This window comes from Agelaius phoeniceus, chromosome 1 (genome assembly GCF_051311805.1).
Source record: "Agelaius phoeniceus isolate bAgePho1 chromosome 1, bAgePho1.hap1, whole genome shotgun sequence".
Lineage (NCBI taxonomy): Eukaryota > Metazoa > Chordata > Aves > Passeriformes > Icteridae > Agelaius > Agelaius phoeniceus.
In genome coordinates this window covers 16,910,164-17,169,222 of record NC_135265.1, presented here as the reverse complement: position 1 = coordinate 17,169,222, position 259,059 = coordinate 16,910,164, and the positions used below count along the sequence as shown (strand labels likewise).

Below are 259,059 nucleotides of genomic sequence, written 5' to 3'. Positions count from 1 at the left end.
TCAAATCTCAGTACCATGAGACAGGTCAGAACCAGAAATCTAGATTTTGACTGAAATTTGAATGTAACAAAATAAGTCAAAGAGGGAGAGAAGGGGGTGAGTTTGAATTCACTCCCAGCAGTTCTGGTGGAGGAGTAGCCTGGGTGCTCATTTTGATTCATTAAAACCAGGAGCAGGGAAACAAACTCACTCTTCTGAATTTGTTTCAAATTTGCCAGTTTGTCTTGCCTATGTATTCTGACTACACTAATCATTTGTTTACATAGCTACTGTAAGATGTTAAGCAGATAAAACAGATCATTGGGTTGACAGTCTCCCTGCATTGGCTTCAGGACACTGGGAGGGAGAAGGAAGGGATGGGTGTAGGACCAAGGTAGCAGGACAGGGTGTACAATTCCCTTGGGTCTGGAGAAGGGGGACAGGCATTGATACTGCACATCAAAGCACAGCCCTGGTCTAGTCTTGGATGAAATACAGAAGCCAGATCCTGCTGGTGATGACTCCAATTCCTATTTCCAGGTGGATGATCTTGGATGCTCTCTCACCCTGACTCACCTTGAAAATTAACCCAGGGCAGTTGTGAGCAGGTGATAAGATGCCCCTGTAGTGCCAGCTACTGACAGATATGTGTTGAAGGAAGGTGGCTGTGAATCTCACCCTTCTCCACCCACACAAGCTGAGTTTCATCCAGCCCTGCCCAAATCTATGGCAAAATTCCTACTGACTGCAAATGGACTTGGACAGAGTCTATGAGCTACATGATTTACAGGATGTCTTGGCTGCCTGAAATAATGTACATTTGTTTCAATGCCATTTGTGACACCTAACAAATCAGCTGAGCCCAGAGACGAGGCAAGGCCTGACAGGCAAATGCCAAGGAGAAACCTGGATTTTCCCAGCTGGTGCAAAGCACCTTCTCAGCCACAGCCATTTCTCAGGGAACTCTCCCAGGGCAGGACTCACATGTTCACTTTTCACCTCCCAGCCAAGGGGTTGCCCAAACAGGGAGTTATTTTGGGGTCAGCTGGAGTGGGAGAAACCAGCTACTGCCCATCCTTGCTGTATCCTGCCAGGTCCTCATGCCCTGTGGCAGGTGGTGCCCAGTGTTGGGTATTTTTCTGCTTTCCAGATAGATAAAGTGCTGCCAAACCATTATAAATCACTACAGGACTAATGAAAGAGTTCCTGACCTGAACACATTTTTGGAGGCAAGTTTCAGTTTGTAGATATGACTATCATACATTTAAAGAGGCACCAAGAACTGGGTAACTGCTATGCTCTGACAGTCCAAATAAGAAAACATATCTACATCATTAAAATGTTAAGAGGAAAAGAAATAAGAAAAAAAAAATGAAGAGACTTAGATGAGGAATAATGGATTTTCAGTTCAATGATATGAGAAAGATTTTTTAAAAAATCTATTCAAGTTGACTTGAATGAATTTGTGTTGAGGAAACAAAAGCTGCATCTGTGTCCCTCCACAACTTAACTTCTGATCAACCAAATCATGTTAAAACTAATGTGCTTTTCCTGGGGACTAAATAGTCTATTGAACTTGCCATTTGTACACAGGTAAGGTTCTCAACAAAAACTTGAGAATTAATGGCCCATATTCATCTGAGAAATGACATATCCCAAACATGTTGAGATTGTAACCACACTTCTGTCTAGCATAGCTAGAAGATCAATCAAAGCTGGTTTGATCCAAGCTGTATTTGAGCCCACTTGGCCCTTTTCTCCCTCCATACCTCACTTCATTTCTAGCAGAGTTCCTCCTTTGCCCCAGACATTTGCCAAGCCCTGGTAAAGAGTCCATCACAGCCAGCCAGGAAGCAGCTGGAGATTGAGGTGCTCACACACTGCCTCCTGATGGGACCTTGTTTGTGCACTGAACACAGCAAAGTGAGTCAGCTCTGTCTTTTTGTACCCTTTTGCCTGGGACAAGTCGGTGAGGGTAAGGCAGCTTAAACCTGACCACTCATCAGCCATGCACAGTGACTAAAGCTGAGTCTGGAGTCCTCTGCAAAGGATGTGGCTTTTCCTCAGTGTAAATTCCCTCATTTCAGTCTCATCAAGCCATAAATTTGTTTCCCACCCTGTGTGACAGTTTCCTTGGAGGTGTGTGTGCAGAGGTGGAGGCAGCCTGGCAGCTGCCCTGCATCACAGAGAGGATTTGGTGAAGCAGTGCAGCACACTGTGACCACCCAGCCTTCCTTCCACTCAGACCCTGGACACCAGGCACAGCTCTCTGTGGCTGAAAAGAAGTGAGAGAAAGATGACCAAATGCTGTTGGTTCATTTCAAAACACCAGTGAGTAGAAGAGATCAGAGGTGGGAGCTGAAATGCACAGTGCAGACACAGCCATGGCAGGAGGCAGGAGAGAGGGCAGCACGCGCTCCCACACTGCCACTTGTTCATGTGGTTTTGACTTGCTGTCATTTGCTTCTGCTAAATTGAGAGCAGGGTGGGGGGGGAAGATGTCTGATTTTCTGCAGGTGTCTTCCACTGACTCTTTTTAAGAATTTGTCTGAAGGAGTTGGAGGAAAAGCTCATATTGCACAAAAAATGCTGCAATATCACATTATGCTGAGATCAATCATTTACCATGGAAGAAAAAAGTCCTCTCCTCCCAACTGCAGACTGTAAAGCATTTTTGAACTGTGCAATGAGACAAATGGTAGCAATTGCCATGTGTTTGCAGCACTTGGGTGCAGAGGGAAATAAAAGGTATCATGTGCTGGCCCTTCTGAACTTGATGGGTTTTTCTCCATGGAAAGGACAGTGTTTTCAGACTAGGTAGTTGTTTTCTACATCACACAATTGTGATCTGGTTCTTCTCACAAGACCTTCAGTGAGTGGCAGGTTTGACTGCTTAATAGAAGCCTGGATTTGACAGGAGAATGGATAGAAAGCTGATATAAGAACCAGACATCAATAATGCAGAGCTCTACTGGCCTGGAGGAGCTGAAGGGTTTACCTGACACACTGGTACCCATGCAGGAGGGCCACTAAATGTGACATGATTAAGAAGATGGATTTCTTTGTGAGTCTTTCCTGTAATTTCTCTGTATTTCTGTTGCATTCAGAGGACCTTAGAGTTTTGCCATGGTGAATCATTTAGTAACATGAAATTATTTGTTTCATTCTCACCTTCAATGTCATTATTTTTAAAAGAGACAAGCTGATGCAGGACTGTCTAATTAAATTGTTACATTTGTAAGCAGACTAACAATATCTTGGTAGCAGCTGAGATATATTTCACCCTTCATTGCTAGCTATCTGGAGAAAGCTGCTGGTACAGTAAACCACTATTTTATATATCATTATAGTGATTCCTAATTTTTTTCCTAGTCACATTTTCATGTAAGCATTTTAATAACCAATATATATAAACTCATTAAATAAAGCTGTTCCTCTCATTTTGTTTTCTTACATTTCTAAGGCATGAATATATGTCTATTCTCAGTACCTGATTTTCTTGTATTTCTTTTTCCTCACATGTTTATACTTACATCATACTTCATTCACATTTTACTACTATATGTCAATAAAGATAATGTTTTTATCAATGAGGCACACAACAGAGATAAATAGCAATGTGGAATTAAACATGCTAAGCTGTTAATAAAACCTTAGTTGAACTTTGAAGTTAACTTTCTGCCCAGAAACATTTTATTTTGTGTAGAAGATATTTTACATAATGAAGCTTTAAAAAGAAAAGCTCGAAGCATGGGTACATGGACTGGTTTGGGGATGAGTGAGTCAGAGAGATTAAGGCAGGGCATGAAGTCAAGCTTTCACATTTCAGGCATTAATTGCCTGCTAAGGAGGAGTGGCTGAAGCATAGGAAGGATGTTAATTTTGGTGGAGACCAACAAAGAGAAGAGAAATTTCTCTTAATTTTTATTGGAGCAGGATTGAGAAATAAAATAAAGCCTGTGAGAAGGTTTTTTTAAAAGTCAAGGCAAGCTGATGTGAGGATGCTGTGCTGGAATGAGGAGAGTGCACTCCCACCAGCTCCAGCCAAGCCTTCTGCTGCAAATACCACAGGCAGCACAGGTGAGCAGCTCAGCACACCACAGAGCTGGGCAGTGCTTTCCTCCAGATCAAAACAGTGCATGTCAGAAGATGATGTTAAAATTAAAAGTTGCAAGTACAGGAGGTGCTTTCAAGGTAACTCCAGACAAGTTCCTACAGCTTGTCTAAGTTGATTGGTGGTTGAAATTCTGACTGTGTTGAAGTCAGAGACAGAAGTGCTGCTGACTCCAGAAGTCCCAGGAGCCAATGGCCAATCTCTGCTGCTTGGTGGCCCCAGAGCTGGTTGGGAGTTTTCACACCATGGTCCCAAGCCCAGTGACAGAGCGGCTGCGTTCGGCAGTGGGTGATGTGGAACCCACCTCTGACCCTGTATTTATCAAGTAATTGCCACAGGCTGGCAATTTGGCTTTTTACAAATCAGCTTTAAAGCCATCCTGGGTATGCACAAAGGATAGAAAGGAGCTGAGGTTGTAAAATCAACTGCTTCCAACCTGCTGCTCCCAGCAGAGTGATGGGTGGAAACCTGCAGGCAAGCACAGAGGGGGACAGATTGGAGATCCATATACTCCAGGGCACAGGCTGAGAGGAATGCCAGCCACTCTCCAGAAAGCTGGATGCTGATTTATTCTCCAAGGAAGGCAAAGAGAAACAAGAATTTGAACTGTGTATGTTTGCCCAGCCCCTGGACAGCACAATGAACCATTGCCCCTTATTCTGGGTGAACTGTACTGTGACAAAATAATTCTTCACCAAAAATTAAACAAAGGAAGCTTGTGTTTCTGAATATAAGAGTGCATGAAATGCCTTCAAATTACTTATAAAATGATGACTTTCTAATGTTTTAAAAAGCATTTGGAAAATTTAGTAAATACAGAAGAACTACACTGCTATATTAAAAAAAAATAGAAACTGGAACATTCATTGGAGACTGTGAGGTCCTGCCTGTGTTTTTTGAGGCCCCATAAAGGCCTCTGTGGCCAGGATTACATTTTCTGTTAATTCTGCAGGGTGGTTTATTTCCTACAAAATTCCATAAGGGTAACAGAAGTCCTTTGAAAATGTTTCATGAATAGGTAACAGCACTGGTCAGAGCCTAATGATATATATACAAAACATATATATGGAAATCAAGTGTTTGTTGAAAGTAAATGGAAGTAAAGTAACTCTGCCAGGGTCAATGAAGCACTGTCTTTCATTCATTACCCTAAGCTGATGTTTTCTATTAGAAGAGCTTTAGATGGAATGTGCCTGAGATGTTTTAAGCAGAAGGACAGGGATCAAGAGAAGATTAGGGTGATGAAAACCTTGGAGTACACATTAGCCCATGTGTCTTCATGTATAGAAAAAGTGGATTATTCATGTATGCCTTATTATTTAACAGGCATTAATGATTGTTAGCATTTAAAGAAGCTCCAGTAAATCACCTGCATTTCATGGCTACTGGCTGATCTGCTACTTTTCTCTATATCAAAATAATTTGGAAAGTGCTTAGAAGTATGCTGCAGATTTCTTTCTCTTTATGAGCTACTAAGATTACAAGGACATCTTCACATTTCCTAAGTGTGAATTAAAAGAGAGCAAGCGTTGGTTTTTTTTTTCCTAGCTGCTACTTTCTTAAAAAAAGAAATAAACACAGCTGTCTTTAGTCATAATATTTAGTAAGCAACAGGCCATGCTTCACAGAGATGAAATGGGGAAAAAAAAACCCAAATAAAAACAAGAACTGTAGTTTTAACTACCTTCCAGTTCCAGTATTCTGAAAAAAACCCCATGTGTTTCAGTTTTTAAATGATGGTTTTAAACTCATTATAGTTTTCTGTAAACTCAGTGAAGACAAAGGTTTTTCTGAAGTGGTTATGACTCAGTTTTCAGATTACTATGAAATTTACAGGGATTTGGCTGCATATGAAGTTACAAATGGAAAGTATTTTGTTAGTCTGATTCTAGTATGGGCAATTACTTTCTTAGACATATGCTTGTTATTTTTTAATAGATTTCAGTTTGTTTAATCTTCTTTGTAAATTAAACTATCATGAAATGTTGCAAGAGAAGTATTTATTTTCATATCCACCCATATTTTACAGCTTACCCTACTGTATTTTTCCCCTACTTCTTATTTGGATAAAGTGGCAGAAACAAAATCTTGCAAAACTCAACACTTAGTAATCATGTGGCCATTAGAGTATTTGCTATATAATGCCTAGTGTGTTCTGAGCACTCACTAACCCTCATTTTCTATCTGGTGCTTCACAGTCTTTTAATGTTCTTCTTCAAATAGGAAGCAGGTAACTTCTGCTTTCCTTTCAGTACAAGTGGCCAAATGTTTAAATGACAACATGTAGCACCATACCCCAACTTAGCAAAACACTATTGATGCTTCTCCCAGCTTTCCTCTGCCAAGCCCTAAAACCACAACACACTGATCATTAAATTAAATGGGACATTTTAATATGCAGCAAGAAGTTCTCCAGGATTAACTTAGCTCAGTCTTTGCTTCTGGAGTTACTGTGGGTACTGCTGCAGTATCTGTGGATCCTCTAAAAGGTGCCATGGCCCAAGCTCAGGTTTGTGTTCCCTCTCTCAGCCTTGCAGAGTCGCCAGCACTGTTGCTCATTTCAGGATACCAACCAGAAAAGCTATTTCCTCTCAAAAGAACAGGCTTTCCTGTTGGAACAAATGTCCATTGAGATCTGGGCACAGGCATGGATCAGTGAGCAAGAAAAGCAATATCTGGGAGCAGCCAAGGGCTGGAGTGAGGCCAAGCTGGACCATTCCAGGTGGTCCCTGCAATGCCACCCTGCTGGGGCTGAAGTGCCAGTGGGTTTGAGCAGCCCTGCTGTCCCTGCTGTGCTGCAGCTGTGTAAGGTCTGCTTCCATCATGTGCAGAATGAAACCATGAGCACCAGGAGCAGTCTGCCCCTGGCTCCTGAGCTATAACTGTATTGCATTACAAATGTTTACCTAAGGGGCCTATCTTCTGTTTCTGCTTCTGAAGATACACCCCTTTCATTAAACATCCCTCTCAAGCCTCTTGCAGTTTTACCCCTACTGTGATTTTCACTCATGTATTTTCCTGCAAATGAATGTGACAAATGGCTGTGATCTGGACATCAGCTTTTTTCCACTGAAAAAAAAATCCTAACCATTTCTAAATTTCAATTTCTTACTATTCTGTTTTAAGCAATGGTCAAGCCTCTCCCCTCTACCCACACCATTCAATCATGTGACATTTATTTCTTGTGGTTTTGTTTTCCTAGGATAGATCCTTAAACATGCAGAGAAAAGTACTGGAGCTTGGATCCTGCAGCACCACATCCTCAGATTTTCAGGGTCTTTCCATAAAGATGTGGTTAACTGCCAAAGGAATTGCTTTGCAGACCTCAGCACTTTCTGGCTGTTTTCTCCCACTGGTTGCTGAAGTTGACCACTAAAGCCAGGTTTACTTCCTGGTGGGCTATTTCAGCATTAGAGCAAAAGACACCTAGAAAAATGCAGTTGCCAGCTTTACCAAATCATTCTGTCAGACTTATATAAAGTCACCCTACCAATAAATTTAATGAGAATGAACTAAATAGCTTTCTACTGATGTAAAAGGCTTATATATCCAGACAGAACAAGGGACTTTGTCATACCACACTGCTGGCAAGCATCTGCTTTTGTCTGTCATTTTCCTTCTCCAGACTCTGATTTTCTTATTATACTGCTGTAATGAAAAGCACAAATCATCTGGACAGCAATGGCAAGGAGCAGTATCTCACTGCTGTGATGTCACCAAATGACTGTATTTCAGGGCTCCATCATTATACAACTTATGTGAAAAATGCTGACTAGCATTGAAGAGTAGCATGCAAATGAACAGGAGCTGGCTACATGGGTCCCCTGTGAGTCAGCCACAGGGATATTTCAGCCCTGGCTACATGGGTGACCCCTCTGAGTCAGTCACAGGGATGGATATTTCAGCCCTGGCTACATGGGTTCCCTCTGAGTCAGCCACAGGGATATTTCAGCCCTGGCTACATGGGTGACCCCTCTGAGTCAGTCACAGGGATGGATATTTCAGCCCTGGCTACTTGGGTCCCCTCTGAGTCTGTCACAGGGATATTTCAGCCCTGGCTACATGGGTTCCCTCTGAGTCAGTCACAGAGATGGATATTTCAGCCCTGGCTACTTGGGTTCCCTCTGAGTCAGCCACAGGGATGGATATTTCAGCCCTGTCTTTGCCTGTGCCCTTCACCCCTGGCTGCCTGCACAGCTCCCTGTGCAGCAGCTCCTGATGGAGCCTTCTGCCATTCTCTGTGAGGGTCAGGGCCAGGGCTTGGGAATTCCCCAAGGGAAAAGTCAAACATTACAGCACAGCAGGGAAAGTTCTGTTTTCCCTGCAGCTTCACAACACTTGGACAAGTGTTTCTTTGCTGTTGCTTTATTTGTCATCCAATTACTTCATGCATCAATCTCTCCCACCTGACAGCAGGAAAATATGCTTTCTGAATTGCACACATTTATTGGGACTTGTATGCAAAATTCCCACAGGAGAAATCACGCTGTGATATTGTAGCTTTTTTTCAGGTTTAATTCCCTTTCCTTTAAATTAAGAAGACAGTGGACTGGAGCACTATCTCAGCATTGTTTCCACTTTCTGTAGATACTCAAATCAGCTCCCATCAAACTACACCCACTCACATGCTAAACAGCTGTGAGCAAGTCTCACTTGGGTCTTTGTGTAAAAAGTCACAGAATGGAGACTGAATCAGGAGAAACTGAGTGACCTTGCTTTAAAAGGCAGATCAACTTTATTGTCTTTAGATGAAACATTCTAGAGAGGGGTAGTGATTGAGCTATGTAATGTGATATCTGGAAAACTGACCCCAATTTCTGGTTACTGACCCTCATCTTTCCTGCTACTGCTGTAGAAAGCTCAAGTAGCTGTGCAAAGGCAAGTGTGAACATAGTCAGACTCTGCCAAAGGTAATGATACGTTTCTACCAATGAAAAAAATTACCTGGGGAAAAACTGATGGGCTTTGGTTTGGAAAATTTTGCAAGTAATTGTTTCTTTTTAAAAAAATTCAATCCAAAATTATACAAAAAAAAGCCAATGCGATTATTCACTGCAAACTCTTCTTAAATATACTAATATGAAAATGATATTTTGGGCTGAGCTTTCTCCTCTTCCATGTTGTTATTGGTGCATGTAGAAGGACATTGCTGCTTGTGCTCCTGTTCTGCTTCAGCAGCAAGATGGAGTCAGAGGGGCACCAAGAAATTCTCACCAGTGAAAAAATGTAGGGCAAGAAAAGCTGTGAGAAAGGGCAACATAAAACATTCTACTGTCTCACCAGAAGCTGTAATAAACTTATTCCAGGGGCTCTCTGCATCCACAAGGTATGTGCAAGCCTGCCAGCAACAGCTGCTTAAACTGTGCTTTTCTTCAAGGGGGTATCTTGGATAATCACTGCAAAACCATATTATTCTTATCTCTTATAAAGCAAAAAATTATCATGTCCAGACATTCATGACAAGAACTCTCAGAGGTGGGTTTTTTGTGAAAAAGTGTCAGGGATATTTGTATATTTAGTTGTCATAGCAACAATTAGCATTTGAAATCTGTGTATACCTCTGTGGCCAGTTCAGCATTGCAAACTAGAGGCTTAATTTGGACTGAGGCATGGGACAAAGCCAACTAGATCAAATCATTAATAAAGCCTCAAAATCTGCAACCCCACCTTGGGACATGAGAGACTTTGAGGCACAAGGTCCTCAGTGTGGCCAGGGGCTGTCCTGAGCCTGGCTCATGGAACTGCATGTTGGTGTGGCTGTGCAGGGCAGGTTTCACTCAGTGCAGCCCTTTCTGGACAACAAACTGGATTCCTTACTCTCTCTTCCACAGACCCCTCCCACAGATTTCCTTCACATGCAAAAGCCAGACATAGTCTTGGAGATGCTGTTCTGTCTTTTATCCAGGCCTCCCCCATCAGAGATGGGGCAACAGCATTTCATTCTCTCCTCTGCTGCAATTAATGCAATTCATACCTCAAGGAAAAGTACATTGCACTATAATTTTTAGATGCTTATTGTTCAACCCCTTTTTCTTTTTCTTTTTCTTTTTCTTTTTCTTTTTCTTTTTCTTTTTCTTTTTCTTTTTCTTTTTCTTTTTCTTTTTCTTTTTCTTTTTCTTTTTCTTTTTCTTTTTCTTTTTCTTATCACTGAAAAATATATAAGGGTTTTGAGTACAACAATGTTAATGAGCCTCACTCCACAAAGGTATATTTATCCTGGGGGGAAATGTGCTTTCTTCTAGTTCAGAGTGATTTCAGTCTGTGTGCCCATTTCCAAAAGATAATTAGCAACTGCTTGTATCTTTTCATTCACATGTTATTTTGATGTATACATACACATGTTGCATCTCTACACACACCTGCACAGAGAGCTTGCACTGTATTGAATAGATACAGGTATTGACAGCCTTCTTTCATTTGCTTACCCACATTACCCTTTGGAGTGCAACAAAGAGAAACAGTAGCAGTATTGGTAATTCAATTTCATTGAACAATGATATTTGAGTCATTATTCTAAAAAAAGGTTTGAGAAAATACAATTTAATCAGATTCTCCTTTGAGCAGAGCAAATGACATTTAATTTTTTTCTTGTTTGTTCTTAATTAAGTACGAGGAGTATTGAGTTTCTTAGTTCCTGGATGTTGTACAGCAATTCTAGTGGTTATTTTTGGGCTCATTATATTCACTGAAAAACTCTTTGCCTTTAGAAGATAGAAGGTCAAGTACCCAATGTCACACGTGTAGTCAGTGCCATTGGTTTTGCTGGAAGCAGAATTAAACTTTTATGTGTTGCACTATCTTGCTTGTGAATGACTAATTACCAATTTGTTTTAGCACCTCTTTCAAAACTTACTGAAGAAAACTAAAATTTTTTTATAAAAAACAAATCTCTCATCACATTATTTTAAAAGTCTATGGAACTACCACCATCCACTACTTTACAAAGATACCCTGAGGAAGATTTGGGAAGCAGAAAATACAGGTGTGAGGTGAATGACAGGCAAACACCCAGCTGTGCCTCTGAGGCATGTGTGTCTCCTGAAGGTCTGACTGAAAAGGACCAGTCAGAAGAAAAGGCAGATGGAAACACAGGACTATCCACAAAGCAAGTCTTCAGACTCAGAGATTTCAACAGCTCTTTCAGGTATCTTCTGTGCCCTGATGCAGCTGCCTTTTAGGTGAATGAAGATGGTTGCCTCTATCTGAATGCAAGAATTGCACTACAAAGGATAAGTACAAATACACAAATACAAGAAAAACATAGCTTGTGTGCTTAAAAAACAAACAAACCAAAAGGTTAAAATAATTTGCTGTGTATTCCTGTAATACCATGGAATCTGGACATTTTCTAGCAGTGCATCAAGTCATGCAGGTAATATTTTGGGTGTGTATTTTGATTTCTTCCCTGCTACCACTCTTGTTAGGGCTCTGTGTGTTTGTATCTGTGAATATGTGTGTCCTGTATGTTTTGGGATGCTACACGACTGGGCATTTAACCTCCTTACTGCTCTATGCCAAATTTAGACAAATTGATTAAAGAAACACCCAAACTGAAACTCTTCATGACTGTCTATTTTCAGACTTGTCCCCAAGAAAGTTCAATCTTTGTCTTTAAAGAAAAAAAATGAGTATTTGCTCCCCTCCCAATTGAATTTTTAGGGTACTTCTCCAGAGACAGTTTCAAACAGTGCAAATATGATTAATATTTTGGAGGTTTGGCTTTGGTGAAGCATAAAGCATCATTTATGTGTTAAACATGCACAGACTCTGCAATTCAACTGAAGAAAGTTTCTGTTCCACTTCATTTGTTTCAAACAAAATTTCAGTGTTGTCTCCTTCTGATGCCTGATGGTCACAGCCCAGATAGTAAGTGTCTGGTTTGAATCTCCTAAAGGCAGAGATACTCTGTCCTTTAGTGAAAGCAGATGGGACAGGCTGGGATTCCAGGCAATTACCCACACACAGGGATCCAGGAATAGAGCAGATGATGGTGTTAAACTCTTTCAGCCCGCTGGAATGGATTCTCTTTAAGAATATTCTCTTTAAGAATAGACTCAAAGGAATAATATTTTTCAAAGTCACAGATTATAACACTTGACAGTAACTGAAAAAGAAGATGAACTTATGGAAAACATAAGCTGAAGGCAATACCTCTTGGCACATGGTTAAATTTCCATTCTCAGTGTGCCTGTGATGACCCAGCATTGTAACCAGGCACACCTACAGTGACCTGAACAGCCCATATCCCACCTTCATCACACCCACTAAAGTCTCTTGGACACATGAAGTGATTTTTAGCCCCACCAGCAGCAAATGACTTGTGTTACTGCTGCATTATTGCACCTTTTAAAGGTGAGTTCTGGTCCAAGGTAATGCCCACCCACAGAGACTGAACATTGTGTGTTTTGGCATGTCCCCAGTGAGATTGTACTGAGGGATTCTTGTTCTGAAGGCAGATAGAGATTTTTAACTTCCATGCTCCAGATCTGCTTGAAGGGGCAGGAACTCAAGTGAGAATGTTCCAAAGCTGCTTCCAGTGGACATTTCCAGCAGCTTGGCAAAATCTGCAAAATCAGAGGTCTGGACACTATGACTACACTCCTAAGCATTTGAGGGCTGCCAATAGGAAGGTTGCTATTACAGATTATTATGCTGAAATCATAGGTCAAAGTATAAGACAATGTATTAAAGATCACTGCTGGATTTGCAAGAAGAAGTTTTCTGAAAGAAAAATCATTGGGGTCCATATAAGGTTCTACATCTGGTTTTAAGCCACTCCTTCCCAAAAACAATTGCCAAAATCTATCTGCAGAAGGGTGAGGATGAACTGGGATGAAATTAAACACCTTTTTAGATGTAAAGTAATTTTAAATTTGCTTATTCTTTTTAATTTTAAATAAATTGAAAGAAGTATTTTAATTTATGAAAATACAACTTAATTAATTAAAATACCTTTTAATAAAAATTAAACATTCCATTCGGGAATAGTCAGAAAAGAATAATCACATAGGGGCTTTTCCCACCAACAGTTCTAAAAGTCAAGATGAAATTCTGAAACAACTGCAGGCTGCTAACAAATCAATAATGTGGTGTGATCAGATGTGCTGCATATAACTAAACCAGGGGCTGGATGCTGCTTCTTTTCCTGTTTGCAGCTGTGCCCAGCAGCTGTTCACCATGCAGCTGGAAGGCAAGGGTAGACAGCACTCTTCATTCTTTATGTGCTTCCATGGATTCCCATGTTTCTGTTGTGGACCTGGACTCAGCTATGACATTTATTGAGCAGTTATGCAGTGCTAGTGCTGATGACAAAGCTGCCTTCAAATCCACCTGCCCTGGAGCTTCTGGTGGCTATTTTAAACATTTCAGTGACCTGGTTTACAGCATGGCCTCAAAACCAGCCATAACTTCACACCTTGGAGGTGGTAAACTTTGGCAGAGCATTACAATTCTTGTTCAAGGCTGTTATGAAGGAAGAAATGAGTTTCTTAAACAAGCTTTGCCACTGAAGGCAGCACACAGGCTTGACTTGAGTCCCTGCAGACTGCATTCCATTAGGCACCATACAATCAAGAAGCCTGGGGTTTTTTTCTGATTGGAGGCAATACAGAAGTTCAATCAATGTGAAATATGGTGCACAGCTATAATATGAACTATAATATGAAAGGCTGTGCTTCCTTGATTCTCACAGTTTTACCATGACCTAAATATAATGGTCTAATTGCTTTTTATTGAATGTGGGACTCTGTTTCTTGTTAGAGGCAAGTCTACATTTGCTTTGTTAATCCCTTGCAGCAGTGCCTACTGAATCCTGAAGTTTATTTTCACTGAGATTTCTGTCACACTTGAGCCTTTTTCCCAGTACAGGGAATTACTCTGTTCCCCCATATGGCTCCCATATTTCTGGGGTATATTTTTGTCTGTATGTATATATATACACACATATGTTTATGTATATATGTTCTCCTACCCTGCCACTCAGTAAAGTAGACATGTGTACCATAAAACCTCTTTGTCACACAGGCAAACCTTTCTTGCTACCTACTCAAATGCAAAGAACATTCTACTGTTTTCTGTATCCTTCCTATAGTACAGCTCTTCTGCTGTGTCCCTCATCAGCTATTTAAAATACCTGCTGGGAAAATGCTCTAATCCTTTAATAATTTTCAGAGAAATAGAACATCCTAACAAAAATCAGTACATCTGATTGCATGAAATACTAAGAAGTGGGTAGAAATTCTATTTTCTTCAGGAATTTGAATTCTTACAGGAGAGCTGCAGAGAGTAACTACTCTGCCAGAATTAAACATCTATGTCAGTGCCTTCTCACAAAAACACATAAAGAGATTTCTGATTTTATCCAACAGCCTACTTAGAGTGTTTTAGAAGACTTGGTTTCAGAGGAGTCTTACAGCTAAGGGGAATTTCAATCAAATCTGGCCAAAAGACCTAAATCCCCATTATTTTTTACTTCCTCTTTATATGTAGATACTATATGTGTGTGTATCTATGTTTATGTAAAAACAAAGACAATTAATTGACTCACACAAAATACACTGAGGTAAGAGCTCATTAGAATCAAGGTAAATGATATTCTGTAAGGTATTGGCAGCATGGAAATTCAGAACTGATTTATGTCAACATTAAAGTATGTACACTTAATTAGCATTGATTTTAAAATGGAAAATGGTCTCCCAGGATACTGTAGAGCAATTCCTTATGCCTTAATTTGCAGCAGATATTGCTCTAGAAAACAGAGTTTAGTAGAGACCGACTCATTTTAGGCAAGGGAGATGTATAAATATTAACCTGCAAGCAGGAACTGCTAGGATAATCTTCCTAGATCTCACAGAGAAAAGTCTCCTTTATCTGTCTTCAGAGCTTGCCAGAAAAAAGGAAGATTCTCATTTCTTTTGTATATATTCACATTCCAGCTTTTAGAAAATGGATGGATGGAGGTCTCACTCACACTAAAGATATAATTGTGGTAATATCATGCTCAGATAAGCACTGAATGACTGGGCAGATTTACAGAACAGGCTTTGTGGCCCACATTCTGTGCTTCCTTTTCAATTTCTTAAGCAGAAATTGATTCCTCTGTTCAGTCTTGCAACACCTTAACCCTTTTGTTAGGCATTTTTTCATGGTACATTACCCAGCACAAATGTACAGAGCTGCAAACTGTTCATGAGCAGAGGTGAAGGCAAGTGAAGTAGTGCCCAGAGCAATGGATCTCAGAGAAATTGAATGGAAGAGATGCAGGTGCTGAGAATAAGCAAAGCATGAGAATTTGAACTTAGGTGTGTTTTCAACTCTTCTTTTTTCCTGTATTTCCCTTTTATCTTTACATGGTAATTGGGCTAGACTGACAGCGAGAAGAGCCCTAAAACCTGAAGTTTTTATTTTGAATTGGTGACAACAGTTTGAACATGACACATTTGCCTTTCTCCATACATAGGATTGGATCTTTGGCAGCCACCACTCAACACAGAGCAGCTCAAAGGAGGACACAGCCAGTGGCTGCACTGGGAGGATGAGGCTGCACAGTCTCCAGGCTGTGTGAGCACCTCCTCACAGGAGCAGTCCTTGGGCTTCCATGGGATGTAAACTCTCACTGGCCTGGAAGCAGTGACTGTGTCAGGTTTGGCTGTCTGTCTCTGCCCGGACACGGGTAGGGTGGTTCTTGGGTGGCACGCGATGCAAAGGACGAGTCTGGACTCTTCAGCTTTTCGATCTTCAGATTGTTTATTGTTTCTTATCTACAGAATTTTCTGTCTGCCCAACAGAGGTCTGATCTGCAAGCAGTCACAGGCACTCTGACCACCCACGGGGCGGTCGTGTCTTTTTATACTAAAATCTACGTACATGATATTTACCTTTATTTTCCAATGCTTTTCACCCATGTTAGCAAGTGCACCTTCACCATAAACAAATCCCCAAGTGCCAACATCACCACAGGAGATGGAGGACAAGAAGAAGAAAGAAGAAGGACGAGACATGCCCTGATCCCTCCATCTTGTCTCCATAACCCCCCTGTACCAAAAACCTTAAAGTTTATATTTCACCCTATAAATGTGTCTTTCTTGCACCCTTCACTCTAAAGTGATTCTCATGCCCTCAAACTCTTGTTACTTCTGTGGATGGATCAAAATCAAGCTACCAAGCACTCTTGGCAACATTCCAGGATTTTCAAGACCCCCAAGGGTTCTCCTGGCATCTCTGGACATTGGGAACGATGTGCTGAGATCCCACATGACTGCACACAGCTCAGAGCTGCAGATCTCTGTGATATTTGTTTTATGTAAAGGCATTCATACAACCATGACACACCAGGATAAAACTGCTAGATAATATCACATACCTCTACATTGCAAAAAGAAAAGATGTTATGGATAACATAAGTGAAATATACACAGCACTTTCCAAGAATGTGAGCACAAGGTTATCATGTACATCTGCTGACAGTAACAGATGGCAGCACTAATTGTTGTTCAGGAAGTTCATGTTGTTTTAATTTCCTCAAGGGCAGTGCATGGACATGTACATGATGTGTTTTCATATTACCCTATTTATGCACTGCTTAGAGAAGTGCTGCTGCTTCCCACCAAAGGTGGGGTGACCTCAAGGCTTCTGCTGTAAGCAGAAGAGAGGGCTAAGCTGAGAAAAAGGGGGGCTGGAGGGAGGGAGGTGCAGGGACACAGGGAAGGGAGACACAGGAATAGGCCTGCACCATTCAGAGCCCACAGTGTCAATGTAAAAACCAGAATTTTTTAATAGCAGAATATAGATGGAGCAAAATGTGAGCATGATTCAGTAATGATGCTTGATATTTCCACAGCCAGTGGAGAGCAGCTACAATGGTACAGATGCAGAGGTTGCCAAGGAAACAGACGTGTTTTGCTTCAGATGTGCAGTGAAGCACATACTCCAGACATCCATATAGCCTCATTACCACTGCCTCTGAATACCTCACAGGCATTAAGAATGAATTTTACCCTCATAACACCCCTGTAGCGGTGCACTGGTCCTTTATCCCGTTTTTAAAGTAGCAAAATCAAATAGCTTGAGCCACCAGCCCAGCCACCCCAGCAGTCTCTGGTGAGATTCCTGAAATCTAAACGAGAACAGAGTATTTGTAGCCATGATCCAGCCAGTGCCATGATTTTATATAGTTCAACAATAAACTACCAGGGAAGAATAAAGGTAACAAAGTAAAGGTAACAAAATCCCAGCTTATGATACAGGCCAGGGAATGATTCCATGTTCATTTCAAAGGATATGCAACACTTCCTTCTCAGGATGTGGCAGGGAAACATGGATGTAGTTCAAGGCTCTGTACCTCAGAATCAAGTAATGGTATGTGAAAAATCTCTTCTCATCTGCATATCAGCAGTTTTATTACAAAATTGGAAAGGTAAGAGGAAATGATAAGGAAATGAGCAGACATTACCCATAAAAGTCTGACATTTTATCAAGCTCTGTTCACTTCTGCCTTCAAACCAGCACAGCTCCCTGTAAGCTTGGAAGAGAAGAAAGGGGAAAGTCTTCTCAATTTAGGGAAGATGAAGGAATGGCCCAATTATATGGAAATAGGCCATCTGATATCTGCCCAGCACTCAGGCTGTATTTTCCTTGCTCTGTATTTCAATTTTCTTTTCTAGTCTATCACACATCTAGCAAATTTTGTTCTCTTTAGAACAAAGAAACAATTAGAACCCATTACTCTTATAGTAGAAATCGCTGTGCTGAGACACACATTTTTTAGATTTCTAAAGCAGAAGAAAGAGCACAGGACTCTCAGGGCGTGCTGTGGATGACAGGAAATGCACTGAAAACACAGGCTGTGGTGATGGGCGTTCAGTCCTTTTTAGAAATCTGGAGATGACTAGAAAGAGCACCAATAAGAGCCAAATAATCCTCCACAGTGCAGAGAGTAGTCCCTAGTGATTTCAGGCTGTGTGATGGGTTCAGTGTCTCTGTTCTGAGCTCTGAGTGTCAGAACCTGCTCTGAAACCTCCAAAAGCTTGGCAATAGCCTTTCTCCAAACCAGGGGGTTCTCTAAGCTGGGGATCAAAGCACAAGGTGAGAAGTGGCAAGGGGGAATGGTGCCTCCTGTCCTGCCAGTCTTTGGCTGGGTTGTCAAAGGTGCTGCTTCCTTTTTGACTGTCTGGTTGGACAAAATAGGCAACTGGCCATTAATTCACTGTGATGTTTGAAGATCACACATTTGTCTTTATTGATACAGACCTTGCTTCAATAGTTCTCAAAAAGGAAAAAATAAGAGTGTACTAAAAAAATATTTGAAAATCTCTACTGCCTGCTGTTTTTTAAGAAACTTCATCTGCTCATGAGATATATTTTACTCAATTTTTAATCAAATTTAAAATATGAACAAGCTGCAAAAAGAATCAAAACAAATGAGTGTCAAGAGGAGAGAATCCCATCCAATCTACCTTTAGAAACACTCTTAAATATTTCTACCCTTAAAACTTAAGTTCAAAAACATTTCCAAGGTCTTGGATGGAGGAATTCCCAGTTTTCTTCCCTCACACACTCTTTATTTCTAATAAAGTACCAACACATCCTGTTGCATCAAATAAAGTTTAAGTTTAGCTGGAATCCACAGAAAATGAGGAAAGGGAGTGACTGTGACCTTCTCTGTTTTCATTCTTACAGCCTCTGCTCTGAGTATTTTCTTTTGTCAGATTAATTTCATCTTTGAAGATGCCACTGTTGACCTCAGAGCACCTAAGTCACATCGGCTTAGATCTCACATCAAGAAATAGACTAAAGCCCCCAAAATACCTACCTGAAACATTACATTTTTTTGCAATTATTTGTTCATTCAGAAATATGAGAGGAGAAACATAACAAATCTGTATTGCTCAAAACTTCGTACAAGGCAAGCTACAGACAGTTTGTCTCCTTTTGAAAGGGACTTTATAGGGGTTTAACACTCAATTGCCATTCATCTAAATCTGTACAGAAATTTTTAACAAATTATTACAGTTAATACCAGCTGATACCTGTTGTGATACACTTAAGGGAATAGAAAAGACAAAAATTTTTAAAAGAAAGGACTAAATCTGTCATTAACAGATTGCAAGTCCAGAGCCCATGTCACTTGCAACAAAACAATTTGGGGCAAAGATTTGTCACAAACACACCTGTTTAATGCCTGGCACCAAAATCAAGAGACAGCCTTTGTGCCTAGAGAGTTCTCTCATCCCTCACTCCCTGATCTCCTTCTAAGAAAAATGAGTTAGCTATGAAGGCAAAAGATGCCAATGGCAGATAAAGAGGTTGCTGTAATGACCCCAGCCACACCTACAGTAATTTCTCTCATTTACCTGTAGCATTACCTGCTTACAGCTGATGAGCCCATCTGTCTCCAAGCCAGCAACACCTCCAATCCAGTGAGCAGTCATTTGTCAAAACCTTCCCCAGGGCTGGAAACCTGCCTTTTTCGTGCTCTTATCAACTACCTATTATTGCCACTTTTATGACTGCTCAGCCATGGCAGTGATAAATAAGACCTTGCCCTGCTCAGAGTATTTCACTGGAACAAAATAAAAGTCCTCTCTAGCAGACAAACCTCTACTGGCAGCCTTGAAGGGCACAGAAACACCTCAAGGGTAACATGAGCACAATCAGCATTTAGTGGCCCAGAAACCAGACTAATTCTTTCTTGTCTGTGTTCCTCAGTGGGCTCCAGCAGCCCCCATCCACAGCCTTTCCTGCTTGTAGGGAACCCCACTGCCTGGGCACATGCTGCAGCCAGGGCCTGGCTTGTTTCTAATGATGTCGTTTGGAGAGATATTCCTGCACACAGGCTGGGGCTGCTGTAGCAGAGGAAATGTCAGTGTTGGGTGGGTGAGTTTCTGCTTTTGAATGGGTACACCAGGTGTTCTGGGGTGGGGATGGGCCTGGAGCATCCTCCTGGTGTAGCAACAGCCACTGCCGCTGCTCATCTCCAAAGACACTGCTGTCAACAGGGCTACAATGCTCCTTTGGTGATGGGTAAGGGTATCCTGATCTTAAAGTCTGGGCTGGGAGCTTGAATACAGACTGAGTATCTGCCCCCTGATCCAGACCTCAGTGATCTTGTCAGTAACCATAGCACTGCTGGAATAAGGATTTTCAATTTACCAAAAATAGTAATTCAAATCCCTGCTTCACAGTGGTTATTTATTAGAAGAGAGCAGATCCATGTGGATCTTTCAGATAGCTGGAAGGAATGACTGCAGAGGAGATTTCACGTTTCACTCCATAAATCCAGACACATGTGACCAGGAGCCCTCAACACTTCACCATCAGTGTCAAGTCCAGTGAATTTGTATCTGCTGGTTTCCTGGGAGGCTCTGTGATATGGATACAGATGAGGTGAACTACAGCACAGACAGAAGTCTTTAAGTCAGAAATAGTTTTTATTTATCAGCCAGGAACTACCCATAAGAATACCCCAATCCCTAATACAGACCTTAGCCTGGATACTTGCATTGGGTTTAGCATGTTTTGAAAGCACAAAAACCAAGGGCAACTGTTACAATTCCAGCTCAAGTCTCTATTATCAAGTGATGTGTCCTGTGCTCCTACTGATTTGTGAAAACTCAGCCCATTTCATGAAGACCTCCATGCCTCATCATCTGCAATTTCCAGGCATTTTGTTCAGATATTCAAACCAGGATGGGCTTCTGGGATAAATTTCCCTTAAGTTGCTGTTAGATACTGAATACAGGCAACCTTAAAGGAAAGTATTATTTACCCATAGGAGTACAGCAATGAGCAACAAAATGCTACAACAGAAAAATAACCTCAACACACCCCAGCCATTCCTAAACCTTGGCTTGTCCTGGGGAATGCTCAGGTCCCACAAACTCGTTTCTGGAGGGCTGGGCTGCAGCAGGACCCTCAGTGATGTCAACTCCTGACTTTCAGGAGGGGTCCCTCTCCCACAGCCAGCCCGACCTCTTTAATCAGTATTTCCATGTGCTCTCCAACCTGTTTCTTATCAAAGAATATTGTGTCCAACCTGGACAAAAACAAATCTTCAAAGACTTTGATACCTGCATTGTAATTTAACTATGCTTGCAGAGCTGGCCAAATTCTGAGACTGTCAATTCTTAAATATATTTTATCAGTAGCACACCAATAAAATTGTAAGTATTTACTATCTTATGTGCAAGGTAGGACTTGTGTTCTGGCCTCTGGAAACCAAAGAAAAAGACTGGATGAAAGCAGATCTTTTCCATACAGTTGGTTTTGGGAGTAATTGCAAAGGTCAGCCAAAAAGAGGTATTCCCTCTCCTCCCAGGATATAAGTGAATTCTCAAGTGCATATGGAAACACAGAACCTGAAAGAAGTTTTCAAGCACATCAATACTTCAAGAGTAAGGGGTGATGCCAAAAGTGTGAAATGCTGCAAGAGCACTGTCATGGAAAAAGGTCATCTCTAGGTATGAAAATGCCACCTCCCTGTCTCCTAGGGCTGTACAGGTCCAAACAGGACAAATCACCTCTGGTTATGCAGTCTCTGAGCTTTCAGAGGTGTTTATGTGGTGTTTTTGTGGTGCCTCACAGGTGAGCATGAGAGGGAAGCCTGCCGACACAAACCAAGAACTGAAACCCCTGTCACACACCAAAACCTGAGAGAGCAGAAGTACAGGTGCACATCAGGGGTGGAGAGGTGGGAACAGTGGATTTTCAGCCTTATGGCTAACCATGAAAGGAGGATGAAAGGCAGAATGGATAAATAAGAGGGAAAAAAACATTTATAGCAAGTCAAACCCAAGTATTTGCAGCTTCCCACCCAATACAGCTGTCACTGCACACCTCTAGCAAGCACAAAAGGTGGGGAAAGGCTTGACCACCCTGGGACAAGGGCTTCAGGAGGCTGAAGCAGGTGAGGATAAAAACTGCTGCCTCAGACAGCATCACAGAGCTTGTACCTGTTGGGAGACTTGCAGTATTGGACACTATTTTTCAAGGACTGGTCAGTGCTGTTTGAAACATATTACACTTGTCTGGCACTTGGGGGAAAAAATATCCTCAAAGATCTTAGCACAAATCAAGCCTGTATTAAAGTTACTGATGTGGCACTAGTTTGAAGCAAAGTTTTAAAGAAATCTAGGTACTTGTTCAAGAAGAAATGAAATATAGAGCATTTTCAGGCATAAAGGCATCTTAAGCAATTTGTCTTCTCTACTTGGTATAAAGCACATATTTTCATTCTCCTCTCCTAATAAAACCAACAAATGTATTCCTCCTTCAACAAACAGTGTATTTTACAGTATATACTAAGACTTTTTATTTTTTTACCTCCTGAGTAGAGTATGAGTTTTTTGTTTGAGTTTGATGTAAAGCTCCTCTGGCTCTTTACTCAAGACACCTGCATTTAATCTGTGAGTATTCTCAGATGTTTTTTTATACTCTGCAAGAGAAGGCTGCAATCATGCAACTCAGATGTGATCACCAGTCTAAATCACTCACCAGGCCAAACTTGCTTTGAAAGCCCATATGTATCATATGGACTTCTGAACTGAATACAACTTGTGATTTAAAACAATGAAGCAAGTCAGGAAAAACCAACTGTGACCAGGACACTCTGTCAACATTCCACATGCACAGAGCTCCTGAAGACACTTAAGTACATGTCTAGATTATTGACTATAATAGAAAAATACCCAAAGGAGAATTAAAGGCACCAGTCAAGTGATGATAACGTGGAGCTCAGAGAAGGCTCATTTATCTAATGAGAAGCAGTTCCCAAAATAAACACAGTTAAAAGGTAATGATGAAAACCGAGGTTTGCATGCCAAAACCCACAAATATATCCAGAGAATTCCCAATATAAACTGGTATTTAATTAATCAAATTACCCAACCTAATATTCCAGCTGAGTAAAGTACTTTAACATATTCAGGATACTCTATTACCACTTTAGTTTACAAAAGTTGACGGGTGGGAAATGCTTCAAAGAGACAGAAAAGAAGCCAAATGTGATGGAATTTTCAGTTGAACAAATGTTTAAATACAACTGATTGAAAGCCCAAGAAGTTCTGACAAAAATTAGTTTAAGTTCCTATACATGGAATTACCTAAACACTGGAGATTGCTTTTTCCTTCTTCCACTTTTCTCCCCTTCTATCTCCATCCCCCCAGTATTTTCCTTTTAATTTCCCTTTCATTCCTCTATGTTTCCAGTTAAAAAAATGACAAAGGCAAAAGTTGAAGACATTGATTTTATAAGAAGATGCAGGAACTTTCAAAAATGCTTTTCCACAGTTCTTCTTTTAGAGAAAATACTATTTAACTGAGACCAAGATGATTATATAAATATATACATACACATGTACTGGTATATATTTATGTATGCATGTATATAACCATGACAGACTTTTACTTCAAGGTCCTGCTAAATCCAGGCATTAACACCCTCCTAGCAAGGGAATCACATGCAGCCTTTTAAGGCTACTTTCAAGAGATGCCATTTAACTGGATTGCACTAGAATGTTTGGAGAGCAGCTCGTTTCCCCTTGAAGAGCCTGTAAAAAAAGATGCAATCCTGAAGGTCAAGAGGTGCCTGCAGAGCTCCAAGGCAGGGTGAGGAAAGCTGTGCAAACTGCAGCTGGATAAGAAACTCTGGTTTAGCAATAACAATTTTATTATTTAATGCAAATGAGTTTCTTGGATCCCTCTTTTACAGTAATTTGGCTTCCATACAACCAGAACTAGACAGTGAAAGACAGGTCCAGACAGGGAGATGCTGAGGTCCAGCAGATGGGCAACTCAGCTGTTTTGGGGCTCACTCACTATTATTTCTGCCAGGCAGCACAGCAAAAGCAGCACAGGCACTGCCACTAACACAGTTGGTATCTTCAGAGGAGGCAAACCCTCCAAGCAGAGGAAGGGGCTCCAGGCTCAGTGGCACAGTGTGCTTCTAGACCTGCACATGTGGATGTGGTACAAGGGAACATCAGGCCCCTGAAGAGAAATGTAAGGTGACCCTGAGACAGTCATGGTGGGGAGCAGACAAACATCAAGATGGTTTGGGCTGTTAGGAAAAGGGCCTAAACAGTGTCAGCTGCTGAAGGCCAGAAGAGAAGAGGCAGTTTTGATCCAGCCTGGAGGAGGATGGTCCTACTTTCAACAGAAGTATTTCACAAATACTTCTTTTCTCCTTCCTCTGAATGTTATCTTTGGGTAATTTAGAGTATGTTAATGATGTCTGCAATCCCTTTTTGACAGCACCTCTCTTTCTGTTCACATCCAATAAACAACAGCATCCCCAGAAAGAAGAAACAGATGTACAATCTAAAACACTTGTAAAGTTTCTACTGAGAACACACGAGTTTTAACTTGGCCAGGCCCTGACAGAAGCACAGCTGTGCTACTGCAACAGTCTGATATGGACCCACCCCCCAACACCATAACAGCTTTCACATGTAACAGAGAGCCTATGAAGCACCAAGGCAGGACAAATTTGGTTTTTTCCTCTGTTACTGGGCCACTAGCCATGACCAGGACAAACTGCACTGCTCTTAAGACAACTTTCATCTTTCTTGCTGTTTCAACCATGGGAACAGAAGGCAAACAGATTTCTAGAAATGTCCACTGTTACTGTTCCTGTTTAGTGCCACTTCAGCAGGCACAGGTGACTAACTCAGACAACATCTGTGAAATGCTGACCCCAGGAGAGTCAGTGGTACAAAACACAAGAGCCACCATTAGTCTTCCTCAGAATAGAACAAGAATACCAATGAAGTTTTATCATTTTATTTATCTCAGTGAAGTTCTCTTAAAACATATTACAATATAATATTAACAAAGGAAAGTGTCTAAACAGTATTTTTAAAACAAGGTAATATTTCAAAGTAGAAATTTTTTTTAAAAAGCACCACTAGAAAATAGTACAGTTCTCACAGTGTACTGCAATCTGCAGAGACCACAGAACAGAGGAATATCCACAATATTAAAATAGACTTCACATATTCTGCCCAGTTTTGACTTGACAGAAAGCATAAAAAATTTGCATAGGTAATAAATATATTCAGGTAAAACCTTTGAACTTGCAAAATGTTTCCCAATACAAATCAATGCAGGTTTTGTAAGCCAAATCTTTTTTTTTTCTTTTGTATAAGCAGCACTATACAACCTAAATTATTTTCCTCCTGTAATGGTCAAGTTTTCTATAAAAACAAGTTGTCCATTATCTTCATAACACAGTGAAATAACCACCTGCTTTCCTGTATGTATTAACTTTAACTCTGTACAGGTAGAATCTACCAGCCTCATACTTACTCTGTTATTTTGTGAATTCTTCCTTTGGAAACATTCTCTGGCAGATAAGATTGAGGAGCCTGTCTCCAGCTATTTTAACCATATTCATGAATGCGGTATCAAAAGATGCAAAATTAAAGTTTTTAAATGAATTCTGTACTTCACAGTATTATATTGTACTATTAATAGAAAAAAAAGGAAAAAAGTTCTAAATTTGTAAATATAATTAATAAGATACCTGTCAACAAAACATGCATTTTACTACAGCAAATGGGATAAGTGCCATAAGATTAGCATTCATTGTGCATCAATTCCTCTTGAACTCTATCTTATTCAGGACATAGTGCACCACTTAATGTTGCATGGTATGAGGCAATATATATCATTTTCATGGATGCAAAGGCTATATACTATGCCATTAATTAGGCTATCATAAATCTATACTGATTCCAGCACACTCAAATTCCTGTTGTTATAACCGAAGTCTGAGTGCCCTCGATGACAGATCCAGGTTTTTCTTTTTTTGGAAGGGAGAGATTCAAAAGAGGCTCAATGATCAGCCTTCTCTTGCTTGAAATAAAGCTAATCTTGCTGTAAACTGCAATTAGTAATACATATTAGATAAGACCTTTTCTCCACTCTGAGTGCCTTATCTCAGATGACATGAGTAAAACATTATTAGATGCATTATCACGACCAAATGGATGCAAACTACTCTGTTTCTGCCACTGTGCATCTAAAAACTTACTCTGAATTTAAGAGAAATTATGGGCACACCCCACAGAACCCTCCAAAAAGTTTTATTATATTGAAGAATTTATTCTCTGGAACTTCAATCAGTTGTAATAATGTTCACTTGTACCTTCCTTGTACCTTCTGTATCCTTTAATAACAGTGCATTTAAATGCAAGTACAACCAGCATGCAGAATACAGGATTGTAGCATCATTCTCTTCCCTGTTTAACTCCACTAATCTCACAATCCCACTCAAATAAAGCATACTCATACAAGTCATGCCATTAGATTTGCTATATGCCACATATAGACAAATATTTATTATATTCAAGTAACATCTGCACTTTGCTAAAGATGTGCCAGATTATTTCTAACACCAGATTCTGATCTGTGCTACACAGGTTTAAATCTAGAATGAGTCTTAAGCTGTCATTCTGGTGAGAGACAACCTTCAACAGAACTGCAGACCACAAACCAGCAAAGGATAATAAGGGGCTCTGTTTGTGAGGAAGTGGCTTCCTTAACTTTTTCTAAAACAAAAACATAAGCCTATAATTTCTACCTTTCTCTAACATTGTCTCTCCCTCAACTCTTACCATAAAAATACCCAGGTGTGCTCTCTGCAGATCTTCTCCTACATCACATGCACCCCTGTACAGAAAGCAGAATGTCAGAAGAACTTTTACTCCTGTGTCATTTCATCTTTGTTCACTCTCAGTAGACTCCAAGAGTGAAGTTCCCAGAAAAACTGCCCTGTTCCCAGGTAACACAGCTCTTCTGCACACAACAGATGCAGATGCTTTTCATTCCAGAAATCCTTCTCTACCACTACAAAGTGTCCTCTGTAATGATAACAGTATTGTGCAAATGTTGAACACCTTCAGTACAGTTTTAATTCATCCTTCCTTGTGACCTTGCAACCACGAATGTGACGCTGGCTACACACAGGCACTGAGATCTGTCTCTGACAGGCTTTGGGGACACCAGGATTACTGGTTTGTGCACTTACGCTGGCTGCAACACAATGCCCAGGGAGGTGTCCTCTGACAGGCTGCTTGGATTTTGCAGCTGAAAGCAAGAAAAACTACTCTTCTCTATTTGGAGCAGGAGAGCAGTTTGTCAAAAACGAGAATCCTTTAGCATATTCTTGAAGAAAAAAAACAAAGATGGAAAGATAACTTCAGATGTTAAGGACACAGTTAAAATGTCACAAGTTAAACCAATGACCAGGTAGAAGTCTTGCACTTGGGTTCATTCTATTACAGAAAATTATAGGAGGCCATTATACAGCAAAAACAGTGTAACAAACCCCAAAACAGATTAAAACACAGCAATGTACATATATTTTAGCTATGCATACTCAGGCAGACACATTAAAGCCATATAGTGCATAATACTTCTTTTCAGTAGGGTTAATTTAAAGCAGCCTGCAAGTGCATTGCTTATTTCTCTCTTCTGTAGTTACATCTGTGACACAAACATGTATCCTTTTGTAGGAATGCTGAAAGAAAGCTGGAAAGAGACAAGGCTTGTGACAAGGCTTGTCCTTTACTCCTAAAAAAAGAAATAGAGAGAGTGAAAAAGCATTTGTAGAGGAGACAGAAGAAAATGGGATAAAACAGTCTATATAGTTTAGAAAAAGAAAGAATTAGTTTGATGGATGAGTTGGAAGAAGATAAAAATTAGTGTCAATGAATACACCATTTCATTGAATTAACTGACTGATTTGACAAAAAAAAAGCCTTTTAAATGCAAGTACCTGTTTGGCAAAATAAATAGACTTGTGAATAATGGGGTTTTTTTGATCAGAAAAATATTTTGCTGTTTAAAAGTAATGGAATAAAAATTTGCTTAATTTTCAGAAGTCTAATTTTCAAGACATTCTTTTAATACTTGTTTCTTTTTGCCTATGTACTCTTCCTTGTTAGAAGAGACTTCCTTCCTTCTCATTCGGCAACTTTTCACTAGCAAAACTAAAAACAGAGAAAAGCCTTCCTAAATTACTTAAATGCAGATTACTTCCAAATGAAATTAGAGCAGTCATTAGTTCCACTGTTTTTGTTGTAAAAATAATATCCTGGGTTTGACCCAGTCTCTTTCCACAATATTAAGAATGTATACTCCAGTGTTGCCACATTATCACCTATTTGAGGCATGTTCTCTCAATTTATGGAAAGCACAACATTTTGTAAGATGTAGACAAATTAGCCCCAAAGTACATTTAGTCTCTTTATTAGCCTGTTGCGTGAAAAAAATTAAAGCAGGTTTCAATTATTTGGCTGTGCTCCTTTCAGTTACAGTACTAAATGCTATTTACCCTCAGCTGCAATTTTTTGTGGTCCAGAAATAATAATTATTTTATTAAAATAAGGGAATTTGATCTGAATTCCACATTCCCCTGTCTGAAGATGGTAACAGAATTAAAATCTTGACCTGAAAGCTCTTGTTTCCTTTAAATAGTGATAACTCAGTTAGGATTATATTTAAATATTCCTAAAATTGAGAGCATTTTGTGGGATGACCTGCTCAAGTCAACACAGTACAGTGTCAAATATGTATAGAATCAGAGCAGAATCCAAGTACAGTTGAAACCCCAATTCCATGCTAACTTCACTGGGCAGAAATTAAGATGAAATCCATAAAATAGATATGCTGGTTCCATGTTCATGAGTGATCTGGTTGATCCTTCCACGCACACAGTCAAGAGAAACTGATATCAATGTTCCATTATGTACTTCAAAAGATGCACGGAGGGACACACTGGTCCATATGCTTCCCTCTGGCATCTGACCTCCAATCTGCTGAGCAACTGCTGTGGGTTGCATGTGATCCATGGCCAGCTGATTGAGAGTCACTTTGAGCACATTGCACGAATGGATCAGCTTTAAGTTAAATGCAATGCTGGCAACTCCCTTTTCAGTAAAAATAAAATACTTCTGAGCAAGCTGTCCAGAAGAAACCAGCTGTATCTGTTTCTCATTGGATGAGACCTGGGTGAAATCCAGTAGTTTGTTTCTCACTGCTCCAGTAGGGAGACCTGTAACAGAAACTGTGGCTGATATGGCACTAGAAACCGCTGAAGGGATCCAGATGAGGCTGAACATACTGATTCCAGAACTATCTCCAAAATAGCGAACATTACACTGCGCAGGAGAAAGTATCTCAAAGCTAACCAGATCTCCAGCATCAACCTTTGTGGCCCCAGAAGCAGATATCGATGTGTCCCTGTAATTTACCCCAGATTTAAATACATTCATTAATTCTCTGTTGGTACCATTCCTATTGATATAAGAAATTAAGGAGAAGCCCTCCCGGACACATGTATGACCCATGGAATACAATGCTTGATGAAACACAAATTTAACAACACCAGTTTCAGTGAACTTTATAGCTCTACCATCATGAGATAAACTTAGCATATAAGGGTCAGAAACAGAAATTATTTTAAAGGTAGGTCGATAGTTGGTTTGGTAATGCATGGCTGTTGACATCTGTGCACTGAGTGCCACAGCACCTGTGTCGTGCGACAACCAAAACAAACTGAGCGGGGTATTAAGGTCATAAATATTTAAGTCTTTGCTTTGATTGCAGAATTGATTAGGGCTCCTCAAATACACAGAAAGAGTTTGGCTGGGCTCCACTTCAGCAGCACTGCTTAAACTAGTGCTCTGGAAATACTTTCCTTCTGGCTGCTCGATCCGAACACCACTCAGTTCATGGTCTTCCTCGCTGCCATTAAGCTTTAAGGAAAGCTGCAAAAAGTTCCTGCAGTTGTGCTTTACTGCAAAATTTAGGTCAGTCCACAACAGACCATGTTGCCTGAATACCAGGCTGCTCTCTTCAGTGGAGAGGATATCACAGGGGAGCTTTCCTTTTATCTTCAAGTTCAAGCCAGAGTAGACCTGAGAGATGCCAGACTTTGCAGAGGGTAGAACGATGTTTGCAGCCCAAGACTCTGAGAGCTTGTTTTCACTGGCTGCTGAGCAAACCGTGTCACTGACAGTGGAACAAGGCACAGCCACCATTCCATCTTCACACTTCAAACATGCTTGGCACTCCTGCATTTCCTTATTAAAGAAATACTCCTCTCCACACATTCCCAAAGCTGCATCCTTCTCAGCAATTCCAAGGCATCGGAAACCACCTGTTCACGGGAAATGGAATATTTTTATTGTCATGCCTTTAAAATACTAAAAATAAGAACTCTATAGCTTCACATATCAAGTATCTTTGACATATATGTAATCATAAGTGAGAAAACAGAAGACAGTTATGATGTTAGATCACTTTATGCTATTAAAGGAACCTTGATAGATCACAGAGGAAATATTAGGCATAACTCACCTTGTCCAAGGCAAGCACAATGGTTTGGAGTGAAAAAGAAGCTACACAGGGGTAATTCTAACCAAAATCTGTAATGTATCAGATACAATGATATTGCTCCAAAGACAGTCTCTTCCTTCTCTGATGTAAAGGCACAGTGACTGGTACACTGAGCAGCTCCTTTCAACTAATGGAGAGTTCCCCTCCACAGGCAGAAATGTGCACTCCCTGCCTAGCCATGCCACAGGGTAGCCCTGCTGCTGCTGTGATTGCTAAAGCAGTGCTTTGAAACCCAAGGGACAAGGACCTCTGGTATTCACTCCATATACAGTTTTTAAAAAACATGCAAGGGACAAATAGGAAAACCAAAACTGTTAACAGCAGGCTTAAAATCATTATGCAGTAGCCCATGCACTTAAAAAGTGGAAAAGCACTGCCCTAAGACACAGGACACCAGTGGTTGTGATCAAGCTAAAGTAAGGCACTGCTGCAAACAGTGAGGAGAATATACATGTGCTGTTTGAAATGACTTTGTTTGACATAAAGCAATTTCATGCTGTTAAATGGTACAGCATGACCTCAGTGGATCAAAGAATGCACACCAAAAAACCAGGTTTTAAAAACAGCCTGTAATTTTCTGTGGCAATTTTCCAAGAGCACCACCAGCTGCCAGTGCTTCCACCTGGAGCAACCAGAACCCAGAACCTTTGTACATGGAGATCTCAGGATCTGAATCAACACACAAGATCTGAGGCATCCTAAAGAATAACCACCTGCAGCTTGTGCCTCAAAACTTAATCACTAATGAATTCATTTATGCTTTTTTACCACCATGATCAAAACTCAATAATCATCTTTCTAATAGATCTTAAATATCCTTTGGTATCTAGATCCTATGTCATACACTTGCATTATTCTTTAGGTGGAAACTTCCTGTACCTTGGCTGGGATTTGCTCTAAGACTGGGACTACCAGTATTTGCATGGATCCCAACAATGGATTCCCCCTTGCTAGCCCAGGGTGGGGCTGGCTATGCTAACTGCTGATGTAGACAGAAAAGCTCACCACACTTGCTGCAAACTGCAAGTACACATGAACCTGGCCCACAGGGGAGGTCAGGATGTTGGCTTGAATTCACTTCTGATACTGCATTATTCAGCAGAGAACACCAACACTGTGTTAATTTATACAGACTTCATATATTCACCCTCATATCACTTTGTCTATTTACACTTCATTCACTTAAGTGATGATTCTCCACTAACACCAATATGTAGGACTGTACAATTTATGATGTGAGAATATTCCTTCTAAGATCAGGTACCATTTTATAAAGAGTTCACTGCAGAACAGTAAGATTTTTTCCATTTGAAAAAAAGTCAAGAGAAACTTAACACTTTGCTCCTCTCTGAAAGTGTCTTGTTTTCTTATGAGAAACAAAAGCCAAATAAATAAGATTACATTTCTTTCAACATTATAGAGGGAGTATAGAAAAAAGTCCCAGACAATCTTTCCCTTTGAAATCAGTTTTAACCATGATGTATTTATTCACACAGTGTTTCTTAACCACTTCTGCTTCTCATATCAGTAGCTCCACCATCACTGAGAAATACTGGATGAACTAAATACACACATACAGCTGGTTCACATGGCACAGAAAATCTTCAGTAGTGCCTAGGAACGCTTTTTATGCTATTCGTTTCTTACAAATATTTTAGTGTGTATTTGAGTGTTTACCAATATCATGTTTCACAAACACTTTTGATGGCTATATGCACTAATTTACTGCCTAGTCTTTTATTGGTTAGAACTGCAGCAGGTGTTCCCCCAGGTTTACTTCAAATAGGTGACTTCAAAGCAGCACCCAGACTGCTCCTTGCTGTGGCCACAGTTGCAAGAGCAGCACCCTACCCTTTGCCCAGAAGAGGTCCAGCAGCAAATGATAGCCAAACATCAGAAACCAGCACAGCAGCATGCTGGGACTGCTTCCTACTGCTCTTTATCACTTTACAACCTCTGCCACCTCTTCCTGGCTCCTTGCACTGTGCTCTGCTGCACCTGGTTTCACAGTGAGCAGTCCAGCTGCACTCAACCTGGCTTTGTGAAATTGAGTCTTTCTGCAGCACATTCCCCAGCCCTTGGCACTCACAGAGGCCAGGTAATTTCAAGGCAATCACAGTAAGCTATGCACATATTTATCTGCTGCTACTACTCACAACTGCCTGATGCAAAGGTTACATTGGCAGATTAGGTATGAGAATCCTTCTCTTTTTAAACACTCTATGTCAGATTTGGATCATCACATGTGGTTCATTACAAATCAGGACTATCTGTCAAGGTTTTCATTGCTCTTCCCCCTGCATCCCACAGTAAGTTCTACAGTAAGTCCTCTTAATTTTGCATGGCATTCCAGGAAGAGTGCCTTTGGCTGATTCTATTTGTTGGATAAACAGTCTGACTACTCTACTATGGTTGTCTAAGAAGGAAATGATGCACCAAACCCAATTTTCACTGATTACATATCCCTAATTGTTAATAACTAGCCTTTAATCAAATAAATAAACAATTCTCATCCCACACAGAAGTGAAAAAAAGCAGCAGGGGAAGAAGGTATGATGTAGAGGAAAGTGAAAGAGTGAAGAAAGAGAAGCTCCTAGTTACATGATTCTTTTCTGTTATCTGCTCTGACTCCCCTCATACTGCACATTGAACAAGAGCTGCTACAGATGCAACAACCTTTGCGTGCAGCTTGAGAAACCACATTCAACATCTGGAACTCATATGTCACATCACATCCCTGTGTCACATCCCATCCCCTTCTTTACCCAAAACAGACATTCCATCTCAGCCTTTCTTTTGCCACGTTAATCACACTTGTGTAAGATCATGAGCTACCATGAACAGACAGGCTGAAAGTCACCTCTAACAAAAAATAACAGGAACACTCTCTCTTCCATGACAGATGGGAACAAAATTGACAGGACACCAATTCCTGTGCAGGTGATGGGTAATAACTTGCTTTCACATATCTACACACCACCATTAAAACTGGGAGAAGAGGAAGAGAGGGAAGATTCCTTTCCTTCCAAATACATTGCTACTGCCTTTCTGTGGTCTGACACACCATCACTACCCATCTGTTTCTTGGCAGTGTTCTGCCCTCACTTAGTTCCTCCTGCAGTTGTACAGACCCTTTTTTGGTCTGTTCCCCTCCACGGAACCCACTGAATAAATTCATTACAGCCTTCCCCCTCCCAAGCCACAGACTAGAGCAACACCAAATTGCTACCACATTAGTGGCTCTCTTTCCTAGGGCTGAGGCCTTGTGGGCTTCCATCCAACAAAACACAAACAGGAGCAAACACAATGTCTCAGTAAAGACAAGGCAAAGCCTTACACCTTTCTGATGCTCTGACTCAAATTTTGTGCTCTAAACTGTCTTGCCTCCAACTGTACACCTCTAACAATCTCCAAAAATGTCTTCCCTCTTCTTTTCTACCTCATGTGCAGCATTTACCACACCAGGCAACACTAAGTGCTCTCTTCCTGAAATCATTTCCAGGTTACTGCAGTGTTTGTAGTAACACCATCCAAACCAACACAGCTCCTGTCTAGAAGAAATAAGGACAAAGGAAGAAAACCCACACCCTCTTTTAATCCTTTCCTAGGCTCCCACATTTTTCTCCACCAGTGACTGGGTAAAAAAGGCAAAAATCACTCACAATCAGCTGAAAATAGCCCTTGCCCCTCAAAGAGGCCATCCCTTCTTACAAGTCTAGAAGCCTAGAGGAGGAAAAACATAGCATCCAATGAAGCCCTTCCTGGGTTATTTGACTGTGAGACCTCAGGTACAGGTCACAACTGGTGAAAATGCTCTATTTGACCACAGAGTTCCTTTCAAGGTTTTCTGGATGACCAAAAATTCAACCAATATAAAGAAACTTAGTACCTGGATAAAATTTGCCCAGTATGTCTATTATTTTTGCTCTTTTGTGTCTGACTGCCATGAGAATGTAATGAAATAATGAAGTCTGCAGTGCAAAATACCAGACAGTTCTTAAATGTCTGAAAAACTCCCCCAAAGTGTCCCCAAATAATAGAAACTGTTGATCTTTCCTCAGTATTTGACAATATTGTTACTAAGGAGAATAAGATTAATGGAGGGAGGTCTTATAAGAGTCTTCATTAGATCAAATCAAGTATCTACCCCAGTGCACCAGAAGGAAAATGACAACTATTTTTCTCCAAATAGGAATAATATCTTTGATTTGGGCCCTATTTGCACCAGCATAAACAAGAAGGAAGTCAGGTCATAAGAGAAAATCAAAAACAAAGCATATAAACCCCAAGGAAAATAACATAAAAGGGACCATCCAATGCTTCCAAAGGATATTAACGTCCTAAATACCCCACTGTCCACAAGAACTGCTATCAAATTACAGATTAGTATTTTTTAATCCCTTTGATTCCAGCAAGCTGTGCATGTCATTACTCATTGACATACGACCCTGTGTCCTTATCTATTTCTTTGGCCTGTTCCTGAAGATCTAATTATCCTCATTCTTTAATTATCAGAGAATACGACTTACCTGGAGTATTGAGGCATTTTATCCTCTCACCACAAATGCTTGGAGATTCAGTGCACTCATCTCTGTCCTGTAAATCACAAGAATCATACTGAAACAGTTTAACAAGACAACTTAAATTTGAAACAGGCATTTCAGGCTCTGTGGCATCCATCTGTCCATAAAAGGTGTATGCAGGGATGGAGAACAGGTTGATCCCATAAGCATGCTAGAGCAGGACTATTTTGATTTAGATTTGTTACCTGTTTTAACCAGGTATCCAGAACCACTGTGTGATGCCACAGAAAGCAAACAGTGTGCAGATGAGCTGAACAGAGGGGTTGGACATGTAACTCTTGTCATGATGCACATCCCCAAGAGTGGGAAATCAATCAATTGATCTTAAGGACATTGCAACAATTGAGACAGTGTTAGGAAAGGCTTTTAAGGACATTTCATCTGGGAGGAAGCTGCTAACCAAAACACACATGAAAAGTAAATTAGAAAGTAATATTCCCTGCCAGCAAGCCCTCCTTTCAGCCTACAGCAGGCAGAGGGGAAAGAAAAACAGCATACATTTGCCTTTAATGCTAGCATTAAAGAAAATTGAGACTATCAGAGAGGGAACTGGACAGACACATTCAGGTTCTCAGTATCTGGTCCAGCTGGTCAGGCTCACACTAAGCTAAGAACTGGGGGCAACACTTGGCAAACAAGATACTGCTTTAAATATCAAGTTGCCCATTTATCTTAGGACTTCTGACAGAAATGACAGAAAGCAAGCAAAGAACCATCTTATTTTGCTTGCACGCTAGTTCTGTGTTGTATAATAAAATGTATTTTATAATAAAATGTATTTAACAATACAAGTATCCATGTTCTATATTTGTATGTTATGTTTAAGAAGGAACCAGTTCTTATATTTATTTTAACTGACAACTTCTATTTCCAAACTTTAAAAGAAATGTCTGACTTATGCTTAATAAAGCTTTCCTGTGCTTTTCAGAGATGTCTACAAGCTCCTGTAGACTCTAATGGAATTAAATAAACAAATTTAGCATGGACAAGTCTAAATGTTTTAGGATGTCTTTTCCTACCACAATGAAAAGAATCAAAGTCCTGCCAGCTGTCAGGTTTGGGAAAGTGTCACACCCAACAGGCACAAACCAGTGCCTCATTTAGAACACTAAATGCTAAAGAGAAACACACAAAAAAACCTTCTGGCATAGACCCATTCAGTAAAACACATGATTCAAACTGAATTTCTCTAGCTCTCCACGTAGTTATTTCCAGAATGTTATGGCAATATGTCCAACACAATTCTTCATAAGCAGTAACTGAAAGACACAGAAAGATCTTTCACCTGGCAAATCCGATCAGAGTTTGCAGAACACTCAGCCATTTGGAAAAAACCAGCAGGACACAATGTGCACTTTTCACACTGTGAAGGTGTCTTTTGGAAATTGCAAAATTCGCCACTTTCACAAAGGCCACAGTCCAGCAAAGCCTCCCCAACGTTAATCACTTTTGCATCCACTTCTACTTTGTGCACAGAGTATGACTTCTGGAGATGATTTCTGACCTGGTTCTGAAGTCCATGAAGATGACTTTCAAAATAATTTTGAATATCTTCTTGCAAACTCTGAAATGACATTTGTTTCACTGTATCAAAAAGCATGCCATACTGGACTTTGATCAGATCCATTTGCTCATACATTTTTCTTTGCTGTTCAAGAATCTCCCGTTGCTGGCTAACCAACACATGCTGCTGTTCAGCAAGCTTTTGCTGCAAATCAGCAATGATCTGCTGTTGGCTTTTTAGCATTTCTGTGAATTTCTCATGCCCTTTTGCAAGGTGCAGTTGTAGTATTAGGGCATCTTCAGATGGAACTTCATTTTCTCCTGAAATACAAATGATCTATTATTGTTCAAGCTTGTTGTATTATCTCTTCAAAGGCATTCAAATTTTAGCAAATTAATGGAAAGTCTCACTAAATTCAAGTCATCATTATAAGGTCAGTTTCCTTTACTATCTTTGTAGCCCCTTCATGGAACTACAAGGTTTTCCATTTCATAAGTAGCTCATTAAATCATCATTTGCCCCTGCTTCAGGGTATAAATTAATCACCACATCAATAACAGATTAATCATTCTTATGTACATGTTCAAACACAGTAAAGAGTAAATGGCCAATTTTCACTGTAGAATTGATAAAATGAAGTGATAAAACTTGCTGTGAATTTTAAGCTATTAAGGGTAGTAAAAGTAAGGGTTAATTGCAAAGAGCTGCAAAAGGAGTCTGTGATACTGAGCAGCAGCAATAAAATGAAAAAAAAAAGAAGTTCAGAGGAGATAAAGGTGAATTGGGGTTCTCACTGAAAAAAAAAAATCCAAGTTTTTTTTAGATCAAATGTCATACTTGTAGATTATTATTACTCTTTGAAAATGGTCTTGAAGTAATATATCTAGATATAGATGTTGGGCTACAGAGCCATGCAATCATCAGTTGAGTGCCCAACAGAGTTCAGAAAGGCAAATAAAATGCTGGGACTAATTAGAAGAAGAACATAAAACAGAACATAAGATATCATTATGACATTACATTAATCAATAGAGCATCTGAATACAGAATGCAGTCCTGGTTCCCCACTTCAAGTGGGGAGTATAAAAGAACTCACAAGTTCACAAAAAGGCCAGCAAGGAAAATCTAACATATGATACTGCTGCAATATGAGAAAGTAGGTAAGACTTTTTAGGATCAGGAAAAAAAAAAAAAAAAAAGAAACCAAACAACTGTGCTATATTACAGGTATCCTAGAGCAAGTAAATGTGGAAAGACTCTTCTGTCTTCCTTCCAATACAAGAATTAAAAGGACATTAAATGAAGGCAGCAGTTCCATAAACACTAAAACTTCAAAAATAAAATCAATTTGGGGTTTAAAGATAGACATGGATCAGATTCAGGAAATCTAAGCAACAAACTGTTGGAGCTGGGAAAATTATCTATGAAAATATTGTGTTGTACTTTCTACAGTATCTGCTGCTGGGCACTGCCAGAGAGAATTCTCAATCCATATAATCACTCATCTGTTCTTAAGCAGCACTGACTTTTATTCTTACAAGGAAAGAACATGAAGGATGACACAATGAACAAAGACCATATCCAGTTCTTGTTTACAGTTCCCAAAATATTTTGCTGTTTGGTTAGTTTTACTCACAGCATAAGGCACACATTAATTTCTATTTTTCAGCATTAACTTAAATATTAGAGTAGTTTGCAGTATACTGGATTTGAGAAAACAAAGACCAGGATAAGAAAACAAAATACAGTTTCTGTGCATTCCTTCTTTTGGGAGGCCAGTCTTTCATCTGAAGTAAGGTGCACTGACAGTGCTGCTGAGAAATAGCAGGGACAATGGGCTCATCTGATGTGAAATGGGACTACATGCACTCCAGCATCTTCACCTGGCCAAAGTAAGAGGTGGTTCAGCTGCAGCTGGCAGGAGTCTTCCAGACAGCAGGTCTGTGTAACCCCACAGATGGGCAGTGCTGGCTGTGACAAGCAGCTGCCTCATGCAAACATGGACACCAGGCTGGGAATCAGCTCGAGTCCCTGGTACTGGCCTGTACACTGGCATCAGGGCTGGCATCAGGCATGGCCTCAGCAAGCATCTGAGTAGACTGCACCTCATATGAATGGGGCTTTTTAACAGGCTGAACAGACTACTTGGTTCACCAAAACACAGTTTTTTTCCAGCAGGTTAACTAGAGCAGGGATATTTTAATTACTAAAGAATCACTGCAAATCTACTCAGGCACTGTCACAAAGCTGGCAGACATAGACTGGGGTGGGCCACCCGGTCTCCACCTGTGCATAGCAAATTAATGCAGGGAGAAAAATGGCCTTTGGGTCACCTAGGCAGTATATTCCAACTCCCCTGCTGTCTGAGGAGAGGTCAATGGCAAAGGAACATCTCATTCAGCTGGTATTAGTGATGTGCTGAAATGGTACCTTGACAGAAATGTTCCTCTAAAAACACAGAAAGACAGGAACAGTCACTGACCTGTCTCTTGAATCATTGAATAATGGACTCGCGTTGGAAGAGTTCATCTTCCAATGAAGATGGACTTAGAGCTCATCCAGTTCCAATGCCCTGCCGCAAGCAGGGACACCCTGCACTCGACCAGTTTGCTCAGAGAACCATCCAACCTGGCCCTGAACACTTCCAGGAGTGGGGCATCCATGAACTCTCTGGATAACCTGTTCAGTGCCTCACCACCCTCACAGTAAAGAATTGTTTCCTAATATCTTATCTACACAGACTCTCTTGTAAGTTGGAAGCCATCCCCCCCCTTGTCATGGACATTCCACCTGTTTGAGTTGCAGCTCTCCCCAGACAATTGTCAATGCAATTCTCCCAATTAGAGATCTGATTATCACATTATTTGTTCTGTTTGTTTCAGTAGACAAGCCATGCTGGAATTGCTATACAAACCATACTCATTTGCAAGATTTGACTCCAGCTGCCAATGGGGATTCCTCTGCAATGCTGTAGGAAACCCACTGACCTATGTTCAAAAGAAGGTCTTAGGGAAACACAGGGAATGCTAGAGGTCAAAGCCAGAGCAGAATGCTGCATGCTTGCCTATATACACTGACTTGAAGGAAACCAAAGACAGGCAGAATGCCTTATTTTTTGTTCCTGATGCCAAATATATGGAATTTCTCCTAGATGTTGATAAATTCAGTACGCTGTTCTTCCACTCCTAGGAGAGAAAGCTGCCTTATGAAGGTCTGGGTTGGGTCCTGTCTTTGGAATGGGCAAAACATGTATGTATGTCCTCTGTCCAGTCAGGACAAAAGCACATCTACAGCAAGACTCCTTCACACCAACTGCAGCAGTGGGCACAAGGCAATAGCAGTACAAGAGGAGAATTTCTGAGGGTGCAGTGGTCCTCATCTAAAATCTCACATAAAACCTTGTGTGCTATCAGAGGTTTGCTTGCTGTGTGTTCTGTGTCGACAGTGGCCTCCATGAGATTAGATGGCTAAGTGGGCAGTGTTGTACACTGCTTTCTCTCCAATGTACAGGACACTTCTCTCTGCCACAGGAAGATGAATGCACAAATCCATGATCACCACTGCCCATAAGCCATTCTTGATGCATTCAAGGGCAACTTCTAACCACACTTATCTTCCTCCAAAACTTCACCCAGCATCAAGCCTGCAAAGAGCATAAAACTGAAAAAGCGAACTCTTTCATCCTCCAAACTCCAAACATCCTCACCCTTTGACCCTTTAGCTTTAATTCCTCTGACCCACATCAGAGGGGACAAAGGACCCAAGCCTAAGGCCCTGGAGATGAGAGGTGCATGTAACTCACCATGTTAGCTGTAACTGCCAATCGTACTGGGGACTGGGCAGCACAGACTGACCAGAGACAGCCAAAGAATAAGATAATGTTTGGAGAAAGAGGTTATCCTGAGCTAGATGCTCTTTGAAAGACTTGAATGGAGATACAACATATCTGTTTTCAGCACCATCCAAAAGTATTACTCTCTTCTGTACAAGCAGAATGCTCCTGCTATTTGCTGAGGCTTGTATAACACAGAGAAGGACTTCGATATGGACAATGAAAATGCAGATATTCTGGGTTCTTCGGAAAAACAGAGGCGTGGTATTTATGATGATAGTATGAAGAAGAGTATGCACAGAAGCAGAGAAAAGGGAGGTTAACCATACTGACTTGTTTTCTGTCCACCTGAGGTCACTGAGCATACAGAGGTTCTCCAAGACATCTGGGAACAGTTTCAGGCAAGATGAGGGTAGACAGTGTCACTGCATTATACACAGGGGAGCTTAAATGTCAGTCCTGGGACTGGAATCACCAAGTGCAGAAGACTTCTTTGGAGGAGATGTGACTTCACTAGGTAGACCTTGGTAACCTAGTGAAGTGACATCTCCTCCAAAGGAGGCTTAGCATGTGCTCTGGTGTCTGAAGCAACCATGGCACTCATTTGCCACACAAATCTGACAAAGCTTAAATTACCTTCTTCATGCTTTTCATTAGCTTTTAACATCAATGGGAAATAAACCACCCTTCCTAATATATTTGCTGTCTTTCAGACGAGACATGAAACCAGAATCTAAACTGTTTTGTGGTTATTAAAGACCTGTTGGTGCTCTTCATGTCAGTAAATGCACAAATCCCTGACCATTAGAGACATCTTCTGCTGACCCATGAGTATAACCACAGACGTACCTGGCTTCCTACAGGGATATCGAATTCACCAGAGCTGTGCTTGTCAATGGACAGGTTCAGAACACTTGTCAAGTGTTCTGAACAATGCACTGCAACAGACACTTTACCATTTTTTCCCCCTGGCTATTACAGCGAGACAGTTTGGCACCAATAGCAGGCTTCTTACCAATGGCACCAGCCTGGGTATGGAATGCACCCCATGGAAGCTTTTCATGATAGTGCTATAAATTAAGAATACCAGAAGTACCGGACTGCTAAGAGGGACTTAAACTTAAAAACTGCACTAAAAAAGATTCTGCCACGTTTTAATCAGCTCTACGTCTCCTAAGTGCAAGTGTTTAAGGAGGGGAGATGAAGGGGAGCAGAGAGAGGAGCCACGGCAGTAATTCCCTCACATGATGCGAAGACCAGCGCCGGATTTTCTTCCCAACTCTCCCAAAACAAGGAGCTGCGGTGCAGTCGCTCAGGTGCCCCTCCATCCGCTCTCAGAGGCGCTGAAGCCCCTTGGCTCAGCAGACACCTGCCCGGCCCGAGGAGACCCAGCACCCAGCACCCAGCACCCAGCGGCTCTCCGTGACCGCACTGAGCCTCCGCGGGCTGCAGGAACCCTACGTGCCCCGGCACGGCGGAGGTGGCACGGGGTGCGGGGTGTGCCCTCCCGCCCGCGGGTCCCTCATGTCGCCCCGCACCTGGCTTGACGTCGCAGGTGAGCTGCACCCCCGGGGCGCCGCCGCCTCGCTCGGGAGCGGCGTGGGCAAAGTCGTCCCCCGCGAACTGGGCGGCTCTGTCGGCGGCGCGCAGCAGGGCGGGCTCGGGGCAGCCCTCGGCGGGGGCGGCGCAGGCCGGGCCGCGGGGCCGCGGGCGCAAGCGGGGCGGCAGCAGGCGGCACTCCAGGCCCTGGCAGTCGCGCTGGGTGGCGTTGGCGGCGCAGTCCCCGCCGGGGCAGGCTGGGAGCGGGGCGGCGGCAGCTGCCTTGCCCTGCGACGGCCGCAGCGGCGCGGCGCCGTGCAGGAAGGAGCGCGCCGGGCGCCCGGCCCGGCCGCCGCAGCGGGGTCCGCGGCAGGGCGGCGGGGGCGCGGAGCCGCCCTCGCACGGGGGTCCTTGGCAGGGCTCGGCCGAGCCGCCCCCCGCGCCCAGCAGCGAGAGGCAGACGCCGAGCCAGCAGCGCGCCCACCACAGCCGTCTCCCCGGCATCTTTGGCCGCGCCTGCAAGAGAAGAGAGGCCGCGGCGGGTCAGGGCAGATGCCCCTCACTCTCCGCCCCAGCCCGGGGTGCGCAGAGCCGCGGAACCCCGCCCCCCACACCGCTCTCTCCCTCCGTTGGGCAGGCACCGTCACAGCATCCCAAATCCAGGAAAAACTTTTCACCCCCGTCCCGTCCCTCCCCGGAGTCTCCCGGCGTAACCTGCGGGAAGGTGCGGGGCGGCGCCCGAAGCAAGTGCGGCCTCGGGGCCGTGCTCCTCGGAGCGGCTGCCCGCAGCGGGGACCAACCTCCTCCGAAAGCTGGAGGGGAATGGAAATGTGCAACATTCCTGGGGCTTCGTTAGCATCAGATTTCCCAAGCGCCTCCCTTTAACTCCTTCGCTGCTCCAACCCCTGCCGCTACCCGGGGCGGCGGTGGGACGGAGGCGGGTGCTGCCCCCCGGCTCCCGCGGGCGTTCTCGGCTGTGTTATCCCGTGGCGCCCAGACTGGGATATGTACATGTCTTAAAAGGCTGGCTTTTGTTTTTGAGCGGTTTTACTGAGCCTCAGGAGAAAAAAAAAAAAAAAAAAAAAAAAAAAAAAAGGAGGGGGCGGGGGGGAGGAACCCCAAAAGCCAAACAACCAAAACCTCAAACCCAACAGGAGTGAAGTACACGCGCGACGCAGTTTTCAATAAAGAAAATTTGACGCGGCTGAAAAAGTTATGAGTAGTTTGGATTTCTTGGTTCCCACTTCGATCGTCAGGAACCTCCATCGAAGATAACCACGACCGCAGCTGCCGTTTTCTCGGAGGATACCGAGGGCCGCAGCAGAACCGGAGCGAAGGATCGATTTTGAGCAGAGCAGCCTTGGGCTATGCCCATGTGTGTTTGCTTTCCGATAAAGCAGCTTCCCCGGGCTGTTTCTGGCTGCGCTCACACCGAGGTGTGAGGATCAGCATACCTTTCAAGTGCTCCGAGGCGTGAATAACTCCCCGCAGCAGGAGCCACCTCGCTTATCCAATCTCTTCCACATGCTGCCGCGGAAAAGCGACACCAAGTATGTGTCCAGCTCAGCACTAACTGCGACGCCGCTTTGGGAAGTCGGCCGGCACAGATACAATAGCTATGAACAGAAGAATTACAGAAAATTCTATTTATTGATTCATTAGCTGCAACTTCCTTCCATCCACGGGCTCACACACAAATAAAACCTCTTCAGAGTATCTTTGCAATGCTCTCACACAGTCCCTTTGCTATCACTTATACTGGAAAGAGGAGAAACAGTATTGTTTTGTTGGTTGGTTGATTTGTTTCAGGGTTTTTTTCCCTACAAAAACTGTTTGAAACTTCTTGGGAATCTCCTTTGTTGATGAGTTTGTTTGTTTGTTTGTTTGTTTGTTTGTTTGTTTTTAATTCAGGGTGATTCATTTACTGGAAAAGCATACCAAATACATCACTTGCAAACTGGCTCGCCATTTTTTGACCAAGCATTACTTATGTTGAAAACACTGGCTTGTCAAAACTGAAATGCCCTGTGCAGCAGCAGCAGTAAAGGCTCCAACAGACAGGGGTTGTAGCCCCTGCTGAATTCTGCAGGGCCGGTGACCTGCCAGGTTCTAGAGCACCTGCCTGGAACAGGGATGCCTGTCAGCTCAGATTCATGAAATGCCCAACAGCTCCTTGACTCTTTGCCTTGACCTTCAACAGAAATAGATTTCCAGGGTCAACTGCTCCTGAGAGAGCCTGTGTCTTCATATGGCTTGCAGTAGGTCTATAAAAATGGAGATAAACCTCCACAGTTTGTCCCTCTGGGGAATCCACAGCCCAGCTGGAGCCCAGCTCCAGTATGGAGCTTAGAGCTTTGCATGAGCTAATTTTTTTTCTTCTAAATGAATACTTGTGTGTTTTCTCCAGTTCCTTGATAGGTTTTGCAGCCAGTACATTGCTACCACAGCTGTATTTTTGGGGAGATCTGTGCCAGTACATATAAAGCTACATAAGATACAAACTCATCTTTGGATCATCAGAAATGCCATAAAAAAGGCTATAGAGTTGGGGATGATTCCCAGAGTGGCTACAACTTCAGGCTAATAATTCATGAAATTATATGAGACACGATGTTCTCAGACAATACACAGATCAAGAGCAACTCTTCTGAATTTGAGCCTTTTATATACCAATGCAAAAAATAAGAATAGAATTTACCTTCAGACCCGAGCATTAATAACAAATTTTTTTCTGGAAAAAAAAAGCTTTTTGATAGTGCCAACAAGAGTATTGATTCACACATTTGACTTTGGAACTGTCTATAACACAGCAGTGAGAAATGCCGCCATTGGTTTGACAAGTAGCATAAACACGTGGATGCCATCCCTTCTGATTGAAAAGCTGTGCATCAATTAAATGGAGGGGGTGACACATGTAAAAATGTATGTTCTGCTGATGTCTAGTATAGGGCTATATATAGCTGTATGACTATTTGTAGGCACAGTCTGCAGGTGCATAGGTTTGTAAATACACATAAAGCTGTACCTGTTGTAGTCTTGCTTTCCTTCCCTGCATGGGCACTGTGTAAGGAGGGAGAGTCCCTACTTCATGAGTTTGAAAGATGGTTTGGAGCAATGCTTTTGTTTTTCATGGCATTTTTCAGATTGGCTGCGTTTGCTGGCACAAAAGAAGTGGCTCATATCAAAGAAATAAATGAAGGGCTCCTGCATCTACACTAGCAGCAGTTTGGGGAGTGTTCTTCAGACCTGGCAATAATTAAAATTCATACAGAACTGGTTTGTACAGCTACAGCCCTTGTCAGGCACTGGCACCTGTTTGGTGTCTGTCCAGGAAAGAGCATATCCTGTTAGCTTCCCCCAAAAAGCAAGCTCTGCAAGTGCCAAAATTGAATGTGACAGGCAAGAAAGACTGGGCTAATTGCCCCAAAACAGCCCTGCTGCTCTGAACCAGCACACAAACCCAGAAAGAACCCAAACCAGATTTTCTTAGCTCCACCTTCAAGCAGAGGCAGCAGCTCTCTCGGTCCCCGTGCAGCAGCCGGTGGGCTTTGCCCCTTTCGAGATCCATCCTACCGAGGCCAGGAGAGCCTTGCGGGAGCATCCGCATCTCCCCAGCCGGCGCAGCCCCGGGGCGGAGTGGCCCGAGGCGCTGCCGGGCCGGGGCGGCAGAGGGCAGCAGGGCCCCGCGCCCGACTGGCCCTGTCCCCTCCTGTCCCCTCCTGTCCCCGGCCCTGTCCCCGGCCCTGTCCCCGAGCCTGTCGCCGTCCCCATCCCGTCCCCGTGCCGGGCGAGGAGCTCGCCTCGCTCGCCCCGCTCGCTGTCCCGCGCCGCTCCCGCTCGGGCTCGCTGCCTTCGGGCATCGGGAGCGGAGGGGACAGAGACCCGGGGGGACGCACCGCGCCCTTAAAGGCCAGTGGCTTTGACGAAAGCTCAGCGGGACGTTTCCTCTGCTTGTTTCTTTGTTGAGGCAGCTGAATGAAGTAAAATGTTCTTTCTCGTGCGCTCTGTGCATGAGCCTTTTTTTTTGAAAAGTCCAGACAACCTGCATTGAGCATTTTTGAATAATGTTTGGAGTTGGATGATATTTTGCAATATGGATGACAAAAACATCCAAAGCAGTCATACATAACACATTTTATCAATGTGATTTACTTCTCTTTAATTTCTAGTTTAACCATGCAACACTTTTGGAAAAAATCCCTGCCAGGTACCTAAATCTAGACCCCACATTGTTTTCCCACCTTTCACAATCTTTTACAATAGCAATATTGAACAATTATTTGATCCTGCAGGCCTTACAGACATACTTAACTTAGCAATTTGAATTACTACTTCATCCAGCAGCACTGCTTACACTACATAGCTTTCCAGATACGCATTTTTCTCTAATCAAAACCCAACCAGAACAAAATAAATATTTTTTGTCTAGTTGTTTTCAATTATTTATTTTTTACAAGACTATTTTTAGGCTAAAATTCCAAGTATTGCTGTCATTTTTAGTAAATGTTGTTTACCAAAGAAGACTGATAGTTAAATCAATACTTATTCCAGATGAAAAACATGGGAGTAGTTTTGAGTTTTGACATTAAAGCTAATGGGATTTTTGCATGAACATTAGCTAAGAAAGAAAAAGAAACTAAGGAGAAAGAAATCCTGCCAGAATGTATCTAACTTGCTATCAGGCAGCATTTGAAACACTCTAATTTTGCTCAATGCCTTGTATCCTTCACTGTTTTTCAAAAAATTAGCAAATTTAAATCCCAAGGTGTTTTCAGTATTTTCAGAACTGCTAAGTTTTTTGTTTAGAAATTCTTTTAAATGTCCACTAGTCTTCAGCACCTTATTTCTAGGTTGGATTTCAAAAAATTAATTCCATACATTGTAAACAGATTCCTAATCAAAGTATAGATGAACTAATAATAGTTGAACTGGTAATAGTGCATGTCAAGGGATTGACAAGTTTTCCCTAAAACAGCCATTACAAACAGTTTGCAATACAAAAGGGATAGACCTCATACTTTTATTTCTTCCTTCCTTGAATGATTTTAGGTCTTGGAAAATGGCATGCAATGATATGTGATGACTAATTTGCCTGTAACTATTCCTTAGATGACTGAAGCACTAGATGAACAGAGCAGAGAGCTATGCCACTGAGGCAGTACTTCTCTCTGCTATGTCCTCCATCAAGAACTAGCATCCAATCCCACTAACAGTCAGCCTCCCTTAGGTGTCCAGACTGTCAGCCTTTTACAAGTAACAGTTTACCATCTATTTGACATGGGGAAAGAAATGGAAACTCACAGCTGTCCAAAGGGAGAAGACACAGAAACTCCACTGAATAATGACTCTACTAAAACACCCCCCCCCCCCCCCCCAAGATTTCAGGGTTTCATGAAAACAATAGAAAAGGAAAACAGTATAGTTCAAGGGACATACTTTGCTGTTGTTAAGCTACACCCAAGAAGAAGTTGTTACCTTGGCATATGGATACTGAGAACTGGAAAAAAGAAGAGCTATTCTCTGTGAGAGGATCAATGCCAAAGATCTCAGATAACACATATTGTCAATAGCCACCTGCACAGAAGCAGCAGCAACAGCTCTGCAGTGTAGCTACAAACAAATGAAGAATCCCTTTTTCTAAGTTTGGGAATTACCTGTTATCCAACCAATCCAATTTTAGGGAATCACCTGAAATAATTTTTGTGAACGTTCATAAAAAAAAGCAGATCAAATTAGTCTGGTAGTACAAGTTTATTATTCTGTGGTTTCTACATCTATGGTCCAAATAGACCATAGACAGGGAATACAAATCTTTTTGCTGAGAGAAAACTAGATCCTTTTCACAATTTAGTTCTTAATTGTACTAAAACTGAGCAGGAGAATGCATACACTACAGCTTGAAAGTAACAGCATTTCATTGTTTCCACAGCCCAGTGTAATTTCTCTGCAAAACTGTCTGCTGCCTCATGTCAGTGTGTCACTGTGCTTCACACTGGCTCATAGGGCTGCACACAGCTCTGCAGATCTGCTCTGTTGTTGCAACTGCTTCCTCCAAGTGAGCTCTATCTGCCCTGTGGATAAGCCTTCAGGCTCTCAGACTTCACATAATCTAGGATTTTACAGCTGGAGTGTACTATGAATACTTTGAATTGGTCAGAGCTCAGACTTTGCGTTTTCTGAGAAATCTTGCCAGTTTGAAATTTTAATTTGTCCCAATTTAGAAAGAAAACTGTTAAAACATTTCCTAGGAAATGGACATTCTGCTAACAATGTTATTTGGGAAACAAGGATCCACAGCATTTCCAAAAAGCAACAATTTTTTCCAAGATCAGTGGAGCCCTGAATACCAGGAGGTCCTTGTATTCCTGGATTCCTGAGACAAGGAAGAGGCCATCACACAGGAATTGAATGGAAAACTGGCAGCTGTCCTGCCTTGCAGAGGACTATCAAAAGTTATCTGTATTCCATTAGAAGGCTCACTGAGATAAGCTTTCATGAAATGTTTCACTCTCAGTGAACCAGCGACTTCTGACAGAAAACATGCCAACAGAACAGTGTTTCCAAGAGATGCACTCATAGCTGGATGACACAATGATAAAAATATCTCAGACTTGGCTAGACTGGCTGGTCAGCATTAGTTCAGTGCTACAAGTCTCAGCCTCCTGAAGTAATAATAATCTTTGAGTCACCTTCCGTTCCCCTAACTGCTGACTGCACTCCTTCAGTAATGCCACGTGAGCATTAGAAGCACAGCACAGAACCCTTGTTAATGGTTTCATACTTGGTTAGAGAGAATCTCCTTGACAGATATTTTTGCATTCTACTTTGAAGGCTTGTAGTCAAACACGGATCACCAGGCTGCCCAGAAATTCTCCTGATCAAAGCACCTTAACAAGGAGTCCTGTCTTTTTCCTCAGGGTCCCTATACCATGGCAATAGGAAAAGCATGCAAATGATGAGAGAATATTTCTCTTGTGTGGCTGTAGAGCAAGTTTTGGAAGACTTTATTGTGTTCCCATGTGTTCCCTTCATACAGAAGATCTGCTAAGAGAAAGTGTGCTTGAGGTCCATCACATCAGTGTACATTCAGGCTACCAAGAATTGTGAGGCAGGATCCCTAGCTGGACAAAAATAATGTGTTTTAAATCAATGTCAGCAAGTGCAAGAGATATCTAACTTATCCACTTTAGCTGCTGTATTTCCTTCCATATACTGTTTCTAATGGCCAGAGGACAACCTCAAATCTAACCTGTTGTTTCTCTTTTTCATTACAGGAGTAGCAGAAACTGTATTAGCTAGTAATACTCTCTCAGATTTTTCCATTATAAAATCTGGTCTGAGTTTTTTTATACTTTTGCCAGTTTTTAACTGTTTGCATCAATACATTCTCAGGTGTTTGCAAAAAATGTGACAGAAATTAATTTAAATTGGCAGCCGTAATTCTTGCATTTCCTAAGTCATGAAGGTTGTATTTTACAGCCTTGATAAAAGGCTGTACATACTTGTATGTTAAATATTTGGTATAAAATAAATTGTGGACAGGTTACCACCTATCAAAACTCCATGGCCCCTGCAAAAGTAAACATATATGATTGTGGTGTAGGTCAGATTAAAATGTACCAATTACTCTTGGAACATCAAAGAGCCTGAAGGGAAAATGGTGCTTAAAGGAAATAACCATCAAAAAAAAAAGCTAATATGAGTGAAAAAAGAGGAAAAGGTCCTGGATTCACTAGAGTGAATGGTAAAGCAACCATTGCTATAAATGGTGTCATGCAGAAAATCAAAGCAGAAAAAAAAACCTAAACCCTGCAAAATCAGGAACTAGTTGAGTGCAACACTGGATTCATTATCTTTGAAAGTCTTCAAATCACAAAACAATGGTTTTTGAAACAAAAAAATATTTTGCTTACTACAGACTGTATGTGGAGAGGATTTTGTCTTATGTTATAAAGAACAACAGACTAAGAAATCTAAAATTCTCTTCCAAAACTTCTGTACAGGACTTGCCAGTATGGAAGTAGGACAAGATGGTCCTGTTTATATTTTACTTTGGTTGACAGATTCTGTTAAGATTAATTTTCTTGGAACTTAAAAAAAAAAAAGCCCAAACCAAAACCAACTGTGTTTGGAATTATATACTTAATATTTTGAAAAGTTTTTGGCAATGTTCCTTCTAATCGATTTATGTCTAACAGTTAGAAACAATTACTATGTCAAGCACCAGCCAAAAATGAAGAAATTAAATGTAACCTATGTGATATCTTCCAGTGGACATTTCAGACCAGAGACACACCAGGTCTGAATCTGATAATCTTTCTGTTTGTTTTTCAGACATACAGTCACTAAATGTATAAAATGTTTAAAATGGGGACTTGAACCTGGAATTGAAAATCACAAAATCTTGAGTGTTTGTCTATATTTCACTAATGCTGAAAAATATCACCAGTCAGTCTGGAGGCTGCCAAAGAGAACAAATAAGAAGACAGCTAGATAATCTTTATGCACACAACTTATAACAGTGTAATTTTAAAAAAGCCAGACTGCAGAGGTATGAGAAAGATAGGAATGCATCTTCATGCCTTTTGCCTTCAGGGTGAAAAATGGAAGAAAACTTCAGTTGTAATAATTATTAGACAAGATTTTTTCCTTTCTTTCTTTCATTTTATGACGATTTCTGATTTTCCAGACCAACAATGGGAGAAACAGCACAGGAGTGATGCTATGGAATGCTTATAGGTTTCCAGTTCTTTATCTTCATTCATCCAAGAACAGCTGAGGTTTTTCGTGTAGAGGAAAAGTTTTTCAGACATACCCAAAGGAAAGGGCATAGCTGTGAATAGTTTCTGCAAAGACAGACAGCATTATCAATTTACATCTGTGCATTTCCATATGCAGCCTTGAAGTTTTAAGAACAGGGGAGTTATTCTTGCAAAAATGAGTAAATTCTGACTGTTTAGGCTACTAAATACTGTAGACTTGATCTTCATTTACCTTATGTGAAGGAGCAAATGTAAATCAGGTGCTCTGTGTTTTCCTAGCAATTATAAAAGCTCTTGAAACAAACATCCAAGATAAGCTTCTCTTTTTGCCTTTCTATAAATAAAGATTCACTTTCTCCTTGAGAAAGGAAGTACACTCTTGCTGTTTAAGACAAGCAAATTAATTTCTGTGGTTCCTAGGGCAGAAATCTGCACAGTAACACACCAGGCTCTACTCAATAGTGCTCCAGTGTCTGATGGTCTCTCAAATACCCTTTGTAAAGAGTTTATGTTGATCTTTGCTCCAAGCTGTGAGACATTTTGGGATCTTTATTCAGTATGGCTATTTGCCCACCATCAAGTCCTTATTTTGGTAATCCCAAAAATAGGCTAGGATCAATTACAAAGATTTTTCCTCAACAATGTAGTTCTAAAATAAATTTAAAGCCCAAGATTTTGGCAAAAAATCACATTAACAGTCAAACTGGAGATGTTTCAAACACTGATTGATCGAGACCCAGCTGAGTTTATTCTACTCAAGATAGATTTTCATTAGATAGTCCAACAAGAGTGTTTGTCTTGGCCTCTGTTTCTAGAAATAATATTAACCTAGCAAAAAAAGTTGTTTTCATAAAGAAAAAGGCTGTTGAGCAGGCTAAATATCTGTGTCTTGCTTCTCATGTACTACATTAGTTTCACTTGCATCCTGTGTTTGTATTTTCAGGAGCTGCTTTAGAGTTTCAGGGCTGTGGCTAAATCACCTGTCTAGATCTCTGAGGTACTTACCTGGCCAGAGTTTGTGAGAGGGTCACAGTCCAGTGCAGGTATGTTCAGAACACATCTGAGACTTAAATAAGTGTTCTCTCTCCATTATGCACCCATAATGATTTGATTCCTAGACAGTTAAGGTGCAAACTTCCAGGCATTCAGGCACAGTCACAGAGCTAATGGGGCCCAAATATTTTTCATAATCTGAGGCAACATTTAGCTCTTTTGACATTTTTAGGTCATTTTTAATGCCACTAGTATCATGGTTACAAATATCCAGTGGCAGACTTAAAAAACCTCAAGCTCAGGTCTTCCACACCCTTGTTTAGGTCCTTCACTTTCATCTCCCTTGCTTTATTAGCAGCTTATATCCCTTAAGGTAAAGAACAAGCTTCCTTTACAAGGAAGGAGTGTGAGACCCACAGTTACTAGAGGAAAAGAAGCTCATTAGAGAGATTAAACCTAGGGAAATTTTCCTTTTTAGTTGAAGAGGATTATATTTTTCATTTCATATGATCCTTGCAGAGAAAAAGTGGTATATAGTGTTGTCAAGCAAGACTATCTTCACTTCATGAGACAAGAACATATTTGCAAAGTTATAAATGTTGAAGACTTTTTTCTGGAGCATGTTCACAAAAATGGGATGTTCCTTTTGTATGCATGCATCATAAGGCATGGAAAAGGAAAACGTGAATACAGAAGAAAATTATGATTAAAGACACTGCATTGATCTCTGAAAGTCTTATAACTTTTACAGCAATTTACCACCAAGGCAAAGTTTGCTTTACAGTCTTCAAAAGAAACAAATCAAGTACATACTATGTATGTGACAATACTGACTGCTTAAAAAAGCCAGTGCATGCCAGTGGCTGAATTTACTTGGAATGCACATTTATATGTTCCAGGTTCACTTGCAATATGTGTTTTTCAACTTTTCTCTTTATCCAGCTGTAAACTCAAGCTCAAGTTGAGCCTAAGAAGATTTAAGAAAATACTTGCTTCCACAAACTTTCCTTCTTTGCTGTAAACTGGGCATCATCTTGGACTCAGATTTTCCCAGGCCAGCTGTGTCTAGAGATTGCTGATTATTTTCTTGTAGCACCTCTAAAATAGGTGCTCTCTTTCCATATGTCAAAGCTTGAAGCAAGGCTTTCATTTCACATCCTTATCCATGGTTTCCTGATGTGGTCTTTCCCTTCTCATTTATTCTTTCTTGCTCTGAAAATTATTTTCTAGGCCTAATACTTTCATTGTTTCATTTTGTCTCTGCATTCCTTAGCTGGCACTGGCTTCTCACTTCTATCAAATAAAAAGTACTGATCTTTTTCAAGTTCCTCCATGTACTCTCCACATTCCACACCATCTCTCTTTCATTATAGACTCATAAGCCCTCATCTCTTCTTTGCCCATTTATTAAAATTTAGCACAGCCTTCACACGTTATTTTTTACATCTAAAACTTCTAAAAAGTCTCTGCAAAAGGTTTTTTTTAAATCCGGGATAATGTAGTACACATACTTGCCATTCTACTACAGCTACCTGTACTTAGAAAAGTTTCTGGCAGCTGGGGATAATCTAAATGCTATTGCAAAGGATTTTCATTTGAAAATGAGCAAAAATACTATTGAAGAGTGAAATGTGAAGAGTACACAATCCGAATTATGTTCAGATGTAATAGGAGAGATGAAGACTAATGTCACTGTGGCAAAAAGAGAGCAGAATCAGAAACTACAACATACATAAGAGCACAGCACATAAACACCAGTCATGGTGGAGTGATCATGAGTTGGGACAAAGCACTTCCTCAGCTGCTTTGCTGAAGTACAACCATAAACTACCCCTTGTTCAAGAAGTCCTCGACAAAACTGTTAAAGATATTGAAGTAGTTAAGTCTGTTTGAGAAAGTAATCTCCTTACTTTCAGAGAAACATTATCAGCCAAAGATCTTTCATGCTTATTTTATTTTTAGAGCAGAAGGAACAGTTTTTTCAAGCTCAAGATATATTATTTGACATACTTTCTTCAAAAATTTTACCCCAAAGCCACATCTTGCCTTAATGTGTCCTGCAACAAACTCTTTAAATTGCACCACAGACATAGCTAGTCCATAGGAACCCTCATCCTCAGGAACAGTAAAGCATGTGATTCTGGCTGAAATACCTAAGCTGTTGAATGATTTTAACTTCTGTTTTTCCTTATTCTCACAGAAAGCTCTGTTCTGGTCAGCAGATGGCTGTATCATTGTGCAACAGTAGTATTTTTTGTTGACAAATGGGCACTCAAACTATCATATGAGGGAAATATGACAGCATTTAATATATTAGTTATAACCATAGTCTAAAAATAATACAAGTCTATATTGCAATAGTGCAGTGTAGAAACATAAGTTGTTCAGTTAAAGAGGAACTGAGAATTCACTGTCTTCTCCTAACATTAACAAAAATAAAATCTACCAGAGGAAGCACAATGCTATTGTCAAGGTCCTCTTTTAAACATTATTGATCATATTAAATTTCAAAGGGAGCTCATATTCAACTTGTATTGTATGGAAAAACTGTATTGCCAACTTCATCTGGAAAACACAGATTATTAGTTCTATCCCAGTAAACCTTTCATTGTCTTATGCTCTTGTGAATCAAGTGAGATGCTTCTTGAGTAAAAGTGACACAATTGGCCTCAGCTGGGTTATTGTAATTTCTTTGCACTGTTGAAGGAGAGTCTCACCTTGACTCTTGCTTGACTCACAGACATTTGGTTACAGACCAGCACCAACTACAGGCCATAGAAAGCTGAAGAAAAAAAGATAGAAAGCTCAAGGTCTCCAAATTCTGAATAGAAATATTCAGAGTTCAGCTGTACATTACCTGAACAAAGTAAATACTACCCTTCAGAAAATCTATAATTCTTTTGAGCAAATATTTTATGAACAATAGGGAAATAAACCAGTTCCCTTGCTATCTTATTTATCAGCAGCCATGTAAAGCTGAGATCACTGCTGCAGTGTGTTAAGCTCTAGCACATAGCTTTTCTCTCAGGATTCATCATACAACATTGTGGTAGGGTGGAAACTAAAGAATATTACTTTTAGTTTAAATATTGTCTGGTATCTCACACAAATCTAACATAATCTGAGCTGGCCAAGACAGGTCAAAGCTGCCATGGTATGACAAAACTCTTAGCCGATAATTTTTGCATTACATGTACTTTTTCTGTAGACTCAACTTGCACTTCTAAGACACCTCTTGGTCTGACTCACTGGGACTTACCAGGAAGGATTGAATGTGTAGCCAAATTCCAGCTGTGAATTTCATATGCATGAACTATATCATATGCACCTCCTTGTTGCAGACATCTTTTTATGAAAATCCTTTTCTTAGGATTTTTCTTCCTAAGAAGCTGAGAGGCTCCAGGAACAAAATGTAAACAATGGTTATCTGCTGCTGTGGAATGCAACAGGTGCATCTGTGATTGGCCCATCTTGGATGTTTGTAATTAATGGCCAATCCCAGCCCAGTTAGCTTGGACTCTCTGTCAGAGCCACAGACCTTTGTTTTTTCATTCCTTTCTATTCTTAGCTTAGCTAGCCTTCTGAGATGAAACTTTTCCTTCTATTCTTTTTACTATAGTTATAATGTAATATATATATATTATAAAATAATAAATCAAGCCTTCTGAAATATGGAGTCAAATCCTTGTCTCTTCCCTCATCCAAAGACCCCTGTGACCACTGTCACACCTCCCTTTGGGGTGGGGCTAGAAGATGAAACTCTTAAAAATAGGTTCCCGCAGTTGCTGCCATGTTTAGTACGTGGTCTGAAAGCAAGTTCTGCTTTCTAGTTTCCCCCTTATGAGCAGTAAGTGCCACACACTTGAAATGTTTTTTGGAGGAGCTATCAGGAACTTTGTGGGTAAAACATAGTTCTGATGTCTATTTCTTAAGGTTTCCATCTGTTTTTTGCAGACAGTGTTTACACAGATGGGAAAGAAATGATTATGCAAAAACTCCACTTTGCACTTCTGCACACCAGAAAGAACCATACAGGTAGTTTATAGTGCAGCTTTCCTCATGCTATCCCTCATGCTTATGCATATTACATCTGGACAAATGTCACACACTACACATTTGCTCTAAGTGACAGACACATGGCTGAAAACTTTGCAGCCTAATACTGACATGCAGCTACAGCAATTCAAAAGTGCAAAAAGATATAACCTGGCATTTGTACTTAAAAATACCTGCTGAGAGGGAAAGGAGGATAAATACATACTCCGATTTTGGAGATGCTTTCTGACAGAAAGAAAAATGCTGACAATTATCTCCTCAAAGAGTTCTGTGATCACTGTGAAAATAATGGATGGCTGGGAAGTGGGCAGGGGGTGAACAAATTTATTTTGAACCCTGAACAATAGAAAAAAAAATCTCAAAATAAAGTTATAAAATTGTTTGCAACTACTATTGTGTTGTCAAAAGAAGATTATTAAGTGTTCCTAAAGCTTTCCCTGGGCCTCCAGGAAACGGGGAAATATTCAATATTCATGTGAATGTAATGAAACAGTCAATGTGTAGCAGGTAATGGACAACACTTAAACTTTATTTTAAAAAGGTGAAAGTTTAAACTGGTGTGACCAGAGGACCAAATTCCATGCTTGCTCTCACACAAGCTAACACATCCACCTTTGAATTGACAAAACTTCAAGAGAATATTCTACCTGTATAAACCATGCTTACAACATTTTAACAATCAGGAAAGAAAAGTGCATAGGGAAATAAATCCCAGAGGAAAGAAGTGAGTAAGGAATGGGTTGAATAACTTTAAATTAGTAAAATACATAAATAATTTCTTTCTATTAATAAAGTAAGATAATTCTCTCTCCCTTTGTCTTCAAGTACCTTATATTTACTTCAGTAAGAAGCTTCAAAACCTTACTCATTTCACACTTAGTTTAGCATTTGTAAAATCAAATGCTCAGTTTAAAATGATACTTCTCATTAAGCTAACTTTTGCACACATTGCTCTGAGCAATATCAAAAAGCCTATTTTGTACAGCTAAAGAAATTATATTAATAATAAATGCTGACATTTTCAAATGAAGACCCTCAGGTTACAATTTTCTAGTTAATAACAAGTATTGGAACAAGTTAGATAAGATTTCAATATTCCATGCTATGACATATACACGTTTCCTTTTAAGGGTGCAGCTGATTTCATTTATCATAAGATTAATAAAGGTAATAAATGAGATGTATTAGTCAGGCTTTTCCTGCCTCAGCTGCAATTTATGTTAGATGCTCAGCTCTCACAAGTGAAGAAGGGGGCTGACTTGAACAGATGTCTACAAGGAACAGAAAGGGATATATATATATATAGATATATAGGTATATATATATAGATATCTGCTATGTATGAACAGTTAGAAGAAATATGGATGTACACAATGATTTTTATATGTGAGAGCAGGAAAACTTTAATCTAAAACTCATTGAGTCCAGTGAAAAAGTCTCTCTCAGGCATCTCTGACTTATTAATCAAACCTTAAAGAAATTTTAACAGTGTAAATCCTGGATATGTAAATAGTTTCCTAAACATATTCTACATGCAAAAATGGAAGCCATTGACTAAGTCAAGGCCCTATCATACACAGAAGAAAAAGAAAAATGGAAATACATCTTAAAATTGTGATGGTGGATAGAATTCTATTAACTAAGATTTGATCACAGACTTTTCAGAAGTACTTCTAATTTCCTGCAGTTAAAAGTGTGAGTTTGCCAGCTTCACTGCTAACATTTTCAGATTAAAATATCTTCTTCAACTTTTCATCCAGGTTAAGATATTGGTTTGTTTTGCTTTTGGTTTTCCACTGTAAGAACCAATGCTTTTCTCTTAAGAGTAATGGAGAAATAATTCTATTTTTAGTTCTGATTTGCTGAAAGATGCCTTCAAAAGGATGGAAGAGAAGATGGGCACACTTTAGCACACTGAGTTTCAGCTTCTTAATTTGCTATAATTTTAAAGAACTTAATATGATATTCTTGTTAACTAGCTTCTGTATACAATGCAGTTGTACTTAAATTTGATTTACTGTGACTTTTTAAATGTTGCTTTTGGTAATTTCTTTGATATAAGCTCTTAAATGAGAGCTCTCCATCTTTCTTGTAAGGAAGTTTTAGGGTTTACAGGTCTTCTGCTGTATTGCACAATCACAAATTTTTTTTTTAAAACCCACCCTTAAATTAATACATATTGGAAGAACATAAAACTTGTCATTACTACTTCCTTATACATATACTTTTTACTTTTGGCTTTATAAGAAGATACCAAACATTTTTCCAGAATGCTCTGACATTACAATCTGATGTGGTGATGTGAGTCACTTTTCACTAATTGCAATCTCCTAAAGCTTTCTGGAAAAACAGTGTACTGATGAAAGAACTTATCTGATGTACCCTAGAGGAACATCCTGTCATTGTACCAAAGATTTTCAGTATTTGCATGGTACTACTTAAAAAGAGGATACTCCAGCTTTTAGATACCACTTCCCTTAAACACATATTTTTAATCCTATTTTGTAGCTTGTATCTATGCCTTTGTCCTCTATGATCAAAACTTCCATTCTTCCACCTGAAAGTTACTATGTTTGAATAACCACAAAACAAACAACCCTTTCAATTCTCTGTGTTTTGCTATGACAAAAGTTCTAATTAATTGCACTGATTTATTTTTCTCTTTTTTAATCTTGGCCAGGGGCACAATGGCTTGGCAGTATTTTACATATCTGCACCCTCTCCATTCATAACACTGAGGGCTATGGGCTGATCCTGCATTACTCTGGGCAGGTAAGATCTTAGCATAGTGCCTCATTTACCCTGTAGAGAAAATTAAGGTCAGTCTCTACAAAGTCAGGTGATTATTGCCAGGGTATAAAGTGATCTCAATGAAATTTAAGGGAACACATTTATGGTAAAATGTTTTGGTTTTTTTCCCAAGGGATTGTTGGTTTCCTGACACTAGAAATATATCTATTTGTTTCCTTTCAAAAACAGATGTTCTGCTTTAATTCTAAATTATCTGCTGCTTTATAGAAACATTACTAAGACATGCAATCCAAAAGGACTGGAGAGGTCAAGAAAACTCTTTTCTTTCTTCCCCAGAACGGGAGTATAATGACAGCATATCCACCCAGTGATCTACTCACCCAAGATAAGAAAAGAACCATGTCTAACTGCACTTGAGTCATGCAACTGTTGAGAAATGCCCAACTGTAACCTGGGTGGAGTGCACTTCTCCTCTTCCCATTAGAGAATTCAAAGCTTCTGGAAGAGAGCAGGCAGAATGTAGGGCTGGAATTCAGGGGGACGATTCTGCTGCACATTCATTTCATCTGACAGAAAACAAATTAGGAAGTTTTACTTATTGCTACCTCCTCTTCCCACAAATTTTTTTTCTCTCTAACATTAGAACACACACTGTTAATCAAGACTGTATCTGCTGTAGCATTTCCCCCACCCTATGAATATGGGATGACCTCCACCCATCCCACTGGAGCACAATCATCATGCCCAGATGATGAACACAGACCAAAAACTTGACATTTTCTGGGGTTTCTGTTCTTTTCCTTTGCTTTCTAGAGGTATGCTGTTCTTATCTCCACTGTTCCTCTTATAGGCAATGCCAGGTGAGCTTTGGAGAGCTGCAAAATATATGCAAATATATTGCAAATGTATGCAAATACTGCCATTCAGCTCTCTCAGCCTTTTTCAGGATACTTGGAGAGGACAGGAACAACTCTAGAGACAAAGCAAACAAAGGCCACTTTGTACAAGCAGAATACATGTTTTCTATATTATCTTAACAAATATTTTTGTTATGTATTTAACAACAGCTAAATAAGTGTGAAACCACCAGTGTATTCAGGGTGTGACCATGTTATTGGTAGGTCACATACAGAAATAAAAATATACTTTCTGACAACAAAATGCACATCCAATATTACTCCTTAATACATGCAGAGTGTTCAGTGCTAAGTCCTGATTTAAAATTTGACTTTGGGATAAATTTAAAAAATAATTGCCAATGAATCTTTTGAAATTACATCATTCTTTGGCACCATAATGATACCAAAAAATCAAAAGGAGCAACTGCAAATAAAGTCAGCAAAGACAATATGCAGTATCCATGGAATCTCAGACTCCCTAGTTCCTCAACAAATAACTAATAGTTTAATAACTATTTCCATGATTTTACAAATGTTGTTTGCCAAATTTAGATGTATTTTCCTGAGCCTGGCCAAAAATGAAGCTCTGACCTCACTAAAGACTCTGGTAAATTTTAGCCAGCTTGTCAGTGAAATAATTTGGGCAGAACAATGCACTATTTCCTAAATGCTTTCTTAAATATGGCTGAGCTATCTCAGCTGGATTTTTTCAAAGCAATTACCCCTTAAAGCATTGAAACTTATTTGCTGTGCAAAACACAGTGGTAGTTTAAAATGCTACCATCCTTCTGCTGTAATTATTCCATCTCCAGCACTGTTGGAGGAATGAAACACAGGATTTCTTGGCTACTTTGGAGTAAATTCTGGAATTTTAATATAAATTTCCAATAAACACAAGAGTAAGCTGAACTACCTGGTGACTTCTCTAAACTGAAGTAACAGAAGGAGGCGATGGTGACATCTTCACCTTTTTTCACTACACTTCTCTGTCATTGCTTTAGGTATAGAAGAAAAAAAAAATGCGAAAAGCATTGTTTTGGCAAAGTTATAGGTACCGAAACCAGGATTTTGAATCAAGAGAGAGTTCTATTTTCACGTGGCTTACATATGCAAAATCTCTCTTAAACTTGGTGACATCAGAATTTTCTGACACTGGCTTTTTTAACTTCAGATGGAAACGTCTCAATTATTTTTTTCCTCCCCAGCTTTTTATGGAATATAACGCGTTATAAAATCCTGCTCCGTCAATAAAATCTAAGTACCCTTCAAGCCAGCCTTTTCCAAAGGTACGAGGTGACAAAAAAATGCCATGAAAGCAGTTCGCTGCCTTAGATGTAGAGTCACTAAAGGGAGCGGGGAAAGAAACACAATTCTGTTCGACAACCTGAGCGCGCCTGACAGCGCTGTCCAGCCGAGAGCGGCCGCGGGAGGGGAGCGCAGGGGCCGGGCCGGGCCGGGCCGGGCCGTGCTGGGCTGGGCTATGCCGGGCCGGGCTGGGCTGCTCGGTCCGGCCGGGGGGCGGAGCGCGGTGCTGCGAGCACGGCGGGGCGGCCCCACTTCCCTCAGCAGCACCGGGCTCCGCCGAGCCGAGCCGGGCCGGGTCCCGCAGAGCCGCCCCGCGCCTCCTCGCAGCCTCCGGAGCCGCTGCCCGCCGGCCGGCAAGGTAAAGCGGGCAGGGAGGGAGTGCCGGCCCCGGGGGCTCCCGGCGAGGTGGGAGGTGCGGCAAAGCCCGCTCTGGGCAGCGCGGGGGGAGCCGCAGGGGGGACAGCGCCGCGCACCGCGCTCCCTCCCCTCGGGACCGTGCGGGACCGTGCGGGTTCGCGCTGCCGTGCTGAGTCCCGGTCCCGGTCCCGGTCCCGGTCCCCGTTCCCGTTGTTCCCCTCGGCGAGGTTACGCCGGGTCAGACCTTCCCTGTGCCCCCTCCGTGGGGGAAGTGAGCAGGGGCTTGATCATTGGGATCTGGCAGGGGTGCCAGAGCTTCCCTGAGGCCGGTGGGAATCCCGAGGGACGCGCAGTGCCCGGTTTCAGGGTCAGCGTGAGGAAAGGGAAGGCAGGCGGGAGAGAGCTGCGGACCAAGAGAATACACCGTGTGAACATTCTAATCAGTCTGAAACTAAGCGTGTAGAAGGTGGTGGGGTTGTGGCCAAACAGCCAGTACAGACTTCCAAGGAGCACAGTTTACATCTCGCTGCTGCTGCTGCTGGTCTTTGGCCACGTGGGGTAGGGAAAAACTCTTTAAGTGTCGCCTGATTCAGAGAGCGTCCATCCCGCATAATACCCTCAGCTGAATACCCCGGAGAAGTAACTGAAATGCAATCTCCACAAGCTTGGGGTGGTTCTTCAAACCCTCGTGCACCAAAAAGAGAAGTTATTAAATCCATTCATTATCACACTGGGAAAGGTATCCGGTGGTGTCTTTTAGGCGGCATGCGATCCAGCTGCCTAACTGATCTTAACTATCATTAAAATTTTTTTTGCAGGAATACAGCCTACAAACAAAATAAGCAGGGTTCCACCAAACTAGCGGCTTAACTTTTTGACTTTTAAACTTTTCACTTTCTGCCCGAGATGACTCTGATTCTGTGAATAATTTGGCTCCAGTTTGTCTCTCCCTCTCAGAACTCCTGTTTGCAGAACTTGGGCAGTCATTTTCCCTCTTTGGTTCTAGTTCCTCTTTATGAATTACATGACACGTGTTTTCTCATCTCTTTCAAACCTGCATCCATCTTATTTCACACATGAAATTTGTTGATTTTACCGTTGATCAATTACCCTGCTGCTGCACAACAGTGCAGTAAATGTAGTTGGGCAGGATGTAGTCCATCTGTGTCATTAGAGACAAATAGGTGAGCCCCAGTGCTCCCGGGGGCTGTACTATTGACCTGCTCCACCTGTGCTGTCTCCTAATAATTTGTCTCCACTAAATCTACAATATTTTTTTTTTTCTGGTAACTTTGTAAAGAGTATGAATTTCGGTTAAAACTTGATGTCTAAAACAGAATGTTTAAGTTTTTGCTGAACCTCTATGGTTCTGTTTTCCCCAGTGAGCTTTCTAAGGACACTATTATATTTAATTGTACTTAATGCTTTGTGCAAGCATTGCTTAAAAATTGAAATAATTTGGTTTGAAATATGACATACAAATGTCTTTGGGAGGTTGAATCAATGGAGTATTACAAATAACTGAGTTGTCCTTGTTTTATTCTCAGAAAATTCTGATCCATCTGAGAACACAACTGAAAAAATGTACTATCTCTGAAAGGAACATTTAATCATTCCCTATGTCTTCTCTTTCTTTCAAAAATATTTCCTGTGGGTATTACAGAGTGTTCTGATGTTTGGAGGCATAATGACTGATGGTTCAATGTAATTATTGAGTAAATTGTGTTTTAATTGTTCATGCTGGAATTTGTGATTATCAGTGAATAGTATCCTCAAGCAGGGTATGATGCTTTTGAAGTGGTTTTTTTTATTTTGTTATCAAGTGTGTTTATTACAGCAAAGTTTGATTTTTTGCAGATCAAAAGTCACTGTATTTGGGCAGTGTCTAGTAGATCACATGCCATAATTCATGTACCTGTAAGTCAGGTGTAACCTTGATCTCTTTGTTATTTATAAAGAGACTAACACATTTGGTAGGGTAACAATTTGCACAAAAGAGGCAACAGTATGAGCAGATGGGCCTGTTGGGTGTTGCAACAATTTAACTCAGTACTGAGCCCCAAGATTTCTTACAGGTAAAAAGATTTACCCAATCCATTAAGATTTTGCTTTTGCTGTGTTTCACCTTTCCTGTTAGAAGAAATGTCTTAAAGCAGTAAGAGGAAGAAGAGGCAGAAAGCTTTCCTTCTCTTGCTCTGCCCTAAGTGATGAATAGAGAGCTAGGACTTGGGCAACCTGTGGATGGAGGGATGAGCTATTGCACCTCTTTGGCCCTGAAAAATGTGTGAGAAAACTACCAGTCTGTAGCACTGCTGCAGATGAGAGAAGGGGTTGCCTTGTTCAAGAGAGGACCTGTCTTTCTTACAGATTCATTAACATCTGACCTTTGATAAGATGATCTGGGAACATGAATTTTCTTAAAAGCATGCTTCTGTTTCAGAGGTTGCTTTACAGGAATGTAGCTGAATTTTGTTTTCCTGTATATCATTAGGATATCAGGGCCCTTATTCTTTCCTGCTCTCTTTGCAAACTACATGGGTTTTCCTCTCTCACAGACTATTTTTTTAGACATCTTTGGTTGCAGTATATCTTGATTGTTTTGTTGTAGGTCAGTCTGACCTGTTCTGATGATGACTTCCCATGGTCAGGTGCTGATCTGGGGTTAAAGTGAAAACAAGACCTCTTATTTGCCTGCAGCAATATGGAAGTTTTAGCCTTCCTTTGGAAGGTCTCTAGTGACAATGCTAACGTGCATCCATGCAGACCTTCCAAAGCACTTCTTGGGCTTTAGAGGCAGGACTCTCCTCATCCAGCTGTAGACATGAGCATCTGAGTCACATGAGGCTTTGAGTCACCTTTACAGTCTCTTACACAGAGAGATAGATACTGCTAAACCTTGCTTTGGCGGCACGGTTTTAGGCAGCAGCCATGAATCATGCTCTATAAAATTGTCTTCCCTTCATTGTCTAAAAAGAGCTTAGGACAAGCACATCAGATGCAGATATCATAGAACTGCTATCATATGTCTTTCCATGATTAGGAGTGCTCCATGGCTCTTGGAAAAACAGGCATTTGGGGCAATTCCTTATTGTCCAGCCTATTGATCCATAGCTACCCTAGATATTACCAGTAGAGCTACCAGTGTAGAAGACGTATGTTGTACTGTGAAAGAAACTGGGTGCTATGTTCTTCTCAAGTGTCTGTAGGACACTTTTGAGCAACTACAGCAGCATACATGTTCTTCACACCCCTCAGTTTCAATTTATTGTATTGCTTCTGGGTTTTGAATGATAAGGAAGCACAGATGACTTTAATCTGACTTAAAATTTTACTGTGCGAATTCACAAACTAGTTTGGTAGTGATAGTTCAAAAATTTTAGGTTTGTCTTACTGGAAGACTTTCTTCCAGTAAAGTGACCTTTCAGATTTGTGGCCTAATTGCTCTCAAATTTTTTTGCTGCCAGGAATTACTCCAGCCTGCACACAGCTCTGTTTCTTCATGTTGAACATTGATTCAGCATGCTATGAATTTAGGCTCAAATAGATAAGGACTAAAGTCATTAGAAGTATTAGGAGTATTTTGGGGACTAGATGCATTATGAATCCTAGAAGAAGGATGACCTTCAGTGTATATACAAAACATATTTTTCTCTGCTGCTCCATTTAGAAATACAAACAAAATCACATCTGATAGAAGTTTTGCACTGGGTACATCTCAGTGCATTTCCATTTTTGCTTTCACTCTGTGATCTAAAGCAGCGGATGTACCAGTGTGCCATGTGACATCAGTATTGAGGGATAAAACTCTCTGGCTCTGCTATCAGTGATGAGCACACCCTGCATGCTTGGTGTCACTACCAACAGAAAGTCCTCAGTTGTCCTCAGACAATCCATCTGATAAAGTAAATATTATGGTGAAAATCTTGTCATTGTACTTGTCAGGGAGAGTGAGGATGGAAGGGGAGAAAATCTGCCTTTAGAAGCATTGCTGGTCCATCAAGCATAGAGAGAATCACTAGAAGCTAAAATCAATCATACAGGCACTCACTGGATGCTTTTGCTGATAAAAATGGCAAATTGCTATTGAAGTCCCAGTTTTAGGCAAAATGATGTGTCTGCCTCAAAGGCAACTCACCAGGAAAGTTAAGAAGCTGAGCAGAATGGTTATTTAAACTGTTGGCATCAAGGCCATATTGGCAGCAATGAAAACATGCTCCTTGGTGGCCTTAGTTGATCCATTTTGGTACTCTCACTGCATCTTCAGGTAACCCAGGCTGCAGACACGTGATTACTTTACTTCTGCATCAGAGCAAGATTTTGATGTACTTTGAAGATTTTTCTAGTATTTTCTAACAGTACTGGAAGGCCCCGTTCCCTCACTTGCTATGGGGATTTCATTGAAGCACATAAATAAGAAGGATTATCAGCCCAAAAATTATTTTTGAAAGGTGATGTGTTTTTTCTGTCTGATTGCAAATTAAAAAAAAAAAAGACAAAAACACACACAAAAATACCCCCCCAGTCAAATAGGCATTACTGTTCTCTTTGCTTTTTTGATGAAATATTGTATTTGAAATATCTGCTGTAATGTGCCTTGCAGGACATAAGTACCTGAGATAGCCTTGACCAAGCAAGAATATGTGCCAAAACCATGAACACAAATAACATTCACAAACATTTGTTGTGGTTACAGCTTAGTTTTGTCCCTTAGTGACCATGTCCTCATAACTGAGGGGAAGGTGACACACCTAATGTTTGAGAGAGCAAATACTAATGAGCCAGTGGTTTTGGATGCCAGTTCCAGGAAGGAATCCATCATAAACATAATTGCAGTTCTGTCCCATGGGGACTGTGTTCTTACATGGAATCCAGCAAAGCCTTTCACATCTGTCATTAGATTGGCCTCTTTTGTCTCCCCTGTGTCATGATGGAGTTGCCGTGACCAGATCAGCATTGTTCCATCCCTCCTCCACTTCTGAGGGAAAAAAGAGGGAGGCAGTGACATTTACTTCTCATGGAAAACCTTACAGAAATGTAGGAATGGAAATGTCACAAGGTTCTTCTCCTTCTGGTGCATTTTCTTCTCGTGACTGTTTCTTTGTGCAGTTCAGGGCTCTCTGGGTTGTGACAAAGCAACCACTGCCACACCAATACAATGTCCTCTCTGTGGGGACTCCAGGCTGCCACATTTCCTTACACATCTTCATCTGAAACCTGCTGCTTAAAGCTGCATGTAATCACTGCATTGTATAGACTGAAAAAAGCAAATTTGCTAGGTAAAAAGTTTGCAGTGGGCCTTGGAATTGTACCTGACACTTCAGTCAGTTATGAAACTGAGATTTGTAAAAAAATCTTCATTTCATTTTTCTACTACTCAATATGTTACTGAGCAAGGTACATTGGTGAAATATCTTTAAAATCCATATTAAAGCATTACTTGCTTTATTTGATTTTTTATATGAACTTTGTACTAAATAAACAGATGGATTCAATAATTTTTTTACAAATTCATCCATTTGCTTCACTCTTACCATGAGAGCATTTTATTTAGTGTCTTTTCCTTTTTCAATGTTCCTTTCCCATGCTATGTGTGCCATCCCTTAAGCTTTTCTGGCAGTAGTAAGAACACGTGATTATAGGAAAGAAAATGGTGATTTAGAACTTTTGCCAGTGATAGGTCATAGGAATAAGTTATTTGTATGGGGAGACAGTTGTGTCATGGACCTTTATAGCATATCTTGTACTTACCTAGTGGCTTACTGTGGGAGGAAGTGAGAGCTGGAAAAGCTGAGCCATTGGCTATCCAACATAGCAGTTCCTGCACTCAGATTTGGTGCTGTAACTTTTCTCTCCTTTTTTCCTTTTCCTAAGTTTATGCTATTATTTTCACTATCCCACACTTTTAATATGTCTTGATTCTTTTGGGAATTGAGGAGGGGAAAGATTTTTCCCTCATTTTACCCCCCTGTATGCCTTCCTCTCTCATCTGTGGGCTTCCTTGTCTACTGTTTTCTGCTTGTTGGACAATCTATTAATGTGGGATCAGCCTACTTCATGGATTGTGAAGCTAAACATCAAAATTACATTATTTTGCTGGCAATTGTTTAAAGTACAAGACAGTCTCTTGTTGTCATCTAAGTTCTGTACAGCAGTGTTGGGTAACAGGAAAAAAAAACAGGAAGGAAAACATTGCACCAGCATCAACAAACTACAGATTATGGGAAGGAATGTGGAAACTATAAATTTCTGTTACTCAGGGTTACATTACTCTTTTGCTATTCTGCCCTGCCATCATGGCAGGGAAGGGGGGAACCTAAAACTGAGGTTCTGATACTGAGTTCTGATAACTTGTATGTCTGAAGTTGTCTATACATGAGTAGAGCTGAAGTCGACATGTTATCAACTCAAAATGGATGAGCCTGAGCAAGCTGGTGGTTCATGAGCTCAGGGGACACACTTCCACCCAGCCTTCTGCCTTTTCCAGGAGAAGATATGTTAGTAGAATGGAAATATTGTTCCTGTGTGCCATTAATCTGGCACAGAATAGGGAATTGGTTTTTTTACCAGTCTGGGTGAGGGCATAGGGCTGAAAATATGTCTTCTCCTACATTTTATTCTGTGCAGTTTGCCCTGCTTGTATGGCTCATGAGGAGAAAGTCCCCAGTCTGGACCATTCTGCAGTAAATAATTCTGTGACAAAAGAAAAAAAAGATGACCAAAACTGTAGCTGTATTTCTATAATGTTCTTAGACAAGCCAGACTGAGGCACATTGACTGATGTGAGAATACTGTATAAAAATGAACAGAAGTGGCACTGTTTTGATTTCCATAGAAACAATTCCCTTTGGGAGCTGACAGGAAGGTACAAAGTGCAGTTCTGGTACACAGAAATTGCTCCCAAGCTTTCTCCTCCTTGCATATGTGCTGGGTTGGTTTCCCCCCCACCACCTTTCATAAAGTGCTTTTAACTCACAGTTCCCCAGCTGCTCGAGTATCTTTGGACCACATTTTCTGGAGCCCAGGATCCAGACTGTGTGTGTGCCTGAGAGTTACTGGGGAGAGGATCTTAGTGAGGAGTCTCACACCCAGCCTGAATGCCATATCCCTCTACACCCCTTTATCTCAGCCATAGGTTAAATGTTCTTCCTGTCCTCTTGCAGAACAGGAGCTCTTTGCTAACCCCCTCCTCTGGCCTTGAGTAACTTCTTCCTTACATACTGTGAGTAAGCTTTTAGGTAGCCCCTTGTTCCTTTCAGCTTCACTTGAGTGAGCCTCAGTGACCATTCAGTAATCTTGTCATCCTGCCTCACCCTCTGAACAGGACCCACAGCTGCTTCTTGCAGACACCACTCTTGACAAGGGTGTTGGAAAAAATATGAGTTTGGGGCAGTGCATGGGGGGGAGAGGGGAAGGTGGGGATGGTGGGGATCCATCACAGAGCTAATGGATGCTGAGGCAGCAGCATCTGGAGGATGGCCTACACTCAGCATCCTGTGGTGCTTTACAAACATATTAAATGTCTGTCCCTCCCCACCCTCCTCACCCCCTCTCTCTGAAAATGGAGTACTCAAATACCACTGGAAAAGATGGCATAGGAATTCCTATAGTGTTTATTATTATCATCTTGGCAAACAAGTGTCAAATACAACTGCTGCCATCATTTAAGTGAAACAGTGTAGTTTTCAGGTCTGTGAAATCTGGGACTTTTAGACTAATAAAGACTTTTTCCAAAATCAGTCCTCACTGCAGGTTAGTTCCTGTTTGTGAATTTCCAAAATGGCAAAAAAAATGAACAAGTTTTCAACAGGTTTAATTGTACAAATGACATAGTTAAAATTTATGTGAAACATGAGTAGGATCTGTGAGTTTGGGGTGCTTTTATCTGACAATGTTTGTGTTTACCTCTGGGTGGGTGATTCTGGAATTAGTAGAATATGAGCTCTAGTACCTACCCCAGGTTAACATTAGAGTAGGACTCTCTTGATTGTATTTATCTGCCACTTTAATATTAATCCAAAGCCAAATTTCATTTATTTATTATCTAATAAGGATACTTTGCAGTTGTACAGTCTTCCTGAAGCTACTTGTGTTTTTGTGTGTCACTTTTATTCCCTCATGAATGGAGTTATAGCATGTCACACCATCCCTGAGATAAATATGCAGTGCAACTTCAGCTGCACATAAGCCTACGGTTATTGGCACACCACATTTCCCAGAAGAATAGCTAATATTAGCAAAAAACTGCTTTCAGAATTATCAGTGTGTGCAAGCTTTTTATTGGAAAATACAGTGCTTATCAATGCTAGGCAAGTACAGTGCTGGAAGCAGTCTAATTGCTTTTGATCCATGCTTTTCAAAATATGAGCTAGTGTTAAAGCAAAAGAGAGTTAAAGCAAAAGAGCCATGTCATGTAGGTAACAAAGAGGAAAGTCAACATGCTAATTACCAAATCTGATTGTGATTTTGAAACCTTGAGACCAGCTACCATTTCTGTTTTATCAGTCCAAAACTTCAATTTCCATTTGTAGTATCTACTAGAATTAGTAACTAATTGGATTATGTTCCTCTAGACTGAAGTCTGCAGAGACAGATGTTCTCTTGTGCTTTACTTCATAACAGTGAGCCTAAATGTCTGTTAAGGATTTTTTACTAGATGTGATGAAATAGCTGGTTAAGGAACTTCCATCCTGGCTCACTTAGGAATATGAGAGATGTGGGTAGTATGAGATTTTCCTTGACATCTGCTGTAAAATCACTGTGAGGAACCTAGTTAGATCTGTTTCAGACCTGCAGTCCATCTGGCCAGAAGGTTATCCCCAGCAGTGGCTAGCATCATGTACTTCAGAAAGAGGCAAGAAATCTCGTGCTGGAAGGTATGGTCTGTCTGTTGTGAAAGCTTTACTCTGGCTCCAAATCGGTGGAGTCTTTATTTTAGGTCTTAAAAGATGAGGTTCATCATCCTTGCCTGAAGCTCTCTGCTATGCTAGCACTTCTAGCTGCAACTGCACGTAGAGAAAACCAACTCCTCATCTTGCTTACTCACCAGTTTTGATGATGAGTTTCACAGTTACACCCTGCATGTTTCCCTGGGAAGGTTATTTGGACTTTCATTTACTACCCCACTGAATTTGTGTAGTAAGTCAGGATGAAATGGTGCCTCAGTATCTTTCCCCTAGGTTTTGGTGCATTTTTTTTAATCACACTAGTTTCACACCTGCTTTCTGTGACAACCAGTTACTCTCTTTCCAGCTTTTCACTTTATGGTGAGACTCTGTCATTTTCATCCTGCTTCCCTGGTTTTCTTCTATCTTTGCTGTGGGATGATCTCCTTTGTGTAGTCTGTAGTACACAAGGGTGAATCTCTGATTTGAGCAATTTACTCCTCAGGGAGCCTCTCTAAAATAGTAAAGATTTTTTCATTCCACTCCAGAAAGCATTTAAGCATTAGGAGTAGCATGGAGTTGCTGTGCTATTAGCAGTTGCCTGGTTGGTCAAACAGTGTTCATTTTGGTGGTCCTGGTACTCTGACATTTACACTCTGTAGTGCAGAGACTAGGACCTGAAGGTGTGCTTTTGATGTTTCTGTGTGACTTGTCAAAATATACTTCATGTATTTTTGTCTCTGCTACTTACGTATGTAGCAGTTTAAGAATAGCAACAATACTTTGAATGTAATGATAGTGCCTGTAACTGAGTGCCAGATCACTAAGTGGGCTGGTTCCTGATACTGTTCATAGCATGAATCCACTCTAAGTCTTCATCCTCTGACATCATGGTGTTCCTCATTCTTTTTTTGTTGTTTAAACTGCTGAGACTGAGTGGGAGAGGTGACCATGTTGTGGGTGTTTGCTGCTCAGTTTCATGGAGCTTTGTGCTTTCTCAGTGCAGAAGCCTTTTTACCCTGTAACTTCCTGTGTAACTTCTCTCTCCTGTGAACAGGGACTAGCTTTGAACTATCAGATTTCTCAGAACTATCAGATCCTAAAATAGTTCAAACTCTGCTTGGTACAGCACCATATCTGGGGGGGTTTTATGTACACTGTATGGTCACTTTTTCAGATTTCATTTCATTTTTAAATAGTTTTTTTGTTTGGTTTTGTTTTTGGATTTTTTTTAAGCAGGGTGAATTTTGTACCACTGTTCTTACTCTTCCTGTGGAGTGTTAAAGATTCTATCAAACAATTCAATTTCCTATCTAAATTGGGAAGGTAAAAAAAATTATTAGATCCAGTAGTTCTGCAGGACTTCTGTTAGATAGTAGGGTGAATTAATGAGTCAATATTTATGTATTACATAAACTAAAAGTGAGACTCATTGGTAGTTAGAATAGGAAGTTGAAGAGAAAATGTCCCAATCTCTTAGATATGAAAAAGGTAGGAGTATTAAATAAAGTAAAATTTTAAAAAAAGTTTTTTATAAGAGCTTAGTGAAGATTTGAAAATGTGAAAAGGGGGGAAATAAAAAACAAGTAGTACTTTTAACTGTGCTACTGTCCAGGAGGCATCAGTTTGAAAAACAGTAACTTTAAAAATACATTACATTTTACATACATGGCTTCCCACAAGGCCCTTCTCAACTTGTGGGATTTTTTTGTTTTGGTTTGGTTTTTTGGGGTTTTTTTTGGTGACAACCACAATTTCTTCATTTTATTTAAATTCTGGGGTTTTTTTCTCTTCCTTCTCTTTTCTCTTTCTTACCTACGTGGCTCTGTAACTTTTTTTCTCCACTTAAATCTTATGCATAGTCTGGGAAACTTAAAGTACTGTTCTGTTTGGTTAGGGGTTTTTTCTGTTTGATTTATTGTAGTTAGTAGTGATTTTAAGAGTTCTTAATATGAGTACAGAATAAAGAAAAACCTGATGGAAAAGTTACAGTAGAGTAGGACTGGGTATGAAGCTCAGTATTCTTCTGGGCACTTTGCTAAATTTTTTCCTTTGTTTTGTTAATACACCTACACATTTCACCTTGAATTTCTGGTTTGGATAAGTTCAAGGCTATTTGTAAAATTCAGAAAAAATTGCTGATCCAAAATGCAGCAACATCCAACAGGATAATTTCCAAATCTGCAAGTTTTCCTATCTGTTTCTTTCTATTGTGGCAATCAAATAAAAGAAATGGATATAAGTGGAGAGAAGAAGAGTGTATGGATGGTCTTCTGCAATTCCATGTTGTGGTGGACTCATATTACTTTCTTAAATTGTTCAAGCTCTTGGCAAGATCTTTGGTGAATATTTAGAGTTCTTATACTAATTTAATAGATCATTCAGTGTATTTTAACATAAAAAAAATCAGCATATTTGTTGATTATGACGACAATTTTGTCTTTCTAAACCAAATCAATAAAAATTCAAGAGAAAATAAAATACCAGTACAGGCAGTGGCTTGATGACAACATGGCTTTATCTTTTTTGTTCATGTTGTTAATTACTGAGGAGGGTCCTTAGGTTTGATTTTTACCTTTTTAGATAGTTCTTACTACTCCTCACAATAAGAACTTGCAACTGGTTACAACTCAAGTAATTTTTTTGCCATTTTTATATTTCTATTCTGTAAAAATATAGTAAAGGAGGATTTCATTTGTCAAAAAGAACTTGTATGAGGATCTTTTCCTGAAATCTGATGTAGCTAGTGCTTAAAAAATATCTACCAAAAACATACAAATAACTGGAACTGATAGGATTTCCTTAGAAGATATTTTGATCTCCTAAATCAGAAAACAGGAAAACATAAAATTATTCAGCACTATTTAAACACTGATGAGATACTTGTCAGTATGAACTGCTGCACCATTTTTGTTGCATAACAAATGTATCTTCACTCTGCCTGATCACATAAGTGCCATTTGATCTAGCCTTTCTATGTAAATTGATTCTCCAAGTGCCAAGTGTGTAGGAAGCTACACAGTTGTTGATCCAAATAAATGAATTAGGATTCAGTAATCATATGCCACCAGCAGAGAGCTGAGTCTACAAAACCAGGATGTTTTGTACAAGGCTCTGTGTGAGAAGTGTGACACAGACAGAGAGAGTGAGTGAGCCATGCAGTGTGGATGTGTCAGCTGGAAAGGAAGCAGATAAGATGACTTCAACTCTCCACTCACTCAGTCCTGTGTGATGTCTGTTCCTTGGGCAGAGCTGTACAATTTCCACAGCTGGGCTAGGATTGCCCTCAGCTCTGTCAACCACATCCTATTAAAATGTCTTTAAGAGTATCCACTTCCCAAATCTTTAAGTCTTTGATTTCTGGGATATGAGAGAAATTGAAAGTTGAAAATTCTGTCCTTGGTTGCCTGTGCTTTGTTTAGTTACATCACAATTCTCAAAAAACGGATACTGATTTTAGGGTTTAGTCACCTTTATAATTTATCCATTGATCATGACTCAAGATGCTCTAATTAAATGAAAAGCATAAGACTGAAGAACAGGAAACTTGCTGGTTTTCTTTTCTCACCAATCTTTATAGTTGTTAGAATTGTTCCTGTCCTCAGTTGATTGCCTTCTTGCATCAGCCTGGTTCTCATCTTGTAAGGTGCTGTGGTTGGTTGCCTTTGGCTGGCTACCAGGTGCTTACCAAGGTGCTCTATCACTTCCCCTCCTCAGCAGAACAGGGAGAGAAATTACAATGAAAAGCTCATGGATTGAGGTAAGAACAGGGAGATCACTTGCCAACTACCTTTGAGCAAAACAGGCTCAACATAGGGAAATTAAATTAATATATTGCCAGTTAATAAGATGGTAGGATCATACAAAATAAGAAGAAAACTAATAAGATCTTCACCCCACCCTTCCCTTCTTCACAGGTTCAGCTTCACTCCCAACTCTTCTACCTCTTCCCACTCAAGTGGCACAAGGGGATGGGGAGTGGCACAGGGGAATGGAGTTTGCAGTCAGTTCATAATGTTTTATCTCTCCTGCTCCTTCCTCTTACACTGCTCCAGCATGGGGACCCTCCCAAGGGAGACAGTCCTTCATGAACTTCTTCAACCTGGGACCTTCCCCCAGGCTGCAGTTCTTCAGCAGCAGTTCCAGCCTGGATCCTTCGCACAAGATGGAGTCTTAGAGCAGCATCCTGCTCTGGTGTGGGTCCTTCATGGGGTCACAGGTGCTACCAGAAAACCTGTGCTGTGTGGGCTCCTCTCCACAAGCTGCAGTTCCCCCCAGGAGCCTGCTTCAGTGTGGCACACCGTGGTCCTCATCTTCATTCAGGGCATGTCCACCTGCTGTGGCAGGAGGACCTCCACAGGCTGCAGTGTGGATATCTGCACTGGCATGGTCCCTCATGGACTGCAGGGGAACAACCTGCTTCACCATGGGCTTCACCATGGCCTGCAGGGGAATCTCTGCTCCAGCATATGGAACATCTCTCCCTCCTTCAATACTGACCTTGGAGTCTGCAGGGTTAGATCACTTGTATTGTCCCACTGCTCTTTTACAGCTGCTCTGAAGCATTCTTTACCCTTTCCTAAGTGCCTTGTCACAGAGGTGCCACCAGCATTGCCAATGATCTCAGCTTTGGCCAGCACCAAGTCCATCTTAGAGCCAGCTTGAACTCCTGTCCCTGTCTGACACGGGGACAACTTCCTTCTCACAGAAGTCACCGCTGCAGCCATGCTCCCCATCCCCCAAACCTTGTCACAAAGTCCAATACAGCTGCACACAACCGCAGACAACTGATAGGACTACTTACTTGTTTAAAGTTTGGCCCTAGTTTGAACCCTGGTTTTATGTGTTTAGTACCACAGTTCTCAGTCCTTTGCAGGCTTGAGCCTCTTCATAAAATGATGTTTCTAGTCCTTGTCTCTGGTAGCATTCCATGGCAGATACCCTTTTACACTGCTTCTTTCCCTGCAAAGGAACACATTTATGAGGAGGAGGATTATTACAGAAGCTGTGCCTTCCCCATAGCTGAGCACCACTGGTGTGGAATCCTGTCCTCACACTGCCCTCTTGCAGCAAGTGCTGCCATTGATGGTCATGCGGCATGCACCCCTTTTCCTTGTCTCAGTTCCTCACATCTCTTGAGATTAGGTAAGACTGCAGTTCTCTCTGTGCAGTAATAGTTGAAAGAAAAATGGAGAAATATTGAGCCAAAAAGCTGGTCACATACCTAACCATAACCTGATTTTGTACTAGGTAACGCCCAATAAATTCCTGTAGTATTAGTTATCTAAGCCAAAGAAAAAAGGCTTTCAAGATGAAACGTTCAGGAATTTCTCAACATCAAACTTTGTTTCCCTCTCTCCCTCTCACAGGCTGCATTTTTTCTATGTTCAAGATACAACCATGGTTTATTAGCAGGTGACTTTGTATGAAATGTAAATGATAAAAGGAGGTAGTTGGAACTTCTTATAAGCATAGATCTGAAGTGTGTGTTTTAGCATATACAGCATAAGGGTCCTGAACTGTTAGTAGATACTTCTAAGGTATAGATTCAGGGTTTTGCAAGTCATGAGCAATTGTTTTAAAGTTATTTATGAGCACAATATAAAAGAGCATTGTGTATCTTCTGTTTTTGGCCATTACTGGCTTTGAAATGAACTGAAATGAACATCTTGTTTGTGGTTTGTTTTTCTTTATCAGATGGAGCAAACCTGTGATGATATAGATGAAATGTTCAGCAATTTACTTGGGGAGATGGACATGCTCACTCAGGTAAATAATTATTTTTTTCCATCCAGATTAGAAAAGTAGCTATTATGCGTTAGAGAAAAGAGGGAACTGTTCTACATTTTTCATGTACTTCCACTCCAAATAAATGCAGTTACATTATTGTGATAAACCTTCAACTAAATTTCTCTGCTTGAAAGTTAAAACAAGTGGCCCAAAGAATAAGGTAATATATCAGTACAGGGTAGGTTGTTAAAGAGATCTAACTACTTGTAAAAGACATTTTCTGAAAAAAAAAACCCAGCCCAGCAGTTTAAATTCCTCTGGATTTGATCCAAAGAAATTAAAGGATTCTGTGAAAGCAGGAAGAGTTTGAGTCTGAATTTTCAGGTATGAATGTTTAGCATACATGGGTAAATGGGATGTAGCCTGAGTGTCAAATGTGAACTTTGGAAATGAAATCAACATTTTGAATATATGTTTAAAGGATTCTTTAGATATGGCAAAATACTAAGCTGCAGTGAGGATGGCATTCAAGAATTCATGGAGATTTTGTTCCCAATGCAGAATACACTCTTGAGAGTATAAAACAGCATGGGCCATTTTCTAAAGCTCTAATCATGAAATACTTCCTGCAAAAGCTGATGAAAGGAGAGTTTTTATTTCTAGAAAAAAAATCTACAAAGGGAATACATTTGTTGTATTTTAATAAATGAATGATTGAAAACACTTAAGTTGTCATCTTGGATGTGTGAGTTTGGTTACAGCCCCTGTTTGGAGGGGGTCTTTCTTCTTGGTGAATGACAGTGCTTGACAAAATAAATACCAATAATTCTGAGGCACAGAATGGAAATTGTGTTTAAACTGGGTGAAAGCCAAGATTTCACATGGTGTTGTTAACTGTCAAATCACAATACCTTGTCCCTTGGTAGCCTTTCTGCTCTTTAGGGCTTTTTGTAGATGTGCATATTTATTTACTGTATTTATATATCTATGGAGGGATTTATGGTAATCTCATTTCATTATTATGCCTTCAAAAGAACAAAAGACTGCTTGTGATAAATTTTACCTCCTCAGACTGGACACAGCAGTGTTACAAGACCAGCGGTGCAGAGTGTAAGAGAGCGAGTCTCTTGTCTCTGAGCTCCCCGGTGCAGCACTGAGTGGGATGGGGTGTTCCTGAAATTGGGACAGGCTTCTCCTCCTCCCTGAAGTTCTGGCATCACATCTCACATCAGCATGGTGTGGGAGAAGCAGGCAGGGGTGTCTGAAAGCCTGAAGACTTTCAGTTAACTGAACTGGATCTGTTAATTCCCTCAGACTCTTAACTTTCAAAACAAGACTGTAGATAGTTTTTCACACTTTTTCACCAGTCTATCAGTTCCTAAAATAAGTGTAAATTATAGAAGCATGCAGAGATATAACAGGGCTGAAAAAGAAATGAAAATTCAGAATTGGCTTTTTCTGCTGCAAACTAGGAGTTCTGTATTTACACAGGTTTGCGGTTTACATTGCAATAGCATGGGGTTTTGTTTATTGTATTTGGGGTTTGGTTCTTTTCAACCACTAGGACAAAGCAACAGCTAAGTTTCATTTATATTAGTAAATAAAGCACTCTGGAAAGAAAATGACACTGTGGCTCAAATGTGTACACAGCTAAACTCTTTCCACACCCCCCTTCAAAAAACCCAAGGAAGCTGAAAATCAGTCTGGCTTTGCCCACTGTCTCAATTAGAAACAGTCCAGTTCTCTGCTGTTCCCCCCACCACGCCCAGGTGTTGCCTGACAGGAGTTGCTGCCATCAACATTGCACTGAGAAGCAGCAAATCCCTTGCCATGACTGTGAGACAGTGCTTGAACCCTTGTCCTGCCCCTAGTTACTCTTCCTGTCCAACATAAAAAACCAGTGCATGCCATTCTGTTCTTGAAGAAGAATTTATTTCATTAGCTAAATTCAGGTAATTGGTTTTCAAATGTTAATGTATGTAATAGTAATTACCATTACAGTATCATCAGATATCTGTTTTTCTTCTACCTTAACAGAGTTTAGGAGTGGAGACTGTACCACCTCCATGCCCCAAAGTGTCCAACAATGAATATAGCTTTACAGTTGGTTTTAAAGATTTAAATGGTAAGTAGCTGAATGGACTCTTTCATGTCTTTTATACTTACTTAAAATACCTCACAGCAACAAACGAGAAGTAAACCTTTACATACCCTTGATCAAAAACCCCAAACCAAAGAACCCTGTTTTGCTGGAGAGGGAGGTATATTTTTGTGTCTCAATTTAAGAAACTTCAAAGGGAACAATTTTTTGGGCATTTAAATAGAAGTTTAAATAGAAGTCAGTTTAAATAGAAATCAGACTTTTAAAAATGTCTGAGTGTAGAGGAAAACAAACTTGAGAAGTTTCTACATTTTCTGAAATGTAATGTTTTTAATGTAAGGATTTAACTTGGTGGAAGACAAAGTTCCTCAGTGTGATGTCAAAGCTGCGTAAGCATTTCTGTGCAGTGGAAGTATCAGCTTCAGCTGCTTCCACTTTTCAGTGCTTATTCTCATTTTGGTTTGCACTGCCACTTTTGCATGTACAGCTGCTTGCTGAGGCTGTATGGCAAACCAAATGAGGGGATTTGTCTGAGTTTGAAGTAAAAACTCTTCCTTTGATTTTGTTTGTGATTGTGTTTTGGGTTTTTGGGGGGGTTTTTTCACTGGGGGCTGGTTGTTTGCATTAACCTGAGTTGGTTTTCTCCCAGGATCAGTTCCTTGTTGGGCTTCCTAAAGACTCTATCATTAAAGTGGGTAGAACTATGTTAATACAGAGGATCATAATCCAACTTTCCCACCGTAAAGAAAAACTTTTTAAATACTATATTAACATAACAGGGAGAGCAGAGTAAACTGAGATGGCCTAGTGACATGTTCACACTTAGTCTCATGAATTACTATTCTTTATTGGACTATATTAGCATTTTTGAGTATCTAATTCAGTGCTCTCCATCTCTCTCAAAATCTCATTTAGAGGTTTTTCCAGTTATTTGTTTATTTATTTCTTAACTGGAATCTTTAAAGAGATTTAAACCACTGACTCTGTTCAATCTTAAAGAATCCTTCTCTTCTAGAAAGCTTAAGCATCCTACATACAGGGTTTTACTCCACAGTATCTCTTTACACCATGGCTAGTTCAAACAGCCACAAATTACATGTGGAGTTCTGGTATAGGATTTTATTTTCTACTCTGTCAGTAGAAATCAGAAAGAAAAAGTTACAATGTTTCTATCTGGTTTATTAGTCACTTTTAAAAGAGACTTTTTTGTTTGTTCCTTGCTTAAAGGAGCCTCAAAAGCATGTGTCACAGATCGCACAATTACTGCTGTGCTGCAGATGATACCATGCAGTTTCTTCTGCAGCGTATTCTTAATATTCTTTGATTCTGCTTCATTTTAATTTTTGGGTTGTAGAATAGCAATAATATGTGGAGATATTCTTGATCTAGGCCTCAATTACATGGTTTGTTGTGTGCTGTTCCAGAACTTGCTAAGCATTTATGTATGTGCTTACAGCCTGATGGGAGCTCATGGAATTTCTTGCATTCATATCACTAAGCATGTACCCAGTGACCTTGCTGGATCAGGGCCATGTTTGTAACATCATAAGGGCCTGAGACTGTGCCACTGGAACTGAAGCTTCCTGTCCTGTTTAGTTTTTATTCCTAGAGTTCTTGGTACTCTGAACTTGTGTGACCAGATTAATGGCTGCCTCGAAAGCACGTTTGTTTCTTGAACCCATGTAAAATGTTGTTTCCTTTCCTATGACCCTGTAACCATGCCTTCTGCAATTTAATCTCTGCTGAACTGGAAACAGTGCTTTGCATTGCTCTCACTCTCTGACACATTTAGTGATTTTCTTTACAGAATCCCTAAATTCTCTAGAGGACCAAGACCTGGATGCTTTAATGGCTGACCTTGTAGCAGACCTTAATGATGTTGAACAGAAAACTTCACAAGCCCAGAAAGCTTCTTCTTGCAACCAGCAAAGCAGAGTCACTCAGCCTTCAACAGGCTTGAATAATGACATTTATTCTAAAGTAAGTCCCTATGTTACCATTACTGGACAGTCTGGGGATGATTTGCCCCCTCCACCTCCACCTCCAGACCCTGAACCGGAGCTTCTACCACCGCCGCCACCACCTCCTCCTGAGCCCCTTACTCAGGTAAGTCTGGGTCAAACCTTATTTTGAACATTCCCTAGTTCTTGTCATTTTGCAAGTGGTATTTGGCACTGGAATACCGCTGGATCTCCCAGGTAGATGCATCTTGGGAAGGTTCTGCAATGATGAAATGTGCATGAAATCTGGAGTGAAATTTATACTGTTGTGGCCTCAGCAGTTTCTGCCTGTTCCTTGACCTATTGCCCATTCCTTCATCTTTCTAGTCATTATTTTGATAGTCCAATGCAGGCATAATCATTGCAAATGGTTTATTGTAACAGAAATCTATCACTGAATTCTTTTAAGAAGCACTGATCAATTAATATTTTCTTATAGAGAGCTTGGTTTTGGCATCAGTGTAAAGCACGGCCAATGATCTCCACTTTGTGAAGATGTCATTATGTGTGTTCATTGCAGTCCGTGCTATTTGTACTGATGAGAAAATTCTGTGGATGTTTCTCAGCTCCATCCCTGGCCTAAGTGATTTGTTGCAATAGGAAAAGCAGTGCATTTGTGGAAAACTCAACATTTGCTGTAGATAGTTTTGCTAGGTGACCAGGCCCAGGGACAAGCACAAGAGGTACCTCTCCTGGTCCTAACATGGAATTACTGCTCTTCTTGGTTTGCCTTTGAAAGGAAGTAATGAAGACTATCTGCAATAGGGGACGTATGCTCTTAGAAGGTGTCAAAGTTATCAGTAGGTAACTATTTATGGCTATATGTAGTTACAAATAGATAGTTAGATAAATAGTATATAAATAGATATAGTTATAAATAGAGCAACTGGTTTACCTGTATCTAAAATTTCAGATTTACCACAAGCTCCTTCATGTTAGTGTTTCTTGCGGAGCTGTTTTTACAACTGAAATAAAATGTGATATTTGTAGTATTTTTTTGACGTGGGGTTTCAGGGAGGCAGATAATGTGAGAATTCTGCCCTCTCACAGTCCTGTGAGAAGAGAAAGCATTAAAAGAGTGATGCAGCCCCCCAAAAAATGAATCTGAAATCTTGAAATACACAAATATATCTCTTTCTCAGTATATGTTCACAGTAATTATGACTGAGAGAAGGTGTTTACATTTAGGGAATGGAAATATTTTAGCAAACATGAAAAGTGTCAGCTGGTTTTCCTTAAAACTGTGGTCAATTCATTGCTGTTTAAAAGCCCATGTGAACTGAATATGAATCACCTCAACATCACTGCTGCCCCTGTGTTTAGAATCATACAGCAGACATATTCAGCAAAAGGAACAGAAAATTGGGTAGGAAAATTGGATATGTCTGATGACATAAAAAATTATTCACTAGATAAAGCTTCATTTGATGCATAGGACCTTTCAACACTGTTTGAAGAATGAAACTCATAAACATGGGAGAAGCTTTGCCATTTCTGCATCTCAAAGATAATAGTTCACTTCCTGTCTTAAAGGAATATCAACGTTTGCAGAATACCAGCTAAACAGCTTCAAAAGCTGAAGTATTTTATGTAACTAGTATGACTGATATAGAAGAGATGCTGTCAAGATGAGTTTTATCCATTTCCTTCAAAAATTTCCCATCTTGATTTAGACTTGTGATCTTTAAGGAAGTACCAAAGTTCTAAGTAGTCTGGTTTGTCAGCTGACAAGTATGGTCTGGAAGGGTGGCTAGTTAGGTGGGCTGAGACTGGCCATTCAAGGGCTAGTAAGTTGACATTTGCTGGCTGGTAGCAAGTGGGATCAGCACTGGGGTTTATATTGTTTAATGTTTTTGTCTGTGATCTGAGTGATGACATAAAAGCCCACCTGCAGCTGTGCTAAGGATGCTTTTAATTAAGGACACTGAATATCAGGATCAGTGGCAGACCTTCAATGCAAGGGGACTTAAAACATGAAGACTGAGCCAGCAAAATACTCAGAAACCCAGCAAGGTACAGGGTCCCACACCTGGGGTGTAATAACCATTTGTACAGTTTGGGAAAGGACAGGCTGAGCAGCAGCCCTGCTGAAAAGGAGATCCTGCTGGATACCACAGTGAATAAGAACCTTGAGTAAAAGGTCATCTCAGTGGAGGAGACTGGCCTCTGTTGGGAGGAGTATGACCAGCAAACTAAGGAGTTATTGTTCCTTTCTCTTGGCACTGGTAGTCCCACTGCTGGAATACTGCACTCTGTTCTAGACCTGTAGATTCTAGAGAGTGTCCATCAGAGAGCTGGTGAAATGGCCAGAGGCCATCATGCAGTGATCAGGGGCCAGCAAGGACAGGCTGAGGGTGCTGTGCTTGTCTAGTCTGACAGAGGAGGATGGGGAGTGATCTGACAGCCTAAACATACCTGAAGGATAGATGCAAAGCTGGTGGAGCCAAATTCTTCCATGGTAGTGTTAGGTCATCAATGTGGAAGGGGCAACAACTACTTATTGTAGCTTTGTAGTTTCAGAGGGGATGTTAGGAAAATTTTTTCCACTTCAGATGGTGATGTAGCACTGGAACAGGTGATCAAGAGAGATCCCAGATTCCCTTTCTTTGGAGGTTTTCCAAGCTTTGCTAGGCAAAATCATGACTGACCTGATCTAATGTGGGTGGCCATCCTGCTTTGGGCAGGAGCTTGACTATGGACCCTCAGGCCTCTCTTCCAGGCAGCATTTTTATTGATGCTGGAATCTAAAGCTCACTGAAATCAGCCATGATGAATTTCTTTCCATTGAGTGTTGTACTGAGATAATTCTTTATTAACTGACATTGTGCATTACCTGAGAGTCAAACAAGATTTTAGAGTGGGAAGAGTATACACTTGCTAAACACAACTGGAATTCTATATGAAAAATATGTAGCCAAAAGTCACTTCTCCCTCAGCTGAACTGTTCCTCTGAGACTGATCTCTAATGATATTCTGGTCTCTTTCCAGATTTGGGGAGTGTCAGAGAAGGATAGGAACAAGTTGTAGAAGTATTTCTAAGGAATATAACAGCAGTACTTTATTTCCTCATTAAGGCATTGGTTTGGCTTTTTCCTGCAGCCTGTGCCCCATTTTATGATACAGGTTGTATTCAAATACTAATGGCATACTCACTGTGGCTTACTGCCCACAAAATTGCCCACAGGGCTATTACACAGACTGCAGTGTGAATGATGGAGGTAAGAACCATTTAAAATTAATATGGAAAGAATCAATTTCAAATTAATATTCATTGTCTTAATTATTATTTGTTTTGACATGACATTTCGGCTCAGTAAAATGAAATTCAGCTGTAAGTGGAATGTATTTTGTATCATCAAAAACCACGTTCCTGTTAGCGAGATTCTTGATAAGTGATTCTTGAGCCAATCAAGGCTGAAGTTGTGTTTAACACTTCTGGTTATCCACAGTCAAATAAGAACAGTGTCAGTAGTTCCCAGTGCAGCAATGATATTAAGCTCCTATTTTCTAACCTTTAGGTGTGCCAAAATAAAGAAGTACAGCTTTTCTTTCAGGGAAGCATCGAGCTGTCTCATAAGGTTCCATCAACTCTGACATTTCTTTTTAAAACTGCCCTTAAGCTAAATAAGGGCAGTTCTTATTTTCATTTGCTATTGACATGATGACTTTATGTGCTTCTGTTTAAAGAGCCAGAAAACGTGGTGGTGATCCTGTAGCAGGAAAACAAATCCTGTAGCTTGTCAAAGCATTTCCGTAACACTGCTAAAATTTTGCATCTGATAGTTTATTTCCTTTTTCTGCATTAAGTCAAAGCTTATGAAGCCAGAAAGGCTGTCAGGTGAGAGCTCTGTTACACAAATTATACAATGTGAGAACTCTTTTCAACACATGCAGATGAAGCCTGAATTATATCTGCCTAAAATTTTCATCAGCAAGCCTGCCCACACCACACTCAACCACTTTGGTTAAGATGCTTTTCATGTTTGCTTCATACAAGTGGTTAAGGGGAGGGTCAGAGTGTGAGAGGCTGTGTGCTTTTCCCTCTGTACAACCATCAGCCTCACTGCAGCAGCCACCTTTGTGCAACTGCTTGTGTTCAGCTACAGAGGCTTTTTTTGGATTCTCTAAGTTAAGCACTGCTGAGCTATAGCAATGCAAATTTCCACACCTGCAGAGAAAAGAAAATGAGATATTTTTAACTGATTGCATGGTATTTATAGTGGAGAATTTGATAACAGGAAACATGCTTGAAGCAGTGAGAAAACAAAAGATGTTTAGTTCAGCAGGAGGGATGACAGTCAGGAGTACTTTAGCTACTGTTGAACATGCCCCACAACTTGGGATGAATAAGATAACCTTCTTTCTCTTTCTTTGCTATGATTTTATGATATCTCAGTAACAGGGAAGGGATAGCAAGGCTTAGTTAGGCTTAGTTTCCTGCAAGTGCATCTTCCATGAGTTGCAGTCAGTTCTCTTGGTGCAAAGGCCACTAAAAATTAGGACTTTAGTGTAGCAAATGGAGGCTGAAGGTAACAGAAATCTTGTGTGGAAGCAGAACAGGAACTTTCTCCCACAGTCCTTGACTGGAAGTTGGTAGCCTGTGAGTAGTATAGCACAAAATCCTACCCCTTTTAAACAAAGGAAACTGTGGAAGTAAGAGAGCAACAGAGACAGCAAAAATCAGCAGAGAGGCAAAAAAACAAATACAAGACAGTCTTCAGTAGAGGCAATAGGGTTGTTAAGTTGGAAAGAAACTGAACCCTCCAGTAGTACTGGAGGAGTCCAAGGCAGCCCCAGGAACCACATTCACTTGCTGTCCAAAATGTGCTTTTCCAACTCCAAATGTGACTGGAGGAGAGTTCTGGAAGAGAGATGGCATAAAGGAACAGTCCCAATCTGTGCAGCAGTCACAGAGGCAACACCAGGCAGCTAGTACTACATTTGGTACATGTAGCTGAAATTCCTAGCACCTGGGGATCCAGAGTCTTCTTGGATCACAAATGTCATTGGTATTAAGAAAGAGGGATGATACTCATAGAGCTGCTTTGTAAAAGGAGAGCTGGGTGATACTGAAATTTTTGGGATTCTTATTGTGGAATGAACTTGTGTGCTCTGTGTCTGTGTTAATATGAATAGGTCCATTCTTAGAACAAAACCCGACTAATGGAGGTGTTCTCTCAGTAGGTATGTGTGCAGTAAGAGATCATATGTGGTAAGTCAAAGAATTCAAGTAAATTAATGTACTGAACAAAGAGTATAAAATTATAAGTGGTGCAATTGCAAGCCAAAATTTCAGTAAAATCCTACAAACTCTAGTTCTCTTAACTTGATTCTCATTAGGGTTTCTTCCAAGCAGCTGCATCCACAATGCTATTTCACTGGGGCTAGATCTTCCTTAACCTCCTCTTTTGTATCAGCTGTATGTACAGAAACATAGAAGAGTCCAGTTTTCAGGCATTCTTGTAGCATTTGAGGAACAGATCATGTAAGAACTATATGGCTGAGCAGCAGCAGGGAGCATTGGACTTGTAAATCAAAGCTTTGTCTGAAGGATATTAGGTCAAGGAAGGATGGAAATTATCTGTGTGTATGAAGGTTGCTGTCACAAGCTTTAGCTTCAGGATGTAAATAACAAGAAACAACCCTTTTCAAGTAATTGTAAATTATTGAGATTACTTAACAAGAAGTATACTAAATATCTTGTGTCTTTTCAGGAAGAACTAGAAGCAAAGGCTAAAGCTGACAAAATTAAACTTGCATTGGAGAAATTGAAGGAAGCCAAAGTTAAAAAGGTGAGCCATAAAATAGTAAATGCTACTATAAGAGCTACCACCTAAATATCTGTTAACATTCTTCTTAATAATAAATTTCTTACTAAAATGACTAGGCTTTTCCATATTTTATCTGTAAAGAGACTCTGTGGAGCTCTAGTCATCCACCTCAAGAGAAGTCTGTGTGAATGCTACTGCCAAGGGACTTAATTTTTAGAGGACTTGGAAAGTGTTGCATCTTCTTCTTTTTTTTCAGTGTTGGGGCAAAACCCACTGTTCTGATAAGTTGCTTTAGAGAAAGCAGAGTGTGCATGAAAATGTGGTGCTGATTCCAGGAGTATTAAACTTTTCTTTATAGTGGATACAGTGGATTTAGTAATCCCTATTAAATTGATGAGGGTCTTCTTGCTAAATCTTTTCACAGAAGTGTAGTAATGTACAAGCATAATAGAAATTATTTTAGACCAACAAATTAGAAGCTGCAGGTGTTCAGTAACTCTGAGTAATGGATGTGAACTAAAAGCAGTCATAACCTTTCAGTCTGCTCAAAGAAGATGGGGAGTGTTGGAGCCTGCAGAGCTTCCAGGAAGAATGGAAGTTTCCAATAAATTTGGGAATGTCCAGTCTTGAGGTGGTTCCCACAGAACACTTTACCTTCATGTACAAATGCTCCTTCTGAGAGAATGTCTTGGGAGGATTTCACCGATGTTGACTTTGTAAAGCTCTCTAACTAAAGGTGTGACTGCTCACTGGTCACCCTCTTTTCCTTGTAATGTTACCAATTCTCCTTTGGGAGACTTTGACTTCCCAACTTCTTTTCCCCCTGTGAATATTTGTAACCATACAGTAGAAGTAAGGTTCAATCTTGTGACTATGTCACTATAATGGAATTACTGTGTCATTTTTGAATTCTAAATTGCCTAAATATTGTCAAGAAAGCTGGTTTTCTTTCTTTTACTAAAAGCAGAGGGCAGAGGGCAGGGATGATGGTGAAATGCAAGCTCAGAAATGCAAGCCTTGGACTTCAGGAGAGAAGACTCTGGCTTCTTCAAAGATCTTGGAAGAGTCCCATGTGGAACTTCCTGATGGAAGAAGGGATCAAGAAAGCTGGTTAATATTTAAGGATCACCTCCTTCAAACTCAAGAGAGTTCCATCCCAGTGGAAGATGATCAGAAAGTATTGTGAAGATGATCAGGAGTATCTCCTGTGAGGAGAGGCTGAGATTGCCTAGGGCAGAGAGGGGTCTGTGTGGTGCTTGTCTATCTCTAGAAAAACCTCAAGAGAGGGTGCAAAGAGAATGGAGCTGGGCTCTCTTCAGTGCTGCCCAGTGATGGGGCCAGAGGCAACAGGCACAAACTGAAACACAGGAGGCTCTGAACACCAAGAAACTCTTCTTCCCTGGGGGGTGGGTGAGCCTGGCACAGGTTTCCCAGGCAGGTTGTTATCTCCTCCCTGGAGATGATAGCAAACCATCAGACAGGGTCCTGGCCGTCGGTCTCCAGGTGGCCCAGGCAATGACTGACCACCAGAGGTGCCTTCCAGTCTCAGCTGTTGGGTGATTCTGTGAAGATGGAAGCTGCATGCATGTTTCTGAGCAGTCAGTTACAACCAGACATAAATCCCCTTTTCCTTAAACATGTTAGATTATGCATGTAAAACACCTCTTTTTTCTGTTTAATCTGCACTACGGCTCAGATGCTTATTTTACAGAAGATTCTTACAAGGATTGGAATCAAAACAAGTTCATGGCTTTTGTTACATTTGTTTCTGCTTTTCAGAGATAGTGTAGATTTTCTCTTGGGGATCATAACTCTGCTTCTACATGACCTTTTACACAGAACGTCTCTACAGAACCAAAGCTTCTTTTGCACACATTTTAAAATAAAGAGCTATTTAAACAAAAATATGGTAAGTCCTCCCAAATCACCAGCAATGTACAGACCTTATAGAGAATTATTGTACTGTTTTCAGTACTAATGGAGCATTTTAAGTACCTTCTTATAATGTACTTCCAGTTCTTTATCATGTTTTAGGTACTTCAGCATTTTTTTGCATTGTTCCTCTCTGAAGAAAGTTCACTGTGTTTCTTGTTTAACAAATACTTGACCATATAAAGAAGTAATGAGTGTCTTAGGTTAATTTGGTCAGTTAGTAATTCATGAGGGGAAGAGGAGGGGATCTTTTCTCTGTGGTGGCCAGTGAAAGAACCCAAGGGAATGGCCTGGGACAGGCCCTCCAGGAAAGTGTTCACAGCACCAGGCCTGACAGAGTTCAAGAAGCATTTGGTTCAAGAGGCTCTTGGGCACATGGAGCAAGAGGCTCTTGGGCTTGTCCTGTGCAGGGCCAGAGTTGGACTCAATGATCCTGATGGGTCCCTTCCAACTCAGCATATTCTGTTTTCTTATTGATGACATGATTGATTGGACTATGTCCCATCTTAGTACAATCCAGTTCCAGGTAATTTTGTTGGCATGGCAAGATTCTTCCATTCTTTTTCTGTTTAAAACTAAATTTTCCACATTTTTTGCTTGCATTAAGGACACTCTGTCCTTTTGCACTTGGTTTCCCTATTAAGCATTTTCCTTAATTGCACATCTAGTAGATTTAGAGAAGAGATTAACTTCTGCTTTTTCTTCATAGCAATTTCACCTTTCCTGAAATCATGCATAGGACAAGGCTTAATTTTATTTTTAGAGAAAAGATCTTTATTTTTGGGGAAATTATAATGTGAAAATTTTGGAGCTGTTTTATTCTCTCAGCTTGCTGTGGGACAGGATGCCTTTGAATCAGTAATAACCTTCAGCCTTTATCTTTCTTATCTGTGTTAGCAGATTCAGAGTAGTCCTTTTGCTGCTTCTGAAATTAACTGCCTGTTCTGTGACTTGGTTCTCAGCTTGTTATCAAGGTGCACATGAATGATAACAGCACCAAGTCCCTAATGGTGGATGAGCGCCAGGTGGCACGGGATGTTCTGGACAATCTCTTTGAGAAAACCCACTGTGACTGCAACGTTGACTGGTGTCTGTATGAGATGTACCCTGAGCTGCAGATTGGTGAGTGGTGTAGTCACATAGCAAATAGATAGGGGGCTGGTAATCTTAAAAGATCAGGTAAGTGTTGGTAATCATGAAGAGATAGTAACATTTCTCCTGCCCATGTGTCCCCCGATGTTGGAACATCACAGACTCTAAGCTGAGGGATGCTGGAGGAATATGTTTGGTGTATTTGTGCTGTAGAAATGAGTCCATTCAGCTGTGCTGGGACCTGCAGAAGGTTCCTTGGTTTTCACCATTTCCATTATTTTATTTTACACAAAATGAAGGAGCCATGTGAATTTCAAGGTGATGACAAACCCAAACACACCAGTACTCAAATACACTTTTTGAAGAGAGGATGCAGTGCTGGAGTGCTGTCAGCAGGCATGTATTACATACTGGCTAAACAAATGTCATTAAACAAGACTCTGTGAGAAGTGTTTCAGTCATTTCTAATGCTCTTCATTTGTGGCAATTGTTTTTTCAAGTGTAGCTGTGTACAGGGCACTGCTCTGTGATGGGGCTGCAGCTCTGCTGATGGTAAGTTATGACTGCTGGAGTAATTAACCTGGCCTCCAGGTACTAGGAAACAGCTGTGCAAAACTTAGGAATTGTTCTGTGCAACATAATAAGTCTTGTTTGAAAAAGGCTTCAAGGTTTCTTTCATTAAGAACACAGTATTCCCTAATTGTGAAATATTTACAATCTTTTTATTTGCCAGCCTGAAAAGGTATTGACATCAAAAGGAGAAGAAAAATTGCCACTATCTTTCAGAGTCACATTTGACCTAGAGAAATGGGAAGTTGTCAAACAGCCTTTAATATTCTCAGTTCAGTCTCCCAGCAGAGATGGGAAAATTCTCAAATAAAGTCAAAAATCAATATTGCACTTTAAAAGAGCCCCAGGTGTAGTCATTCTGCTAAATTAAACAATAGAAATTCAAAAATAACTGGAAAAAAGCCTGACTGGTCATGAGCAAGGAGATGCTCATCTGCTTGCAAGAGTGGTGCAGAAATTTACTGCCAAACTATTCTTGCTACTTGATTAAGATAATGGTGCTGCATTCTTTTGTAGCTGCTTATCTTTACTAAGAAAAACTGGAAATGTCATTTGACCCTAAAAATCTGAGAAAACTCACTGAATAATTTTGGAGTGTTTTCCTGTCTTAGAAAGTTGCTCCCTTTTTGTCCAGTATGACTTGGACAAACATGTCTGAGTATTAGGATGACATCACAAAAAGATTGTTTTCTGAATCTCCATAGTCATTAAAACAAATGTACTTGTGTTTCTGCATAATCTGGATAGATATTTGAATTTCCCATCATGCAATTAAAACTGAAGGTATCAAGGAGATTGTTTGCTACAAACATAGGGGTAAATGGTTGGAATTTTTATGTGAAAATTAGTTGTGCTACTTTAGTCCCAGCTAATGCTAGGTGATTTTGGTTAGTGTTAGGCTATTGGTATAGTAAGGAATTACTCTCATAATGAATAAAAATTATTTTAAAAGCCAGGACAGAAGAAAAATACTAAAGGAAGTAAACTTGTATCTTGTTCAAGAAAAAAGGAAAAATCTATTAACTCCTGATGCAGTGATCTATTACCAGGTCCAGATCTGATGAGGATGGAGCCTTTTTGTTTGCAGAAAGCAGTTTCAATATGAATGGGATGGTACATGTTCTTTCTTCTGCTTCCAATGCACAGCAACATGCAGTTAATTTTGTTCAAAATCAGAACAATGTGACCCATTCTTTATTTTCATCAGTATACTTCTTGGCTCCTCTAGATAGCTTTATTACTATCAGCACAAAGACAGAACTTTTCTGCTCTTCATCTTTCTGCCTGCTTTCCACATTAGTATTAAAGAGAATAAAATTATGTTTACTTTAAGGAGCAAATCTGAGCAGCAAATAATTCTTGCTGAACTGAAGGTCAGCTACTTTTATATCACAAGATCCTTTACAGGTTGTCTTATATATGTGGTTATTTTGAAAGACTATAATTGTAAATAAAATAAACTACAGTTTAAAATTAAATACATGTTAAACATCACAAATAATCTCAGTAGTGAGATGGTGATGTAACACTGGGCTGTAGGTGCACCAGAATCTATTGCAATAAAGACTATTGCATCCAGATTTGACTTTTTTTAGGTAAATTAATTATTAAAAAGACCCTCCTGAGGATGATAAAGTCACATTTTTCATACAAGAAAATCCTGGTGCAGCAAATGAACAAACAAAAATGTATGTGGCAAAAATTAGTGTAACTGTCTGAGAACTGTTTCATGCCTGTCTTGCAGTATAAGGTACTGGTCACCCTTCAAACCATTACTGGGGTTTTATATATTTCCAGTGCATTGCAGAAGTACCAGTTGCTAAATGAGGAGTGTTATGTTGTTGGTGTTAAAAGTTACTGGGTACATGTGAAGGGGTCTGGAAGCTAATCTCATTTGTGAATTTAATTAATTCACAAGATAGAGGTTGGATGGGATGTATTAAACCCTTGTCAAAAGTAACAAGTGTTAAAGAAAGCCTACAAAACGTTTGTTTTGTTACTTCCTCTGATGCTAGGCCAGTCTAGGCCATTGGAAGATGTGATCACCAGGAATGGGAGTATGGCTGTTCCCAGGAAACTGCCAAAATTCTACTGAAAATTGGAGCTGGGTGAATTCCCTATCTCAGTACTGAATTTGTAGAAAAGTACAGGTTGGGACACTCCAAAATTACCTGTCAAGTTATGCTGAATTCCTTTTACTTTAAAAGGAGTTTTATGTTGAGCAATTTATATATTTTATCTAAATGAAACTGAAGTGGTTTTAGAGTTACCTCAGGTAATCTCAGCACACCCTGTGGCTTTCCTGGGTGGAGGAGTGGAGTTCAAAGCAGATCAGGAGGGGACAGAGCTGAAATTAGGTCTCCAACATCCCTGGTAAGGTTAACTACAGAGATACTGGGTGAACCAATATATCTTGACATTAGTTCTATCTTTGTATTTTTTCTACTTCGCTATTTCTGGTTTTAAATACAGTTGCTTAAAACCAAACATTTTCTTTTCAATGCATAGAATGCTTCCTGCTGACAAAAAGCAAATCTTCATTGTAAAGAAGTAAAGTAAAAAGACAAATAAATTAAGTCTTTACTTTACTTTTTTTAATTCATTAGCCAAAGTTTATCTATATCACTTCTTCCATCCCCCAGTCTGCAGTACTGCAAGCCTTAATAAACCCCAAAATCAATCAAAAGCAGAAAGCCATGAAATACATGGATGTAACTCTCTGTTCCTGGTGGGCCACTGCTTCCATCCCTTGCAGTCTTCAAGGAGCAGTACAGAGATTCAGGAGGAATCCAGGAGCATGGCACAGCTACATAAAGTGTCTTCTGCAGCTGCTCTGCCCTTCCATGGGACACAGTTTCCTGTGGTGTGTGACAGGTTCTGCTCCCATCCGTGCAGTGGAAAAGAGTGCTGGACTGTCCAGCCCTGAGTGAGGGAACATCAGATAATGATTACATTCTTACACAGGAATTTCTGCAGCCTCAGGAGAGGGCAGAAACAGTTTGAATGTCTTACATTATCTTCTCTCTCTCCAGAAAGGTTTTTTGAAGACCATGAAAATGTTGTTGAAGTGTTATCAGACTGGACTCGAGACACTGAGAATAAGATTCTGTTTTTGGAAAAGAGTCAAAAATATGCTTTATTTAAAAATCCCCAGGTAAGCTAACATGGTATTTGGATAAGAGTCTAAACTAAGGTCATTTAGTCTGCATGTTGCCTATTACATTAATGATTTCTTTCAGCTCTGTCAGTTCAGAGAAAGCAAAACTTATATTTTCAACCAAAAAACCCACCAGAATTTTAAATGCAAGGATTTGAAAATTAGAGTTTTCTGATTTTTTTTTCTGATACTTTTTTAGAGTCCTGTCTGTAGAGATAAAAACTGAAGCATGAAGTTCACCTCTGTAGTACAAGCCACTGCTTAGGTACAGCTCTTAGAACTGTGTGAAATGTCACAGCTGTAAAAACCTTTGTTTTTACTACAGCTTCTACAATATTTCTGCTGATGAATATAAATTGAAGGCCTTGAAGGCCCAGTTTTTGCCAGTTGTACATAAAACTTCATAAAAAAACATTCATACTGAATGCTACAGAAGATTTACTGGATTTTGTTTATACTGAGAAGAATTGGGTTATCAGTAACTTGTGCACTTTAACTTTGTAAAGGAGGGTCTGCACACTGCATTGCATCAAATCATTCAGATAGGTATATACACAAATTGTTGTGTTATGTGGTCAAAGCTGTATGTGCAAACATCCTGGAACATGCAGTTGCTGGGTTCTGGGACAGAATCCCTATGTCAGCTGACTGTTAGCTCACTGAGCATCTGGTTTGTTCCTAAGGGCAGCAAGAGATAAATGAGCAATTCAGCATTGCCGGAAAAAAAAAGAGTCAAATATGTAATTTGGCAGCAAATCTCACCAAGCTGCTCATTGGAAATTGGTTTTTTTAATAGAATGAGCCTGTATTTCAAATAAAACCTATGGAAAAGAAGTTTCCTTCATTGATATTAGTATCCACAATCGGGAAAAGGAAACTTATCCTGCAGTGTACATGGATTAATGTTGATTTTTAATATGAAACAGCAAAACCAGGTTTGGAAATACAATATGGTGGCTCAAAGTGTCCTCCTTTCTAGAGCACATAAACTTACCCAGCAGCAGAGGTTCAACTTCACCTTTGATTCATACACAGTAGTGTTTTTTGGGTAAGTGTTTTTTTTACTTCCTCAAACAGGAAGTAAAACTTTGATGAATATTCTGCTGTGAGCAATACTGCATTTTTGGTTGCAATGAAATTTAGCAATAAACGTGACCTAAACCAGAACCAAACAAAAGTGTAGGTCTGTCCTTGTGTGTCAGCTGGATCTGGACAAGTCTGCAGTCATTGAGCTTTAACCCCTCTGTGTAAGCTCTAAAATGAACAGTCTGAGCAAACTGGATCAGTTGTGGCTATCATACTGTTGAAATATTTTGCCAGTAATAAATTCTGACCATCTGTCAGGCATGGTAAACTCAAATATTGTGAATGGGGAAAATAGTACAGACATATCAGCACTTTGTGGCAGAAAGTAGTCAGCACTGTACAGAGCTCACACTAAATACTGAAAGATGGTAAAATACACATCTGCAGTGAGTCCCTGAACAGGCAAACCAAGCGGAAATGCTGAGCTGTGGGGGGTAGGGTGTGTGATTGCCTGGCTAACTACCTACAGAAATTGTGGTGTAACCAAAGGGAAACTGAAATCTTGTGCTCTGGGACTGTGTGCTCAGTATATTCAGCCTCCTCCTGGCTCAGTCAAGGCTGTCACATAAAACTCATTTTGGGAGTACACAAATTGCAGAATGCTTCCTTTGACACACCCATGGTGCTAATGCCGAAGCAGTTGAATTCCTTGTTTATTTCATGCTCATTCTGTTGGAAGGGTTTTGTGGGGATCTCACAGGTTTTTAACTTGCATATCTTTTTCTGGGGAAAAAAAAAGAGGCGAATCCCAATGGTGACCAGGTGCCTACAGTTTATTCTTAGACAAATTAGTGATACAAAATTTTCATCATAAAGATTGGACACAATTAGTGCTTTAAAAAAATCTTACAAAGATGGGCAAATGCCTTCCTAAAACAAGTGGACCTCTGAAGAAGGTCTGTGTGTGGCCAATGTTTATTGTTTCTTTCTGTGAACTAGTTATAGACCTGTTTAACAGCATTTAATTAAAAGTGTTTCATTTTCTGAGGGGGAATTGAGGTTCTGAAATGCAGGATTTATTCTCTACATCCTGGCAGTATGTTGCTCAGTTAATGTCTGTGGCTTTTTTTTTGAAGATTGTAATTTTTGTCATGCAGCACTTGGTAGTTTTTCTGCAGCTTTGTTTCTGAAATATTTTTTTAAGTGTTTGGAATCTCTTTTAGAAAAAGCTTCTATAAAATTCTCAGGTGTCCCCCTTGCCACGAAGGCAGGCACACTTTTGCCCTCTGCTCACTGTGGTATAATAGACCCTGTAGGGAACTTGCAGTAAAAGACTGTTCCATGAGTGCCATCAGTGACTCATCTGCAGAGAGGGAGCATCACAAGTCTGTGACTAAAGAGTGAAACAAAAATACATTCTGGTACATGGGAAAATAAAGAGAACCTTTACAACATTGGAAAGGTGATGCTTTGTCATATGGTTGAGTGATGCTGGTTTTCTCTTGAAAGGAAAGGTTGTCAGGTCCCAACGCCTCTTTTCAAAAAACTCAAAGAATAATTCTCAGCTAAAAGATACTATAAAAGAAAGAAAAATGAAGGAAAATAGTTGTTTTTAAGGTGTAGCTGAATCTAAACTCCTTGCTGTAAATGCTGGTCATGCTCTTTGAACACTATCTTTTAGTTCTGTTTGCATGAACTTCCATTTCCTGTCGTTTTTCTTTTGATAAAATCAAACAGTGCAGGCAATGCCACCTACGTGTGCTTTTTTTTTGTTTGTTTTCTTATTATTGGACATTATTGATGACAATTATTGAAAGTCTGTACTGTGAGAACTCCATGCTTCTGCTCCCTCATATGTAAGCCAAAAGCTAGATCTACACCTTCCAATGGAGAACCCATACACTGAATTGATATTTTATTTCTTCTGAAGAGCAAGAGTTCCCAACAGCATTCAGGAGGAGGTGGAGTAAAGGTTTGTAACAGCTTTCATTACAAGACAGCTATAGCAAGTTTCATGCTTGAATATTTATCTACTATCCACCAGGTGACACTTTTGTTTTTCACCAGCTTGGCCACATTTATGAATCAAGGTTTTCCTTTTGTCTCCACTGTTACTCAGTGATGGAAACATAAAAAGGTGACAGGGAACCTGGTTATTGAGTATGCTGGCAAAAGTGCAAATAAATAAAGTGAGAAAAGGGAGGTGTTTTTCACTGTACTCCCATTGTTCTGTTATCTTAATTTCTCCCTCTTTTTGGGGTTTCAAAAGAGCTTTGCCTTTAGCTTCTTGTATTTCATTATTGTTATGATCTTCAGAGCAATTATAGGCATCTTCTAATATTTTTAATGTGCAGGTTCCTAGGGGATACACCATGATATGAGTTGCAGATATGACCTTGTTCTGTTTTATTTTTTCTGCACAAACCATGCTGCATTGAGTAGCAGTTGCAATGATCTGAAATGGGATGGGACCTGGCCGGTTCTTGCCTCATATTGGGTGCAGGTTGGATGAGCATAAGCAGGCAGCCCATTGCTCCAAGAAACTAGTCATGAGTATGAAGCAGCTGCCTTGTTTTATGCACACTGTTTGATCTGTGCTGTTGTGGATTTTTCAGATCTTCTGGAAAACCAGTCTCAAGAGCTTGAAAGCAAAAATACAACTTAAGTGTAAGAGGAGGCAGAGGGAGCATGCTGTCTTGGAGCACCTGGTTTTTTGCCATGCAACAAGTAGTTGTTGCTGCATTCCCACTTGGATGAGTCTGTGAATGAAAAAAAATGAAAGGTGTGAAAGAGGTGCTATTTAATTTAGGAAATTCATTTTTTGAGTATAGAGATATGAACACCAATCAGAAAGTTTGATAGTGCAGTATTTAAGTACTGTTTTATCATGATCCAGGTTTGCTTTGCTTACATGCCAACACAGATGTTCTTGGACACTACTGAAAACGCTTTCTATCTTCCACTGTTTGAGCATTATACAGTGCAGAGAGATACACCCTGATTATTTTTTTACCTGCCTTTCCACACAAAAGGAGAAGGGTATGTCCCTAAGTGGAAAGGTTGTATGCATAGCCTTATCTTTAGAATGTAAGAAATAGTTAATTCTCACATCTGTAGATATATGTAGGAAGTTGCCCTGCAGCTACATCTTGTCCCGTTAATGACCTGACATCCCAAACCAAACATGCATTTCCCAGTGGTGTCCTCACACAGGAAAGAGCCTGCCTTTTATCATGGCCTTTGGCTACTGGACTTGAAATGACCTCTTCTGGACACATGTGGTTTGCCTCCTCTACGATGAATGCTTCTGATCAAAAATAGCAGACCACACGGTAATGAAACAAGTACAGTGTTCAGTCTGCTCCCCAGTTTTTCAGCCACTGACAAATATGTATATATGTACTTCCAGATTTCAGGAAAGAGACATAAAGGAGGTAATCAGTAATAAATAAAGTGTGTGTTGACCGGTGAAAGACAGCAGTGCACATCTGTGTAACATTGGGTTAGGTGACAGAGCCCCTAATGAAAAAGCTGTGGCATTAGAGATCCAGCATGGATATCCTTACAAACTTTCTCTCTTTAGGATTGATTATTTCAGTACAGGGTGGTCTGGGCTTCTGCCAAATAAATGCCAGATGCCTCAATATGAATCAGTTGTAGTCAGAGGAGCTTTGGTTTTGTATTATCAATCCACAGAAGGCTGACTTAGTCAGATGGATGCTCTCCCCACTAGTAGTAAAGTTGATGAGCCAAGCCTTGTTGAGACAAAGTGTACTTACCTTGATAAATCTTCATTGTGTATTTTAGTGGTTGTACTATGTCTTTATAATGATCTAGAGAAGAAGCCTTACAGCTTGCATGTCCCTGTACTTTCCAAATCCATCCCAGGGTCTGGAGGCCCAACCCAGCTTAGCAGTGCCCTCTGAGGCTTCAGGGCTGCAGTGGTGCTGCCTCTCAAGGAGAACTGTTGCACAAGCGCAGATCACTGGGCTGCAGCTGCTCAGAACTTTTAAGTGGGTTTTGTTTTGAGCTGATTTTGGGTTTTTTCCACTCTGAATATTGTCTTTAGATGTGACTGAAAAGCTGTGGTCCTTAGTGCTTGCTTACCTACAGCTTTGGACTAAAGTTATGTCCAGGCAGTCTGAAGCCAGCTGCATTTCCTAGGATAACTGTCTATTGTATTGAATGTTAAAGTTTCTCACACTGTAGACATGGCATCAGCATAGGCCACATTGCAGGTGTCTGTGTTTCTGAGCTCCCATGACTTAATGTGAACTTCTAGGAAGGCAGTTTTTAAAGAACTGGTTTTGAGATCCAGACTCTTCTGCTTCCTCTCCTGGTGCCCCTCCAAAAGCAGTCTGCTCTGAGGCTTGCGTTCTGGCAGACATCTGTTCACAGCACTGCTAGGAAAAGAAGATGTGGTTGTGTGGAAGAGCAGTGTTTCACTTCAGATAAATTGCACAGCTGTAAATGTGGTCTACTGGCAGGGCAGATTTGCTGCTTGTTTGTTTCTTTGTTATACTTGGCAACAGCCTGTTCCTTTATTTACTCACTTCTCTCTTGTATTTTGGTATTGTTTGGTATTTTTGGTATTTTTTATTTTGGTAATGTTTGCATTGATGTTGCAGTTTAGGTGTTGAAGAGTTCTAGGCATGTAAACATGTTGTCACTTTTTCATAGTCTTAAGTCATGAAAAAATACAGATGAAAAGTCAGATAAATTGAAAAACTAAACCACAAGAACTCTGAGTGTAACTATTCTGGCCTCTAGGCCGTGGATCCAAATGCTACTTCCATCCTTGATCTCCCTGCTTCCTTCACTGCCTTACAGTCTGCAGGCAGCCAGCTCTGCTTGTCTGGCCCTGGTTGCTGTGGAGCAAAGCCACTGCACATGCTCCAGCACACAAGTCCTAGCATCCTTCCCACTTGTCAGAATCTGCACATAAGTCCAAGTGCTGTCCTTTTGTCCATCTGTACAATGCAGATGGATGCAGACTGGTTATTGCTGTTTCACAGTGGGTGAATTTGTTTTTGTGGGTGAACATGTCCTGGAGGCTCTGTGGTTCCTTTTTTGTGGGCAGGCAGGCAGTGAGTCCTCTGAGGGCAGCTGCAGTGTCACACAAACAAAGAGGAGTGCAGGCTTTATTTTCAGTAGACTGGAGCACATGTGCCAAGATATCATGGTGATCACTTCTTCAGATTTCTTCTAGATTTTTGAACAGTTTCTTCACTGCATAAAAGTATTTTGAAGAGGATGAGCAGGGATACAAAAGTAGCAAGTACTAACTTTGGATAAAGGCTTTGGCATATAAGCACTTTAACTAAAAACTGACAGCTGAGTTATATCCAGAATGTAAGATACAAAGCATGTAAATTACCAGATTGGGTTGTAGGGAAAATGCTTTCTAGCCTTTTGATACTGCATTATATTCATTGTATAGCAGCATGCAATCAAATGTTAGGTTCTCTACAACCTGTAATCATATAGGAAGCAATGAAAATGGGAATGCTAAAACCCAAACCCATCGATCCAGAAAAACAGCCAAAAACATAAGCCACTGGTTTAAATTTTTGGTGGCCATATTTACATGGGCAAAACCAATCTTGTATTACCTTTGGATTATATTCAGAATAAAATTCATAAGCAGCAGATGTGATTAAACTTATCTGTTAGAAAGTCCATAAGCAGCTGTCTCTTGCACCTGCTGATTGGTACTCAGTATTGAAAGACTCAGTAACTACTGAGTGAGTTTGTAGCAATCTAGTTACTTGTACTGCCAGCTTTATAATGAACATGAACTTCTTTTGTGTCTTTGTCAGAATTTCTACCTGGAGAACAAAGGGAAGAAAGAAAGCAAAGAAATGAATGATAAAAACAAAGAGGCTTTGCTGGAGGTAAGCCAAATTATTGCGCTGCTGATGCAAATGTCACCAAAACTCTGCCACCCTTTGCATCTGCTCTGCAATAACAACATGTAGTTCTTTGTGGGAAATAGTGTAACAACAGGAAGTTCTGTGATCAGTGGTGTCTTTGTATCTCGGGTTTAATATGTCAACTTTCCTCTGCATCAGCTGCTCCTCGTTAAAAATGCAGATTATTCACTCTTAGGCCAGCCCTTGGGACTTTTTATTGTTAGTAAGGTTGATCAGTACCAAACAATTACCTTTAGGTTAGAAGTGGATTTACTTCTCAACTTATTAGCTGTACTACAACAGAAAAAGACACGCTCACTTTTCCAGGAAGTCTGTTTAATCTCTTGCCTTTCCTGCTCAAGTTTTGCTTCAGATGTACACTTGAAAGAGAGAAAACCAGAGTTGTTTGAAAGAAAAGATTACTGCAGTTCTCCAGGCAAGCAGTTTGGTAAAAGCTCACAAAGAAAATGCTTTTCTCAGGTGACTAAGGACTCACATTGCAAAATGAGTGCATCACATGAAGGCACCAGCAGAAGTCCTGGTGAATTCTAAGTGAAAACATTAAGTGATAAGTGTGTTGGCATTAAAAATTTCCCAACAGTAAGTCCTTCAAGCAAACAATTAGTATATCTAATTAAATAGTGTTTTAAACACTAGCATGTATTTGAAAGTGAAGGCAGAGATTGAGCTGTTTTTAGAGCTCTAAGCAGTCTCTAAAGAATCTCTCTACCAAAGTATTTCTCTACAGAACGTATAAACACTGTAGTAGAGGAAAAAACCCAACAACAATATCAACCACTCTGTTCTATAGCCTTCACTGAGCACATCTATGTCTAGTTAAAAGCCTTTCTAGGTTTTTGCTTGACCCTAAGGGATGGAGGTTTTGCAAGCCTTCTTTATCAATGTGTGAGCACCCAGCATTAGCTTGGAAAAGTTTCCTTTGCCCGTCTAAGGTGTTCATCTCCCTAGTAACTGTACTCCCCATGTTCATATGTTCACTTTCACAAGACATGTCATTATTTTTCAAGGGAGCATTTTTCTGCTATATATTGATAGGATTGTGCTTAATGGATTTATTTTGTGCATTATTATTCTTGTTGCACAGGAAAGCTTCTGTGGGACATCTGTCATTGTGCCAGAGCTTGAAGGGGCCCTTTACTTAAAAGAAGATGGAAAAAAGTCCTGGAAGAGGCGTTATTTTCTTCTGCGAGCTTCTGGAATTTATTATGTACCCAGAGGAAAAACCAAGGTCAGGAAGCCAAATAATCCTTTTAGCAATAAAACAATTCATGGAGGTGAAAGTGTAGAACTCCCAAGGTGACATTTGAAGAGCACTGTCTGGTGCATCTGAGAGGGCTGAGATTTCCATGGTTCAACTTTGACTACACCACTTGTGCAAATACTAGAATGCAGTCACTGAATCCTCTCACATTTTTCTCCTTTTGATTTCAAGGGATAGATAAAAGCATTGATAAAATAGTGCTCCTCTGGAAGGCAGGAGGGGAAGAAAAACAGCATAGCATCTGTCAGCTGGTGGTGAGCTGCCAAAATGCTTCACTATTATATGGGTTCTCTGTGAAAGAAAACCTTAAAAAGTTGTCAAGTAAACTATTTCTTGTCACAAAAAAAGGTAGAATTTTACTTTGTTTGATACAGACTTTCTGCACCAGTAACCAGCACGTGAAATGCTGTACTTTTTAACAGAGTGTACCTAGAGAATGTGTTGTGTTTTTTATGGCTTTTTAAGACTGTCCTTTGTGTAGAAAGAAGTGAGTCAGAAGCATCTACCCGGCTGAATCAAATTTACTTACATTTAGTATTACAGAATATCTAAAGAGTCTGAATTGCCAGCACTGGATGTATTGCACATAAGGGCAGCTTTTCACAGTATTGCACATAAGGGCTTTTCATTGCCACAGTGATGAGATAGAACAGTGGATTCCGAGACTGGTGGGTTTTTTTTTGTTTATTTTGTGTTCAGAAAACCACTTCTGTTACCACTTACAGCTCTGCTAATGCTTCATATTTAGAAATGCTGCTGCTGGTGAAGCTTTACTGTTAGGATTTGTGCTTTGAAACTTAACACTTCTGTTATTTCCTGACTAAAGTACGAAGGGGAAAAAATTTTATCTTGTAAAGAGATGTTGTGCTGCTGCTCCAGTGACCTGTTTATAACTGAGCCACAGTGAAACACAAATCACCTTGCTGCTTTCACAGCAATTTATTTTGACTTTACCTGACCCTGAGATAATGACTTTCATGCCTCACATTAGGTTGTACACACAATATCTTATCAATTAGGATCTAGAATGCTATTTAGAAGGCACTTAAGGTGGAAAAATTGTAAGAGTAGTCAAATGCAAAGTCCATCTTGGACATTTCCTTGTAGCATGCCTCCAACAATGACCAGTAGTACAATGCCAAAGCAAGGCAAGCATGTCCTGAGAGTTACTCAGCCTTTTTTCATCATCCAGTGATACCTGTTCCAGTGACTTTTCATCATAGTGCAAATGAAGGAAGTGTTTTCTTTTTTCAGGTGATAGGCTGTAAACATAGGCTCAGATGGAGCAACACAGTCCCCTTGTAACAGCTGTTTAACACTTTACTGCCTGTTTGTCATTACAGGCTGTGTGCCACCCTGCCTATAACTGAGCAGTTTTAGGATTGTGTGCTTTAAAGTCACTATATTACCACCATGAATCTAGTTCTTTAGGAGATTGTCACAGCTCTTTAAAATGGTCACACAGTCATCTGTTTGCCCCTGCACCTGTAACAGCCTTCAGCAAAAGGATGCCCATGTCTTAGCCATTCGAGAGAAAGTCAAATCTCTTAGCTAAAGTCTGTGCTTAGTGGTGATCTAAGTGATTACTGCACTCTGTATTGGAACAGCTGAGGATCAGGTACACGTGTCTGTTGTGGAGATCCAATCTCTGGGACATGAGCAGGATGCTGTGAGGGTGTTAAACATCTCAAAGCACTGCAGTAGAATTCAGTAGAGCTCTTCAGTTAAAGCCATTAAATTATGAGTTCATCCCTTGTCAGGGTAGCATGAAAAGTGCACGTGCATCTTGCACATCGTTCAGTTATGGGCAGAGCAGCCTTTCTTTGAGGTACAGAAATGAACAGTTGGCAGACAACAGTATCTTCAGCTGCAGCTGTTTTAAAATTCATCCAATATATTCCTGTTTTCGGTATTTACAAAAAAGAAAAGACATCTGGATTACCTTTGGCACTTTGTGCTGGCTGTAAAATACATGGTGAAAGTGAAAATACGGGGGCACGTTCAGATAGTTTTATACACATACTAGTGGTGGGTTTTATTTCAGGGTTATTTGTTAACAAACCAGCACCAGTCAGCACTGCTGTCTTAATTTGTTTTTTCAGCGTTGCTCTACTTACATCCCATTCAAAAACGTGCTGTTAATTGGCAGGGTCACAAAACAAAAGCATCAGAATTACAGATAATTAAAAAATCTATTTCTGGTAATTGTGTTGCTTTGTCATGTTAACATTGCTGTGTCATGTTAACATTGCACAAATACTCACATTAAGCGCCTTTGTCCTTTGCATAAAAATCTGTTCCTTAGAAGATAATAACAACTGCATTCATATTGGTCTTAATCACTATTGCCTGGTTTCTAAAGGAGAGGAACAACACATTATACTGGATGGATTTGAGCACATTTAGGAACTTAAGGATGTTTGAAAAACCGAGGTCCACACACTCACTGACAAAATCTCTGGCATCATCCGCTGTAGCAGAGACAGGAGAAAGAGAGAAGTCCTGTCTACATCTAGTGGGAAGTGTTTCACCACATATCTTACTTGCAAACTCAATTTGTAAATAAAGCCAACTCAAGGGCATATTGTAATGAAAGTATCATTAAGAATGAGAACAGGAGACAAGAACCATCATATGCATATTATAACATACCACCATATCATATCATATCATACCCCATTTTTAGGAGTAGAGGGAGCTTGTGGTTTGTTGTTTTATTTTTCCTTTTTTCCTCCACAATTTCCTGATTTCTCAGTTTAGCCAACAGTGAGCATGTGAAATGGCTATTTTTGAATTTCCACACAAAGGATTGCAAAAGTTACTGGAGGGAGAATTCGTCACTGAGGAACACCCAGCAACAGAAACCTTGTTACTTTAGCAATATATTGTGAACAAGCAAGTGTTATGATAAACAGAAATAGAATGATGCCAAGAAATTTGAAAAAATTCAAAGCAAAACAGATTAAACTGTGTGCTTATGTTCTGATGAGGTTTGTTTGTTATATGTACAAAAGAAAAACAAGCTCCCAAAGCAATTTAGAACCCCAAACCTTCTTTCTCCACTCAGAATTTTAAGGGTATGGTTTATTACTGTGGTGTTCTCTTTTGTCATATTAGACATAAGCTAAAATCTACACACAAAGCAGTGAAGCACAGCATAACCAGAACAAGAGCAAAATGCTGAACTGTGTTACAGATCATTCATAATGCTGACCCTCTTCCAATTTTTATTTTAAGAAAGCAGACACCTAAAATCAATCCTTGTTTTTTCAGTCAGCTTCACTGTCATTCATGCATTTGATAAAAGTTCTAATAAAGAGTTTCACATCAAAATTCAATTTGCTCTAACAATGATGGGCTTGGTTTTCATTTGTAGACATCACGGGATCTGGCGTGCTTCCTTCAGTTTGAGAACGTGAATGTGTATTATGGTTATCAACACAAAGTGAAATATAAGGCACCTACAGACTACTGCTTTGTCTTAAAGGTAATGTACAAAAAAAAAAAGTTCTCCAAATGTCACACAGTTTCTTTTATATGCAAACATGTTTAAATTTGAATCTCCAAGGATCCTGATAAGATAGAGTAACTCCTGCAAAATCATGTGAGATTTCTTCTTTGCTTCATTGTTATCAGCAACATACATTTAGGACCTTAATTTTATTACTGACAGTTCTGTGATATATGTCTACACTGCATCCTAAAGTTGTCTTCAAAACAGGGTTGAATATGTGTTGTAGACATCTTTTTGTGAAAATCCTTTCTTAGGATTTTTTTTCCCTTCTGAGAAGCTGAGGCCTCAGAAACAAAATGTAAACAATGTGGAATGCAACAGGTGGATCTGTGATTGGCCCATCTTGGATGTTTATAATTAATGGCCAATCAAGGCCGAGCTATCTTGGACAGAGTCTGAAAGAGCTGCCTTTAGTTATCATTCTTTTCTATTCTATTCTTAGCTTAGCTCGCCTTCTAAGATGAAACCTTTTCCTTCTATTTCTTTTTAGTATAGTTATAATGTAATATATATATATCATAAAATAATAAATCAAGCCTTCTGAAACATGGAGTCAACATTCTCATCTCTTCCCTCGTCCAAGAACCCCAGTGACCACTGTCACAAATATGCTGACTGTTCAGGTGATTGGACACATTTGGGCAGATGACACTCAGGGCAGATGTATGATGAGAAGTCTGGCAGTCTCCAATTTTGATGTTTTGCGCACTATGGATTATACACCAAAAAGCATGTCTACTTTTTTTGTGGTCTAGTCATACCTGTTGAGGGGTTTGTTAAACTGAGATGCAAAATTTTGCAGGAATAGGCATCTCATTTTTCATATTTTATTGCACTGCTGTTTCTGGCAGGAAGGCAAAATACGTTGCTCATCCACTCATGAAAATCAATGCTTGTTCTTGAATAAGCATCTCATTGCTGCCTCTCCAGGTAATAGCACTGCAAATAGGCTGGGAATTCTTCATTCCTCTCAGGAAAGGAAAAGAAGCCCATGTTTTTCACCGAATTTAGACAGCAGAAATGAAGCTTTGAGGTTGTAGCAATTTGCTGTCTGTCATATCACTGTACAAGACAGAAGATAATCTTGTTGCTGCTTTTCTTTTTATATGTGTGCAGTGGGAACAAAGTATCAGAAAACACAGTATCTTGCCATCTCAGAAAAAAAAGTACAGGAAACATTCGCATCAGAGTGTGCTACTTGCAGTACCACATTTCTGGCTATAGTTGCACACCTAAAGCACTTTTAAATTCAGTTCCAAAATGTCTGCTAGCCTAATTTGCATTGGCCAAGCAGAAGTGGTTTATTGACAGATTTATTTTCTGAAACAGATGTATCTAGTTAACACAGATGTACAGTTTTAATACTATAGTCCTCCACAAAACACTCTACAAGAAACACAGCTGAGCTTTCAGAAGTTAACAGGTAAGCATTGCTTCTGAGAAGTACAACCTTTAATGAAAAAAAAAAGGAAAAATGGAGCTGATGTAAAAAACAAGGGGAAATTGATTATCTAAACAGATGACTGATCTAAGAACTACCTGAATAATTTAATAACAGTTATTCACATTCTGTTCAGATGAAAATAAAAGCATGATTTTTGAATGCATATAGCAATGTGTTTAAGTGTTCATAATAGTTAGGTAAACTTTCTGGACTTACTGCCATCTTTTCTGAAAAGAGGTGTGCTATTTACAAAGTCACTCCTCAACTAAAATTCTTGCTTTATTTCATGTGTAATGTTAGTGCTGTCCCTTCAATGTGGAATTGGAAGAACAATATCAAAAGCTTACACAGGAAAGCTTCATGTCTAATAGGTTTATAAATGTATGAAACCTACTTAGCAAATTGTGTTTGCTCTGATGTTTCTAAAATGTCTTTGCAGTACACTAGAAAAAACATTGTATCAATAATTATTTCTGAACAATGTAACTTAGTGATGAATAGATTATGTTACAGTGGTTGTTCTTCCTTTTAATTACCACAAATCATTACTGGGTAGATTCTTTACCAGCTCAGTTTCAGACTTGGCTTTTTTTAATGGCTGACTTGCAGTGGCTGGAGTTGGTCAGGAAGTACAGGCAAATACTGATATCTTCATATTTCTGTTGTTTCAGAAGTGAAAGTATTCCACTTAGGGTGGCTTTCTGAGGGTGGTGGAGAGTTTAATATTTATTATAATTTCTGTATATTAATTTGAATTCTATATATAAATAGAGTATTAATTCTACTTTTTAAAACCATGCTGCTGAAATTATTTCTCTCATATCCTTGGCTTACCTTTGGAGGCTGGAGCTGAGGATGTAATACATCTTGAGATCTGTGGGCTGAGGGAAAGAGCAAAGTTAAATGTCAGTCTCTCTGATTGGATCTTTGGTGACACAGAAGTGTGTGGACGGTAACACTGAGCCATTTATCACACTTAGTCACATTTTTGTCCTGTCTGGTTTGATCTGTAAGGCTCCCAGAAGAAAATCTCTCTTGCTGGGAGGCACTTGTCGTGACATGTCAAAGGAAATCAAACCATCATTCTTGAGATATTTCTCATCCTGCCATATTTTGCAAATGAAGTCCTCAAGAAGAAATAACAGGACTCTCACAGACAGATGGAGTGAGGAAAAGGCAATGCATTTAATAGGTAAACATTTGTTTTTATGATACAGGAAGCCTAGTAATTTTGAAGGAATTTGGATGCCCAGCTCAGTCCAAGCCAGTTAGAAATTTCTCCACAGCCAAGGCTCTGCTGTGTTTTCACAGCTCTTCCATTCCCCTATGTGTGCCTGGCCACAGAGAGCAGGATAAGATTATCTGTCTTATTATTAGATTATATAGATATATAGATTATCTGTCTAACAAATGGGGGAAGGTAACTGAAAGAGTAGCAGCCACAGCCCATGCTAGCTGTTCACTCAGGTGGCTGTAAGCAAGGGAAATATTTGGGAAAAAAAGAGTCTGGAAGCCATTATTAGCTCTGGCAAGCTGTAATGCCACTTGCAAAGTTTTGAATAGCATGCCACTACATTTTTTAAAGAATTAAAAAATTTTAAGAAATTAAACATTTCTTTCTGAGGATCCCCTTAAGAACTGCTATGTCAAAACAGTGTGCAGTCATCAGCCAAGTTACTTGCTCTGCTGTGTTTCAAACATAACAAAAGAACCTGCCCAGCTCAGAGGCAAGAGCTTATACTTTATAGTACAGGAGAAATGCAAGGGTGTAGCAGCTTCAGCAGTACCTTACTTCTGTGCTAGGTGGAAAATCCTGCTGAATTCAGAACTATATTTTCCCAGCTTTGAGAACTGAGTTGAAAGAATACCATATTAATTTCTCAGTGGTTAAGCTATTGGCATCTTTACTTCAAAAACAGGGGCATGCCCTTTGTTCATTCAAATGGCAGCAAATGGCCAGTAAGGTAGGCTGGTTTGGAGCTGAATATGGCCTAATACTTGAAGGAAGTGTTCTTTCTTTTCCTCCAGTCCCCAGTTGTATGATGAGCCTTCTAAACAAATAATATATGTATATTTGTAGTATTTGTTCCTGCTTTGAAGGTCTTGTCTCACATTAGCAGGGAGAAAAGAGAAAACATTTCCTTTTTCCTCCCCAGCCTTGGTCATCTTTATGCTGTGTCTTTGTGGAGGGAAGAGCACTCAGGAAAAAATTTAACAATGAGCAGAGCATTCTTGCCATTTTTACATCTATGTTCTAGGCATTGCCAAGAATGTAAAGAGAATGTAAACACTGCAACTAATGTTAACCACAGTCCTGGTGACCTGGTTTTAGCCAGAATGAGATTTTTCAGGTTGACTGGCATAGCCCTGAATAGTATGGGTATTGCCTCAAAGTCTTCATGACATTTCTTCAACTGTTGTTTCACTTTGATCTCTCTAAATGGGATATGGGCTTTTTCTCCAGTTTCTTCACCTTGGCTACAGTCAGGTATGGGGCTTGCAGAGACAGTGAGCCTTTGGTCATAGTGCCTGTCCCAACTGACATGCATCCAGTCACCAGGAGCTGCTCCCTCTGACCTGTTTCTTATATAATCTAGGTGTTTCATTTCAACTTCAGTGATCATACCTGGGTTATGTAGCTGATGCTGGCTTGGGTGCTGGTATTAGTCTAGCAACAAGATCATGCACATCATGGGCAGGTTGCTTTGATACTTAGCCTGAAGCTGTGGTGGTTTTTGCAGCCTGGGAGCTGCACCTAAACTAGCTCAAATATAAGTATTCTTATCTGCAGATCCATGCTGTAGGATATTCCTCTTTCAGCTAGAGAAGCAGGATGTGTTGTGAGTGCTCCTTGTGGATGGTTTGTTCCCATTATGTCAGCACCCCACTCTATATGCTATACCTCAGCACAAAAATTGGATGTGCTTTGCTTATTTGCTAATAATCAAGACACTGAGGAGATAATGGGCAAAAGGGTGGGGTGCCAGAAGCAGTTAAACATCACAGTGTTTACTAGCAAAATAGGGAGCATTTTGCTGAGATTATTCAGAAGTTTCCTTTCAGGATGATTCAGGAGACAACTGCAATAACAGAACAAAGCAACTACTTCCTCATATCAGGCAGCAGAAAGCCCAGCTGTGACCAACTAGAAGGAGCACAGCTGCCTGGTTGGAGGGGAGAGCAGGACCACCTTTAGCTCTGTGTGTGCAGCAGACCAGGACTGATGTGCCTGGGTCCTCAGGGCAAGACTGCAGCCTGCCACAGAGCTTCCAATGGAGGTGGTTTTCAGGAATCCTTAGGCTTTGGGGCAACTAAAAACTTGAACTGTGCTTTATTTCCCAGTGGCTATTTGGTCTGTGCTGAGCTTTAAACTTTTTCAGTGCACTTGTTCTATTCCACTGCTAAACAAACCTTCTTCCCTCAAAGGAAGTCCCACATTTCAAAATCCAGGAACAACACAAAGAACTCTCTGAATATTAAAAACAGAGCCTCTGAGTATAAGAAATACTTTTTGGACATCTGCTTTTGTAAATATTCAGATTCTTCCTATTTTGTACTCAGCCTAAGTCTTATCCTTTCATAAATTTAAAGATCCCACCCTTCTCTTTGACATCAGATAAAGAGAGTCTTTTCCTAACAGAGATCTCCATATGCAGAGAAGAGGAAAGGAAAGGTCAGCCAAGTTTGAAAAAAGTCCCATCACTCAAACCTGCATCTCTCAAGTTCTCCTGCCTCCTCTGCTGGGAACAGAGTGGCAAATCTGTTTTGCCACTCTGTTCCCAGCAGAGGAGGCAGGAGAGGATCACAGCACAGCTCTCTGTGCCACCCCGCACACGGTGCTGGCCATTCCTGGGAGAGCAGTGGTGAAGGAACAAAATTCTCTCTGCTTTCCTGCAAAATTATATTCACACACAGCACACAGCAAGTAGGAATGGTTTAGTTCCTCAGAATCAACTTTACATTTACAAATGTGTGGTTTTATCTCTAGATTACCTGCAAATTTTCTCATTCGCCATCTCATGTTATATGAGAAATGCTGTGGAAGTAAATGAGACCTTTAATGATTTATTTTATATTCTGAAACTGAAAGCCCACAAAAATAAGGTATTTCACCAGAAAGGAAGGGATCTGCCCATCATGCTAGCAACAGCATCTATTGCACTGAGCAGAAATGGTGACTGTAATGTTCATTTTGTAGATTGTCTCTGTGTGTGCATGCGCACGCCTGCTTGTCCAGGAGCTGATTTTGTCACACCATGTTGAAAAATCTTTCAAAGCAGACAAATAGCAAGGTAATCTATATGCAAATTTGCTGGTTTAGTCAGTCTGATGTGCCTTTGACAAAGAGTGGATTTAATTATAGTTTATTGGTGCTGGTTATGCTTGAGTAATCTGGAGGTAATGGTGCATAATGCTGAATTAATCTAGGATGAAAAAAATTGGTTTCCTGGGGATAAACTGAGACAAAGGGAAATCATCCTCTATTTCTACAGCTGGGTACATTTTCCTGTGCAGTCAAAACACTTAAGTTTTCCTGGCATCATTTGACGCCATTATTAAAAAAAAAAAAATCTAATTGTCCAAAGAATTTTGGAAGTAAGTTTTCAAAAAGAATAGCTTGTTTGCAATAGCAGCATCATTTTAGCAGGTGATTTGGTATTTAGCTGCTTCTTTCCTGATTCCCTCCTCCCTCACACCCTGTGTGCTCCATGCAGGCTGAGTCATGTACATAATACATTCAACACAAAGACAGTTAAAAAGGTAGAAGGTCAGAATTAGAGTGTTTGAGATAGAAAACACTAGGAATAACAACTATGTAGAACAAATGGCTAGTGCAGGAAACAAAGATAGAAAGCAGGAGATTTTTTTTTTAATGGGAAAGATGTGGAAATTGTTTTATTATGAGTGCTTCAGATAAGTGTTTCAGAGTAAATTCATTGCTAGATTAACTGATAAAGCAGAAGTAGAAATACTTTTTATTGCAGAACACTTTCAGGTATGTGGGATTACAGTCATGTACATGCACAGTTTTGCTAGATTAATGTATAAACAGCAGGGTGAATAAGGACAGAGAATGGACAGGGAGAAATTGAATATGATAGCTTTGGAAAATATTACTTCCTGCATAAAGCAGACCTCTTTGGTTACAATGGCTATTAAATATATTTTTTTTAATGATCTGAAAATTTTGCCTCAAGTCATTAGAGAAATATAGGTCAAAAGAATAATTTCCTTAATAATAGAGCAATTACTCTTTTATACATAGAGTTCACACATCTTCAAGAGATCAGTTAAGTATGATCATCTTCATAGGGGTGCATAGCATCTGAATTTGACCATGATGAATAGTACATTGCAAATCTGAACCATTTCAATGTGACTTTAGAAAGGTAATGACTATTAATTCTACTTCCAGCCATGGGAGCCAGAGGAGTTGCAGCTTTTCAGAGAAGCTAGTTCAACACAGCACAAGTTCATTGGTGGTAGTTAAGGCATCCAAAAGCATTGAGCATTTTGTAAAAATTCGTCCAAAAGCCAAAGCTTGTGATCCAAAGTTAGTCACTCTTTATTCTTCTGGCTATTGTTTCTGCCTCAGAGACTGAGCAATGATCCATATATTTTGGGGCAAGGAATGCAATGAGATGCCTGAATAACTTCAGTTTACTTTTCATCTTCAGTGTTGGAAGAAGGCAACTCAAAAGAACATTTTATTGGGGTAATCTCCAATTTCATGCACACATGGCCTTCAGTCATTTGTTTTGGCAGACGCCACAGAAACCACATCATTCAGTTCCCATTTCTTCAGGTTTTCAATGTGTTTTATCTTTTTTTCCTTAGGCAAAGAGTTTACTTTATATCTGAAAATGCTATCTGTGGACAAATATTTTTTTAAACCTCTCCAGAAAACAAACTCTTTATATTCGAGTGCTTCTGCTTTTTTTATCTCCAGACAGTTGATACTTACAGAAGAGACAATGGGACAGGGGAGAATATGAGGTTCTGTTCCAAGACTCTTCAGTGCTTTTCTGGGTGAAACATGGCACATCCTTTTGCAGCCTGATGTTTGAGATGCTCTGATCTTAGTACCTACAAAATCAGGCTCAATGATGTGACTAATTCATCATTATTAAGAGTTTTGACATCGAAAGATGAAAGTTCACTATAGTCCATATTATTTCAAAGCACTATTCAATTTTTTTAATTGGAGAAAAATTCTGGAGAGCCTTTCTACTTGCATATTTCCACATTTTTTTTAAACTATGACTTCTAGAGTTGTTACTGTTTAAGCAGTTGTCTTTCAGAATTCATTTTGATGCTGCATATTTCAGAGGCAAAGGTGCTAAACCTTCCAGAGAAGATGTTTTCACTTTGCTGTCAGATGATTTTAATGATCTTTTCAAGACATGGTATGCACCCTATAGCAAAATAAATTATCTATGTATGGGGTGTGGTATACTGTGGTTGGTGGTTTTTTGCCTTAAAGTGCAGTATTTCTCACATGGCTGTTATTGATATTGTTGATCTCTGTTATTGATATTGTTGGTCTCACAGACAAGTTATTACAGAGTCTGAATCTAGTTTAGTAAAACCAGACTTGCATAGTGACTATAGCTGCTGATGTCTGTGTGCTGAACTAAACACTCTCATGAGACATAGGAGCTGTGAAAGGAGGAAATTGGTCCACACAGAATCATAGAATCATTTAGGGATCTTCATCCCAAGTCAGCATTTCCAGGCACTTCCAGTTGCCTAAGTTCTTCTTCAAATTGCTTATTCTGAGCCACCGTGTTAATGCACTATGTAGTAGATATTGTGTGAAGTTTTAAGTGGAAAATTGAGCTTGTAAAGGTCAGCATTGAGAGCCGAGACATCTGCCATTGTACTGCCAAAGCAATTCCACTATGATACAGTTCCTCCAAGTGAGCAAATGGTGGGGTGGGTGGGCTGTGACAATTCTTGGCTGAAACATTTTACCTTCCTACCTAAAGTGGCAAGCTTCATGCATCTAAAAAACACAGGAAGCCAAATGTCTCCATCTGAGCCAGTTGCAAATAATCTTGTATGGGTAGAAACCTCAGGGTTAAGCTTGGTGCTGCTGGTGTTTGTTCCTGTGGTCTGGCCTTGCAGACAGCTGCTGCAGGCAGCCTCTGTACTGGCAGCCTGGAACAGTCCTCTTAGGCCTGATCCAAAGCTCTTGTGAGGTGAGGGGGATATTTCCAGTTGACCTCAGTGGGCTGTGGATCCAGTAATGAGTTAAGCTTTATGTGTCATTCATAAGGTTACATGTAAAAAGAGCCAGTGCTGCTGCTGCTTCTTGGAAAATGAGATACATTACAGTTCTCAGCTGTAACAAAGAGATTATAGAGGGTGCCTGCATGGCTCTGAGGTGTCTGACCTTCCTTCTCAGAGCTGGGGGGGTTCAGCAGCCTGCTAGTTTGGTCCCTAATTGACAGCACATATTTGTGACTGTGCACTTAATCACGGTTGCTGATTGGAGTAATTTAATCAGCAATTTGGAATAGGTCCCACTGGTGAATATCAGTAGTTGAGATGGATTGCCTGGTGGAGACAATAGCCAGCAAATGACAGGGTAAAGGGTAGCCACTAAGTAACTCAGGTGTTATCTAGCAAGGGACACTGTCACCTTGTTCACTGACTATTCCCCCTCAATTTCTTAGGATTGTGAGACCCCCCAGTCTGAAAATATTCATAGGCAGGCTAAGGAGTGAGTTGAGGAAATTTGCTGATGATATTATATTATTCAGATCATTGAGGAAAGGGCAGACTGAGGAATTCTGGAAGGCCATTTTGAGGCTGAGGTTCAGTGCTCAGTAGTTGTCAGATATATAAATCAAGCATTAGGAATTATTAGGAAAGGTATAGATGATAAACCAGCAAATGTTGCTTTACCATGGCACAAGTTCATGGTTTCTGTTCACCTGTGCAGTTCTGATCCTCTCATGTAAAGAGAATATATAAAAAACTTGTAAAATATCAAGCACGAGCAACAAGGATAAGCAGAGGTAAGGAATTACTTTGACTTGAAGAATGACTGAAGAGACCAGAAGCCTGTGGCTTAGAAAGGAGATACAGCTTGACACGAGTATGATGAGGATCTCTAGGCTCGGGAGTGGCATGGAAAGGTCTGGCTAGGGGTCAGGCATTCAGTGTCTCTTCCAAAACAAGAATGTTACACAGAGCTAGTGGCAGTCAGGTTCAGAGAAAGAAGTAGTTCTTCATAGACTGTGTGACAAACTTGAGAAAGTTGTTGCTAAAAGGTGTTGTGGATGCCAGAACTCTCTTTGTGCTCAATAAAAACTGAAGAAGTACCTGGAAGAGAGCCTATTTATGGAGAAACCCGTGATTCTCAGAAAACCACCAAAAATCATTCTAGACAGAGAGCTACAGAGAAAGAAGTACCATATGTGCTTATCTTGTACTTCTCTTGCCCCATTTCTGGCCACTCTCAGAGGCCAGCTGCTGGGTTCAGGGACCTTTGATCTGACACAGTACAGGTGTCTTTTGAAACTGGTATTTCCATAGGGTGCCCCAGGGCAGAGTATGCAGCAGCCTCTCTTGAACACCCCAGAAGCAGATCCCAGTGGCAGGGCTGTGTGTATGTGCAGCACCATCACCTAGCTTCCTCCAGGCCTTGACCTCCTCTGCCTTGTTGTGCAGTGTGGACATTCTTCCAGATGTTTGCATGAACCATTTGTTAAATTATGGAAGTCTTCTGTTTTTGCTTGTAATAAAAATACACTCTGGTAGGTGTTTAAAAATGGGGGGAGAGGGGGGAATATGTAGATGCAATAGATCTCTTGCCATGAAAACGAAGGGAAAGGAAAAGCTCCCTTTTTTCCTTTTTTTAAAGGTTTGGGTGCCATCTGGTGGGCTCAGTAGGATCTTACACACTGAAGCAAAAATGCTGGTTGCTGGTTGAGAAGTGCCTGAAGAACTGACTTTACCGAGGGTTGCAGTGTCTTTATTTTCACCTCTCCTGGTTCTTTTGTCTCCATTGGTGATAACATAAACCAGGTATATGGGATATACTCTGTCACACAAAAAAGGGCCTGCTTACAGTTCCCTTTTAAAGGTACCATTCCATTCAGGCTGAATTCTCTGATTTTCACTGTGTTTGGTCACCTAATGGAGAAATAGTGGAAGGAAAGAAGGATTTTTGGGCATTGTGTCCCAGCCATATCTTGTGCTAGCAGAGGCTACTCTGAGCAGCATTCAGGCTCTCTGAGGCTGTGAGAGACAAGGACAGGCAGATGCTGGGAGCTGGAGCAGGCTGTTTGTCCAGGGGCCTGGTTACTGCCTTGGTTTGATACTTGGCAGAGGTGTATAAAAACAAGATACAGCCCTGTAGACTGAGCTGTGTGAAGGGGTGATGTGTGAGTGTACCAGGTGGGTGAGGGTCCACGAGGTGGCCCCTGCTCTGCAGTTAAGGCACCTAAGTGGTGACAGTGAGCTGGCACCTCTGGGCTTGCCGTGGGAGCTGTCCCTTGCTCTCAAGCTGGGAGTGCCCCAGAGCAAGGTGATGGAATAAGGCAGCCACGGGCACTCCCAGAGGTGGAAATAGACCCAGCATATTCATTGTCCAGGGGACATGGCCAGCTGTACGTTTGCAGACTGGGACCTGTGTGAGCAGGTGACTGCAAACATGCAGGGACTTGTAACATGGTTACAAGTAGTAATAAGAGTAATATTCCTTTGTTTTTCTCTTCCTCACAGTTATCTCCATGGTATGTTCCCTCTCACTCCATAATTTGATGATGCAGGGCTTTGGCAGCAATAGTGGCTTGTGCAGTCTTATCCTCTCATCCATCCCTTGCTACTCCCTCTCTCCCCAAGCCACAATATTCCTTATTCCTTTGCCCTATGTGAGGTCATGCTGTGGACTGCTGGGTTTAAAAACAAATAAACCAAAACTACAGCATGATGAAATGGGTTATATTTAACCCAGACCAGTTCCGTTTTTGTTTTTTTTTTGTTTTTTCTTTTAAATCAGAATGTGGCCTCCTGAACAGCTGGGTCAGCAGAAGCAAGGGAAGCCTGGTGTCTGCAGTGCTGAGCAGGGAGCAAGGGACACGTGGCTGAGGAGCAAGTCTGCTGTGTTTGGCTCTGCTTTGGGGTCACCCAGCTGTGGGCAGGCTTGGCCTCTGCAGCAGGACATCCCAGCCAGCAGCAGATATTTGTGAGGAGGTGGCACCTGCATGAGCCAGAGGCTGGCAGTGCTCTGTGCTGGGAGGGACCTTGCTGAGTGCCCCATGTGCAGCACTGCTCTGCTTTGGGGGCTTAATGACACCTCTAAGCCCAGTGTCCTTGCTAGGTGGAGATGTGCTTTGAATGTTTACCTGCACAGGCTGAAAAGAGAGTGAATCCTTGGAGCATATTTAGCTACTCTTTGTGCATTCACAAAATTCCACTAACTGTGCATTTAAAATTTTTAAGAATATAGATAGAAATGAACACATAAATAAGGGATAATGAAGCGTTTTTCCTTTGGGTCCATTCTTTCCTATGCATATCAAGAGATGGCAGTATGTTATTCCATCCAAGTTACTAAAGACTTATGTCCTCCTCTGCTTTAGCAGGGAAACCAAATTCCTTCAGATTCTTAGAGAGAATGTTCAGTCCTAGGCAAGTAGGGAGTCTGGCATTTTGATGGTCTTTGGGTTGCAAAGATATGTCAAAACATACCCATACTACCTTGATCAGTAAAGGAAAGAGATACTAAATTTTGTCCAAAATGAAAAAAAGTCTTAAAATTGTAGAGGTTTCTGGTACAAACAAATGAAAAAGAATACTTCTGATAGTGCTGGATTTTGAATGATCCTCTATCCAGAACATATAACAGTTTTTATATATAATTTTTGCAAAAACAGCAAGAGTAAAGCAGAATAAAAATATATAAGAAGAAAGCTTGAATTAAGCCCAAAGAAAAGCAGTCAGTCAGGAGGAAAAACCTGTTTCAGCTGAAAGTTTATACTTAAATAAATTTAACATAGTCTTTGAAAACTAATTGCGTTCAATGTTCAGTCTAAGTGCCTCACGTATGACAAACCACAAAATGAGAAACAGACTTCCTTCTAGTGATTGTACATTGAGTGTTAGACCCTGAACCAGAACAATTATGGATTTCATTGAACTCTAGATCATTGTTACATTTCTGAAACCCTTGAATTCACATTACAATGCATTTAAATTATTTTAAGCAAAAGCTGCCAGTGGCAACTCATGTATTGTTCATAATCACCATATTTTTATATTTTCTTACACTCTGTTTTTGCTGCCTTTTTCTCAAGTCACCTTTATGATGGGTTTTCACAGGGTCATTGTGTGGTTCCTTCAGACTTTCATATAGTGATTTAATTTCTGTGTTTGTCTTATTTTATAAATTATTATCTTTCAGCATCCCCAGATTCAAAAGGAGTCACAATATATCAAGTACTTGTGTTGTGATGATAAAGCAACCCTGCATCAGTGGGTAACAGGAATAAGAATTGCCAAGGTGAGATTAAAAGCAAATTTACTTTAATATATTTTCTGTAAAAGCAGGTCTTCCTCAGGTTTCTGACTGTCATCACCTCAGCTGGAAATGCTGTGACAAGAATGGACATTCATGCTAATTTCACCACAGAAACAAAGATCAGAAGTGCATGATGAGGATGGATTTGCTGAATGTCCCTGTGCCTTAGCTATCAGTATGTTTTTCTTATTAACACAGGAGTTCAGTAGCTATAAAACTCATGTACTCATAAAACTTACTGCACAGTCATCTGGCTCAATAATAATGTACTGTAGCTAAAGTGTGCAAGCTCTGGCCACTCCAGTTGTGACATTTTTCAGACAGTCCTACCCAAATTGTCTACCTCACTCTGTTTAAAAATATCCTAATTGACAGCCCATTTTTCTTTGTACAAAACATGAAGGTAGATGGATTTATACAAAGCCCTGGTATTGCCTATATTTTCCCATATAGACCTACTCCTCTTATCTGTTAGCTTGGGCTTTTTCCTGACAGTTCTCCTGGAGGGTGGCATATAACAAAAGTGGGGAGAGAACATAAAATTATGTTGTATCTTACACTGACAGAGCTGTTTGCTTTAGAGCCTGGGATTCAGTGTCTCAAGTCTCCAGTTTGAAAATGTAATACTTGGGAAAAGATACTGAGAACAGTTGATTTTGAAGCCAGGATTCGAGAAGTTTACAGATACTGAAATGAATGTGAAATGTAAGAATGGTAACAGTAGGACTGTGTCTGGTCCTGGGGATTCATGTCTTAATGTGCTTTCCACCTAGCCCTACACAGAAAAGGCACACAACTTCTAGAAAGACACCTTCTAACAAAACTAGGTAGGAAGAAACAAGGTCAGAAAAGTTGTCCAAGAGCAAAATGAATGCTTGGCCTATGTCAAGCCAATGTCAAGCTCATGTTATTGTTTTGATTCTTTTGCAGTATGGCAAGACGCTCTATGACAATTACAAATGTGCAGTGAAGAAAGCTGCCTTGTCCTCTCGGTGGGTAAATCAAAAAGTGGTGGAGCCAGCTGCCCCTGCAGGATCCTCATCAGCAGGTACTGACACTGCCACAGCAGTTGAAGTCACATTTATTGCCCCTTTCTATTATCATCAGTGTTTCATAGAGTCTTTGTCCAGAAAACTTTCCCATGGATTCAGCAAGATGTCTTTTTATAGACAGGCCAGTGTAGCAGCAAAGCTCTCACTTTACAGTTAGAACTTGGAGGATACAAAGACAGTTCACTGAAGATCAGTTAAAATCTGCACAACTTAATAATGCATTTTTCTGTTGGCATCTGAATTCTTTATCCTCCACCTACATTTTGCAGACTGATGATCCATGTCTTGAAACTTTCTGTTTGCCCATCTCTACGCTGGCTGTACTGGAGTTTTTCTTCCAGTTAGTAAAAGGGGTGAGTGGGATATTCTGAGATTGATCATTATGGAAAGATTAGAAAAGATGAGAAATCATTATAGAAAGAGTGAGTCACTCTCTGTCCTAGCCTTTCACTCATTTGCATGGTAACAATGTGGGTGTTAGGACACAAGTAAGAAAGGACTACATTATTTTCTAACTTTACTTTTCCAGTAGCTCCATCATACTGCTGCTACTGATCTAATAATGATACCAGTACAACAGTGCATGATAGTATCTGTAACTTGCATGACTATTTTTAGTTTACATGTTTAAAATATGCTTTATAAGGATGGGCATGCTGGCCAAGTACTAACTGTCAAAGGGCAGGTGAGGTTGATATTACTGTTGGAAGTTAATACTCTGTCTTCTCATGTAGACAACTCAAATACCTTTCCAGGGCTCCAGTTCAGTTCATCTTTTTTGAGTACATGGAGATAGAAGGTGGTCTTCCTACTATTCCTTGGAGACAAATTATGTTAATAAATACATATCTGGCGTGGGGACACCCAGTAACAGGCTGTTTTGAGATCAGGGAGGTTTCTGATGGGGGAAGGTGTTTTTAAGGGCTTGTTTTACTACTCATTATCCTGCTCTGATTTTGTTAGAAATAAATTCACTTTTTATCTCTAAGTTGTGCCCTGTTTTGACCTTGATGGCATTTGGTAAGTGATCTCTCCCACTTCTTATCTGAGTCCACAAATTGTTAAATTTCTCTCCTCTGTCCAACTGCAGAGAAGAGTGAGTGAGTAGCTTTTGTGGGTGCCTGGCATCTGACCAGTGTCAACCCTTGACAGGAGGAAGTTTACTTGAGTGAGAGTGGGTTTGACAGTCATAGAACATTGGTGTTCAGGTGCTGACAGCAGTAGAGAGGAGGCTGGCCAGGGGGGCTCCATGCTGGTGCTGCCATCTGTCCTGGACATGGGCAGGACTGAGGCCTTATAAAGGCTCTATATACATCTCTGAGACTTCAGCTCCTGACTAGAATCCAGGAACACTGCATGTGTTCAATAGAATAGCTGCTAATTTTAACTAATGGATTGCATTAAATGGTTAAGTAGCCTGGAAAGGTTTTAGTCATGTATACTGTCTCTATGGAATTAACTCTGAAGGATCATTAGTGTTGTAATTGAGGCAAATCACCATGATTCTGGGTATCTTACACCTGTCATAGCTGCCCTATATAAAGCCTGGGGCCTGACTATGCTACTAAAACTGCCTAACTCTGAGCAGCTGTTGGTTTGTGTTTTGGAAAAGGTACAAAGGATGTTCACTTCTGTTTTCAAATGGCTCCATAGCCATTTGTATGAGCTGACTTCAGTATAGGCTAAAATCTGCTATAGAAAACTACAGTCCTGTGTGAACTATACTCTGTTAACTTCAGTGGCAGCCAAGGAAGGCAGGTGAAACTTTGGTTCTCACTTACCATGTGGCCATTATTCCCTGGACACAGTGCTGTAACCAGCATTGGTATGTTCACATGTACCCCAGCCTGTGTTGTCTGTGGCTCTGAAGTGTCCCAGGTGCACCTCAGTCAAAATATTTTGTTTCCCTCTCTGCCTTTGTGCCTGTGTGCCTTTGAACACTAAAAAAATCAGTGTATGTAGTGGTCCTGCATGATATTCCATCACAATATCATGATGTTTGAAAGATGGAAGATGTCGCTTTATGCAGATGCTCCTTATCACTACAAGGATAAATATTTTGATTTTGGGTATCTATATTTTGCATTATTTGGACTACCTTTTTTTTCCTTGAAAAATACTAATTTGCTATAAAATTTTGAAGAAATTAACTTGTAAAAATACTATAACATTTAAATTAAAAATAAATCTTGATAATAGAATGCATGGGCTCACATACTGTATTGTCGGGGAGTCCATTAGCTGGCTGGCAAGAGATGATGTATCAAGTGTTGCTTTCAAGTCTTGCATAGTTTATGAAATCCATTAACAGAAGAGGAAACAGATTACTGTGTTCCAGCCTTCTGTTATGTAATTTCTGCCAAGTAGAACACCATACCTCACTAGATAAAGTGGATCTCTCTCTGCTCTCCTTCATTTAGTTAAATCTCAGTACGACTGAAGGCAGCAACATCTTTGAGCAGTATGAAAACCAAACTCCTGCTCTGCTATGAACAGCAGACAAAGGGAGGTGAGACAGTAACTTGCTCTACTTTAGGGAGCATAACCCTCTGGGCCACAGAACCCAGGGATTTACATCTCCTTCCACTGAGGAAGGAGAGCCACAAGATTGGTTTTATCTCTTTGTTGACTCCCATGTTAGTCCTTCAACACAAGACTGTAGTTTGAATGATCCAAATGGTACTTTGGATTAAATATGCTGAACAACATGCAAGCACAATTATAAAACCTAAGGATGTTAAACCACCTTCTGTCATCCCTTGAAGCTTAAATAGCCTTAGTAAATTAGGCATACGGCAGAGTTTTTCTTACTTCTCTGCCAGTCATGGGATTTGCAGGTATGGCAGTAAAAATACTTTATTCTACTTCTTATCATATTCCCGGAGCCTCTTTGCTGATCAGTAAAGTATGTGTTAAGATTATAGCCATTGTTGTGCTTAGTCTACCCTGTAGACAGCTAAGGGTTCACTAACATCTGAGAAATACAGGAGTGGAACTTTACTGGATCTCAGAACTGTAAATTATAATAGAGCTAAGGCAGTCATTAAGGTTTGCCAATGCAGGTCTCTAGGCACCAAACACTGTCTACTGCTTTGACACACACAGCTTTCAAAAATGCTACACTAAACTGGAGTATTTAATCCTCATCAAACTACACAGGGGCAGGGGATTTTTTATAATTAAACTTGTAAATTTGTTCTTTGGTCTCACATTCACTTACTCCATTTGACAGTACTGGGTTATTTATGCATATCCCTTGCACAAGCAGAAATGGTGGGCAGATGTTTTGCAGAGCTTTAACTCAGCCAGCTTCCAGATCTGCACTAATCTGAGAACACAGTGAAGTTCACAGATCTTTGTGATTCCAAATGGGGCAGATATTTCAGAGCTGGGGAGATGTTTTAGCTCATTTACTAAAGAAAGTGGATCAGCCCCTCTGTAGGATTTCAGATCTTCCACTCCAATGACTGATTGATACGAAGCTATGGTGCTTTTTGTCTTTAACCTAAACTAAACCAAAAAAAAAAGGCAATAAAAACTGGGAATATAGTAATACTAGTAATACTACAGCACACTGCAAACTTCAAAATGCTGTTATGAAACACAGGTATTTTAATGTAAGGTGCTTATGGATTTTAATGTAAGGCACTTTATTTTCCTTAAGTAAAAAACTGAATAAGAAAAGTAACAAAATGAGCATGAAGTAGAAAACAGATTTTACTGAGTTATGTATACAAACCCTGTAACAAGTGTTTCCTTGTGGAAGTTGTAAAGAAATTGTTATAGTTGGGTATTCCCTGATCTGGTTAATATCACAAAAACCTAACACTCTCTTCCCTCTGGCTCCTCTCCTTCTCACAGGTACTGTTCAGTCAAATGGACAGATTCCCCAAAGTGATCATTATTCCAGTGCAGAATGTCCAGACACTCAGAAGAAAGTGGATACAGCTGAAGCACAAGTGAGCAGTTATTACAGCTAAATGTCATCTGTGAATGAGTTTTCCAAGTTTGTTTTCCTTCACCTACTGTCTTCCCCCTCAAAGAGCCAATGAGAAGGATTAGGCTCCTGGGAAAGGTGGCTGCCCCACACACTGCAAACAGTGTGTGTGCTGTGCAGAACCAGGAGCCTCCGATGGGAAGTGAAGGCACAGCCACCCACTGCTTTTTTCCTTCAGAACAAGCAGCCTTGAGTTCATGTATCAGGAACAGGAATGTGCCTGCTGGGATAGTCTCAAAGTGTGCTGCCAGAACCTTGGTGCCATGCTTTGGTCTCCAAAAAAAAAGGTCTTGCCTTAGAAACACAAGACATACAGTAGTATTTTCAGTAGGGAACACTGCACAGCTGAACATGAGTGTGTAAGAAAGGAGAAACTATGAAGAACTAAGGGAAAACCTTACATATTTTCCTTCTGCTCTAAATGCATTTCTTGTTAAGCTCCAAATTTCATGTAATTGCACCAAATCTGGCTGTAAAAATATCAAAGGGTACACTAAGAGAACCTCAAGAGCATCATACAGAAAAAAAGTGTGCATTTGTTTGCAGTTCATCATTCAATCTCTTCATCATGTATGAAGTGCACAGGACAAATGAAATTAAATTCCTAGGATTTTCCTGTCACCAGCATCACATGTTCTACACTTCTTGTTTCTGTCTTTGAGTTCCTCCTGTTTCTCTGTTCTGAACCTTACTTCCTCTGGACCAGATCACATTCTGAGAACTCAGCCACTGGTTCCCTCCTCCTGTGTCTCATTTACTTCCATGTTTGGAGGCAAGGAGTGAGGAAGAGGAGGCATACATGTTATAATTAGCTCATGCTAGAATTAATGCTGCTGCAGGGGTGTGGAGCACTTTTCTCTAGAAGCAGCGAACAGGAGGAACTAGAGATCTCCATGCAGCCACTGGGCTTTGATCTCATTGCAATTATGGACATGGTGGGATAGCTCCTGTGACTGCAGTGTTGTCATGAAGGGCCACAGGCTGTTTAGGAGAGACAGACCAGGAAAGTGCAGTGGTGAAGTTGCACTCGATGTGAAGCAACACTTGGAGTGTGCTGAGCTCTGTCCTGGTGAGGATAAAAGGGCGGGCTAGGAAGGGTGACACCATTGTGGGTGTTCGCTACAGGCCGCCCGATCAGAAGGAGGGAGGGGATGTGTGGGAACCCAGGACATCTCTCTGGCTGTCCTGAGCAGCCAAGAGCCCTGCCAGGGGTTTTAGAGACCCTGGCACAGAGCCCAAAATACTTGTGGTTTTGATTATGACCCGTGGAGCAAATTACCAACCTTATATGAAGATCAGCAAGCCACAACAGTTTAGGTAGAATAATAGTGAAGTTATCACAGAGTGGAAAAGTAGATTTTGGGGTTTCTGGTATGGGGGTTCAGGAGGCAAGATGGAGGGAACTGGGCATGCCTAGCCTTTCTCCTTCTTCTTCTTTTTGGCCTCCATCTTCTGCTGTGATGTTGGCACCTTTAGATTGGTTTAGAGTACAAGCTCACTGTCTAACACAGGTGATAGGTACTGGAAAGTAATTGTAAACATTGTACAGGTAGTTTTTAGTATAAAGACATAACACCATCCCGGGGGCAGGCAGAGTGCCTGGAACTGTCCTGCTGGATGGACATTGGCAGGGCAGGAGAAAGAATTTTATAGATAAGGAACAATAAACAACCTTGAGACCGAGAAATTAAGAGCCCTGACTCCTTCTTCCAGTGCCAGGCTTGGAAAAGAGACTTTCAAACTCTTCTCGGGATCACTCTCTGCGAGAGATCCCAACATGGATGAGGCCTTCTGCAGGTAGCTGGAAGCAGCCCCACAGTCACAGGCCCTGGTTCTTGGGGGGCTTTAACTGCCCTGACATCTTCTGGAGAAGCAAAACAGCAAAGCACAAGCAGTGCAGGAGGTTCCTGGAAAGCACTGATGACAACTTCCTGTCCCAGGTAGTGAAGGATCCCACAGGGAATGCTGGGCTGCCCGACCTTCGACTAACAAACAGGGAAGGCCTTGCTGGACATGCAGCGCTTGGGGCAGCCTTGGCTGCAGTGACCACGAGACTGTAGAGTTTGGTATTGAAGGAAGAGGCAGCAGGACAGAGAGACAGATTTCAAACAGGGACTCCAGGAGAGCTAACTTTAGCATCTTTAGGGATCTTGGAAGAATGGGAGAAGGCCATGAAGGGCAGAGGGGTCCAAGAGAGGTGGTCAATATTCAAAGATCATTTCTTCCAGGCTCAAGGACAATGAATCCCAAAGATAGATACTTCCTTGATGTTAGTCTTACTAACTGCAATTGCTTGAAATTTTAAAAGCACTCATCTTCTGTGGGCAGCATTCAAAGAAGCGCTATGAATACTGTCAAGAGGGAGGGTTCCACTGTCAAAACCTCTATGGGCAGCTTCAGAAAGAAAACAAAATACTCTTTTCATGTTTCAGGCAAAATGTACTCCACCTAATTTCCCTGTCTACTACACTCATGTATTTTCACATCTTTTTATGTTCTTAGGCAGTGGCATTAGTCTTACACGTTTACTGACTGTGACTGTCCTTTTATTTTTCTGCTTATTAAAGGCTGAAACAAATAATGCCAGTGCACCTGGCCTGGCACAACCATTGCTGAGGCCACAGAAAATCCAGAGTAAGAGGACCTCACTGCAGCCTCCTCCTCCACCTGAAAGGCGTTCATCTGCTATTTCTACTTCACCAGTTCTACCCTCCAAAGTGATACGAGACAGTGGCATTTTCCTAACAGATCCAGAGAGCTTTCCAGCACCACCACCTACACTGAAGATTGATTTTCCTCCTCCACCACCACCATCTGATTTCTGTGAACCACCTCCTGATTTTGTGCCTCCACCACCACCAGTGTCCAGCAGCAGTAATGGAGATGTGCCATTACCCCCTCCACCTCCACCTGTCTCCAGTAAGGCACCACCACTTCCAGTGAAGAAACCTGTACCACTTCCTCCCAAAAGGCTGGAAAACACAGGACAAGGTGGAGAGCCACAGTCAGCAGGGCCACCTCTGATTACAGGGGGAGGCAAGCAAGCAGATTTCATGTCTGACCTAATGAAAGCTCTTGAGAAGAAAAGGGGTAACAGCTCCTGAACTCTGGGAGTGGGTAGACTTTAGACAGAGCTGGTTCTGTGAGGTACCACAGAAGGTCAGGCTGGATCAGGATTCTCCAGGAGGAATTCTCCTGCAGAGTTCCTTTTGGTCTCAAGAAGATGGGGTACCCTTTGTCACCCACTTGATCCCTGTAACCTTTGTCCTTTCCCCCTGCACCTGACGATCCCCTGCTGTTAACTCCCATTCCAGCACCAGGCCAAGGCAAGAATTAGCTGGAGAGTCTTGCTTCCCTCCACAAGAACAGCCAGGGATGGTGGAGCAGCACTCTGGAGCCAGCCATTTCAGAAACTGAGATTCATCTACTCTGGCTGCCTTTTTAGTAGAATTGGAGTTAAAGGAAAAATACCATGTCCTCATGAAAATTTTGAGAAGTGGGAAGGAAAATCCCTTTTCACAGAAATGCCCTTAAAAGTTTTTTATCAGAAGAGTTCCAGCTGTGGGAGTTTTCTTCCAATACAAAGATGCTTTTACAATTTTTTAAAATAGTCTGTCTAGATTATTGTGAGATGCAATTTAGGGCCAGAGCCATTTCCAGACAGTGTCACCCCAAATGCTGTACACTCCTGTTTCTATATGCAACTAAGTCATACCTGTCAGCATTCACAGCTGCTGCTTTGAAATCTCATTTATTTGGTTAACTTTGACAAAGAAAAAAGTTTTATTTTGAAATCAGGTATGCTTCCATGGTAAGCAGGAATTTTTTTTCTCTTGGTTAAGATTGTCTTCAAACTGTACCTAGAAATGATCTGTCTTGTGAAAGACTTTTTAATTATCTTGTACCTGATAGGAATGTCTCCTCCCACATTTTTTTAAATTTGTTCTCCCCATTTAATTCTCGCTTTTTAATGTAGGAAGCATTCATTGTTAGCTCTTAAATAAAAATAGCTTCTATTTTATATGTGTACAAAGTGTCACAGTTAACGAGCAGCCATTTTACTAGCAATTGGAACTTCAAATGTTTTAAAAAATTTTTGCCTATACCTTCTAAACTTTGTTTTTATTTATTCTGGTCTTTGCCTCTTCTTATGCACACCTGACCTTCTAAGATACCCTCAGCAGTATGTCTCTGTATTTTGAATTATAAAAAAGCATAAAAAGCAAAGCGTGTGATCTAAATAAATAAATGCATGAAAGCAGCTGACAGAGCAGGGGGTGAGCCTGATGTGTTTGTCAGAATGGATTCCTAGATCCAGAAGTGGTGGTGGAGTCAAGGTAATGACAAGCTGGTGGCAGTGCCACTGTCTGTGTTTTGGGTCATCTCTAGTCTTATTTATGGCTTAAGGTTGGTTTGTCAATACTTACATACCTGCATTATAAGCTTAGCAGAAATAAGAAGGCTGTAACCATGTCTTCATAAAGAACCTTTCCCTTTGAAATTACTACTTTAAAAAAATTCTTTTTTCTCTTTTCTTTTCTTTTCTTCTGAAAACAGTGTTTGAAACCACATGCATTTCTTCCTGAAATAATTTTGCTATAAATACCACATTAAGCTGACAGAGAGAGAGAGTCCATCCAGCTCTTACTGGTTTTTGAGCTCCCTTGCTTTCAGCTGAACTGAGCAAAAAGCTCTCATCAAGAGAACTGTGCCTACCATTAACAAAAGTGTCACCTGGAAGTCTTGAATTTACATGCTGGGAAATTCAAAAGGTATCTAAGCACCTTCAAACTGCCAAACTGAGAAATGCCCTCGAGACCAGTGCAAGGCTCATACAAGCCTCAGTTCAAAGTGGAGGGGGAAAAATACCAATGGCCTAAAAGTAAGAGGGTTAAAACCAGGAGTTTAAAAAAAAAAAAAAATGAGGAAAGGATTACTGTTTCCCAATCCCTTTCCTTATATAACTGAAGGAAGCATTATGCAGAATCCTTGAAGAGCTAGGTGTCTTTTTCTGACTAGGTATTAGGAGTGCACATATTTGACATACTTAGGTGACAACAGCTGTCTGCAAGTCAACTGTTTTTAAATCAAATGACTTTTATGAAATATACACCCAGCATCAAAATAAAGCAAAACATGTCCTTGGAAAAATATTGCACAGTAAGGTCACAAAGCACTGAGACTTTTACAATGGCTTTTCTAGCATTCACTCTTCTCACCAGAATGCTTAGCTTCCCACCCTATTTCCTCCCTTCTCTTTTGTTACAACACAAAAAAATCAATTTTAATACATTTTACATCTGCAGTCGATCATAATTCATGCACTTAAATCTTACACAAAAGAAGTTGAACTTTCTTCCAAACAAAAAAAAATCAAAGCCTACAGAAAACACAAAAAAATCAAGTAAAATGCTGTGATGATTAGACCTCTATCAACTATTTTGTGTAGGTACACGGTTACATGGAATTTTTTCAAATGTAAGATTTAAATCTTACATTTAAAGAACTTTGTTCCATTCAAAGAACAAAGCTGCCTCTTATTGATGCACAATTATCTGGCTTGATCTGGTACCAAAATATGCTGCAAAATACAAAAAGTTGTTCCAATGCTGTAATTCAAAGCATTTGTAAAAAGAAATTAATCCTTCTACTTCTACCGAACCTATTGTCTTTTAAATGGTCTGCACATCACTAGACCTTACAGTATTTTAGCCTGAAAATATCTGAAATTGCAGCATGTCCTTTCTAACCTTCCTCCATACCTGAAATGGAAGCAGTCTCAGCTGAGATGCTCCCAACACAGTCCTTTTCCAGGGCCAAACAGTGAATTTTTCCTGAGACTTCATATCTATGCACCAATAATCTTTCTACTCCTATCAAAAGATACTTTCAAAGAGAAGTGGTCCCCTGGATAAGCACCTGACACCAACAAAGACACCAAAACTTACTCTGGAGTAATACAGACATCTTTTGTCTCTTCCAAGACAGACATCTTTGCTAACTATTTAACTCAATTTCCTTTAAATCTTTTGTCAGTGTAATGGGACAAAACATAATCAGAATGAGAAAAAGTGTCAAGGTCTAAGATGATCCTCTCTGCTAGGTCTGCAAGATTTAAGAACATTTATATCTGCAGAACACAGCTAAATTTGATGGGTGTGTAACAACAAGAGGAAAATTCATCAAAATACTGCATTATTAAAACTAGATAGATTTTAAATTGATCTGTCACTAAAAGAGGTTAAGACCCACCTGATCAGCATGAATTTTGAGAGGTCAAGTGTTACAGTTTGGCAGAACTTAAATATTGGGACTCAAAGTAAAGCACAGCTGAATGTGAGAGGCAGAGTTGTCAATGCCAGTATAATCTGCTGATGCAACCATCCATAGTGATGCACTTCTTTAATCTTGAGACTTCCTAAATTGGTCAAGAACAGTAGCAGATTCCAGTCCACAAAGTCTAAGGGAGGAAAGTTCTTGTGGCTTGATCCATTAGCCCAATTTGAAGGCTTGAGCTTTGACCTTGATCACTCTTCTTGCTTGTTTGAATTTCCCTCAGGATGAACAGCTGACTTTGAGATGCTTGGCCCAGGCTGGGGGGCGCAGGGAGTAGCCTGCTCTCTCTGCAGCCTCCTGCCTCTGAAAGGGCTGCTGCAAAACCTGCTCTAGGAGCTGAACCTGGAAGCAATTAAAAATGGGTAAGTTTTTAAATCAAATGTTTTCTGGTAAACAAGGAAAGTCTTTTCCTCCTGACTTCAGGAACTATCACATGAATTGCTTACTATTATTTGTACTACTATTAATACAGTCACTACTATTTATCTTATAATTAATGCTATTAATAATTTTGTTAATACTTTAAATAGCAATTTGTGTTACATGGTACAATTTTGGTCAAAATATAGTACAGTTCAAAGTGTAAATGTAAAAATGGTTTCATTAGCTGTTATGCCAGTTATTATTAAATCTGTCCAGAAAAAAAAAGAAGATAATTTTACCTCCGAGAAATCATTCAAATTAGCTTTTTGCACTGCTGATTCTGCCATCCAATTCCTAAGTATGTATCTAGGATTAACAGCTGAAAGCAAAAGTAAATAATGTTAAATTTAGTTAGACAGATTAAACAAAAGGAAAACAGTCATTGAAACATGTCACTGAAATCTTCAAGAGTTAAATTTGCAGATCAAGAAAAAATAAATAAAACGGAAAATGAATTTATCAATCTACTTAGTTCTTTAAGTTGCTAAAAGAATTTTTTAAACTTGCACTATCAGTAGTGCCAAAATGCCAAGCAGAAATTAGAGTAGCACAGAACATGACATGGATAGAGGAAGGATTTTCTGTCAGCAACACCAGCAGGCTTTTCAAGTGCAATGAGTTTACCATGCCCTAGGCTCCTGCTGTGTGATGAAAAACATTTCAATGTTGTCAATACCTTCCTGGAGATCACAAAAATGAATATTGTATTATTTAATTTAGAAAGTAATTACTAAGATATCCTTTAAATTATATGTGTATAGATACTCCTTCTATGTCATGTAACAAAAGTTTAGCCGTAAAAGCCTTTAATGTTACATTTCAGCTGTATTTTTTAGAAACTACTTTTTCAACTTTCCTTTTAATCTCCTGGCTGGGGGTAGGCAGAGGTTACTCAGTTTTTTCCACAGCTGCCTGTTGTATTCTTTGGAAACCCTCATGACAACTGCACTGCTTCCCTGCCTTGTTTCAGGCTGCTTTTGTCTAATGAGCAGTAGAGAGAATGTAGCAACACTGGAAAATGAAACTGCTGAATTTGTAAACCAGATACATCCTACAGCAGAGCCACTCCCAACTTACAAAAGGAGCTTTGTCAAACTATATGCCAGGGACAATTCTAATAAGCACACATGGCTCTCTAAACTTTCTAGCAGATTATGTCAATGAAATTCTTATTTTTGTTCTGCAATTAAAGGCTAGAATTCTACTTCAGTAAGTTTTCCCTTTATCTAATAATCAAAACAATGTTACAGAATAATTGTAACACTTCAAGCCTGCTTTGAAGTCTTAATTTGCAATTGGTCTGTATATTTTCCCCAATTCAAAAAGCATTTATTACATTAAGGCATTAGTGATACCAAAGGCGTTTCACTCATGCACTTGAAACCAAAAGTCTGTGATTTATGGACATACACAAACTTCATCTCCTTCTCTTTCCACTGATGTCCCATAGGTTTTGTATTAATAAATGCTAGGTTTACATATTTCTTTTTAAAAACCCATGAACCTTTATAAAATATTCTTATAAATACCCTTACAGCATATTTGAAAGCAGAGGAATTATCAAAATTGCCATCTCAAACATCCCTCTACTCAAGTCCTTTAACTAATTAGTTATTAAATTATTTTATTTACAAATAATATATTAGAAGGGGTCACAGACATTTTTCTTTTTCATATCCCCACTGTCTAGTGTGTATTTACATATTAAAAAAGTCAATAAATACAACTGTTTACTGGGAATCCTGATAACCTCTACACAGGCATAACACTCTGCCCTAACTGCTAAAGAACAGTGTTTTACACTTGGCAAAACAATTTGCTCTGTCCAAGTATTTGATTTAATCCAGTAAATGGGTTATCAATATTAAAGTGTGATAACTATTTAAAAAAATACTTTAAAAAGGTGAAAAAGTTAACATGACTCATTCAAAAAATGGTAATTCACATTAGAGCTGTGAGTCATTTTAGCAGGAGAATATTTGTCCCAGAAATAAATTCTTAACAATTGCAAATTGACAAGTTTCACAGTGGTTTTTAAAATGTCAGTATTTAACACAAGTGACAAGATAATTATGAAAGAGTAATACAAGCCAGGTAAGAAAAGGACAAAGCAAAAGAACTTTTGTGCCCTTATGAGCATGATCTGGTCTACTTTTTTTACATGCTGCTTTTGTAAAGAAATACAATTTTAGACCTGGATTGTCAAAACTTTTTGATCACCTCCAGAAGAACTAAGTTTAGGCAGTACAAGATAAAACACTATTGAGAACAGAAAAAAAAAATAAAAATAATGAATAAGTGATGACTTTAAATGATTCAAGCTAATGTACTTTGAGAAGTGAGATTTTTTTACGTTACTAACAATTAGGGAAGGGTGATGAATAATGAGGTGTTAATGCCAATATATTCAAGGTCAATCAAAGACAGCAGTACACAATTTAGTGGAACTTCCTAACCCAGTTGAGAATCTGAGGAGCCAGGACAGATTTGTCTTCAACATGAAATGCTGGGTAAAAATGCAGACTTGACTGAATTGAGCCAGATTTCTGCTGGAAGTTGTGCTGACAAGGACAGCTGCTACAAGCAAATGCTCAAACAAACAATAAACAAAACAAAAACTGAAATAATTTTTAAAGAGACCACAGGGGCATCTAAGTAATCTATTTAAATCCATGGATGTAAAAATGTAAAAAAGAACAAAAAAAAATCCCTAAAACCTCTGTAAGAAATTTCAGTCGCACTGTAATATCGAATAGCTAGCAAAAGTCCAACAAGGGGTGTTGATTTTAAATAAAACAATAACAAGCTAACATCAGTAGCCTATTATAAATTTTTGCAGCTCTGCAGTATGAATAGAGAGTGATGGTTGATTATATGGAAGAAAACTAACTAAACCATGAATCTTGCAGATCAGGTTTTGACTGCGACCAAAACTAAGTCCATTAGCACAAGTGTGATTTTGGAGGCAAAAACCCTTTTCCATGTTTTATCTGTCTCCTGTACTATGGGATCCTCTGAGGTGCATGTAGAAAAACATGATGATGGTTTGCAGAAGATCATTGACAAATTAGGATCATTTCTGATTTGGAATAAAACCTCAGAATTTCTCATGATTTTCTCTAAAAGCAGATTTAACAGATACAGAAAAATAAGATACGTGTTTAGACAGTTTTCAGCATTCAATTTTAGCTGAGGAAAACAGGAGCTTGAAAATTCAAAATGATAATTGAGTGAAGGGCCTCAGAAACTCACAGATGAAGCTTCTTAACCCTATCAAAAACCAATAAAATAAATATTTCTTCTTGGTAGCTCTTTTCACATTAACTTTCTAAAATACATATATAATTTTAAGAAGTGTTCTTTAAAAACAATAGAGCCTTTGTTAGAAAATGGGGGTGCAAACCTGAAACCATAAATTGTGCCCTCTGTAGTTTTACTACCTCATTACTGAAAGTCAGTGCCAGCTCCAGCCATTTTCCTGGCAAATCAATTGGAGCTTTAGAAGAAAGGGGCCAATCAATATCTAACAAAAGAGTGCAGCCATTTCCATCCTGCTTTGCAGGAAGCACCTTGCAAAGCAGTGTAACAGTGAAGCCTCTTGTGCAGAGTTTGATCAGATCTTTTAGTTCCTTTATTCCCTTTTGGCCATTGATTTTCAGTAGCTCATTTTCTCTTATAAGCAAATTTCACAAATTTACCACAGCTTACTGCAGATCAAAAATATCTCCCGCTGAACAATTCTTGGAGTTTCATATCCACTGTTTCTGCTGTGATACCTAACTGCAGTACCTTTGCCATTTTGTCTTTAGAATAACTTGGAGAATTAAAGCACCTTCCTTTGCCTCCTATGACCAGATAGTCCTTTATCAAGGAGTTTTTCCTCTGGGTGACAGAAAGAAAAAGTGTGTCCCTATCAGAAATCTGAATTCTGTGTAGCATGTAGAAAGGGCAGAGACAGACAGAATGAATGCATATTGTTACAAAATTTGGAGCAGCATAATGAAGCCTTCTCCTCTTCAGAAAAATACTGTATTTTAGGTCTTCCCAAAAAGAAAAATATCTAACACTAATGAAACATATGTAAATAGATATTTGCCATCTGCAAACAGATGATTCCTTTGGATTGTTTTACTCACTTGCCATTCTTGTTCTTCTTTTGGCGTCTGAGTCACCATTGTTACTACACATCAAAAACAAACAAAAAGAAGAAAAACAAAGCACTTTAGCTAGTGAGGATTAAGCTGATTTATTTTTAGTAATATCTTATTTGACTTCCATTAAAATCATTAAGTGCTCTGCTTTTGTATTTGGCAGAAGTTGGTGTGAATCTCTATGAATAATTAGACTTGGAAAAGACTGCACACTTTCTTGTAGGTTTTGCACCTTGTATTGACTTTTTCCCCTAAGAATTTTATTTACTGAATAAAATTTCCAAGTACCTGATATGTATTTATTTTGACTACTATTAGCCATGCATACCATATATAACTAAGAAAAAAATGTTAAGATTCTTTATTGATTTAACACAAAAGAGTCCTGTGCATTCCTATCTATGCAACACCATGGCTTCCAAACACAATCTGTGTATTTGCAGCTGTTCAACTTCCATCCCCTGCCACCATAAAGCAATGTTATTACATAGTAAATATATATAAATAAACAGTAATTCAACACTATTCATTCCTATGTACTTGCAAAGCCTGTTTGTGATTCTTGGACTGAACCTGTAGGATTGCTATTTGAACAAAAACTGTTAACCAAAGAAAAGTGATCAGGTGCTCAGCGAAGGACAAAGAATAGAAATTACTCCTGCCATGTCATGTTTATGTACCTGAGTGTCAAAACAGAACTACAACAGTAATTATTGTTGAATCCAGCAGAATGTAGAGCCAAGAAAACAAAAAAAGCATATGAAACCACGTTTAGGCCAGCTTATTAGACCCACTAAAGACTATGCACAATCACTGCAGATTAAAGTTGCCTGCTTCTGGCAAATACTTTAAACTACAACCAGACTTACCTGTTTAATCTCAGGAGGTACATAGTAACCCATTCTGAAAATAATTTGTGTTTACCCAGATCCTGGAGAGCCCAGAATTCCTAGAGAGAAAGAAACATTAATTGACAGATAATCAGAATTATTTTTCTGTTAAGCAAAAACCAAAGTAAGCAACAAGTACTGTGTTTTAGCCCCAGCTGGCAACTAAGCCTCACATAACCACTTGCTCATGCTCCCCCTCAACTGAAGTTTAAAGTAAGGTTAAAAGTAAGAAAACTCATGGGTTGAGATAAGATCAGTTTAATAATTGAAATAATTTAATAATAACAATCATAATAGCAATGAAAAGGAAAACATCAAAAGGAGAGAGAAATAAAACCCAACAGAAACAAGTGATGCAAATGAAAATCAATTGCTCACCAACCTATGCCCAGCCAGTTCCCAAGCAGGGTATCCCCCTGAGTTCTCCTCTATTTTATTTGCTGAGCATGGCACCAAGTGCTGTGGGATATCCCTGTGGCCAGTTTGGGTCAGCTGTCCTGGCTCTGTCCCCTCCCAGCTTCTTGTGCACCCCCAGCCTCCTTGCTGGCAGGGCACCATGAGAAGCTGAAAAGTCCTTGACTGAGTGTAAGCCCTGCTCAGCAACAACTAAACCATCACTGTGTTATCAGCATTATTGACAATGTGAATCCAAAACATGGCACTCCACCAGCTACTAGGAAGAGAATTAACTGTTATCCCAGCTGAAAGCAGGACAATGAGCAATAAAAAGATTTAAAAGTTAAATGTATTATGACCCTTCAAAGAATTTTCTCCCTAAACATTCTACTAGCATCTTTTCCTCTGTATTCATATTATTTATTTTTTGCTAGCATGATACATCCACATTAATCCCTCTCTGTTATGACAAATTTTACCTAAACACCTCTAGCACTTCACCCCTGTTCTTCCTTGGCTTATTACCTATTTGATTTTTTAAGCTACATAATTACAGGTTTCACTCTCTTCTAAGACTTGTACATGGGTCAGATATATTCATAGAGTTGTTTTTCATCAAAAATTGTGCAATAAGCAAAATATATAAATAAATAAAAGATGGAGAGATAGAGAAACTGAAGTCTACAGGGATAGGAGAAAACTGAGGAGAATAGAGACAGCAGGAGAGGAGAGAGAACTTGGAGGATACTGACAGCAAGGAATCAGAGCTTGGGGTAACTGCCTCCAGTGATGGACAGCAAACACAGACCAGGCCTCCCTGGCTGATTACACTGAGCTAACAGCTGCTTCATATTCCTCAGCTCACAGACAAAAAATTGAACTTCAGAGAAACAAGAGATTAGGAAGAAATGGACATAGATAAAAGGAGCTAAACAGCACATATTTGAGGAAAAAAAAAAAGTAAGGGAAATTAAAAACAAGAAGAAAAAGTTTTGATCCCATCTGGATTTTTTGGTTTTGGGGTTTTTTTTTGAGGAATGAGAGTAAAAAAAATATATGAAAACTATATTTGATCATAAAAATGAGCACAGAAATGACTAAGAGCTGGGAATCAGGCAGGTGGATAACAGGTGAGTATGAGAATCAAGCATTTGTTCAAAGATGTGCAGAGTTAGGCTGCTTTAGGAGGAATTTCAGAATGTTTTCAGTTAATACTAAATATAAGGATTCCTGCAGTGTTCCCAAAGGATTCTAGCATTTTTAGGTCAATTTTGGTATGCAGCTGAAAAAATCTTAAGTGATGTACAAATCAATATGAAAACTTTCTCATAAAGTGTGTAAATAAACAGAGGTGAAATTACTTTAAAAATGAAATTCTTTACAACAATGAAAACTTTTTACCAGCATAAAATTGCACTTGTTTTTCCACATCAATTTTAGAACTGAGAATTTGTGGGCTAAATAATTTCATTGTGTGGGAAAAAAAAAGATCAGGTTGCTACCAAGTGAAGGCTGGAAATGACCCTTGGTGTAGCAGCAGGATCACAACTACACCACTGTAGGGGAATAGCATATAGGCAGCATAGAAAGTAATCTTATCCCCTAAAGAATTGCAGCTGAGCCAATCACTAAAGATTAGGAGCAGGCCTGATTTTAACAGGCCACAGCTGTAGCCAATAAGAAGAGTGTTTTAAGAAAGTGGATTGGTTGGTTGAGGGGGAACTGGGGTCAGTTGGCTGCTGTGAGGACAAGGAGGAGTCAGTGCCTACAGGAGCTACCTACAAGAAACATCAAGCAAGTACAAAAGTCTAGCAATATGGAACCCTTGCAATGTAATGACAATAGAACTCTTGCAATGTAATGACAACACACCATAATTGCTGGTTCCTCAGCCAACACTTTCAGAGATGGGAAGATGGAGTTGCCATAAATGGAAAAATCCCTTGGGTTCTATGACAAAAATACCTTCTCTTACAAACACACCCATCCTCTTATCATCCTCCTGAGCAAACAGTTAATTCCAAAGCCACAGCCCCTGGGTTTTTTTGTTGCTTACCTCTAGAATATCTAAACTTTTAAACTCTTAATGGCTTCAAGTTCATTGAGGTCAGGATAGACCTCTTACTTAAGAGAAGAAAACAAGGAAAACCAGAAAATTTGCTCAAAACTACTTAATTATACTTGAGAAAGAAACATCAACTCCTCATTTTCATTCAGTGTTTTACATTGTTATCCTGCTGCCTAAAAACAACCTCCTAAGTCCATCTGCTCTCATTTTAAATTGGCTTCAAAAACAGACATAAATCAGATGTTTGGGGAAGGCAATGAAGTTTCCCAGGCAAAAGGAACAATATTCATCACATGGAAATACAACACTGTATTAAAGAATAAAAGAAAAAAAAATTATTTTGGCTCTCGCAAAAAGGCTATTTTCTTTCCAGTTCAGGTTCATTTTTCAGAACCAGATTACTAGCTTCCTTTTCAGAATTTCCCTTTTGCTTTTTTATTCAATTATGACTTGCCTAGCATCTCAGTCCAGTTCAAATATGTCAGCTATATTTCCACTTTCAAACATTGCACTACATCCAGGTAAAAAATTTAAATACTCTCATGTATTTCATATGTGGTTATACTTGGTCCTGAAGAATAAGTTTAGGCTAAGTTAGCAGCAACACAGGATGAGACAGCAGGCTGAGCAGGACACAATAGCAAAATGTATCCTTATGCTTTAAGTTATATTTAAGACCAATCTCAGGGCAGAGGCCACTCTGGGCAAAGAGTTGTAGCAGGAGTTTATGTTGAGATGGAATCTCACTTATCATTAGATACCAAGACAAGCAAATATGCCTGAGAGCAGAGTTTTAGGCCACCTGGTAAACCCACATCAGGAACAGTCTGGTTGACCTGAGGCTGAAATTTTCCTAATGAGCCCTGTGCAACTTCACTTGTTGGACAAAAGCTATTCTTAAACAAAACAACAAAAAAACCCAGGGAGATAAAGGGGTAGGAGGTTCTTTGTAGCAGATCCACATTAAATGTGACAAAAATCACATTCCCAGTTGTGTGTACGAGTAGTTATGACCACTCATATTGGACCTGTACCAAAGGCTGAAAATCTGACTTGAGCATTTTTCATGAATGCATCTTTCATTAGCACTTTTCATTAACATATCCATCATTACCAGATACAGGCTTAACAAGGGGTAGCCTGACACAGGTGTATTAGTCCCTCTGTCCCTTAATAATGACACAATAACATATTTCCCAGACAAATCATGGCTTGAGATAGCCTCTACTACATCAGAGTTATGTGCAACTTGATTTAATCTTTTTATATTAAGTATTCCTAGGACTGGGTGGTTGTGTTTATACCTCAGGAATATGGAGCGCCTTTAACTGGTCTGCAGTAATTTCACTCAGCTCTCGGAATGTCATTGTAAAATCAGCCTTTGTATCTTCCATAATCTAGTGAATAAAGACACTTCTATGAGTGCTTTTCAAGTGTGGGGTGCCAGTTCAGATGTTTGCCAACAAAATTAGCAAAGGAAACTCACTTTTAAGAGGAAAGCAATCAAATAGTTATCATTCTCATTCTCCCCAAGAAGACCCAGTTTTGTTTTGAATAGTTCTGTGAAACTGAAAATAGTAACAAAGTATGGAAGTTGTGAACATTATTATATATTTCATGTATTGTGACTAGAAGGTTTCAGTTCTGAAAGTGCATACCGACTGTGATAGTGCTCACCATACCCCTCCAAAATCTGGGAAGCTCTGCAAAAAAACAGAAGAAATGTCAAGTTGTAAGGAACTAAAATGCTGCTGCAGGTATAATCCTGCTGTACACTAAACAACAAAAACTTCTGCCTGCTATCTCAGAAACACTGATATTCTGAATCATTTGGGATCTGTTCTTCATATAAGAATCTTTACAGGAGGCTATTAAAATACTACTTCATTACTTCAGGACAATGCATGGTCTTCCTAAGTAAATGTCTTACAAAACAAGCTAGGCAAACTTAGAACAGAAAACTATGGGCAAAAGTCCTACCTTAGTGAAAGGAAAAAGGATCACACAACATTTAATAGCTCCCTATAGTCCTATTTTACTACTATTTCTGACCAACAAAAACTTTTCTCCCCACCCTCCAATCTTGTTCTGGCCAGCAACTAATCCAGAATCAATTGCCACATAAAAAAAAATAAAATATTTTAAAAGCAAATCGCTTTCTTTCCTAAGCATATGGTGATTATGGTGTCTCTCATCTCACTAGTTCCTTTAAGCATTATGATATTTTAAGGATTACTTACAGCTGCTTTTGCCTGGGATCCAATAAAGGTTTTAGAGCTTGTAACAGCTTGCTCAGATTAAACAGCCCAACACTTGCCTGATTTCCTATTTTATACCTCCTTTCATCATCAGATGTGTTTGGAACAAAATCTGTTTCAAACAAAACATTACTTTTCCATAACAGAGTAATTACAATAAAGAATCAATGTTAAAATATTGAAATACATTCATTTTTATACTTACACAGCAAACTTATAGAAGACTTAAAACTACTTAAATATTTAAAATTAGATCACAAGAATACTTATGTAAAGTGAATTAACTCAAGATCTATTATTTGCAAATCTAAGGAATACATCCTTCACACACAACTTCCCATATGTTACAAGTGACATTTTCCTACCTGAAGATACAAGTTAAATTCAGATGGTTACAGAGAAAAATAAACACTTTTTCATTAAAAACAGTCTTTTACACTGAAATTCAGTATTTGTACTACTTCTAGTGCTAGTATTTAGCACATAGATTAAGCAAACAAATGTCCAACTAGATTCAGGATTTAAGTGTTTATGGAAAAGTCACACATATAGTAAACATGTATTTACCTGTACAGTAAACATGTATTTAATAGGCCACCTAAGCAAGATTTGTTTCAATTGGACAATCGAGCTTTGTATTCACATTAAAAATAGGCCTAATGTGTTCCAGTATGCAAATTCATTATCTGGGAGATAGCCTGTCATGCAAGTTCCAAGGATGTGGATTTTATATCCAGAATTAAAATCTATCCTATATACAGCAGCAGCCTGTGAGGGGATCAGTGGGAGCCCCTCACTCAGATCAAACCAGATAAGCTGATCAATGCACACAGCATCACCTGAGTCCTCAGAGGACACTGACAGCAAATGGAGCTTTAAGGAGGAGACTCCCAACTCATCTGTCAGATCTGGTGAGTGGTTCCAATCTGAGTTTTGACTCTAACACCTCTCATCTGGCTCTAGGGTGCACTGTCTGGCTGGGACAGAGTCAGTTCTCTTAACAGCAGCCTGTCTGGAGCCATGTGTTGGATTTGTGACCAAAGCAGTGCTGACAGCACAGCAATGTCAATGTTCTACACACTGCTCAGCAGGGCTGGCCCAGCATCAAGGGCTCAATTCTCATTCTGCAGCCCCAGAAAATGAGGCTGGGGTGGGCCAGATAGGAGGGGATGCAGCTGGGACAGCTGAGCTCAGCTGACCAGAGCGATATTCCACACTTACAACGTCATGGTCAGCAATAAAAACTGGGGGTAGTTTTTCCAAGGCAGTTGTTGCTTGGGAACTGACTTGGCATCAGTCTGGTGGTGACATATGGTGAGTGATTCTCTTTGCATCACTTGCTGCTCACTCCTGCCTTTTTTTCCCCTTGACTTATACAAATGTCATTATCTTGACCCATAAGCTTTTTCTTAGCCTTGCTTTTCCAATTGTCTCCCTCAGCCCACAGCAGGGAGGAGTGAACCAGTGGCTTGTGGATCCTTAATTGCCAGATGGGTTCAACTCACCCTGTAAAGAATGATCTAAAAGCAAAAAAATCCCCATTTTGTTCAATACAATAGAAACAATATGACATTTATTCTCATGACTTTTCCTTAATTTGAGGCTGCAAGCATGAAAACACATAGCAAGATAACCACTGCTGATTCTGAAGTTTATTCAGTTGCAAACTATAAACAATATTTTAAGAATACACATTTGTATGTATACTGAACCTGTACCTATCAATCCCAGACTGACTGAGTTAAGACTTTCAAAAAAAAGGTTACCATGACTGTGTAGGTTTGATTTCTTTTCTTCCAACATATAATTAGCTGCTGTGAGTGTAAAACTAAAGCTTTCATGCATGCAAAGTTACTGTATTCCACTTCTGCTTTTGGCTGCTTCCAGCAATACACAATTTTTAGTTTTCTAGGCTTCTGTTGTAGTATCTGTTGAACTAATGGTGTTCAAGTGGAAACACTGTCATGGAAATGGGCTTAATAGTAATATTTATAATCATTAACAAGACTTTTAGTCCTTGAATGCAACCTATATAGTGTATCATAAAACTGGTCACTAATGCAATTTTTTTTCCTAAAGCTCTTCAAACAGTACACATGCTTAGGGTTTTTCTGCTAATAATGAAAGGAGCTTTCATAAAATGGAAACTATATAATTTAATATAAAAGGATTATTTTAAGTAAAAAACCAAACAAACAAACAAACAAACAAAACAAAAAAAAACCCCCAAAAAAATAGATGCTACACTCACCTGGGTCATAGGAGTCCATAAATCCAAATGGACCATAATCTATTGTTATGGACAATAAACTGAAGTTATCTGTATTGCACACACCTACAGTTAAAGAGAAAGGAGAAACAAAAGTTAAAATTCCACCTGAACTCCAGTCTCTAGGCAATTTGCTGTGAAACAGGTGCACTGAATTTAGAGAGTTTTCAGGAATCAGACTCTGGAGAATGTCTCCATCCCTGTGCCCCCAGCCCATGCCCCACAGCACACCCAGGCTGCTGCTCCTGCTGCTGTTTTGGGGTAAATCCCACAAATCTGTGGCAGAGCCAGACAGCTCCATGTCCTGAGCACTGTAACAGGCCTGGGCTGGATGTGGAGGGATCAAATTCAGAGCAGTTAAACTCTCACACATGGCATCAGTACCCTGCCTTTGTACCCTGCACTGCTGCAACAGCTCTGAGGATTCTTGCTCCCCTATTCTCACCCTGTCAGAGCTGTGCTCTGAGAGATCAGACAGTGTAACTCTGTCACAAAGGCCCTTGTATGACAGATAAAGCTGTAGGGGAAGACATCAGCAGAACAAAACACCAAGGTGACAAACAAAAGCCATTTTTAAGTACACTACTGTAAAGTGTCCCTCCCCTGAAGCCAATGCCATCTGGCACCTTACCATGTGCAAACCCCACAGACATCCACAAGGAAATGAGATTTGCAGTCTCTGACACGACCGTGGAGAAAAATTCCTGAAATCAAATATATCTTTTACTTCAAGTCCTCTGTATCAAAAATATTGAACTACATAAGCATTTTATTCACTTTAGAAATATGTAATACATTCTATTTTTCAAATTTAAGCATCTGTCTGTCAGGACTTGTCATTCCCATTCTAAATTATGTGAATGCATAATAACCTTATTCAGCAAAGACTATAGTTAAAAAAGTATACACAGATCCCTTAAAAAAATTAAGTAAAATTTAAAAATCCCAAAACAAAACATAAGACATTATATATACTAGGCAGTGTACTAGAATATACTATATATACTACATTCACATTAGCAAAAGCACATTTCATCACAACATGACCACTGATCACCAACAACCTCAGCAGTAAGAGAACAAAATACAACAGAAAATGGAAGCTTCACAGTAAACATTTCCAAAATGGAAACTGGTAAAAAATATTCACATTTGACTTTGAGAAAACAAAAAAAAAAATCAAGAAGCAGATTTTTTACTGCAGAGAATTAACAAACTTTTGCTAATAAAACCTGGAAGCTCACTTCAAATTTTAAAATCTTGTAAAACTTGAAATTGTAAAGATCTTCCTGTAATTTTTGTTCACATGCTTGTGGAAAATAAAAATGACTCTTAAAAAAGACTTACCAGGTATCTGTGTGAATCATTCATAGCTATTGATGGAAAATGTTCCTGGATGATAAAGTCTAGCAATCTCCTGTAACAGCAGAAACAGAATTCTTTAAACAAAACTGGTACTTTGGAACTGATCATTAAAAATTCTTGTTTTCAAACAGCAAAATGCTGATCTACTGCTTGCTACAAATAGTTATTAAAAAACTCAGTCTATTTAGACTTAGTCTATTTATTAGATTAAGCTCTTCCAAAATGCTTTGAGATAAAACCTAAGGTTGTAGTCATAAATATGATTGGAGACTGCCACACAGAGTTAAAATTATCCCCACATTAAATCTCCAGAGCACACCAGGACATGGTCCTGCATTCAGCAATATCCAATTTTTAGGGAAAAAAAAAAAAGAGTTTGGTTTTATAAAAAACCAGTAGAAGATTACAAGGAATAACAATTCTACATCAGAATTCTCACAAAGAAAATGTTATGGCTGAATTCTTATGGAGTAGGGTTACTTCCACAGTAACTAGCCATTCTCAAAACAGTTCTCCACATTCCTACAAGACAGGCTTAGGGAAATGGGATACATGCATTGAAATTTGCAGGACCTGTCACAGAAAACTGAGAAATGTAGGAACTTACACTTTCAACTTACAAATCTTTCCAAAACAACTCCTCCCTAGTGCTTAGTTACCAGAAGTACTTAGGTATAAAACTTTCCTCATTTTGTAAGATCCAGGCTTTTACAATATCTCAAGGGTTTTACCCTTGTGAGGTAAGATCTTTGGTATGCCTGTATAAAAATAGCAGGTTACCTTTCTAAATTATGTAATCTCACTTGCTAAATAATTGATCTCTAAATTCCAACTGTATACATGGATTCTAATGTAATTTGATGCTTGAGAAAACTATTTCAGTTACTGTGAAGATTCAATTCAAACCTTAGTAAGTCCAGTTCCCCAGAGTGAGCTAAGATTTCCAAGGATCCTATACGAAACCACGACTTGGCAAGTCGTAGCACTATTGCACCTTAAACATAAAGACAAGTGTGTTTAAATGTAAACACAGCATCAGCAAAATAAAACAGTTCCATAGCAAAAGCCACCATGTGTTGTTTCTATAGACACAGAGTTTGTAGATACACAGTTCAAATGGTATTTTTGTAAGTATGCCTAACACATAACAGATGAATATGTATAAAGTCATTTTACTACACATGCATTTTAATGATAAAGCTTGATTTGCTATACCAGCAACCACAGGCAAAATTCTGTTATTGTATTAATACTAGAATCACTCCAGAAATGCCAGCCTCAAAGAAAGAACACAAACAGATTTTTCCCCATGCTGTGCCATCTCTCTCTTTTTCAGAGCAGGTGTAGATGATGTAGCAATGATAGGGCCACAACAGCATTCCACCCATCCTGGTATTGCTATCGAAACAATGGAAAACTTCCCTAGATTTCAATATCATTTTTGTAATGGGAAATGAAAATCAAAATTATATTGTTTCAATATGTATGCCACAATCATAGAAGACCAGTTCAGAGGGCTTTCTTCAACCAAGATATGTTTCAGATTAATTTTCTCAGGAGGGGTTTTATATCTTAATAAATTAAATTAAGCCAATTTGTTGGCTTAATTTAATTTATTAAGATATAAAATTTATTATTACATTATTACCCCTTTTTATTACACATTTTTTCATGGAGAATTAAGTTACAATGTTGTAACATTTTAAAATATGTTCATTACCTCTTTCTTTCTTAATATTTCCATTGTAAAACTGGTCTCTCCACACATCATCATCACTTACAACTAAGCTGTAGCAAACAAGAAATTAACGTTAAAAATTATCTCAGCAAAAGTAATTAATATTGAAGATCAAAGTGATATTTTATATAAATTCATTTCTTAATAAGATGAAAGATTGTTTTGGTGGCATAGCTTTGTATTTACAAATGACACAGGCAAAGAAGATGCTGAGGCTTAACAAGACTTTTCTTGGGGAGATGTCTGCTCTCAAAAAGAGCAGTGCATTCACTTGGAACCTCAGTGACAGATTAGTGTGATTGTAACATTAACTAAGTCCCAATTTCCCTGGGGACAACATGGAAATTTTGAGGAGAGAGAAATTAGAAACCAAATTGTTGCATCAGATGGAGGTTACCCTTTACATGAGCCAAAATTATGTCAGAAACTTCAGGGACAGGTCTGTGATCCTTAGCAATCACTGCTACTGGAACCTAGATTTTTAAAACCAATCTCTTCCTTTCATTTGCCTTAAAATTCTGCACATCCTATAAATTTTCATGTTTATCCAAATATTGAGGTTTGTGTGAGTTCAATATAATTTGCTTTAAGATACTGCATTAATTTGTTTAAATAAAAGATATAATTTTCTTGTATTTTCTGTTCTGTCAGTAAAAATCAATCCTCACAAACTCACAATCCTCACAAAGAAGGGCATCATGCTCCTCTAAGGTTAACAAGTAGGAAGTTTTCTCTCCAAAACACTGACAATCCAGCTTGGTGCCATCTTCTGAAAGAGATTTTATCCCCTCAATAGGGACAGAAGACTCCTTGTTCAAGACTCTAGCTGGAGGATAATTTAGCTCACTTTGTATAATTCTTTGTATAATTCTTCTTTATCTTTGCTTGTTAACTGGAAAATATTCTTCTACTCAGGAAAGACATGGACCTATTGGAGTGGGTCTGGAAATGGCCAGAGAGCTGGAGCACCTCTCCTGTGAGGACAGACTGAGAGCTGGGGCTGTTTGCAGGAGTAAGGGGAGACCCTACAGCCCCTTCCAGCCCCCAAAGAGGCTACAAGAGCTGGACAGGTACCCTTTACCCCTTTACCAGGGCCTCTAGCAATAGGACAAGGAGGAATGGCTGTAATCTGAAAGAGGGCAGGTTTAGATCAGATACTAACAGATACTAAGAAGAAGTTTTTTATGCAGAGGGTGGTGAGACACTGAACAGGTTGCCCCAGAAAGGCAGTAGATGGAATATTTCCATCCATGGAAATATTCAAGGTCAGGTTGGAGGGGGCTTTGAACAACCTGATCTAGAGAAGATGTCCCTGCTCATTGAAGGGGAATTGGACTAGACCAGTAGAAGTCTCTTTCAACCCAAATTACAATTCCATGATTCAAAATATAGTTGGGTGGCATGGTATTTGATATTTAATGCAGTTATTTATATCTGCTATTAGATAGTTGAAGACAGCAGAGAAGACAGAACCAAACTTTTCTTCGAGGTACACAGCAAAGAACAAGAGACAAACCTATTATTCCATTCATAAATATGACTGAAGACAGACACAGTGTTAATTCCCAAGAGTTTAATTTTGGAAGTACACTAGATTCTGGTTTTACATACTTGAGCATTGAAATTTTAGAAATAATTCAGTTGAACCAAAAATGCGGGAAATCTATATAAACATAAATATGTACAAAAAGGCCATGAAAAGAAATAGCATGAAGTCTTACCTAGTGCATTTGCTTGCAACAGTAACTGTGGGTTTGAAACTAAATTATTGTTATTGTATTCAGTATTTTTGAAGATACCTAGTAGCTATTCAAACTGAATGTTCTGTTAACTACAAAGAACAGGCAGTGAATTATTTCAGGAGGGGAACAATACAAAGAAATCAATCTGCTCCTTTTATTGGAGCTGTACTGATACAAGTAGAATTAGGTTTTGGTTTTTTGTTTTTTGGTTGTTTTTTTTTTAATATTAATTTGAAACCAATTGGTATGGCCATAGGAGTAAGTACAAAAAGCTCTGATGTAAATGAGATGGAAGAAGAAAATCTTAATCCTTCAAGAGAACACAAAAAAACTTAGAGAAGGAACCTCAGACACCTACAAAATACTGTGTGCAGCTAAGCACTAGGGGACAGAAGGCACAAAAGTTGTGCTACTAAACTCTACTGTTTTGAACAGACCTCTGCCAGAAAGGTTGTTCCCTTTTTACTATGCAACTCTTAGCAGGCTCTCTGCAAAATTCCTACAGAATACCAGCACTTCTACTGGAGAGAAAAAATCCATGGAGGCATCAACATTTAGTTAGTACAGACATACAACACTTGAGAGCTGGCCAGGTAGCTGAGCAGCCACATAGACACACATTCCCACTCTGCAATGGCCCCTGCAGTTGGGAAGTACCATCACTGGAGAGAAGGCAGCAGCACACCAGCTGTACACTCACCCATAGGAAACACAGCACTGAAACTGCTCTCAGACCAAAGAAGCTGCAACAGCACTCACAGAAGGATTGGATGGATGGATGGATGGATGGATGGATGGATGGATGGATGGATGGATGGATGGATGGATGGATGGATGGATGGATGGATGGCTGATATCCCTCCCTACCTGTGTCTCACTTAAGGGCTTGACTTTACACTCCCAGTGCTCTGCCTGCTGTTCTGCATGAACATCAAGCCCTGTGCAACTAAAGCCACTCAGAAAACGATGCATATTGGCTCACTCTTTTGACTTAATGGGTAACACTGCTCACTGGTAGTCTCAGTTGTGACTAAAATGGTACTGTATGAAGTGTTCTGTATCTGGCAGTATAGTCATAAACTGGAGCACTCCATTGGGAACACAGTACTTAAAATTAATAGAGCAAACTAACCTGCTGAGTGTTCTGGGATAAGCCATAAGGTTTTTCCTCCCACTTCTGCCAAGACTTGACAAGACCTCTGTTAAGTGCATCCCACCAGCCCCAGTACAACAGCTCCCCATCGGGAAGAATATGGCTGTCAGCTGGGGTTTTTCCAAATTAAGTCTTGCAAACAGTCTGCAGAGCTTGTACAACAGTTAAGAGAGCCAGGCATTAAACCAATCTGCCAGCAGAGAGCTAAAGCACACTGTGTGCTCAGTAGAATTTGTGCACAGTAAAGGGGTAATTTCATACTGGTTTTGCACTGAACAATTTGTTGAGACGACAGCAAAGAGAGGCTCTAACCTGCCAAATGATTTCCTGCTGATATTCAGACAGATTTAAAGTTCTGCATTAAGAGCCAACAGCAAAGAGTCTCAAGATGAAGTCAGTGAATAAACCATCAAAAATGTCATTTACAAACACTGCACTTCAACAGAGCAAATGAGTTAGAACTAATGCTAAAGAGATTTGCAGACACTTTGCAAATACAGACACCTAGCCATGTGGCAGCTGAGGACAGGCCTTTTCTGCAGAACATTTGCTTTCTTTAAAGCCTGAAACATTGCAGTACAGACTTCAGACTACTTGGAACACAAAATGAACTTGGTATTTCAAACATGATCATCTGAAAATTTTCAGTTACTTGATTCTGAGAAAATCATCCAAATGAATGAGTGTGTTAGTCTCCTTTGGATCACACAGAACTAATTTAAAAATTTTTTTTTACAAACTCTCTCTCTGCTCAAGGGGTGTTTGCATAGATAAAGAATTGAGAGTAATTGCCTACATTCAGTTCTACCTCCAATATTAATATTTGTTCATATGACTGACAATTCTCCCCAGCAATCTTAAAAATGACAGTACAAAAATAACCCCTTTCCACATTTTCCTAGTTGGCTAGATTCTAGAATTTGAATTGACTTTACAGAAATGAGTCTTTACTACACTGAAGTTAAGTTGTATTTCTAGAATCCAGCAAACTATGTGATGCAATTAATTGCTGGAGTTTATTATTATTGGAAAGTTTTATCCAAAAATCTGTGGAGAATATAATTTGTTTTGATTATGTTCATATGAAGAGATCTTTCATCTTGGAAACTAACTGCCCTGATTTATTGATGTTCAGTGAAATTCAGTCACAAAAATACCTGTAAATTAGTATACTCTGAACAAAGGAAAGAAAAATACCTAGCAGCTCTGCTTGTAGGAATTCCAAGATGGTGCATGGCCTCACTACATAAAAACTCTCTGACAGAAGAGCGAAGCACAGCTCTCCCATCACCATTCCTATGGAGAACAGAGAAATAAGGAACAGGTCATAAAATCAAAGTAAACTTCAAAAAGAAAGCATTCAGTTTTAGAGTACACAGAGTACCTGCAACTTACCTGGAGTATGGGGTCTTTCCTGAGCCTTTTAACTGCAGTTCCCACCTCTCACCATGCCTGCAAAAATACCATTGGCTTTCTAACAACAGACCTCAGGTTAACCATGAATCAGCTAGACTGAACACAGAGTTCCATCAGACACTCAAAAAAAAGTCACACCTGTTTGTATATACTCCGATCAAGTGGGCTCTTCCATCCCCCAGCTGGCCTGCCCAGCTACCAAACTGACAAAAATTAAGAGCAAGTTATTGTTCTCTATCATTTATAGAAGTTATACTTGAAACAATACAGATTAAATCTAGGTCCTCACAAAAGACACATGTGCTCACATTAAAATGTTGAACCCTAAAGCTGTACTTCCATACTCACTCCAAAAATGAATCAGAAAACCACAGTAACACCAGTATCCTCTTTTTTTTTTTTTACCTCCCAGCTTCAACATACAGCTACAGACCTGTCTTTTTTCTATAATGAGCCTTTAAACCCACATGACTTGTTTTGGTTTTTTTAATTGGAAATTACAAATGAAATTCTAGCATTCTTCTCCATGAATAATCATAGCCATTTCAATGAAACTTGAATCATGATGTTGCAGTGAGGCTCTGTCCTTCTCCACTCCTCTGAGCTATTAGTATTAGATACTAATAGCTGGCCAGACTGCTGGGGTGCTAAGCAGACTCAACAGCTAATGAAAGTTAAAAAGATAATTTGCTTCAGGCATAAACAAAAGCAGAGCAAGCAAACAGGGTACTGTGGAAGGATATTATAGTTCTTCTCCACCTGCAGCCCATTATGAAGAACAAGTCTACAATCAAACTGTTAGTAAGCATTCATGTACTCACAGACATTCACTCATGTACTCACAGGTATCATCCAGGTGTAATTCACAAGGAAAGACCCACACAATTCCACCTGGAAGAACGAGTGCCATACTTACCTGATGACCCCCATACCTATGGGCCAGTGGAACAGACCCAAATATCACTTTCCCACCACTGACAAACTCCAGAAAATCAGATGATCCTTTGACAGATATATCAAGATCCAAAATATGTTCAAGAACATCCTGGAGAAAAAAAATAATACTTGAATATGATCAAATTGTCAGTGGTAATGAACATGTTTCTCTACAGATTTCACCATTAAAAGACATCTCACAATATGTTTTAAATGCTCTGTTTAAACTATTTATTGAGAAGATGTTTCATGATAAATAGCATATAAATAGTACATGTAATAATAATTTCTACTAATTAGAGAGGAATAAAAAACAATAGCCAACCTTTGAAACAGCTACAAGACGAACTCTAGATTTAAAAGGTGTAGGATAGACAATTGAAAAAATGCAGTTTCTGACATTACGGACATAATTTTCTTGGATCACATCAACTGGAAAAGGATCTGTAAACATGAAACAGACAACAAATGCTGTATAAAAAACAATTAATCATATTATTCTTAATATGCTTCCTCTTAAATTCAGCCAAAATGCTTTAAAAACAATTAAAACTTGTAATATTATAACTTTACCAATGTATATTAAGCCTTCATGGAAAGCAAGCCCAAATAAATTTAGGATTTTATTGTTTGGAATTTCTGAAAAGGACTGAGTTAAAGTTCCGCAGTTAAAGAATCTACCAGGACATTCTAGTTTTAAGATCTAAACCACATCTAAGAATAGATTGAATGCACTGTGACTGGAACAGTCTCAGGGCAGTTTGGTGTTGCACTCAATTATAGACACCCTAAAAGACATCTGCAGGAGACAGGGAAGTTCAGCTTTCCCCACAGCTGAATAATGCAGTGCAACATATTTAAGTCGCTGTGCACCAGAAACTGCTGTGTACAGTCCATATACAGCAATGATCACCACACAACCCAAGAAAACAGATTAATCTTTTCTGAGTAATGTAAACAATGAAGGAATGGGTGAGAAGATGTAGCTCCTGCTGTGGCATACATGTGTACCCTGAAGTTGTGCTTCATTCTTCCTTCAGACCTACTCTGTGTCCTTTTCCATGGTAACAGAGGACAAATATTGTTTTAAAACTGTGTGGTTTACCATCTTTATGAACTTTTCTTGCAAAATCTTACAATTCCATATTAATTATAAAATCCCAGTACCTCATAGACACTGTTTTGCAAAAATTTTAAGTTAGTTAGCATCTCTGGAGCCTTGCTACTAGCCATGTTTCTCACTAACTCCAATGACAGATCCTGCTATAGCCAGCTGCCACATTATTTATCACTGACGATTATTTCTCAATGCTCACGAGTAATTGTATCACCTGATGAAATTAGTTCTGTAGTGTTATCATATCAATTAGCTCTATGATTACAAGCAGTTTTGTATGCCCGAGAGCTAGAATGCTTTGTGTACTTCCAGAAATGTGTCAGGTTATCAACTCTGCACTACTACATAACTGGGACCCGGGGGGGGAAGCTCCTTATGACCAATCTAGTTTTAACTTTAAAACTATATTTGACTGTGTGTATCAGGTCTTAGTTACTGCTTCAGGAGCTGCTACAACTCAACAAGCAAAATCGCCGAGCATGGCAGGAGTACAGAGCCCCGGGACAGGGCAGGGCAGGAGTACAGAGCCCCGGGACTGGGCAGGGCTGGAATACAGAGCCCCAGGACCGGGCAGGGCTGGAATACAGAGCCCCGGGACCGGGCAGGACAGGAGTACAGAGCCCCGGGACCGGGCAGGGCAGGAGTACAAAGCCCCGGGACCGGGCAGGGCAGCAGGACAGAGCCCGGGACCGGGCAGGCCGTACCTAGGAGGCTGTCGGAAGACAGGGCCCAGGTGCAGAGCTCCGCCGCCCGGCGCCGCGGGCACTGACCCGGCTGAGAGCGGGAAGCGTTCGGGGCCGGGCAGAGCCCGCGGGAGCCGCACAGCGCGGCCACACAGCCCCAGGCCAGGCAGGCGGGCAGCCAGGGCCGCCACCACATGTCCCCAGACCTCGCCTTCCAGCGTCACCCACGAACCCAGCCTGAGGTCTCCCGCCCCCAAAGAGGGCGTTGGGCTGCCCGCCCGGCACCGGGCCGGAGGGCGGTGGCGGCGCGGGGCTTCCGCGTCCGGGTCGCGGCGGTGCCGGGAGGCGGTGCCGGCGCGGCGGGGCTGGGGGACACCATGGCCTTGCGGTGGTGGTGGCGGAGTGGCGCCTGGTGCCGCCGGGCGCCGCTGCTGGGCTCCGTGCCGAGCCCCTGCCCCCGCGTCCCGCCGGCCCCCAGCGCGGCGGTGAGTGCGGCGGCGCCGGGCGGGAGCGGAATGAATGGGGCGGGAGGCGCCGGGCCGGGCGGGCACCCGCGGCCGCCGCTCCTTCGGCGTCCCGCAGCCTCCGCCCGGGAAGCGCCACGGCCCGGCGGCGGTTCTCTGCCGGGGGGTCCTTGCTGGGGGCAGGAGCGCGCTCGGTGCAAGGTTAAATTCCGGATTAGGAGTTTTCAGCACTGGTCAGTGTCTGAGCCTCTCGGAGCCGGCCCTAGGTGGGAGCAGGGGATGTGGTTCTCATGTGAGATTTTGAAGGCGTTTGTGTGTGTTAGCGTTGTGAGCGGCAACGGGGGCAGTTCACTCGCTGCCTTTGGTTTGGAGCTTCTTCACAAGGCCAGGCTGCTGTTCTGAGCCTTGCTGAGGTGCTGCGGCTGTCCTGGCCCAGGGACGGTGCTCTAGCGAACGTGTCCAGCATCCCGCAGCAGCCGCTGTTCCAGGGTCAAGCAGCAGTGTAAGGGAGGGAGTCCGTGTGTGCCCGCGCTGAAGGATCAGCTATTTTTAGCAACAGAACGCGGTGAGAGGTCCGAGAGAGCGACTTGGGATGTCTCAGCCCTAGGGCCGGACACTGAAGTCAGACAGCAGTGATTGCATATCTGTGATGAGTTTGGTCTCTCGCCTTGTCTCCTTGCATGGCCTTGTGTAAGCACGGAGGATGGAGGAGTGCCCTTGAGCCATTACAGGGCTTTTGTTTGTCTCCCACTGTCCAAGGAGAGAGAGGCTTTACTTTAATCCACATCTGAGGAGACGCTGAGGCACGAGGAGCAGGAGCAGGTCTCCTTGAGCATTTATGTGTGAGTTTTTCCAGAGGCAGTTTGGTGAACACGTGGATTGCAGTGATTTTAGGCTGGCTCAGCCCAGCATTGGGCAGGGCTCGGTACTTCCTGGCAGCATTCCCAGGAGCAGAGTAAAAGCTGTACTTCCTTCCTCAGCCTGTATCTATTGGAATCTTGTACCTGGGACTGTGCCTTCCTTCCCCCATGCTCCTGGGCTCTGCCTGCAGGGAGAGATCCTTGGAGAGATTGCTAGATTTGGAGGTTAGGTTCTGGACATTTAGCAGGGAAGATGGGCAGGTGTAAATTATAAACAGCAGGCAGAATTGAAATTGCTTCGGGGAAAACAAGGACATGATTTTCTGTTAGTGTACTGAAACAGCTCGTCCTTTTCTCTGTGCTTTGATTGGTGCCAGGCAGGGAATGTTCGAAAATTGCATCTTGCTCAAGTGCAAAAGCAAGGTTTTATTGGAGCAGCTTTGGTAATTTAAGTGATAAGCCTCCTGGGCTGGGCCAGCGAGGGGAGAAAGTCCAAGGCTGTGGAGCAGAAGAGTCAGTTCAGTGTGCCTGGTGAAGTGTGCACTCGTGTCTCACGTGGTGTGCAAGGGGTTATGAGACTCCCTTTGCTGCTGGGTTAAAATGGAGAAATAGAGCAATGATGATGAGTACGTTTTTTTTTGTAGTCAAATGTTTTCTGGCAGTTTAAAGTTCTGATAAACTGTCCCTGGTTTTATTTTATGCAGATGTGTCACATTACCCAAAGAAGTTCAACTTTCTCGTTTCCAAAAATATGTAGTATATTTTGGCGGTAAGTTGGAGATTCACATTGTTGTGTAGTGGGTAAGGACATAGTTATTGGGTGAACTGGGTTACAACTCTGAGCTGTAAACTTTGAAGATAAGGTTATTTGCTCCAGTGTAGACTGCTGCTGTAGTGCTGAGTTTGAATCTCAGTTGTCTATCCTGGAGAGTAACAGGCAAAGCAAGAATGTTGCAAGAAAATACATACGGTTCACTTTGGGAAAGGAAACATTAGAAGAAGAAGAAACTTCAAATCCTGGAAACAAACAAACAAATCTCCTAAGCTAAATGCATCTTAATGCATCCAGGTGGAGCTTTCACCCTTTTCTGATGAACTTTCCTAGCTACCTGGAAGTATTGATTTAATTTATTATGTTGCTGGGTATACAAAGAAAAAAATATCAAGTCTAAGTCAGGAATATTTTTTCAGGAGTTTACCTGAGAAGGAAGAAAGTAACAGAACAGTTGGGTTTCCAGAAGTGAGGGCTCTATCTCCAAATGTAGGCTACACTCTCCATGGAGTATTCAAAAGGAATAGACAGAGAGCAAGGTGGTGTTCTGGGTCTCAGAAGATCTGGGATCTGTTAAGGGCAAAGTGTGCATGTGTATTTGCCAGATGCACTTTGCCAGGTCCCAATATGATTTATGATCATCAATACACAGCTTTTCTGTCCTTGCACCTTACTGTCTATCTGAAAAAGAGAGTTTTGATGTCTTCATATATTTTAACCATTTGTTTAAATGGGGTGTGAGGGGAGAGGGAGAGAAAGAAAACCTTTCAGATGTTTCTATATGGGGAATCAGGGGAACTTGACTGCTAACAAGACTACTCTTGAAAAACACTGTCACCAGGTTTCATCATACAAGTACATCCCACTGGTGCAGCTGCAGTAAGACAATTAGTGATGAAAAATACCAAGACCCTTTTCAACTTGGTAGAAAAGACTTGAAGAATCTCTATGAAGATATTAAAAAGGTAAGGGATTTTGGTGACCATGGTGGCATGTCATGATGATTGTTTTTAATAACAGCCATCAGTTTGGATATTTGTTGAAATATATTCATTTATGGATATTTATTGAAGTAATGTTATATATGTTAAGAACTGCTGTCTAACTGAAGGCAAATGGAGCATTTCTCATATTTTATAGAACCAGAATGCAATTTTTTCTTCTGATTTGCAGTGCTGAAATGCATCATTTACATTTCAGATTACTCATACTAATTTAAAACATAACTTGAGCTTACACTGGATGGAATGAATGCAAGCAGTAACTATATACATACATACTGGTTTACTTACACTAAACAGACTGACTTTGTGACTTCCATGCTGAAATGCTCTTGTCCTTTTTGTAGGAATTGCTGGTCTCTGCAGCAGAACTTAAGGAAATGTGTGATTATTACTTTGATGGGAAGGGAAAGGCCTTTCGACCAATGATTGTGGTGCTAATGGCTCGGGCTTGCAACATTCACCATAATAATTCCAAGTGAGTTGGTCACTTTCAGATACACACATCATTCTTGAAAGCTGTCATTCTTGTCTCTCTGAAAAATACTTTATGAAAATAAAAGGCTCCTCAGTAAAACCTGAATGTAAGTTCTATCTTGAAGCTGTATTTTTGTAGTTGTCAGTGCAAAAGGAGCTGCTGGGTTTATTACATATTTCCATGTATTAAATTGTGGACTCTACTGCACTTGTAAGCAGGGTGGATAAATAATGTTGCTGAATTAATATATTTGTAAAGCTTTTAGTCAATTCTACCTTCTTGCATAAATGCTTTATTAGAACCTTTAATACTCTTTGAAACTATATAGACTTCATGAAGTATTTTCATTTGTAACCAGTCCTGTTCTTATTAAACTCCGGTCACAGGTAAGAAGTTTGCTGTGATAAGTTTGGTATGAGATTTTTTTAGTAATTGTGCAGAAAAGCTATTAAAGAGGTGGTATGATTACATTCAAAGCTGTGAGATTTTGAAAACAGTAAGAGTTTTTTTTCCCACCCTCTAGTAGCAAGTTTCTACGCTTTATGTAAGATTCTAAGCTAATTAGTCTGGTGTAATCCTTATGATCTCCAAGTTACTTGAAAGCAGTTTTAACTGGGCAGAAGATCATGCTTGGCCTGTATTCTCTATCACTCCTGAGTCTGGCTCGCTGCAAATGCTTCACTCCACACGTTCCTGTCAACTGCTATGTTTGCATTTTGAGGAAGGATGTTGGCTGGAGTGTTCTCCAGTTGCCTTCCAGCTATGCTTCCAGTCTTGCCTTGTATAGAATTTCAAGTAGGTAATCTTTGGTCCCTTTCCAGAAGTGTTTCTAGACTAATTTGTCAGTCTTAAAGGATTTCTCTGAGCTCTTGCACCGTTTTCTCTTTGTAGGACTAGTTTAATGCCTTGTTGGACTTGATTAGTACCTCAGAGCATGGCATGTATTTTGTTGCACGGATAACACCTCCCCCTGTAGCCCCTTCTATGAAAATATAATTATGAAGGAGAAGGCAAAACCGAGCTGGCAGCATCCTTTCCTCTGTGTGCCAGTTCCTCTTGTTTTAGGAAAAATCATCCAGGATTAATGAACTTTCCTTCAGCCAGATTCTGTTGTCAGTTCAGGACTGCTTCTTGTCATTGACTCTGAGATAGCAAAAGGAACGATATTGGTTGTGCAAATCCTCAGGGATACCTTTTGCCACAGGCTGTCTTAATGTATTCATGAGTGACCTTGACATGAAAAAAACAGGAGCGTGAGGAGGGCGCTTTTTGATGGCAGAGTCATTCTTGATGATCGTTCATCTGTGGTGAAATGTAAGGAGGCACAGCAAACCAAAACTTTCTGCTCGAGCTTGTAGGGTCTTAGGTGTCCCATTAGGGCATAACCCCAGTGTGGTTTGCAACCACCTTTGTTCTGAAAACCCTCAAAGATATCCTAGCATGCAGCAGCCATCCAGTTCAGCTACAGGAGTGTGCATCACACTTCCTGAAATCATCAGCGTGCCTGATCCCTGTGCTCAAAATGAGTTAAGTCCAGCTGGCTTCAGGGGTGGATTGCAAGGATAATCATGAAGATTGAAGGCTTGTGGTCTACAAATTTATCAGGAACAGAGTGAAAGAGCTACTTAAAACAAAGCATTATGTTTCTAAGAGAATTGATATTTTGGAGGAGATTTAACAACAGGGACAGTGAGATTTTGGGGCATCTTTGGAATCAAAATAATGGTAAAAATAGTTTTATCTCATTCTAGTGTGTAGCATGAAAAGCTTATGAACAAAATCATGTGTGCAGTGCTGAGAAGGCTGGAACTGATGTCATACAGTGTGGGAGTAGAGCAGTGAATCAAAGAGAGGTAGCAGTAGAAAGACTGAATTTGCCTGTATGCTCAAAGCATATTTGCTGTCTTTTGACATTTGTACATGCTCATGGACATATTCTTGTCCACATGTTATACTGTCTCAAAACTGTCAGGACCAGTTTTGAGACCTGCCCTATGCCTGTAAGAAAGTGCCACATATTCCTGGGGCGAGTGTTTGCTTTGCAGTAGCCAGCCCTCAGCATAAATCCTCTGATTTCTGGATGCCTGTGTCATTTGGCAGTGTTTGTACATCTGTTGTGGTTCTAATCAGCACCTTCAAAATATGTTCATTGTTTCAAAGGCCTCCTCAATAACCTGAACGTTCCTAGTACAAACCAGTCTGAGTCACCATCTTTGTCATGTTGCTTTTAGAATGAAATTCTGAGTGGCAGGAACAAAAGTGTTCAGCAAAGGAATGGAATGAAATCTCGGGGTATTTACCTTCCTGTTCTGTGCCCTGTGCCAATTTTTCCAGGCCTGTGATTGTAATTAAATATCCCTTATGTTGATACAAGTCTTCACTGTACTGCTTGTTGGTTGGTGCATAGTAACCAATGCTTTTGAGGGTTGGCAAGGCCATGCAAAAGGAATTTACATTTGTACTGTGGATAGCCAGTTCCTGTGAGCTGATAAAGTTTTATGGGTGTTTTCTTCTCTTCTCTTTTGCTTTTAAGCTGCTTGAAGCTGGCTATCTTACACCTGCTCTGGGTATGCATATACTTCAGTTCACATTGATACTATGATTGATTCATTATTGTTCTTTCTTAAAGCAACATTGTCTCCAGGTGGCAAATGGTTCATCCAACCTTTTTATGTTTGTGTGGAAAATTGTGTATGTAGAGAAGTAATACTGCATATTTTTAACTCTGCTACTCTTCTACAAACCTGGGGGGGAAAAATACGTGCCTTACATTCTGCTTCTCCCAGTGTTTTTTTAAGATGTTTTTCCACTTTCAATTTGTCATTTCCCTTCAAGCATTTTATCATTCTTTTCCTCAGTTAATACTGATTCTTCTCCCAGGCTTGTTTTTCTTTGTTGAGGCTTTGGTTCCCACATGTGAAGAGACTGGCCACAGTATCAGCAGGTTTGTAGGGTGAGCCAATATCCTGTACTGTTCATCCCCAGCATTTTTTTTTTTACTTTTGCCTCTGGGGATTGTATTGCTGATGTTCAGTTTCTGCTTCATCTTGCTGCCATTCTCAACTGTAATATAACTTGCTGGATCCACCATGCTTTTGCCTGCTTTTTCATTTTCTTTTCTTCTTTTCTGCAATTTTTGTATAAAAGGTAATACTTTTCCTTATTTGGCTGTTAAAATAACAATTTAGGAAGGCTACAGGTCCTGATTTTACAAGGCAGTCCCAAGAGACCTCTTTCTCTTCTCCTCCAGAATAGGTGAGATTTCTCAGGAGAATGGAATGGCCAGGTGGCTTTGCTTGCAGGTTAGGTGACATTGATCATTTATGTTTAGGTTTGAATGAAGTGAGGTATTTACTATACCCTCTGCAGGTTAACTGTTTTTCTAGAGTGAGGTCACTTTATTGTGGTCACAATAAGGAAAATGACAGTTTTATAAAGAATTATCTGAATTACTGCCAAAAAGGTAAGCGACTGAAGTGTGTTGCTTCTTTGCTCTCGAAGTTTTAAGTGTCTTAAGTCCCACCCTGAATCTTTAAGTCCCTTGGGCAGTGGCTTTTTGATAGCAACTTTGCTTATTGATAGCAACTTTACTTTGTGTGGGAGTAAGAATTGTTGTAAATAGTTTAAGTTGGGGTCATGCAACCCTCAATTTCACACATCCACTGCCTCGATTTCTTCACATACCTGTGAAGAGCTTCACAGAATTATCCCTTAGCCTGACAGGACCTAGTGTTTCTGTATTCTCCAAAGTGTTCACAAAGGAGAGTTTTTATTTCTATTGCTACAACCAAAAAGAGAGAGGCAAATAAGAGAGGGCCAAAGAAATACAACAATAATAGGTAAAACAGTGAGCACAAAAGTTTGGGGGCATGGGTGGGGAAGGGAAATAAATTTATTAGAATAGTGTGAGAAACAAATAAAATGACAGTAAAATAAAATTGAATATTTCCTAAAGATAGAACCTGCCACCAACCTTAGTTGGCTTTTGTTTCACTCCTCCAAACTGTTGTTGTCAAAAGCCCGTGGTGCCAGCTGCTCTGCAGTTTTCTCTGGTGTTAGCACATGCAGTCTCTGTGCTTCCCCTACTTTGCAGTGCCCTTCCGTGTCACAGACTCTGTTTCTGAGATGGTTGCTTCTTTCAGCCCCAGGGCCTTAGCAGGAGAATGATGCTTGAAGGACTGTGGCCATAGCACAACAATGTTGCAAGTTCTTATGCTCATTTCCTGTCCTTAAACTGGCAGTGTTTACTTACTGGCAAACACATTGCCTCCAAGATTTTTGTTGGAGAGTGTAAATACTGGTTTGTGTGGTTTTGAGTTCAGCCCTCACCATCGTTGGGTGGTTTTGGTTGTTTGTTTTGTGTTTGTTTCGATTTTGGACAGGGATATTTGGAGGGAGACATTTGGGGTTTCTTAACCTGTATGGTCAACATTGGCTTGTTCAGTGTTCATGAAACAAGTTCTGTAATGGAAAACACCTCAGGGTACAGCACATCTATAAAACCTTATCACTGAATCAAGCAGAGGGTCCTGTTGAAAAACAGAACATGATTAGTTGTATAAAATATCTGTAAATATACATCATCTCAGGGCCTCTTTACTTTGAGAATGAACTAAAAATGGCATCTTTCCACTTACTGGATTTGCTGTTATCTACTGAGTTATTGCCACATTTTGCTTTTGTTTTGCAGGAGAAGCTGAATGAAAAATGGCAGGGGATGAGAAAGATCCTGGGGTTTGTGTCTTTTCCCCTAAAAGTAGGCATGCACTGATCTAGAATTAGGCTCACAAGATGCATGCAAGAAACAATTGCAGAACTTTTTTTGCCAGCACTGGGTAGAACCTTGCTTGAGACTTTGTGGAAATAGTAGTTTTAAAACCCCTTCAGATGAAATTGTCACATTTGATACAACATTCTGGAAACCATGAACATTCCTATGCCATTTTTAGTCATTGTCAGAGATAAGATAGAGTATAATGCAGAACTTTTCAGAACCTGCTTGTGAAATAACTGGTTGTATGCTGTCTCCATACTACTGAAATATTTCAGTGTGTCAGTGAGTGTTGCCATTTACTGCTGCTTCCCAGCAGGAAGTCCAGTCTGCTGACATAATTAATGAAAAAGGGAATCCCCAAAAGGAGAACAGTGCATGAAAGAGGCTGGAGACCTTTACAGTTTTTTGAAGGTAAGTTTTCTCCTACTTAGTAAGAGTAATTTGTTTTGGAAAACTATTTATACTGAACTTGCATTTGATTAAATCACTAGTCCACATTAAGACTTGCCTCCAAAGAACCATAAAGGTTTCCAGCTCTTATTTTCTGTTGTGTAAAAGCCATATTTTCACAGCCTGTGAGCTACCCCAGTCATCCTGCTATTGTTCAGGATGTAGAACTCCCACTGACAGCAGTGCAGAATTCTGTATAGAGGTAGGTGTCAGAATGCAGTGTTATGTCAGCAGACTGCAATATGTTCTTTCATTTTGTGATTAATCACTACATTTTAAAGGACATAGGCAGCGCAGGAAAGTTTTAAATTCCCTTACATGAGGTGAAATTATCTTCTGTTTCAGTTCTTTTTCTGTTCTCCTGTAAAATAGTATAATTTTTCCCTCTTGTCTGTATACCAGAAGTATACAGACAGTTATTTATATATCAGAAGTAGTTTCTTTCTTGTGTTGTGGGTTTTGGGGTCTTTGTGTTACTGTTTTGTATGTGGGGCATTTTAAATGTCCATGTGGAGTTATTACACCTATGAGGCAGGACTGACTGGGATAGCCATTTCTGGCATCCTGCATGTAACCCATGATGAAAACAGAAAAATACCAGAAGACAGTGGAAGCTGGATACTAAGGGAGATGGTCCTTTGTGTGAGCTAGGTTGGCTCTTTTATGTGCTTTTTGCCAGTTTTGTTCTCTAGATAATTGCTTCCATGTTCTTCCCTTACCTTCTTTTCACCTACTTTAAAAAAAAAAAGTAGTGTGAACTACTGAGAATTGAATCATCAGTGTTAGATCTTCCCAAAGGCTGAGTTCCAATATGTGTTAGGTAGTTGGTGTTCACAGTCCTAAAGTGCTTGCAGTAGAATTCTAGTTAATTCCTCAGGCTTCTGAAGAACCTCTGGGGTTTTAAGGTAATCAGGTAACATCAAGGATACGATCTATGAGTTATGTCTTTCAAATGTGGAATCCAGGTTTCTGTTCCTTCTGATCTCTCCAACTTGCTGCTCAGAGTTATCCAGCTGTAGAGAGTTTGTGATGCCATATTTGTAGGTAGAGCAACAGAGATAAGGAAAACTTAAAACTCATCTACAGAGCTACCTGTCATTCTTTTTCATTCTTTTCTCTGCTGTTTTTCAGACTTCAGTCTTGGAGCCATGCATCCTTGATGCTGTGCTGTTTATTGCAGTCTGGATTTAGAGGGATTAAAGTCAAAAACACAGGAGTTTTGCAGTACTGTTAATGCAGCAATGTAGAAATAGGCCTCATGAGGATGGACTCATCCCTCTGCACTTACTGTACTAATGTGATCTTACTTTCTCTTGTCTTCCTAATTCCAGGTTTGAAAGAAGGGGGTCAGACCAGGAAAAGCTGTGACAGCTGTTTTCAGAGGAACATTTTTTGTTTGGTTTTTAATAGAAATTTTGTAGTGTACTGCAGCATATATAATTGATTTAATGATTTGACAGTTCTTGTTTTTTATTTTAGGGAGGTGCAAGCAAGCCAGCGCTCTGTGGCCATAATTGCTGAGATGATCCATACAGCCAGTCTAGTTCATGATGATGTCATTGATGATGCAAATTCTCGCAGAGGAAAAAGGACACTTAATCAAATCTGGGGAGAGAGGAAAGTGAGTTTGCTAATACGTGCAAGGCTTGCCTTTGAATTTCAGCAGAGCACAAATACCTAGAGGTTTGTAACGTTACTATGGCTAGGTCTTGGAATGTGTCAGAAAACATATGAAGAGGTGTGCACAGTTTGTGAGTGAGACAAATGTGTTTTCTTTTTCTGAACTGTTGGAAGCATTAGATAATGAATGGTTGAAGTGTGTTAGTGTTGCACCTGTCCAGCCTCCAGAAGAGATGACTGAGAGGGGCCCTCGCTGTACGTATCTGAAAGCAGTGTCACAAAGATGGATCCAGGCTCTTCTCAAGTAATAGGAGACAAGAGGCAGAGGACAAAAACTGATGCACAGGAAGTTCCATCTGAATGTGAACAAATTGTCCAGAGAGGCTTTGGAGTCTCCCTCACTGGAGAGATTCAAGAATCATCTGAATGCAATCCTGTCTGGGATGACCCTGCCTGAGCAGGGAGGTTGGACCAGACGATTCTGGCCCTTTCCAACCTGGCCCCTTTTGTGATTATTGCTGATTATTACTGATTTTGGCATTGAAATACTTTTAACTTGTACCTCATCCTGAATGCTGATTCAGTGGTGAGCACAAAAATGTTTTCAGTCAGCGGGAATTTTTTTTTAAAATTGGTGTTTTCTTCACAGAGCATTACAAGAAAGGTCTTAACCAGAAAATACAAGGAAGGAACTTGCGGTAATTCAGAGCTCACATGGCGTAACAGCCACAAGAGAATGGTCAAATAGAGAACTAATGTTCAAAAAAACTTCATAAGCAAACACACACTGCATACAGGGGGGACAGTGCATATACAGAGAAATATCACCAGTACCATATGATAGGGACTCAGAAATTACTCAGATTTCAATATTTGGTTATGCGTTTTTTCGCTCTTAAAATGAGATATCTGTGCTTTATGTGGGAAAGTTTTGTAATGTGAGTAGATCTGACAATTAAAGGAAATTCTATGGTCTGTAGTAACACAGGAGAAGACTTAAGGGATCACCTTTTTGTTGTTGTTGTTAGGCTGTTCTAGCTGGCGACTTCATCCTCTCAGCTGCTTCTGTAGCTTTAGCACGAATTGGAAATACCACTATCATCTCTGTTCTAACTCAGGTGATTGAAGATCTGGTGCGTGGTAAGGTTTTTTCCTGTTTTTATCTTCCAATTTGCTTGCCTAAGCAGTAAACCCACAAATAAAACCTCCCTTCTGTGCAACTTTTTAGGTGAATTCCTCCAGCTGGGTTCCAAGGAAAACGAGAATGAGAGATTTGCTCACTACCTCGAGAAGACTTTTAAGAAGACGGCGAGTCTGATAGCAAACAGTTGTAAAGCAGTATGTACGTCTGTCTCTTCTGAAGTTAACATACCATCCTGTAAGCTTCACAGCTAAACCAGTATTGCTCTTTGCTCTGGAGACCCTCCTAAGCAAAACCCTGAAATGGTATTCTGCCAGAACGTGAATGGGTTTGAGATTGTGAATTTTATCACAGTTCAGCTGTGTAGCCTCCAATATTGGTTTTCACTTTTTCTTTGCGTTTTTTATTTATACACAGATTTATTGTTATTCTCAAGAATGAAAATAAGGTTCAAATAATCATAACAGTGACAGTCTTCAATTTATGAAATTCTGGAACTTTGATACAGTGGTTTTAAACTCAGTTGATCATTTTTGAGCCTATAATTTGATTTTAAATCTTCTTTGACACCTGGCTGTACCCATTGGTGCTGAGTGAGACCTTAAGTGGTAACAGTGGGAGGAAACAATTATCAGAGAATAAGCTGTGTTGGAAGGGGCCCATCAAGGTCATCAAGTCCAACTCCTGTCCCTGCATGGGACACCCCAAGAGTCACACCATGTGCTGAGAGCACTGTCCAAACACTTCTTGAGCTCTGTCAGGTTTGGTGCTGTGACCACTTCCGTGGGGAGCTCTTTCCAGTGCCCAGCCACCCTCTGGGTGAAAACATTTTCCTGATATCTCTACATCACATTGTAAAAAACCCGAAGCATGTAGTTGATTTGTCTTATTTGTCTGGGGTTTTAATTACCAATTACTTTATCCAGCCCTGTCACTCAGTTCTCTTACTTGATTACAAAAAGATCCAATTCAAGATTATATTCTTACACAAAAGTAGATGTTCAGTTCTAGTGCAGAAAATAGAGGTGGCTAATAATTTCACCCTCAAAGGGAGTTTGGTTTATTCTTTTTAATGAAAGGCAGTATAGCTAATGGATTCTGTAACAAGCAGGAATTCTTAAAGAATTAGGGTAAAAATCTGTGCTAGTGTTAATCATCTTCCTTTGTTCTCAGGGAACTGGTGCATTTGTGCAACAGACAGCAGTTGAAAATTGCTTATATCAAAATGATCACGTAGAATGAGACACATGGGTTTCAGGGGAGGGAAAATACCTTTTATTCTAGTTGGAGGAAAGAAATTAAGTCTTCTGGATTGCTCATATTAATGAGCAATATGACCCTGGCAATTTTCTTTTGCAAGTCTTGTTTTATATCACTAGGCACCTAGATTAGTGAAGAGCATGACATTATTCTGCTACCCCAGAAAAAACATACCCAAATTTTAATATTCATTTTGACAGTCTGCCTAAAAGAATCTTTGCAGATGGAAGAAATCACATTCCCACTGGGTGGATTCTCCCTACAGATGTGCTAATTTAATCTTTTTCCTTTTCGTGACTTGCAAGAGTTAAGGATTTAAGCAGTTCCCTCAAGACTGAGGCTGTGATGCTGGTCGGGGGGGGGTTTGGCTGCTTTTCTTCTAGTGGCTGGTCTGAGTTGTTCCATTGCTGAACTGCTGGAATTTTATATGCTGTAAAATTTGTGTTAGAAAGGAAAGTAGAGAGAGAAGGTCTCTCTTCATGGCAAATCCTTATTGCTGCACACAGTACCAATGAATTGAATATGTATCTTTCCCTCAGTTTCTTTCTGCATGGATTAGGAGAGCTCTATTGATAGGAGTTAAAAGGGTTTTTTTTTTGGTGGGAGGGATTTGGGGGGTTTTTTTGTTGCATGTGAGTGTTGAGATTTTTTGTTTAGATGGCTTTGGCTACTGAAGAAGTGGAATCAGAAGGGAGTTCTGTTTTCTGTAGCAAAAATGATAAGCAGGATCATCAGTTCTATCTTGAAAGGGAATTCAGTTAGGGACTCAAGAGTATTCAGATCTTGTTTTCAGGGACAAAACTAAGAGAAGAGACTATGGGTTTTAGAAGCAGTTCTGTTCCTGTTAATGATAGGAAAAACCTGATTAGTTGCTGTGATTAAATAAATACAAGTATTAATTAGAAAGAAGATGTCAAACAGGTTCAGGTGGCACCTTAGAATTCCATTGTGCCATGCTTTAGAAATGGAAGAGGAGGGTAATCCTGCAAAAAGGTCTAAACAAGACATACAATGTAATTCATACATTCTATACCACCAAAGCATTACTGCATTTAAATCAAAATTCTTTAAGTTAGGACTTAGGGAGAGAACAGTCTGTTCAAGATGTTAAGAGCCATCCCAGTCTCCAGTTTATTTCTACAACAGTTCTGCATGGGGGAATGTTACCAAAATTTCAATTAAAGTGTATTGTAAAAGGAGGCAGTGGCAGATGGCCCAGAGTCATTGAAACCTTAGTTACTGCAAGGCATTTTTCAGAGAAACATGAGGTGACTTTAGTTCAAGAATTCAGAAACAATAAAGCTGGAGTGGAATTTCTGTTTAGTCATCAGGCCAGCTGGAGATAGCAAAATAACCCGAGCAGATTTTCTGTCTTTTTTAAACCCTGCAGTAATGTGAATTCCTGAGGCTCATAAATATATTTATATTTTGTATGGTATACTTTCAGATGAAGGATTAAATCCTGCTTGCTTTGAGTGTAAGGGTGCACTAGAGATTGTTGATTTCCATATTAAGGGAAGCTTGTGTCTCCTTGTGTAAGGCAGGGCTGTGGAAGGGACTGAAGAAACCAACAGTCTGAAGCTCTGGATATTCCTGTAAGCTCCTGCTCTGACCAGTCCCTAGTTTGGTGGGCTCCATCAAAAAACCCTACAAGCATGTGCAACTGGTGCCCAGGAAAATAAGACCTCTGACTGTGAAGTAGACTCTCCTTTCAGCAGATGACTTTCAGAGTTTCCTTCCACCCTAAACTATTCTGTGGTTCTCCTGGAAAGAGGAACACTGCTCCTGTCTAGAAAAACAGGGGTGGATGAGCCAGGAATGAGAAGGCAGGAACCTGACTGCTTCTGGAGATGGGCATGGAGAAGAATAGCTGGAAAAGGGGAACATTTTAGAGCCTTTTCCTTTCCACGGAGTCCACAAATCTAGGACTACAAGAACTAACATCTCTTGTAGTGTTTATTCAAGCAAATTCTGGCCCAGCAGCAGGTTTTCCTCTCTGATCTAAAGAGCACTGGTAGAGATGTGCAAATGCTTTCAACTCCAGCTGCCATATTGTCACATATTAAATCTCAGAGCAAGATGTATCTACCCAGAGCTGAGAATGTATTTTATGGATGTGAAATTCAGTAAAGAGGCAAAATTGGTTTATAGTCTCTCATATAACATAACAGAAACAGCTTCTTTTTTTGCAAAAAGTGTGTTTGAAATAACACCAAGGAGATTGAATTTTGCTGAATTCAAAGAACATTTCTAAAGAATTTGTTTCACTTGGTATTAGGAAGGATTTTTCATCATGATTTAGTGGAGGACAGGCTTGAAGTCTTCTAAGATTAAATTTGTCATGAGCCAGTCCTTCCTATCTGGGGAGCTCTAGGCTGTTTTCAAAGGGGGAGTTTTATCATTTAAACACACATCACTGTACTGAGTTGGTAATCCTGATTTGTATTTGCAAATGTGGGTATTATCCCCGAGCATTACCCCAGTACAGCTCCAGTTAAACTCTGTGTGGGAGTGACAGGCAGCCTGGCTGCAGCCCGGCCAGTGTCCAGCTGGGGGCAACAATCCACAAGAGCAGATTGAGCAATTGCATCCTGAAGGAACTCCCTGATAGACACAACCCAACTGCAGGTTTATTATGTGGTCATGGTCAGAGGGTTGTTCACTTGAGGATGACTGGCAGAAAAAATCTCCCGAATTTTTAAATTATTTTTTTGTCCTTTTTTTTTGTCTATGAACAAGAATTGACCTTTCAGGTTAAATGGAGGAAGCTCTTTTCTTTACACAGCACTTCCTCTCACCCTCTGCCAGCTACTGCCCACTCCGACCCTTTGCCATTAAGCAGGATTTTGTCACTGAATTCTGTATTTTAATCCTCCACATGGAAGGAAATGTGGAGGTAGGTGAGGATTTCATTGGAACAGGGTGGATGCAGTCCCCCTGCCATGCTGGCATTATGTGATTTATATTACAGAAGCAACCAAAAGCTTGTGTGGTACAGCAGTAGATGTTAGGTCTTCAGGCAAATACTGCTATTTAAGAGACAAACATCAAAAGGAGGATAAAAAGGCAAAATGTTCTACTTTGATAGTCCCTAGCAACATCTATTTAAATATCTCATATTTGCAGTTCTCTCTGTTTAATAGCCTTCAGGATTTTGTATGATTATTAGAGATAAGTAGCATTATTTTCCTGCTATACTGTCCTCTTTTAAGTAAAAGTGGAGAATGTATGATGCTGTTAATTTCTCAGTCATCCAGATTCCTCTGGGGTTTAGTTATTATCAACAGATGCAGGTTATGACTGGGAAGTGTTCTGATGCTCAGATATGAAGTGCACTGCTGCACGAAATCGTCTCTCATTTTGTGCAAATTGCATCATATTTATTAGGATATAATGTTGTTTCTTATTTCCATCTTCACGTTCACCTCCAAAGCTACTGCTGGATTTGTTTGGGGTTGGTTTTGGGGTTGGAGGGGTTTTTTATGAACCTACCTTACACAGTCTTAAAGAGGAATGCATATACATACATACACACACACATACTTATTTTTTTATATTGTGTTTTCCTAGCATATATTTTTAGTCTAAAGTAAAATGTATCTTCACTCCTTGCATTGGTCACAGCAGAATTGGAATGCCTGCAATAAACCAGGGTGGATTTTTGTCCCCTGTTCTAATTGGTTTATTGAAAGTTGAAATCAATCTGAGTATTTAACCAACCTCATTTTGCAAAATGTATAATCAGTACATAAATGCAAATAGCATAAATGTCCTTACTTCCAGGCAAGATATTAATTCTCAAACCTTAGTTAATGTCCTATATTTTAGTTTTGTGGAGTTTATTCAGCAAAATTTCTGTCTTTCAAGTAGTTGATTGTACATTCACGTAAAATGTTTTATCTCAGTTCAGTGATACCTTTGTGAGCTTGGTGTGCTTTCTTCATTTGCTGTCTTTTCTTTGCCACTAATTATCCCTCAGTAGCTTTGCCTGCAGGCTAATCAAGTCATCTTCCTGAGCAAGTCAGATAGAGTTAACATCACCTTAAAAATAATCATCCTTATGTCAACTGCCCCTGCTGTACCAGGTCCAACACATCCAGCTTTGTAATCTTTTATGAGACATGTAATGTCCATTTATCTGCTATCTGACCTCCAATTATCCCCTGGCTGATTTATGTATGTAATTAGTTTAATTTCCCCATCACTGGACTGGATACAACTACTACCCTCCCTGCATGTAAAGTGCATCCACATTTCTTCTCTCTTTATCCTTGCATTGTAATTTCTAAGCCTGATAAATATTTAATGAAGCTAATCTCTTTGCAGATGTGAATGTAGTTTAATACTGCACTGCTGTTCAGCCTTGTTTTCTAGTAAGCTTGGCCAGTTTTGTGTCTCCATGAACTGAGATATGCCAGAATGTGCTCAAGTCAGCTTTTTTTGCCTTTCCCAGATCCCTCCAGCCTATGCTGGCTGGGTCACACCTATGGTCAGGGGCTAAAAGTGCTAACTTTTAGTTAACTAAAGCTTTCTATTTACTTGGGGTTTTTGTCTTTTCAGGTTTCAATTCTAGGCTGCCCTGACCCCAAAGTTCATGAGATTGCATACCAGTATGGAAAAAACGTTGGCATAGCTTTTCAGGTAGTGTTTTTGTTGAACTAAATGGAATCTAAAATCTAAACTTCTCCAAAGTGTTTTAGAAATCAAAGTGGGCTGTCTTAATCCTTCCTACAAATCTTGTCTTTAACAAGGATTAGTCTGTATTTAGCACTAATACTTAAAAAAGAAATTTTAAATAATCTGTATGTTCATTTTTTTAGTTGATAGATGATGTGCTGGATTTTACATCATGTGCTGACCATCTGGGGAAACCAACAGCAGCAGATCTCAAGCTTGGATTAGCCACAGGCCCTGTCTTATTTGCTTGTCGACAGGTAAGTCAGCAGGAAGCTGTTTGCTCAAAATGAGAAGTGTAAACTGCTCCTCACAGGACCAGCTGAAACACATCAGATCTCCAGTGTCAGTGATGAGAGGGGCCTGGGCACATGTGGCAAATCAGTAGGTTCAGTATCAGATGGATCCTGTGCACATGTAAGTTCTGAGAAACACCTTCCTGCACAACTCTACTTACTGTTAGGCACTTCTAGGTATTGAGAGTTTTAGGACATTTTGTGTAGGTTATTCCTAAGTAGCTTCTTGCTTGTGTTTTCTCCTGAGACATCCTCTTCCCAAGCTTGACTGTGTATGTAGGCTTTTTTGCTTTGTTCTGGGCTTTGTATCCATCTGGGGCCAAGAATTGAAATCCCTGCCTTGCCTTTAGGTGGGTACCTTTATTTATTGGATTTGATCTTTTCATCTCTTTGTCCTCAAGTATTATCCATTTACAAACATGAGTAGGTTTCCTGTCTGCAGGTTGGGTAAGAGAAAAGGGACTGTCATAAATAAAACAGGCTTAAAATTGGTCAAGATTTTCAGTGCCTTGGAAATTATTTGGAGGAGCAAAATGAAAATGGAACTGTGAGCAGCATGAAAAACATTAAAATTTGTGCTAATCCATAAATGGGAAAGAAACTGGTTTAATTCCTTGCTCTAGTGTCTTGTTCACCAGAGGCAAGCAGATTTGGGACTTAAAAAGCAGTCCTTCCTACCAGGCTCCACAGTGTGATATAAAAGCTGGCACAGTTAGTTCCAGCAGAGCTCTCATCTATGATCTCTCAGTGGAATTGCTTAGAGCTTGACATGGGAAAAGTTCTACATCATTTAAAAAAACCCAACAACTTTGACATTTACTTCCCCCTCTAAAAGAGCCTGTTGTGGGGGGAGGTGGAGCATTCACATCTGTTTGCTTCCTTATCCTTTGGGCATTTCCAAGGATCTGTATCTCAGAACAGACAGGAGCACAGAGTATCAGCCAACTGAAAAAGCAGATGAATGCATATTGAGAACAACCTTCTCTGTGTCCTCAGTGTCTCCCCATACTCATCTGGGGGCTTCACAAGCATATTCTTGAATCATTATTTCAGAACTGTGTCATCAGCAATTGGAGCTGTCCAAAGAACAGTGAGACACTCAGGCAGAGAGGGAGGATGGAGTTGTAAAACCGTTTTTGTGTGTGCTAAAGCCACGTGCAGAAGGAAACAAGGCATGTTGCAAATACCCAGTTTTGGCAGAGAATGGGTGACATTGATTGTCTTGTGGGTGTTGAATATTCCAATTTTTAAATTAAAACTATTTCTTATTCATTTGTTTGGGTTGTCTGTCTCTGACTTTGAACTTCATCTATCTTTTAATTAGCTTTACAAGATAAATTAGTTCATAACATAGAAATAAAAGAAAATAAAATCTGTCACTCCTATTGTAAAATCTTGTTCTTTGTAGGCCACTTTTTCCTCATTTATATCTTTGATAGATGGGAAGTGTATATTTTTGCATTGAAATATAACTTGACCGTCTTATAAAGTTTCCTGCATTAACCAGAAGGCTTCTTTGCTGCAAATGTCCTGCTGTTTTCAAGAAACCGGAACAACAGCACTGCAGACTTAACTGATATATAAACAAAGCATGAGTGCTAAAAAATGTGGAGCTTCAACCAACACTCATGATGCTACTAAAAGATATTTCATATATTTGTGTCTGAGAAAAAACCTCATGAGCCAGGACTTGAAGACAGTCCAAAGTGTAATTATTAATTATAGGCTGTCTTTTCAGATTAGTATTGCTGCTATCCTTTCATGTAGCTGGTACCCTTCCAGTTGTCTTCCTGACAAACATTTGTTAGTTTTTAATGTGCTCTGGAACTCCAGTGGCAGATGCCTTTTCTTCCTCTCCTCTCCCCTCCCTCTGAAATACATCTTTGTGCATTAGAATATTAAGGAGAAAAAAATGTTTACCTTGATATAGTACCTATTTATTCAGTATTTAAAGTTAGCTCACTCAGTAAAAAAAAACAACTCCCCATTTATTTTTTAAGGAAATACACTAGTGTATGCTAATTCTAAAGCTCCTCTTAAATGAGTACAGCTGAAGAAGGAAGGTTTATTTTTATTATAAGCATTTCTGTTAAATGCTGATGTGCTGCCCACTAAATAGGCAGAATTGCTAATAACAGCTCTGCCTTACAAGTTTGGGGATCTTCATGTCCTTTAATGCTTAAATATAAAAAGTGATATGCATCCCATATGCATCCTATATAACTGTAAATATGAATAATGTGAAAATTGATTGCATGAACACTGCAATTAAATTGTCATTACCTGGCAAGGAAGCTAGGATCTAGAAAAAGCCATGGCTTTCCTCTTTTAGATGAAGTGTGAGTCATCACTGAACATCTGAATGCATCTCCAAGACTGTGTATGAGTAATAGGAGACTGTCACAGCACTGAAGGGTGCTACATGTTTGTACCTGAACAAGTCTGTAAAGCTGCAGTTGCAGGCCCAAAGGTGTGCAAGGAAGGCAGATCATTATTTACAAGTATATGGCAATAACATCATCTTTGTTTGACTCTAATCCTTTCAGGCAACAAGAACAAACAGCTCTTTCTTTCCCTTAAAAAGAATTCTTCTGTGGAGTAGCTGCCTTGAGTTGTAGCTTTATTTTGTTAAGCACTAGGTTTTTCTGTTTCTAGGCTGTCTTAAGAAAGAGGCTGCATATTTACCTAAGTGATGTGATTTTTCTCAAAACAACTGACTTGAGTTACCTGCTTGATTTGTAGGGAATTGAGCGTGCAGTGCTAACTACAAATGCTATGTGGCTGAAAACAAAATACCTTATAGTTGTCATTTTTATCTTACTAAAAAAAAAAAAAAATCTGTGTATATAATATACCAGCACAATGGAAAATGTAAGAGAATGTAACAGCCAGTGTTTGCATGAGGGGATTTTACAAGTTGAACTATACAATATTGCAACAACCAACATCCCAGGTTCTTTTGTATGTGTGGGGGCAGAGGTGCTTCTTCCAGGAGTGCCAACACTGATCATCATCTGTGATAGAGTATCTGATGCAGATTATTCACCAGGCAGTAGCCACATCAGAAGTTACCACACTGGAACATCTGCTTAAGATGATAAAATGGCAGGTGCTGACTTCTGCTTCCAATTGGCTACAGCCAGCAGAGCCAGAGCCAGGTTTCAGTTATAAGTGTTTGGGCTCTGCTATATTCCTGTGCAGACTGCAAGTACAAACCTAAAGCTGTACCTGTAGCAGCAGCAACAGGGAAGAGGGCTGCACTTTGGTGGTGTTCTGACCTTAGCATGGCAGGCAGCTGCATGGAAAACAACTCAAAAGCAAGTACAAACCTTCTCCCTTTGTGCTTAGTTTCCAGAAATGAATGCTATGATAATGAGGAGATTCAGTAAGCCAGGAGATGTTGAACGTGCATGGAAATACGTGTTGCAGGTAAGACTGATATCAAATATTTCTGCTCTCCCTGCTGCTCAGTCTGAAATTCATTGCCTCTCAAGTAAAATAGCAAGGCTGCATTGGAAAATACCTACTGTGTAGCATGCAATGTACAATGCCAAGTAAGAACAACTCAGGTCTCCCTCTGGCACAGTATTTTAGCAGAAATGCTAGGTACTGAAGAACTTTTTTTCTTTTTTTCCCTCCAACAGCATAAAATCTGCGTAAGTAAAAAGTTCACACATGAACTCAGTTCTTCAGCTGAGGCATAGCTGTATTCAACAGCTGGTATAAATGGCATGTAATTTCCAGTCTTGTAACTGCAGTGCACACCCTATACCAGTTTTAAATTACTCTGGTCTAAAAAGACTGAGAAATGGTCTGTGCACCATTATTACCTATTTCTCAGAATAGCATGGGGGTTTTGTACACCTCTATTTAGGGCAGGAGGGGAAGGGATAAACCAGTAGTTTCTACTTTGTTATTAATACCAGTGCTGTTTTGTAATGGCTGAGTTGCTATTTTGGCATGGATGAGTTTCAGTACTTGGACAGTTTGGGGCAGGTAGGTGGGCTTCCCCGATTACAGAACGAATCCTCTTTCCCCATCAGAATATAATGTATGAGGGTACTTACTGACCTTAGAACCTCCCCCTGTGCCTGGACAAGGCAGAAGGCAGCAGGAGGCTGATCAGGTCCCTGTTTCTGTCTCTTCCCCCAGAGTGATGGTGTGCAGCAAACCACCTACCTCGCCCAGCGCTACTGCCACGCGGCCACGCGCGAGATCCGCAAGCTGCGGCCGTCCCCCGAGAGAGAGGCCCTGGTGCACCTGACAGAAATGGTTCTCATGCGGGACAAGTGAGAGAGCTCCTTCCACTCCTTCTGGCAGCTACTTTACCAGACTGTGCCTACATTTATTTCAAAAGCTTTTGCTTCCAACACAAGCCACCAAAAATTATTTTTTTAAAAAAAAACCTCCTTTTTTTTTTTAAGTTTTACTTTACTTTCTTTTTTTTTAACTAAAGTTTAAAGTGTTTTACTGAAGGAAGCCATGCAATTCAGAGCAAATCAAACAGTGCTGTACAATTGTTTTAGTGGGGGCTATTGATTGTGGGTGATGGGGAAGATGTTTACATGTTGATGCACAAAGGCCACAATGAAAATAAATATAAATCAGTGTATGAGAACTGAAGCTGTTCCAAATTTCACTTGTTTACAGTAATAAAGAGAGCATGCATGTACAGGAGCTGGTAAACTCCTCTGAAGAGAGAGGGTTTGGGTGTTTCCCTGGCTACTTAACAGAAGCACCTGGCATTGTATATAGCTAGAGATACTGGTTAAAAGACTACAAGCAGATTTTAATTGGTTATTCATCAGTGAGTTCAATTCATGCTCTTGGTGGCTACTTGCTAGCAGTCAACATGATGCAGAATTTGAGATTGTTACCAAATGAATGTTTTTGTTCAGAAAATGAAAGGCTTGGTATTTCTAACTCAAACTAAAAATGAATGATTCACCAGCCAGTCAAACTTGCAACTCCATCACTTTCATCACTCATTTATAGAATATATTGTGTAGTACCCTAGAAGCTGCCTTTGAAGTCCCAGACACATTCCTCTCACAGTAATTACCCAGTACTACCACATTCCTTCTCAGTTTATTTCAGCCACAGAATCTGTAGAGCAGGAAAGCACACCCTCTCTGGCTATCTCTGCCTGTGATCCCTTAACAATGGCCAAGTTCCTGTCCCTGAGTTCCCCTGGGTGCTATCTGGAGGACAGCCTGCTCCTGTCCCAGAGCCACACAGAGAGAGTTCCCACACACGACTGTCAGCTACAGATGGTGTCCAACTCACTGCATCCAGGTAACTGGATTCAATCAAGAACCCTCACTGGAACTAAGTGTTGGCAGAAAAGAACTTTTAAGAGTATGTATAAGTGTGTAATTCAGGTTTCAGATCTAATTTATTTTCCCTCTGTCAGTGATAAAGTCATGTTACAAACATTTGCTTTTTAGTACATTGCCTGGGATAACACAGCCATGATTTTGCTACGTTAGCATTCCAAACTTCTTCGCCAGCCAACCAACAAAGTAATGGACGAGACCTTTGGTTCACTTATATATTTATGAATGGAAAAAGTCATAATGTAAATTTACTCATTAAAAAAACTTGGGTACAAATTACACATACATAAGACCACCCATTTTTTGAATCACATGGACACCTTAGACCCAAACAACTCATTGTAATAGACTTTAGTGAGAATACTCCAGGTAAAGATTACAACAATTGGAAGCATCTTGGATTTTTAAAAAAGTATATTTCAATACATAAGTTTGTATGCATGCTTTAAACAAATATAATTCAAGAATGAGCAAAGAGTCTAAACAAAAAGTAATATGACCAGCACTAACATTAAACTTCTCATCCAGGTTTTAATATGTTAGTCTAACGTAGTGTTAGTTACCATGCTGTACTGAAAAATGTAATGGCACAATCTGATCATGGTTCATTAAATATTATACCCTACTTCCCCATAATAATTAGGCTGGTCATAAAATTAACAATGCATAAGTAAATAAGTATAACCAGTTATAGACAGTTGCTTGTTTTACAAATTGCCATCAGGTAAGACATACTGTCCCCAGAGACTCAGAGATGGACATTCAATCATACCATTAAAACAGTATGGCCTGAAGAAATGGGCACAATTTTTTGAAAGTATATTAAGACAATTCTGTTAGCTTTTAGTTACCCCTTGTAAATAATCATGGTATGACTTGAATACAAGACCAAACTTTGAAAAGCAAAGGATTTTAATCGGCATAGTGCATGATTGATTCAACATAATTCCCAGGAAACAAGCCAGTTACTCGATTGCAAACTCCTTCATACCAGCCGTCATCGTTCTTCTTTATCACATAAATGATTGCACCCTCCATAAACGACAGCTCATCGTCTTTGTCCTTTGTATAGTCATATATAGCAACAACTGTGGAATAAACAGGGACACATTTAGCATTTTATTAATAGCAACAGTATTAAAAAACAATTGTACTTCAGAAAATATTAAAAGATTAGTTTGCTGTCGTGGGATTTTCAGTAATGAATTCGTGTGCTTTTCCTGTTGAACACTAAGCCCAGAAATTAGAATTTCACTTTCCTTGCAACATTAGCTAGCACTAAGAAGTGTGTGTTACTAACTAGACACTCAGTTAAACTGCTGGCAGAGAAGTACATCCAACTGTGACACAGTAAAGTGGGGCTTATGGACACTTAAAAGCTGAGTTAGGGAACACCTGACTTGTGTGGTACCCATTTCTGACCAGATTACCTCAATAGCATGTGGATCTCTTAGTATGAATCTCTTGATTAGAACAAAAATATTGTACAAAAATCATTCCACTGAGGCCCCTGTTGGCACATCAGTGTGGCCCTGCACACCTCACTGCTAAGCCGTTGCACACAGATGAATGGGCATTCCTACAGAGCTTTTGTGTCCTCAGGAATTCTGGCACTACGTTTCAAGGAGCTGCACTGAGGGCAAGTAGGAAAGTTGCTGAAGAGTGTAGAAGCAACATCTGCTATTTTCAGTACCAGCTTGGTATTACCTTACTCTTACCAACCTCCAGCTTGCTGTGTGCCATTAACAAAGCAGAGATTTCCCCAAGGAAAGAATGTTGCCACCACCAATGCTGGAGTTAAAAACTACCACTGTGAATATACAGACTTCAGACATCCCAGCCTTAGCCTTCCCAAGTTAACATGGATTTATGCAATTGATCAGCTTTATGAATTCCAAGAATCCACTATTTTACACCTACATATATTCCCAACTATCTGCTGTCTTAATGCCTAGCAATGCTGTGCTGTATCAGTTATTTTCATCCCATGGGTATGTCCTGCACACAGTCCAGCTCAAGTGAAGAGGGAACACAGGAGCTCTGCCACAAACACCACAAGTACCTGGCCCCATTTTGTACTTACTGCAGCACCAGCCAGCTCATGAGAAAACTGGCAGCACTGCTGCTGACAAAATGGTCAGTGCTACAACACAGACAACTCCGCTGGCAGGAAATCTGCTTGTCCATTATTTATGGGAAGAGATGTTTACTACGTGACTTCATACCTAAGCACAGTTCACAGTCTGCTGATCTGGAGTCACTGATAAATCTCCAAGGAGACCAACACATTTTCTAGTTCAAAGTTTAATAATCCACTCTAGTAATCTAGTGTGATGAGATAAATACAGCTTGGAATTTCTGTCCATTTTGCAGCAGTCTGTAGATGACTGCCCAGCAATCCTGAGGTAGGTACAGTCCAGCTTATCAAAGATGAAAGCCATCCAATTTACACCTGCTTCCTGTGAAGAAACTTGCTTTTTCACCCATTCTAGAATGCCTGAAGGTATGTTATAATTTGTCCAAAGAAGGATTATGTCTTACCACATTAGGTGTAGACACAAACTAAGGAAAGCACGGCTTGAGTTCTGACTTAGAAGGGACAAAACGTGGGTCTGATGAAAACAGTCAAAGTCCTTCATTCCCTCCCGACACCATTAATGCCCTGATACTGCACTAACACAGCTGCAGTGCTTCTCTTACCTTTCTCTATGTAGTTTTTAGGTGCCCAAGCAGGATCTCCATCTGCATAGGGATCGCTGTACTGCACAACAGCAGCCTCCTCATCCTCATAATCCACAGGTGGTGGGGGTGGAGGAGGAGGAGAGTCATCAAACATCGGCATCTCATCGGGAGGCGGCGGCGGGGGAGGAGTGGGGCTATCAGCAACTAGAAACATTTGGAGATTATTGTTTTCTCTTAAATCAAGACAGTGTGGAGATGCAAACAAACCTGAGGCTGTACACTGTAAATAAAAGAGCTGGGGGGACAACACACACAGCATGCACTATAATACCATGCACTGATTAGAAACAGAGGCTTTGTATTAACAGCTACAACACACAACTCTATTTGTTATTAGTGGTCCAATCTATGTGTAAATGCTACTAGAGTCAAAGCACATGCTGCGGGGCATAAGCTGAACATCAGCAGAGAGGAAAGCTTCCTGCTCCAATGTCCATGCGCTGCAGCGGTAGCTATGGAGGACTCGAGTGGCACCCTCTGAGCCAGGCAGCAACAGCCTCTGACTGGGCCAGCAGCTTGACTGGCTTTTAACAAATCCTTTGTCTGTAACAGTCACTTCAATTTACTTCTGAACACTGCTTCCTTGGATTCCTTCTCTCTCAGAGCTAGCATTAGGGAACAAAAAGATCTGGTGTGGATCAAAAATACTAGTCTCTTCCCTTTTTTAAGATTCAACCAGGTAAGAGGAAGCCAAGTAATCCTTCTGCAGAAGAAAAGCTTTGTAGAGATCCTTATCTTGCAGACTAGTTTGTGTGTGTGACATTCAGGAGTCAATAAATGAAAAACAATGACAGGCAGCTGCTGCTCTTAGAGAAAAAGTACTCAAGGAATTAAATGTATAATCCAAACTGTCAAATCCCTGCCCTGAGACTCTCCAACCAGCACAGTTAAAAGTTGCTTTGGGAAAGGAAAAAAGAGAAAGGCATTATGGTACAAATCACTTTTAAAATCAGTTCATTAAATTAGTTTCCAGTAACACTGACAGCAGCTGGCAGCAAAATAGGGAGATGGCATACTCATATGCAGGACATCAAGTCACTTATGCTATTCCTAGGGAGATGTGGTCCACCATACATGGCCCTGGTGTAAGCACTATGGAGCCACAAGTTACTGAAAGGAAGCTACTGTTACTGACAGCAATTTGGTTACATAGCAACACAGATTCATTTTCAAGAGATCTGGGATTCTGCACACTGAAAACACAGCCTGAAAACTACTGCTCTAGGCAGGGTTTGATGGAACAAGGCATCAGGCCTCAGAATATGCAGCTCCAGCACACAAATTTTGAAAAGAAAGCCAAGCAACAGAGAAAGAGCAACACTGCACTGAATGAAGCTTTAACTACTGATAGTTACAATGGCACTGGAGATTAGAAATAGGGGTTTTGTTTACTTAAACACTTTTTACTTTTGGCTGGTCACTACTCTAGTGGTGACTTAACCTTTGCTCTTCAGCCCCATGCCCCTGATGAGCGATTTGGGCACAGCTCCCATGTCCTGTCTGGGTCAGACTGGCTGCACTGGGACAGGTCTGGCACCTGCTGCCAGGGGCAAAACGGGGCAGGAACTGCTGGGGCAGGGACTGCCTCAGCACAGGCATCCAGCCTGCTCCCTTCCCTTGAAGGGCCAATTCTTCACCTGCAACAAGCCCAGCTCCTCTTCAACTTGACCAGCTGAGCTCAACACCCCACAGCTCTCTCCATCAGTAAGACTGGCTGCCACTGTATTTATTAGTGATTCCTCTCCCACACAGAAGCCCATTTGTGTCACTTGGAGACAGACTAACAAAGTCTTTGGTGGAGTGAATGCTGTGTCCTGCCCGTTACTGAATAGCACTCACAGACAGGCTTCATTAATCCACCACAGACACATGACAACACTGTTTATGAATGGACTGGTTTTGTGCTGCAGTTTAGCACATCTTCCACAAATGTATTTCTCCCCCTAGTTTCTGTCTGCAGCCAGGGGAAAAAAAAAAACAGAGTTGAAACAACAATCATTTGAGATCTTGAGAAATCCTTACCTTAGAAAATTTTTTTAAAAATTTAAGTGCAAAAAAAAGTTACATTTATTCAACAATGAAGCTGCATATTTGAAAAGGAAAGAGAGCAGGAAATGCAAGTGTGAAAGCACCAAGACATACTCTAACTGAGAGGCAGTGCAGGAACTGCAAGCTTTATGGGAAACATTTAAAACAATTCAACTTTGCATTTAAACAAAGGGAGAGAATGGAACAGAAAATTAGACAAGTGCCACTGCACTCAAGTATCCCCTCGCCTCCTGGACCTTAACCTAGACTTCTTTTGGTTCTAAACTGAGCCAGACTCTAAGACAGCATCACTTCTCCTAGGGGAGGGAAATAAGCATGCACAAAGCCACTTTAAATGAGAAAGGGTAAAGGGATGAGTATTTATATAGCTCCAAACTGAGATCTTCTCTTGTATGCATTCCCATCCTTGCTCTTTAAACAGGGACCAGCAGACTCCTTGTGAAAGGACTGGGTGTGAGAGTACAGCAACTCAAATCAGCTGTCCCTGAGCACCAGACACACTGGAAAACCTCTCTGGAGGAGATGCTCACAGTTTGGTCACAGGAAAAAATGAAGAGGCATTGCATAGTTTCTAAGCCCTCTATGTCCTTGTCCTCTGAAAGAAGCCCACAAGCAGTCTGCTTTCCAAACCTGCAGATCTCTATGATAAGGAAAAGACAAGTCTACCCACGTCTCCCTAACACCAGAGACTTCTTGAGAAAACAAGACTGATGGAAGTCCAGCACACAATGCCAAAACCCAAGAGCAGCCTCTACAGCCAGCTCTGCTGAGCGTATGCGCAGGCTGCCACACGCACCCCTGCCTCTGGAAGGAGGCAGCAGCTCCAAGCCATACTCATTATAGAACTTTCCAACCCAAGAGACTATTAAAGGAAATAAAATACAATTCCTATGACCAGATTTCAAGCTTCAGCTGGTTTTGCTGCAATCTCATCCACGAGTCAGCTTGCATTCTGCTGTTGCACGCACAAGTCAGTCCGTCCCTTTCACCTCTGCTCTCCCAAGGGCTGTGTTATCTCCAGGAGGACAATACTCAGAACAATTGAGAAGCAGGTGTCAATTTTCTCAAGTTTATCTGCAAGTGAAGATATTTGGTAACCTTCATCTTCAGCAGGTTTACCTCTACACTTACTATTTTGGAAAAGTTTTCAACACAATTTTGTGGCACACTATTCTACATCAACGTGATTCTTGCTGTTTACCTAGCACAGCACCAAAATACCTTCTTTTTGAAAAAGAACCAGAGAGATGTCTCTGATCTCATGGGGAATGCTCAGAACATGAACATTTAAAAGCTCTAATGGAAAGCAGAACAGCAACACTACTCAGACCTGTGGTCCCTAAATGGATGCTGCAGCTATATAGCCAACTGTGTAGTAGTAGCCCCTGAGATCTTAGCAAATCTCAAAATGGTTCCCAAACACTTTAAAAGCATTTTTTATTTACTTCATACTCTATCTATATCACATTTAATCTGCTGTTTACAGAACTGCAACAAACTCCAACTGAAAAGGATATCTCCAGATCAGGAACACTACTTTACACTTGCACTAGCACTTGAGACAGTAACACTCACCTGAAGGGAATCAAGCAGTAATGGTAAAAGCAGAGATACCAGTATAAACACAGCACAGCTAGAGAGCACCTCTCACAAACCTAACAAGCAGAGCTATGCTGCTAGAAGCTCAGCAGGGAAATAGGAGAACACAAAGAAATGGAGAATGAAAGGCTGCTGAGAGGAGAGATGCCTTACAAGCTCCTTTGTAATGCATTAGATCTTAAGACTGCACATTTTTAATTTGACTGTACAGCTTGCTGAAAAATGCTACAGTATTGGAATCAATGGTTACACATTACATGTTCTGACAGTCTACATAAGCCCTTCTAATAAAAACTGATCAATTAACCCTACTGAAAAAGGCAGGGTGATTCAACATGAAATTAGTATTTTCAATTAAAATACAATTTTATATTCACACCAAACATATGCCACATTTCGCGCTGTACTTCTGTAATAAATTTGCAGTTCAGGACTTAAATGGGTCAGTAATAATCATGCACGTGTTATAAAATATTGAAGAGTGTGCCCTTCAGCTCCAATAGCATATTGACACTAGAATGCAAGATGGTATTAGCTTCTGGAAAAGGAAACAAAATAGAGTCTGACTTGCCAGCCATGCATGCTAGAAGAGAGTAGGCTCTACCCTTTAACAGCTCAGCTTGTCCAAACTTACTGTTTTCCTGCACCCTGGCCACGAAGCCTGTGAGAGGTATCTGTGGAGTCAACTGAGGCATAGGGGGAGGGGGTGGAGCAATAGAAACTGGTAGCAACACACACACCAAATCGGGAAAGTCAAATGGACAAAGGAAAAAAAAAAAAGGGAACAAACAAAAGCAGCCGTCAGTAACGAGGACCACAAAACAAAGTATGTAAAGAACAACAAGAACACACACACACAAGAACCTTCTTCAAGCTTGTGTTTCCAACAAGGCTGAATTTGTGGTTAGCCAATGGAGGATCAAAAGCAAAGCATGCCCGTGTTCAGCCAGGGAACAGCTGAGTGCAGGCTGCGTGGCTGGAAGCTCCCAGGGTGCGTGTGAAGGTTCCTGCTCTGTCACACATTTTGTGTGCTCACCTGGGGAGCACAGAAAATTGAGCTTTTGTCTTGCTGCTAAATAAGGATTACTCAATTTAGCAGCTCTCTTTTCAAAGTGAGCTACTAGAAGTAGAGGTGATGTTTTGCAGGATTCTGGACTCCCTCTAAAATCAAAGTGGAGCACTGTATCAAGTGCAGCAAAGCAGCACTGACACAGAGCAAATACAACTTTTGCAAGGGGCACAATGTTTTAGCATCAATACTTCTCAGTCACACAAAGAGCACCTCCCACCACTGTGCTCTGCTGGGACAGGGGCAGTCAGCTAGCTTACTGCAGTTTTGTTTTTCTCAAAAAAAGGGACCTTGTTGCTTGCTGGTAGAAAAAAATAGATGGGTCTAGAGTGGAGACTTTATGAAGTCTTCTGTGGTGAGAGGGCACCCAGCAACCAAAAAGGCTGGCAAAGGCTTCAACAGCTCAGAGTGGCTACAGGAGCATGCAGAGCTCCCCAGGAAGCCCTTGCAAGCTCATCTTCTGTGAGGTATGTGCCTGTCTGGTGAGTAATGAGACCTGTGACCACACCTGTGCTCAGAGACACTGAGCTGACAGCCCCAATGTTCAACTGCTCCCTGCACAGGTAGGGAATGGGAGCAGTAGGGCAAGCCACTCAAACTATCAGCTCTGGCAGGACATCTCCCCCTTAAGTGCAAGGAATGAAAAGCATAAAACAAAACTCCACCCAGAAACTCAACAAAACATCAACTCATTTTTTTATACAGTGTCCCTTCTCAGTGGAATTTCTCTTGCACTGGAGCAGAGAAATTTCTGTGAAGGTGGGAATTCAGCATGGTAATAAATCCAGTTGGAACCAAATTTGAAAGAGGTTCTGTTCTTCCAAGTAAGCAACAGTTTTAAATAAAGCTTTAACTAAGATTAATGTCTGATGAATTAAAATGAAGCATTTAGTTCATTACAAAACCAATAATCAAATAAACTGTATGGGATAAATGATTGATAAAAACAGGAGAACAAACAGTGTTTCACAAAATTGAAGTAAACATCTAAGAAAAACCAGAGCATTTGTTAGCACGAAAAGTAAAATCTTAAGGCAACATGGGACCTGGGTTTAATGTCAAGACAGTAGCACTAAAAAAATAATCACCAGTTACAGAAACAGAGGAAAACAGTTTCAAGTAGCAAAACACACCCATCAAAATACTGTTTAAAAAATGCTGACCATCAGTATTTTGAAAACACCAGAGAGGCTAGATTAAGAAACAGCACCTGCATTTGAGCAAAAAATTGCTTTGGACAAATGTAAACATTCAGAAAAAGTGGTGTGCACAGCATTTAAGACAACTGAACTATTCCCAGAAGTAAAATCCTGTTTATTTAATGAAACTCAACTGTTCAGGCAGGAGGGAGTTTCTGTTGTTATGGTGAATTAATTTGGAGGAATGAGAATGTGGAGGAAAATGAAATGCTAGTATGGGTGAGCAGGAGTAGGAGGAAAATCAGGTTTGGAAAAAAAGAAAAGATAGATACTGTGTCTGCATATAAAAATACTTTCTGACAAATGTAATACTTCTAGACTACTCAGAAAACCCTTCACTTTGGTGTCCCAAGTATTTTAAAAGCATTCTTTTCTTAAGAGTAAGTACACAACAGCAAACACTGGTCTAAAAGAGATCTTGAACACAAACATCAACATTTCATTTCAAAAGAAATATTCCTCTGAAGTTTAAAGACTTGGCATTCTGAACACTACCAAGAAAAAACATTATACAACTACCACTCCTCGATGTGTACTTGCTCAAAATTTATGGAAATGGCAAGGAAGAAGTTTCCTGATAGAGCTTCCTACCAGCAGCCAAGATCCTTATTTTGCAGATCTTTCTGCAGTGAACCTTGTTTGCCCTTCTGGGGCAGGAAGGCAGGAGGCTGCTGACTAAAACCTGCTCACTTGCCCAGGGCATCCATCCCTTCCCTCATCTCCTGCAGATGCTCCTACTAGTGTGAAAGCAGAGAAGTTGTCTGCTAAAAGAGAGAGACGGAGCTCCTTAACAGTCAAGCTTAAAGAAAAGAACAAAGGAGAAACTTGGAATCAGGAAAGGATTTAAGAAAGACACAGAGACAGGGAGGAACTGTGTGACAGGAACATGAACATTGTGCTCAGTATTCTTTTGCCACCATCCAAATAGTGGGGGAGTGTACTCCAATCACTTTAGGTCTCCCACAAAAAAACTGACCCTTGGTTTAGTTTATGTTCGCCAAGCACACCTGAAATGCCAAGTATATTGTGCTTATAATTAGACAGGCAATCCTAATAATTTCTTGTCATGAGTAACAGCGAACAAGTCAGGGGGGAAAACAGTATAATTGCAAATAGTGCAATCACTGTGCAATTTCAATACGGTTTTTCTTGTTTGTTTTTCCTTCTATTTCAGGAAAGAAAGTAGTAATCTCATTGATGCTTTTCATAAATGAATTAAAATGCCATGCATGCTTTTACAATCATTTTGCTCAAAACAGTTTGTGATTTCAGAGCTCAGCAGCTTACTTGAATTTTGAGAATAAAGAGGCCCGCCATTAACATGAGGTTGAGCAGAGAATGGGGCAGTCACAGAAGGATTCCGTCTGTATCCACCAGAAGATGCTGAAGAAGTGGTAGAGTTGTGTCGTGAGATTTGCCTGGTCATTGTGCCATACTGGGAACCAGGAGCTGAACCAGGAGCAGCTGAAAAGCATTAGCCAGAGGAACCAAGGAAAAGACTTAAGCAGAGCATTACTTGGGATAGAATGCAGAAAACAGAAAAAGTCCAGAACGTGGAAAATACTTGATTACAGTTCTCCAATAATTTAAGATCAGTAACAGGCAATTAACAGAAAAAACAAACATCCCCATTACAATCAATAATGAGAAAAAACACACAGAACATAAACCAACACTCATATAAAGGGCATTGAGAAATGCTGAGAGTACTTTGAGAGACTGGATTGAACTGGAAAACTGAATCCAACTCTTAAGTGTATCTCAATTATACTACATGCAATAATACCCTTTATTAAAAAGCACACAGAAAAAAATTCCACATTCTGCTCAAAACAAATTATTTCAATTGCAAAGCTGAACGTGCCTCCAATCTAATATAAAACAACACTCTAACAAAACAGTGAAACAAATGTCATGAGCTTCAGACATTTGGCACATTTATCAATCATATTTGCTGGTTGTGCTTTTATATTGATGGAATTTGTACTAACAAATCAGAATCACCAATTCCAGCTGACAAAGATGTCATTCGTTCTTCATGATAAACACCCATATTTACCTTCCATCTACTGGCTGCACAAACTTCAAGGTTAACAAAACAGTTTAAGTTCTTTCAGATTAACCTCTGACAGAAGGAAAATCACACCTTGCAAACTAATGAATCTCACATATTCTGGTTGCATGAATTAACACAATTCTCAAATGCAAAAGCTAGTTTGCAATAAAGTGGTTTCTGCTTTTAGATACATATATCATATAATTATATAAGACACAAACAGCAAGCAGACAGAAGTTTGCAGTCCTGTGATGCTATCCAAAGTCATTTTCACTTAACATTTCAGTAAGGGAGAGTGCAAAGGGTTACGTGGGTCAAAGCCTCCAAAGCTAGTTTCATAACTCAATCAATTATTCTTGTCATCAGCCTGTGACAGGAAAGGGTGGGGTATTTTTTCCTGTCTATTTTGAAAAGTACTACTTTTAGATCCCACCCTAACTGCTGTATGTAGTGCTTGAAGCAATTTCTCAAGAACTGCTAGTTCATATCCTCAAGTCTTCCAGTTTGACACCTGCCTGCAGCATTATGGAATCAAGGCCAAGCTACTGTGACAGACACTTGTGCTTTCCAGTCACTTTGTGCCCACAGAATAGAACACATACATCACCCTACACATAAACTACCATTTCTGAGCTAGAGTGCAACTGCTGTGACTTAGTTTCTGCTGCAGGAGTTACACAATATTCAATATTCAAGCAGATTCTGAGATCTTATAGATCAAATTAATTGGATCTTAGCTTAATTGGGAGCAGATTTCAGGCAACTAGCAGCCTTTTTTTCCATACCTAGTGCATGTAGCTTCAGAGGCTTTAACCATGGGAAATTAGTGGAGATTAGATTTGTTGAAAAAAAAAACCCCAAAAAATCCCAGAACTGATTTTTGTAATAAAATCACGTAGTCCCACTACAGAAGAAAAAACACCCTCACTGAGTTCATTAGGAAGAGGTGATTATTGATTATGCAGCATGTCTGCAATCACTTCAGCATTGTCAAGTCTCACCTATCAGACTGCCCATCGGGAGAGGTGGAGGCAGTGGTGGTGCTGGCGGGGCTCCAGGAGGAACAGAAATGTGTGCTAATAAAATAGTTTATATTCCTAATTAGGCCATATTATTTAAAGTTAAAAAAAAAAGTACAGGCACTTGATAGGCTTCCCAAACAAATATAAAAATTCAACTTCTGTTAACTAATACAAATTCAGACCCTGATCCTATCCAGGGCTCTGTACATGCCAATCTTTATTCTCATTGACTTTTACGGGATGCCAGATGATAGTAAGATTTCATGCCTATTTATACCACTGCAGGACCAGAAAAGGTCCTGGAAATGGAAAGCCTACATGTATATAAGGAAGTGAAGACTTGTCATCCAAGAAACAGAGAAATCTCTGCAATAGCAAAATTACATTACACCAAAACTCCACTATTTTCTTTTGTCTTACAGGCTTGCAAAACACAAAGTAAGTGACTGGGCTGGTTTGTTACTATGATAATAATAGTAAAGAAGGACCCTACTCAAACTCACCATTCATCCTTCTTAAACATAAGGGAGCGTACCTCCAACACAGAGAACCCTCATTGTTCTTTCCCCACAGATGGCAAAGTTAGCAGACTATTTCAGAAGCCAGTATTTCCCATTAAACATGTACATAGTTGCTGCTGCTCTCAGGGCATCCAGAAATGCCAAATTGTAGACACATTCAAAATTACAGTTAAGCTTTTAAAGGATACATTTGCCTTTTACTCCTCTTGTACACCCTTGATTGCCTTGTAAAAACATGGAGCAGCAAAAGTATTTTACTCATCCATTATTCAGTAACTGACTGAACTAACTACTCCTGGTAAAGAATTAAAACTTTAGACATCACTCAGCACTCCTAAGTGATTTCCTGAGTAGGACTGTACTTCAGGACAGTTTGTACCCCATCATGTTCAGCAACAGTCCCTGTGCAAACACAAGGAAGCAGCAGGCAGGCTGCAGCCAGCAGGAAGGAGTCCCACATACCTGGCCCGATGGTTGGCGGTGACGGGGTAGGCACGGCAATGGGAATGCCAATACTGCTGCTGCCACTGTTCTCCCGGCTGCCACTTCCTCCACTGCTGCCACTGTGTGCAAGGATAGAATGTAAGAAAATAGTGCAGAAGGTAGTCTCATACCTGAGGAGTTGCAGCTGCACTAATGACCAAAGATTAGGAACAGCCCTGCCCTTAATAGGCCACAGCTGTGTCCAATAAGAAGACAAGTGCTACTAAAGAGTGGGTTAGCTGGATGAGGAGAGAGTTGGAGTTTGTTGGCTGTGCTGTGAAGAAGGAGTTAGTGCTGTGAGGAGCTGCCCATGAGAAATCACCCAGAAGGTATAGAAGATTTACAATAAGGCGACAACACCACTGCACAAGAAAAACACAAGTATGAGCATCTCCTACAAAAGCATGTCAACAGTCACACTTCTTGTGTGAGCTCTTCCAGCCTAACTAACTCAATTACAGACTGTTGAAAACCTTCCTATTAAATGTCTCTGTCTTCACCTACAATTGCATACAGATAATAAAGTCTGGATGCATTACATTCCTAATAAATGGAATTAGCTAAGCTGATAAACATCACTATGAATAAAATGTGCAATTAAATGCTTCAAGAAATTAAAAGGTAATCAACCATGCAAGTTCTAGGCAATGGAATAACAACTGCAGGAGTAGTTCAGGGGCCTTGCAATAATTGAAAGTAGTATGCTGGGGCTGGAAGACTTCATGGCTAAACTCTAAATAATTATTTAAGATTAATTATGCTGTCAGCTGAAGGAATATTTCCTCTACTCAGAGCAGAAGTTTAGATTGCTACGTTTTCAACTGAGAATGGATATGATGAACCACCTGGGGAGGGGTATGGGGCATGGTGTGCTTAATTTTCTGTGTATGTAACACTCCCCACTACCCATGCTTACGTGTAAGTTTGTTTCTAAGACAGTCTGAAAGCTAACAGTACAGCCAGCTCAAAATTTGTCTAACTAATGTTATGTGATATGCAAATCAGAGGTCAGCAATGCAAAACATAGTAAACTATTGGATAACATTTCTAGACATGTCTTTGGAGGCTGTAACATTTATTTTCTTAGAAGGAAATGAAAAAGAATCAAAATTCAGGCAGAATCTATCCTTATTTGTATCTAAGAGCACTCCTTAGTTTAACTCTTGAATTTCTATGCATTAAATGGATAATGTAAAGGTAACTAATCACATAAGATGTTTTTAAGCCAAAACTTCATTTTAGTTCCTCCATATTAATTAAGAGTACTCAGTGAAGTTCTAGTTTATTTACCACTCCTGCATAGCTATAAATCAGTCAAGAGTCAAGTGCAAACCATTCAAATATATCTCTTTAGAAAATAACATTACAAAAAAGAAAATCAGTGATCTGAAATGGAAGCCAAGATAATTCCTTCAAAATTAGTGTTCTGTCTGCTGAAGACCTTGATCTTGTCACCATGGTTGCAGCTGAATTTCTAACTGCAGCCTACATAAAAGAAGATCTTGTGAGATGGGAGTGAGGAGCATTCACAGTAGCCAGCTAAACAGACTAACGAGATCCTCATGCAGCGACATTTAGAAATTATTTAAGTCTGACAGCATTTCATATCACCAACTGTGTCTAAAATACTCTCTCAGTCCCTGTTAGTGACCTACCATGTTTAACTGCCTACTGGGAGTTTTTAAGATAAGAAAAATATTAAGAAAGAAGCTCTCTAAAATACAAGGTAACCTTTTAACTAAATTGAATTCTTTGATCTGTTTTTTCCCTTGCAGTTTGAAGCCTGTGATAAAAATCAAATTGAAAAAAAATGAACTCACTCAAGAGACTCAGAGAAACATTTAGCCTTGCAATCCAAGAAGAAAATAACAAGTTTTAAAAAGCTACACTCAGAATATTGAATATGAAGGCACTTCTTCATGTTAGGAAGTCAGCAATGCAGTAAAGCTTTGCTGATGCAGTGGTAGAATAACTCACCTTTTCGCTTTTCAACAAAAAGCCAAGAGGCATAAAGCTTCAAGGCTTTTCTGTGACTTAGTAAGCATTGCCTTGCTAGGCAGGAGAGAGTTACTGTGTCAAACAGCCTACCTGTGTGTTCGTGGTCTCTGGTTCAAGGAAGCTGTCCTGCCTGGACTGTGCTGGCTGCCCAGCCTGGCAGGGCTGGTCATGTAATCATTCGGGACTGTTGGCGGTTTGACTGGCTCCAGGGTTTTGTAAGGAGTATTTCGTCTGGTCAAGGAAAAAAAGATTTGAAGAAAGAAAGATAAAGAAACAGAAGATTAAAAAGATAAATAAGTGAAGTTGTAAATCCATTTGCTTTCTAAATTTTTTGTTAAAGATCATGGCAGTGACCCTCACTGTGAAATAGTAAAATTCCAACGGGCAGGGTAGACAGGTCACACTCAACAGCTCAAAGTACTCTTACATAGATCCATACAAGTTGTCCTACAGCATATAGACTGGTCAAAAAAGCCAAAACTAAACTATCCACCTGAAATACATTATTTGAGCAACGTAACACACAATAGCTACATCTGCATAACACTCTGGGTAAACTGTCAGGACATGACAAATTTCCGCTGTACTAATCTCTTCTTCCCTCCCCCCTTTCCCTTGCCATCAGAATCCTTTCCAAAAGTATTCTTGGCTAAAGGTATTCATCTCATTAAGACATGAGCAAGGCTGAATCAAGATTCACAGAACAAGTGACATTTCAATCACCAGGACTTCTCCTAGGAGCACTGCTTCACACAGTAATCAAGCAACCTCATCTCACATAAGCAGATCTGAAAGTGCCTCATAGATGAGCTTCATTGTCTCCATTTTGTGCCCCAAGAAAGCAAAGCCCAGAGAACTCCAACTGAGCAGGCTGCATCAAGTCAGAAATATAACAGAGATCTTTCGAGATGTATTTACCAGACCCATTACTGCCATAAGAACAGCGCATTTATTGCACTGAATCACACAGCTCTTCAGTTCTCAGCAGTAACTGACAGGTCCATTGCAAAACACAGAATTTGGCAATGCACCAGAGCTAAGCAAAACCAAAAATACTGAACTGCTGGCTTTTAATAATTTGTTCAATTACTGGTTATAACAGAGTTGCTAAGTTATACAGCTTCCTGGCATTTTAAGAAACTTACTGACTTTCTCTCTACAGTATGAAAAGCAACAGTACTAGACTTACTTTTTCAAGGTTATTTCAGTTGGAAGCACAGTAACAGTCTTCCCTGTTTATCATTTTTATTTGGTAGTCTTTAGATCTCTACTGCTTACAACCAGAATACAAAATTTCTTCTTTTTTTGACAACTGATCTCTTTTGGCAGATCTATAGGTGGTGACACCCTGCATATTAAAATCATCTAGAGTTCTTCATATAGACAAGTTAATTTACAAACACCACAGTATCTGGAAACAGTTACAGTATTTCCACTTTTTTCTTTAACAGGTTTTAATAATAAATTGTTATAGATGGAAGATGAAGAACTGTTACAGATCAAAGACTGTTCAGATCTCCCCACCTCGCTGTCCTCCAATGTTTCAGGGTCATGCTGGGAGCCCTTGCCACCAGGGAGAGCTACAGGGAGCCCAGAGCCTTGCTTTGCTCCAGGACCCTCAAGGAATGACTTGAACTACTCCCACTACATCCACTTCCAGCAATTCACTTATTCTTCCATGGTACTTCAAACCAGAGCACCCAATGATTTCCACAATGTCTCTCTGGTCCTATGAAGAGACCCCTGCTTACTTCATCCCCTTTTGCTTTTCACTTTTTCACATTTCCATGCAGGACTCCCTTTAGATAGTCCTGCCCTGGAGGGACAAGCTGCACAACAGGCAGCAACTAATGACCAATGCTGCACACTAAGCTCATTCTGGTTTTACATACTTATCTCTGTTTGCTGGATCAAAGGGAGCAGAGTAGCATCCTTGCGGTTTCTAGCGATTTTTTTCTGCATAAATTAGGGTAAGTCATGCCTGTGATATTTCATGCCTTGGCAGAACACGGCTGCTCAAGACAAGAACTGTACTTCCTGAACAAGAAGGGCAGATAGAAATCTCTCTTACAAACCCACATTATTCCTCCCCCTCAGCCAACTGCTGCCACTTGTCAAGCTCATCTGGAAATGACATTCAGCTGATTAATCCTTATCAGGCATCAGCCAAGGCAACCAAACAGCTCGGGCTTGTTCAGGGGGGAGTACTGAGAGAGGCAGCTCACCAGTACATCAACGCTCCTGTTTCACTAGCAAGCATCCAAGAGGACATGAAAGTGCTACCCAGGTTCCCAGAACTGATAAACAACTCTCTCAGCTGGGATAAGAGACACTATTGTAATACTGATTTCATGCCCTTGAGCAATGGGAATTTTCAGAAAACGTGCTGAGGAAACCTCTAGGTTAATTTCTCTGTGGAGTATACAGCAAATGCTACCACCAAAGCATCAAATAGGGATTAAAAATCACTCAGTCCTCAACAAGGAGTTGCTGCTTCTAATTTTCCTGGACCATTGCTCCTGATCTCCACCCTGCTCCATCTCAGTACTCCTCATTTTTCCAGCTTCCTGCCTCTCTGAGACAACATACCTGAAGCCACTACAACCATGCCAGCCACCTTTACAGTGCCTCAGTCCCCCACAGTATAAGGAGAAGGCTGAGTGTGACAAACAAGTAGAAGGTCATTTAGGATGCCTTTTGGAAGATGTTGCACAGTTGGACAAAACCATATGGCACGTGCACTGAGCTTCTCAAGTATTAAAGTTTTGGTCTCCAGGAACAACTACTTGCTGGCACACCAAGATAAGCAGATTTCACTCCCCACAGGTCCACAGCAGCAAAACAGATGCAGGGAACTCTGCTCACAGTGGGACTTGGGAATAGCAAAATCCTTCCTCATTTAAGTATAAAAATGAAAACGCACAAGCCAGCAAGAATCGATGTTGCCACTGTGTTCACAATGCCATAAATTTTGCTTAGATAATGCAACAACTACAGCACAAACAGCCACTTCATAGGTCTTCTAATATTAAGAAATGAGTAGACAAGAACTTTATGAGTAAAGTCCTTCCCCCACTGAAGCTAAAACTTTAAGATTTGTTTCTGTCAATAAGGATTTCTTCCCAAAATTCAGAAATAATAATAGCCTCCTCATTTATCCATATTCATATTAAACCCTTCCCTGTGAAAAAAATTCTTGCAGTCATCCTGAAAACAGAGCCAATGCAGCTGAAGGAGTTCATACAGAAAGGGATACTGTGATTTTTTTTTTTTTGCTAAAGGCAACCAGAATTTCCATCTATCCATGAATTTAAGAAACACCAACACTGGCACAATTAAAAATTTCTATTACACAGGAGGGACCAGCTAGTCCATTCTTACCCCAGAGTTCCCCGGCCTGACATGGGAGGACTTGGTGGTTTTTGTGTAGGCGGATTTGTTCTTGACAAGGTGCCAGTTCTTGCAGGCTGGTTATTTCCATGCTGAAATAAGGGAAAACATGATTTTATTTTTATAACAGTGCAGCTCTATTACTGACAGCTTTTTTTTTTCAAGTGTAAGAATATGAAGTGAGAATTCCCAGACAGCTGTCAAACAACAAGTTTCAGCTACACACGAGACAGACACCAGTAAATACAAAGAGTCTAAACACAAGCTTAATGTTATTTTCACTATTAATTAACAACAGACATCAGAAAGGTAGGCAATTGACAAGTTCATGCACAAATGTCTTCTATCATTTTTTTCCTTAAAGGGAAGCCACATTTGTATTCATTGTCATTCAGATGTTAATAATTTAAATCAAACTTTAACACTGACTGTAAAATACAGCCAGCATGCCCCAGAATTTCTCAATCTGCCCCTGCTATATGACTAGCAGAGTCATTCAGGTTGTCTGGGAAGTCTCCTGCAAAAAATGTAAGTGAAGGGAATCAAGGCATCTACTGAATTCAGAGCAAAGCACTAAATGTGTTAGAGAAATTAATGTATCTATGTATAAATGCAGATGTCAATGTATCACAGATATATTGACACGCTAAATGCTGTAAATGAAAAAAAAAGTATAGCATGTTTAATCTAGATATCCTATGGAAAGCAGAAGAGAGTGTAAGAGAGCGCTAGTTTTCAGTTTTAATGGCTCTGCAGCCTCTACTATCAGTCACATGAGGCACTGTGGGTCAAAGGAGAAATAACACTTCTTACCTTGGCTTTTAGCCACTTAACGTTGGCAAAAAAGGGGGGGAAAAAGGTAGAAATTAATGGCAGATCCATCACAACTGATATGACAGGTTAAACTAAAGATAATTACATTTTAAAGAAATCATTTGTGTCTACTGATAATTAGCTCATCCCAGTACACTAAGAGAGATTCTGCTATGTCAGTTATTGAAAATTCGGTGTCTGACGAAGTGACCACAGGAAAAGCACTCGTGTCAAAATTAAGTTTAGCTAAGCTTTGCCAGATATGTCTGCCAGGTTCCTCATGGGCAGTAAAGGGTTGAAAAGCCCTCTGCTGACCATTCAAGCCCAAAACCACATCAGTGCTATTTCAATGGCAATATGCACTTAAGAATTTGTTCACAAAACCACAGTTTCAGCAATATGCAAAGAACTGACAGGCCTGTTGCTTTTACACTTAACCTCCATATGTTTTCAAGAAATCCTAGCTGCTGCATTGAATGGTAAATAAAGAAAAGGGAATTTTTAAACAGGATGAGCAGCAGTGCCTTTCACCTCTGGTTTATTGATTGAAATCTGATTCAAGCCAGCACAACAATGGCTGCTCAAAACTGTTTTGGCAGGGATATAATGATTGTTTTTCTGAAATTTTAGCTCCTAGAATCAAGTCATTATATGACTCCACTGTATCATTTTAACAGCCTTTGTGATTGCAGAGGAAAAAAATATCAAAACTCAGCCTCGTGAGGAAAATGTAAGATTTTAAATAACCTCAAGCCAAGTTCTCTCATTTTTGGGGGGAGCAAGGGGGTCAGGGGAGCATGGGTCAGGGGGACAGGCATTCATATTTTTGAAAGGGTTAATTTCACCAGTTTAAAAAAAAAAGAAGGTAAATACAAATACCCAAACCAAAACAATACCAATGCTTTTTTTGAGGCTGTTTGGAATTAAACTGTTACTTCCAGAACAAGCCTTCTCAGGCAGAACATTTCAAACTGTGAGTTTGCATCTTCTCCTCCTCCTCCAGGAAACACAGACTAGTGTAAAGGCATCCATTAACTCAGTAAAAAAAAAAAGTAATTAAAACATGTAACACAGAAAACGTGCATTTGAGACTTCTGACAGGGTCTGCAAAACCAATGAAAAACTAGCTTACAGTTGAAAAAGTTTGGTTTACCAATCAAATGAGGTTGAAAGCCACTGCCCTTACATTATTCATATTACAAGAATAGAAACATAAATCCTGTTCCAAAATTCAGAGTAAAAAGTTTAGCTCTGGTAAGTAAATTTGAAGGTCAACCCATTTACTCCCAGCCTGGGCAAAAGTTCATCAACAGAGTTCACAGGCATTTAAACCACCTCTGTCCCCACATACTCATTTCATGGATAAGCATGCAGATTCAGTTCCCAAGATGCCAGAGTACTCTCCCAAGTAGTGTATTTTTAAAACAGGCCTTTAGCAATGAAATTTGCTTTCTCTTCTCACAGGAATATATGACCCTTACCCTTACTTCACCAGCTGCCAACAGCAATGGCATAATACAAGGAATTTGTTAAAGGAGGCCAAAAAAAGGAAGCTCTTGTTTCTGTCCTTCCCCAGCAGACATAGCTCGAAATCTTTTGGAAGGCTTAAAAGGAAGGGTGGCATGGTTTCTTATCCAGCCACTACTACTAAATTTGCCTGCCTCAAAAAAAAAGCAAAAAGCTTCCTTCCCATGTGCAGTGTCACTCAGCATTTATGGTGAGTACCTTCCATCCCCCTCCTAATCCCTGTTGTATTCTGTCTCCACTGCAGTGACACTATGAATATCAACATGTAGCAATGATTCCCTTAATCTTCCTCTTATTTCAAACCTTTCTACTGCTAAGTACACCAAACATTTATCTGAAGTCCAACAGCTCTTGACCTTTATTCCTCTCTCTAGGACTACAGCAGGTGAGCTTCATCTCTTTTGCTACCAGTTAAACACTATACAGACAGATATACACATGATTATTCAGAAGAATTAGAAACTGTTGTCATACTGCTTTCTATATGTAAAAAGGTCTGTAGATGTCCTCTCTGTTGTTGACAAGAGTTATAGAGGCAGGAAAATAGAAGGCCAGAACACAAAAGGAACTGGGATTCACAAGGGAAAGCAACTCCTGATCCAAAAGACCTAAGTAAGGGGGGGAAGCAAATGAACCAAAACAATATGAACCATATGGCTATTTAATCATGGTTAACAAGCTAATTAATTAGGAGGATACTTTTTTTTTTTTACTTATTGGCTGAGCTTATTAGGTCAACATTGCTGTATTTCTTGGTCTGAAAACCAAATGTGATGCTTTCCAAGCAATTAAAAAACCTGCCTGGAATTGAGAACAGTTTATGCAGCAGGGTCTAGACTCAGTGTGATTTGAAGAAGAAGGTGAAAAAAGGCAGCAGAAAACCTACAAGAGTGGCAGGTAGGTGCTTAATGTATATGCAAGCATCTCTCTACAAATGCCTCTAGGGCAGCCAGCCTGTTGGGAGGACAGACCATCACCAAGTGCCTGATCAGTACCAGGAAGGTCAGAGCCAGGAAGGAGGGACATGCAGGGCATGAGGAGGAGAAGGGGTAGCATGCACACAGTTCACAGCTTGAAGAGGGAAGAGACTGTTCTGAGAGGGTATAAAATAAGAGACAGGAGGTGTAAAATGGAAAAAGCTTAGTCAAATGAAGAGCATTACTGAGAACTCCAGCAGAAGCTGAGAGGAGCATGATTCCCTTCTCCTCCTGCTACTTGTATTACTGCACACACAGGAGACAGTTCTCAACCCAGTACCAGCATCCTGGGTGACACACATCAGAATAAAAACAGTTTGTAGGCTTGCTGGGGATGCTTGTGATGCTGAGGGTGAGAACTAGCAGACCAGGATGTTCCTAGAAAGGAAACAGGATAGGCAGCAGTACTGGTTGGGGTTTCTTGCAATGATACAGCAGATGATGTTTTAAGGAAGCAAGCAGAAAAATCTTGCCTTTCCAGGGAAAACCCAACAAGCATGTGGCTGTCCTGGATAAAGCTTTAAGGGCTGTCACAAAACTAGGAGAAAGAAACCACAACCTCAGGTTTGAGAAATAAGAGTCAATGCTGCTCATTTCCAAAATGTTACAACTAGGGCAGTGACACATCCATAGGGTTTGGACAGCATGGGAGAGCAGGCTGGCCTAGGACTGAGAGCCAGCAATGGGCTGGAAAGGAGCAAAGCAATTAAAGCAACAGGCAGAACAGGTGTTTGCAACAGCCATGCAAGGCATTTATCAAAGCCAAAATTGAGGCTGCTCCTGTAACTCATGCCAGGAATTCAAAGCACCTGGACTTCAGAACTTCAGCTGTGGGTTTGCAAGGGCAAGTAATGACTGCTAGTACCAAGAGACTTATTTGCTTAAGGCAACTCTTTTGGCAGTTCCAGCATACTCAGTTCTGGTGGTCTGAAGAGTACAAAAACACCTGCTGCCAAAGGCAGTACTGCAGATTGCTATACCTGAGGTCAAAGGGACAAGACCAAGATTGGCATGAAAAGGGTGTGAGGAGATCAAAAGTAGCCACTGGTAGTCAGAGGATGTCAAGACATCAAGGGACTCCACTGGCTGGCCTCAGAAGGCAGCAATTTAATGGTTTTTAATAGTTTTCATGCCAAGTAACAGGTCATGGGGGAACATTAGTCATGATTCAGGGAACTATAAATCTATCATTTGAGCTATAAACTGTGCTTGGAAAACTAGGTGTAGGGATGATTGCAAGTAACTCACTTATGTGAGCAAATTTATCTGTAAGGACACAAAAGACCACCTGCACACAGAAGCAAAATCCTTATCATGCTGGTATTCAGCAAGTTTCTCCTGCACATTTCAGCTATGAACTCTACAATTTCAGAGTGCAAAAACTTCAAATCTCTATGCAGGTTGTACTTCCCCTGCTGTATTCAGTCATTATTTCTCTGACTCCTGAATTTAAAGAGCCAATTTCACTCTTCATCCTGCCATATCTAGGATGACTGAAAGAGGTCATTAAAGACCACCCAATATAAATGCTCTTCAATGGAAACAAGGGTTTAAAGTGTACCAGTCTGATCTCCATTAATAGTAATTATCTGGCAAACTTGAAACTTTTATCCATGGGGTCTGTAAAAGCAATATTCAGCCTAAGACAGGTTATCTTTGACCAATAATCACAGCTGTCAACCACAACAGAAAAAAACCCCACTTGGTCACTCTTGACTCTTTAGTCAACTTCCCTTTTACTTAAAAAGGTACTTCCTTTATGAGTCATGGGAGAATGGCCCTACAAAAAGGTAGCTGCCAAAAGACCTTTAGAAATGCTATTGTGTGTGTGCAGGAAGGCAATTTTGCACAAGATTGCCTCTTCTCTCATTGGTGAGGCAGTTCTGAAATATGACATGATGATAGAGCAAAAAAAACCAGAAGCTGGAAAGGTGCTTGTATGTGAAGGTAGGGATTGCCTGAGGAAATGATAAAGTACCAAGCCTAGAACATGGTTTCCTTACAGAAATCAAGATACAGAGTTTGGTAGAATATGCAATCAAAGATGTTCAGCTGGCAGATTGTATATGGGTGTCAGACTCAGGGTAAAACACTTCTGCCACACTAGTTTTGTGCAGTTTTTAAAGAAATTACGCCTGTGTCAATTTTCTTATCAGAATGTCTACATTTCCTTATAGTCTGTAGTAAAGCAGACTATTTTCAGGAAAGGCAGGTTTTAAATTAGTATTTCTTTAAAAATTGAACATATGTAGGTAACTCTCTCTTCAGGGAAATTTAACCTCTCCTGCTAATATTTGCAACCTAGTCATCAGTCTTTGTTAACAGCAACCAGACGTATTTTTTCAGTATTGCTTCTCTCCTTTCTTTCTTTTTTTTTCTTTTTTTCCTTTTTTTTTTTTTTGTTTAACTTTCCAATTAAAAAGAATTAGCATACAAAAACCTGTTGTGGATGATAGACAAACATAACATTGTCCTCTCAGCACTCATGAGTCTTGTTCAGAGAAAGATACCTAGATTCCTGCTTTTAAAATGTTCAAGATTTTTCAGTTGAGTTGGTGACATTGAATCTAACTACAATAAAGTAAGACTAGCATAAAAAAATTAGAAAATAAAGAGACCTCAAAGTGTTAAGTTTCTTTTGCAAGCTGAAAGGCTTGAAACCTACATTATATCAGATGACACTGGGCACACTTCTGACTTGCAGTAGCAAGTGCCCTATGGAAAGCACACAGTGTTAACACTCACAACAGAGTCATTAGAGTTGGCAACAGGAAGTTCCTTTTTCCCCCAGAGAAGCATTCTTTACCCTACAGCAATATTTACTGTTTGGCCTGACCCAGAGGGATGATGTGACATTAATGAAATTGGCAACATGACATCCTTTGAAGCGTGAATGTCTGACAGAGGCTGGGAAGGGGACAAAGGCAGCAGCAGCTCCAGCTCAGAATCTCTATCTCACTTGGGTTTTATTGGAGTGAATTATTTAAAATTTAATATTCCAGCAGCTACACATAAAAAGTCTTATCCTAAAGGATAAGTAAGCTTGATTAGGTAGCCTTTCACCCTCCCATCAGCATCTCATCTGCATTTTCATTTTGCACTGACACAGATATAAGCATGGACTGCAGACAAGTAGGACATGCTGAGAAGGGTAAGACAAGACTCCCTTCTCTAAGCTTAGTGTTTGTCAAGTTCTGACCCAATCCCTACTTTAAGGGAGTCCTTCCAACTTCCATTTGCTTGAGAAAGATTTCTGAATGATTAACTCCTGTTTAAGTTTCTGGGCACAAAAGCTTCTTACAGCTTTCATGTGCCAAATGAAAATTTCTTTATGGTGACAAAATTACAATTTTTTTCCTTAAAAATAAAACTGAAAAGGGATCAATCTTCATACACAATTGAAGTTTGGTTTTGAAGAAATATTAGTTCCATAAAATAAACTTGATCCAATTACAGCTATTGGGCATTTCAATTAGACATGCACTCAACATTTTATCTGCCTTTAACCATAAGGCATCATCACTTCAATTTCCTACTTGGCTGCCATTTTACAAATTGCTGCAATTCCACCTGCCTTCTATTCAAAAAGAAGATTATTATAAATTCAAAGGCCAATTTGAATTCGGTTTTTAAGTGGGAAGTTAAGGTTTTTAAGGCAGCTCCCAAAGCTTCCTCCTTCTCCCCGCTCTTAAACTAAGGATTTTCTGTATGAGTAATTGTGTTTGACCTATTTATTTGCTGGCACAGTATTTTTTTCTTTCCTTTCACAAAAGAAAAAAAAAAAAAAAAGGAGAAGAGGAGGAAGGAAATGTTAAAGTAGCCTCTGCCTAATAATTTTGAACCAAGCTCTACACAGGAAGGTAGATAACACTTACTCTTGTTTACAAAGAATTACTTTAGCTACATTCCCCTATGCCTGAGGGTGACAGCTGAGCAACCATTTAACAGACCAGCAAAAATGCCTCCCTGTGTGTTTCTTGGAGCCATCAACATATATTTGTATTGCAAAGGATTGCTTTCTTGCTAGCAAACCAACTTAAAAAGCCCTCGTGATTTGGACTGATGCCAGCCTCAGCTTCATAGGGATGTATATTAAAAAAAAAAAAAAAAAAAAACAACTTTTGGAGACATTGTCTGTATTGGTCCCTGCAAAGGGAAGGGGCAGGGAGTGCAACAGCTGGGGCACTTTGGGGCTGCCATGGAGGTTTCAGACTGAAGGAGAAAGTACCTGTGATCCTAGGATGCTCCACAAAAGCTTTTCAACCCAGATCCTGCTGGAGGAGGAACAGCACTGCCTTCCAAGGAAGTGTCTCCCATCAGTGAGGAAACTGCTATGGAGAGCAGCTGCCTACCCACCACTGCCACCTCCACCCTCACCTGCCCCCACAGAAATTGCTGCATGCATGGGAGACACAGGGGGGCATGCAGAGCCCTTCTCCATGCCCCAAGCACATGCATCTGCTTTTGCATCCTTGCTACACAGCCACGACAAGCAGAGACAAAGAAAATGAAGTGTGAATATACACACAAGGTGGTTTTGCATTTGCTCAGATGGAAGACATATGGTGAAGACAGCACTTACCCTGAGGATCACACACCTCCCTAATTTCATTATTTAACTCTGTGAGACATTATTTTTATCTACACTTTCCATATGAAACAATTCAGCATCACCCTATAAATTATGCTGCATATTTAAACAACATTTTTCCTAGGATCAATATTTAAATACATAAAAGCAGAAACAGGGTAAAATCCAGTTGAATCCAATATCCTTGATTTCTCCTCCTTGTATTTTTCCTTTATGTTTCTTTATCAAATCCTACACTGGAACAGAGTCCCACTAACAGCAATAAATTGTCATCTACAGATTTCAAAGTGTTGCACAATTTTTATTTAATACCTAAATGCCAATATGTGAGTTGTGCTGTATCTTATTGACAGTTGGTGCAACAGAAAACATTCAAGGACCTGCAAGTTAGTCAAACTGACAACTGTTCTAAGCAGACCTCAAACTTCTTTTTCTCTTGAAAAACATGCTTTCTAAGGCCTTATTGAACACTTTGCTGTCCAACTTGGGGTAAAATCTTTGCTCAAGAAAATAAGAATTAACAGAGACTGAAGCATCTTTTAAGACCACACTCTGGACAAGACAAGTTTGTAATTCAGTTTATTGTATGTTCTCCCCTAACTGTAGATTCAAGAGGCAACTCAGATTCTCAGCATCATCTTTCTTTGTGCTGACTTCCAACAGGACTTGATCCAGCTTCTGAAGTTGTTTTGGTTTGATTTTCTGGTAACATCACTGCCTACATCTAGGAGACTAAGTAAGCTACTTCCGTCAGAATCTTGATGTGTGTCACACTCTTGGAACTCAAGTAATAGGACAGCTAAAACATTTAATTGTGTCATTAACTCAGCACACTCTTTTCAATAGTGTCTCTAACAATGGCAGCCACCTTGAACTACATACCTGACGTCTGGCTGGCAGTTTATTTCATTTGTGGAACAAGTCTACATAGAAAATACCAACTGTTTCATGCCTTTGACAGGTGCAAAACAGACTTAGGCAAGTCACTCAAAGAAACAATATCAAGCTAAAATTTGCAGCTGTCTTGTAATTGAGTTGGCCATTTGGTTATTACTAGAGGCTTTTTTACCTCTGAAAAGACCAAGCTTTCAGTATAGAATAAACAACTAATCTTCAAAAAAACCCTTTACCAAAACCATTCCATAAGAACTACTTAGAAATGAGTAAACAGCACCCACTAAAAAAAGAGGGTCACATGAATAAGGGCAGTAGTACTCCCAAAAGCAAATACTGATATTGGAAGATGCAACAGCTAACCCTTAATAACCTCAGCCTTCGTGGATCAAACAACCTGTTTTGAGTCTGCATAACACAAGTAGTTCAGCAAAGCATCAATTTCAGAGACTAACAGTAATTATTTGACTTTTAAAGTCTTCTACAGCACTTGATCCCTGGAGCACTTAAATGCAGAAACCAATGACCTGACATTGAATTTCTGTACTCTCTATTTGTAGAACATTCTCCTCAAATGCAGGCTGTACTGAAAAATCATCAGTTTCTCTGACTCGAGTGTTTCTATTTTATAGCAATTCAGAACACGTCTGTCTGTGTCAGGCTTCTACACAAGACTTATCTATCAAGACTGGCTTCATTTATTACTGAAAAACAATCCTGGGTTACAGGTTTAATAAAGGTTCACCTATAAATGAAAAAAATCAGGTAGTCTAAAGTCACTACATTAATTCATAGTCTACAGCTGTCATGGTATAGAACTGCTTTGTAACTTGTGTTGGAATTAGACTCCTGTGGACATTTGGAGGGCTACTATGAAGCAGGAGGTTCCCTGGTCTCTGCTGTGCCAAGTCATTCCAAAGATCTGTTCAGCAAGCTCAGCAATTCAAAGGACACATGATGGGCTGATACAGCTGCACAACTCACTGACCAGAGCACATCAAGGGATGTGCTATCCTTTAGAGGATACACAGGTTTTGAATTAATGCCATCCAAGAGAAGACACTTGCAAACTGAATAGACCTTGAACACCTGATCTAGAGGGATACAAAAGTATTTTTTACAAAAAGATGACCAGGGAGCAAATGGTGTTATATTAATTCACTCCAACTACAACCATTTCAAGAGAGGTAGCCATTATTTTACTAAAGTTTTTATTTAGAGAAAAGGAAAGTTAGGCTGTCCAATGGAAGTAAGACATCAAATGCCACCGAGATTTAAAAGCAAACTAGCTGCCCCTTTTTCTTCTGTTCACCTACCAAAAAACCCCAACAGCCAACTTCCCCATAAGAGATGACTTCCTTTATTTCTTTAGTTATTGAGAAAAACTGAGTGGCAGTGATAACTTAAGGCAGAGGAGGAAGTAGTGATAATTTTAAAAGTCAGTCATGGTTTTTTGACAAGTCATTAGCCTAAGATCATGAGCCATTATTTCCTGACACTGTGACTGTCACTTACAGTCACAAGTGTAAGGAAAACATTGCTCAAAAAACCCTCACTGTAAAACAATCCATTATGTTACTGAAATGTTTGTATGTGGGAGCATATCACACCCATAATCCTTCCTACCATAAAGGAGCTACACATTTTAGTACCAGTAACATTCTGCCCCGACCCTGTCTCCTGGTCTGTGTTATTTTGGGTCCTCAAGTGTCCAGGAGTTCTTACCTTCACGCCATGGCCAACATCATCCAGCACCGTGTAGTCTATAGGTTTTCGAATATACCTTACAGGACGTTCCATGTTCGCTGGTGCTATAATTTTGTGAGTTCTTGATGTGTTCTTATTGGTCGTCAAAATGCCTATCTCTCTGCGAGCCACCTTTTCTTTATGGATGTCCACAGTCTAGATTAAAAACAAGAAAGTATGGGTTTCTTTAGGCATTTGCTGTTTTCTTTACAGAGCTAGCTACATGTTTAGGTTTCACTGTTAGACAAAGAGTCTGAATGTTAATGCTGCTGGAAGAATGCCAGTTTATTGATGAAATGAGTTTAATCTACACAAACTTTGTAAGAAAATTACACCTTAATGAAATAACCAATATTAATAATAAAATTACAATTATATGTTATTCCTTTGACACCCTAAAGACACTATGCAGATACAGTCCTCACAGATTAACCCTCAGTGTCCTTATGACTGACACCGGTAATAAATTACTCCAACTCCACAGCTGGGAAACCAGGACAGACAAGCTAAGCAATTTGCTCAGAGCCCCGGAGGGGACTCAGCTTGGGAAGTCTGTGTGGTAATTTCTTTCAGCAAAGCCATCAGTGCATATCAGAGTGAGAGTCTGCACAGGTAGGGACCAATTTCAGCACTGGTCCTAGTTTCAGTCATACCGCTCATAGCAGCTTTACTGAAAGAATAAAACAAAGCTTTAAAGATGCAAGTAAAGGAATATAAAATATGCTGCATTTTATTCAGAAAAAAAAAAGGAGATAAAGATCAGTCCAGTAGTCTGTGAAAAATCAAACTAAGCTTCACATAAAAGACACAATCTTCTACATGGAATATAATCACAGCTTAAACCCTAGCTGAAGAACAAGTGCAAATCAAGCACTGGATGTCACAGAAATCCCATTTCTAGGAAGCCTATTTTGAGATTCAGGGATTGAATGTACTGGTTTAAGTACCTACTAGAACCTCAGGATCTCATTGAAGGAGATGGTATCTGACAACAAAATGCCCCTTTGAGCAAAACCTCTCAAGCCACCACTTTATCCACTGAGGAAAATCAATCTTAGTCTATAAGCATAAATTCTTCCTAGAAAGGCTATTACAGGAAAAAAAAAGGTGAAGGTTCAGAAAGAAAGAAAAATCCTCATCATCCTAACTCCTACCTCATTTTGGTACATATCTAGAAATGGTTTAATCTAAAATGAATATTGTGATGGGCAAGGTTTTGTTTAGTGAAGCAAAGTCAAAGATGAAGGACAAAATTAGCTGATATTTCTGCTCCTATATGAGGCAAGATAAAAAAAGCAAGATTAGTATTCAGGAAATTAACATTTCTAGGAAAGCCAGCATTCAGCAGTCACTGTGAAATGTCTTCAGCTGAACTGTTTTTTTCATTAACTGGTGCACATGCTCAAATAATCTTAAATTCTCCTGACTACACAGACATAAAAAATGTAAGACCCTTCCTTAACAGTTCTGATAGGCAGCATTGCAGATTACAAGCAGGAATACAGGTAGAAAGCACCTAAGAACAGTGATACCAATCAATCTTGTTTTCACAGCTGCAAGCTAAATAACAGAGTACTTGTAACACTGCAAAAGGTTCTTTTACTTTGAAAGCACACAGAATCTTAACAGAAATAAGAGTTGTAATTTTCCAGAGTAATGCAAGACATTAAGTGTGTATGTCTGCATTAGCTTATATGGAATAAATAAAATATCCCAGTAAAACTCTGGAACAAGCTTTATTGTTCTAAATGCTCACACTCTGAAAAATCCCTAAGTCAGGAATTTTAAAAATGCCTTTTCAAATAAGACAGTCCAATACATCAAGTATTTACCTACATCAGCATCAGGTACCACCCCCTGCACCCATGTTTTCTCCGGCAGTCAATTTCACAGATGATAGAATGAAGACTAAAGAATGAGATTAGTCTAATTTTTTCAAATGCAGCTGTTATTTGTTCTTTTCCTTTCAGAGACTGAAACATACATATTAGTTCTGCCTTTTCAGTGTTTTCTTGATCTAGCTGAAAAATTATGAGGGCTGTGCTACATGTTCATCTCTCTTCCAGTTTATCTGCACAACCTGAACCTTTCTGTTCAATGATAACTGCAGGTCTCAAACTATCTTACAAAACTCTTAAATAATAAGCAAGTCTCCATATTTTGTAATGCATGAGCACTGCATGTGAGAGAAAAAGCACCAATTTTAAAGTCCCCTGAATAACATAGCGATTTAGGAGGCTGAGAACATCAATTTAAAAAACATACAACACTGTTTGAAAGTAGGGTTCTCGAAAATACAGCTAGGTCCCTAGAAATAAATCCATGCTTCTACCTAATCCTCACAAACCAAACCTGCTGTTACTATGAAACTCATTTCTTTGTCCAGTGGATGGACAAAAATGTATCTTTATGGTAAGAGTTCTCTTAGCACTGAGAGCAAAAGAAAAAAGACAAAACAAAACAAAGCCCTTCAGAGTACAAAAAAAACCCATTTTCTTCTAGCAGGTAGTCCATGAAACTGACTTTTCCTCCCTTCAATGGACAATGAAAGTTCTGTAAGTTACTGGAACAGAGGATGAGAAATTCCAGGAACAGATGCTGTACCATACATGCTTTAGAAACTGACTCAAGTAATATTGCAACAAATCGCTGTTAATGAAAATACCTCTTAGAGCAGGAAAATACTACATATATTAATTTTACCAGAAAGCTTATCCAAAATTAAGTATGGAACAGTGATCTGTAAGGACTTGGCATGAATTTCAGTGAGAAAAAGAAGAGTATCTGTATCACAGAGCAGGGCCAGCAACAGGACACATATGTAAATCCTGAAAGGCATTCAGATGTGCCTGTGCAAGAGACTAATTTGCTGTTCAAAGCAAACAAGACTTTAACTCCTACCACATCTGGTGCACTGGAAAAGCAAGGCAGGATTTTATCCTTATGCAAAGCAAAGGCTCACAGCATATGCTTTGCCCAGAGCAATAGGCTGCCTGTCAGAGCTACTAGACAGCATCTTACCTCTTCAAGAAATTGCTGGGCTTTTTTTTTAGATCTGCATATTATTAAGTCTTATGTGAACATTATGCAAAACAAAGCACACGACAATTGGTCATTCTTCTATTTTCATTTCTATCTGATTGATATTCATGTGGAAGTTTATTGTTTAGTCATATGTGATATTTTTCACTTTCAAAAGAGGAACAACTCAACACACAAGCAATTTTTAGTAGGACAGCAAAGCTTTCCAGCCAGTCAACAGTTAAATTTCCAAAAAAGACAAGCCACATATACCAGGTAACAGCCAAAACAGACCATTCCCAAAGCTCTGGTCACACTTGACATCTGCAGCTATGAGTGTTTGTTCTGATACGGTAACAAGCCAGCTGAACAGTAGCTGGTTTGTGATTTCATGCACAAAATCTACTTTTAGATATCAAAGATGGAAAGGAGCAAAGTATGGCTAACTGGCATGGGTTAGCACAGGCTAACAGGCACTTGCAAGTAGTCAGACCAGCTTCAGGTATCTCTGACCTATGCTGAAACAAATACATAGCATAAAATTTGGGGAAAAGGGCAGGGATTTTCACTCCTAGACAACATAATCCAGTGAGACAAAGCCCAGTTTTGTATTGATTTGGAGAAGAGAGAAAAGACAGTCTTTCCAGAAGCACAATGTGTTTCCTTTGGGAAGCAAATTTAAATGAACTCGTGAAACAAACCCCTTTGCCATTTCGACTGAGTGCCAGGGACTACACCAGCTAATCCAGAAGCTTGGTTGAAGGAACTGTTAATTATTAGCTGACTCCACTATTTGTCTTCTTTAAATCATATAAAATTAAAAAAAACAACAGACAGTTGAACAACAGGATGTGGAGTTAAATTTTAACTGTTTGCTTCCTTAGAAGTAGCCTCAAGGCCAAGTAAAGCACAGCAATGATACAGCAAATAGTTGTTCTTTTATTATCCTGTGCTGCAGACACCACTCTACTCATGTTTTAGGGCATGCCAGCCCAGAACAAACAATTTACAATAAATAGAGACTGAAGCTCTATTAGCTCTGGCCAAGCTAATATAAGGGTATCTAGACATTTTAATAAAGCTCACACAAAAAGGGGGTATTAAAATAAAAAAAGGAAAAAGAAAAACAATTAAAATCCTTTTACTCTTGAACCACTGAAGCTCAAATTTAGGAGTTTAAGGAAGAGCAAAAAGTCACTTCAAGGACTTTCCCTAGGTCTTAAAAATCTAACATTCAAACATCAAAGACCAAAAAAAAAGTCTTTAGGTTACTTTTAATGACAGCTTTTCAGGCCATTTCATGCAATAGTTTTAAGGAATTTCACATCATACAAACAAATGCCCTGTGGCACACAGAGCTGCAAGCCAGTAACTTTTCAATTTTTCCTTAAACTCACTCAGAGAAGAAGGAATGTAGGATCACAATCCACAGACTTCCTTAAGATGCCAATTTCTCTAAAGCAAGGAGACAAGGAAGACTAAGCAAATGTTACTGGCAACAGCTTTCTGTAATTTTGACATTGTTTCTCTATGTTGCTTTTTCAGTTTGTGGTTAAATATAGGGTTGGGTCTCTTACTAACACTTTATTTCAGGCAAGTAGAGCCCTGATTACAGGGCATCAGTGCTATACATACCTAAATGTCAGCAGAATAGATTACAATTTCTTTATACAAACAAAACCCAGACATATCAGCCATGCAAGCAGCATGACCTGCTACCACTTGGCACCCCCATCTTCCTACTGCACTGGCTGTAATCACATGTCCTGAGGCTCAGCAAACTGTTCTGCACAAACTTGGTGCTGTACTTCCCCAAAGGAATCTGCTCCACACCTCAAGTCCTGTGTGCATTTTGGGGCAGCTCAATGCAAGAAGGACAGACTGATATCAGAGTGTGTCCAGAGAAGGGTGACCATGATGGTGAAAGGTCTCAAGGGAAAGCCACACAAGTGGCTGAGGTCCCTTTGCTTCTTCAGCCTTGAGAAGTGAAAGCTGAGGGGTGCCCTCATCACAGCTGACAACTTCCTCAGGGAGGGCAGTGCCTCAAGGGAAGGTGCTGATCTGCTCTGCTGAGCAGCAATAGGATATAAGGAAATGGAATGAAGCCATGTCAGGGGAATTTCAGACTGCACATTAGGAAAATATTCTTCACTGAGAGGGTGGTTGGTCACTGGAACAGGCTTCCCAGGGAAGTGGTCAGGGTCTCAAGCCTGTCAGTGTTCACGGGGCACCTAGATGACACTAAGTCATATGGATGAGCTTTAGAAATTGGACTCAATGATCCTTATTGGTCCCTTCTAACTTTAAATGATTGTATGCTAAACACTGCATCACTGAATTCCAAGTGAATGGAGAGAACAGAATTTCATCCATTCTCTACCTGAACAGCAAGATTCTCTTAACCAAAGGGAATTGCTGCCAGTACAAGATAAAAGAATTGCATAAGGAAAAAGAACCTCAAAGACCTCTAGTCAAGACAAGCCAACTGGAACACTAGATTTGACATATCACATCACAGCAATCTATCAAATACAGTACCTTCTTTCAGCAGAAACTGTGCCTGATGTGACATAAAATACTGGGCAAAGGCACAGGTGTCAGACTGAACTTTGTCAACAGAACTATGCAATGCATGGGACAGTGAGTGGTGCAGAGAAAGTTTTGTATCCTTCCTCAACCTCTGGTACAACTGTCTGGATTCCAAGCTTACCTCTTTATGTTTCAATATGAAAGGTAGCATCCATTCTACTGTCCACAAAAAAATTAGTCACAGCTTCAGATTTGATTGGTCATACATAGCAGTAAAATATATGTAGTTTAAAACTTTGTAACACAAACAAATGTTTTCTACAAGTTCACACACCCAGACTATAAAGTGTACTAACCAAAGGAAACAACTTAAGAAACAAACACTAAGGTGCTTTCAGCATCCCTTAATAAATAAAACTACCCAAACCCTCACTCTTTGCAATCTGTTCCCAAACCCAGCTTTAATATAACCCTTATTGTCATTCTCCAAAACTAGAGATTTCATTGTCTTCCTATATAGTTCATACAATAAGCTTCCCTGAAAGGAAAATAAACTGGTGAGAATAAGAACATCAACTTGCTCTGTTTTAGAAATACAAGTTTATTCCACTGCTACTTCCAGAAAGAAAGCATATTTAGTAAGACCTTTTAAATAAATGAGTTATGGTTGAGTAAAGGCGCTGAAGAGACCTGGACAATGCACATTGCACAGGCCACCTGCAAAGAAGTCAGTTTGACCTACAAAAAGAACAGTAAAATCCCCAGCTTTAATGAGCTCAGTCAGACAGCTGACTTCAGTGAGAGCACCATTTTATGCTGTTATTTTGTAAAGAAAATTCAACACGGGGAAATGTGAACATATTTAAACTGCAAATAAATATTCTACAGAGAAGAACAATTACGGGCTCAAGGCACATCAGGCATGAAAAAGCTCAAGTGAGTAGTTTGGGGTTTTATGACATAATGTATAATCAGATATCTACACAATATTACAAATTGCATATTTCACCAACCCCTGATGAAAGCACTAGCAACTCAAGTATTTGACTTGAAACTATTGCTTACATATGGTCTGATCCCCACCAAGATACTGTTCAAGAAACTCAAGAAGTTTACCTACAGAAATGAAATAGTTTACTTCCCTCTCTTGTCCAGGAGAGCCCAAGCACTAAGCAGGCCTGGCCTCACAGGACACACAGAGAGCAGAGTGTGGGCGCCACTGTGCACACTCATTTATTCCATGGGCATCTCCCCCAAAGTATGAGGCTGTACTGGCATTGGGAACTGTAACCCCCAATTCCATTGACTAGAAACTGTTGGAATACCACAGCTGTGACCACACCAACTCAGTTACAGACCAAAACTGGTCAGTTTGGTGAGCCTCTTCCCAGTTCTTCAGCACAGACACCTGGTTAAGTTAACCAACAAGGGAGAAGCATATAAAAAAAAATGAAAGAAACTTTGAAGTACTACTCTGTTATCAGGGACTGGGGGAGTCAATCCTGTCTCTTAAGGCAGAAGACTGATGCAATCTTCTATTGTGCCCAGTTGCCTATCAATTGTGTGAAATTCAAGTTCCTAGTTAGCTCTGAACAAATGTCATATGAAGGCACTGTTCTAGAAGCTTTATATTGGTTGTCTTTCACTTTCATAATAAAAAGGGGAGTTGCCTTTCTTACAATTCCCTCTTCAAGAGACCATCTTAAGGTATTTTTAACAGCCTCTTGGACAGTAACCAGAATCAAGTATGCTAAAGCACTGTCTATGTATCAATTTATCAGTGAATCCATAGAAAAAACCCAGTGCTAGCAACAAGCAACAGTTACTAGAGGAAAAGAAAAAGGGAGATGCTTTTTCCAAATCCCCAAATTCCTTTTAGAATACAAGGATTTCAAGACCTTTTTATTTCACATGAACAGTCCTTCAATCCAATTTTCACTTAGGCTAATAGTTGCCTGGACACCACTACATAAATTCATTTGAGAACCCTCAGATTATCCTGCCATGTCTTTTGAACCCGCACCATGAAATTGAGGTTTCCTATCACTCTGAAGCATTTGGACATCCGAGTTTTACCTTGTGTGTTTGTTTTGTATGGGGTGCTGGCAATGTAGGAGGCAACTGAAATAGATTTAAGAGTTGTATTTCCAGAGCTGGAAACCCAGCAATGTTTTTGGTAGGTTTATAGAAGTTTCTCACACATTCTCGTCAACATACAGACAAGTGGCACAAGTGACAATAGTAGGCCAGGCTCTCCAGAAAGCTTCATCTCCTGAAGTCCTGGTAAATCCAGGCCTCTTAAGGTAAAAGGCCAGAGGAGCCAGATAAGCCATATCTCATGTAATCTGATATGCCACCTTCCTTTTCCTGCACAGAGGACTCACATTCAAGAGCTTTCACAGATTGAGACGATGAACTAAGGCCATCAACACAGATATATACAGCAACTTTCATGGTCCATATAAAATGTTTGTCACCAGCAGAGGGGGAAAGGCACTAGAGAGATCAAAGAAAAAATAATGAGAGAAATACTAAGTCCCACTTCCAGAAGTAACTCATACATAAAGGTACACTTTCAAAATACATTTCTATACATAAAATATAAATATACATATAAAACTTAAATCACAATGCTAATAATGCATTTTACTAATATTATCCAATAAACAGAAGGGTTTAAAAAGTGTTGACTGTGGGCCTTATTTTGACTGTCTATCACTATTTCTTCAATTATGTCTGAACACAGATTATATATCAGTTCAATCCTGTGGAGCTAGCCCCTGATTTAGAATTTACATCTTTTTTATATACACTAGCAATTCTTTCTCAGATTCTCTTAGCAACTCACATTGGCATAAAGCAAACCAGATTTCAGCAACATTTGAAGATATTTTATACCTTCACATAGAATTTTTTTTTGGGATATCAGGACAGTTGTAGGGGGTGAGTGGTCAGGTAGTGAAGTGTACCACAGACATCTCATTTATTCAGGACTGTATGTTTTTAGAATTCAGAAGCACAGAATGTAAAACAAGAATGCACACAGTTGCATAGTAAGTTTAAGCTGTATTAATTTCAAGGCATACTTAACAAAAACCTGATTCCTGACTAACAGAACATGTGCTTACAAGTGTTTAAAAAAGAAAAAAAGGATTAAAATCAAGAAACTGAAAACAGAAGCTAGAGAAACAGGCTTAAAGATAACTAGCCACAGACAAATAGCCCCACCATTAGCCTTTCTTCCAGAAGGAAGACTAGGATTCACTGAGAATTGGAACCCAACTGGACCCCAATTTCCACAACACAACCTGTGGAGTGGCATATACACCTATACAACAGCACAGAAAAGGAAAAAGAGAGACTTGTTCAGTTGAAGGATTATTTCTATAGATGCTTTTCAGAGTACCCTATTGGCAAATCAAGTCATGCATTCTGCTGGAGAAGCTGACCAGAAAAGGGACACAAGGCAAGGACAGACCAGAGGGGCTGGGAGCGGGTACACAGCATTCTAGGACAGGAATCAGAGCAAAGAAACCATCCCACTTGTCCAAGAGCCAGACTTGAGTTCATGCCTGGTTTTTCTTTCCTGGTGCCAAGTGCAAATGGGAGGACTGCTATGGAGGATACATATTCATCCCTCAGACAGCACTGAAGGAAAGAGGCTTCTCACATTATTCTCTTAACGGTTATTTTAGGCATGTTCATGTGAGAGGCTGATCAGATAAAATGGGGCACCTGATGGAAGCCAGTAGGTCTCACCTGTGAAGTGCCACCTCACAGAATTAGGGTCTATCAATGAGAAACCTCTTTGGAGTGACACAAGGAAATCTCATCACACCCTCACCCCCTGCTCCCTACTTTCCCCAACTGAGAGGAAGATGATGTCAACACAGAGCATAAGGAGGGGAGGTCCACAGAGCGTGTCTGGGAACAGGGAGAGGAATGTGGGAAGTAAGACTGGCAGATGGCAACTGAAGGCAAATGGAGTTTGAGTCCTGCAGAGGAAGAGATTTTTAACAGCTCTAGAGAGGCCCCTCTTATGGAAAGAAAGAAAACAGTTAAGACAACAGCCCTCCCTCCTCTCTGCTGCATTGGTGAAATGCCAGAAGCACTTTGCTAAAGTTCACATAAACATGGGGGAAATGGAACTTCAAACATCTGGAGTATGGAGGTCAGACAGCACTGCAGAAGCAGCTGGCCCCGCACGCAGGAGGCGGCCGTCTGCCAGCATGTCAGCCAGGGAAGAGGTGGGATGGGGCTGTGCCTAAAAGCAAGAGCCTGGAAAACAGCAGATTGAAGTTCTATTCCTGGCTCTGCCAGACTTCCTGTGCTATGCCAAGCGAGGAGCTTTGCTGCTTGGGCTTGGAGCTGTGCACCTGCACCAGGATAGACAGAGTACAGGTGGGCACAGGGACAGGCGGCACCGCCACAGCTGCCTGCTCTGGGCACAGTGACACACAGTGACAGACAGCCCAGATTGCTCTGTTAAACACTTTCCACTGATGTTTTTAATTGCTAATGAAAACACACAAGTGAGCTACAGATAAGACTTCCTGAGCTTTGGCAAATCCTACTATCAATTTTAACCATTTGAGCAAACTAAATATACATACACTGCAGTAAGAAGTGTGTTATGAACATTATTTATTAAAAAATAAAAACCCACACTAGCTCTCCAATGACCTGTGATACATGTTTATATGGAGTACAACAAATTTTTTGTGTTCTAGATAACCTTTTCTTTCAAATGCAACTGCTATTTCAATAGTTTCTTCAAGAGCTTGAGTATAATAAACAGAAAAAATGCATCACTAATGTAAATCTCTGTGGGAAGACAGAGAAGAGGAGACAAGGCATTTATCTCCATTTGCCTCCTCAAGTCTGTGGCTTTTCAGCACCCAATGTCAGGAGTGGGGGAAGAGAAAGAAACAGCTTCCATGGTGTTATTCCCTGTTCTGACACAAAATCCCTGATCACTCTAGAATATGGTTTCCAGTATTTGCAGCAGATTGAGCTGTGGCTGAACCCCACATCCCACCACTTCAGAAGCATAGCATAACAGGAAGTACAGACCCAGCTCTGCATCAGATCAAAACTACAGCACATAGCAAATTAACAACTGGTAACCATTCACTTGAGTTTCACACTGCTACAAACATATTTCTGAATGTCAGTTCTTTTACTCAGCCCTTCCTCTGGCCCACCACTTCCCCTTCACCAAGACAGGATTCCAATAAGAGAACTCTCAAGGTACACCCCCTCTCCTCCAGTGCTCTACACAGTGAACTGAACAGACATTTCAATGCTTAACTAACACCAGTTGCTGATTAAAATCAGTCTTTAAATTGGAAGACACTTCAAAAGAGAAGTGTTTCAACAGTACAGTCTGATGGATTTTTGACAGAACAACATTTGGGATGTGTAGTCATGTTGCATTTGTATTCAGCCCTAAAAAGCAGATAAATGCTTTTGATTATGCAAAGTCAAAACTCCAGCTGTATGTGTAAGTGTATTTCAGTCTGTGAAATTAGATATCAGTAACTTCAATTTTTTTTTTTTTTCTGGGTATTCCTGAAGATGTGCATGACTAAGTCAATTCAAAAGAAAAAAAAGAAGAAAAAGAAATATGCTTATGCAAGCTTCCACATAAGAGTTCCAGCATCTTAAAGTAGCTGATTGAGTCCCTCTTTTCCTTACTGGTAGCAATGGACTTGTCTAGAATTAAACAAAACATACAAACCTAAATATATTTTTGACTGTAGGAAAGCACAACAGAAAGGAAAAATTAAATGGCTTCTTCAGTAGTTTAGACTCACTAAAGAACCACCATGGGAGTAGAACAAAACTGTATGTCAAACGAAAAGCATTTTGTGTGCCAAAAAAAGCAACTTCATAGGAGATGAACATGTGCAATTGCAAAGAGCACTGCAGGTGGCTGAAAAGGAAACTATCTAAAAAAAGCCTATGAAAAATAAACTCAACAGAACAAGTCTGAATTTTCTGCAAGTTTGTCTGAGGTAAGAGGCTGATAAAGCCATAACAATGATGAGTCAGAATGCTCATGCCTGAACAACAAATAAAAAAAAGCCCAAAGCCCAATACTTCACATTTAGTTGTAAGCTGGCAAATCAAATTGAGAAGAGCATGGAACAAAACCCACGCCACGAGAAAGTGAGTTAATATTGCCTTAGCCTTAATGGATCATCTCTTCAGTGTTTTATTTAATCAGCTCTAATAGCAAAAATAAAATGTTTTCCAATAATAAAGGTTATGTTATGTGGATGGGATAGTGGACTTATTGTATATTTCAAAATAATTATTATGCTAACGAGTAAAAATCTCACACATAAAAGCTATTCTCATTTATCACATGTATTTACTTGAACGTGGTCTGGATTAATTTTCAGACACATTTTTCTTAAAACAAGAAAATCCCAACCACCAAATGACCTAAAACCAACCAAAAAAATACACATACACACACAAATACATAAACACATACACAAAAACACCTCTCCCAAGCATCCCCCTTCTCCACATGAATTTGGGGCCTATGAGATGTCTAAGGCTGACAATTCTCAGACTGTTACCCACACACATAAAACAAGGACAACACGTTGGAATGACGATATATATCCTTTAGCTACCTGCAGACACAGTCTGATTACAAATCACCCAAGGCACAATGTTCCTTCCATCCCTCTTTGATCATATGTCATCTGATGGCAGTGATACAAGCTAGTGGAACACGTACTGGTTTTCAGCTGGGTCAGCACTGCACCAGGACTAACTCAGGAATATTAATGCAACAGCCATTCATGTGGCTAAAGGCCACTCTATCTACACCACAAACCCTCTTGCATTAGTGCCACAAACACAGCTTACCCTATATGAAATGTCTTTCTCATTTCCTAAATGTTCAAGGGTTGAATATTCCACTTTGTCCAGAAGAGAACTACTAAAGTTCTGGACTTTTAAAATATTTTTTTAATAAAAAAGTAGGCAAGATACTACAGCAAACAACTTTGTTGCAGCACTACGAGGTGCTACTCCAGTGGAGTGATAACCAACAACAAGGATTTGTTTCCTCTTGTCCCCCTGCCCATCAGTAAAATAGGGTGGCAGGAACAATCCTCAGCCACTATAGATTCCAATCTAAAAGTTTTCAGTACACATATTTTACTTTACAGTTCACTTACTACTCATATTACTGTCTTCTGCATATTCTTGTACAAAGAGCTCTTCCATATCCCTTGAACACCAAAACAATCTGGGTCTGACAAGTTTCTTCCTTTCGTTTTCAAAGACAAACATAGAACAAAATGGATCAACTTCCTTACTCTGCCTGTCCTTTCTCAAACCCCCTTCAGCAAGAAGGTACATCAACACAGGACAAGATTAGAAGCATTATGAACTTCCATCAGCTCAAACTTAAGATATTCAAGCAAAAAAAGAGAGTTGACAAAACTTCCCTCACATGTTTCCTAAGACTGCGCTACTATTTTGGACTGAGTCATACAGACTTCTTGCAATTTGGGATATATTAAGTAAAAGCAAAAGACAGACAAGCAAATCACAAGCATGTATGACATTTACCAGTTTAACAGAGTGGGAAGGAAGGGCCAAGGCAGAAATGGAATTGCTAAAGCTGCTCTAATTCTCCATTGCCTTTTTTATTCCCACACACAGCTTAAGCAGGAAGTTGCACATTGTTTCAGTAAATGCATTTCCCTTAGCCTCCCAACCCTTGGCCACAACTGATATGAAACACTGCAGTTCCGTCTCTTGGTAACATCCAGATGGCCTCAGCAGTCCCAGCAGCACTTACCCCATACTGAGCCACAGCCTTATCCACCCTAAACTTTTTCTAAGGCAGGCCCTGCTGGCAGAGGGAGCCTGGCCCAAGAAGAAGCTGTGCTATCGTTCAGCCCCTCCATCTGGATCACACCTCAGGCACATGCACACACCCAAAACTGAGATCTTGACTCTGTCCTGTGCAAGAGCACCTGAACACAAACACTGCAGCCTGATGGCAGGTTAAGAGACAGGGCAAGTCTTGAAGAGAAGTCTTGTGTGTAGACATAGGGACACAGGCACACCACTATGTCCCTGCTGCTTAATGTATCATCCTACTATTGCTACAGTCAATTCATTAGACTGGTAATGTGCTCAGAAATCAGCAATTTCCACTGTGCAGTTATTAGCATATTGATTAAATATGATTGCAAACACTTGGGGAGAAGCAGAGCATTAGCCACTGGAGAAGACATAGAGAATGAAGCCAGTCAAAGAAGCAGCTGGAAGTCTGCAGTTTTCAAGACCTTGTCTCCAGGATAATTAAGCCCACAATTCAGGGAACAGGGGGCAGAGAACAAAACACTGTTTGTCACAAGATAATGACAGGAAAAAGAAGACTGGTCATCTCCTGCTGTCACTTTAGGCAGAAGTTATACATATGCTACACAAATATTGACCATTGAAATGTTTACTGGTGAGGATGCTACAAACTCCATGGTGAGTTATAAGCCTCTGAATGGCACCACAGAGTTTCAAAAGGCAGCTCTTCCACACCACAGTAACAACCACCACAGACATGTGCACGACTGGACACTGACCTGTGCAGTGCTGGACAGCTAAACACACACCCAAGAGTCACTGAACACCTGCAGGAAACCTGAGTGCACAGAAGAGTGGTGGGGATTGATAGACAGCTACCTCAATCAGGGAGGGAGGTGCTGCTGACTTCCCCAAGAGATGAAGGGTACATCACAACACTATTTCATGGGCTACTCAAGACAGCTGTGCAAACTTCTGTGGCCTGCCTCCCCCCATTGCTTTGGTACAGTCTGGGGAGGTCAATGTACTTTTTGGATTTAAACTGTGTATATCCACTCAGCAATGCAGAGTGTGTTTATTCCCAGAAGTATACAGCTAATATAAACTACAACTACACATTTGTTTTAAGAGCTACCACGACTAAGGAATCTCATCAAATGGGAAGAAGGGGAAGAGCACACAGGAAAATTATCCAAGTTAAGATCTGCAGACTGCTCACAATCTGTTTTCCCAGGATGTTTGCTTAAGTCACATAATTGTTTGCAGAACCTCTGCTTTCTAAAAATGCATTTGGAAAAATTCATTCCACATTTTCTTAAATCAGTTTCACTGATTAGATGATGCTTTTCAATATTCTCAAAGTAGGTGACCAGTCATTATCCAATAACGACCAGTTAGCCGTGTTCTCTGAAACATATTCTAGGCAAACATTTCACATGAAAATGAGTCTTTTTAAAGTTTTCCAAATAATTTTTTTTTTTAATGTCAGATATACTTAGTCCAAATATTCAAGCCAGCTCTAGTAGAGAGCACCTCTGAAGAAATTTTTGCATCGACTGAAGGACTGACTACACTAATAATACAGCTCAAGAAAATAGAGTCTTGAAGTTACTGGGCTGAAAATAAGATGTCAGTAACTTGGAGTTGTGGTCCCCTCACCCTCCTTTTGCTCCCACGAATGGAGGTCTAGAAGTATGAAGCAAGCTAACTGGGAGTGAAGCTTGATATTCTTGCTGCCAGCCCAGGGGCACACTGCATTGCAGGAGGAATTTGCTGCTTAAAGCAGCAAAATCCTCAGTGATTGAACTTGAGTTTTGCTCAGTGAAGGCTTATGGAAACCATCCCCCGCTTCCTGAGCTTTTTGTTATTTATTCATGTGCCACAGCCTGAGCTCAGAAAAGAGAAAAAATTGTTATTTTAACCAAAGCATCATGAACACCCCCAGAAATTCTCTCCTCCAGTTTTAGCATTCAGATTCCAGAGTACCATCAAACACAACCACTACATCATGAGTGCTTTGAAACTGTAATAGATGCAACACTTCTGAGGCCAGCTGTCATGCTACCATCAAAATAAGGCACTAGCAGACATATCTACAGGTCTGAATACCATCCATAAACAAAACCAGATATGCTTATTACACATCAGTTTAGGATGAGGCTAAACCAGGGATATGGAAGTAGTGCAATGGCCATCCTCAGTGTGAAGAGTGGAACAAATAAAGTAAAGGATGATCTGGCTCCTATCAGCTTATAGGTGATATCACCCTATTGGTGCTGGCTCTTAACTTGAGATTCAAAATGCATGAGGAAACTAAATCAGAATACAGTGACACAGGTAAGAGATTAGATAGCTGAGAAAGGCTAATTTGTTTCAGGCCTTTTGACTGAAGGACTTCTCTCTTTACCTTAATGACTCATAATTACATGAAGTTAGAACAGTTCTGTTATGATTTGGATGTTCCTCCATTTCACAAATGGAGATTGTCTTCAATTACTTCAGCATCTCGCTCATCACCACAGCAGGCAAAAAGTGCCATGAGATGGAGTACTGAAATAATATAATATTTCTACCATTCTTCCACCCTCAGAAGCCATGATCTGCTAAGACACATGCACAGGTCAACTGCATCGTTTCAAGTTAAGTTTCTTTCTTATTTTTAATCTAAGTTTTAACTAAAAGAAATTCAATAACTATTTAGAGAAATACACAAATTGCTAGTCCACAACAGCAGGCATTTATTAGCTTATCATACACTACCTATGAGCTATTAAAGAGCAAAAAAATATGTACCCTGTTCAAAAACTTCAGTTAGCATCTTTTTCAGCTAGCTTAGGTGACAAGCCTTTTTCACAGTAGAACTCATCGTTTCTAGTCTTGTACTAGATCTGGCCATTCCTGCATCTTGCTCAGTACTTGACTTAACAACACACGGAAGAAAATCCTATAAACGGACAAAGAAGGATCAGCTTCCCAAAGACGACGTTTATCTTCTTTCCAGTCTGATAAAGGTTGATTTGTGGTTTGAAGGCTTATCTTGCAACCTTATAAAGCCCAGTTTTGAACACAGTTCAAAAATAATAACTTAAAATGAAAAAAATAATCCTCTAAGACACTGAGTTCAACCTGCAAGCAGAAATTCCTACATTCAAATCAAGCCCTTCAGTCATTATTCAATTTCCTTGTTTTTATATTTTCAAATGAGGGCCCAACTGACTCTTCCTGAAGCAATTAGATGTTTTATTATTTCTATCATGACCCCTTCTCAACTCTAAGGTCCCCATCCTACTTGTTCTTAGTTTATATATAGAAGCCTAATAGCTTTTAATCATACCCTTGCTGCTCCTGGTCTTGCCACACATGAGATAGCATGACAATATCAGGTTGATTATTATTTCTCTCTTGCAAGCAAGGACAGAGAAGCCAGTTAAAGAAATAGCAAGCCAAGCTTCAGTACTGGGGTGAGACCATGCTGAATTGTACCATTGGATCCATTGTAAATAATCATCCTGGGACACTGTGTGAGGGGAAGAAGCAAATGCTTTTAGGCATGAACAGGTGAAGCTGCATTAAACATTAGCACTCATACAAGGATACATTCATTAAGTCACAGCTACTCAGCAGATTCTCAAAGAGGAAGCAACCAACATACAAACCCATCACAATCAATATGTGATTCTGTGGTCACATATTACTTACATTTTTATGTAAGATAAGACAGAATTAGGTACAATATTAGCCAAAATTATAAAATAAACTGTTTGTTGGAACCAGAATTTAATATCAGAGAGGGAAATGACAGCTTTAGTAATCTACATTTTGGAATTGAGAAAGAGGCACACATACTTTCATGCTGGTTACTTCTACGTGCATAGTAAACACTCCAAACAGGAATGACTGAAAGAGCAAATGATAGCCTTAGCTAATTGTCAATCAAAATGTGCTCCTTCAAAACCCATTCTGTGTTTTGTCAAAAAATAAAAACCCTACATAGAGTACAGCTTTTAAACAAACAAATTTACAGTTTTATTTCTATTATGGCAACAATGCCCCCTCTGTGATGGCACTTGCAGCAGGGTCAGGGAAGAATTAACAATATTCTCCACCAAAATAAGCTGTCCCAAATAAACAACGTTCAGGGTAACCTATTTAGGTCTTTAGCCACGAATTATTTCACCCAACACCATTTTGCATTTTTGTGCAGTAAAGGGAAACTTCCCTTTGTGGTTTGTGACTGCCCCAGTGATGCAGAGATGATGCTGGGGAAGGGAAGGAATTCCCACTGGGGCTCCAGAGCCACACAAGTGTTTAGTAAGACTAACATAGTTGGACAGATTTTAACACTTCATACACACTCTTTCAAAGTTACAAAAACCAACAGAAGTTGTCCCAGCTTTAGAAGAGCAGCTACCAAGTAATTCACAGACCTCCCATGAACTAATGAAGGGTTCTCTGTGAGTATATGACCTGTAAGGGGGCTTTTACAAGACAGGCATAACATGTATCAATGGGCCCCAAAAGGCTAATAATAAAGAGAAGAAAGTCAAACCAGCAGCACCATAAAAAGTGGCAGTGTTATTACTGGCTGATAAACACTCATGTGAATCATTACTTGGTGTTTCACCTGCAGATCAAAGTTAACTAAGCACTTATTACCAGCCAGAAGAAAATACTAAGCAATTCCTATCTGAATGGCACAAGAAGTCCAGCCACAAGCACCCAGCAGGATTTTTTCTTGAGTGGCAGCTTCAGTGATGCTGTACAATGAATGCTGTTGCTCATCTTCCTCACAGTAAGCTTCTTGTACTCGTTTTTCCCCTCAATTCCCCCAAAAAGAGTCAGCTAAAGCACACCACTACCCAGGCTGCCAGAAAAAGCAAAATTCCAAATAGCTGCACTGGATGGCACAGGTACAACAACTGAGTAAATGCTTTGGTAGCTGGCTACCTGCTGTTTTATTAGGCACAATGTTCTTATCATCTCACACACTGCATTTATGCAATTAAAACATTGACACATAGATAAAACTTTAATTTTATCTAAACCAGGAACTATTCATATGTGAAGACTGGTGGGTTACTAAGACTTGAAACAGAAGAAAAATCACTTTCAGGCAGCAAGCTAACCAGATGCATCTGAAGGAAAAAACCCAAGATTCCTTGGAAAGTCCAATATGTGACTTCATATCAGGTCAGTGACGCATTTCGTCTGTGTGGTGTATCTCCCAGATATGAGAGGCTTTCATTAAAAAGACTGCACACACACGGATGTCTCCTTTGTTACACAAAAACGTCCAAAAGGCCTTTCAGAGTCATGTTCACAATCCTGGATTTTTGGCTTTGATTTCAGAAAACAAGAGGCTGCATCAGGCCTCTTAATTTAGTATTTAATGAGGTATCTAGAGCTTACAGCAAAATAACCACTGAGCAGAAAGAAGGTTTTAATGGTCTAAAACACATTGAAAACTATGCATTCAGATTGCCCTTCTAGCAGACAGTGGAATGGGAATAAGCATATGAAGGAATTCATGACAGTCAATGGCTATTAAAGCAAGCAACTTCGCTCATTCCCCAAAAATACGCTCAAAACCCTGCATTCCACAGAGGAAAAAAAAAAGTGCAGAACAAAAGTTTCTGGTTCAGTTTCTTCATCAAAGCAACTGCTCTTCTCCCTCACAGAAAGGCTGACATTGTGGTTGCTCTCCCATAGGTGTCCATAACTGAGTATCATGGGAGGGCTGCTTTGATTTGTTTGTTGGTACTGCGCTGAGGTTTTCTTTTTGACTGCATCAGCTGAACTGCACTGGGATTACTGACATCCTACATGCATTCATTTGTGGACATGAAGGGAATTTCTCAGCTGAATGGCTGACAAGGCAACTCTTAAACATTACACTATTTTCTGAGCAATTTATATATAACATGTAGAAGCTGATATGCACAAAGTTGAAAACAATTTTCATAAGCAGACAGATAAACAGAGCAAGCACAGCACAACTTCTTGGAGCCTTGGCCTCTATCAGGGAGAGAACAGGAAGAACAGGATGTGAAGCAAAGGCCACAGATAACTGTCAGCACTTTCTTAGGAGACAGAATGTCACCCAAGGCAAGCTTAATCTAAATAAAAGGTGCAAGTTTCTTGCCATATTTAGAGTATTTGTGGCTGCTGACAGGCACAGGCAGTCCAAGAGAACCAGACAGAAGACATTAGTTTTCTAATATATACAACATTCGATGATGCACTAGTTCCTGCTGATACTTTTGGTCTCTCCACACACTTCTGAATGTGTGGAAAGTCTGAATGGAAGTGAAGCTTACAACATTTATATATATGTGATGGCAGCTTCTCCCCTGACTTTGGTGATGGAGGGGGGAAGATAATTACAATCAGTTCCTATAACTTATCATATACCTTTGAAGGATACAAAGTCAGCTTTTAGGATACATCCAGCTGCTGCAGTGTAATACCAAAAAGAGTCATGGCAGAGATCCAGTGCTGCATCACACTCCAAAATAAAAAGGCTTTTCCCAGCTCCATGTACTAATCTGCCAAGCTTCAGCTTATGGCTAGCTGTTTAATATTACACTGTCACTATCAGGCAAAAGACTAACTGCAGAGACAGAAACAAACTTAAGTACTACTGGGCTACCATAACACCACTGCTTTGCTTTTTCTTTATCAGACCAAACTAACACAACTCCTTCAACCTCTCCTGGCAGGCTGCATGCTCCATGCCCCCAACCGTCTCTGCATCCCTGTCTGCTGGTTTCCCTAAATCACTCTTGAACAATGCAGAGGTGACAAAAAAAAAAAGAAAAACCAACAAGCCAGATCCAGCACTCCCGATGAAATCACATCACTGCCTTTGATCTGTCAGCCACAATCTTCCCAAGGCAGCCCCACCACACTGCTTCACTTATTCAGATAGCCTTGTGGTGCTGGCTCATGCTCAGCACAGCACCCACCAGCACACCAGCTCCTTTCCAACCCATTACTACTCACATAGTCACCTCCCAGTGCATACAAATGCACATTGGGCCCTACCCAAGGGTGTAGGACCTTGCACCTTGCCCAGTTTGCCAAGGTTTTTGCTGGTTCAATAAGAGTCCTGCGTACTGAAGCTCTGCCATTCAGCGTATGAATCACCTTTCCTAACTTAGAGTTAGTCCCAGATTTGTTGAGGATATGCTTTATGTTCTGAATGGTCTCCAAAGAACATTCTGAACACTGTGGGCTCCAGCACTGACCCTGCTGTTAGTAGCAGTCAACCATTTGCTAGTTCTGGCTAATCTTCTCTCCAATTAACAGTCCTTCCATCTAGCCCATATGTTCTTTAGGCCAGAGAAAAAGGTCAGAGGTCTAAGCATTTACTTCTTTTTAATGAGGCAACTTCAGCATAGAAGTACCTGGACAGCTGTACTTTGCAAGCACAGTCACCATTAAGAGGATCTGGAAAGGTCTTTTGCTCCCATCTGTAAGTGTACCAAAGTACTTCATGTAATTGCTTGTTTCTAGGCATGGCCATCCACATTCATCAGCAGATTTGTCACATTTTCTACTCTGTTTCTACTTCTTGGCTTTCAAAAATGAAATAAACTGTGTTGTGATCATACACCGCAATCCCTAAATGCAGTATCACATTAATCCAAAGCACACACACTCTGAAAGCTCTTTCCTACAAAAACTCAATCATAAAGAGTCACCACTGTACCTGCCACTGCCTTTTGTCTCTTCAAACACCAGAGATGGGCTGAGCATGTAACAGCTCTTGTGTTCCTCTGTCAAACACCAACTTGCTGCTTTGGAACTCACCCCTTACAGCCCCAGAAAAGTTCAGCAGGACTTCTCTGAAACCTAATCCACATCAGTCCTGACTGGGAGCTAACCCAATGGAAAGGCCTTAGTATTTGGCACTATCTATGTGTGATTCAACACAGGCTACAGCTGTAGAATTCAGAAAGCCTAAAAGAAGACATCTGTCTATCTGCACTGTTGCCCTGACTTAACCTACACACCCATGGCACAGCAACATAAGGCATTTGGCTTTCTGCTTGCATACAGCACTGGAATTACACATGCAATTAATTAGACATGGATGGTAACAGGCAAGATGCTTCTGAACTAATTCAGGGGAGTTTTTAAATTATTTTTTTAGTTCTAAAAGCTTATAACTTTAAATGGCAACAAGAAATGTGTGTGTATCTTTTTATGCTGAGAGTGATGTTTTCAGAACACTTTTTTTGCAATAGTCCCTATTTTGTATTAAAGGAGAGCTTCGGATGCAAAAGAAAATCTTCACACTGAATGTTTAAGGGGGGCAGTGTTTCCTGGTGAAAATTATAATTTCTTTAAAAGGAGACTACTGCTTTCTTCATGCTTGGATTTAAATACTGAGCTATTTAAAAACTGTTTATGTAGAGAGAAAAAAAAAAAAGGAATAGTTGCTACATCCAGTGCTGCAGCTCTGACATAAACATGAGCGCTGATCTGTTACATTTTTCAGTTTTGACACAGTAAACAAGGATGCCCCTGTCAACCTCTCTCCTCTGAGAAATCTGGCTGCCCCATCTTCATTTTCTCAAACTTTATGGAAATGAAGCAGCAAAAAATTTATCTTAAAGTACATGTTTTAAGTCAACTTTCATTTCCAAGAAGAGGAGAGGAAGAGCTGAGTACAACCAAGAAACAGTGCTGAGTACAGAGGGATGATCACTTCCCTAGTCCTGCTGGCCACACTACTTCTGACACAGGCCAGGATGGCACTGCTGGTCTTGGCCACCTGGGCACATGCTGCATCAGGTTCAGCTTCTGTTGACCAACACTCCCTGGTCCTTTTCTGCTGGGCAGCTTCCCAGATACTTCTCCAAGCCTGGAATGCTGCATGGAGTTGCAGTCCAACTGCAGCACTTGGCACTTTGTCTCGTTGAACCTCAGACCATTAGCCTCTTCCATTCCATCCAGCCTGTCCAGATCCCTGTTCAGAGCCTTCCTACCCTCCCGCAGACCAACACTTCCACCCTACTTGCTGTGTCTGCAAACTGACTGAGGATGCTCTCAATCCCCTCGTCCAGATCATTGATAAAGCTATTAAACAGGACCAGCCCCAATACCAAGCCCTGAGGAACACCACTGGTGACCAGTGACCAGCTGGATGTAGCTCCCTTTACCAACACTCCCAGGCTTGGCCATCTCTAGAGTTTTCTACCCAGCAAAGAGCACACCCATCCAAGCCATGAGCAGCCAGTTTGTCCTGGAGACGCTGTGGGAAATGGTGTCAAAGTCTTTACTAATGTCCAGGTAGAAACATCCACAGCTTCTCTCTCATCTACTAAGTGGGTCTCCTTGTCATGGAAGGAGATCAGGCTGGTCAAGCAGGACTTGCCTTCACAAACCCATCCTGGCTGGGCCTGATCCCCTGGTTTCATGTGTCACATGTTAGCACACAAGATGATGTGTTCCATGACCTTCCCTGGCACCAAGGTCAGGCTGACAGGCTGGTATTCCCTGGATCCTGCATTTGGCCCTTCTTATAGGATGGTGTCTAGCACATTTGCTAAGTTAATGCCATCAGTGAAGTCGTGATGCTTGTGTTGGTGCCAAGTATACACCTACTATCTTTTTCCCCCCAGATCTTGTCTAACAGGCTAACTAGGATCCCTTATACCAGACAGGTTTTCAAACTTCTCCAGAAGAGTGACCAAGTCTTTGCCATATCAGAGCAGCTTGGAAAGGTCAAGTCAGATTGGCAATGCTCCAGGTCAACATGAAGAATTTAAACCAAAGAGCTGAGCTGTATGTGCACAGCCTCCTGTACTGGGTGTAGTAAACAATCACATGGCAGGTCACTCCAGACCCAGGCATTACAGCTTGAAAGAACTATAACTACAGAAAACACAGATGCAGCTGGGCAGGTTTTTGCTCTGGCTGCTATGAGAAAGCCATTCCATTGCCTCCACCTCAGAAAAGTGCTCCCTCACCACACTGTGATTACTCATGTGAAGCCTCTGTGTCTGTGCTCAACCAGAAACCAAAACCAAATTAATTTTTTCCTATAAAACCAAGCACAATTTCCATCTGTAAAATTAGGCTCCAGTAACAATATAACACACTAGTCCATCACCTAACTTTTCATGAGTGCTTTTTCCAGTGAAGAGGATACAAAGCTAGGAAAAATACCAAGTGGCTACTAATCAGGCTTAGCTATCCAGGGATTTAGCTTAGAGTCATTCTGGAGAACATGCACAGTGAACTGAAAAACAGTATGGAAACAGAAAGCGTCTGGACTCAGAAGAGTCACAGGACTTTCTTCCTTAGAAGAACTATCAAATTGAATCTTATTTCACAGACAGCTGCTCTTTTTCGCAAACCCCAGAATCGAGTAATTGACCTGGCAATGCCTCAGTTCTGTGCTTCTAGGCAATACTTCTTTCATGAAAAAGAATGCCATTTTGAGAATTTGTTCATACTCATGCTTTATTAACAGGAAAATATTCACAATTGATACAGGCACAGGGAAGGAGACTGGAGATCCCAAAGCATTTCACAACAGTCTATCACAGCAATTGTACAGCCGATTTAAGAAAGGCAGTTGAAGCATTTGAGCAGAAACACTTCAAAGCAAATAGCTGAGCTGGTATGTGTGCATTATCTGTATCCAGTTTAATTCTACAAAATTAGTCTGCAGAGGTTCATTTATAAGCAAGGATTAGTTTCAGGCAAGACCAACCAGGACAGAAACTACAAGCAAGTGACCTTGTTAAACACTTCTCAAAAGCTTTACAAAGCACTGATTGTTCACAGCCTTTAGCAAACAGTTCATGTATCAGGTGACTCAATAGCTTTCAGCATAGTGCCTTCAGTCCAAGCAGCAAACAGTACAGTGGGTTAACACCTTTTATGCTAGTATCAAACATTTAGGCTTTTTCCATGGTTAGCCATACTAGTGGCAAACGAGAATTTAACAATAATCACTTCACACACACTGCAGCTCTCAAACATTTAAGAAAAGATGTGCTTAGTATAAGAGGGCATCCAATGCTTGGGAAAATCTGTAGATTCAGTTCTTTTCTCAGCCATTTCTTAAAAGGTAGTCATAATCCCAGCATCTCTGAATACTTAACATAAAAAAAAAGCTTATCTACAGCAATTTAATTTCCTCCTACTTTCCTGTTTCAGTGGCAGGTACTTTTTAAATACTTCACACAGCTTTTAGCATTGTTTAGTTCTCAGCACACGTTAACCTCACATGCGTTTTTGATAGGTTTGTTACTAAGAGGGCCCTTCCATATGCACTGGAATCTTCTCCCTGCTGACATACTTTTGATAAAACCATTGTGCTGCCATTTCACAAGGATGTTTAGAAACCACAACTCTAAAAAAAACCAGTAAGAGTTAGCAGGGCTGGGAAGGGAGAGAGCAGGGACCATAAGAAGCATTTTCTTTCACTTATTTGGTCTAAGGTGTACCACCAACAGGATGCTGGTTGACTAAGGTTTTTAATTCACTGGCTGCACTGAAAAACGTTTTAGGTTGCATCCTGTGCTATTTGTTTACAAAACATCTCAAAGAGACATAGGACAAAGCCCAGTGAAGATCTGACTTGATCCACAAGAGAGTGGATACTGGGCTTTTAACAACTCCCTCAAGCCCATTTCAGAACAGCAATGTAAGGGTGAAATAACTGAGTCCTGTCCCTGCCTGCACTGGCATTAAGATGGCACACACCTGGTTATGCAGCAAGCCACTTCCAGATTAAACACAGCAGACACTTTTGGCTGAGTTAGCATACAATCAGGCCAATGACCAGGTACAAGGCAGGCAGCAGCAACAATGCTTCCCCCCCACAGAAGCAAGCAGCCAGGGTGAAGCTTCAGCCAGGGAAACACAGGCTGCCACAGAGAGGGATAGACCTATTCTTTCCTGTCATCTATTTCCATGTGCTCAATGCAGAAACTCCAGTAATACTGCAGTCACAGTTCAAGTCAGGTCAGCTCACTCATTCAACTGCCTTGGCTGGGAAGGAGTTTGGCTTGAGCAGGTAGTGGCAGCATGTGAACCCCTCTCCCCTTCCACACAGCACATGAAATTATATCCTGCAAGGCTATGAAAACAAATGAACTCACTGCATGTGTTAAATAAAATACCACCTCCCATATGGCACTTCTAACTAGATTTCCTTCTCAGAAACAGAATCCTTCTCTCTACCCCTTTCTCAAGCACAGCTTCAGATCTTAAAATCTTAATAATTAATTCCTGCTTTAAATCAAATATAATTCCAGCATTCTTGACACAGGAACTATTTTATTTTGATCATGATCTTTATCACAAAGCACGTTTCATAAATATTAGAAAGAAAAAAGCCTTACCATTTTCTCTCACAATAAAGAAGTCAACAAAAACTATCCAACTCAATAATAAGAGATACAATAATGCCTCCTCCAACATTGTCAGTCCTCTATTAAAAAAGAAAAGAGATTACCTGGGAGATATGGTTGATGGAGGACTCCATCCTCCGTAGCTGGGACGCTTGGATGTCCAGCAGTTGTAATACATTGTTGGCCAGTGCATTGATCTGATAAGCAACACTGGCTAGAGACTGAGTTGTGTAGGCTTTGGTCTCTTCTAATGCTTTCCTTTTATCTGGAGCCTGTAAAGCAAAACAACAAGACATCTGGTTTAGGCCAGGAAGTGGATGGGGAAAAAGGACAGGAACAAAAAATTACGACCTGCATTTGGAAGAATCTGTAATCAAGAAGGTCTGGCTGAGCAGCCAAAGTACTCGATCTGCATGAGATTTTTAAAAATCTCAATCATACAGAGGTGAGAAAGTGTTTGAAAAATATTTAACAATAATAAATTTAGATGCCAAGAAACAATTCATTCAGTAGGAAAAACAACATTACCATGATTTGTTGGAGTTGATTTTTTAAAGCCTGTTCAATCCCTCATTTCTCAAAAAGCCTCCAAATCCCCATGACCACTGAAATGCTCCTTTTGCCATTTCTTATGAGGTTCATGCAGCCCCGGCTAATTAAGACAGAAAAATATTTTCCCACAGTCGGGTGTCCCCTATTCCACATGCCATCTACAAAGCCCACCCTCCAGCTATGCTGGCTACTACTCCCACAGACCAGAAGAAGGATGAGCAGAGCATCAGGATGGCATGCACAGAGGCCTCCTGCATACAGGAGTACTTGTGAAATTATCCCTCCTCACACAAAAGCTTAATAAACTTTCCTTGACAGTTGAGAAAGTTCATCACTGACTGAGAAGACACCTATTTTGAGGTATCAGAAGGGAATATATGCTTTCCCCTGAAGGGTAAAAAACAGGGAAAGGGTAACCTTCCCACTGAAATCCCATCTTGCTAAGGTAAAGTCCTCCATTTGTCCTGAGAGACAGCTCCCTAGTCAGAGGGCAGGTTACTGCCCAAGATGAGGAAATGTTCACATGACTTGAGTTGCATGGCCCAAGTAAGTTCCTCCTCTCTGACAGGATGGGAGATACCAACAGCACCTCTACCATGAAAACACACACACAAAACCTCTTTTGAAGTACTCCCTGTATCACACCTTAGGAGATGGCAGTGGAGGCCATGTATTTCATCTGTTACCCAATTTGCAAGCTGCAGCTATCCAGAATTTCCTTCCACTTGCAATAGAAATGCACCGCATAAGGAAGTTTGGCGTACACAATGACTCAGTGCTAATTTCTTCCCAATTTTATTTATTTGTGGAACAAACAGTAGACCTCAGCAACCAATAGAAAAAGTCCATGTTAATAGCCCCTTCTAATTAGACTTCTATTTTTATTGTTGATTTCTTTGAATAACACTCTACACGCATTGTACGCAAGAGTTACAATGTTAAGCACAAAGCAAGGAAACAAAGACACTCCATTAGCATTCAACTGAGCCCTATGTTTCCCAGTTTCCAAACATTCATTCATTTTTCAGTCCTGTCTCTTATTTTTAAGAAGAAAACCAGAAGGCAAGCTGTTCATATACATTATAAAAGTTGCGTCATTACCTAAATACTGCAACATGTTATGCTATGCTACATTTTGTTTATATATTACTTAAACACTGGTGAGTTCCCCCCAATCCAGGAATTTTGGTCATATTCATGACTAACATTCCTAGCAATGTTTGACACTTATTGGTGACACTTGACACTTGGTTAATGCCATCCTTAAAATGGAATTCACATACAGATGCCTTCTAAAATGTGAAGCAGCAAGAATGGTTCAACGTAATCTGCTGCCAAAAGGCAAAACAGCTAAGGTACACTAAGGACAGACTATGTAAAACTCCATTTTTTAGTATTTCCAAATGCAAACAAGGTTACCTTTCATCTAAAAAAAGAATTGACATTTCTAGCTGTCAGGAAAAATTAGTAAAAGTCACTTTGCTTCTTCAGAAAACATAACCTGCAAAACAACTACTAAAGGTTCAAGAAACAAATTTCTGAAAGTTGGCTTTCCAAAGTGGCATTTTAAACTTCAACTCACAACTAGCAGTGACTTTAAAAACATTGTCCTACTGAACTACAGCCTAAAGAAAACAACCAATAATTTTACTTGAACTTCTACCACTGTGGAAAATGGTAAAAATGCAGGTAGCAGATCAATGGTGTCTGAAATAAAAGGTTAACTGAACTAGATACAACCAATAAAGCAGCAGTCAACATTAGTGTAACTTCATATAAACTCAAGTGGAGATCTGCAGCCTTTACTCAAGCAGTTTTCTTATTATGAAGTTTCAATTAAATACTATTAGTCTAGACACCAAGAGGTGACAAAGCCACAGCACTCCATTACTGAGTGTTGTCAAAGAAGAAAACTTCGGTGTATAACAAGTTTCTTTTCATCTGTAATGATTCGTTGATTAAACGTCTTGCTCTCATTTGCCTAAGCACCAAACGTTTTAGTTATTTGCTCAAATTACTACTTTGGCAGCAGGATTAAATGAACAGAGTTGAGATGTGGAATGCATTTCGTGTCCTGTAAGAACTAGATCAGGAACATTTTCAAGCTTTGCAGATAATTCAGGCAATTTCAGTTTGCCGATGAACAGTTTAGATTAGAACTAACTTGACATCCAGTCCTTTGCATTATTTTAATGCGAACTGCTGGCACCCACAAGATATAAGCTAAAAGCTTCACAGACAGCAAAGGCAGGAGGGTAGAGGGAGAAGCCAAGAACTGTGTGACAGAAACAGGATGGAGCAGAGAGTTCCAATGTTCTTCAACTGTTACTCTCACATCTCTTTTTAAGCAAAAACTGAAAGCAGACTAGAAGACAGCACACGTGTTTACATTCAATGTAATACATAAGCACGAGTTAACTACTCAATTTTGAGACAACACAATACAAAGATTGTCATCTGACTTCTTTCCTAATGGCTCAGAATTACTTTGCAATCTAGTATTAAAAGCTTCAAAGAAATTGTTTTTTCACCAGTTGTCCTTGATATAAACAAAAATTTGATCCCCTTTGGTAGTAAAGTGGATATTCTTTACAGAACATCATAACTTTTGAAGTTTCCCTCCTGTAAACTCCCACCTGTATCCCCAGTTCACCTCTAACAGCCATGTGACTATGACAAAATTGCTGTTTGAAACTGCCTTCACATAACTAGATTTAATACTAAAGAAATTTTGAAAGAAAACCTCTCATATCATTTCATGAGGTACATAAAGAGAGTTAAAACTGCATGGTACTCCACACTGCATACCATGTATTTTTGTCAAATTAAACTTCTTCCTTGAAGAGTTTACATAAATACTATTGTAAAGTCAAAACTGGTTCTGCAGCCAAGCAATTGACACAATAAAAACAGAGTAGAAGCTTAATTACTGAGTCTTCAGTTCAGTGACATGTCAAGGTCAAATGATGAGGAACCTCTCCATCACTCTACAGCTGATCTTTGCAAGTCTCATCTTCCCCCTCTCCAAACTGCCACCCACACAGGCACATCCCCACAACACTGTGTGTGCATTGTTCAAGCCATCTGCCCTCCCACCTCCCTCTCTCTCAGCTAATTCCCACCATGTGCCAGTTCATACAGCACACAGCATGTACAGGCTCCCTCTACAAATCTCATCAGCTCACACTGAAAAATCATCTTCAGAAGTCAAACTTTCCCCTGCAAACACACCAGTCCATCCCCTCAGTACCTGCTGTCCAACCTCTCTTCTCCCTCTTTCAACTTCAGTTCCATATCCTCTGCTTGAAACTCCCTGTAAGATAAATTCTCCACCAGAACAACTGGTTCCATTTGACAAAGGTCAGAAAGCAGCTTATCAGATCACACCAAAGCTGGCTGGCCTAGCAAAAGCAAATCAAAATGCCTCCTTAGTATGTGGCACGGGTTGCTCCACATTTCTCATCTTCAAGCTGTTGGAATATGTGCAAATTCAAGCACAGAAAAACTCATCCAGGATAAACTACTAACAGAGAACTGCCCTAAAATAGCCCAATAATCAGTAAGTGAAATAGAGCTCTAAAGTACTGAGTGCTCAATAGCTGTTCAGATGCTTGGAGTTCTGTTGCTGGGCTTGATCACTCTCAGCAATCAAGCTACAGGAACAACTTTATACTCAGTTCTATTTGCCTCTGCTGTCACTGCTTATGCACCTTTAAAATGCAACACTGCAATACATTTGCATTTGTTTCATGAGCAAACAGAAGAAAATTGTTCAGTTTTATGCTTTGGTCTTTTTGAAAAAGAATTCTACCTATCATTAGTTGATTAAAGATAAAATTAGGATTACTACAATCAGTTGCCACAGGAATTCAGCAGTCTCTATCATGCATCACAGAATGCATTCACAGAATGCAACTATGCAAAGTCATCAATACATTCATTAGTATTCTCTTTTGTTCATATCATCATGTATCTATCTTTGGTATTTACAAAATGCTTTCTGATAACACAAGCACTCCAGTCCAGGTTTCCAAGTCCTGTTTTCTTCACTAAGGTCTTGCCATTCTAGCTCAAAGGTCCGTATCAACCACTCAGACAAAATTTTTATCTTATGGGCTTATGTTAACTTCAGCCTACAGCAACTAATTTTTCAAGTCAATAGGAAATACTTTTACAGAATGGTGAAGAAGTACATTCTGGAAGTGGCTTGGAGACTCCTAAACATCAGTACTTTAACCTGCCTGAGAAATACCTGGGGACACTTCAAAATGGAAGGAATGGATTTCTGAAAAGTGGTTTCCACATTCAGAAAACAGGAACACACCTCCCCTAAAGCGATGGCTTGTAACATTATGTGGAGCTTCAGATGTATGAGTCTGAAGCTGCAGCTTCACTGATCTGATAAAGTTTTTAACAAATCAAAGCTGGTCTTGAGGGCTTATTTGTTACTTCTGACTGCTAATTGCAAAAAGCTTGGACATCTCTAAACTATTCACAATATATGTTTTTAGACCAAGTATTTCACATCTAAGCAGTAGTAATGTGTTTCTAAAAGGTTTAAATATGCCATATACACTAGACTGGACTTTTGGCTCAGGAGCTAAATGTAATTTACGTTGAATACCATGTCACAAGATTACTGCAAATAACTGAGGAGATACATACTGAAATAAGTAGGTACCCCACAGATACAGGTTCTCCCTTATCTGTTTTTCATAGAGCTTGTCAGACTGCTTTGTAAACACACTGCACCACAGTAGACTTTTTGGCTGTTATGGATGGTTATTACATCAGAGTATCAGTTATACATTAAAGGAAATAGAAACACTGACAAGTCACAGCAGCAAGTGCCACAAGTTTCTATACTCTAAAGAACCTTCAGGAGCCAAACACCTACCTGGAAGCCATCTAAGAAGATTACACAGACTGTGGTTATTAGTAGCAGGTACTCAGCAGGGAGCTTTCAGGGTTTTTATCACCACAGATACAGCCTTAAGGGATATATGATACAGCATTCCAAAGTGGCATGGGAAACTAAGGTTTCAAAATTTACAAAAGAGGTTGCTTTAAATTGCTTTACATTACATATGCCATGCAGGTTAGAAATAGCAGTATCAATCAGTATGTCAATTGTCTCCTGCAACAGGTTTACAGTACTTGTTCCATACAGCAATTCCACTGAAGAAATTCTCTCTGCAATGCATTAGGCTAGGCAATACTTCAAGGGGATGGATGATGTGCTGAGTACATGGCAATATCCACAGAGTTATATCTGGCCTGGAATTTACCTGCCTACAACTTGAACTGTTCTTCACTGATCAGCAGCCCAATTCCCCCACTAAAAAGTGAAGCAAGCCATCAGAAGGGTTAGCTCAGAAGTTCAAACTCAACCCTTGTCCAACGTATTAGGACAAGAGACACCCTCCCACAGCACCAGATAAGGCTGTAGAGAGTCACCAGTACACTTCACCTTATGTCTCTGATCAACTTAAGCAGATCACTATCCATATTCTTGTTACTGAAACCCCTTGCTCTGCCATTCATATCATTATTATCATCAGTAAAAACAACTGTGGGAAATTTAAAAAGCAAGCTTTGTGGGGACAAAGAACAGGAAGGGACTTAGTCCAAGTACAGCCTGTTAAAATGACAGGACCAACCCAGCCTCCATACGAAGCAGCACTAGAGCCAAAAGCCACACACATTCCAGACCACTGGCAAATCTCAAGTAAAATTCTGCATCACAGAGATCAGTACTAAAGTTCATGCAATACAAAAATGTTCAAGGGTTTTACTAAAGTGATTTTTATCACAACTTGTCATGTTGTTGTAGTTTTCCACCATTCCTGAATTTGTGTCATTTATGCAAGTAAAAGCTCAAGATTTTAATTACCCCACAGCCTGCAAGATATTAATAGCAACATATTGCAGTCACTGAACATGTCCACCTCCTGTCCAAGGCCTCTCCAGGGGGCTGGCAGTCAATCCTTCACTGACAGTGAAAACAAGAAATAGAATAGACTATTCAGCACACTTCTCTCTTCACATAGTGAGAAGTAGTGTCAAATTAGAAATATCAAAGCTCTCAATCAATTAAGTAACTAATTGTTCCAGGAGTATGGAGGAATCTGAAAGCCACGTAAGGTACAGAAGGATGCCTAACCATTAAGAGCAAGACACCCAAGACACCTCTCACTATGGAAACCCCAAAACCAGCACAATTAAAATTCTTTCAAGTTCATTCAGTAAACAGTAATTCTTTGCATCTACTAAGGCAGAAATCCTCAATAAACACAGCAAAGCTAGCATCTACCATTCAACTCCAGGGAATTTCCTTCCAGCATCTAAGACAGAAAAACCCACTGGTATGAAATAATGCCTTGTCTGTTGAGTTTCTCCAGATAAGATGAAGTAACTCAGCTATACAAAACGCAGAGAAACTGGAAGAACTTGAAATCTCTTCTCCCCAGGTAAAGACCTTGCACAATAAAGCTGGAATTCATTCAAGGCACCAGAAGATGAGATGATCACCACCACCACTACACTGCAGTCCACAGACAAGATTTCAGTCTGTTTCTTTTTAGAAACACTATCTTGACAAAAAACATTGACTAGTCAGCTTCTCTATCTCAAGGGTCAAGACTCACACCAAATTACTGTTTAACAAACACCTACAGCAGTGTAACCAGCAGTGCCTGTAATTCCCAAACTCTGTTTCAGACAAGCCCTTCCCCCAAATCCTGTATGCAGGAGACAATCAGCTAGAAGCAAATCCTTCATTTCCATCAATAATATTCCCCTGACCAGTCCTGAATAGCCTTGATAGCAAATTAGCATTTCTATGGGCTGAGACAAAATTTAGTCGATCTCACTGTGTCCCTGATTTTCTTTTACTCGAAAGAAAGTTGTTTTCCATTCTGTTGATTAACTATAAATAGAAGAGTCTCCATTTTTTAAATTATCCTCTTTTTTGAGGAAGGTAGAGGGAGAAAAGCTTCTTTATTAAGGGGAGAAGTTAATTCTAATAGAAAGTTTAAGGGACATATTCATATATATATACACACACACTTAAACAATAAATAAATTTTAAAAACAACAACTGAGGAATTCCATTTTAATCCAGGCTGCAAACATTATAGCAAGAAATAAATCTCTCCAGTAGGAATGTGATTTATAAAGCAATGCAGACTCTGACAGATGGAGCCTGGGAAGGTACATGCCAGCTGCTCTGTTAGTAGCATTTTCTGCCCAGTGCAACAAATAAGGTTCATTGGCTCTGGACTAAGCCACTCCTCTTATTAAAAACTTATATATATATATATTATTTATATACAATATATAAAAATACTGTTGAAAATGTAATTTTCAGTTCTTCTGCCAAATCAAATCAAAGAGACATTTCAGTAACTATGTTGGCAGAATACATTGTTACTGTCAGTTGTCACAGTCTGTCTATACAACCATAACTGCATGCCACACTGAACTCAAGTGACAGGAGCAGACATGCCCATGTGTCATTTTCACACAACCCTTGTACACTCAATTAGTAAGGCTTCAAGGCTGCACACACAGCAAGGGTAAGAAATTTGGTCCAAGTCTTACATTCTGTGTTTTACATGATTTAGACAATATAAGCTTCAGTACAGAAACCATATTATTTCCTTCCTGTAAAGCACAGCCCAATAGCTGCACATACAGTTGCTCCAAAACTACACCTTGAACTTTCTTGCAGTGTCTGATTTGTCTTATGACATCAAACACAACTTTCTTCAGAGCAGACATAAAGCAGGCTCTGACATCAGAGATATCAGCCAGAGCTCCACAGCGTTTGATTCATCATCCCTAGATGCATTTAAATGATGTGCAGATGTGGCACCTAGGACATGGTTTGCTAATGGACTTGGCAATGCTGGGTTAATGACTGGACTTGATGGCCTTAAAGTCCTTCTCCAATCTAAATAATTCTATAATTCTGTGATTCTAATGCCACCCTTGGACTGTCAGACAGAAAAGAAATCCTTGGCACTTCCATAGCAGTCTTCTTCCTTCAACACCAAAAAAGCAACCCAAGGCTTTGGAGCATATGATTATTTTGGCACACCAGACAGCAGATAACAGCAAATTAGAGAACTTACAGTGCATAGAGAAACAAATAGAATGTCTCTCAAATATTGATTTTATTTTTGTAATAGGGCTTGAAATTAAAATGGCTTTCTGTTTACTTTCTTAAGTGATGGTACCCATCCTCAAACATTAGCTCATCTAGCAAGACATGCTCCTTGATACATCAGAGACTTATTTTTCCCTCTTTTTTTTCTTGGTGAGAATAAGAAGAAAACACTTCAGTATTTATTAGTTACTTCAATATCCTCTCTGTGATATAGTGGCAGCAACATAGAACCAAACTCAAGTTTCTCCAAATGGAGAGAAAAATCAGAACTTGACAGACTTTAATATCATGCAAGCCTTTGAATCCAGATAGCTCAGCCACCTGCTTTGGGGCACAGCTCCTCAGTTCACTCTGTGTGTAAAAGTTTCATTATGACTGAAACAATGTTTGCTGCTATGGATTTTGCTTTACTCTTCACTGTACTCTCAAGGACTGGTGACTGCTGACATGAAGTCTTTTATTTCTGTTCTGACAAATCAAACTGAGGGTCTAAACCCAGAATACAGCAAATCTTTATCTGAAGACAAGTAACCTGCTAAAATTTGATGGCTTCACAGGTATGCTTCAAATACCTTTTTTTTTTTTTTTTTTGGCCCAGATTCTCACTCTCTAGTCCTCCCTACCTTATATGCAGGCCTGGAATCATACTGGATAGCATTGAGCAAGAAAGGTTAAAACAACGAGATTTAGCAAAAGGATCAAATTACAGTCTCATCACAGCATGTCCTGGTATCACACATTATTATCAAAGACATTCTAACACATTGAACATCAGCATCCACTAAAGGATTGGCCCAAAAACAAGGAGGCTCAAAGCTACACTCTGCATTGCAACAGGTTCCTCCCCATGGAGATGTGAGATGTTGCAGGACAACAAAGCAGTGAGGGAAGTGGGAAAGGAGAGCACAGAAAGTCATTAGCAGGCCTGTCCAGCTCCAGGGAGAATCTCAAGGCAACAAAACGTAGAGCCATGAGTTCCACTGGCTTTGAGACAATCAGCAAGTTTCTGGATTGCACGTGTTCCTAATTCAGGAACAGTTCTCATGTTTAAGGGAGTCACTTTAGACACACAGCTGCTGCCCAGATTTTACAGTTCAGGCAGTTCCCAAACACCACAGTATTTTTAAAACAAAGAAAACAATGGCCATTATAGGATCAAATTCTCTACTCATGCTTTGTATCACTTCACTGCTGACTATTTAGTGTCTTGAAGATGAATATACTCAGTCCAGCAGAAAATCATCACATATCTCACCGTACTTAGCAGTGTACTTAGACCAGAAACTAGTGGATTCCCACAGTTTTGTAGCAGCTTATTTCCCAGCACAAGGCATATTCTCACATAGGACACAGCTTATACCGTCATCTCATGGCAATAAAGTAATGGACTGCAATACAAGGAATGATTGTTTTTATAAGAATTTGCATGTAATTGGAAAAAAATCAACCTAGTTTCTGTTTCTATCTGATCACATAAACAAATACTACTCAGACTTTGATGCACTCCTGAACCTGCTGGTATGATTTTTATTCGATAGTGGCTGTAAGCACACTACAGCCAGCTTCTGTTTACATAATTATTTTTATTATGTTAAAATTTTATCCTACAGTTAGCAGCAACATTCCAAAACCTTACACACAGAAGCTCACTTACATAGTGGGTTATTTAAATTGCAACAAGTAGAAATTTATCTCCTCTAAAAACCACACACAACAGAGCAAAACAGATGGCTCAGGAGAAAGGAGGAGAGGCAGTAGGAAGGGCGAGTCAATTTGGCAAGTCGTATCTTTCTCCATCAAAAAAGTGAACAGAAGAATAGATAACCAGAACTAAATAAATATGGTAATATCTACATCCAGTATTAGGTAAAACCTAACTTACAGAAACCAACAGAAGAAAGCAAGCAAATTCTTTAATAGGAAATACAGCATCAAGTTCAGGAGTGAGGGAATTGCTTTGTTTGGCTTTTCTAAACACAGTCCTTGGTGAGACAATTGCTGTGCTATTAGCTAGTACAGCAGTAGTTCAAGTGAGTAGCTTTCCCTAGAAATACAGCTGCAATGCCTCTTGCAGACACAATTACAGGAAAGTTTCCTCATCAGTGTTGAAGTTGCACTGGTGGTTTTAAGATGCACCTTCACATTATTTTAAAGATAGCTTCCCCTTCATGTACAACGTAGAGGGCAGATTTAAGCATATGCAGGAGGTGCAGAGTCATACAGGTGACAGTAGAGTTGCATTTCCATACAACCAGATGCATAAGAATAGCATATCCACATCACTCTTGTCTCCCCCCCTGCCAGCAGTAAAACAAAACCTGAACTATTCTCTTTCAGCACTTGTCATAGGGCCATCAGGACACCTTGCCATCTCCTCTGTCATCAGCTTCAGTGGCCTTATTACAGCTGCAGAGGAGCTGTGCTCAGTGAAACAGTCCCCTGACAAGAGGAACATATCACCACAGCTGTGTATCCACCCATATCCACACTGCCACTACCTCTGCACCTGTACAGCCTGGAGGAAGCTGGGCTAAAGCACAGGAGAGAGGCCACGTGAGGACATGCACAGCACTGGAGCAGCATGTGGGATGGTGGATCTGTCATTTCCAACTGCTTCAAAGCTTGGGATGGCCTCTCTACACTGCAAGAGGCAGAAGTTACTACTTCTGCCAAGAAAATTTTATGCCCATTAAGTCTGCTTAAGGCTCACTATCAGAGCTAAGATTCTCACTATGATACTTGCAGACACTCACACAGTGTAAGTCCAGGACTGGAACACTTACATTTCATAAGCCCTGTTCAAAACTCTAATTTAAAACAGCAAGAAGTGGCTGTGTCAGTAAAGAAAAAAAAAATGCAGCTGTACATGCTCTTGGTTTTACTGAAGAATACACAGTATTTACATGTAAATTAAATCCTGGATAGGGGGACAGAGAAGAAAAAACTTTTTCTACAAAAAGAAATGACATTCAGGACCAAAACCAGCCTAAACACTGAAGATATGTCCAAAGCAGAACTGGAGACTGGTCTTTTTACCACCTCCCCTCCCCACGAGCTCTTGGGTTAGGGAACTGCTTTTCAGCTTCCTGCCTTGTTGTTTTTCAAAGGAAACTGCAAATTTTCAAGCACAAAAATCCAAACAGACAGACAACAAACATGCTTTCTGTTCAACAACTAGAGAAATTAATTTTGCTATTCACAAAAAGAGAATTTTCTTATCATAATGGATCGCCACATTTTTGCACTCTTTATACTTAAATGATGATGCATTTTTCTTAACTTTCACAATGGTTGTTTGCATTTAGTCATTTTCTGAGGAGGCAAGGAGCTTAAATGAGTACCTTTGCTCATTATTTATGTTCTCTATTTGCATAACTCCTGCACAACTGCTCCATTAAACACCTCTTCCCCTCCAAGGCCAATTTTAAAAAGCCTCCTGCTTTATGAGACTGACAAGTATGACTCACAGTATTCCCCACATTCATTCCCCCAGGCCTCGTGGGATGTTATGCAGCCAGTAAAAGTACCTGTTCCAGTTCATACTCCCCCACGCCCACTGCTGCTGCAGTAAGCCCTTACAGCAATCTGGGGAAAAAGTAAAGCTATTTCTCTCTGCTGTAGGCAGGAAACAAATAGTAACAGTATTTGCTTTTCATATCGTCCTTCTCAGCACCACAGTTAGCAAGAGAGAGCGGCTGAACACAATGAAGGAAGTCACATGCTCTCTTCCCCACTCTTCCCGTGCTCTTATTCCCACCAGAAATTTGGGAGTTTCTCAAGACCCTCAAACTGCTTTTCAACAATCCTTCAAACCATTCCCATTTTCTATCAGCAAGGCAGAAAGTTATCCAACATAGATTATCTACTCTTAAAGTTCCTTCCATGCCCAAGGAACACATTTAAATACTCCATACATATGACATTCAGGACCAAAACCAGCAACTTCTCTCTCCAGCAGAGAAGCAAAAATCAACAGGTACCATACGCCTGCATACTTGGCTTCTATCCCCAGTAAACAAGCTTCTCTCATAATTACAAAAGTATCTCCCTCAGTCTCTGAACAGTCAATATTCATTCACTGCAGAGTACTAAGAGCTGATTTTACAGTTTCTGTTGATGGACAGTAGGTTTTCAAAGAGGGAATGTGTGCTAGAAAGCTTTCCACTGACTGTTATCATTCTCCACTGTTAAAGGACAGACTGATAAAGAAGAATGAAATACACATTTAGAAATGACAGTCACTTCTGAAGAGATACAAAATTTCATACAAAGTAAGCTGCCTTGTGGTATTTGGAGCCCAAGCTCCAAATACATCTATGGCAACAACTATTTCTCTAACATTCAAAGTTAAAGACACCTTAGAAATTAGATTAAAAATCTGTTGCCATTTAAGCCAAATCCCAGGACTACTGTGGCAACCACATCATTTCAGTGCTGGGAGAACATATGGTGTGCTGCAGCAGGAAACACACCCACGGTATTTGAAGAGAGCCCTTGTAGAGCCACGCACTTCCAAACCAGACGCATATTTTATCAAATGCAGCTAAAGCCAGGAGTTTGCATCATAGAAACAATAGCTCCTCCCAGAGATTCAGAAATCCTGCAAGTCAGACAGCCAAGCAAAAGCTGAACGATCCCCAGCCAGGTCTCAAAGATCTTGCCAACGTAACTGCGTTGATCCACTCTATCTCTACTTGTTAGCCTGATACTCTCTGGACCTTGACTGAAACACCATCCAAGCCACCTGCCACGAGGCTTCTCAGTGGAAACCTTGCAGGTTACAACCATATTTTATAAAACCCTTTAAGGATCAGGTCCATCTCTGCTTTGTGGACACACAAACATATTAAGAGAACACCATTCCTCCTGCCACGTTCACTTTCCTTCGCTGTTAAGAGAACCAAAGCCCTCCGAGCAGAGGAGTTTCATTATGACCATTTTACTCCTTAGACTCAAAAGGGTAACAAAAGGACCAGTTTCCTGAAGAAGACAGGTTTCTCATAAAGGAAAGGTCTGGCTGCATATAAATATAAGAGGTCTCATAAGAATTTTACTAATAGGGAGAATCATGTCAGTTCCATTCCACATTGTCTTTCCAGCTGCATTCCATTTCCTCTGTACCCTGGTCATCATGGCTTCCTTACATAGTTAGAAACTACTGCAGAGATAAGGCTTTAGTCTCAACTCTGTGCCAACAAAGATAATTTTAAAAAGAAATGCGTATAAATGTCTTTGGTAGCTGCAGATTCCAAATTGCTAACAAAACCATGCTAGTAGAAACTGTTTGTCAGAAAGGCATAATGAAAAATAGCTACATAATATAAGTTGCAAGGCAGTAAAAAATGCAGTTAAATAACAGAAAGAGATTAATTAAAATAAATAGGCAAGGGAGAATAGGCTTTCAGATCAGATCTGAAATGAGAAAGTCAACAAAATGAAAGTGAGACAAAAGGTCTAATAAGCAATCTGCAGCAAGCACAAGACTTGAGCAGGGAGAGAGAAATCAGCAAATTCACATGAAGATCCCAGCCTAGGAGAAGCACATGGAAAGAGAGAAACATCACTAGTAATATTTAGTGACAAAAGAGCAAACAACATTACTAGGTATGTGAAAAAACAAGCCATGGCATGGCATTCTGCAGCTACTTAGATGTTCATGCAGTAATCTGATGCACCTGCCTGGACACTTTGTTCTTCTCTTGCCTATTTTTTTTTTTATGCAGATGTTTTCTTATCATGGGCTTCAGAAAACGCAGAACTATTGCATGAGGACCACAGCTCAAGTATTAACTTGTAGCACACCTGCTACAACAAAGTTAAATAAGATGCACAGCTGACAATGATTGCTGCAGGACAAATACTGCTTGGCAGATTTGCTGACCCCAAAGTACAACAAGGAGATCAGAAAATGAAAGTGAAGATATGCATCTGGTAAAAGATTATCCATGCAAAAAAAAAAGAGCCACAAAAAACCCCACACTTGCCTGATAAGGCATAGCTTATAAAAAGTATTCTCATGTGAAACTGGTGTGAAAGTAGCCAACAGAGCTACTTTCAATTCTACTTTCAAGAGCTACTTCAATTCTTTTCGAAGAATTGTTATGCTTCAAGTGGTAAACAAACATTTTTTTTCTTGGAACTATTTATAACTTTAAGACCACCCAGTAAGAACATTACGTTCAGCTCTAAGGATGTCAAACCAACATTTGTTTTAGTAAGGCTCCTCTGTGTGAGTTCTGAGAGGTCTTCCTGCTCTTAACAAAAGTAGGAATGGTACCATATTTTATTCCTATTTGTCTTTGAGGTTACAATAAGGTTAGGACAGGGATGCAGAGTCTCTTCCTCATGAGTTCTTTAATTATACATCACTACAGTATCAGAGCTTTCTTGCACATGAAGCAGCGTGCTTGCACTTTAACTTCTGCTGTATAAGGAGCATACAGAATTAATTATTTTGGGCTCAGAGAGGGAGGGATGACACTGTCACAAATATATCTGCTATAAGAAACATGAGAAAGATGCAATCTCATTGTATAAGTGACACCTTTACTGTTCTTTCAGAAGATACATCATCTCTGGAGGTTATGAAGAGGCTTTATCATAGGGGAGGCTGAAATGAAGGGAAGTTTTGATTTTCAGATACTTTTTCAGTTTGCAGAACCCCAGCACATATTTTTAATTATGCGAGAAGCTTGTTTTCTAAACCTATTTGATCTGGAACCTTTGACAAGAATATTATTAAAAATAAAGTCCCCTTTTAAGTAGTCTTTTTCAGAGTTAAACTAACCTGCATCTTTAGCTCAGCCAGCAGGTTACCTACGAATTCCAACTCATGTCAATGCAAACTGCTGAATTTTAAAAGTTGCACCAGAAAATGCTATACTTATGCTTCACTCCAAGTTGAAAGTCTCAATCAGGACTCCCCACCTTTCCTTTTCTTCTGAACTATCGGCATCATAGTAACAAATATACATTCTGCAAAGCAAGCATGCAGGGCTCCTGTTAACAGCATTAAGGGCTTGCATAAGTAATGAGCAACACTATTAGCACAGTCTCAAGAAAAGGTGGCATCTACACTCTTATTAATTAACCCACGGAAAGTAACGCATTCCCTCTAAAATCAGGAGGAAGATTTTAGAGTTCTGTGTTCATCTGCTGCCTACAAAATTGATTCTTTCAAGAGCCCACCTGGTAGAAATGCTGTATATTCTATTTCAATACCTGGCAGTAAGCTGATGAAACACTTGACTGAGCCTACCTTCAGCACCATCAGGACACACTGACAGGCTGGGGGTGCAGGAGGAAAGGCACCTGCAGTGCCATCTTACTCAGAGCTGTCTTCAGGAGCACACTGAGACCTATTCTCCACAGCACCCTGGTCTTGGCTCTCAAGGGCTCTCTGCAAGTTTTGAGGTGCAAAGGGCTATTTCTGCAACCCACAGCAGACACCAAGTCTGTCAGGAAAAGGGAGGAACCAGACTGAGGCACGGTATCTACCATTTCAAATTCTGCAGTTACTTCCCTTTACATATGGATCAGAGGAGTGAGGATCACTCTGACCAAGCCCAACCGCCTCTGTCACCAGTGCTCAGATTTGGGACTGGGGTGGGAGAACAGCATCAAAGGAACACCACACTAGGGAACACAGATGCTAAAGAGAGCAAGAATGCTCAGGTAGTTATGAACAAGCCTGGACACTGAGTAAGCAGCGTCCCACAAGCAATTTCCTACCGTGCAACAATAAAAACCACACTACACTCCTTTAGACTCCAAGTCACTAAATAAGGACTGAAGACAAGCAGAGAGAGCAAGATATCCCCTTATCCCTCAAGGCTGCCTTGCTATGCCAGGACTGACTTTGTCCACACAGCTGCCACCCCACCGTTCTGTAGCTAAGCAAGATTTCGGTCACCAGAAATGTCAAACACAGACTGCTTTCACCAATGAGAAATAGAGCAGCATCTTCTCGAGCCTCTGCCAAGACCCACCAACACACAGACAAACAGTGCTGTGAGCCTTATGTAACTCCTGACGTTGGCAAAGCAAAAAAATTAGAATCTCAAGGCTCTTATGAGAGGTGATACGTTAAATTCTTAACAAGTAATTGCTGCTAATGAATTCAATGATGGTTTCAGGTGCATATTTTCCTGAAAGAGTCATTACACTGCCTCTGTGCATACTGTCTCTGTGTTTCTGTGGATACTCACTTTTTGCTGGGTTGCAGTATAACAGAGGCAGTCTGGAAAGGGGTGGGGTGGCAGGGGGAACAGCACTGCAAGTCCACACAATCAGGTTCTGTTCCCAAATCTGACAAGATGTCCCTATATGACCTTCCATGAGCCAGTTACAAATTCCATGCCTCCACTTATGCTTTTGTAAAATGAAGACACTTCAAAATGCCAAACAAAGATACTGGGAAGTTGCATCGGTTCTTTTGTTTCAGAGTTCAGGCTTTTTTCTTCTGTTAAACTTAGATTAGATACTAACAGGAACTTTGCCCTCAGAAGTAGAACACTTCCTTCTTGTACTCAGCCTACTCCTGTACTCTTACTTTCATTATAATTGCCTTCATTCTCCACTTCATGAGACCTTCCCATGGCTCATCTATTTTCTCTTTACCAGAAGAGCTACTTACTGTAACAACCTCCCAGAGAACCAGGGGAAGTATTAGATTGTTGCCCCACTTAATCACACTTCTTTCTTCCTTCCAACAATTCCATAGGACTGTGCAAAGCAAGAGCAGCACAGGGAGCAAGGATCACACTCGGCATACACTGACTGCAGACACCCTGCAAGCTTCTTCCTTCCAATGATGCCCAAACAGAAGGGGGTGGAGAGCACTTCCCTTGTGCAAGAAACAGTTCACACCTGTAAAAGCTTATCCCAATCCACTTTACTGCACCTGATTAAGGTAGCACTTAAGAAAAATGGAGCAGGAATAGCAGACAACATCTTTCTGGTATCTCAAACCAAATATACCGAAATTAATGGAAACATTTCAAATTTGGAAAAGCTCATCTCATATAATCTACCTTCTCTGGACACAAATCAGACATACAACACCCTGGGATTCATCTTCTTTAAATTCAGTGTAATCACTTGCTGATTCAGTGAAATTGAGCTACAGTCTTATTGCTGCCTATGAGTTAAAGCTTTATTTTCCAAAACACAAAGACACTTGCACAGGAGACCTACACGAGGCACAGAAGAGCTATAAGCCTAACCCACCAACCTGCACCAATATTATTATTCTAAAAAAAAAAAACAAACCAAAACCACATACAGAACATCCAGTGTCTTTTATACTGCTGGCAAACATTTGCTTAAACTACCTTAAAAAGAACATTATTTCAAAGTACAATGCAACACCTTTTTTAAAAGAATATTATTTAAACCTACAAAGCATAAGAGATACATTTGTATTTTATCTCATTGCTCCCTAATTTTGAACTATATTTGGTGTTACAGAAAGCAAACCTAATTTGCTTTTTTTGTTAAATGTTCCAAATTTAGCAAGAAAACTCATGGAAGAAAAAATATTACTGTATTTACTCTCAAACTAATTAACCTACGAACATAAAAGCATGCAAGTTCTAACAGCACATAAAGGATTTGTATTAGTGACAATTTAAGAAGTTTATCCTTTTAGAGCAGCTCATTTCCTGAATTAGACATTCTGAGTAAACTTCTTTGTACCGAACTAAGTTAAGCCACTTTCCATGTGCCAGGCAATGAAATTGAGTGTCTGACCAGCTACCACTGTTTAATGAAAAGCCACAAAAAAAGGTTCATTAGTGTTGGAAAGGAAATATCTACATTATAGAAGTGTTGAACATCCAACTTATCAAGCAAAAATAGTTCCTTTATGCATCTTGGAAGATAACACAAATATTTATGAAACTTTCTGCATGCAACACTTCTGCTCAATGCCACACATTTACTTTTCTACCAAATGGAGACATATTTGAATTTTTTTGCAATAGCAGTTAAACTGAAATCTGTCCGTGCTTTTGCCTGTTTTACCCAGAATAGCTTGTTAATTCACCGTTCAGTTTCCACATACCAGTCAGAAGCTACAGAAGGAAGTAACATGACACAAAAACACACATTTAGGCAACACAGCACTTACTTCCTTAAAAGGTCTCTCAATTTATTTTTCTAAAGCTGCTAAATCTACCCACTTGAGACTATCAAGATGAGAATTTATACAAGGATGCAAGCTATTTGTTTAGAGATTCTCACAGTCGTATTAAAATTATATTTGAGCTTAAAAACAAAAATTACAAACGGATCTTCACAAGTGGTTTAGAAGCTTGAGACTGACAAAAACTATGTATATCTGCATATGTATAAACAAGGTAATAAGGAACACTTGATTTAGACAGCAGGAGAGTTGTAAGCAGTGTTTTATAGCACAGAGAGGCCTCCCTGGGATACACCAGTCAACTGAAGTTGTTCAAAAGGAAGTCATCAGTGGAGTAACACTGCACAAGCTGATTTCTTGTGTCATTCTAATGCTTCATAAGCTAGTTATTGTAAATAAGTTCCTTAAAACACCAAAATAACTCAATACAGCTAGAAAAATTACTAGTAGATTTCTATGGAAGTTATCAGCTGAAGAATCATAACTACAACTGCAAATGCTTTAACTCCTTGTTATTTCTGCATTTAGCAGCACTGATCAAGTTAATACTGTCTAGGACACTAGAACTCCTCACTAGCATCTTCAGCTTTATGCTACAGATTTTCAGATAGCCTTTTGGTTACAAGCACATCAATAGGACTAGTCCCAGAATATACCTGCAGGCAAAAGGATTTGGGGAAGACATCAACTATGGGAACTTACATTTTGAAAATATTTTTTTCAAAATTAATACATCTATATATAAGAAAAATGATTCCAGGAGGTAAAAATATGCCTTAAAGATTTAAGGTTCAAAACCTGCTCTTAAAACCATTCAGAGTTCAAGCCTCTGACCTAAAACAGGGATCTAATTTTCTACCTGCTTGTTATAGAAGCTAGAAGCTTCCAACCAGAAACATCACGGATTTATATACTGTCGGAGATTAAATACACCAATGTACTTATAATGCCCTTTTCCTTCTATTCAAAGCCAAAATCACCACCAAAACATCACAATGTTCTTCAGTTACTATTTCTACATTTGGTTTTCTTTACTTTTTTCTGTCTCCCTTTTTCTCCCATCCCCCTCAAGACTGCCACCACACTGCACTTTGCTTTTAGCACTGCAGGTCTTCCTTAGAAGCTTATGGCTCTGCTTCTCCTGAATTCTTTTCTCTTCCTAACAAATAAACTTCCTAGATAACCAGAATACATGATGATCTGGAGGGCAAACTGTTACCAGCCAGCATTCTGACGTAGTCACAGTGTGCCTCAGCAAGCAACTGCTTCCTGCTTTTCTGAGAGCAGCCGTTTTCAACAGGAGATTCCCAAATGCTGTCATATTTCCTAAATGCTCCAGTAAAAGAATACTTACTCTCCACACAGCTACATCCACCATCAGGCAGGCAAGTCCCAGCCACGTGAGCTTCTCCCCATTTCTCTCTTTTTTTTTTTTTCCCCTGAGGAATCTCTAAAGACATTGAATACAAGTTTTCCTCAAGAAATCAGCATCACTGAAATTTTACCAGAATTATTCTCAGCTTTAGTAAGAGAGACAAAACAATATTCCTGTATTTTCAAATTATATATATATACACATATAGCTTGAATGAGCAATATTAGGGGTCAGAAATTACTTTCCTGCTTAAGTCAGTGAAGACTATAAACTAAAACACTGAGAAAGTCATTCTATCTACTATTATAATCACTATAAATTGTTAGTGCCAGCACTCAGAATAGTCTGACAAACCTGTTTCACCTCAGTGGCACAATTCAGAGTGGGTAACAGCACATGGTAATTTTTACCACTATGGAGCACTTCGTTTTTTTCCACAGAAGAAAAGAAACCCCTCCAAATTCAAAGTGGCTAAACTGAACCAGCTACATGCTACCAGGTAAGTTACAATATCTAGCTGCTAGTGAAGTACTTTAACATTCACTTCATGGCCAGGTTCTCTGTTGTGGTCTGTCTTTTTTATAAAATGCTCAATTACATTAAACACATAGATTTTGTATTGTATGTTTGTTAAGCCTCTTCCTTTCCTTTTCTCTCTTCCCACCCCACAATACTCATGCACTCAAATCTCATAACCCAGTGCCCTGTGTCATATTGCCTAATCCAGCAGTGGCCCCACCACATGCACTGGCAGTATAATCTGTTCAGTAGTCCAACTGGACAGCAGATGGCTTTGCATCAAGTGCTGATTAAAAAAAACCACCTCCATCAAACACTTTAAAAAATACATAGTTTTAGCAATACATTTATCATTTTTACTGAGCAAATGTACAATACATGTAAAATACAAGTGAGGTATAGACGTTTTCCAAAGCTACTGGACAAGACTGCATTAGGAATTTTAGAATTCCGGATTCCTTTCAAAAGGCGTAAACACAGCTGTGCAAAGATAAAACAGACCCCACCAATCCCATATCCAGCTGACCTTGATAGTTGAGGTGAAAATGAGCTACCAAATTAAAAAAAAAAAAAAAAGGAAAAGGAAAAGCCACCCCAAATGACCGGATGGGAATTTGCTCAAGTGTTGTGTTTATTTGGTTTGTTTGATGAAAGTAAGAAAAGACAAGTTTCATGACTCTGAAGAAAATTATGTGACTGAAAATTCTCTGCACCTTTCTGACACAGGGAAAAGTCAGGAGCAGGAGACACGTCAAAACTTGTGCTGCAATTACCATACTCATGTATTTGTCATATTTCCCATGAGTAAAACCAAATGAACCTCGCCTCTTAGAAGCATTTATATCAGCAGCTTTCTCTGGGTGGAGCAAACAACTCGGAAGCATAAATAGACATTAACTCATACTACCTCATATACCAAAAAAATCAAAACTTAAATATGGCTTGTTAGAGCAGTTTTAATTCAAGTATCTCATAAAAAAAAATCAGTTCGTATTATTAAAGATGTGCTTCCATATTTGCTGCTCCATTACCAAAAACAGTATGATAGCTTACCAGCAATGATGGATACCGAAGATGTTAGTAACCTGTATTAAATACTTATCACAGGTAATCTAGTATTAGATTCAACATGTTCACTCTACGAGCTGTCTAGTAAATAAACTTTATTTGCCTTTCCCCTTCAAATTTTTTACGGAAAAAAAAAAAAAAAGCTGAGTTTCAGCATCTCTGGATGGCTCTGCATCCAGATCAGCATGACTAAAGACCGAGACTTAGAGTCACGTGATGTAAATCCTGAAAAAATAATAATAGTAAATTGTGCTTAAAGTAGCTTCATAAAAGCAGACTTAAAAGAAGGCCAAGAAGCACTGGCAATCTATGGGATGGAAAAAAAATCCACACCGACCGCTAGAGAGACGCTACAACCAATGGAGCCTCTTCCCGCATCAGAGACCTGGTCTGCAATCACTGTTGTAGGGTGTCGGAGCCGGGCAGGCTGCGAGAGGCACAGATTGCCATTTTGAAACACCGCCTCACGCCCGCACGGCGCTGCCAGCCCACGGGCAGCCTCCTGCCCCCGCACGCCGCTCACGGCAGCGCTGCGGACGCGCAGCGCCGCGGCTCCCCCAGGACCCGCTCGCCGAGGAGGACCCGGCGCGGGTCCCCGAGCTCCGTGATGTCACCCGTGTGCGGGGCCCCTTCCGCTCCCCGCGCCGCTGCGGCGGCGGCCCCGGCGGAGCGCGGTGCGGGGCCGCCCGGCACCCGCGCCCCACGTGCGGCGCATCCGCCCCGGCCACCGCCACCGACCGCCGCCCCGAGGCCCGTCCGCGGCCCCCGGAGGGAGCCCCGCCGCCGGGAAGCCGTAGGGAAACCCGGGGTACCGGGTCGGAGCCGGCCGCACGGAGAGGCTCGGGGGCCCTCGCGCCTCCCTCACCCCCACCCCAGCCCTGGGAGGTCTCCGGGATGTGACTCATGATAAATAAATACAGAGGGGGGGAGGAAAAAAAAAACGAAAAAAAAAAAAAAAGACACACCCTCGTAGCCGGACTGACATAATAACCCCCTCCCTTCCCCTCTGGAGCGGGGGAAGGGAAGCCTGGCCGTTCAGCTGGGAAAGTTGAAAGAAAAGGCAAACCCGAGGGACCGGCTGCGGGGCGGGAGCCGCGGCGAGGGCAGCCAGGCGCCGCTGCCCCTCGGGCGGCTCCGGCCCCGCCGCCCGCACCGGAGAGCCGAGCCCCGCCGAGCGGCGCCGCCGGTGCGCTGCCCCGCCGCCCCTCACCTGGATGTAGTTGTTTTCGCAGTAGTCGGCGACTCGAGTGAGGTTCTGGTAGCTCTCGAGCAGAGCCCGCTTGCCAGAAGGGATTTCCTCCTCTAGCAACATCTGCAACTCTGCCATTTTCCACCCCTCCGCATCGCTTCCTCTTGCATTAAAGAGACAGCGGCAGCGCCGGGCTCGCAACCCGCCTGGTATTGTGGGATTCCTCCTCGCCTCGCTTTCGTGAACGCTCGCTTTCCCCACCCATCCTTCCCCTCCGAGGGGAGGGGAAAGAAAAAAAAAAAAAAAAACAAACCAAGAAAAAAGAGGAAAAGCCCGCCCTCATTGTGCGGAGGTAGCCGGGAGTTGTAGGCAGCGCCGGCCGCATGCGCAGGGCGGCCGCCGCTGATGGGCACCGCCCGCGGGCCGGAGGGACGCGCTGGGGCCCGGAGTGCTCCGGCCTGGCTGGCTCTGGTAGGGGACCGCCAGACCGTCCTGCTGGGAGCCCAGAGACGAGGGGAAACAGTGATGTCCATCCCCTGCCCCGCTCAGAAAAGCCCCAGGCCCACAGTGCTGCCCAGAGGCAGCGCCTCTGCAGGAGAGGCCAAAAGGGTCTGGGAGGGAAGCGCTGCTCTCGTTGTCTGCCGTCTAGCAGGCTAAAATTTTGGAAGATCACAGAATCAATTAGGTTGGAAAAGGTCTCTGAAATCATCGAGTCCAACCCATGACTGAGCACCACCATGTCAACTAGACCACTGCCCTAAATGTAATGGCCAGTGTTTCCTTAAACACCTCCAGGGATAGTGACTCCACTACCTCCCTGGGTAGACCATTCCAAAGATAACAAAGGACTGATAAGATGTTAGGATGATCATGGTTTGGGGCAACTAGTCCCTTCCAGGGAATTATCCCCTGAGGGGGAGGGAGAAATACTGGATCCAAACTGTGTAGATCTTAGTCAATGCCTGCCCAGTATAACTACAGTTAGTGACTGCCTGGATTTAGGTTCATAAGAAGATCTCAAATACTTGGCTGAGATAAATACAGTATTCCTGCTACTCATTTACCTCAGTTGTTAATCATTGTTTTGGGTTTCCTCTGGCTGTTAGCAAAGGTATGGAAGACAAAAGTCTGGTGATTGCTTAGTACAATCTCTCTTGTGTTTTTAGTAAGTAAAATCCTGATTTTGCAATCATGCCAGAAGAGAAGCCAGTAACAGCAGGTGACTGCTCTGCTGAGGTGTCCGTGCCTGCTCTTGCAATGAGTAACAGGCCCAGAAAAAGCCATCTTCAAGGCTCTGCTGTTCGTGGCATGTGCTGTGTGTCTGCAGTCACAAACACAAATGCGGCTAGTCCTTGCATTTTAGTAGTTGTCCTAGAGAAAGCCACACAGTGGTAAAAAGTCAACATGTTTCAGAAAAAAGCAGTCTCAAGCTCACATTATAGTAAGAGGAGACTGCCTCATCTCTAAATAATCATGTGACATTTTACACGTTCTCTGTAGTCTGTCTCCTGTTTGCAGTACTGTTCTGGTCAGGATGCTTTGGTGTACTTGTTGATCTCTCTAAATCAAGGTGGAGAGGGACAAAAATAGATCTCCCTTCACCTCTGTGCTCAGCAAAGTCCAGCATCTCAGCCCAGAACTGTAGAAGCAAGGATGAAAAGTAAGGAGCCTGGAAAGGACCAGTAGGCCTGGGAAACTCTTTGCAGCTGGAGTTACAAAAAACACCCCCTGTCTGGGAACAGCCAGACAGGTACCAAAAGTGTTTGAGAGCTCTTTGAGGAGCAGAAGGAGCTGGTACGTTTGCAGCACTTGCTGTGGGATAAAATGCATCTACATTGCTATCTTCTGATGGTTAATTTACTTGGCAGCTTACCAAAACTGTTTCCAAAGGGGTTTTAATAACTCTCTTTAGGGCAGCTTGTAATGTCCAATAAAACACTTTATTTTGGGTTCCTTTTAATGTAAAATAGTTCCATTTGTTTGTATTGAGATATTGGTGAGCTTTAAATGTGTCCCAAGACAAGTATGACCAGAACCCCTGATGCCTCAGGTTTTAGCTTTTATATTTTTCAGATTCTGTACTGCTTTAGTGTGTAGTTCTGAGCTTCATATTAGGGAATAGTTAGCTCTCTTCACAGACTAAGGAGACAAAACAATTTCTTCTCTAACTGGCGACCAAGCTAGAGAAGGACAAACGATCCACATTTCAGGCCCAAGAACATAAACAATGTGAACTGAAGAGAGAAAAACAAAAAGTATGGGACTTCATAAGCTAAAGCTGTAACTGGACAATTAACTCCAATATGCTAATGGACCAGAACTTATAAAAGTGAGAGACCCCATGACTGGTTGTCCATTTTGTGGCCATTTTGGGTTCATCTTGAGGTGTAGCCCTGGCTGGGCTCTTGTACTGCCCAAGGTGTATCCACTGAGGTCTTCTAATAAATACCTACTTTATTCTTTACCTCTGTCTAGCCTCTGTTCTAGGGGATGCCTTACAAGGCATCACCCCTCTTGGGCACTGGCTTCTCCTTGTTTCCAGTACTGACTTCTTGTTTCCAGCTGTATATTAATACAAAGACAAATTCGATTTCTCTATTCACTTTGGCTGCAAATTGCTTAACACCCATTGGCTTGAATGAGTCTGTAATTGTCTACAGATCACTGACTGGCTTCATGGAAGCTGTTAACATCCTCAAATGTAGCACAATTGTTGTTGGCTCTTCTTAAAATGTTACAGCTGCCCCTGTAAAAGAAATGACAAATGTGCGGAGCCTTGCCCATCGACTTTTTTCAGTAGGAGAAGAATGAGTGGCACGTGTTTTGCTAAATGTATTGTGCTTCACTTTGGTGAGCAGGCTTGTCCTGCAAGGCCATGGCAGGACACTGCTGGGCAGGCACTGGGGTCTCCCAGGGGATGCATCCACCTCGCACAGTGGAGCAGCGGCTCCAGGAGGGCTTGCAGCCCGTGTCCTGCTGCTGCCTGAGAGGCCTTGCACAAACCCCACCAAGTGTATTCAAACTGTTCTCACAACGCGAGAACACCTCGGAGGAGCGCATCAAAGGTCGCCACCTTGTGACAGCTGCGTTGAGACTCTTCTGCAGCTGCCGTGGCACGGCCAGGCGTTGTCCCCATGCCCGCGGGTTGGACCGGGGGTAGATAAACAACAAAACCAGGGCCATTCCTGCAGGACCTGTCATCTGGGTGCCATACAACCATGGCAGTGCTGCTGTGAGGGCCACACAGTGTAAGATGTGCTGGGAATTGTGGTGTGGATATGGCCAACTGATAAGACCAGCAGGCCTTATTAGCTTTTGCCCCATGTTAGCCCTCCTTCTCTCTCAATAACTCTCTGCAGGGTCCCTTGAGTGTCTTTGTGTCTGAGGCTCTTGGATGGTGCATTGACTCAGGTGCAATAGATCAAAGCTGGCTCCATGAGTCTGCATGGTGTGTACACCAAGTGATTCTAAAGCACCTGAAAGAGTGCAAATCTAGCAGAACCAGCACTGAGCCACAATCAATAAACCTTGGGCTTGAGCTGACATTTGCTGAAGATAGTAGTGTGCATCTAAACTGCATTCACCGGGGTTTCTTTTTAGAAACTGTTTTATTTTGTTGTTCTTGTAATTTTGGTTTATTTTGTTAGGTTTGGGCTTTTTTGCTCTGTCACACTTTCTCATTGCACCAGCAATAAACTGCTAATTAAAAAAAAAAAATCCCTAACTTACACAAGATACTTCAAGTGTGCAAAAGAGCTGGGAATAAAAATTTTCCTGGCTTGAGCTGCTGGACTGGCAGAGGAAAACATGTCATTATGTCCATCAATCTCCACCTAAACAATCACCCAAATGAGATTCTATCCAGAGTAAAATGTGCTTATATATCTCTCAATGTCTCAACTTTACATCTGAGATTTTCTCCTCCTCAGTGGGGCATGAGATCTCCAGGGGCAATCCTGTGTTTCTGGGACAATAGGCCATTTTTGGCTGGGAAAGAGAAATGTGACTATATTCTAAGTGCTGTTTATAACAGTAGCAAAGTAGCAGTATCACAGCAACTTCTCCTGCACTGTAATTTGTGTAGCTCTGTAACTGTCTGTTCCCTTTCCTTGGCCATAGATTGGTATGTGTCTTTGTTTTTCCCTTGGGAACGAACAGTACTTACTTCAGTAGTGTTGATTGGAAAATAACCCTTTATTTTTTGTTGGACCATTTCTCAGCTGGATTGATTCCTGTTTCGGTTGTTTAGCTGCACAAGCATTTCTGACAGCGCAATGGAAAAGGAGATGAGGGATCTGAGGGGGCAGCTGGAAGCACAGAGGACACAGGGCTGTTCAGATCAGCCACATCAGCTCTGCTGCCAAATGCCAAGTCTCATTTTCTTGTAAGAAAATTTTTGTTGATTGCAATGATAGTTACACAAGTATGGCTTCACAAGGACAAGCCTTTGTGAATACTTAGTACTCCTAACAGGGGTTTTTTGGTATTTCCTCCGCCTGTTTAGTAGCTGCCCAAGAAGGTGCATAGCAGCATTGGGTTGCTTTCCTTTGCTTTAGCACAGAGCCTTATTTAAGAACCAGAATAATTACTCATCTTGATATTTCGGTTGTCCTCACAGGTTGTCTGAGTATTGCAGAGATGAATGGGGCTGTTCCTGCATTTTGGACACAATTTGTCATGCACTCTGCACTCTTGTGGTCACCTCTGTGTGCCCTGTTTCCCAATTAATATTTTTAATGTTTTCATCAAAGCTGTTAACAGCTTTGGAGGAGATGCTGCCTCCTGGCTTGCCAGGGGAGCAGGGGTGTTTGGGGCAGGACTGCATCCCTGAGCTGGCCAGAGACCCCAGCACAGCCCCCTGGCAGTTGCTAGGCAGCCATGAGCTTTGTGCAGCACAGCCAGCACAGCCAGGCATTGCTAGGCAGCCTGAGCTGCTGGGGAGCACAGAAGTAATAAGATTCAAAATTGCAGCTTCAAGAATGCACAAGATAAGAGTGGCAAAAAATAAATAGTTTTACTGTATTTTGACATGACCTTTCTCCTCTAATATATTTTCACTTGCAGGATTTGCCTTCTGTCTCAACCTCATTTTTCATAAAACTCTCTCCTCTTCATCCCTCCTGCATGCTTATCTTTGCTCCTCAGCAGTACTCTGGTGTCAGCAATTCTCCTTTTCCGTCACCTCCGCTACGCTTTTCTCCATCCGTCATCTCAGTGGTTCTCCTCCTGTGTTCCACTGGATCCCTTGTTCCTTTGGCCTCTTTAATTTTGCATATTTGTCAGCTCAGCCTTTGGCCATCAGGTTGTCTCCTGATGTTTCTTTCCACTTTTCACTGCATCAAGGAATTCCTCTCCTATTTTCCATTCCCAGCTCCCAGTCTAGGTCCCTTCTGCTTCTGTCATTTCCAGCTGCCCATCACAAGGTAGGCTTATCTTCTTAATCCCTCAAAATACTGTCAGGCATCCACTGCCCTAAGAACATGGGAAAAATGGGGGATCTAGACCCTGGTGGTGCAGCCAGAAACATGCAGAACCTCAGACAGCCCATTTCCTTCTCCTAGACCTACCTACCCGGGAAGGTGGCTATTGTGTGACAAATGCCAAGATGACTTGCTTCTTACACCACTAACAAATGGAGCTAAACTGTTTTGTTATAAGAACATTTTGAGGAAAGGCTGACTTTAGAGCAGCCACTTAAAGCAGGAGGTGGGCTTCTGGCAGTAATCCTTTTTATTAGCATTTTTTTTCATTCTTTTATTTTATGGCTTTGGAAAGGTAATTTAAATATGAAAAGAGCCATCTTTTTGCAAGGGGTAGGCATGGAGTGAAAGTCAGCTTTTTGAATAGACCCATGCAGGTTTGGCATACTCATTAGAGGGTAGGTTAGGATTTCCTGAGTTAATAGCTGTTTGTTGGAGGATGGCAATCCTCTAAAATGGAAGAATTTCTTTGATATGTACATACGAAATAAAAATTTTCCTGGGAAAGGTTTTTTCACCTACATGGAGCTTCTGGTCAAAAGCAGACAGACACCTTGCCCAGGAAAAAGTAATAATTTGCATAATTAGTAGAGAAGGGGAATATAACAGACCCAAAGACAAGTCTCCTGTGACTCTGAGTTGAAAGCAGGCACTGAAAGGGTAGATAGCCCATATCAGCAGTCCTACTTGCTCAGCTCTTTGGAGTGAGCATCCCTAAGAGGAAGAAAAACACTGCTTAAGGTCTTGGAAAATGTTTTGAAGTATAAAAACACCTTTTGCACCATTTCTGTTCTGTTTTGCACTGCTTGATAAAGGCTATGAGAATAGCACGACCAAGAATGTTCCTGGGAGAATGCATATAGAGCCAGGCTTAATGAGACTCACAGGCTCAGACATGGTTTGCAGAGCTGTAACTGCTTACTTGAGAAGCAGAGCCTAAGATGGCTTTGCAAATTCATGCAACACTGCAAACAATGCCTTGAGACCACTACATAGTGCTGAGCACAGAGTTAATAAGCTCTTCTGGACTACATTACCACACACAGAACTGAAGTGTCTCTGGTGTTCCTTGGAGCAGCTCCACTACCTGTGTTTTTCTCTTCTTCATCAGTTCCCAGTCTCCTATGATCCCAGATAATTGAGTGGATTGTACTATGCTATCACCTAGTTTATCCACACCTCAGAATTGATTATTTCACACTCCTGGCTATGCCTAACTTACCCTATATATTCCCAGACTAATTTATTTCTTATCCTCAGTACTTAGTTTCCGTGTTTGGTAAAGTGGATGAATAAAAACCAGAAAACAGTAAACATCTGTGTCTCAGAGCTAATATTTGAGCTCTCTGTGGATTTTTTCTTAACAATTAAAATTATAAAAAAAAGAAATTAAAGGCTTATCAAAATGTACTTAGCATAATGCAAAGCTTTAAAAGAATATATTATTGCAAAGATAATCTAATTCCACAATTGCAATTTTTCATTGTATTTGAGGAAATCTGAGCATGGATAGGAATTACTTTTATGTTCTTTCTATTTAAAAGATTGGTGTTTTTCTAAGCGCCACCGTTTTTTTGATGCAGATTAAAAGCATTCGTATTCTGTACTGATTAATTGGTGTGCCTCTTTTGCATTTAAATATATACTTCATTGAATTGCAGTTTTCCATCACAAAGCCGAAAAGAAAAAATAATTAAATGATAACATCATGCTACTACAGAAGGAGCACTATTTCCCCAATAAAAATAAATATTTGACAGCAATTTTGCAGTGATAGTATAACCAAGCACAGTATTTGGATGGCAAAATAAGGGACAACATAATAGGGTTTTTTCAGCAAGTGAAAACACATTACAGTTCTTGGGTCTGTTCCAGCTCCCAGTGAAACAGTAAAGCTTCAACTGGAAGCAATGCTGAGTCTGTAGGGTTGAGTGGTGTTTGAAAAAGACCATCTCTTCAATAGCACTGAAGGCCAAAGGGATTTGACTGGATG

The 259,059-nt window shown here is 40.3% G+C and overlaps 5 protein-coding genes across 10 annotated transcripts; 2 read left to right on the top strand and 3 right to left on the bottom strand.

Annotated features, from left to right (window-relative positions):
• Nucleotides 1-24,852: 24,852 nt before the first annotated feature.
• Nucleotides 24,853-42,452, bottom strand: LOC143695739 (uncharacterized). The gene is made up of 4 exons (XM_077190815.1): nucleotides 41,948-42,452; nucleotides 36,359-36,897; nucleotides 35,020-35,086; nucleotides 24,853-30,251 (listed from the first exon to the last, which is right to left on the bottom strand). Exons 1-4 carry the CDS (start codon nucleotides 42,450-42,452, stop codon nucleotides 28,732-28,734), a joined length of 2,631 nt encoding a protein of 876 aa, XP_077046930.1. The 3' UTR covers nucleotides 24,853-28,731.
• Nucleotides 42,453-60,930: 18,478 nt separating this feature from the next.
• APBB1IP (amyloid beta precursor protein binding family B member 1 interacting protein) lies at nucleotides 60,931-126,336 on the top strand. The gene is made up of 14 exons (XM_054645088.2): nucleotides 60,931-61,072; nucleotides 75,651-75,722; nucleotides 77,721-77,808; nucleotides 79,592-79,890; nucleotides 85,499-85,576; nucleotides 88,450-88,609; nucleotides 92,182-92,303; nucleotides 99,152-99,226; nucleotides 100,350-100,493; nucleotides 103,903-104,013; nucleotides 116,901-116,999; nucleotides 117,948-118,065; nucleotides 121,931-122,028; nucleotides 124,634-126,336. Exons 2-14 carry the CDS (start codon nucleotides 75,651-75,653, stop codon nucleotides 125,168-125,170), a joined length of 2,001 nt encoding a protein of 666 aa, XP_054501063.1. The 5' UTR covers nucleotides 60,931-61,072; the 3' UTR covers nucleotides 125,171-126,336.
• On the bottom strand, nucleotides 116,454-151,203 carry LOC129129488 (protein nucleotidyltransferase YdiU-like). Of its 2 annotated transcripts, XM_054647357.2 has the most exons (19): nucleotides 151,029-151,203; nucleotides 149,533-149,651; nucleotides 149,188-149,316; nucleotides 148,410-148,474; nucleotides 148,251-148,307; nucleotides 148,053-148,151; nucleotides 143,943-144,010; nucleotides 143,129-143,216; nucleotides 142,205-142,274; nucleotides 141,489-141,561; nucleotides 140,840-140,923; nucleotides 138,571-138,700; nucleotides 137,989-138,033; nucleotides 137,817-137,898; nucleotides 137,635-137,727; nucleotides 133,846-133,925; nucleotides 132,962-133,005; nucleotides 129,065-129,144; nucleotides 116,454-128,744 (listed from the first exon to the last, which is right to left on the bottom strand). In XM_054647357.2, exons 1-19 carry the CDS (start codon nucleotides 151,201-151,203, stop codon nucleotides 128,622-128,624), a joined length of 1,704 nt encoding a protein of 567 aa, XP_054503332.2. In that variant the 3' UTR covers nucleotides 116,454-128,621. The 2 variants fall into 2 exon arrangements, with proteins under 2 accessions (XP_054503332.2, XP_077029883.1); XM_077173768.1 differs by lacking the exons at nucleotides 143,129-143,216; nucleotides 143,943-144,010.
• PDSS1 (decaprenyl diphosphate synthase subunit 1) lies at nucleotides 151,202-174,201 on the top strand. The gene is made up of 11 exons (XM_054647371.2): nucleotides 151,202-151,492; nucleotides 153,036-153,100; nucleotides 153,945-154,068; nucleotides 154,452-154,582; nucleotides 161,286-161,427; nucleotides 162,455-162,566; nucleotides 162,655-162,764; nucleotides 168,388-168,468; nucleotides 168,648-168,761; nucleotides 172,146-172,226; nucleotides 172,950-174,201. Exons 1-11 carry the CDS (start codon nucleotides 151,202-151,204, stop codon nucleotides 173,088-173,090), a joined length of 1,392 nt encoding a protein of 463 aa, XP_054503346.1. The 3' UTR covers nucleotides 173,091-174,201.
• Nucleotides 174,202-174,529: 328 nt separating this feature from the next.
• On the bottom strand, nucleotides 174,530-251,876 carry ABI1 (abl interactor 1). 5 transcript variants are annotated; one of them, XM_054654788.2, is made up of 12 exons: nucleotides 251,608-251,874; nucleotides 228,674-228,841; nucleotides 202,789-202,965; nucleotides 193,075-193,089; nucleotides 192,253-192,353; nucleotides 188,962-189,102; nucleotides 186,853-186,953; nucleotides 185,849-185,923; nucleotides 184,079-184,255; nucleotides 181,158-181,244; nucleotides 176,834-177,019; nucleotides 174,530-175,221 (listed from the first exon to the last, which is right to left on the bottom strand). In XM_054654788.2, exons 1-12 carry the CDS (start codon nucleotides 251,722-251,724, stop codon nucleotides 175,046-175,048), a joined length of 1,521 nt encoding a protein of 506 aa, XP_054510763.1. In that variant the 5' UTR covers nucleotides 251,725-251,874; the 3' UTR covers nucleotides 174,530-175,045. The 5 variants fall into 5 exon arrangements, with proteins under 5 accessions (XP_054510763.1, XP_077029909.1, XP_054510707.1 ...); XM_077173794.1 differs by lacking the exon at nucleotides 202,789-202,965 and having other exon boundaries at nucleotides 251,608-251,876; XM_054654732.2 differs by lacking the exon at nucleotides 181,158-181,244 and having other exon boundaries at nucleotides 251,608-251,873.
• Between the last annotated feature and the right edge of the window lie 7,183 nt (nucleotides 251,877-259,059).

Coding starts and splice junctions, on each gene's coding strand:
- LOC143695739 (XM_077190815.1), bottom strand. CDS start 42,452: ATGCCGGGGAGACGGCTGTGGTGGGCGCGCTGCTGGCTCGGCGTCTGC. Junction 35,087..36,358: donor ACTCTGATCGGATTTGCCAG/GTGAAAGATCTT, acceptor TGTGATTTACAG/GACAGAGATGAGTGCACTGA. Junction 30,252..35,019: donor AAAATGCCTCAATACTCCAG/GTAAGTCGTATT, acceptor TCCCGTGAACAG/GTGGTTTCCGATGCCTTGGA.
- APBB1IP (XM_054645088.2), top strand. CDS start 75,651: ATGGAGCAAACCTGTGATGATATAGATGAAATGTTCAGCAATTTACTT. Junction 85,577..88,449: donor AGGAAGCCAAAGTTAAAAAG/GTGAGCCATAAA, acceptor CTTGGTTCTCAG/CTTGTTATCAAGGTGCACAT. Junction 99,227..100,349: donor ACAAAGAGGCTTTGCTGGAG/GTAAGCCAAATT, acceptor CTTGTTGCACAG/GAAAGCTTCTGTGGGACATC.
- PDSS1 (XM_054647371.2), top strand. CDS start 151,202: ATGTCCCCAGACCTCGCCTTCCAGCGTCACCCACGAACCCAGCCTGAG. Junction 162,567..162,654: donor GATTGAAGATCTGGTGCGTG/GTAAGGTTTTTT, acceptor GCAACTTTTTAG/GTGAATTCCTCCAGCTGGGT. Junction 168,762..172,145: donor TCTTATTTGCTTGTCGACAG/GTAAGTCAGCAG, acceptor CTTTGTGCTTAG/TTTCCAGAAATGAATGCTAT.
- LOC129129488 (XM_054647357.2), bottom strand. CDS start 151,203: ATGTGGTGGCGGCCCTGGCTGCCCGCCTGCCTGGCCTGGGGCTGTGTG. Junction 149,652..151,028: donor GTCTTCCGACAGCCTCCTAG/GTACGGCCTGCC, acceptor TCATGTTTACAG/ATCCTTTTCCAGTTGATGTG. Junction 137,899..137,988: donor GGTGAGCACTATCACAGTCG/GTATGCACTTTC, acceptor TACTATTTTCAG/TTTCACAGAACTATTCAAAA.
- ABI1 (XM_054654788.2), bottom strand. CDS start 251,724: ATGGCAGAGTTGCAGATGTTGCTAGAGGAGGAAATCCCTTCTGGCAAG. Junction 185,924..186,852: donor ACCGCCAACCATCGGGCCAG/GTATGTGGGACT, acceptor CTATTTTATTAG/CACACATTTCTGTTCCTCCT. Junction 175,222..176,833: donor TAAAAACTACATAGAGAAAG/GTAAGAGAAGCA, acceptor TTTATTCCACAG/TTGTTGCTATATATGACTAT.